The sequence below is a fragment of the Coturnix japonica genome, chromosome 2 (assembly GCF_054131305.1).
Source record: "Coturnix japonica strain WE chromosome 2, WE-NBRP24, whole genome shotgun sequence".
NCBI lineage: Eukaryota > Metazoa > Chordata > Aves > Galliformes > Phasianidae > Coturnix > Coturnix japonica.
In genome coordinates this window covers 7,093,731-7,382,088 of record NC_140664.1, presented here as the reverse complement: position 1 = coordinate 7,382,088, position 288,358 = coordinate 7,093,731, and the positions used below count along the sequence as shown (strand labels likewise).

General features: G+C 38.2%; 5 protein-coding genes across 32 annotated transcripts; 2 read left to right on the top strand and 3 right to left on the bottom strand.

Annotated features, from left to right (window-relative positions):
• Window positions 1-19,327: 19,327 nt before the first annotated feature.
• Window positions 19,328-47,255, bottom strand: DNAAF11 (dynein axonemal assembly factor 11). 2 transcript variants are annotated; one of them, XM_015856370.3, is made up of 12 exons: window positions 47,199-47,255; window positions 46,400-46,567; window positions 42,528-42,605; window positions 40,130-40,302; window positions 39,020-39,219; window positions 35,745-35,927; window positions 35,110-35,187; window positions 32,618-32,683; window positions 31,430-31,499; window positions 30,487-30,582; window positions 26,801-26,883; window positions 19,328-19,646 (listed from the first exon to the last, which is right to left on the bottom strand). In XM_015856370.3, exons 1-12 carry the CDS (start codon window positions 47,206-47,208, stop codon window positions 19,460-19,462), a joined length of 1,392 nt encoding a protein of 463 aa, XP_015711856.1. In that variant the 5' UTR covers window positions 47,209-47,255; the 3' UTR covers window positions 19,328-19,459. The 2 variants fall into 2 exon arrangements, with proteins under 2 accessions (XP_015711856.1, XP_085393089.1); XM_085536963.1 differs by having other exon boundaries at window positions 47,206-47,255.
• A 2,183-nt stretch (window positions 47,256-49,438) lies between these two features.
• Window positions 49,439-61,064, bottom strand: TMEM71 (transmembrane protein 71). 10 transcript variants are annotated; one of them, XR_014942405.1, is made up of 12 exons: window positions 60,925-61,064; window positions 59,577-59,667; window positions 58,087-58,145; window positions 57,164-57,339; window positions 56,624-56,802; window positions 55,926-56,105; window positions 55,295-55,370; window positions 54,909-54,968; window positions 54,766-54,815; window positions 54,513-54,584; window positions 53,287-53,312; window positions 49,439-52,580 (listed from the first exon to the last, which is right to left on the bottom strand). XR_014942405.1 is itself a non-coding variant. In XM_015856366.3 (11 exons), the coding sequence occupies exons 2-10, from the start codon at window positions 59,614-59,616 to the stop codon at window positions 53,290-53,292; spliced, it is 852 nt and encodes a 283-aa protein (XP_015711852.1). In that variant the 5' UTR covers window positions 59,617-59,667; window positions 60,925-61,064; the 3' UTR covers window positions 49,439-52,580; window positions 53,287-53,289. The 10 variants fall into 10 exon arrangements, 7 of the variants coding, with proteins under 7 accessions (XP_015711852.1, XP_085393083.1, XP_015711851.1 ...); XR_014942407.1 differs by having other exon boundaries at window positions 51,957-52,083; window positions 57,164-57,337; window positions 58,088-58,145; XM_015856366.3 differs by lacking the exon at window positions 54,909-54,968 and having other exon boundaries at window positions 57,164-57,337; window positions 58,088-58,145.
• Window positions 61,065-66,389: 5,325 nt separating this feature from the next.
• On the top strand, window positions 66,390-114,107 carry PHF20L1 (PHD finger protein 20 like 1). Of its 17 annotated transcripts, none has more exons than XM_015856301.3 (23): window positions 66,390-66,523; window positions 67,650-67,755; window positions 75,845-76,016; window positions 76,175-76,259; window positions 77,059-77,147; window positions 79,650-79,712; window positions 82,953-83,160; window positions 84,038-84,163; window positions 87,866-87,948; window positions 91,511-91,763; window positions 93,683-93,868; window positions 94,075-94,281; window positions 99,285-99,503; window positions 99,705-99,761; window positions 101,238-101,342; window positions 102,208-102,372; window positions 102,737-102,918; window positions 104,760-104,859; window positions 105,793-105,879; window positions 106,754-106,949; window positions 107,308-107,677; window positions 111,057-111,222; window positions 111,987-114,107. In XM_015856301.3, exons 2-23 carry the CDS (start codon window positions 67,673-67,675, stop codon window positions 112,127-112,129), a joined length of 3,345 nt encoding a protein of 1,114 aa, XP_015711787.2. In that variant the 5' UTR covers window positions 66,390-66,523; window positions 67,650-67,672; the 3' UTR covers window positions 112,130-114,107. The 17 variants fall into 17 exon arrangements, with proteins under 17 accessions (XP_015711787.2, XP_015711786.2, XP_085393073.1 ...); XM_015856300.3 differs by having other exon boundaries at window positions 84,035-84,163; XM_085536947.1 differs by lacking the exon at window positions 79,650-79,712.
• A 6,163-nt stretch (window positions 114,108-120,270) lies between these two features.
• Window positions 120,271-250,834, top strand: TG (thyroglobulin; the record flags this gene model as incomplete). Its single annotated transcript, XM_015856299.3, has 48 exons — window positions 120,271-120,295; window positions 122,647-122,755; window positions 123,637-123,734; window positions 124,178-124,381; window positions 124,666-124,825; window positions 127,657-127,763; window positions 127,957-128,100; window positions 129,509-129,694; window positions 132,380-133,444; window positions 134,418-135,005; window positions 135,818-136,060; window positions 136,752-136,889; window positions 137,138-137,215; window positions 137,577-137,689; window positions 138,372-138,483; window positions 139,798-139,998; window positions 143,960-144,157; window positions 146,253-146,407; window positions 146,806-146,962; window positions 149,886-150,110; window positions 153,372-153,521; window positions 154,704-154,874; window positions 158,265-158,387; window positions 159,715-159,830; window positions 160,582-160,690; window positions 161,919-162,116; window positions 162,900-163,067; window positions 163,458-163,523; window positions 163,967-164,047; window positions 166,562-166,699; window positions 167,779-167,955; window positions 169,007-169,118; window positions 169,594-169,673; window positions 171,334-171,474; window positions 174,515-174,580; window positions 181,519-181,653; window positions 182,044-182,208; window positions 183,191-183,413; window positions 184,002-184,095; window positions 187,766-187,925; window positions 190,729-190,928; window positions 223,002-223,166; window positions 223,770-223,937; window positions 230,660-230,841; window positions 234,417-234,524; window positions 244,807-244,947; window positions 245,685-245,875; window positions 250,498-250,834. Coding segments are annotated over 48 exons (8,250 nt in total), but the record flags the coding sequence as incomplete, so codon positions are not given.
• Window positions 194,295-214,879, bottom strand: SLA (Src like adaptor). Of its 2 annotated transcripts, XM_085536962.1 has the most exons (9): window positions 214,729-214,825; window positions 213,985-214,073; window positions 209,743-209,848; window positions 204,989-205,088; window positions 201,943-202,029; window positions 200,517-200,620; window positions 199,178-199,309; window positions 197,155-197,287; window positions 194,295-196,533 (listed from the first exon to the last, which is right to left on the bottom strand). In XM_085536962.1, the coding sequence occupies exons 3-9, from the start codon at window positions 209,813-209,815 to the stop codon at window positions 196,314-196,316; spliced, it is 849 nt and encodes a 282-aa protein (XP_085393088.1). In that variant the 5' UTR covers window positions 209,816-209,848; window positions 213,985-214,073; window positions 214,729-214,825; the 3' UTR covers window positions 194,295-196,313. The 2 variants fall into 2 exon arrangements, with proteins under 2 accessions (XP_085393088.1, XP_015711795.2); XM_015856309.3 differs by lacking the exon at window positions 213,985-214,073 and having other exon boundaries at window positions 214,729-214,879.
• Window positions 250,835-288,358: the final 37,524 nt, after the last annotated feature.

Below are 288,358 nucleotides of genomic sequence, written 5' to 3'. Positions count from 1 at the left end.
ACTTACAAGTAGAGTCATTTTTCAGAGTAGGTGTTCTGTGCTGCCTGCAGAAGAATAAGATAATGCTGCAGTAGTATTTGGATTTGGGAAGCTATGTTGGCAGATACATTGGTATTTGCTTATATAAAGATATACTTGGTTGCTGATACAGTGCAGAGTAATTGTCAAACATAAAGGCAGTATGAGCACCTGGACAAATCCTGTTTCTAGGTTTAATTTTTTATTTATCATTATTATTATTATCATTTACCACCCAGCCTTGGATTAAAATACTATGACACATTCTTCCTATCCCTTTAGAACAGAACACAGTGATTAGGCAATGCTTCTGGACTGTGGCCTCTTTTATCATTCTGGGGACAGCACACTTCAAGCTAAAGCCTTATAGCAAAGAATCATCTCCTAATGTAGAACCAAATGCTCTCATGTTTTCCTAAACCTATTTTTCTTCAAAAAGCTGCTTAGGTGCCTAATGAAATTTAAGTGAACCAGGTCCCTAAATGCTTCCAAGTGTCTGCTGTTAAATAAGTGGCCTGGGAGATCACTAGTAAACCCCAATTTAAGCACTGGCTAGATTCAATATTCTTTTAATTTTTTTTTCTTTTTCTTTTTTTTTTTTAAATATCATCAGCTTCAATCTCTTCCCACTGTGATTGCTTTCTCCTCCAAAACTCGCTTCTCTCTGCCAAAACTTCTCTAGCATTATGTTATTACTTTTTTCCAACTTGCCTAAAAGTTTTTAATCTTGCCTGGATACAGCTCAATTTGTGATGTAAAGTAATGCAAGTGCATAATCAGTGAGCGAGAGAAATCTATGTTATCCTCTGTGTGTTTCCTGCTGCATGGGTCAAACTAAATCAAGTTCAGTCCACCATTGCACATATTCTTGCTGTAAACCAATGTGAACTCCATTAGGGCTAGCACCAAAGACAATAAGTGCTCTGAACATAGTTTGAAAATGATTCGTGAACACCAAAGTCCTTCAGATTTCAGTTGAAGATTCTAAACATGAACTATATGGGGCTTATTGTAGAATCTTAGAATTGTTTGAGATGGAAGGAACCTTTAAATATCATCAGGTCCAACTGCCCTGCGATGAACAGGGACGCCTACAGCTCAAGCAGGGTGCTCAGAGCCCCATTCAGCCTGACCTTGAATGTCTCCAGGAACAGAGCATCCACCACTTGAGAATTAGGTTTTCATGTGAGTAGACTATTCAAAACAGCATTTGTACGTGAACAAATGGAATGAAAGTCCCTAAAGAAACCTGAAACTAAAGTGAAATCAATGCATCACTGGCTTTGAATGGAGGGAAGCAAACTAAAATTTGACAGTGTCAATAGGGTAATGAACCCAGAAATAGGTAAATGGCAGAAAGACCGCAGAGAGCAAAGTATGCAAACACTAAATGTCAGTAGCTGCTGTTAAGTGGCTACAGTCTGGTGTGGAACAAACCTGAGCATCCAGTGCAAAATTATACTGGCTTATTTTAAAAAGTGTAGTTTCTGTACAGCTTTGCAAGCTCCAATCTTGTTCACTGCTTGCAATTCCCCTACGGCTCTTTCATCATTAGTTCTTTCTCAATGTCATCATTACTTCTTTCTCAATGTCTTTCTCCTATCAAGTGTTTCAGCTGATTACTCTGAGCAGATATAGACACATTACACTTGAGTCTTATTTTGTTATTTTCTGCTCTTACATTTAAACTCTAAGAGGACTTTAACCAACAGTGGTTCAGTCTTCAGTGCCTACTGAACACCCATCAGCTGTCATTACCGAGATCAACAAGGGCCGAAATGCCTCCAGGCTCTCCAGCTTTCTCTGTAATCTGTAGTTAGCACTTGCAATTGTGATCAGTGCATTTCCTGAACTGGGTCTAATGAAAGCAGAGCATCCTAATTGAAACTTTCTCTCTTGTATTCCTTCCATATACTAGGAAATCATTTCCAAAGTAGGACAGCTCTTTTCAGTCTGGATTGGTATCCCTGGTGAAATTGGCTTTTAAAATATCATTGCCTTCACTTGCTGCCCTTTTCTCTGCACTGGTTGTCAAGTCATCAGGATGCCTGCAGAGTCCTCCTTACTCCTGTGGGTTTTTTCCCCACATAGTTACTGAATACTAGCAATAATAATAAATAACCTTACTCATTGGTATCATCTTCTTTAATAGAGCAAGCCCTTCTCATCTTCCTGATACCATTTCAAATGAAGACCTAATTCCAGACAGAATACAATCACAGGTGGGTGCACATTTGGCTGCTGGGTTGATCTTATCTCCCGCAAACATTTGCATAGCCCTTAGGAAGAATAATGTTTTGAATTCAACCATCATTTAATTCCAGTACTGGCTTTTGGAAAGAGAAAGAGTAGATAGACTGAGATGTCCAAAGAGAAGACTGTTTTGGACGCAAGATCAGCTGGGAAGCTGAATACAGGTGAGGCTGATGTGGAAGGATTTTGCTCTTGAGATGAGATGCCCTTGAGCTTTATTTAGATCATAAGTTTTAACTTACAAGTGACATGTACTCCTGGCCACCGGTGCTGTTACTTTTTCACACCAGATCTCTCCTGCGGTCCTCAGATTGAATAATGCTCTGGTCAAAGAACATGGATATCAGAGAATCACAATGTGTGTGATCAGACTTCCACTCACACTCTCAATTTTCCCTGTTTTAAAAAGAAGTGATTTCTTCCCCAGCTATGCTCCAGAAAAGGACTCCCAAAGCAGACTGCAGAAGAGTAGAGTGGTTTGTCTGTAGCATCACCAGCGAAGTTTGTGATGGACTTCTAGAGGAACCATCAGTAAGGTAAAGTAAACAGGATAGCAGAAGGCTGGAATTCAAATCATAGCGAATCTTAAGTCATCCCCCTGGGAGGAGTCAGTAGTAATATTGTCTTGAGACACAACACATGCCATAACTTAACAGAGTGCTGGCCTGTAATTTTTAGAGCAAAAGGCATTCAGACATTGTTTTAAAGGCACGAGAAGATGGAGAAATTTTCTAATTAATCATGAAGATAGGATGGTTAGGTATCCTGTTGGTTAAACATCAGCTCTATTTTTTCATTCCTAGTAGCGTAGTTTCAGTTTATAATCTTGAGGTTTCAAAATGTTTACACCCTCTGGATTAGAGGGCCAGAGGTTATTTGTCAGCTCCTCAAGGAAGTGTTTGCAAACTGCCAGCCAAGTGCTCCAGCAATGCCTGTGGGCCCCAGCATGGAGTTTGGGGCTCTCACTGGAGTGTGGTTTTCAGAAATCAAGCCACTGTGCTCGCTCTGATTGCAGCATTGCTGGCGGCCCCTCTCTACCCTGAATGGCAATATGCTGCTCTCATTAAAAATCAATTCATTCACTTAGTTGTAAATCCATCTCAAGCATTTCATTCTCCGACTTTGACTGGTGCTTTGCTATCTACTACTTGCAATACCACTAGTTATGAAATGTTTGCAGAGCTCGTCATTTTCACTCATTGTGTTAGAGCAAATATATACACTTTTATTAAGCTTTACCCTTTATTCCCTTTTATTACTGTTTATTTCTGAAATAATAAAAATGTTTAACAACAGCTGATTGCTTTCTAGTTCTATTAATAGAACAAAATGTTCCTGTTGTTAAGGAAGATTAGTGCAACCTTGTTTGCTAAATGAAAAGCAAAATAGAAAATGTTTGCAGAAATTAGACTGTTTGGGTTATTCGTTGCAAGTGTTCTTGGTAATACAAGGCAAAGTTGTAGAAATAGTATGTTCTGGATTAAAAATATAGTAAATTTTATTTGATTTTATTTTTTTTCTAGTCAATACAAAGGTCTGGTTTTATAATATGTTCTTCAGGATAGTGTTCCAAGATATTGTGCCATCCTCATTATTGCAGGAGGTGTTAAGCTAAATAGGATACACGCTTCCTTATTTTTGAGCATGGCAGGTATGACCGTCTCTCCATTTCAGGCTATACAAATCCAGTGCAATAGATCAAATAGAACCAAAACTAGTGAAGGTAAAAAGTATTAACAGAATCTCATCTAATCTCCAAGTACAACATCAGTACCAGTTTATTTAATGCATATTCTGATGAGATGCAGAATGAGTAACCTTCTTGTAGGTTATTTGTATGTTATAAACATTCATTATTTATCATCATTATTTATCAGGTTTCCCAGAGGGGTGGTTAGTACCACATCCCTAGAAATATTCTAGCTCAGGCAAGACAGGGCTCTGAGGAACCTGATCAAGCTGTAGGTGTCTCTGTTCATTTCAAGAGAGTTGAGCTTGATGTTCTTTAAGGGTCCCTTCCAACTCAAATGTTTCCATGACTCTATCATCTTGAAAATCATTTAAAGGTGCCAGAATATCTTTCCCAGATGACTCCTGGTGACATAGGTAGAAAATCTTGCTTGTGAACTGATTAAAACTCTCAAACATCCCTAGTTTTTTAATTTCAGTGGCACTAAGACTACAATTTCTTGGCTGATTCAGAAAATACCTTCCATAAAATTACTGTTTGGATGGTCAAAGTATTCTCTCTGTGCTTTAAATAGAGCATCTACTCAGATTCTAGAGAAATCACACTCTTGTAAGTTGATTTATGGCTAGAATGAATGAAGCTGACTTTCACCGTTGCCTTAGGTATATTAAAGTGTCTCTATTCAGCCTCAAGTGAACTTCACAAATACTTGCCTGAAGTCACAATATCTTCTGTATTGATCTTGGAATAAAAATACTTAAAAATACTTAAAAAAAACTGAAAGGTACAAAGTGTATGAAGCTTGAGAAGTGTTTAGGGACATGCTGTCACCGTGGAACAGCATAAGAGTATCTACTTAGCTTAAATTCTGATGGCTTCTATCTGAATATCTGAATACTAATCATACTGCTGTTGTGTAACAGCCAGAGACCACTGTGAGTGGTCAGACAACCATGCACTGACCGTACCATCAAGTGCTCATTTGCTCTAAGTCATGCAGACTGGTGCTGCATGACATTTCCAAATGTTGAACTTGTTTCCTTGACTTCCTACATGCATGGCTACACTCAGATGCAAAAAATGGCATTCATGCAAGAGGGTAGATTTAGACTAGATTTAGACTAGAAATTCTTTACTGTGAGAGTGGTGAGACACTGGAACAGGCTGTGGATTCACCCTCTCTGGAAGCATTCGGGGCCAGGTTAGATGGGGCTCTGAGCAACCTGGTCTAGAGGGAGGTGACTGCCTATAGCAGGGGGTTGGAAATAGGTGATCATAAAGGTCACTTCCAACCCAAACCATTCTATTGTTTTATGACTCTATGATTCTATATGGCTGAATGCAGCCGTCTGCAGAGCTGACCTGTAAACCACAGCAGGTCTCTAAGGTTAAATCTACATGCATGCTACCTGCTATGAAGCAGAACTTCCAACATCTCTGTGAACAAATTTCCCCTGTGAAATAAAACAGCTACATCCAGACTGCCCATAGAGGAAGTCCCCAGCTTGTAGTTTGGGCTACTTGGGAGTATATGTGGAATTAAAAAAATTTGAAAACCAAGAACAGCTTCCACATCCTCAGTGTGGAGACCCAACACTGTTAACTCAGCACAGATGTCGCCTAACAATTCCTTTTAGTTAGCCCAAAGAGTTAGGCTCCTTGTCACAAACACTGGAGATAGGTAACTTATATCTTTGAGATGTTTATTTCTCTCCATGACTAAAAAAGCTTGAAGAGTGACTGGGCAAGAAAAATCTACATGGTAGACCTCTAACAGTAAATGAGATGAAGAGGTCAGTGTCCCTGAAGTGTCTGACAGTTACATGTCCAATATAATGCCTGAAATCAAAGCAAATGGGACTTGATTAATAGTGTTTTAAGTAAATACTTCAAATGTCCTTCTTACCAAAGGATGATTTCTCAATTAAGGCCAATTTTTTTTTTTAATACTGTTCCACCGGAGATGATGACAAATTTCCCTTTTTGTCATTGGAACTTGGATTTCCTTGTTAGGATTCAAATGGCCAAATAAGAGATGCTGGTTTTAATTGTATTACTTGCCAGCCACTATGGTGATAGGCAGCAGAGACTAAAAAAATAATTATAATTCTGATATTCTGGACAGCTCTGCTATTCCAATTCTCCCCCAGCATCCAAAGAATTGGCAGTTCTTAGAAGAAAGTCCAGACTAAATTAAGAAACGTTCCTCTCTGCTCTATATTAACAGCTTGCAAGCAGCAGGAGACCAAGATTTGCTCTATGAATTATTTTTTAAATGGAGAGAATTAGTTTTTTATTGTCCTCTATTTTTATTGCAACGCTTTTGCCAGGACTCCATATGCCAAGATGTAATTAGTTTTCAGAGAGAACGTTTGGGGCTCTGGCACAGACCATGGATAGTTTTAACAGCTTCTTTTCTCTTTCTTCAAAATATTAAGCAAAAGTGTATAATTGTCTGCTACTCCTTTCAGAATCTCTGGAGTTTAAAGCTTTTTTTTTTTTTTTTTCTTTTAGAATTAAACAAATTAAAAATAAAAATAAGATTAACACAAGTTTTAGTTCAAAGAAGATATTTTAGGCATGAACAAGTCAGGAATTTCTACAATTGCGGCAGTTCACTTCAGTTGAAACTCACTCCTGCCTTTTAATTACACACATATTCATTCTGTCTCTCTATATAAAGATAAGAAAGACTCGGTAAAGATTGCCAGGTGACTGCAGTACAGGAGAGGCCATTTTGTGAAAAGAGACGTGTCTTCTTCCATTCCTTGACTCTAGTGTCAAGGACGCCTCTAGAGTCAAGGAATCACTTGATATTTCAGGCTTAATGTTGTAAGACCGGAGATGGGAAAGAAAAGTAATCAGCATTTTCCCACATTAGAACTTGGCTTGCTAAACATGGAAATGTCAAAAGTGGATATAGAAAATTGATAACATTCAGCTAATTTTGGAGTTATATAACAAGATCTTCGATTTATTTTTTAATCTTCCTTGGCTACAGGATGCATGATGGACATCTCTAGAGACTTTCAGAGAAACTTTATATGGTGAGAAATATGGTGTGAAGATATAAGGAAAAAAATAATCACACAATATTCAGGTATAAGTGGATAAGTGTAGATTCACTTTAGAGTGTTAGGAACATGTTCAGCCTACAGAGAAACTTTCTGGAGGTTCTTTCCACTGATACTGAATGACATTAGAATTATCACTTAAATTCAGATGAGGTAAGACACATTTGCTTGAAAAAGCTATTCTTTTGTTCTAAAGTCAGACATGGGGCAAGAATTAAAGCTGACCCTCTTGAGAAAGTGACATTCGGACCTTATTTTATTTTTGCATCTGATTTTCTTTGTCTTGTCTTTAAAAAAGTCTTCTTCACAGGAAATTTACTTCCCATATATATACAGTGAGTTCTGTACATACTCTGTGCTGACTATTGAGTAATGTGTCTCAGACACTGCCTGCTCTGAACTCCCTAAATTACATTTTGCTTGAGTAAACACAATGACATCAATTCACAGATTATGTGCAGATGTTTTTCACAAATAACCAAGTCTCCAAATTGCAGGATCTCCAGGGCAGGAGCCAGCATTTCCTGGACCATTACTTTTATGTGCTTTGGCACTCCACTGACACATTTGGTATTGGATTTTATCTTCTCTTTTATGTAGCACATACAACACCCTGTCTCAATCCCAGACTCTCCACTATCTATAGACAACATGAAATTCATTCCAGAAATATATATATATATATACAAAAAAGGTCTATCTGCCAGTGAAACATACCATCCAAAACCAGAGTAAGCTCATAATCACAAAAGACCTGCATTTATACTAGAAACATGGCACTGGAAAGTAAATGAACAATGAGCCATATTTTCCAAAGCAGCCTATTAAACTGCTGAGACAATTTTTTTTATCCATGTAAACCCTTCTGCTTTGTAGTAGTCCTGCGAATTTAGTTTCTGGACAAAATTTTATCTAAAAGCAACCTGGGGAAGCATTCCAGTGGAAACCATACATTTTGTCCCTGATCTCTTTCAAGCTGGTCTGCTCATCATGACCCTTTGTGTGGATGGGAGTCACATTGGTGAGCCTCCAGTCCTTTGGGACCCGTTCCATCTTCACCTGTCTACTTCTCTGTTACAGAAGCACTCTCTGTCTTGCATAGGGTTTGAGCAATAAGTTAATTCTGAAATGACAAAGAAAAGTCCTAATAAGGCACTTGGCACAACCCAACTTTGAGCAAAACCTATACAATTAGAGATCTACTTTGACCCGTGGACAAGGCCAGAGGCTGTGCTACAGGAGCAAAGAGTAGATTAAAGATATTGCAGAATTGGTCAGCTCTTTCATTGGTGTGTAGGCAAGGCAGGACAAGGAGAGAATGTCCTGCAGTAGGAAGAAAAGTCAAGAGTCCTCTCCTTTCTAGGCCATAATAAGGGTGGAATTAATTACTTGATGGGTAATGTGAGGAATAAGGTGATAAATCTGACACAGCAAATGGTGACGGAAGTATTTGTCATTAGGGTGTTGCCTATTTCAAGTATGATGGAGAAAAATGCATTTGTCACCAAGACATGGATAGGAAGGACTGCATGTGCAGACTGGAGCAGGGACACAAGCTGGCAGTGGCTTACGCAATTTCTGAGATATAACAGCAAACACAGGTCAAGTCAGCAGTGCCACATATATCTCACAGACAGATTGAATTAACTTCCACAGGCTGTATTCTGTGTCTCCAATCTGGCACAGAATAACTGCTGTCCTCAGTTAAACTCTAAGTAAATCTGTGAAGAGGAATGAAAGTCCTTTTCAGATAAGCGAGACTGCTTTGTTTTTTCCTCATCCACCGCTGCTATAGCTTCTCCTCCCATTGCAGCTGGGCCTCTTGTTTTCCTCAGACTGGCCTGGATGGGTGAGCTCTCAACCAGGATTTCATCTCAAGATCCCAGGGCTGGCTGCAGCAATTCAAATGGAATATCTGGCCTTGAAATATGGACAGGTGAATTTCCTACCTTAGTTGTGTGAAGGCAGAGAGGAGAGCGAGATTTTGTTTTCCCACTGCAACAAGTCCTAATCTTCTCGCTAATGTTTACATCATTCTTTACCACCAATTGAGAAATTATGCTTTGTGACATGGGACAAGATTAAAGACCAATGGCCTGTTTATGATGGGTTTGATTCACACACACATAACACTAGTTTGGCAGTGCACAAGTTTATTTACATGCATAGGTGTTGCAACGATTTATATCTTCTTTCCAAGGATGCAAAACGTCTGCATGGTGATGCAGATGAATTTTTGACTGCACAGCCTTTCTTATCCTGAGAGTAATGGAGGAGGAAAGAAATGAAAACTGCACAAATTCATAGTGGAAAAAGGACTAGCATATGTTTGTAAATCCTGCATTCAGACCACAACTCTTTCTCCTGAGTGATGTTCTCAGGTTCTTTGATGTATGTGCTACTGCCACTTGAAAGATTATTTAGAGATTCCAGAGATCCATTTATCTCCAAAATTATTTACAGTGAAATTCATGGTGAGTTTCTTGACTAAAGTTTAAAAAACTCTTGCATTTTTATGGTCTGCCATATTTCTATATCAGACTATCAGTGTATCCAAGGGTAAACGGTCAAATTCTGCACACTCAACAGAGTGCAGTGATAAATTTAGTGTAGCTACTATAATTGCTTCTCCCCAAAATGCCAATGAAAATGATGAATGTGATAAAGCTCCTCACTAACATCTTACCATTTCCAAGAAAACTACATCATCTGCAGGTAGTCATTTGTTAACTGTCATACAGTCAAGTATGTGCAAATGATGAACAATGTGGATCTACTAAAGAATATTGACATGTAAATGGTGTGTTCTATCAAGTCAAAAAGGATCAGGAGAACATTCGGTTATTTCCAGCTCAGTGCTGAATAACATTTTGTTGACTTTGGAAAAAAATAAATAAAATAAAATTTGCATTACCAGCTGTTGGAAAACTATTCTTCTGGAATGACTTTCCAGTTAAAAAGAATATTTTTGAGAAATACATTGCTGCTGGTTCTTGCTGGAAATGACTGGCAGTTGTCTGGCACCTATCAGAAAATATCCTAGGAATAAAGGAACCGTTAAGGTTGGAAAGACCACTAAGATCATCTCAACCATAAGCCCATCACCACCATACCACTAAACCTCGTCCCTCAGGGACACATCTCCATATTTCTTGAACATCTCCAGGGACGGTGACTCCACCACCTTCCTGGGCTACCTTTTCCAATGCTTCACCACTCTTCCTGAGAATAAATTCATCCAGTTTACTAGCATGAGGAAAAAGAAAAATAACCTCTTGCTTGATAGACTTTTCTAAACTGGCAGAAGTCAGATGCAAAGAAAAAGTGTCAATTTTTGAGGATGCCTTTTTAAAAATTCCTTACAGCTTTGTTTTGTGACCAACCAGCTTCAGTCCTGAGTATAAGAAGAAATGTCACTATATTCTACACAGTGTACGTATTCCCACATTGCCAAACAAAACTTTTAAGCAGGAAGAAATCATCCTACATGTTTCAGACTCCTCCAAGGGGATGATGAAAGGCAGAGCTTCAGCACTTATTCAAAAAAGGGAAAACATACTGCCCTCATAAGGCAGCTCTGATTAGCCACCAAAAATGGAACTAACTGACACCACTCACTTGAAAATCTTAGTGTTAATGTTTCAATTCAAAAAGAAATATTTTTAGTGAGCATGTGGAAAAGGATGTTCTAGTTGATATAACGCACTCAGCTTTTTCAAAAACCATCTGACAAGACTGAAAGATTACGAAGGGAACTAAGCTGTCATGGGATAAGAAGGAAGGTCACCTCAAGGTTTAGAAATTGCTCAGAGACAGAAAAGAGTGTAGGACAAATGGTCAGTTCTCACAATGGAAGAGGATTATCTGTAGATCCCCAGAGAGACCTTTGTTCAAAGTTGGGCGATTTAACATCTTCTCAAACAGTACAGAAAAAGATGAATACTGAGATGAGAGCATCTGCTGAGATTAATTTTGAAGCTATAAAATGAGAGCCACAGCTCAAACTCTCTGAAAAAAGTAAGAAATTCAGAAAATCACAACTGAGTGGGTGAATTAATGAAGCAGTAGTTTAGTGCCTCTAAATGAAAAGGGAAAATAATTTTGCTTTTCTAAGCTTGATCTTTTAATACACTGTGGTATGTCACTTTATATCATATCATAGAATCATAAAATGGCTTGGTTTGGAAGCGACCTTAAAGATCATTGAGCTCCAGCCTCCCTGGCCATGGACAGAGTCACCAGCCACCAGATCAGGCTGCTTAGGGCCACATCTAATCTGGCCTTGAACACCCCCAGGATTGAAGCATCCTGTAAGATGAGGATAAAGATCTTTTATCATCATCTTTTATTCTTGGTTTGCCAATAACTTCAATGCCAATTAAGCTCCTCAGGAATATTTTAGAGACTAAATAAAACAGTCAAGCTCAGATAATTCTGGGAATCTGTCAGGTATGAATTACAGGGACCTGGAGCAAAGGATCCATGGTTCTGAGCAATGTGGATTTTTTATTCCAAAGGCATTTTACCTTAAGTGACTCTGATCTTGAGTTTTAGCCATAATGCCTTGCCGAATTAGAAAGTTACTTTGCTCATCAAGATGTTTACTCAAATTCCTTTTGCAAAAGCAAATGGCAAGTTCCCATGAACATAAAACAAGAACTCTAAAATCAGCATGAACGATACAAAAATCACCATGTAGACAAGCAGTAGTGGAAATGGACTAGCAAAGTCTGCCTATATCAGAGTTTTAGCCCAAAAGACGGTACTTCAGAAGTGAATCTCCTGCTTGTCCCTATTTGCATTGCCAACAATCCTGGTGTGTGCAAACTAATTCCTTTTGGATAAAACCAATCTGGCAGATGCGGTGAAGGAGTGTGGAGAGGATCTAATGCCACTTACTGACAGGCATTATGCAAGGATTTGAACAAGTAACCAGGCTATAACATCATCTCATATTGGATACAGGCTGAAATGAGATGCAGGTAGTTAATGACTCTGCGTGAGAGAGAAAACAAATGATGAAAGAAAAGCAGCTGGGGGGACTGCAGGAGTAACTGAGCCTAGCTCAATCTTGAGGAATATGGTGAAAATAGCTACAGTCTGTCATCTCTAAAAGAGCAAGATAGATGAATACTGCCAGTTATTCTGGGTCATCTAGATATCGTACTTTTATTTTTAATGTGCTCAAAGCTTAAGCTGCATTTAGCTCAGCATGAACCACTTCCTTTCAAGTGCAGTTAGAGGCATCACTGGGAATTTCTATCTCTCTTTTACAGGAAAGTATAAGCAATTTTTTTTTTTTTTTTTTTTCTGCATTTGAAAGAAACAGACTCCTAGAACCACATGAAAAGACCACTCTCTTGTTCCCGTATGCAATAGGAAGAACAAGCAAGCAGGGAAAACGTTTATACTTGCATTGATACACAGGTACTCATGTACTGGACAGACTGAATGAATTTTTGAATCCTCTCTTCCAGCATGAAAGAGGCTCCATATCAAAAGATGCTACACAAAGTTTTAACAGACAGGGAAGCCTGGAATCTCAGGCTGACCAAAAGGATTCATTTATTTCTGATTCAAGGTTCATGTGACAAACCAAAGTTCTGATATCTCAGGAGTTAGCAGGTGCTGAAGCTAATTCAGTGCATTATATAAAAGCTAGACTTCTCCACCTATGATGGTACGCAGTGATTTGCTTTGATATTGCAATTCAGATATCACAGCTGGCTTATTCACAACAATGACGTCCCTCCCACTTCAATCCAAAGCTGATTTAAAAAGTCATTTTGCCAGTTGACTTTGAATATAGCCTATACATCGAATCCTGAATTGACACAATGGGAAAGAAGCACATTTTTGTCTAAAAAGAGAACACAAACTAGATCTAAGATTTCAGATCAGAGCTAAGTAGACCCAGGGAAAATCATTTGACTAAGTTCAACTTCCATGCCAAATATTTCTCTGCTACTTAGAAGAAAATATTAAACTAAGTAATCCCTTTGGAACAAGCTTTAAAAAGCTTTCATTAGTCATTAAACCCTTTCACTGCCTCATTAAGTCTAATAGTGTAGTCTGGTTTTGATTAGCCACATTGTTAAACATCCACTGTCAAACACTGATAAAGAGGGAGAAATTGCTTTATAGATCACAGACATGTAATTACGTGTCTCATCACAGCTGATAAAGTGTGAAAAATTACCTTCAGCCCCACAGAAATCACCCTAACGCAGTTGGCACAAAGTAATCTGACTAGACATTCATACCTAAAAGGTACAGATTAATACATCTCAGGGGCCTTTGATACTTTACTACCACTCTGAGAATGTTCAAATGAAATCTCAGGATTTGTGGGAAGGAAATTTGAAGCAATTTAATTGATTGTACTAAAATACTATAAACTTGTACTAATGGCAGATTTGGAAATGTTTTAATAATGCTTTGAAAGTGATACGGTTTCATAGGTGGGTTGCCAGATCAAGCTGAAATGTAAGCATACATTGAAACAGATACATATTTTTCTCTAGAATAATTTTAGAGATCAGTGCATCTTTTCCTATAGACATCTGAAGATGTAACTGGATGCTGATGGTAAGCACATAGGAAGTTCAGAGGATCCTGTAGGATATCCGCATCTTTAAATGCTCACAAGATTAATACAATATCTTGGGTTCATGGTTCAATAAATAAAATGATTGCAGAAATACATATATATACATATAATAGGAAAAAAGTGAAATAAAACCAAAAAGGAAAAGCAATCTTGTTTCTCTTAGAAGATTTCCACTCCAGAATGGAGTTCTGCGCAGGAGAACCAGTAAGTCTGGATTTCTTTCATAGATGATGGCATGTTTCACTTCATCTGTGCTTCACAAGGATTGAAAAAATCTCTGCGGATGTTTTCTCCTTGAATTTTTTTGTACTGGTGGTGCACTTTCATTTAAATCTGGAAGCATATTGTAATATTATTATAATCTTGGTGAAATCTTTAATTAAAAAAAATCAGATGGCTTGCTGCCTGGTTGCAACACCAAAGGAGCCAACACAAATTTATGTACACTGTAAAACAGGCGTAATTGTGCTGCCAGTAGAGATGCAGATGGTTAGCACTGAGAGCACAAAAGTAGGGGTCAAAGCACAGCCACAGCTCACATCTTTCTAACCAAATGTTCACCAGTCTTCTCTTTTATGCACATATTTTCTGTGAAGTTTCTGAGGGAAAAATGCTTACGGTTTAAAGCCATGGGGCCTTTTAATGTTTCTGCTTTATGACACATGCTATAACTTCAGAGTTTTCTTTCCCCAGGTGCTAAGGCTGTGCTATGCTGAAAACTTTATTCCTGGTAGCATCAGTAAAAATACCGGATTTTGTCATTATTGTATTCTTATCATAAGGATGCTAGAAGAAGCATCATGCTCACAGGATCTCATCCTGATAGAGGATTTCAGTCACCTGGATGTCTGCTGAGAAAGCAACACAGCAATCTGCAAGCAATCCAGGAGGCTCCTGGAGACTGTTGAGGATGTCCTAACTCCCCAGTCCAAGTACTGGACAGACTGACCAAAGCTGAAGCATTACTGGTCTCATTGGACATAGTGGAGTCTGAAGTACTCAACAAGTTATTTGCCCCAACCTTCACTGCCATTCAGGCTTCCCACACCTCTCACATCCTTGAACCTCTAAGTGGAGGCTGGGCCACCAAAATGCCTCCCACTGTAAGAGAAGAGCATGTTTGAGACCACCTGATAAGATTTATGAGGATAATAATAAAATAACAATGACTTTATGTTAAAAGATAGAAGGAACAGAAGTAACATGTCCAACAACTGCATCAGCAGGGGATATTATTTCCATTTTTCCTCTGCTTTTTCTAATGTTAATAAGTCTTAAAACCAGCTTAGCTGATTCATAAAAATCTGAAGTACAGTTTTGTGGCCTCATGTACTGTGTGCCTTGGCTGTAAGACGTTTGGTGCAAGAGCTGTTGGTACAGCCTACATCAGAGAGAGCCCAGTCAGACAGTTATAATCCCAAATACTGGCTGATTTCAGTGCATGATTGTGCAACTAATAGCAGCTAATAACCAATAGCCCTACCAGCGTTCATGCCAAAGCTCAATAGTCTCGAAAGGTAGTACATAGAAGTATGGATGGATCGATGTCAGCTGGTATGATTAGTTTTCAGTAAGAAATGTGATACTGCATCTTTGCGTGAAAAGCTGCTTTTCAACAAGCTCCATGCAGTACATGGATGTTATGTCTGAGTTAGCCCTGCAAATACTTCCAATCTCCATTGAAAAAGTGTTCCTATGGCCACTGCTTTCTGTTTCCTTCTGAAGGCTCCTAAAGGAAATAAGCTGATGTCCTGTGCATCAATAAAACTCTCTTCTGACCTAGCAAATCCAAAACTTGCATCCCATTTTGTAGTTTTGAAGTAGATTCTTGTATTTTCTTTGTTGAGCTTTCATTACCTTATTGATCAGTAGCTGACACTTTGTGATGTGTGTTTATAGTGTACTATGTGACAGACCTCATATTGCACTTGTACTCTTCCCTCTACTGTCATCTGCTGCCTGTGTTCCACACACAATGAAACTTTCACCAAGGCTGATTCTCAGAAAACAGCTAATTTTCAGACTGGATCCCGTATGTACCACCTATATGTAAGAACTCATTCTTGAACTGTTCTAGTTATGTTTGGCACCTGCTATTACCTTTCCTAGGAGATGTATCTGGAGTTGAATATAATTTCTTTTTTTCCCTGAAATGGTATTATTTATCCATTAGAAACCAGATGAAAGAGAATTGAGTCTGAATGGGAAAAAAAAAAATCTAATTCTTAAACAAACAAACAAACAAAAATCTAAATCTAAATCCTTCGGTTTGACAGCAAAAACGGTCAAATTTTCCTTAAGAAACATGAAATGATCTTATACAACCAGGCTGTATGGATGCTTGCTTTCCATGACTCCTAAAGCTCAGCAGGCTCATAATTGGCTGAAATTCTGCCATGAGGATTGTTCCTACAAGATTTTCAGAGATAAGCATCTCTCGGGAACATCATAAAATCCCCACAGCAATCGATAAAGTTTCAAGAAAGACATTTTTGGATCCGCTGCAAAAACCAACTATTTTCTGTCTACAAAGTGGTTGTGGAGCTTCTCTTCCTCACCCATCCCAAGGTCAGCAAAATTCATACCTTCACACGCAAAAAAGAGAGTAGACTTGAAAGAAATCAAAAGATAAATTGCTTACCAGACTGCTGAAAACTCTTTTATACTTATCTGTTCTCATACTGTGGGTACACACTTGCAGAAGACAGCATCAGCATTTAGGACTTCAGTTACTAGAGTATAGCTAATGAAGTTGATTTCAGGGCTGAGAGGCTTATATCACAAATGAATTTTCTCAGAAATTGGAAAAATCAAGTCAGTGTACAAGATGGGAGAAGAATAATTCAAGATGATACTGTAATAGATCAAGTATGTTCAAATCCAACTTTGGTGAATACCTTTGTGATATACACATTTTCTTTCCATCTCTCTGTATATGCAGCATTAGTATGAAATTCATTTTTTTTAACCTTCTCAGGTTGCAACTGAAGAAAATGCATCAATTCAACCCATCAGCCTGAGTTGCTGGATATATTCTATTTCTCTCCAGTACACTTTAAAAAAAAGATTAGTCATCTTTATCTTGCATTAAACATCTATGGAGAACCATAAAACACTTCAGCGAAGCTAAAAAAGGCAGAATTCAATAGCAATATTTTCTTTCTAACTACTGCAATTTTCTGCATTGTGTTTTTCGAAGTAAAAGAGAGACCACTTTCAAAGAATATCTCATGAAATTGACTATACATTGACTAATATTATGGGTGCTACATGAACTTGGATTGCTACTTAACAACATACTTTAAGTGGCATTTTAGTGGCTCAGTTACAAATACGACTTATTAATTTTCTATCCTAAAGACAAAAACAAAATCTGACCACAAAATACCCTTTGACATTTTCTGACTTTAATTTGCTTGCTGCATCCCATTTGGCTAGAAGAAAAAGCTGTTTTGAATCAGAAGCATTTTCTTTCTGCAGGGACAAAGAAATCTTCCTTTACAGAGAAACAGTTTCAAATTAATTAGTAGGGTAATTTGGTTTTTGGTTGGAGTTTCTCTTTGTGTATTTTTGTTTTGTTTTCTTTTTTGTTTGTTTGTTTGTTTCTTTGTTTTACTGCTCAGTTTTAAGCAAAGTTGGTATTAAAACTTACCAAAAAAAAAAAAAAAAAAAAAAGGAAGAAAGAAAAAGAAAGATGTTGATTCTTAATGCAGAATTAAATGGTAATTCCCCTACTAAAAGGTCAAAGAGGCATTCAGGCACATACATCCTGGAATCAATTGTTTTATAGACAACAGAGTTAATGAGACTTGGTTTCCTCTGATTTGATGTTGTATGTCCCCCATGTATTTCTGACATTTCACCAACAACCCAACCTTGAAATACTTGCTGTGACCCTCCTTCCGCAAAATTCCTTTCTCTTCTCAGTATCTCATCATCTCTTCCCATAGCAATTCAAGGTCCAAGCTTATTTTGTAAATAATAGGACATATAAATATGATGCATCAACTTGCCCAGGGCTCCATCGTCATGACTCCTACTTTCTCTAACTACTGGCCAAGCAAGAATGTTAACATGCCCAAAGAGCTACTGAGATAATGATTATCTGAGTGGCTACTAACAGAGTAAGTAATACCTAAGTTCTCTCTTCCAAGAGGCCATTTTCACTAACTTCAGAGGAGCTGAATATTTCTGGGATTCTTCGTTTCTGTCAAACAGTGTAAAATAACCAAAATTACTTTTGAAAGCAGAAATGATATATAAGAATGACATGAATCTTGTTTTCTTGGGAAAACAGAGACGGAAAAAGGAAATTCGGTCTTAACTGCAATATTTTTCAATAACAAAATGGTAATTCATTTGTTCTTTGATGTCACTTGTTTCACTACCAGGGCAATTCAGAAGCTGATGGAAAAATATGATAGCAGAGTCTGTGGTTGCCAAAAATGGGCTAAAAATTAGGGAAGTAGAAGCTCATCCTATTCCTGCTTCACAGTCTTATTTCATCTCAATGCCGACAACAGCTAAAAATTAGCCTTGATATTTTAAAGGGTGCCTGCCTGAAAAATCTGGAACAGCTCAGAGCAACTGCATTTAGAAGAACAAGAAATCTTACTGTTTTCTCTCATCTCCCCCGCTGCACCATGTGTTTGAGATACCTTGTTCAGAGTTATCTCTTCCAACATTTTCAAGGAGTGGCATTGGTAGACCAACTCCACAATGCAGGAGCTCTGTATTATGCTGGGAAATATCACTCACTCCCAGAATACATCACATTCTTTTAGTGCTGTCCTTCATGAAAATGAAAGCACTGGAAGAATACACAGATTTTTCTGATACATTTAGTTCAATCAGAATAAACATAATTCTTGTCTCTCTTTTTAGCTGAGTTAGGCCTGTACGTTAAGAGTTAGTGGGCGGGGGGTTTAGGTAGGTGTGTGTGTAGGTTCTCTCATGTGCATCGGGTTTTGTGTAGCAGGTGTATGCGTCTGCGCGGGATTTAGAATTGTATATAAGGTGTGTGACGCAGCAATAAATTGAGAGAAGACATGATGGCATCCATGTTTGTGTCTCTCTCCCCCGGACAGTTGAGGTCCCAGGATAAGTCGGGTTAATTGGTGAATACGTCAACAACCTAACCATAGTACCCTAACTCTAACAACACTCTGCTAAATCATGTCCCTGAGTACCGCATCCAAATGGTTTTTAAGCATATCCAAGGATGGTGACTCAACCACCTCCCTGGGGAGCTTATTCCAGTGCTTAACCTTTTTCCTTTGTGTAAAGAAGTGTTTTGTGATATCCAACTTAAACTTACCTTGGTGCAACTTGAGGCCATTTCCCCTCATCCTGTCATCTGTCACCAGTGAGAACAGACCAACCCCACTCTTGCTTTAGGCACCTTTCAGATATTGGAAGAGAGCAATAAGGTCTCCTCTCAGCCTCCTCTTCCCCACATTAAACAGCCCCAGTTCCTTCAGTCGATCCTTATAGGGCATGTTCTCCAAGACCTTCACAAGCCCTGTTGCCCTTTCAAGCAAAACAGTAATTATTTGGAAAAAAAAAAACTGACAATATCTGACTTTTTGAACCCCACTCTCATTTGGGCTGTACAGAGTAAACAACGTAGAAAAGGAAAAAAGTATATATATAAGCAATATGCTTACAGAAAATACACCAGAATACAGAGGCATAACAGTTTATGTTAAGAACTGTAATGACATTTCCAATTTCAGCTAGATAATACTTACTCTACATATAGGATCATGAAAACTCAGGTATACAGACTACAAACAAAGACTAATAAAGAACGTTTCAAATTAAGGGAGGCACTTCATCGTTATTTTCAAAATCAAAATTACTTTTCTTTGTCTCAGTAATCCTTTCCGGTTGTAGCTGAATAGGTCCTTGTCCAATTCGTTCCTTTTCTGGGATTATCTTTGTCACATCTGGGAATGAATATTTACTAGGATCCACTTCTAATTTCTCAACTTGTCTGTTTCTGAAACAAGAGGGAAATAATTGAGAAAAAAAAAAAGCAACAACTTTATTTCAGTGTCAAATATAACAGAACTGTTTTGAATATCTGCTATAAACTCATTGACTTCAGAGTGAGTGTCATTATTGAGCCCAACTAAATGAGGATTAGGAGTCCTTACTACTCAAAAAATGTTCACTGCAAAAGCTCAGTGTAAACAATGAGTACTACAAAAGTACAACTAAATCCTCACTAATTTTTACAACAGAATCTCTATAAACACTGACAGTTATTTTTATGGCATCTATAATTTGCCTAATATCAGGACATGAAGATTGCTGGTGTCATATTATAAGTGATTGGCTTCTGATGTAAGACAGGATTTTACAAGCATAATTGCTCCTTCATCCTTTTGTTCATTGTTAACATACAAGGTTATTATTAATTATAAGATGACAGATTTATCTTTGGAGATAAAGGAGAAATAGTCCTTTATTTAGACAGAAAATGTAATTAATATACGCACTTATATCAGCTAATTCATAGGTTTTCTTAATGTAAATACTAGCAATGTTTGTATTATGAAAAAGAGATAGCATAAGAAAGGCTAGAAGTATAAAAGAATCTCCGGATTCAACTACTATTACAGTTACAGCAACATCACATGGTGATCAAAGCTTTGAAATATACTTTGTCTTGCAGCATTTAAAGCAGTTCTTTTTTGTTGTTTGTGTATTTTCTGACAGAGGAGCTAAAATGTTTAAACAGAAGAATTATAGTCTGTTTTCAAGTTATTTGCAACTGTTTACAGCAAAAAAAAAAAAAAAAAAAAGAAAGAAATATAAAGGCAAAATGGGAATTTCATTGTACAATGATGCAATTTCTGAAAATTCCATCACGGTTTGTTTATCTTTGTACTGATTTTACTATTATACAAAGAACTACTTTGGGTCAAAGTAACAAGCTAAACATTACAAAAGATACTGCATTACTCTACAAGACATGAGAAAACACCTTGTTTACCCAGGAGATCAGAAAGGCTTATTAGGACTAGAACAAAAGAAAATGTAGCAAAGTTACTGGATGAAAGGGTGCATTGCTTTGATGACAAAATAGGCAATGAAAATATGTAAATAAAATACATAAAAAGATTTTTAATTCAAAATAAACCATCTTTAGTTTTTAAAAAGAGAAAGTTTTGTGAAGAAGCCTCCAAAGGCTGCCTATGCTTCTTCGTTAGTCTCCCAGCTCATAGTCTCTCTTCATTAGTCTCCCTGCCCAAGTTATGGAGGAACGAAGAGGCAGGTTTTTTCACCTAGGTTAGGGCAAAGGAAAACATGACTAACAGAAGAGGCAGTAGTCAGCTCTTTCAGCCTTATGCCACTAGAATTTATTGTTCTAAGCGAATTATTTGCTTCTTTTGCTGAGCAAGAAATAATCAGGATAACTATTTCCCACAAGTGATGAAAACAAAAGCCACTGAGAAAATGTATCATGAGGAAAAATTCAAGAAAACTGCTGTTTCCTTACTCTGAATGTTCTTCCATTTATAAGGCTAGATTTTTAATCGTACTAAACAGTTTAATGATGTAAAAGTGGATTCATTCTGTTGTAGCGTTCCAGAAAATGTTCGTTCCTTAGAGTTAAGAAACATTTCTGTTTCCTCTGTGATTTGTGAAAAGTGCTGTCACCTTGAGGGATTATATAAGTAGCCACTAGGGGATTCCAGGAAGAATACACCCTGTCTGGAATGTTAATATAATCACTAATGACAAGTCACTAATTTTAAGCTTCTCGGGAAAAAGTAAAAGAGCATAAGTGTTAAAAATATTCAGTCACATGGTAGAAAACATTTACCTTGATTTGATGTATTTTAGTTAATAGTGGTAATTTACATTTGTTCTAAAATTGTACAAATTGCAATTCATGAAAATACAATCGACACTATGGATTTTGAATCATTCATTGCTTTGTAAATGAATAAACTTCAGTACACCAAAAACTAATCACCTGTATCATAAGCAACAGTCCACACCAACAAGCTAGTCACCAGTCATTCTCAAAATTTAATTAGCAAATGTTATCTAAGATTATCTTTTAGCAAGGATACTAGGAAAGGCTGAAAATCATCACATATCTGATATCCTGTACTTATTTAGTACAGCTCATGGTGCTCCCTCAGCTATCATGAAATAAATGTCTAGACAAGAGCAAGACTTAATTAAGCTGAAGTCAATGCATCTATGACACATATACAAGTCACCCCAAAATTACTGTCTTCTATTTGTTTCCATGGAAACTAAAACAGATAGAAAGAGCACAATAACACTATTTGATAGAGCAAACTCTCAGCTATAAAATACTGTTTTTCCACATAGTCACCACCATTAGCTGTGCATTTTCATCAGCCATGAACAAGTGCCTCCATGCTGCACTGGTAAATATCTCCATAGACATCCAGAACACGGTTTGTTTCTTGTGTCACTGTTGCCACTGCTGAAATGCACCACCCACCGCCTCACCCTGCTCACATCCACTGTTTGGTCTCCATAAACATTCAGCAAATGTCAACGTTGGTGCTATTTTTTCTGCATGAAAGAATTCAGTTTCACATCTTTGTTTCATACGCCCTTCCATGTCAGTTGCTATTTTGTCAGCCTGCCCCTCTGCTGCCATCTGTCGCATGGTATCAAAATATAACAGAATATTGCTGGGATGATTCAGCCTCTAATACCATACCACCAACATCTGCCTCTGATGTCGTGGGCCAACATAATAAAATAGGAAGCATTAATTTCAGAACAGCCATTGTACGTCTCCTGGAAATACACTCTTCTCATTGTGCATCTATGCAAAAAGCAGTATGACTACTGATGATGTCATGCCTATCTGAGAAAGTTTGGAAGAAAGAGTCCAAAGATTTTCTACCGAGGAGAGTAAAAAATATTCTTGTTGCTAATACTTTTCCATAAGCATTAGTAAAATAGTGATGAAGACAATAACATTTCTTGGAGGACCAACTGCACTACATCTAGAATCCTCGGTGTTTGCAAATGATTTCAATTTTAGGCACTGCTGTTTGCTGTTGAGTGGTCTCTGCTCAGGCAAGAATGATGATCTACAGATTAGATCATCGTGCAAAATAAATAATATTGAATTAAGTGCTTTTATTTTATTTTATTCTGAAATTTCTTTCCACTAGAAAGGTTATTGCTATCTTTATTTAGTTGAAAGATGCTTTAAAAAAGAAAAAGATTTCACAATAAAGAAATGACAGTCAGTCCTTCAATTTTGCATAACTACAGCAGCCTGCTGATCAATCTGGTGTGTGACAGAGCTCAAGTCTGATAATTTGATGGGGTTTTTTATAATTTACACTTTTGTTCACACCATTCTTAATTCCAGTATTTGATATTTTAATGATTTGACAGTTACATTTTCTGGTTTCAACTTCTGAATTTCAATAGAAGTTTGTATTGCCAAAGATTTCTCTAACTCATGATCAAGAAAATACATTTGATTGAAAGTTTCCTTTCTTGCATTAGCATTTCCAATGATATTTACAAAGTATGACCAACAGTTCTGGAGAGTCAATACCAGCATCCAAGTTTCAGCTTCATTTTTTGGTCCCTTACCTTTGTTTTCATAGTCATTTCATGATATCAGATATCAAACACGCTCCAGTATGTTCAACATACAAATCCATCTTAAGTCATATTTTTACATCTTAATTATCCCAGAAAAATAAAAAGTACTGCTAAATTTGTTAGTCAAAGCTGAGTCCTGTTTAAATACCAGGGAAGCTTACACTGGAAACCCGTCTTTTCATTAACATGTTCATTCATGGTTTAAGAGCAGAAATGAAAGTGAATTTGAGTTTTGAAAAACTGCATAAATCTGCTTGCAGTTCCTTCAGATCAGATTGTCTGCAGCTTTATGAAACTTCTGGCCTCATCATACTTCACCTTTCCAGTTTGGAAATTAATCGTTTTGTTCTATGGTATTCCTCTCTGCAACATTAAATTCTGTCCTTTCCAACTTGTCACACCTCTTTCTGCAAACTGCAGAGGTGCGCTGGGAGAGACCCTCAGCCCTTAAATATGTGGAAAGGAGCAGTCCCACACTTAGCAAAGATTCTTTCAAGGATTCAAATTAGAAGGCACTTTTTGTTTTCATTTTCTGTTTCTATCTTAGCAAATAGATTTATCCTAACCCACGAATTCCATTTTCTTTCCAGTTCTCTCTCCCTCTTGGGAGTGACTGAGTGGCTGAGAGGTGCTGAGCTGCCTGCCAGGTCAAACAGCAGCAGTGTATATTAACATTTAGAGACATTTTCCATTTTTTTTTTTTTTTCTTTTCTTTTCCAGTATGATACAGGAGGAACAGTCTAAAGCTGAATGTATAGGAAAAGAGTCATTATGTTTATGAAACTGTTACTCCTAAATTTCTGGTATAACTTTAGAAAAGTCAGTTCCCACCTGTGTATAAATTTTACCTATGTAACAATGGCAATTTAAGCTTCTGTTTCTCATGAATGAATTCTGACGCCAGTAGCAGTGAAGCCCGACAGATGCAACTGCTTTATTAGTGAATGTTCTGTAAGTATAATAAATCAAGAAACCAAATTCCTGCTAAAGTATCTTATCACTTTGAAAGTTTGAAATACAGTTTTGTATACAGTCACAGAATGTGGCAGAAGTAAGGAGAATCATCATATAATGAAGCTAACGAGAAAAGAAATTTAAAGCACTTCATTACAGTTTAGCAGATTATGTCTGACAGAATTTAGCTAAGACATCTGTAGCTGTCAACTGTAATCACTGCAATAAATATTCTTCTGTAATCTAAGAGACAACAATTCAGCAAGTTTTTAACATCTGGCTAGTCAGCAATTTTTCAAATTAACAGGTCAAAACCTAGTATTTTTAGTAAGAGTGTAATTCAAAATGCCTCCTTCCTAATTCTCTTCTTGTGATTTGTATTCCTGCAATATTTTAACAATAAAAATCACATTATTTTTTTTCCTCCAAAATCTTCAGTAAATATTCTAACAATTAATACTGAATACTGGACTGAAATCTAACAACTCCTTGCCCTTTGCCATAGAGTACCTTCAGTTCACCACTTGGCTGGAAAGGGGGCCTGCTTCATTATTAGTCTTCAGCCACTTCCTTTGTAGGCAAAACTAAAGGTACACTAAGTTCTAAGAAAATATATATTACTAACCCACTAGTTTCCAGCTTTTCTGATGTTTGGAAGAGAGATCATGTACCTAAAGAAGGAAGATCTAATTTTCTCATAGAGAAGAGTTAATACATTTCTTTTAACTGATTACTTTTAATAAGTATATTAATACAGTACTATAAGTATATTAATAAATATATTAATACAGCTAAAGGCTGTAGCTTCTGCTTCTGATACAGCCATTGCTTTTGTGTACCAAATACCCATCATTTGGCCTGGATCTTTTAAGAAATAATTGAAATACTCAGTAATTAAGAAGATGAACTGTTGTAATCACTGCTGCTTAAGGAAAGGGCACAGTGGTTGTGTCTCATTTGGAATGTCAACAAATTCTTGCAGTCATTGTCTTTTCACTAGGCAGGCCAGTCAAGAAAAGAAGACACAAACAATTTGTGTTAAAATTAAGAAATAAAAAGCAGGAAGAATGACATGAGAGACACTTGCAGTGCCATTTGGCCAGCATCCTAAATACAGATGATGCTAATCTTTACTGACTGCTTAGCCTTTCTAGCAACATGTATTACGACAAAACCAAACAAGGAAATATAACAATTCTGATTCAAATAAGCTGCTTAACAAACTTTGCAGTTACCATATCTCACAATGGTATGAATACTGTTGCCTACATCAAGAGGAAAAGGAACATATATTAAAGTATATCAAAGTGTCTGTATTTGGTAAGGCCATGTGGCCATGAACCTCTGTGTCTATCTGCTCTAATGGCTTTTAACACATGGTAAGAGAAAAAATCATAGTGATTTTTGCTTGCTTCCAGCAGTCACTGCCTACTGTCTGAAGGAGTTTAAGAGCTGGAGTAATGGCACATGTAATAGAATGGACCTAAGTTGCATAACTACAGAATCACAGGGGCTGGAAGGGACCTCTGGAGATCATCCAGTCCAGGCACATCCAGCCCATGCCCAATGGGCCACACGAGGCTGGCACTGCAGCTGTACTGTACCAATCCACCTGGCCCAACCCTGGAAGCACACTCATTGCTCAGCAACAGCCAAATGTAGATGTGCTATTAACACCATCTGAACTGCAACCAGGGCACAGGGAGGGTACAGTGATTAACTTATGGCAAATAATTGTATACAGTTTCATTCATTGGCCAAACAGAATCCAGACATTCAACTCAAAAATCTGACCATGTCCCTTTACTTTTACAAGCCCAATTTTACCAGAGAAAAACATTTTATCACTTCACAGTCACGCCTTATTCATATCATCCCTTTTTGGAAGTACACACGTGTGAACAACTGTTTTCAAGGATGCAGTACAGGAGGAGGAAAATTTCATCAGAAGTCTCTGATGAACCCTTTGGGACCTTACTATGAATAGCAGCCACTGCTGCTGAAGCAGACTGATGTGTTAGTTGGACTCTCTCTAGGAAATCTCCGTCTTTCTTGAACTGAGGAGCTCAGAACTGGACACAGTACATGTCCAGATGTGGCTTTACCAGGACAGAGGAGAGGGGGAGGAGAATCTCTTTTGACCTGCTGGCAATGATCATTTTAATGCAACCCAGGAAAACAAAGTGCAGTAGCTTAACCTGTATATGCTGTCAGTGAGCAAATGCCTTCACGAGAAAGATTCAAAACCATTTTTTTAAGTGAATTTGAGAGGCTACTCAGCAAGAAGATCTGCAAAAACAACTCCCAGTAGGTGGTACAGTTTTAGTGTGCACAATTTCAATAACTTGAATGGGTTGATGGAACAAAATAAGTGCTTTTTGGCTCTGCTATTGGAGCAGACCATTTTATAAACAGCACCAGACAGGCCATTAGTCTTAGGTTTTTATACACAGTTGTAATCCATGCTAATCAATATTTTCATACTTTTAAGAATAAGATAATAAGAAACAAAACTTTGGCAATTAAATAACTAATGTGCAAGCATTAAAACTAATGGGAAAGAAGAAAAGGAATTACCTTGTACTTTTCTGCACTGTGTTGCTGTCAGAAGGTCTGACTGAAGTTGATAATTTTCGTTTAGCCAGGATTATTTCTTTAACCTAAAGTAAAGATAGATAGGAAAAATAAGTCCCACAAAAGTTGATATTTACACTCAAAGGCATTCAAATTATCTGTCAAATATTGAAATAGTAAGAAGATATGAATAAATTTTCTCTTGTGACATTTTGTCTTTCTGTTAGCTTTTAAAACTCTTCACTCAGGATGAATCATGTATAAGGCCACTTAACCAAATGATTTCAATGGAAACATATTCAAATACATATTTGAGTATACATGTTTCTAAATGTTTAAATATATTCATGTATATATTAAGTATATGTTGTCTTGTTTAGTACCATGGTAATAATGGACATTGATTTTCTGTGTAGCTAATGAGCTTTTTCTTGATGTCTCTTCTGCTTGTATTTGAGTCTTAATGTCTATGTTAGTTCAGACATTTTTATTAAAGCATCTGCTGCATTCTGGAAGTCTTTCAGCAACTTTACTAAAATGGAATTTCAAGATTAAAGCCTAAGTGAATTCCCTTTCTTAAAGAAAACATATCCATCACCATTTTTTGGAAGGAACCTATTTCATTTCTCATGGTGAAAACATATCTCTTTCCTTTCATAACAGCATCATAGGAGAGGGATTCCTTAGCAATTGAAAGTAAGGAGGAGAACAGGAACGTAACTATAAAAGAACTAAAATAAATAGATCATTTTTTGTAGTATTTTGTAGTAAAACAAACTTGAAAGTATTCTGTTCCAGATCTCTTAAAAAGTCTTTGCTCCAAATTGTGTAAGAAGTAAGACAGATTTATAATTCTGTAGCTTCTATAATTCATTTCTGAAACGCATTGCCAAGAGGCTGATCCCTTCTGATTCTGTATATACGCTGGTGAAGGAAAGCCTTTTTCTTTGAACTGTCCTTCACAGGGGAACCTAATGTGTATTCCTTTGATCACCCTGACACTGTAATGTTCCTTACTTCACCCACTGAACATATTGTCAAGGAAAGCTAGGAAAATCACTGGTCCTGCAATCAACAGGAAAGGCTTCCACGACAGGATAAAATTTGTTCAAGGGTTTGTCAGTTAAGAGTTAGAATTTGTGTACTAGATCATCGAATTTTTTACTCAAAAGCTCTTTTGCTCAAAAGATGTCCTCCTACCTCTCTTCAAGAAGAAAATTAGGTGATATTGTCTCATTTCTTTTTGTTTTGAAACCATATACAACTATGCTATGTGATTCACCAGGACAGCGATCACATGTTGATCTCTCAGAGAAGTCAAGAAATGAGCCTAACTAATATGGAAAACAGAGCTGACAGAGGTTAAACATTGGCTGAATATAAGACTTTGGGCTCAGGAGAAAGTTAAATGACTGGAAATTGAAATCTGTGATACACAAGAAGAAAGTCTAAGTGAATATAGTGAAGCTTACTGGAAGTAATGCTATGAAACTGTTAATATTTAGAATGTTTAGAAACCAGAAAAGAGAGGTCTTTTAAGAACATTAGCAGATAACTCTAAAAATGGATGTGCTAAACAGAATCTGGCATATATTTGAGAAAAGAGAAGGAATTTATGAAAACAATATTTTTAAGCTGAGTCATCTTTTCAGCCTACAATTTGCTTTTCCGACAGTGACTTTCTTCTCCTGCAATGTGAATTCCATTAAGTAATAGAGTTCATCTGAAACACATTTATTCTGAAGGAAGAAATGATTTGTAGGGTTCCACAGCTGTATGTCTCCAAATGCACTGGATGGCAAAGAAATATTACTACATTTTCTACACCGAGCTGAGAATGTTATGAAATTTCATCAGATAATTCTTACACTGACGTGCGTGATATATATCCTTCTGTTTTCATATTAAGGTAACTAATTTTCAACGACATTTAAGTTTCTGAATGCTTCTGAATGCCTACACTATCAAAAGCTGTCAGAATTCATTTGCTATTGCTTATACAATGAAGGGTTAAACAAAAAATCAAAGTTTTCCCTTTGATTTATTAACATAAGGAAAGCCAGGTTTTAAAACCTGAAACATGATATGGAATGTATCAAACCCCAAATAAAAAAAAATGTTTGCTAACAACACTGATTTTTGTTGTTGTTTCACTAACAGTAATTAACACAACATTGGTATAAGCCACTGATGGCTTTTTACAAAATTGGTGATTCAATGTGTCAATTTTTGTTGAAGTTAAACAAGAAACTCCCTCTTTTTATCTTTCCTGCATAATTTTCAATGATGTCACTGAGCATAGAGGTTCAAAGGTTAAACACCTTCACATCACAAATATTTTTCCCAGAAAACAAAGCATGTACAATGTACATTTATCAACTCCTTGCCCATACAAAATGTGTACAGACACTTAAGATCAGGATAAATATCACACTTGAATAGTGTCACTATAACAATTCATTGAATGTTGAATCCTTCGCCTTTGTCTCGACAACCATCCAAAAACTGGTTGTAGACAATGCCTTGGAAATTTCTGACACCCATTCTGCACTGGCTTGCTGTACAAGAAAATTAGTACATTTAAGAAAAGCATTTCCAGAAAATAAGGTGAAAATGATTTTCTTCCTTCTGCTTTATGTAAAATTTTCTGTCTATAACATCTATGGGATAGCAAATCCATCAGAGAGGCAAGTAGAGATAGTTTATTTTTCATTTTAAGGGCTGGGAAAATATGATGAATGACATGCAGTGAAATGTTTAGCAACCTACTCAGAAACTCACTAAAGCAAGAAAAAAACACTGATTTCAGTTAGCTTTTGTTAAAGATCTTTTCTGGACAGTGTTGAAAAAGTCCTTCTGTTTAAGTCTACTTTTATTTTAACAGTATTTTAAAAAATTCAGTTACCAATGGAATGCGCTCAGTCTTTTAGCTAGTAACAAAGAATTTTATTTTGAAAATAATAATTTATCAGGAACAGAAATGTTAAATGTAGCGCAATATTGTCATTAGGTTTGTTCTCATCACAAAGTGAAAAGGAGTTGCATGAACTGTCTTTCCGCTCATCCTGAAATAATGAATTAACATCAAGTTTACAATAAAAACTTAGTGCTATCAAATATTGTTGATAACTTCAAACATAAAGCTCTGAAAGAAAAATTGTTTTGGCCTTACAGTTACTCCCAAATATTATTCATTATATTACTTAGAATACATTATTTTCATATTCATATGATTTGTATGGATAGAAAGCACTTGAGAAAGATTTGTATCACAAAAAATGTAATTTCCATACATATGTGGGCCATACAAATTTTTAAAAATTCATTTGGTTTTATTATCTCACATAGGCTTCTTTTTTTCAGTTCTTTTAAAAATGCTTCTTCATCATGGCTTCATTTAGACATGACAGATTTTGGAAGATATTTTCATATATAAGAAGCTGTATATGTTGCAAATGCTGGAAAAAGTTCTATTAATACTTAATTTCTTTAAGAGTTCTTTAAGGGAATCCTAAATAATACTTTTTGGCCCTATGATTAAATTGTCATTCTGGAATGCTCCTTGCTTGCAAAATATATTCTGAATAATGTTAGCTAGCTAGTTATTACCTTTAACTCAGAAACATTCCCAATGTACTCACAATATTTAAATACCTTTCTGCGATTCCTCACCAGATTATTTTACATACCTTTGGCATGCTGACAACTAAATGACCAGTTGTTTGTGATCTTTTAGCAGAGCTGCTATCTGGCCTTACTTCCTCAGGGAGCACAAGTTGGAATACCTGTGAGAAGACACAGTTGAAGTTTATAATACTAAAATAACCTTTTTCTTTTTTTTTTTTTTTTTAACTTGGATAGGACACACACATATGAATAACTGTCACATTCTTTGATTTTTACAGCAGTGTATGTCTAAATCCTCTGACTTTAAATATAGTATTACTAATCTTAATACATGATTAACATGCTAAACAGCTTTTACTAACAAGAATAGCTATATTTATATTCCTGAATTGCTGTCATTTCTGAAATGTTATAAATAAAAAATGTTATAAAATGATGCTTGACTTGCATTAGCAATCAGATGAGAAAGCTTATCTAGACTATTTTAGATTTAAATTAATTCTGAAATTTTATTTATGCAGTTGGTAAAGTCATAAATATGGACTTTTTTTTTACAATATAAATGTTTCAAATTTTTCAAAAACTTATGATAAAAATACAACCACTGAGGAGGGAGAAAAGTAAAATGACATTTTAAACACTCTTTCAAAGGAATACACATCCATTTGTTTCTGTCAGCTATGAATTCCAGATTGTGAAAGTGCTAAATAATAGCCTAGGGCAACTAATAAGCTCTCGTAAGTGATTTATGGTACACTATAATGGAAATAAAAAGTGAGAAGGAGAGAAAGTGAGAATGGAATTTCATTTCAGCATTTGCACCTCTTCTGGTTAGGATTTCCACAGTTTATACATGGTTCAAAATAATGCAAGTATGAAAGAATGGTTTTTCTACATATGTGCACACAAACTGATAATTACTGTAAGTCAGCTACAAAGTACACTGAATGATTATCATAAATACTAAGCATTGATCTGGCATGAATTTAATAAGAAAAAACTAACCTTTCCTTTCACCACTACTCGTATGTGGGTTGGCTGGACATCAATATCAAGCAGAGAAGTGTCCAGATGTCTTCAAAATGAAATATATATAAATTAATAAATTTTACAATACTAATCAGTAAATAAGCATTTCAGATTATTTAACTCTTTAGTAATAACTTGACAGTTTGGAAACTACAAAATTCAATTTTAGATAAATAAAATATTACTTGGATTTAGTGGAATGGTTTTTGGAAGAAAAATATGAATTTTCCTATGTGTTCACAAAACATCAGATAAAACAGTGTCTAAATTCTGCCAAGTACACAATATCAGTCTTTTAGTACATATATTGTAGAACTCCAGTACTTCAAGGTCTTTGTGGAAAGTGAGAAGTTTGTGTGTTTGTGTGTTTTTCTACTGATTTACTGCTTTACATTAACATGAACATTTGCTTACTTGATAATTAAAATTGTGGAAGTATTTTTCTACTATTGCTGGCTGGCAAATTTTTAATTCACTTCACTTATAATGTTACTTCTAAGGTGAAATTTTCAAACTTTTTAGTTTTCATTTCTTACAGAAAAGGTCAGACTACTACACAATATCCACCATATTATTGCACTAAAATATTTAGTAGTATATACTACAATAGAGTTATAAGGTTTCCTTCCCATATTTTGGTCAGTTTCAGCCAAATTTCTTCCAGAGAATGTTCCGTCATAGTTTAGGAAATAGCATAAACCATGGACTATTTCCAATAAGCACTATGGACAAGGCTATCCTACCTTGTTCCAAGAAAAATTTAACTAGAAGGACGTGAACTGTACCGGAGACCTTCTAGGGCCAGAAAATGGTCAAAAAATCCTATTTCCTACAATTTTATTCTGCCAGTGAATGAATGGAAAGGATTTTACATAGTTATAAAGGGACAAGTGTGGAGGAAACTTGTCTGTAGACTGCAAAAGATGTAAATTAAAAAAAAAAAAAAAAGACAATTAAGACACAGTGCTCATTCAATCAATCTGAAGGGTCTTTGAGTTATACACTTCCAGTTCTTTGACAGAGGCTTCAAGATTGATTCTATGACTCCCTGTATTATTTGTTTTCCTATTGAAATTCCTATTACAAAAAAGAGTACATTGGGAATTCTGCGTATTAGAACTTGCAAATGTCAAAAATGGAGTGGAAAAATACATAATGTCTGACCTGTAAACAGCAAGATCCAAGATGAACTGATTGTTTTCTTCATCATCTTTCAAAGAGAAATGAAGCCTAATAGTAATGATAAGACACACCATCAGAATCAACTGGGTTGAATAAGCAAACATTATGAACCAACTTCAAATTCAACTACTAGCAATTTCAGGTAAATAAAAACACCCCAAAATAATCATGTGACATGATAGCGATAGTGATCATGTGACATAATAGTGATCATGTGACATGATTATTTTAGAAATGGTTTCAAATTTTCCTCACATGTAGTAAAATTATTGACATACTGACATTTGAGCTAAAGTCACTCTTACATTCACTTTCTGTTCTCCCAACCTGACCCCCAAGAAACAAAACTTGGGCTGAAGGTTAAAGATAAGATCAGTTCGTCAGTGCAGAAAGAGAGACATCTGCTGGCAAAATGTCTTTTTTATAGATATCTTCATAGAAAAACAGTTCATGAAAAGCATGAACAGCCTGAAACCCAGTAATTCTAGCTTCATGCTTTGTTAATAAAAATAATAATTGCATGGTTTGGTTTTTTTTCATGCAAGTTACCTGTAGCATAAATATCTGCATGTGCATTTGTAAAGAAAAAAAAATATATATTGCATAATATCCTTGATTCTACAAGCTTTGTCATATTTGTTAAAAAACAGACAGTAGATTGTACTGTGTGTTTTTGATCTGCTGGCTAACCTCTACAATTTATAAACAAATCTCACCAGTGATACATTTAAAACAACTCCTGCACTTTTACTATAAGGAGATCTAGTCTACAGCTACGAACTCTGATGAAACACTGAAAGTGACATCAGAATCCTCAGATACTTTGGGCTCATCTAATAAAAAAAATGCTAAACTGTTAACAGTCTGTAATCTCTTAACAATAAAAATGCAAATATGCTTTTAAACTCTTTCCTCTACTGTGACACAGACTAATTGGAAGAAAGCTTAAGGAACTTTTAGTTTATGCATACTTTTGAAAAGAAAACTGAAAACAGTATAAACAACTTTTTTTTTTTTTTTTTTTCTTTCCCCATTCACGTTTCCTTCTCTTACTACAACTAAAATCTTGAAAATGCACTAAAACACAAAAGGTAAAAAAAAACAGAACTGTAAAATTTTCGAGGTGAAAACTTAGGTAGAAATGAGGAAGAGAAATAGTCTTCTTTTCTGAGTAGCATACATCCATTCTTCTTGATAACCATTCAGCAACAGATAAGCCTGGATATTGTTCTGGACATAAGACTTATGCAATAAAACCAAAACTTTGGAGGACTGCTAACAGTTAACTCTAGATGACTGTTTTTCTTGAAATTAGATAGCTTGAGCTTTATTCTAAATGTTTTCTATTAACATAAGATTTAAATTATTTAAGGTTTGTCATCTTTGAACCAGGAAATCATGCTTTTTGTTTTCTGTCAATACATTTTTACAGAAAGGTACAGCAAAACAATGACAAGATTATTCCCATCAAGACTGAATAAATACAAGCTTTTCTGCTATTACTTATAATTTTACCTAGATCATTGAAAATTGTGCATTGACCCTGCAATGTAAGATTTCAAATCCCTTAAATTTGCATAGGTTTATAAATTTCCAAAATTAAAAAAGCATTCTTCATGCCAATGAAAAGTACTTTCTTTGGGGTTTTGTATGTTTGTTTGTTTGTTTTTGCAGTTAAACCAGTCTTAATTTGGAAAAACTTGTTCAGAGAACAGCAGATAGGTATGTTTCCCTTCAAAGGCCATTTACTGATCATAGGATCTTGTAAACGTAGTTTGGGAAGCTGTTTAAAAGGGAGCAATTCTCTGTCTTCTGTTTTCTGTTAACATAACAAGGCTTGGTTCCAGTTTCCAGTGAAATCAATGGTAACACATAGCCCATATTCCAGAAAATTCATTTCAAAACAGAACTTGAAATCCATTTGCCTTTGAAGACTCAAGTCTCCATTGCTAGAGACCTCATTTAGTATCAAAAGAGATGTGTTGTCATGTATAGAAGTGAATTACATATGCTGCACAATTCTGCCAGGTCTATATCTGTCATCTGAAGACGGAATGATTTTGTTAAAAATAGTACTTACACATAAATTTCCACATTTAAAGTGGATACTTATACACATCTGTCTTCAACAGTCAAATTTTAGTCACACTTTTTCCACTATTAGCAAGATGCTGTTGGAGAGAGATATTTACCATAGAAGGGAAGAAAAGGAGTTTTCTACACAAAAATAAATCTTTAGTTTTCAAATATCAAGATATAAATTAACAACCTTTAACACTTTACTGACTGAAAGCTATTTTTCCAGCATCAGAGTATAATTTTAAGAGTAATTTTCCCCACTTGAAATCAATACTACTTATCAGAATTTGTCATTTCTCTTATTTTTTGTACAGTCAAACATCTCAAAATAGTGGTTTAAATCAACTGTAAAAATAGCCTCTTTAAATTCTTCACAGCATTGCTTCCTTACATACTTAGGCATATTGACATTCAGAATTTTTCCTTCTGCAGTGACCAGCTTTGGAAGAGGCTTCTCTCTCGTTTTTGACCCTCTAGACAAAATAGAAAGAAAAACAGTTCATAATTTCACATTTTCATATTTTACATTGAATAGCAAAATGGAAAGGAGATGTTACCTGGTTCTGGATCTTAAGGATACAACTTATCTCAGAAACTAAACAATTTATATCAGGTGTCCAACTGAACATTAAAAGCATCATCTAAAACTGAGCAAATGCTTTGTAGTATTATTTATTTACATACACAATAACTTCTTAGGTGTGACACTCAGTGTTCATTGTCGAACATGATATCAAACATGAGTTAGATGGCAGAACAGTAGAAATTCTGAAATCCAAACACTGGAAAAGCTGGAAAGATAAATTATTATATTTAAAATCCCTGTTTGAGGGAAAACAAAATAAAGGGTAAGATAAAAAATAGAAAATGAAAAAAAATTAAGCAACCGGAATATTTTATTCACATTTTTAAAGCACAACTGGACAGGTAGAGACAGTATTCAATGTGAGGCAGATGCCAGCTTCATCTTTGTGCCTTCAAGAAGTTGTTCATCTTCTGTTCCCAAAATACATTAAAAAAAAAATTATACCTTATATTGTCTTTAGCTTTCCTTTTTTCTTCAATATATCTGTGAGCTTCTAATCTAGATTCTGGAGTGTATGGTGTTGGCTCCTCCCAAAATCTTCTGTCTTCTTCATCATCTTCGGCAGTTCTGCATGTCTGTTGTTCTCCTTCTGTCTGATGATTTTCTTTGTATTGTAGGGAGTCTGGGCTACACAAAACCACAGAGAATGTTGTTTGAAAAAAGAAAAGTAATAGCACTGGTTGATTACTCCAACATGAATATAAATTCCTACCAATAACAATATTTTAAGTATTTGGATAACTTATTCTGCTCTTCTCCTTGCAGCAATAAAAAATAAAAATATTTTGACACAATACTTTTCACTGACTCATCTAAGAAATGATACTATGATTTTGCCAAGCCATCTGAGAATTCTGAAAGATAGCTCAAAAGTTAATTTCATCAGCAGGCCTGTCAGATGCCCTTATAACCTTCAGGTGAAAGAAAATCTTCAGTCCCTGTTATGTTTAAATACTTCCTACCTCAGGCAGTAGATGATAAGAAATTTATAAGATACCAGCTTTTTACGTACACATTTCAAGTACCATTTTTGAACATAAGTCACTTTTCCCCTATCACTAAGCTATCTATATAGAGTGAAAACTAAATTTATGATACAGCTGTGATCTGTAAGAACAAAGTTGCATAACCAGTGGAAACAGGGATGTGTCACCTGGGAAGAATACAAAGATGCTGTCTTGACATGCAGAGATGGGATTAGAAAAGCCAAGGCACAGATGGAACTGAACTTGTCAAAGGATGTTATAGAAAAAAAGAGTTTCTATAGGTACATTGGTCAGAAGGGATAAGTGAAATAGATCATAAATCGTCTGATAAATGACAAAGGAGAACTGGCTACAACAGATTTGGAGAAGACTGACATACTCATTAAGTTCTTTGCCTGAGTCTTCACTGGCAGTCAGGATTTTCCTATTTCACACAACTCTGAACCTCATATTCCTGAAACTCTTGCTGGGAACTGCGGGAGAAAACTCCCACACACTGTAAGAACAGAGTAAGTCTGAGGTGGTCTCATGAGACTGAATTTGTACACATCTATGGGGCATGATGGACATGCATCCAGGGTTCTAAGGGAACTGGCTGAAGTGGATGCCAAAATGCTCTCCATCATACTTGAAAAGTTGTGGCTGTCAGGCAAAGTTCCCAGTAAGGGAAAAAAAGGAGAAACATCACTCCCATTTATAAGAAAGGGAGGAAGGAGGATCCAGGGAACTGCAGGTCAGTGAGGTTCACCTCAATAGCCTGGGAAGATCATGGGGCACATCCTCCTGGAAGACACATTAAGGCACATGAGGGATGAGCAGGTGATCTGAAACAGAAGGCACAGCTTCACCAAGGGAAGGTTCCACCTGACCAATCTAGTAGTCTTCCATGACAGAGTAACAGGTTTGGTGGACAAAGGGAAGGCAACTGATGCCATCTATCTGGACTTCTGCAAGGCCTCTGACGTGGTTTTGCAGCGTACCCTTATCTCTGAATTATGGATATATGGACTTGAAGGGTGGACTATTTGGTAGATAAAGAATTGGCTGGAAGGTCACAGCCAGATATTTGTGGTCAATGTTTTTAAGTCCAGGTGGAGGCTGGTGAGAAGCAGTGTACCCCAGGGGGCAGTCTTGGGAGCAGTACTCTTAAATATCTTCTATTAGTGATATAGATGATGAGGTTGAGTGCGCCCACAGCAAGTTTGCTGCAGAAGGAAAAGATGCCATCTAGATGCACCTTGATAAACTTGAAAGGTGGGCCCTTGTGAACCCAATGAGATTTAACAAAGCTAAGTGCGAGGGTGTGCTGGACTCCCTGTCACGGACGCAGGTAGATTTTCAGTTAACCTGTGACAGCTTGGGCTACAGTAATCCTGGATGTGTATACAGTCTGGGAGAAGAAATCCTTGAGAGTAGCCCTGTTGAGAAGTAGGTAGGGGTCCTGGTAGATGAAAAAATTAACATGAGACAGCAGCGTCCGCTTGCAGCCTGGAAGTCCAACGGTATTCTGCGCTGCATCAGAAGAGGGATGGCCAACAGCAGGAGAAAGATGATTGCCTCTCTACTCGACTCCCATGAGGCTCCATCTGGAGCACTGTTCCTGTGCCCAGGGCTCCAACATAAGAAAGACATTTAGGTTTTGCAGAGGATCCAGAGGAGAGCCATGGAAATGATAAGAGGGCTGGAGCACCTCTCCTATAACAATACACTGAAGAAACTGGTCTTGCTTAGCCTGGAAAAGAGAAGGCTTCAGGGACACCTCATTATGGCCTTCTGGTATCTAAAGGGAGATTATAAACAGGAATGAAATCAAATTTTTACATGGGTAGGTAGTGATACAACAAGGAAAAATGGTTTTAAACTAAAGGAGCGAAGATTTAGATTAGATGTCAGGGGAAGGTTTCCTCACAGAGAGTGGTGAGGTGCTGGAACATGTTGCCCTGAGAGGATGTGAATGCCCCATGGCCAGTTTTCAGTTCAAGGCCAGTTTAGGTGGGGCCCCAGGCAACCTGATCTAGTGTTTAACCTAGCAGCTGCCTGTGGCAGGTGGATTGGAACTTGATGATACGTGAGGTCCCTTCCAACCCAAGCCATTCTATGATTCCTTGATTCTATGAATCATGGAAATTAGACTCTATTGGCTAAAATTGGACTAAAGATGAATGTCAAATACAATGAAAGATAAACTGAGAGAAAAGTCCATCTGCTGTCTTAATCTTATTAATATAAGGTTGAAGAAGTGTAGGGGTAAACATTTCCATAACCTTTTAAACACCTCAAAAAAATCTTCAAATTTGGTTCATTCTTAGTATCTTAGTATTAGTATTCTTTAGTATTAATAAAGTCTGCAACAAAAGAAATTATAGATGAAGATGAACAGCTTTTTCTGAAACAATTGTATTACCTTAAATAACAATTTCCAGCCTCCTGAAAGAAGCTATCAACTATACCATTTTGGCACCCAGACAATTTAGCTTGGAGATACAAAAATTCTTCTGTGCTTTCTGCAGGTCACTAATTAATGACATTTATAATTAATTATATTTTTCCTGTAGGCATAAAATGCTTGAGGATAAATGCTAGAATCCCACTAGAATCAGTACTAAGACAAACATGAGACTTCAGGTAGAATTACACAACCAGTATTTCAGGAGGAAAAGCAAAATTGCTAATGAAGAAAGAGAAGAATGATGATTAGACGACTACTTAAAAACTGTTGCCACCTACTGTTACCTTCCAAGTCCAAGCTCAGCTTCCTTTTTTTTTTCTTTCCTTTCCTTCCTTTCATGCATCCTACTTTGAGCCTCTTCTTTCTCTTTGGCTCTTCTGAGAAGGTAAGCTTGTTCCTGTTCTCTGATTTTCTGTTTCACTTCTGGATAGTGTTGAAGTGCTTGAATCCTCTCTGAACGTTCTATTTCTTTACTATCCAAATACTTCCAAAAGGGAAGAAAAATCCATATAAACACATGAGAAATTTTAAACACATTGAATCAAATAAATCCATTAAACTGCAGGTTAATTTAAGATTCATTTAAAACCTCCAAAGCAGTATTTAAGAAACAGGACATTAAAAAGAATTAACAGTAATTTCTATTTAGATCTGAAAAAGTATTTGTGCCTGATAGTTGCCTTTTGTATCTTCTCACATTTTACTTTGTCTTATTGTGGAGTAGGAAGAGTCCCATCAGCCCCTTCTTTTATTTTTTTTCTGATTTTGATTCAGCTCATTGAACTATTACAAATATATTTCTTTAAATGTGTTCATTTACTGCTGACAAAGTGAGATGAATCTACTTACTTTAAGTTAAGTAAGTGTCTGTGCCTGTCCAAGGTAAAGTGTGAGTGTGTGGTTGGGGTCATTTTCATTGACAGAAAATCACTAGATTAGTCTCTGCACAGAACCTCAATCTCAACGTATCTATTTAAAGGAGATGCAATATAGTGTATTTTCATGTCAACTTCTACCCTTCTATTGCCTTACACTGTTGGTACGGTATATAACATCAGTAAACTATCAACAACTCAGTAACTCTCTGAAATCATGATATTATTTATAACAAATAAAAAATTGTCTGTATAAAAACAAATGAGTAAAAAGCCATAACTATACTGTGTATTTATCATTTGGAACTTTGTTGAAGCATCTCCAGTGAAAATGACAGATGACTTTAAGAAATAACTGTGGTTTAGTCAAAATTCTTGAGAACAGACTTTCCTGAAAGGCAGCAAGAAAAAGATTCCTATTTTTTCCTACCAAAGGCATTTATTTTGTTTTGGATTAGTATGCTGAGTCAACAGAGATGGTTATTGATTTGTTCATAGAATTAACAATAAAAATCGTACTTTTAACTGATGAAGTGTTGCCACCACAAATTGTCTGTAACCTTCAAATTCAGTGCATGGGTTACCCACTAGAAACAGTTCCTTCAAATGTATGTTATATTTTAGGGTTTCAACACTAGACAGTTCACCAACAAAATTTGCTGTCAGGTCAAGCTTCTTCAGCTCTTCACAGCCTGTTTGAATAAATAAAAATAAAAACAAAAAAACATTTAATTTGTTCATTACATAAATGAGCATAACACAGAAACACACAAAGATACAGACACGTATATGCACTTGGGTACTAAACTGCTGCCTGCATTTGCCTTCTGTATAATAACATCATCCTGTCAGGATACATATTTTACAAGCCACAAGTAGAAGACTGACTCACAGCTAAGCAAAGGAGATTAGAATATTTATAGAAAGAAAAAAAAAATCTTGATAAAATGGAAAATACAAAAAATACTCTTGGTTTCATGACTATAAGAACTTGGTGGTCTGAACTTGTATACTAGCTATTGAATGCTTCATTTTCAGACAAGATAAAATTCAGCTTTAAAAATCTGATCATCCTGGTACCACCCTCAGCTTAAGTCTTCTCCATGTGGCTAAAGAGTGTCCAGTTGCTTCAGAAAAGCAGGATAACTTATGGGTTTCACTTTTGTGTAATGTTAATCTTAACTAACATTATCAAAGTGTTGATAAAATGTTTTCTGAAAATCCACTCCGAGTTGAGATGAACATTTTCACTTTATGGACTCAGCTATTGTCATGAATATTTTATCACTGATTAAATTGCAAAAATTGGTGAGAAAGTGGTGTGTTAGCCAGAAACATTTATTATAATTATTAACACTTAATTTGCTAACAAATTGGTCTGGGAAATCTGGATCCAGAATTTATCGGCTACTCCTTATATCATAATCTGTTCATGAGTCATAACCTTGGCCTAACAGTAAAAAAGTTCAGCTAAGAACAAATTCAACTTCTATGCTCATCATTTTAATCACCTCTTTTCCTTTGCAGGTCTACTTGGCAAGTATTCTATGCATAATGGAACTGAAAGAGCATAAACAATGCAAAATGATTTATTAGGGGATTAAAACTACCTCACTTTTTGCAACGCTCGCTCCCAAACTTTCTGGCATCTAAGCAAATGACAAATCACAGTAATAAATAATGCAGGCTGCTAGAGGAACTTAAAATTTGCTGGCATGAAAACAGATGTAAATTTCTCAACAAATTGCCAAATAAGTAATGCAGTACATATTTCTGAAACTATTTGTTTATTTTTCGATTTTATTTAAACCGTTCTCTCAAATCAGCATGCATAAGATTCAAAAGAAAGCATAGCAAAGCAGAGGTATTTTTTGTCCCCTTGCCAAGGTGTGCATTTTATATACAGTGCAACTTGACCAAGCAGAATCAAGAAAGAAAAAGGAAATAAGTCAACAGCCAGAAGTGATTCAAATAATATTGAATGCTGTTTATGGATGGCTGTAAGTCTTAGGATTTGCTCATGGGAAATAGTAAATCCTTGGACAAGCAATTATAGTGACAGGCCAAATGATTAAACAGAGACAATATAGATAAAATTTTACGTAAAGACAGAAAAAAAGATAAATCTGAAAAACTCTACAAAAATACTCCAGACAATGGAACTTCTGTAAAATGCAGAACATTCTTCTGTAAGACTTTTGATTGCTGAATATGACTGCTGCACCATAATGAGAGATGCTTTTTACAGTCAGCACAGTATTAAAAAAATAAAAATTAAAAAAAAATAATAAAAAAATAAATTGCTTTGCTCTAGATAAGCTACATAACAAAGCACAGAATCACTGAATCATAAGCTAGCTCAGATTGGAAAAGACCTTAAAGATAAATGAGTCCTACACTAACTTAACCACACTAACCTAACTAAAAACCCTTTGCTAAATCATGTGCTTGAGCACCACATCCAAACGGTTTTTAAACACATCCAGGGTTGGTGACTCAACCACCTCCCTGAGGAGACTATTCCAGTGCTTAACGACTCCTTCCGTAAACTTTTTCCTGATATCCAATCTAAACTTACCCTGGCACAACTGGGGCAATAATAATCCTGTATAGATTTGTTATATTTTGATTCCTATTTTGTAAAGTATTAAAGAATGGAACTGTGATAGCTGACAACAGTTGATAAAGAGTGCATGGAGAGCAAGTTAAAATGCATTTAAGAAACAACAATGACAAAACTTCAACCGTAAAAACCACTGGATACAAAGAAATACCAAAACACTGCACACAAAGGAGCTCCTTCTGACTGTCAAGGTAGTATGTTTAGTGATGGGCGTAACTCCACTTTTCCTTACATTAAGCCTCTGCTCAAGTTTTTCAATAAGAAAAAGCAAATTAGTTCACTGAAATATCTTACCTTCCAGATTTTCGATTCTTTCAATATTGTTCAAAGCAAGATTTAAATATTCTAGCTTCTTTAACTTGCCCACATTTTCTGTAACAAAACACAGACCCATTACTTCAGTTTCCTTCATTGGAAAGGCATTATTATTTTACTTGTTTGCTTAACTTCATACAAACAATAAAAGCAGAAAAAATGGGAAGGACAAACATGAATTTACATGAGACTATCAGGCATTAATATTTTAACATTTAAAAAAGATGAAAACAGGATTTATATGAGAAGTATATATTAATATATATATATATATAAAGAGAGAAATAAGGAAGGCTATAAGCACATTTTTTATAAAAAAAATCTATACAACAAGTACATAATGCAAGAGGACTGGCCAAAATACATGGTGAAACATTCCATTCATCATGAAACTCAGGAATGATTGGACTGTATGAAGCTTTATGAAACTGGAGTTTTACACTCACTTATATAGAAAAGATTGGTTTCTTTAGTATATATTCATTTTTTAAAGGTCTTTTGTCTACATGGCTAATACAAGTAACTTAAGTAATGAATAAATCCATGCTATATAACAGTTGGCAGAATTTATTCTGTTTTGAAGTAAAGCCTGGAACTACTATTGTATATAATACAAAGTTACTCAGCCTGCAATTTATGTGTTGCCTATAAAGGAGTTTGAGTTAATTCAGGTAAAAATGTGGTCTAAGAAACTTCCTTTTCTGCTGGAATTTTTGTGGCTACTTAAGTTTTTAGGAAAACCTGTACTAAAGATATGCTTTAATTCCTGACATTAGAAAGCAGTGGAGGGATTAACAAATTAGGTCGTGTCATTTTCAACTAGAATCTTCCGATATGCATGATCAATTGAGGAAGCAGTAGTGGGCTGGCCTACAATGATGGGTTAGCCATTATGATGGCTTGGGATGGCTTATGATGGTTAAGCCATTTGCAGAGGAACTAAGCTCAGAGACGCAGAAGAGTTGAGATCCTAAATCCTTGCATGCTTCTTCAAAGAGGCTCAGCTCCCTCAACTAAGTGGAACTGGAAAACCAAGAAGAAATTAGGATTACAGCACCTTGTTGTACCTGGGACAATCACACATCATATCAAAAGTGTTCTGTTTTTGACACTGCACAAGATTTCAGTGATATATGGGAGATTTCCTTTTCTGCATTCAAAATAAATATTTACACAGCATTCTATAGGCTTTCTTTGCAGGAGAGCATTATGTGAACCGTAAATATCACCTGCATTATTTAATGTATCATTCTTCAGAGTGGAAAACATTGAAGAAGTGCAGTATAGCTTGATGTTTGTTCTAAGAGGAGAAAAGGATTAGAAAGTTGCTTTAATCACATAACGTGTGGTAGTATAAAGGTACAAGAGGAGGTACTACATCATTTTGTTTCAAGCCAAGAATAAATATAGTAGATGATATATCCAGGAATATTCCCTGATAGTTTGAGACAATTTGACAGAAATAAATGAGTGAAGCTTCTCTTTATTAAATATGATGATACAAACTTATCCATAGTGTCCCTGTGATATAACTGGAATAAATACAGTGACTTATTTAAAGCTGCAGGACTTCTCTTTCTACAGGCCAAACATAAGATACCAGGCAGCTCTCAGCCAACATAAGGTGCATTCTATATCTGAGATCTAAAGTGTGTAATTTTCACCACAAACTATTGAAATTAGCAGGACCACAATGTTTGATTTTTTATTTCTGTCAGATTGGCATTTCCTCCTTTGTGTAAGGGAAACAGGGGAATAGTAAAGTTTACCAATGCCAAAATAACTAGGAAATGCAAATGCCATTTGAAGTGTGACACACAGGCCTGAGACACAACTCTGATATGGGATACATGCTTTAACTTATGATGCAGTACACAGACTTCCTTAATCTCGGGTTTTTTGAAGATCTGACTGGAAAACCTATCCAGTGCAGTCAGAAAGTTAACCTCACACTCTAATTCACAAGCAGTGCTGACTAATTGCTGTACATAAAGGCCCTGCAGAGACAAACAAGGAAATTCAAGCAGAGGACAATTCATCTAACTGATACAGATCATGGCTACAGCTGAGCTACTTCTCTAGGCTCCCCTATAATCGATACAGAGAAATAGGTTATTCAGGGTACAATTTGTCTTGTCTTAAATTGGCTGTCTAAAACCAGTGAACTACATCAGGCTCGAAAATATGTCTTCTTTCTAAGAGAGGCTTCAGTAACTGGATAAGACATAAATGCCTAGAAGTTTGAAGGCACAAATTCTACTACTTGGCTAACTAAGATCTTGGAGAGGTGTTTTTTGTCAATTCATAGATGACGAAATTAATTTCCCAGCAAGGATTCATACCACGTATTTCACTGTATGTTTTCCCTATGGTATTTCTATGATTGCAATATCTGTATGCATGATATGAGCGAGGCAGTGTAGAACACAATGCTATCTTGTGTTTTCTTCCCATTTATAGAAAAGAGCCAGGACTCATTCATACAGCTTGGTGGTTTAACCTTCTATGTGTATGGATGCCTTGCAGCTTGCTAACTGAACAGTAGGCCAGTCTGATCTTTAGAGTAGTTTTAAGGATTTCCTTCAAAAGAAGAGACATATCCTGACAGAGGCAAAACATACAGCTATGATATTTTGATATATTGAAGTGTGCTTGAAAACAATGTCTACCTGTTGTGTGTTCTGCATGGATACAATGCTGTGTACTTTACAGTGGTTTACGTCTTGAATTCAGTACTGTTTCTATGAGATATGAACATTGACAAAAGAATCAGATACAGTCTTATGCCTTAAGCAAAAAATACCAGAGAGAAAACCAACTTTTTCTTAGACCAGTTTTGATGGGATAGAGTAGAATAAAGCAGTTTAAAAATATCTTTCTCTCTTTGGGAGATTAGTCCACTCTAAGAAAAGCAGATGTTATCAACACAGATATTCCTTAGGAATTTCTTGACAAGACCCTTCAGGGCAGCTTGGAGTTGAGAAGATTTAAAGCCTTTACCTCCAAATCATAAGCACAGAATTTCACCCTAAAACTCTAGATTGTTTTTTCTGCCTCTTAAGGAACTTCAAAGAAATATGTTAATACCATTCCTGAACACTTCTAACTTTCCATTCTTCATAATGCCCTTAATAATATGCTTTAACTTTTGATTAGCTCCAGAGAGGTCAGGCAGTTGTACTTTGAAGGTCTCTTCCAACTGAACCATTTAACCTATATGGTATCTGTAGATTCTATGCTTTTCTAGACCAAGGCCCCATGCCATATCATTTTATGCACCTAGCAAACTTAAAGGTGTATCACAACAGCACAGAACATAGATCATAAGGAAACTGCATCTTCCCGTGGTGAAGGAAGATCATTCAAACTTATCTGTAAGTTGTCTTTATGCACAAAAGCAATGATTGTATCTGAATGAAGATTATTTCCATCTTAACAAAAGCTACCATATGTATAAAAACTGAATTGAAAAATGAGCACGAGGACAGCTACTTTTCAGGTACTGCAGTTCATGGTATGCACTGAACTGTCTCTTTGTTACAAGAAGAGGATCTTTGAGTTACACCTTCATGTATGAGATTTTAACCAATCAAGGTGTTCTGCACTTACATTCTAGTGACTTGTATCTCAATACTAACTTTTTCATTTAAATTCCTTCTGCAAATTTCTAAGCTTCTTAGAAGTCTGCTAACGTGAAAGGGAAATAAAACCTTGCAGGACCAGAGTCAAAATGAACTTTTCTGTAGTTATTCACTCTACATTTCCATGAAGAATAACACAAAAGAAATACATATATTTCTAACTATGCACACAATTCCACTTAATAAAAAAGATACCAAGAAAATGCTTACCAATTTTTGGGATTAGGTTATTCTGAAGATAGAGAATTTTCAAATCGCGACACCATTTGTCAAGGTATTCTAATTTTTCTATTTCCTGCTGATGTAAAGAGATTTCTTCCAGTGAAAAAATTTCACAGTTGTTATGTTCTGCACGTCTTCTAACGAGATCTTCAGTGACTGAAAAAAATAGTTGAGGTCATTGGAAAATATCTCCACAACTTGAATTATGAACACTTTATATATATATATAAATGTCATATATATATATATATATATAATGTGATATATGTGTGTGTGTGTATATATATATATATATTATCATTAAAATCTTTTGTTCCATCATAATAAACAGATTCTTGGGACAAATATCAACAGAAAGAAATTCTGCTATAAAAGACAAGTGCCAAGAAACTTCAGCTCACCCTACTATACAGTGAAAATAATTTGTAAAACGCAATTAAGCCACCTCTAACTTTTAGAAAAATCCATATGAAAACTGCTGAATCTTCCATAACAGTGTAGCACAAACCTTGCTTGAAGCAAAGCTATAACTAATTCATGCTCATAAACGTTTGTGTTGGGATGATATGTAATCCTGCGTATTTTGTAGGCACTTGCAAGCAGAAGAGTTTCAGGGGCTGAAAGGTGCTAGAAACCTGGCTTCAGAATTTTCATGTAGCAATATTTAGTGCCAGACATAATCTCTCAAACAGTGAAAAGAATCTGTATGAGGAAGATATACCCTTTATAGCAAAAAAGAAGGAGGGACAGGGTGTGAGGGTGGGAGGGAAGGCAGTGTGACACTCACTCCGCACCATGGCTGCCCGCAGCTGCCAGCCGCCGCCATTACAGGACGCCCCGCTCTGCCATGGCAACGGGCCGGGCCTTGAGCCGCTCCCCTCAGCGTGGCCTCAGCTCCGCCCCTGTGTCTGCTGGAGCTGGAAGTGCTTCTGGCTGATATTCTCAAAATAATTCTTACCAGTCTATCTAAGGCATGAATCTGCTCAAATAGCTGCGTGAAATGTGCCACGCTGTGTAAATAGTTACTACAGCCCCTGCAATGTTCTGTGGGCTCTCACTTGTCATTACCATACTTAGACTTCACACTCAGTACCTACCTTGCAACCGACCTAATGAGTCAGAGTTGTGGCTGGACGTCTCAGTGACATAAATTCTCCTGTCTGGGGTTTCCTATTTTGCAGTTAACATAGAAGTGTAGTGTTGCTTCATGTGCTCGATTAAACTAATTCCCAGCAGGCAAAGTTATGGCAACCTAAACCTCTAAGGAAGTGGAGGGGATGATGTGCTTCAAAACATCACTTTGTGGAGTCCTTCACCTAATCCTGATGTGATGACCACCACTCCAGTTCAGCTGTGAAGTAATTACAAGTATCCTGTTCATTGCCGCATCCTTTAAAAGCCACAATTGGTGACTCCCAAACTCCCAAACTTTAGTGCCGCACTACCATTATTATGTTTTTCCTTATATCCAGTTTACTCTCCTTTCTTTTAGTCTGAAACCATTTCCCCTTGTCCTGTCACAACAAACACTGCTAAAGAGCCTGTTGCTTTCTTTCTTACAGCCCCTCTTTAGATACTGAAAGGCTGATGTCAGCTCTCCCTGGAGTCTTCTCCAGGCTGAACAGTCCCAGTTCTCTCAGCTTGTCATTGTAGGAGATGTGCTCCATCCCTTGGATTATTTTTGTGGCCCTCCCCATACGTGCTTTAACAAGTCCATGTCTCTCTGAGAGATTGAGGACTCCAAAAAGTTCAATTTATAGTAATAGAATTTTTCCTAGTTTGAGTCTTTCTTGCCTGTGACAGCAAGTGGTAAGTTATCCCCCCGTCCCATCCTTCGCCCCATGTGCTTTCTCATCCTATATTCTCTTGTTCTGTTGCAGAGGAGGAGTGAGAATGGCTGGGTGGGAGTCTGGCTGCCAACCAAGGCTAACATGGCACAGCAAGAAACAGAAATGGGCGACTGCTAAGAGATGTTAAGAGATCTCCCACAGGAGCTTTGTGGGAGGGCTGAAGCAGATTTCTTGGGGATATTTCAGATCCTAAAATAAATAAATTACCAGTAATCTATGCTCATGTGTCCAGAAAGGCTACTTTACGGAAGTTATGGTCGATGCTTTATCTATACAACATTGTTTTTCACTTTAGTTTTCTCTTATTATCTCATTAATGGAGTTATCTTGTTGAAATTTGCCTGGGAGCTGCCAAGTTTGGCAGCTTTACAGAAGCAATACTGCAGGGATTCCTCTAGTTCCAGCCAGCAGTGAGCCTGAGCATGTATTCCCAGCAGGCACAGAGCAAAACGTGGCCAGCTCCTGGGCCATCTGAGCTACTTGCTTTGTGGAGACTCCTGCTGATGCTGGAGCATCCTCACTCACTCCAGTTGTCCTGGTCCCACTCCTGTTGCTGCACTCAGACCCCCATACACACACATGCATACCAAACAGAGAGACTTTTACCTAGCAAGAGTTAAAAATGTAGTTTTAATAAGGAGATAGGACAGACTGCTCTGATCAGGCACAAGATGTATATGGAAGACAAGTGCATCAAACCACAACCACCCTTACAGGCCCCTTTATCTTAGTCTGTTTTCCTATGCCTGCTCCTTCCCAAATCATGTTAATCCTCCTTTTATCCCCTAAATATGCCAAAAAATGTATTGTGCAATCCCAAGATGCTAAGTGCCATCATGTACCTCATAACCTGGGCAGCGCTTCCTTGGTCAAAATATAATGTGGAGATGAAATGTTATGTAGGTTCTGAAGTGACTTTTGCAATCATTTATTTTCAAATACAAGTCTGAACTTTATGATGTTTATCCACATGAATATGACTATGCTCACTATTTTCATGCAGTTATTTGTACTAGTTGTGTACTAAGAGCTTCAAGTAACATGTTTCTGCATTCCCACCATGAGACAATGTCCAAGACAAAGCTAATGTCCACATTACAAACAGGAGAATGGAGTTGAGAAAGAAGAAAAAGTGTCCCATCTGGAGTTCATTCCCTGAATAAATTCAGTTTACTGCTTTAACACATTACCAGTTTATTTGTTACATGCATAAAGCAACGCAATATAAAATAATCATTCCACATCAGAACAAAATTAGCTTTATAGCATTATCATTACAGTGCATCAGAAGTATCCCGAATATGTACAGAATATACGCATGTAAAGTGCTGTATATCAAGCAAATTGATTTCCATGAACAACTATTAAAACTATTAAAATGCAGCAGATCAGAGGCTAAGATGGAAATCAGCTGATTGATACCCATTCAGAATCTGGAACTATGTCTTTTTCTTTCTTTCCTATTATTGTGGGATTTTTATTTATTAATCTATTTATTTTTGTTATTCTTACTGCAATTATCATTATATGCAATGCTGCAGCTAACACACACACACACACACACAAATACACCAAGGAACATATTCTGCAGAAATGGGCTGAATGACCATGCCTATTTTCTGCATCATTTAATACCACTTAAGATGTTAATCTTAGTCCATGTGGTTTGACTTCTGTATGCTTTACTTTCAGGACAAATACTAAGCAGACTTGGTCAGACACCAGCAACTTCACAAGCTATTATCGTTCCGCGTGCTGCTGTTCTCTTCAACACGAACATTCTCACTCTTAAGCACTATGTGATATATACTCAAGAATGCCCTTGGAATTCAGCTGAACACAGCAAGAAATAAAAGACAAGGCGTAGTGATATAAAATAATTCTAAGGAAAGGTATGACATAACATACAAGGGGTTATAAATCTCAATCTTGAGTTTCTTCTCTTATTTTATTTATTTATTTATTTATTTAAATAAGGTGCTACATTAAAGCAGAATAAGGATTTCTCTGTTTTTAGACCTTGAATTCCAATTGCAAAATGGTTCCAGAACATCCCCCTCTCCTGCTCAGAGCACTTGTAGTTTACAGCTTATATTTTTTTCACAGACAAATTATAGCAGTTCATGCTACACCAAATTTTGGCAAGCTACATCAGCTGTAAATTAGCTCTCCACTAATTTACAGTGAGCTTAAGCTTTCCTGCTTTTCGGCACATCGCTTCTGTAACTAGAAGGGTTGTTGCAGTCCTAGACTTTTCTACCAGTAAAGGATGTTATTTTTCCAGTTTATTCTTTCAGGAAATTATTTAAACACTAAAGATCTTTCAATCCTGTCTTTTCAAATGTACTTAGTAAAGGACTACCTACACAGTGCATAAGACTTGAGGGAAAAAAAAGTTCACCTTTTATTGCAACTATAAAACTGGATCTTGCTACATCAGACAGTCTCCATTCACAAAAGATCAATGTAATGCACGGTAAATGCAATGTAATGTAATGTAAATTACCGTCCAAAAATTCTAATTTGGGTGAAATTTCCTGCTACACTTCAAAATATAACCAGCCTATATTTATTTACCATTTGAAAGAGAAATGTATGTATTAAATTACTGGACATACACTTTTCTTCATTGCCACACTGGATTTTCCATGTTAGAAATACATATAGTGTGTTTGATCTTGGCTTAGGCAGAGTTGGACAGACAGTGGTGTTTGAGTTTTGTTTATTCCTCCACCAGCATCCTTATTATATGTTTTTCTGCTACAGTTTTGAAATCCCAGTCACTGTGCCTGCCAACCTGGTTGTACTCTATTGGCAATACTACTCCCACAGCCACTGTTTCACATCTGATGTACCAGCTGGGGCTGTGCTAACATTGCTTTTAGTGCAGCAGAGGACAAGCAGATGAGAAGCAACACTAGTTATAGAATGATCTGGTGGGCAACAGTATGCTCACATATCATCATTCTGTTGCATGGGAAGATGAAACTCATGCTGTCCTAGCTAGACTGGCATATAGGGAGATATTTGAAGCAGATGGTTAAATGCTTGGAGTCACAAGATAGCAGTTTTTGGTTGCCCACAGGATCTGTATATGATTTAGTCTCTGTGGTGACAAAGATCCAACTTGAAAAATAAGGCTCAGTGCTTCCTAAGCACAGTTAATAGCTGCAGGTCTTGTATTATTATTGTTTTCTTTCGAAATACTGAATGAATTTCATTATTACTTTTCCACATTCTGATTCCTCGTTTTCTGAAGAGTTCTTTCCTTCTAGTAATTAGGCACTAATTTGACACCCATTGATGTTTATGTTTTCTTATGTTTCCTTATTCCTTTTTTCCTCTTTTTATGGTGCTCAGGATAATGGTATGATGGCCAAAAGAAAATGCGCACATGATACAATAATGCTTCTGAAATATGTTACCACAGGTACTAAGTCTCTATCCAAAGCAATCATCTTTAACAGCATATCATTACAGTAAATTAATACATATGAAGCATTTGAAGACATCAGTTGCTTACCAAATGCAAAATTAATGAGCACTGCTAAATACTTTACAATCAATTCATTATCAAAGTGTTTACAGGACTCCATCGTTACATAGTACCTCATTGACATAAGAGACTAGAGGTCTCTGGTTTTGCATGACTGCTTGCAAATGTGACATCACAAAGAATAAAAAGAGAATAAAAATACAGCTAAAATAATTTGTATTTTAAAGAACACAAACACTTGTTATTTTTTTCCATAGGAACTTGTATAATGGTGTCCATAGGGAGGTTTCTAGTAGTCTGGTTCTAAAGAGCTGAGGGACACAAGTCTGAGGAGGCAGAAAAATGAAAATGGTCAGTAAGCTGATAATAGAATGCACAGAAGTAACTGTTCTGCCTTTAAGTTTCTGTACAAGGTAAGAGGAGAGATTGTTTTGAAATCCTGGAAGCAGCACCACTCCATCCTACAGTGCCTGCTTTGTGTAATATTGATTCTGGCCTTCAAAATAAAAATCAGCTTTGAAGCTGTGGTGTTGTAGCCCTTGTATAAACAGTCCCGCTGACCATGAGAAGTGCCGTATCTACTGTCCACTGCTTGGCTGTGGATGAGTAAGGTGTATTTTTCATCATAGGCTTTCATACTGTGCAGAGTGATCAAATGCCTGCATGAAGTTCTGAAAACCTTTGTTCTCAGGATGAGCCTCCTGTTTCTGAGGACTTTCTCAAGGGTTTTCCAGGTTGCATCTTATGCTGTGCAGATGCCTTGTGATCTCAGGAGCTGAATGGTCTCATCAAGGAACTGATGAACAAGGCTGTTTTATCCACACTGTGAGGAACACAAACATGGGTACAGTACTACTTAGTTCCTTCTTTTCATTTTTGTCTCTTCTTTCTCAAAGAGATCTAAGAAAAAAGTGAAGCAGGACTGGGATAGCCACATCCCAGAAGACAGAAGTCAGTGCTCTTATTCTAAGGGCTCTGAACTACACAGAGACTTAGAGATGATGGATAAACAGCAGATGGAGACCAATTATTAGACAGAATCATAGAATGGCTTGGGTTGGAAGAGACCTCAAAGATCATCTAGTTCCAACTCTTCTGCTGTGCGCAGGGTTGCCAACCATGCCATCAGGCACTAGACCTGGGATCTAAGGATAAGGATAACCTTATACTTATTTAAGGATAAGGTTTGAATGAAAAAATAAGCGATACATAGTTATGCTGGTTCACTCATTCAGTGGACTGGTACCAAACCAGAGCAGTACAGTACCTGGTCCTACTGTTCAGAATCGACTTGGAGAAGGATTACTTTGCCCATTACTGACAGTTCTTCTAGGCTAAAGGACAGTGGTTTTTAACAGGTTAAATAAAATCAAAGAGGAGTTTGAGACAGCACAGACAAATAAGTCGAAATGGGCAAGGACCCTACAGCTAAACCTGTTTTTAATGAAAAGCTGAGGAACTTCCATGTTTCATAACAGGGCTCTTCCCAAAATGCGTGAAATTCTTTCTAAACTTAAACATATACTCACCAACTATTCTTTCTTTTCAATTATTCCTGTGGAGGGAAAAAAAAACAACACATTTTTGTACATTTTCATCTACACAACAGTTTGTTATAATATATCATGTAGGTTCTAATTTGCCAAACATTGTCATGCTTTTGGATTGCTTGTTTGAGAGGATAACTTTTCTCACATTATGTAAAAGAGGTATTCTCTGTACCCCCGAGACTGAAAAGCTCTCAGACTGTATTTTTTCCTTCTCATGAAGAACAGCTTTGTTTATTACTCTGGGCTAAAATATTCAAAAAGAAAGCCATACATTGGAGCATGGGTGGCCCTGATTTCAATTTGAATAATGACATAGTGACAAAGGGTAATGTACTGTACTTTAGTATTTGAGATGTGTGATCAACCAAGGGCTGATCAAAGCCAACCAAAATGTTCTCCAGGTTTTGCCTTGTTGTTTCAAACTTCCCACATATTCATTTTAAATGCAAGAGATATGCCGGATTTGTCCTGTTGCTCCTTGACATACACTAAACTTCTGAACCCTGACATTGTACTAAAAACAATGCCCTTTTGAGCTTGACTTTCACTATGCATTCAGATGAGCCCAACGGTTTCAGTCTTAGCAGCATTTTTGACATATTCAGAAGAACTTTCCTCCACACAGAAAGTGGAATAATAGTAATTCATCAGTCCTGCACGTGCGTTCACTTTTGCAACAAGGAGATATATTCATGAGCTGTTCTGAAGATGCAGTTCAGACCTATGACTCTGCAAGTCTTTTTCTCCAGAAGGATCTAGAAGCTATAGCTCTGTCCAAAGCTCTGATATAAATATATAAAAGAGCAACGTCAGCACCTTTATTCATCAGACAGCATTTCTAAAACAGTTCTCAGTCTATGGTACAAGCCAAAGGCAAAACGCTGTATTGACCTTAATGGTGCACTGGATTAGTGAGGCACATCTTGTTATGTTCATATCTCTGCACGTTCATATTATGGCATACTAGGTTGATCTTCGTTTTCTGTGCACTATTACAACATTTGTTGCACATTATTAAACTCAGTTTTTCAAAGTAAATAGAAAGTTTCTATGAATACAAATCAGTAACACGAAAAGCCAAATCTGCATCAGTAATTTCGGATCATGCCTTCTATCTTTTGCCATGAAAACAACAGAAGGAGGCTCTCCTTTCTCTCAGTATAAAATTTCTAAATTACATTATTCATCATAATAGTGCTACTTACCAAACTTAGTTGTTTTGAAAGATGTGACAAGACTGAAGAAAGATGACAGAGCAGCATCTTGGGACAAAAGAACTGTGAAGTTTAAATGCAAAATCCTGTAATTGATTGAAGGCTACATTCTGTCCCCATATGCCCACATATTGATCTTATCGGGATCGATAAGAGCCATGGATTTTTATAGAAGGACAGATTTTTGTTCCCAGACATCATTCAGCAAAAGACTGTTTCGAACATAAAGAAGGTCTGTACTTACAGACTAAAATAATCAACAACAAAATGGCAGACAATCCTCCCAGAAAATACCTGTGAACATAACAATAAAGTTTAGAAAAAGGCAGGGGACGCATAAATAGATGACTGGGTGAAGGAGGAGGCTTGTGTAGATAACCAGCTGACCTCTCCTAGGTGAATGGCAATGTGAAGCCTTAAGTTACTTGAGCTATCGAGGAAAACCACCTAGAAATAAGGATATCAACATTGCCAGCCTGAGAGAAACACCCTTATTAGTCACTTGGGAAGATACAGATCTTTTCTGATTCTCCTCAGGCTTCCACAGCCCTTGTCAAAAACATGCTTGACAAAGTAGGCATCTGCACACATATTTCTTATTTTTGTGCATACTCATATAGCTGAGATATTTGCCTGCACTGACAAGTGTGAAAATATGATAACATAAGATATATCTCTTTGCAAAACTGACTCATTTCTGTAGTTCACCTGGTGAAAAAAAACAATGAGCATTCATATAAAAAGCAACAAATTACAAAGCTAAGAAGGATTACCTTGTACATACTGAAATGATTAAACACACCATCAGTGCAGCGATCTGAGACAGAAAATTTGGCACCGTATTGGATTCTGAAAGGAAAATATTGAGAACAATTCTCATGAATTTTCAAGACAGTAAATACATGACAGAAGGTGTTAGCTAAGAGTACCCTCAGCACATGAGGCTAGCAGTTTCTCTCTGTTTTTATGAGAATTCACCTAGACTGGTTCAAAGCAGAAACCTAATTTTCATGCTCTGGGTGTCTCCCAGGAGTCTTTTTCCCCCACAGCCATAGAGACTCTGTGTGCCCTTCAATGCTTGCAGAAAACAAGCACTTCTGAATAACTGCCTGTTTCGTGTTTTGTTCCCTTGCCCTTTCCTCCATTTTCTTCTTCACTCTACATTTTTATTTTTATGTTTATTGCTGAAAATAGGAGAGGAAAAGGAAGTAGGGAGAAATGAACAAATAAATACCAATCTTAAGATCTCATTATTTTTAAGCAGTCATTTAGTTTACTTTTTAATGTACATTTAAATTTTTATGACGTACATCAGCATTTTTATAGTGTACATCAGCATTTTTAATGTGAATATTTATCCCTTGCTCTAAAAATGAAGTTTATCAGGAGAAGAATTTAACGTACCCGCCTTGTTCAGTGTATCTTCATTTCCATTTATCATAAACAGAGAGCAGGATGGTGAGGCACAAAGTGATTTTCCAGGCTCAATAAACTTCTTATCTTTGGTTAGAGAGGCTCCAATAGATGCTGGAATTTGCCCTTGTGGCACTAAGATGTTATATTCACAAGAAAAGTCTGAATTGCCTATAAAATGTGTACATATAAATGAGACTTCACAAAGCTTTGAGAATTTGTGGCAATAGGTTTTATGAAACAAACAAACAAAAACAAAACAAACAACACCACACACAAACCCCTTAATTGTTAGAAGGTTTTCAAATTGTTAGGGGCAGGAACGGCAAGTTCAATGTAAGCAGGAGAAAATAAGCAAAGACAGAACTACATAGAGCATAACAATATGGTATGAAAATATCCAGGTGAAAGCAGCCTGAGCCAGATGTGAATGACTGCAGGGCAAATGTCAGCGGTGATGTCTTTGTGTTCAAACTCAGTCTATAAATGCCCTTTTTCCACAGAAGTCTTTCTGGAATCACAGTCTCGAATCCAGGAGCTCAGTTCACCACTGACAATTTGGTTGTTTATGTATCCTTTACCTGCACGGTTTGACAGACAACCCAAACAAAACCTCCAGGAGCTAGCAATTACCACTAAATAACAGATTATAATGTAGCTAGATTACTTTGTACATGGTCAGAGCTTACCCGTATCAGTCTGACTAGCCTCTGGTTTACTGCATTTGTCAGGCCAAGGATAATCTACATCATCTACATGGGAGGAATCCAGAGTGTTGATAATGGTGCTGCTGAGCCACTGGCTGGAGGCACTGAGACTAAACAAGCTGGCAAGAGAGCGTCGTATTTTCTTCCTTCGACGGAATATCCTAGAACGAAAAGGCTCATTGCTGAGGGATAGACTTAATTATTCTTAACAAGCAGGGGCAGAGCTCAAAAATTTGTAGAACTGAATTGGAAGAACCAGGTTCTCGGTACATTTCCCAGCTCTGCTGTGGACCCTGGCTATACCACCAGGGATCACTACTGCACACTGCAGTAATGTCAGGGGAAGTAATAACAGCATTGTAATGCATCAGACTGTGATGCTTCATATTGTGGTACCAAATGATACTTCAGTTTGCAAAGTCTAATATTTCTCTGAGGTTGGGGTCTTATGCTCCCCACAAGTTTCAGCCTACCATTTACCAATATTCAGCGTGGAGTAAAATCCGCATCTAGTTTACTTACCGAACTAAGTTCTCTTTATAGGTAACACTTGTCTGGGATGGTGACAGAGTTATGTTGCCGTCTTCATCAGACAGAAAGCTGTCTTCTGTCAGAACGTAATAACCATTGGAAAGCAACCGAGGGCTGCGGCGACATGTGAAGAGGGTGTCTCTCAAAGGGCTTGTGGAACAGCACCTGTAGGCGATAAAGGTGCAAGAATAACTGAGGAGGAGAAAAGGAAAAACCTCTGATTCAGAGGATGTCTAGACAGTACAAGATCATGATTTAATGATGATAAATGTACATATGCCATTGACTCAGTTAACGGGAGCTGGCAGTGACACGGATTTAAAATATGCAGGTGATGCCTAGGAGGTTTCAGCCAAACACAGTGTGTCTGCATCACGCTTTCCATAGCTTCAGACTACAGGAGGTTTTCACAACAGGTGCAGCATTTCATGAATGCACTAAGGCTTGAGAAGGGCATGGTGCATCTGTGTCAATGCATTTCACCAAGGAGATCTGCCAGACCTACCCCAGCATGGCGCCATCACAAGTATTCCAGTATTTTGCTCTGGAGCTACTATTACAATCAAGTAATCACTTATGAAGATTGACTTTCTTCTCAACAGCTTTGAGTTCCAAGCAGCCATTCAGTGATATTCATGAAAAACTGGGAAGACACTGGATTGATTCAGTGTTTGAAAATGGGTTTCAGTAGCGGGTTTCAGAATCCCATACAGCATGTCATGAAGGGGTACCATGATTTCAGTAGGGGAGAGAAAAGATGGAAGAGAGATGTTTCAAAACCTCATAATTGCAAAGCTGTTGCTTTTCACCCACCATTTAAGTACTTCATAAACAAGTTTCAGCACTTCATCTATAGAAACTCAAGGAAACCTCAGATGAAATAAAATAGTAAACAAGCATATTTTTCCATAATACCTTTGAAATATATGTTCTGAGAGGATGTGTCTGTGATCTCCATCAAACGCTGTTGAACCTGCAGAGGCCAAGAAAGAGTTATTATCATATTTACTGACAGCTTCCACAGTTGACAGGTCTTCATTGACAGATACCATGTGCAAATCAAAAGGCCATAAATAAGGTAAACAAAAAGAAGGGAAGAGAAAAAAAGAAGAGAGAATGAAGGAAAGATATAGTGACTCTGGAAGGATTGTTTAATAGCACCTCAATCAGGACAGCACAGAGTCAAAGCCAGCCATAGTAAAATATTTGTCCAGGTTATTACCTTGGGATATATAATTATTGGTACAAAAGCAATAGCTACAGTAATTTTAATGGTGTTTGCCCAGAAATCTGGTTCATGCTGGAAATAGTGCACATACTGGTTATAGCTACAGAGTGGAATGGAAGGGCCACTGTTATCATTAATGTATTTCATCATTTCTTCAGATAAAATTTGCTGACATGACACAATAGGCATAAGGAAAGAGACAGGGGCAAAAATTGACACTAACTTTGTGGCTGGAGACTAAGGAAGTAAATAGGATTTGTCTGGATTATCATGGCTCAAGTTTGCAAAATGCTGCCAGATGTTCAGCAGCTGTCAGAGTCAATCGTACAAAATATGAGCAATGGCTATCCAGAGGGATATATTTATAACAGATTTATATCTGTTACTACACAGAATTACAGATGATATAATCTTTCCTTATATTACCTTATCTCTCTGGTATCTTTAGAGCATCATGCTATTAGTAAATGCCTGTCATTCCCCTGTGAGAGAAGATAGGTGAATGACAGGATTTTTTGTTAAATGTTGAAGTACAAGCCGAGGCAAAGAAAATGCATAAAGGTCAGAGTTCCCACTTTGGTAGACTTGTTTACCCTCATTCAGAGCTCAGTTGCCAGGCACTGCCTGCAGACTGAGCCTTGGGGCCCAGCAGAGTTGCCGAAGGGGGAAGTAAAACTTGCTGAGGTATTTTTTGCAAAGTAGCCCTATTATGCTATTCCCATACATACTGTTTCTCCAACATTCCAAAAATAAGTATTTCACTTTCTAGTGGGAAAAAAAAACCAACACGTTCTATATTTTTCTGCAGGCAAAAACAATCTGGAGTGGAGGCACAAGATGTCAAACAGCATCAGCCAGAATGTCACATAACAAACTGCCCAAAGATAGGCACTGTGTGTTTCCCTGACTGACATGTTGTAGACCCACGTTTCATACACAATTAGCTCTTGAAGGATTTTTACTTACTGTAGGCAAAATCAGGCATACAATCACAACTTTCAATTATGCAAGCATATTACACTCTAAAAAAAAGAGGTTTATCTGAACACTAAATGAAAATACAGGAAAAACTCAGCAGGTGGTTGGTAGATCTAACACCAGTTTTGTCAGCTACCCACAATCCTTCCACACCAAATTGTTCTGATCAAAAGCCCAGACAAATGTGCACAAATTTACCTCCTCGTGGTGTTGATGTAACATGTGATATTCCATACATCCTGAAAAGGACTGGCTCATACACTCAGAGACAACAGGTAATGTGGATTGCCTGTAAAAGAGTTTAAAAAACAAGGGAGGTATGATTGATTTTGCAACATTTTAACTCAGGAAGTGTCAAGTATTAACATGAATATATAACACAGTGTTACAAATGACCACTGAATGTTATCACTTAGGCTATAGGGCAAATTTGTTTCAAAAAGAATAGGAAGGAATACCTCTGCATCAATCAAATCTATTACATTTCTCTAATAATCCGAGAGTTAAACTTCTTTCCAGCTATTGGAACTTGCATTGTCACTTCATTGCACTTTACTCCCCCTGTTTATGTTATTGCAAAGCAGCAACCACTAAGAAAGACCAGCTCTTCATAGTGGCTTACATATGGACAGTGCTGTCTTTAAAAAGAACTGACACAAACTGAATGAGGTGACAGAACAAACTACAGTCCTTCTGCTGCTGGTTTGAGTTGCCTCATAAATTCATGAGGTATGTGAGGTCTGTGTCCATAGGACTCTTGTTTATCTGATAGACTTCACAGAAGTAATACTTCAGGTAAAAACAGAGTATGTACATATGTTAAAAAAGGAAGTGAGATCTCTACATATATAAATATATTACTGGAGAGACGACGAATTTCTCTCCTTCTAAGAAGTATCTGAGCAGTTGTAATTTGCTTTTAAGCTATTTTAAGTAAGGCCAGGCTTCTATAAACAGGCATGTATCAGGCAGTCCAACGGATTGCTCCTCCACCCGTTCTAACGACAATTTCTGGCTTATTCGTTAATGAAGAGGGTTCTTGAAAGTCTTAATTAACTCAATGCTGGAGAAGACATGTAAACATCATGTTGCAGACAATGCTGCACAGTGTTCTTGTTGCATTTAATATTCAGTTCCATTTGCGAGCTATTAATAACGTGAGAAGCTATAGTAACAATATAAGCAAGCCAAAACACAGCCTCTGAACCACTACTGTACATGTAATCAAAAGTATAAGTAAACCAGAAAATGAGCATCAATAGAGAATTTTAACTATGGCATGAGGAAAGTCCAACCACTCTAAGAAATCTCAATAAAATTGAATTTAAGATGAACATGGCAATGTTTTATGACAAGAATTCAATTCAGAGTTTAAGGCAGCCTCTGCTTCACATCAGAACACAGTGTTCACTATCTTTTCTCCCTGCAGGTAATAGTAATAACAACACCCAGAAAAATGTAAAACTTCCTGAAGAGCACAATATCAATAATGCAAAGGTTAATCATTTTTCAGCTAAGAGATAAATACATGTAAAATCTTCCAAACCTGGAAAATCCATTTCACCACGAAAAAAGGTATGTCAAAAAGTTTCTCATCAACGCCAGAGCCTTTGAGACGTGTGTGTAGGGTGTCCTTTCTGCAGCTTCCTGGAGCAGAATGGCACTGAGTTTTTGGAAAGGCAGGGCTGTGAAGTCCCTTGTTTCCTTTTGAAAACGGCCCATGCAATCAGAAGCACAGAGGCAGAATGAGGTCATGCTTCCTGTCAAGAAGCCTCACATCAGAAGCATTCAGAGTAAACTGAAGATAAAGATTAGTCCAGGGAACAAACGTTCCTGCAGACAGTTGTGATACGCAAACACAGTGACTATAAATAACAAATAAACTTTTGTTTCAAACACAATACTGAGAAGAAAGACAAAACCTTTTCTCATAAGGAAAAGCAGCGCAGAATTTTGTTTCAGCTTCACTTTTCTATCTTACTCAGAAAACTTCAAACTGCTATAACTGAGTCAGCCCATGTATTCAGCGAAACAGCCAGCAAGCTGGTCTGGGAGCCTGACAGGATTTGATTGAGGAATACAAGACAGCTACCACAAGATGAATGGAAAAATCTCACCTCACAGAAGAGCAGACGGAATAGGAACTAGACAATAAGGATATTACAAAAAAACTTCTGAGTGACAGCCAATCTGAAATGTGTATTTTAAGGTATTTTTTGTTCAAAACTGTCATCATAGGGCATATTTCTTCTCTGTATGACTTCTTTTAATTCACTAGGATAATGCCAAGGAGAAGATGTAATACAACACTATTTCCATGCATGTTTTCTACTTGCCTTCCCTGTCGTTCCTCAAACTTCCTACCCCAACCCAGGCTCCACCTCAGCCTTCTGAGTTTAAATTATAAGAAGCAGTAGTTTTGGGTCAGTTGCATAAACTGCAAGTTCAACCGACGGAAGGAAATGAGAAATTACAGCACAGAGCACCATATGTATTTCTGCTCTTTTCCCAGGCTTTTTCTATCAGCTGGTCCAGCTTGATCTTCACCAGTTGTCACTTCATGTGACTCCGTGGTCCCACCCCAACGGCTGCTGCTTTGTTTTTCTCTCTTCTCTCTACGGTCTCTTCAGTTGCTGCTCCACAGATGCACAGGATCTTTGACTCAGGGTCTGACTCCAGTTGCTGTGCAACTGCATACCTTCTGCACCCACCACCTGTGAGGACAAACCTTGAGAACTGTATTCCAGCTTCCAGTATTTTCACTAATACTCTAATAGCATTCTTTAAAATGTCTGCCTTGCATGCTGTTTTACATGGCATCCTTATGAGCCATCTCTCTATTTGTATGTAAGTAACTACTGCAGACTGAGAGTGACTGAATCCCTTTCCATCCAAGCCAGTATTTAAGTAAAATCCAAAGTTGTGAGGTTTGTACAGAAAGTCTGCAGGCCTTCCTGGAACTGTCTGCAGTTTTTCCAGCTGTGCCTATTCATACTGGTCACATTTCCAGATGAATTGAAAGTGTTTCCCTGGACTAACTCAACTGCTAGGGAGAGGAAAAGGCACACACAGCCTTCACAGACCTTAGAGGATTGTGATATACTGGAGGCAGAGTGGGTTTAAAGAATGGAAGCTATCCAGCACTATGTAAAGATCAAGGATTTGAGTGTGACCTATCAGGGAACTGAGAACTTAGACCAAAACTTCTAGAAACGTGTCCATGGGATGTCAACACAAAGCTAATATCAATAAACAAGAAACGTATCCCATACACAAATGTTTTGCAAGATTTTACAGGCAGAGTTGGACACTCAGAGCTGGTCTGTGTTGACAACCATCCTTCATCCCCTACCAACACACCAGGACTACAAAGGAGATTGGAAAATGTAACACTGATGATACAAAATGATTGGCATTGCCTGCTGGCAGTTGCGACATCTGTTTTCATTCTCAGTGCTGGACTGCACCAGGTTGAACAGATGTGAGTTTTGGAGTTACACTTTCCTTGGCTCCAAGTTGCAGATTCTCTCAACACATTTGTACTAGTAACTTCACAGCAAAACTTTCCTTGCTAGACTGCATATTTTGTAGTGGTTTATCCACTAGACTCACCCTTTCTCTTACAGTGTTATCCCTCACTATCTCCATGTTTCAGATAAACATTCAGCTGCTGAGCACCCAAACAGGGACTCCAACACAGTTTTCATCTTGGCAGGACTTTCATTCTGTCCCTTTCCCTCATCCATCATGAGATCAGCCGTTAAAAATGGCAGACCATGGAAAACTTGCCAATGGGATACACTTGTAAGTCAAGTGCTCTGCTTGTCCACCACAAACTATAAGTTGAATTTCAGTCTCAAAGGGAAATAAACTAGGAAATAATGCACAATCAGAGCAGTGTGAGCAAATTTTCCATTCAGTACAGTTCGTAACAAGGCTCCTCAATAAATTCAGTAACATGTTTTTTGACATGTTCAGACCTCTCCAAAACCAAAACACATCCTAAAACATATGGCTGCAATATGTAAAGCAGAAGTAAGCAACACACTTCCAAGACACAAACACAATGAAATCACAAGAAGTCTAACATTCACTGGAAAACAATATTCATAGCACAGTGAATACTGAGTGTTCCCACAAGAAATATCAAATAGTTGCACTGTAAGTACTTTAGCTGGGATGCACAATGGCCCAGCAAAGCTACCTTTGTCCAGAGCTGCTGCATCAGGAGGTAACAGGCTGATAACCTAAAAGTTTACCTGCCTCCCAGGATCTTCTTTCTTTGGACTGGGACTCTTTCACTGATGTTAGCATTACCTGTATAAAAGCACACTTTGCTACTAAGCTGGCCTTAGCAGTTCTCACTCCTCAGCACTCCTCGTTTCCCCCATAGCTTCATGTCATTAAATGCTACATGTGATGTAGCTGCAATAACTGTACAGCAAATGGCCAGCTCACTGGGAGAAGTAATTTCTTGAGTTACATGCATTCTGCAAAGAACTGAAAAGAAACTGAGTAAAAAACATTAAAAAGTCCAGCTTAAGTGTCTTTGAAACGTGGAAAAGACCAGGGCTGGTGTAACTGATGTCAAACAGGGTATCAAAATGGACAAAGGAAGTGGCAGGAAAAGCATAAATGATGATGAAGCAGAACCAGGCAACAGCTAAGCTCAGTACACTAATAAATTGATTGGGCAGCAGTTCTGGTGCTTGTTTGTTGATGGAGGCCACTCAGTCACTATTTAAATACAAGCGTCAGTGGTCACTTTAAATGCCCTGCTACTATCATAAGGGTAAAAACAATGATGAAGGTTTATTCCACTGACTGTCACCTTGTGATTATATTATCTGACATTTACAGTAGTTTTTTTATAGACTATTCCAATTGCTCACAATTAAAATAAACGGCAAAGTAAGCAAACTGATGGCTGGCTGTCTCACTGCAACACCTTCTTTTTCCAGTTGTTTGCTCATTTTCCCACATATTTTCTGAACCCTTCCAGTGTTTGGATGGCTTTCCTGAGCAGTTGGTTATTTTAATAACAATGTACTGGTGACAAGTACAGAGATTATGTCACCCCCCAACTCCCACTCAGTATTTCTATGTGCATGTGCTCTGCAAAGACTGCAGTAGTCTTTTCAGCATCAACAACATATCATGAGCTCATGCTCAGCTGATTATGAAATCCTCTTTCCCCTCCAAGTCTGTGAGTCACTGACTGGCAAGATAAAATCTCTTATCTAGGTTGGTTTCCAGTTAATGGTCTGTATAACATTCACAATGCTAGCAATGTGCTTTGTAAAAAAATTCAGCACCAAATTCTGCAAGGAGCAGAAATAATGAGATCTGCTCTTGTGTATCTGCCTACCTGTGCTGGTGTCTGGAGGGGTGGAGGCACAGAGCTTCTCTGTCAACTCAGCTGCCTTTCTCTGCCCACCTGAGCACTTTAACAAAACAGGCTGGGCTAATACTGTGAGATCTCTATCCCTCTGCCAAGCCTGAAGTAAGACAGAAGTAAAAGGAGAACGGGAAAAGACAAAGCAGATAGGAATACAGCCATATATACTCCGTTTTCCTAAGAGATTAAATATCTGAGATGTTTTTCTGTTAAAATTTAGAAAAAATGCTCTTGGTTACTCTTCCTCATTCTAGCTCAACAAGATGGATGTCCATGAGTAAGTGTATAAGTACATATATGCAGGGTGGATCCTTCCAGCAGCTGGGCTCTACTCAGTAGAAATCACAGAATCACAGAATTGTAGGGGTTGGAAGGGACCTCTAGAGATCATCGAGTCCAACCCCCCTGCCAAAGCAGGCTCCCTACAACACATCACACAGGTAGGCGTCCAGGCAGGTCTTGAAATGGGGAGTCTAATGGGCTGATGGCTTATGGGAGGGCGTTGTTTGGGGTTTCCCTGCTGCTGTTGTCTCTCTGTGCTCCTCTGTGGGTGCGCAGATGAGCTTTTATCAGTTAACCAAACACCCCAGGCCTGGTGCCTCTGTAGCCTGCTACCAGCCTGACCTCTATCTCCTGAGTGAGGTGATGTGATGGTGCCACACATCCACACAACACACTGAGGATTCCATACCAAAGCCTAACCCAGTCTGTGGCATTCAACCCCTGGCTTGACTCAACCACCCACATGTGTTCAGCCACATCTCCTGTAACTCTTCTATCCCATACTCATCTCCTCAGGCAGAAGCATCTAAAAGCATTTATCCCTACAAAACCTGCTCTAGTATTAAACATGGAGGTTGGCAGCCCTGCCTGTTGCAGGGGGAAGGTTAGGGAAAGGGGGGGGAATTGGAGCTTCGTGATCCTTGAGGTCACTTCCAACCTGGGCCATTCTGTGATAACCCTGCATCCAGGATCGATTCCAGGCAGCAAAACGCTCAGCAGAGCATGCAGATGGAAAGTAGATTTGCAGACAAGGACGTTTATACTGCATCTGGAGCACCTCCCCTATGAGGACAGGCTGAGGGAGTTGGGTTTGTTCAGCCTAGAGAAGGTTGCGGGGTGACCTCATTGCAGCCTTTCAATACCTGAAGGGAACTTACTCCCAGGAGGGGAGTAAACTCTTCGAAAGGGCTGACAATAGCAGGACATGGGGAAATGGTTTTAAGTTAAAAGAGGGAAGATTTAGGTTGGATGTTAGGGGGAAGTTCTTCACTAGGAGAGTGGTTAGGCCCTGGAACAGGCTGCCCAGGGAGGTTGTGGTTGCCCCGTCCTTGGAGGTGTTCAAGACCAGGTTGGACGGGGCCCTGGGCAACCTGATCTAGTAAAGGTGTATGTTTGGTGGCCCTGCCAGGCAGGGGGGTTGGAACTACATGATCCTTGAGGTCCCTTCCAACCCGGGTCATTCTGTGACTCTGTGATTCTCCATCCCACTCCATCTCCGCCCGCATCACGCGGTGCTGGCCCTGCAGTCACGTGCCGGGGGTGATGGCGTCATGGCGGCGCCCTATGGCGCTTCTCGGAGCCGTCGCAGAGCGGTGACGCGGTGTCGGGGCGCGGGGAGGATGGGGCTGTGAGGGCGGCCACCGCGCCGGACACCCCGCGCCGCACCGAGCGGGAGCAGCGGGTGCCGCGCCGGGACTGCGGGCCGACACAGGCACCACCGCGGTCTTGAGAGTCCCAGGAGGCGGTAAGGAGCGCGGGGAACGCGCGGGCAGCAGGGAGAGTGGCCCCGAGCTCCGGCCCCCTCCGGGAGGGCCCGGCCTGGCTCGGGGCTCCCGCTGCCCCTCATGGTCTCCGGGCCTGGTCGGGTCGTTCTCGGAGCCTTTCCCGCATAGGGCGGCGTTGGGATCCGGCGGGCTTTGCCTACACGAGTTCTCCAGCGGGGCCTTGGCCGGTGGGGGCCCAGCCGTGCTCGGCGCCCCTTTGTGCCTGCCGTCCTTGGGAAACAGCTGCCATCCCCTCGGGCCCACTCTCTCTGTCTGAGGCAGCTGCCTGAGGTCGCGCTGCTGGTTCAGACATTTAAGCCCGGTTGGAAAACTGGGGTTCTGGTGTTTCATCGCTGGTGGTCCGGGCGAGGGAGGCACTGGACCTGCAGCCTGGCACCCTTCAGTGGGCGTGCAGCAGGAGCCTGCGGCCTCAGCAGCTGCTGTGTGCTCCGCGGTGCTGGAGGCTCATAGTCACGGTCATAAATGACATTAGGGCAGAAAAATCATTTTCTGGTGGTGACTGAATTACCACAAAAAAAAAAATCAACGCAGTCATGAACGGAGCATATTTAGTGGTAAGGATGAGACTCAGCATCGCACAGAAAGGCTGAAAATGCCCCCCCACCACCACCACCCTTTTTTTTTTTTTCCCTCCTTTGTTTTTAGTAGTTTGACCTAACTTGCTTTTTAGGCTGTGCCACTTGTCTTTTCATTTATGTTATTTGTAACGTCTGTTTTCCTGTCTTGTTTTTTATGACGTATTCGTTGTTTACTTTATGTCTCTCTGGTAAGATGAGATGTCAAGGATCTACAGTACAACATTTCAGACATGAGCCCAGGTTTTGTCTTTTTGAATTGGACTTCAGGTCGATGACTGTTAGTCGTTTTTGTTTTATTTTTTGAAGGGGTGGCACGGAGAAATCAAAAACAGGTTTTTTGAATGCCTTGTTTGGCTCTTGAGTGCGCTTCCAAAGGCAAAGCAATTAATAGAAAATTAGGAAAGAAACTTCATCATTGTTTCCAACTTCTGGTATGCATTTGCTGTCAGTGGCACTTTTTAAGACACTATTATGTGCTTTAATATGATTTCTCTTTTTTCTTCCAAAGGTAGCGGAAAAGAAAATATCAAGATGAGTAAAAAGCCTCCAAATCGTCCTGGAATCACATTTGAGATTGGTGCTCGTTTGGAGGCACTGGACTATTTACAGAAATGGTATGGAAGAGCTTTAATAGTATTCGCCAGCAAAAAGAAGTTATTTTGTGTATATCTCATGCTTTGATACCCAACTAAAAGTGTAGTACATCTACTCATTGTCTGGTTCACGTAAAAACTTTATGGATGCTTTCTTAAAAGAAAACTTTTAAGATTTAGGTAAATAATTTCTGTTCAGAAGTCAGACAATACTTTTCACTGGGATCTGTGGTTTTAGTTGCTTGTGAAACCATAGTAATTAAAGAACATTTCTAGAGTGCATCAGTGTCGTGCACAAGACAATCAGATATGTTAATATGGCAGATTTATGTGACTAAAGGCTGCTTTTCTTTTGAGTTTGAAAGTATGCGAGTGGATTTTTCTGCTCCATTGTTGTACCTCATAGGATTGCAAAACTGGTTTGAGAAAGGAAAGCATCCTTAATCGGAGTTCATGGTGCAGGTAAGGTGCATCAAGCAGCTGGAGGAGCAAAGTGTTTAGAACTGTTACTATCACCCAGGCGTTTTGTTACAGCCATGAGCATAAAACAGGAACCTATGGGCACAAGGATGCTGCTACATTGTGCATATATTGGGAAAGGAGTTCTTTGAAAGATAAATTCTTAGTCAAAATTTGAATGTGTGAGTAGTTTCATGTCATTTGCTGACTGTGCTGTTTCAGTTTGAAAAAGGTTTGGTTTGTAGTTGATGCAGCTGTCCAAAAGCTTTTTCTTAGCTACCATGCGGGACTGGTTAGCACTAGGGAAGTGTAAAGGCCTGTACCTACTGTTCTGATGGGCTTTATGAGAATCACAGAATCACAGAATTATCAAGGTTGGAAAAGACCTAGAAGATCATCTAGTCCAACCATTACCAATACTTCCCGGCTAAATCATATTCCTCAACACCACATCCAGACGTTTCTTGAACACTCCCATGGTTGGTGACTCCACCACCTCCCTGGGCAGTGGGATTTTCATTCCAATGCCTGACTACCCTTTCCGAGAAGTAATACTTCCTAATGTCCAACCTACTAAACAGTCTCTGAAGGAAAACGGGCTTTAAGAAACAGTTCTTATTCTTATTTGTTGCTGTAGAAAGATTTCCAAATTACTGATGTATTTTTTAACCAAATGCCCAGCAGCAACTGTAGCTGAGTGCTTGGTATTTTCAGGCAGAGTAGGGTTTATTCTAAATTTCCTAGGAACTGATTTACCATCTGGACCAAAAAGATTTTCAGCGAAGATCTACTGCTATGTTGTTCTTAGTGTAACATAACAGGCTCCTAGCTCTGCAACTGTCATGTGAGGGAGTGGTGGATGTTTTTTTAAGTCCTTTCTATATATGTACACTATAGGCATTCCCCTCATCTACATGCAGAAATAGAACATACCTCATAGAAAATAAAGTTGCTTAGCATCTATGAAATCTTTGGGTTTTCAATAATGCAAAAAATGAAGAACTGTGTTATTATTTACTACAAGAACCAAAGTGAGAAAAGGCTTTGCTGAAAAACAATGTGTAAATGGAGGTTTGTTCTTTATTTTAAAGAAAGTCTCCTGTTATATGGAGATCCAATCATAAATTTTAAGTGTTAACCAGGGAACGATTATAGAGGAACATAATTATTAGAGTTCTGCATGAGTTTTACTTTCAGAGTTGTATCTACAGCATGTACATTTTCAGCAGTTGAAATTTACCTGATGAACAGTGATAACACTATTTGAATTTCTTAAATTTTTGAGATATTGTGGTTCTTCACTGTTTATTGCTTTAAAAAAAAAGTTTTTGCAGGCAGTGTTTTGGGTCATGATGATGTTTAGTGTAAACGAGCAGAGGAAAGCGTGGACAAACTCCTCAGCAAAGGCAGGCTGTCAGTGAGAGTGTTCATTTTTCATGCTGTTTTGCTTTATTTTGGAGGTGATTCCAGTTGCTTCATTATGAGCTGAAAGACACTGTGTTACAGGGGAGATGACCTGAGACAATGAAAGTGTTTCACTTGTTAAATTTTAACTCACAGAGGTGAATTCATTATGGAATGCAGCTCTAAACGTACTCCATGTGATCATCCGTCAGAAAGTGGTAAAGGAGATGGGATTGATTAATAATAGAAAATTACTAGTTAATCAGGGACCTGGAGCATAAGACCCTAGAGGCTAAGGTGTGTAAACTGGGTTTGTTCAGTTTGTAGGATAGAAGACTTCAGAAGACCAACCAGTAGGTGTCCAATACCTATACAGATGATCAAGAAAACTTAGCCAAGCTCTACAGTGGTGTTTGGTGGGAGGATAGAGATGACAGTAGAACCTGAGATGAGGGTTTCAGGCTGGATAGGTACAAGGAAAATGGTTTGAAACTGCCTTGAGTGACTGGACGCTTTCTGAGGTTTCTTACAATTTCATAAACACTGATACTTGTTGGCAGTTACTAACAAGACAAATTAAACAGTGATAGAATCGTGTATATGTAACTATGTACCCACTTGCAAGAATGGCACTTAAGCTGATAGCTCCTATCTAATAATACACACTCTGTGTAAACTTGATGCATTTAATGGTAGATTTTTTTTCTTCTATTTTCTTGTGACTTCTGTGGATTCTGCTATTGATTGTCCCATAAGTTGCAGGTATTTGCCTTCAGGACAGTTATTTTTCTGAGACCATAATGTTTGTTAATTGTATGTGAAAAATCTAAGCTGTTAGTTACGTACCGTTGGAAATACAGCTATGTGGCTCTTAAAGTTCTGGAATGGAAAAACTCACTAAAATAAGTTGGTTGTCAGAATAATAGTGCTTTAAATTGGCATGTTTTGTTTTACTTATTTTTTCCGGTACCATAAGATCATTTGGGTTGGAAGGTACCTTTAAAAGTCATCTGGTCCAACTCCTCTCAGTGAACAAGGACATGTACAGCTGGATCATGTTGCTTAAAGCCCAGTCCAGTCTGACCTTGAATGTCTCCAAGGATGGTGTATCCACTACCCCTTTGGACAACCTGTTGTAGTTCCTCACTTCCCTTATTGTTAAAAACTTTTCCCTATGTCCAATCAAAATCTCACCTTTTTTGGTTTGAAACCACTTTTCTATCACAGGCAGCCAAGGATACAGTTTCTGGGCTGTGAAGGTGCATTGCTCACCCAATGCCCTCCCCTGAGTCCTTTTCAGTAGGCCTGTAAGCTCAACTGTGCTGCTGATGTTGTTGATGAAGATATTAAGTAACACCAGTCTGACTCCTGAGGAGCACCACTTGTCACTGTTCTTCATCTGGACATGGAGCTATTGACCTCTGGGTACTGATCTTGTAACCAGTTCCTTGTCCTTTGAACAGTCCACCCATCAAATCCTTATCTTTCCAATTTGAAGAGAAGGATGTTAGGAGTGAAGGGACTGTGTAAAAAGGCCTTTCTGAAGTCCAGATAGATGATATCAATGGCTCTTCCTTGTCCATTGATGCAGTTAATTTGACAAGGTTGATCAGGTGGGCTCTGTCCTTGTTGAAGCCATACTGGCTATCCTATATTATCTTCCTTCCGTATGTGTTACTGTAACTTCCAGGAGGATCTACTCCATGATTTTAGCACTGAGGTGAGGCTGACTGGCTGGCAATTCTCTCAGGTGTCCTTCCTACCCTTAAAAATGGGTGTGACATCACTTTTTTTTCAGTCACCAGGCACTTCTTCTGATTGCGGTGACTTTTTAAATATCACAGAGAGTGGCTTGACAACTACATGAGTCAGATCCCTCAGGACTCTGGGGTGCATCTCATCAGGACCAGTAGACTTACAGGTGTTCAGATGCTTCAGGCTGTCGCTAACCTGATCCTTGCTTACAGCAGGAGGCGCAGTGCTCCCCCAGTTCCCCTTAATGGGGAAGGATGTGTGAAGGAAGAAAGTGAGAAGTGAAGGTTCTTCCTTGTAATGCTTTGGGAAATGTTAGTTTTTAGACCTTGCTTTAGATTTCAGTTTATTGCATTGCTTGATGGTTATTTGAAAGAGCAGAAAACTTTATTGCTGAAACACAGTGTAGAAGGTGGGGAGGTATGAATAGGTTTTGCAGACTATTTAAATACAGGAAGGCTATTTGCAAGTAAGTCAGAGTGGAGCACACTTACTGTTTTATCCTCTATGAGGCAGAGGGAAATGGATTTTTACATCATTCTTGTGAAAACAGGAAGTATGTGTCTATTTCATGTCTTTCTTAGCTGCAAACTTTGACAAATTGCATAGCATTTTTGCCTGAGTATTTACAGTTTGAGATCTCTGTTTTCCCACCTAACATGGTAATTTACTGGTTGTTTGTGACTTCTGAATGGTCAAATGTAAGGCAATATAAAAATGAAAAACGTTGCAATTGTGGCTGTTTATTGGTTGACTGGAAGAAAATATATTTTCTGGAAATGAGAATGGGAATGTTCACTTTATTTTTTACTATTTGAGTGTTGGAGCAATAATTTGACCTGTATTTCATGATGTAGGTTTTGTGAGCCGTATACATTTTGCAGAACTCCCAGAAGTTGGTGGTATCTCTGGAACCTGAGAACAGAGAACATGGAATAGATGTCATCAATAATCAGTAGTTTCCCTCTTCTCTCTATAAAATCAACAACTGGATGAGACTTCTTTTCACATAATTTGATACTGTTTCATGCATACTTGCGTAGTAGTAAAAGTAAAAACAGCCAGCCAACAAATGTTGCAGGTTATTATTCCTTACCACAGGGAAAACATTTTCTTTACTGAACTGGTGTGGCTTTTTTCTGCAAAAGTTTCTCAGTATTTTAGAGGGTAATTTACTTCTCATTTGTGCAGGCTTCTATGCAACATTTCCCATAGTAAATTCTGCTCTCTGTATGCTCTTGTCTTTCCCATTGTGGGATCTGTGTTGTGAAATGTTACTGCTCATGCACAATTGTTTGTATGATTGTGGCACATTATGTGGCTAGATTTAGTGGATATGGAGGCCAACATCTTGTTGCTAAATCCTTATAATGTTATCCTGGGTTTGCCTAGTGATCAGTGGCGTGTAGTTTGAGTGCTGTAGAAATATGCAATAACGTTCATCTCTGAGGTCTGGACTGAAGCACAGATTTTGGCTTTATTCAGCTTTTCACCTTTGTCTTAACATACACTGAAGAAGCAGAGATTATTGGAATAAAGGCACTGTGTGATGTTTGTTATTGAAACCACTATCATGGGCTTCGTTAGCAGTGCCTGTATCCCTCAAAGGGAGATAACTTTGTGTTGGATTTGCCCTAGTGAGATTTTATATTTTGCATCCTTTATTTTGTTAACTACTTTAGCTTTCCGCTCTTTTTATTCTCCAAATATATTTATCTTCACTCTTGGGAAGCTAAATTTTCCTTAAAGCTCTCTTCACTTTTATATATTTCTCTCTAAGCTATATTTTGTATTTCGTTACTTACTCAGTTTTCTTTTATTCTAGGACTGTACAATCTTCTCCTCATTTTTCTTTTCTGTTTACTTCGAAGTACAGTTCTTGGAGTGGTGATTGTGCTGCTGCTGACCAGTTAAACCTACTGGAGCAAGAGAAATGCTTTAGGGCATTGCCATAATGACTAAAGTATTACTGTGGAGATGCCTAGGAAAAAAAATCTAATTTTCTAGTTGAATTTCATAAAATAACCATAGTTTTGCATCACCTTCTTTCTTGCATTTGATAAAAAAGATTTTCGATGCCATAAGATAATACCTTTGCTTTTGATTTCCATTTCACTACTGCAACTTTTGTGCTTCAGCTCTGATTTTTTATTGCTTCAAGGTCCTTCTTGAGGGTTTTTCCTTCTTTAAGTATGTTAAACACTTCCTTATATAACCTACTCCAAAAGCAGCCTGGATGTGGTTCTTGGCACCCTGCTCTGGGTGTTCCTGCTTGAGTAGGGGATGTACCACATAGACCCAGATGTCCCTGCTGCTTTTTCCTTTGCTACTCTTCCTGCTTGTTCTGACACATCCAGACTAGTTACTTGTCGAAGGACTTTGGAAGACAAAGGAAAGTAGTAAGATGATGCCTAATAAATCTCCTTAGGGTGGAAGCCTGTAGACTTGAGAAGTGATGGTCAGAGACGAAGGAAACCATTTCTGGTCTGCTTTTATTTTCCTGAATCTGTGTTCGGAGTTAAACCAGAATGCTAGTTTACCATAGTGAGGTCCATTAAAGCAAAATGACATTACTTTAATGACCTATGAATATGGCTTTCTGTCTTGGTACAACATATTAGTTTCACTCTTTTATTGTTACCAACCTACTTCAGAAGTGAAAGGACGCTGATCGTATTGCTCCTCAGAAAAGGTTCAATGGAATTCTTATCACTGAAAACATATCTAGTAGGGTGGAAAAAGCGGCTGGAGCTTGGGGCTGAAATGTTGGCTTATTGAAGTTGAATGGAACTAAGTTAGGAACTTGTGGAATTGGCTATGAAATTGCTTCACGTTTCTGAAATATATGGATGATTGAAATGAGACAGTTGACTTTTCATGTGTTCTGGTCCAAGAATGAGATGTGGCTGAAGTTGATGCAGTAATAACCTGGAAAATCAAAGAGAATTTTTCTGTCCCTAGTTCTGGTAATTTTAGTCTTTTGGAATCTGTATGTAGGGAAGCAACCGAGGAAGTAAGATTAGAGAAATTATCAAGGTGAAGGAGTAAATTGGGTTTGATGCTTTTTATTTTAATGCCCTTTGCCTTATGGTTGCCCGAAAATTTAATGTATTCAATTGGAACTTAGTGTGAAAGATTCTTTTTTCATCATCCTCAGTATTTTAAGTGAGAAAATGTACAATAACTCTCTCAGTGTTTTCCATTAAGAGTGTTGAATGGGTTTCTGTGCATTAGGACTGGAAATTGATTGCTCAGACTCTGCACTTCTAAGTGGTGACATTTTGTCTGAAGAACAGGTTATCTCTTAACAGAAGTGAAGACAGCTGTCGTTTTGCTGTGACCTTTCTTTTAATGCGTATTTTATTACCTTTAGGCCAATCCTTATATTCCTCTCTTCTATTGTGTTAGTTGTTTGGATGTGAGAAATTATTTCTAGTTCAGTTGTGTTACTCAGATCATCAACTCTGGAGAAAATATGATACGGTAATTCAGAGATTCATTGCACTTCTGAATTATTTTCAGTATTCTTGTTACATGTAGGAGAAACTGATTTCTGTTTCATTCCAGTTTTCTCTGCATTTCATATAATGGAAAGAGGTCTAATGAGTTTGATTAGGAAAGTAGAAGCGTATGTGACTTGCTGCCCTGTTCCAATTTTGTGCAATATGTCACTTTGTTAAAACAGAGCGATTCAGTAGTTCTTGCTAAAGTTAAAGAAAACTGCTATTTTTTTTCTTTAAAATTTTACCAAATTTTGTGGTTCCTGAAGTCCAGATTTGTCAGAATCTGTTATATCTGCCACAGCCAAGTTGAGATGCCTAAGACATAGTATGGTTGTCCTGATTAGTTCTGCAGAGTGCATGCTACTATGTTTGCTGAGAGGAAAATCCATGGAGTAGGTGACGTACATATTTTAATGCATGTGTGCTTAAAAAATAATAAATGCAAAAAAAAAAAAGTCTCTGTGATTCAAATTTAATGGCAGTGAAATCATTGAAGCTGATCCACAAATTAAAAAGTGACTTATATTAAGTAAAAGTGTTCTGCTGACCTCTGGGTTTGATTAGCTGCTCAGATTTTTGAAATCCATGAACTGATTTAATGAAACATTTTCTTTAGTGAAAGTAATGGATGTCCTTATAAAACAATTGTATATACTACCTTTCCTCAAAAGCTGTTACGGGCTTTGGCTTCAAATGAACACAGGTTTTAAAACTGTTAGAACACAAACTTATAATGCCCATTTCAGGCAGCTGTAGTCTGTCAGTTTCAGACTTTCATCCTGTGATAAAGCTCATGGCATCACTGATGTGTATAGATAGCCCTTAAACTAATGGTAGAATAACATGTATAGTATCTTGATTTTTATTTTATTTTTTTTCAGACTTTGAGATTTCTCAGTACAAGATGTTAGTATAACTTTTTAGTAGTCATGTAAGTGCTGTTACATGCAAAGCAAACAAGCCCAAAGCACCACGTTATGTTATTGTTCAAGGTACCCATCTCGTATTGAGAAGATAGATTATGAAGAGGGGAAGATGCTGGTTCATTTTGAACGTTGGAGTCATCGCTATGATGAGTGGATATACTGGGACAGCAACAGGTTGCGACCCTTGGAGCGACCAGCATTAAGGAAAGAAGGGCTGAAAGATGATGAAGAATTTGTTGTAAGTGCTGTGTCCGTTTTGGTTATCACTTCTTTTGGAAAACTGTGTTATGTGGTTTCCTGCATTAAATCTCTCCAGTATGTAATGTTTAAATCTTTGTAGAAAAACATTTAAGTGCTTAAAATATTAATAATCATATATATATTTTTTTTAAATAGGATTTTAAGCCTGGAGAAGAAGTTCTAGCTCGTTGGACAGATTGTCGATATTACCCTGCAAAGATTGAAGCAATTAATAAAGAGGGTATGTATTCGTGTATGGGTCATCAGTAAGGACTTTTTGCTTACACTAAACTATTGCTGTAGTCAGCTTAAAACAACAAAAGAAAACCCCAACATCCACACAATAAAAACCCAAAGAAACACATACGTATAAAATTTTCCTTATTGCCTCTATGTACTGTTGAAAATGTTGCTGTCTTCTATCTGAAATCTCTGAAATTTTATCCTCAAAGGTAAAACGCTGAATGTTTGCCCAGCAGTGGAAGGATATGACTGTAAAAGTCATATTACTTAGTCATTTTACTTAGTGCTGATTGGGCTACCATCGCTGGATTTAAATTCTCTTAGTTGTTTCAGGAAGTGATCTTTTGAAAAATACAAATGATTGGAGAAAAAATAATGTGTGAAAGTAACAGAACAACGTAATTTTGGTGCAGTACTTCTTAGTGGGGCAGTATTTTTACTGAACTCAAGTAGAAGTAAAACCTTTCCTGTAGTTTAAAGCAAATAAGAATTTGATTGTGTACTGTTTCTTTATTGTGTTAGTCTAAATACTGTATAATTGTTGCAGTAAATTATGAACAAGTGTCATGGTAGTGTAAATGTGTTTGAAACCATAAAAGTAGATGAAGTTTGACAAATATAAAACCAAGATCTCATTAGGGTTGTGTTTTTATATTCTTAAAAGTTCTTGATTCTCATTGGAGGTAACATCTTTTTTCTTTGTTCATATTGCCTACTAAATATTTTGATAAAACATTTATTATAATGAGTTGTTTGTTACTTAACTACTCAAAGTAATTATATAAATCTTATTCTAGGAACATTCACAGTACAGTTCTATGATGGTGTCATTCGATGTCTTAAGAGGATGCATATCAAATCTATGCCTGAGGATGCAAAAGGGCAGGTAATAATATTAGATATCTTTTTTATATATATATTTCATATTGTTTTTTTTTTTGTCTTGAGTTAGTAGAAATGATATCTAGGACAAATTGTTCCACATTGCAGTCTTTATTATAGGATTTTTGCTGCCTTGCTACACCTGTTTTGTGGACAATGCTCTAGATTGTGTTGCTCAAGTAGTCCTGCCTTTATTTGAAGTGTCTTAGCTGCTGCATATGCCATTGCTGGCTGATCTGTTCCAGAGTTTTGCCTTGCAGAGTTCATAAAAGCAGAAACATCCAGAGACCTTTTTCCTTTGCCTTGTGGCCTTTCAGGAAAAAGCTCTAGCTTGTTAGTAGTTTGTGCTGGTGATTTTTTATGTATTTATTTTTAACCTCTTGTGTACTACAGCGGTAGAATTTTGCTGAAGTATGTTCTTATTAACATGATTGTTCAGTGGGGTTTTCTCCCCTCTGTCAGAACTTAAGGAGTTTAAGACAAGTCAGTATTTATCTCTGAACAGTGCTCTGTCACTGATAAAATAGAGGTGCTGAGTAGAAGTGGAGGAAGGCTGTGGAGGATATGTTTTAGTTACTAGGCATATCTTTACTTGCAAAAGAAAAGCAACATTTAATACTGTTGCATGCTTACAGTGGAAATGCTGTTGTTTCTGTCTTGCATGGTAACTGTAGTTAGCGAGGAAATCACTGAAACTATTTGAGAATAGGAGACAAAAGAGTTTAAAAATATTCTTATTTGTTCCCAATGTCTTCAGAATATTAATTTTAACTTGATAAACAAAACTCATTATTTTATAATTTGTTGTCCCTGTCTGTAATTTGTTCACTTGATAAGGCAGATGGACTGGCCTGAGAACATTTCTATGTTTCAGGTCTCTGTGTTGCAGTTGGCTGTATACTTGCATTGATCATATGCAGAAAGAACATCAAATTACTGTGGAGGCAACACCCATAGTATTTAAACTACCTTTCCATTAAGATTAAACTAAAAACATAATTGCACCTGTAGTGTTTTCTTGCTATGTTACAGTAACTTTGTTGACCCCCTGAGTAATACTCAAAACAATATTTTCAGTTTAATGTTAACTTGGGAAGCTGGAATATTTCATTTTCCTTCATAAAAAGGCAAGCTTGGGTACTGTTGTTGTAACTGAACTAAAACAGTCCTTCTGAGACAATGTCATCAGGTCCCTTACTCTGTCCTATGCTTTATCCTGGGAGCTTTAAAGTGCCTAGGCTGGAGTTAACTACTCTGAGCCAGGCGATATAGTGTCAGTCTCATCTCAGTGGCTGAATATAGGTAGGTTTGATTAAGAGTTAAGAAAAATAAAGGGGCCAAATTTACACTTGAGATGAATTTCAAATTTTTAAGGCTGTCTTGCAGAAAGAACAACACAAACAAGCTTTCTACAATGCTAATTGACCCTAGTCTCATGTTTTGTTCTTCAAAACTATAGGGAAGTATGAAGCTGTAGCTTTCAAAGACAAAGCCAGTGTTTTCACATTCACTACATCTTTATGCTATGGCAAAAATTTTCCTTTTAAAATACTTTTGTAGTTTTTAAGAAGGTAAATGTAATTTTATGATTTTCTTTCAGGGTCAGATATCTGAAATGGAATTTTAACTAGGCCTAGAACTCACACGAATGTTTCTGCTTTTTACCTTACTTCAAGATGCCATTTACTGGAAATAACTAAATTTTAAAGAATTAAGATATTAAAGAAATTCACAGTAAAACGATGTGATTTGGCTGATTCAGCACTTATGCTATAGCTTTTTAAAATATATATATATATTTAAATAAAAATTTCACTTCAACAGATGAGTGTATGTTTAAAATACTGCTTTAAGATCTAGTATGTGAGCAAACTGAAAACATGTAAGATTTTCTTTCTGACTGGATGTATTAACCATGCAGAATTTAAATTGCACAAAGAGAAAGAGGGGTTAGTTAATTCCTTGCAGAGGAATAAAAATGTGCTTAGTTAGCTATTGCTCATAAGTATTTTGATTCATAGCTTATCTAAAAGAAGTGTGTGACAGAATATATCTGACCAGAGCAGGAGCAGTGACTATCCTGTCCAGAGGCAAATGCTTATTTGAATACATGTGTTTTTTTCAGTAATTTTAAGGCTGTTAATAACAGCAGTATGTTACTTTCAGAAGCAAGTAAAATAGCTTTATTTGAGTTTAGTATGTCTGTAAGAAGTTTCAAACAGTAATGCTCAACTTCCACTTCTGAGTTACAGTAGCAATGTGTTTGTATAAGACTTAGTTGTGAGGGTGGAAATACGTTTTTAAGAAGAGTGGATAATACTTGTGTAGCTCAATGCAATGGGATCATGAATGAGGTTCCTCATTGCGGGTGAAGTAGTAAAGAGAGAAAATAAAGATGGGGATATTTAGACTACCCTTGTGAGAGCACTTATGAAGTATTCAGATAACTTACTTTTTCTGTTTCATGTTTTGTTTTTTTTTTTTGTTTTATCTTCGATGTAATTAGGCGCGCGAGAGGGAGCAGATAGCGCCGGAGCTGAGATTAGTGACGGAAGTCGAGCCAAAAGAAGTGAGTTTTGAGGAGGGTTTTGAAGGAGAGGGAGGGGACTTGGCACGCAGGAAGAGGAAGCTGAGGAAAAAGCATGGATTTACACTTGGGACACAGGAAAAAAGAAGATGGCAGGAGACAATGTGAGCGGAGATGTAGGTGGGACAGACTGTTTAGTATTTGGAAGGTGAGGGTAAGGAATCCAGTCTTGCCTTGGAATGAGCCAGCCAATAGGTTGATGATGTTTTATGTATGTGTATGTATGAATGTGTGGGAATTTGGAATTGTGATGTGGTAGGAGAGGAAAAACAGTTGAATTGTAGGACTGTAGAGAAACATAGAGATTCTGGTTGTAGGTAGGTGTAGAAAGAGTGATCTGTGTGAATTGTTTATTGGCCCAAGGGTCAGGTTTTAGGAATAATCCTTTTCTTGTATTCCCTCTTCTGTGGGCTTAAGATTATGCAAGGGAATACTTTCAGATGTAAGTATTTTGACTAATTGGTGTGAAAGGCTGTTGGGTAATTTCTACTTACATACTTATTGATCGTACAGTTCCCTGTGCTTTGATTTAGTGAATCTAATTGGCGGAACAGCGGTTTTTTCTCAGTAGTGATTAAATGTTGTTTTGTCTTCTAACGATAATGTCCCAAAACAACTTTCCTGCCAATTTATCTCAGCTTATATGAAAGATCAATCTTAAAATAAAACGCAAGGCAATGTAGCTTCCTAAAACAGTAAATGATTGAGAAATTCTATCTTGAATGGTACCCTATGAGGAAAGGAAAATTGACTGCATGTGAAATTGGTGCAGTTATAAAACCTTAACCAGTAAAGTGATGAAGTCAGAACACTAAAGATAAGAAAAGGAAACTTAAGAGGAGTGTTTTCGTTCTTTATTTTTAGTGTATTTATATCTGGATCTTCGGTTTGTGCATACTGAATGCACCTGTAACGAGTCCTGCTGTTAAGATAAGATGTAATACCTAGTTTATCTGATATCTGTGATATGTAATGTTCTACTTATGTGATTGGTAGATACTTTTCTGCAGCCCAAAGGCAGATTTCAAAATTCATCCTGGTATAGACTCCCACCACAATTAATCTCTCTGTTTTGGCTTCTGAAAGTTTAACTTTTGTTTGCTTTGTAGTTATGTGTCCTGCCATTCTTTGTAAGCTCTGCGCTTTAAAGAAAATAACCGAAAAACAGAACAGCTACTATTAAAACAAGTTACATAGTACAGTGTGATCCTCAAAGCTTGGAGTCTTCTTTGAGAAATTTGAATTCGGGGGGGTGCTTCAGCTTGAATGGAAATGAACAGCTGTTTAGAAGCTGTTTTAGGCTGTGCTTTCTTTGCTTCCCACTTGCTTTATAAGATCACAGCTCTAGCCATTTTACTGATACTCTTCATTCATTGGCCAGAATATAGGATTTCTCTCAGGTCTTTTAACCCCTCACCAGGACAAGTAGCTCATTTGTTTTTGGATATATATATATATATATATATATATATATATATATATATATATACATATATATGTATATGTATATATGTATATGTGTATGTATGTATGTATACACATATATATTTTTGTCCTGTTGGATAGACAAGGCTCTGAGTGGACTTGAGCTAATGTGTGTGCTCTTTTTGACTGGCCAAGCAAAGAGGTTTGTGTGTTTTTGTTGCTCTGGCTGCCATGGCTGCAGTAGCTGCAGTAGCTGCTGCTTGTGCAAGCATTGCCAAAGCACTTCCAAACTTTTCTGCTACAAGCCAGAATGAGTACACGTATTTTACATTGATAGCTGGGATGTAAAACACTTATTTTAGTGGAATCAAACTGCTGATGTGCATTGCTTGACACAGCGTGCATGACATGCAAAGCAGTGATTTAAACATACTTAGCTATGGAGAAGGCTATGAAGAATATTACATGAAATTAATACTTTTTGTGTTATGTTCTCATACATCAAAGAAGACAAAAATCTCAGTAAACAGAAATTTTGGGGCTTCATTTGTGATGGGTGGGAGAAAAGATGCATTTGGAACAACTTACGGTTTATAAAAGTAAAGGTATTTTAGGTACTTCATTTTAACCAGGAAACAACCCAGGCTAAAATACAATTTATTTACAGTTAGGGGAAAAAAAATTAAGAGTTTTGTTATTTGTAAAGCACTTCATAATATTATTATAATATTAGCACTTAAAGTGCTAATGACATAATATTATAATATTTATTATATTAGCTAGTGCAAATCTGAAAATGCTTTTGTAGCCACATTGCTACGCAGTGCATTATTTATGTTCAAAATGCATTCAGGTGTATGATTCTTAAGGGTGGAGGGGGAACTTTGCTACTGACTTTTGTATCCCCTGCAGTTTATCTACAAAAAAAAATCTTTACCTTGATAGTAGTATTTGAAAACAAACAAAAAAACTTTAAGGAGGATAGACAAAAAAATTTTGCAGATTTGATTCCCTGACACTCAGGGGACGTAAGACAGAAGTGTAATTATTTCAAACTAATGGGAAGAGCTTTACTCAGCCTTACAGTTCTCTCCATGGGCTGCAGGGTGATTATACTTCATCTCTATGCTGAGGAATGTATGAATTTGAACTGTAGATTCCGTTGTTCATTGGATATTTTAGTGAGGTCAAATATAACGTGATCCAAAATAGTATGTTCTATTACCTTTAAACATGGATTCTAATGTTCAGCTGTAGTATAGAGTGCTTCACTGAAATTATTGAATGAAACTTATGAGCTATAACAGTGCTCTGTATTACTTTAGAAACTCAGGTACAATTAGAAAATATTTGTCTTTATCAGTTTAACTCGGGAAGAACTCTGTCCAGCTGGCTGGACTGTGGTTTGACTTGATGTTGGTTTTGAATAACAGATACATTTGAGCTACTGTGGAATTGGTGTATTTTGTACCCAGAGGGTTAAGAGGAAGGTCAGTTTTGTACGTTTCTGAAGCTCTAATACACAAAATAGGTAGCAGAGAATGCCTACAGCCAGTATGCTCTATGAAATGTTTTTCTGAAGGTGTTTTGCTTTTCATCTTTGTGGTGTACTGATAATACTTAAGATTTGTTTAGGCAAGTTGGGAAACTCTTTACCACTCCTTGAGTATTAGCCATAAAAATACATTCATATGTTGGTGAATCCTTCAAAATGAAGTTTCATTGGGTTTATATGTACTTTCTATTTAAGTATCAGTTGCTTTTTAATGCTTACTTACCATGTTTTCCTTTTTGGAGGATTGGATAGCTTTGGTCAAAGCTGCTGCTGCTGCAGCAGCCAAGAACAAAGCAGGAACTAAACCTAGAACCAGCGCAAACAGCAATAAAGATAAGGAGGAGAGAAAATGGCTAAAAGTTCCTTCAAAAAAGGAAGAAACATCAACCTCTACAATCATGCAGGAAGTGCAAAAAAAGGAAGAGGAGCCTACATCTAGTGACACATTTGGTAAAAACAAATTATTTAAAAGATAAAGTAGATTTATTTTTGTGCTGTTGAGTTAGAATTCACATTGTTAATTTTGCAATTAATTACTGTTGTTTATAGTGGAATATGTCTCATTTGCTAATGTTTATCAGTTAGGAAACATCTTCTATCAGTTAAGACTTAGTTGTATAAGAACTTCTTACTTACGCAGAAGTTCTAGGCAGCAACTGTAGCGAGAACATAGGGTGAGTTCTTCAATGGCTTTGCTGTACACTCTGGTTCTTGTTTCTGAATCTTCTGTTGCTTGTGAGATAATCCACAGTACTGTATGAAGGAAAAAAGTATTTCCAGTTTGAGTGCTATATTCTTATTTTGGAGTAGTTGAAACACTTTTTGGGTTGGTGCGAATATGCTCTAATATTTTTTGATAACTGCATTTCTCACATCTACCCTGGAAGAGGGTAGATTCGGGCTAAATATCATTAAGAAATTCTTTACTGTGAAGTGGTGAGACACTGGGGCAGGTTTCCTGGTGAGATTATGGATGCCCCCAACCTCAAATTGTTTAAGTCCAGGTTGCATGGGGCTGTGAGCAACCTGGTCTAGAGGGAAGCGTTCTTGCCTATATCATGGAGTTGCAACTAGATGACTTTAAGGGTCCCTTTCATCCCAAACCATTCTATGACAGAATGAGTAGAAATTACAAATTTTGAGGTCATAGTCATCTAATTATTCCATATATAATACTAAATGTTTAGAATGTCTCAGTTTCATTTTTTATATCTGTAAAGATTTTTAACTCTGATATTAAAATACTTCAAAACTGCTATTAGCATATTTTGTTTTTTTATGTGTTTATGAAATGTGTGTTTGAGATTTTTCTTTCTGTTTAAAGTAGGTTTTCCTATAGTGGATGTTCCAAAGATGGCCTTTGTGCAGGCAGAGAGCACGTTATCACACAAGAGGAAAAGTAATCTAGGCAACTCATTTCAGGCAAAGAGAGCTCGTCTTAACAAGATCACTGGTAAAATTTCTTTGTTGTTGATGTTGGTTGTTCTGTTGTTCTTATGCTTATGTACTTTGTTCTGAAGTAGATGCACAAAACCACTTCCATCTGGCAGGTGTTCACTTCAGTCTCATACCTGTTTGGAATTTTAAAGGAATTTATATTAAAAGTATATATGACTACCTTGATGATCGTGGATACTTCTTGGGAGGCCTCCTATTTACTGCTGAATTTAGTTGAGGCTGATCAATCAAGCATCCATTGTTTCTACACTCCTGACCATACTGTGTATACACTCAGCATAGTCCCAGTTTAATTTCTGCCCTGTGCAGTAAAAGGCTGTGCTTATCAGAACTTTGTAGATAGATATCCTTAGAATGAATTGCTTCTTGATAGCCTTTGAAATGTTATTGGCAGATGATAGCAAAGCACACTGAAAAACTGGTATCTCTAGAAATGATACTTTTCAGTGCCAGTGGATTTTCCTTTCTGAAGGAACGTAATGAGAAAAATGATGGTGGAAAGGATTCATGCAGACTGAACTAAATAACTGGAATGCATGATCTTGCTGACAATGACTTTATTGTTCTAAAAACCAGTTTCTGTTTGTCTCCATGAAATTATACTCTTTTAGTTGAGAATGTTGCCATTCAGTGAAAGTGAATTAATTCTTTAATTACAACATGAAATTCATCATGCTTTGTAGTTACTCTTTGTAACTGTTCTCTAATTAGCACTCTTCTGCAGCTCACACAATTGTTTTTTATGTTGCTGCATAGCAGGGCATTTTGAAAATGTAACTAGTGATCGAATGTTCTTTTCCCTGCATGCTTATTTCTTTTGCCTGTATATTTGTGTATTGTCATTTGTCTGTCTTCATTTTCTGATTTGAAGGAAGGCTGAGGGTTATACTTCTGTGGATCCGTAAAAATGGCTACAGTAGAATCATAATGTAATGTGGCTGATAGGAAAACTTGTATTTATGCTTCTGACTGCGTTGTTGAAATAGAGGAAGAGATTTAATTGGTAGACAGCTGTTTGAAGGGTACTCTTCTGAACTGAAGTTCCATAGTCAGTATTTGTTGCTGGAAGTTCTCTTTTCTGCTGCTAGGGCTGCATCTAGTGTTCTTTGTTCACCATTTAACAAAACAAAGATGTTCTCTATGCTTTCTCTTCCACTTCTGGGGGAAATTATATTTCCTAGAAATGAAGAATGTCTTCTGCTAAGCGAGTACTAGTGCCTTTTTCTTATATGATTTTGCTTCTGTTGAAATGCTTGCTTCTACATATCCAGCTACTGAATCGATACATAAAAGAACACGAGCAGTAAATTTGTGGAACAAAACTCTTCTGTAGTTTTCTTGCTCTAGAAGTTGGTGGAGTTGTCTTTGTACAGGTGTGGTGGACCAGGTCAGCCCAGAGATCAGGCCTAGTCACTGTGGGTTTACGAATGGTAGAACCTGTCTGACAAACGTGATTTCATTCTATGACAAGGTGACCCGCTTGGTGGATGAGGGTAAGGCTGTTGAAGTGATCTACCTGGACTTTAGTAAAGCTTTTGACACTGTCCCCCGTAACATTCTCGTGGAGAAGCTGTGGTCTGGATGGGCATACGCTCTGCTGGGTGAAGCACTGGCTGGATGGTCGGGCACGGAGAGCTGTGGTCAATGGAGTTGAATCCAGTTGACAGCCAGTCACGAGCAGTGTTCCCCAGGGCTCTGTGCTTGGGCCGCTTCTGTTTAACATCTTCATTGATGATCTGGATGAGGGGATTGAGTGCACCTTCAGAAATGACACCAAGTTGGGAGGGAATGTTGATCTGCCAGAGGGAAGAAGGGCACTACAGAGAGACTTGGACAGACTGGATTGATGGGCCAAGGTTAATGGCATGAGTTTCAATAGGGCCAAGTGTTGGGTCCTGCATTTTGGTCATTACAACTCCAGTCAACCCTACAGGCTTAGAGAGGAGTGGCTGGAAAGCTGCCTGATGGAAAGGGACCTTGGTGTGCTGATGGACAGTCAGCTGAATATGAGCCAGCAGTGTGCCCAGGTGGCCAAGAAGGCCAATGGCATCCTGGCTTGTATCAGGAATGGTGTGGTGAGCAGGATTACGGAAGTCATCCTGCCCCTGTACTCGGCATTGGTGAGGCCTCACCTCCAGTAATGTGTTCAGTTTTGGGTACCTCAGTAAAAAAAGAATGGAGGTGCTGGAGCAGGTCCAGAGAAGGACAACGAGGCTTGTGAAGGGCTTGGAAAATCAACCCTATGAGGAGAGGCTGAGAGAGCTGGAGCTGTTTAGTCTGGGGAAGAGGAGGCTGAGGGGGAGACCTTATTGCTCTCTTCCTGTACCTGAAAGGTGCTTACAGTGAGAGTGGGGCAAGTCTCTTCTCACTGGTGGCAAGTGATAGGATGAGGGAAAATGGCCTCAAGTTGCACCAAGGTAAGTTTAGGTTGGATGTTAGGAAACACATCTTTACAGAAAGGGTATTTAAACACTGTAATAGGCTCCCCAGGGAGGTGGTCATGTCATTGTCCTTGGATGTGTTTAAGAGCTGTTTGGATGTGGTGCTCAGAGATATGATTTAGCAAAGGGTTATTAGAGTTAGGGTACTATAGTTAGGCTGTGGTTGTACTTGATGATCTTTGAGGTCTTATACAACCTGAGTGATTCTATGATTCTATGAATGCCAAATAAATGCCAAAAGTGCCTAATATGCTTGTGGAACATAGGGAAAAAAAACTCGCATGACCAGGATTACTGAGCATTTCATGTTTCAGTGCCCAACATGTTTCCTTAGAGCCCTGTCTTCATTAATACAGAATTTCTTGGCTATCATGTATCAGTTATTCTTGAGCATATCTGTTTTTTCATGTAGTGCAATAGCAGTTTTCTTTGGATCCTTCAGATCAAGGAGGACTTAAATCCTGGAGATTATAACAGTAAATTCTATTTATTTGTGGGCTGTTCTTTTAGGTGTTATCTTTTCTACTTTATCTTATGATGTGCCCAGGTTCTCCTCATATTTAGATAATTGAAGTTACCTTCTAAAGTAGAACTGCAGCTGCTGATATATTCTAAATCAACAATTGGATATGTTTCTGAGATTTTTTTTTTTCTCACATTTGTTACCCTTTCTTTTATAGTTTGTTGAGAATGGAATATCATATTCTCAATTATTTGTTTCCATTATTGTAATTTTTTATCTCTGCTGCTGGAAATTCATTTGGAAACTGAATCTCTTGTTCTATTTTATCTAAAAAAAGATCCTTATCCATTTATTATAGTCAAGAAGATGTAATAAATTTTTGATTAAATTCTTGAGTATTGATAAGGAGAGAGAGATAGGAGAATTATACATTATTTTTAGAATTTATTGTTTATGTCAGTGATAATTTTTGCTTTAAGTAATATGGGTTTGGTTTTGAAGTCTGAGCACGTGGGCTTTAAATGGTTGGTGAGGCATTATTTTACATTTGATTGCTTGCAGCTTGTTAATAGAAGTGTCAGAGAAGTACCTCTTGTGAAAGGTCAACACTGTGGGAGTGTCCCATTGCTGCTTTCTTCTAATTGAAAGTGTTTAGCTTTGTGTTGAGCTGTTTCCGAAAGAATTATGTTGTTGATGCAAGCCGAATATATTTCTTGGCTCATGTTTGTGCTCTGTTTTCCACAAACTGTTATTGCAATGTTCTAACTAAAATCTCTTCTGTCTTTCTCCTAAGGTCTGTTGGCATCCAAAGCTGTTGTTGCAGATGGTGCTGAAAAAAAGGAAGGCAACAAAGAAACAGCTCCAGTCCTGGAGCAGGTATGAAATGGTAGAGTTTGATTCTTTTGCAAGGTTCCCACTGAAGTGTGCCATGGAGATGTGGTACCTACAACATAAAATTTACCCCTTCAGATATAATAGGGAACTGAAATCTTATGTTTACATGTCTGGCAGAGCCAGAGGTATGGAATTCAATTGTCTCAAAATGCAGCATTACCTTGAATTCTAGTAATGAGATTTTTGTTGCAGAAAAAAGAAAGAAATGAAGTCTCCATGCACTAAATGCTAGGAGACTGGTGTCCCCAAGGTTCAGTTTTCAACTGGAACCATGACTATGACTGGCTTAGGAGAAGGCCCTTACACAAATCTTAATTTGTGTTTGAAGCAGGGTTTTTGACATCAAGCAGAACTTCTTATATAAGAAGTTGATTTTATACTGTAAGAATTTGATGTTGTAGGCTTGTATGTGTTTTATGAACTGCTCAATGAGCCATACACTTTGCAAGGGTGTGTATTTTAATAAATACAAAAAAGAAACTTTTAAATAATATTAAGGGTCTGATTTTTTTAAGCCTGTGTATTTGCAGGTCCTGAAAGCTGCCTTTTTATCTTTGGCTTATTCCATTCTTTTCTGGCATTGCTTGACTCTGAGTTGTGTGTTATCTTGCATATTAGAAGGCCTGAATGCCTAAACATGGTAAAACAAGCTAAGGATGAATGGTAGTGTTGATTCAGGAGATCTTTGCTTTTCCAATCATTTAAATCAGAGCCTTAATGTAGTTTTAATACAACTTTTTTGTATTCATTTTCATTCTTTAGAAGGAACGTTTGAGTAAAATAGCTTTGCTGCCCGCACTTCCTCATAGAGCACTTCTGTTCTTATGCTCTGGCACATTCTGAACAGTCCCTGCCCAAACCTTTACTTGGTATTTTGGTTGTACTGTTTTTTTTAGTGCTGATACATAATTGCATTGCTTTGTGGGTTTTTTTTCCCATTGATGCTGCATTGGATGCAAGTTTTGTCAATGGCACATGATTTTCTGTTTTTAATGCCATTGCTGTAATGGCTGTATAAGCCACTACAGTGTCAATGCATTGATTGATATTTTGCATAAAGGTTTACAGTGTATTGACCTATCATTCCATTTCTCAAATTTTTCCATATTAAAGTTGCTATGATTTTATTTTTATTTTTTATTTTTTTTTGCTACTGTGTGTGATATTTTCAATGTGCAAAAAACTGTGAAATGGCTTACAGCATGTGGTTTTTGGAAGAAGCGTTGCAATGTAAATCTTACCATGCAGAACTCCCATAAGATGAGTGGGACTTTGTGGTTTACATAGACTGTGTATGCAACAGTATAAACTACAATACGTATTTACAAAAAAAAAAAAATCTTTCTTCTTTGACATGGTAACGTGACTGTTTTTGTTTTATTGATCAGATAAAAGGGGAAAAAGATGTCTCTGTCATTGTTTACATGCTAATGGTCTGAAAAAATTCTTTTTGGGGAAATACTGTTTAAGCTCTTTCAAAGAGGCATCGGAAATCCCAAATTGTCGTTATTCTTTCCCTTCTTACTAAAAAGAGAAATCTGACAAACTTCTAAGTGACTGAAGGGAGGGAAATTGGAGCTTAAAGCTTTTTTTGCTAAAATCCTGCACAAATTCAAATTAAAATGGCCAACTTATCAACCTCCCCAAAAGGTTTTTGGATGGCAAAACTGACACTCCTTAATTAGAGGTGTTTTGTCTGCTACTGCTATGAAATTGGATGGATCAAATATCTTGTAGGCTTTTTTTTTAATACTGTAACACGGAACATGGTAGAAGTATTCAGGCTGATAGTTGGAATCTTACTTTGTTGAAGTATATTTTATTTATATTTATATATATATTTTTAGTTTACAATTGTCTTAAGCCCAAAACCTCAGACAATTGGTTGCAGGTACAGTACTTTATTTAACTGTATTAGGGTGTCATGTTATATTTCCTTTTGACCAAGACATGCTTAGATGAATAACATTAATTCATTAAGGTTTTTAATGTTAATTTGTCCTGTTAAGAGGTTAAGCACCTTATCAAAATATTAATTTAATTTTTTTAATCTTGTTTAAATAACTTTGTAATTTGAAAATAATGGATGCTGTAGTAATGTCTTTCACATCTGTGAAGATGAACAATAAAATTGTTTATTTACAAGTTATGACTCTAATTAATTTCTGGTAATGCCTCTCATAACCAGCATAGGTATTCTCTTCAGCTCATGCAATTTTTTATTCAAATGAATAAACTGCACTTAATACATGTGTATTATGGTATTATTCAAGATAGAACTGTTATCTTCTGTATGGGATGCTTTGCATTGGATCTTTACATGATAATTCCAGCAAGTTATTCACGTAGCATTCAAGGGCGCATTTTTACGTGCATAGGGTGTGCACATATGCTTATTTCTACTGGAATTCTCCATGTTCCAGTGGGAAAAAAAAGTTATTTATTAAAAAAAAAAATCAACCTTAAAGCCCTAAAATAGGTCAGAAGTGTGACATTTCTTTTTAGCTTGTATAAAGTCATGCAAAAGTTCTAGAAGTGTCTTTCTACTTCAATAATTACACTTTTATTAGATGATGCCTTGCTGACGGTTGTAACTGGAACAAGATGGGAATGATTTAAGAAATTGTGTTCAAATATTGTAATTTGTCAATACTGGGCCAGTTGTAACACATGCACAGTTTATTTGGTAATGCAGAAAGAACTTTCTTCCTGCTAAAAATCTAAGATACTGAATCTGTTAACGCATGTGAATGTCTAAAATAATACCTGTGTGTGTGTGTTAAGGTTGAAAATTGATGTTATTAGAAAGCTGCATCATATATTGGTTTTTTATCTTCAAAAACTATTTTAACTCTATCTGTGCATTTCTTTCCTCCCACAGTAAGCAATCTATTTAACCCTGTGGTGCTAGAAGTTGTGATTTCTTCATGCTTTTGCACAAGCATATAACATGGTGAAATCCAGACTCCCAGCACTGAAGGGGTTGTGTGAGAGTGTTCAGTACTTGGAGAACTTTTTATTGTTTTCAGACACTTTGCAAAGGAGCATTATCGACTTTTTCAGGTTCTTTTTTTTAGAAATGAAACTTAGATTAAACAAAGCTTTCCCAAGAAAATGTTGTAAATTTACTGCTACCATCACAGATGTGTGCCTGTATGTGCATTGTACCAAGCATTCCTCGAGTTACATTTTGATGCAGCATTTGATGATCCTGTGTCATGAAGTTGGAAAAGACAAGCTAAAATGACTTTGGATTTTTAATTGGAAATGAAGTGAAATAGTTTTGTTTTCAGGCATTTTGCAGCTATTTTAAATAGAAATGAAAGTGTTCTGAATACTGAAAATAATTGATAGTGCTCCTTTAAAAAAAAAAAAAAAGAATTTAATGTGATGCATTTTAAAATATTTTTTTCATTTGTACTGAAAGTAATGTTGCTTAAAATGTGTTTGAATACTAACCTTGCTTTAAAAAGTTCAAAATAGAATACACAAACTACAATGAAGAAACTGAAATAAAAGTATCAATTTTTTATTATTTATTCAGGAGATTTCACCCAAACCACAAATTCAGAAAAAAAATGAAGCTGATATTAGCAGTTCTGCCAACATTCAGAAACCTGCACTGTTATCCTCAACTTTGTCTTCAGGAAAGGCTCGCAGCAAGAAATGCAAACAAGAATCTGGAGATTCTTCTGGGTGTATAAAGCCCCCTAAATCACCACTTTGCCCAGAATTAATACAAGTCGAGGATTTGACGCTGGTCACTCAGCTTCCTTCTTCAGTGATAAATAAAACTAGTGAGCACAGACATTTTAAAAAACATATCTTAATTACTTATGAGAGATATACAGAAAATAGTCTATATTTGGTTGTAAATGGATATTGCATTTAAGGATGAATCTGCTTTTAAAACAATAACAACAAAAAATAAAGATCAAGTGGGAGAATTAGGGATAGCTTAGTACTTTTAAAAAGTTAAGTCTCATAATAAGGCATATGAATTACTCTACCATAAATAATATGTTTGTTTGAGTCATGGTTGACTTTCTCTCTAGCTTAAATCTCTACATTAGTATCAAGAGTGATACATGATAAGTCAAACCTCTCTTCTGAAGGGGCCTGATTCATTAAAAATAAAAAGAACATACACTTGGGTTGTGGATCTTTCCTCCTCTGGGAAATGCTGTCTTCAGCAGACTGATGGTACACCTCTTGGCTGTGACGTGTTTCACCTTAATGTCGTATTCCCATAAATATCACGTGAAAGAGAAGTTACGTTCAAGATCTGTAGTGGGGAAGTACATAAATCAATCTTTGCTGTCCCATAAAGTATATCATAGGTGTTTAGTCTCTTAATGTGTGAAACTGATTTGGAAAGTACCAAAATACTGGTCATCAGAAGAGCAGGGAAAAATTTACCCTGCCTCCTTGAATATGCTGTTTATTTTTTGTAGTTATTGGAATGATAAGGCCAAGGGTTTAAACAAGTTAGTTACAGTAAGTCAAAAAGCTAAGTTTGTTTCATTTTTAGCATAGTTATTTAAGGGTTGAAGAATATACCTGTATCATATGTTCTCCTTAACCTTCACTTAGTATTTTCCCTTTCAAGATAAGTTTCTACTAATCTTTTCTCAATGATATTTTTAAAGGAATGGGGGAGGAAGGTATGTAGGTTCAGCCATCTTTATTTATTCAGGAAATGTTGATTTAGTTTGTTTCTCTAGCTGCCCCCTAAAAATATTTGTAGTATGTCTTCCCTCCCTGCCCCGAGATGGTAAGTAGTTCTCTTTGAGGAACTTTTCGTTATTCAGTAAGTTAGGCTTTCTGTAACAGTATGCTTGAAAAGCAGCTAATTTACAAGTTTGTTACTTAACAGCTTGGATCTTGCTAACATTGTATTCTACTCCTTGGGTTTCAAATATTTACCACATCTGGTGGAAATTTTTACTCTGCCTATTATATCTCTACTTTTAAACTTGCAAATCTTTTTACTCTAAAAGTTCACAAAGAACAGTGATTTGCAGTGTAATGACTTAAATAATTTTTCCAAGGCAAATGTGTGTGGAGCTGTACAAAAACAGAAAAGGTTTAGGGGAGTGTTTGCTTTGTTTTTAATGAATCAGGCCTATATTATCCTGTATCAATCGCCCCACTTTTGATTTTTTTAAGTGAGATGTTCTTGAATCTTTTTGCTATGCCATTCATTGGTAGTAGGCATCTTAAGTATAGTTGGGGTATTGATATCAGGTCAGGAGATGAGATATAAAATAAACCACTGCTTTTTCTTATTTATTTAATATATATGTTATTACTGCCAGTGACTTTTTAGATCTTTAACTATGGTCATTTGTTCTGTTAACTATACAACACTGTTGCTGAGTTCCATTATAAATGACCTACTCTTATATTTTCTGTGGGGTGGGGGGAGGGTTGCTTATGATAAATACACTGTTTGCTCTAAAAACAGTAGTCATTTATCAGTGGAGAATTAGATACCCTATCAATGTAAAATAAGCAAAAAGCAGAATCGTTTCTTGAACGTAACTTTTCCTTTCTGGTAGTCACAGTTTCTAATTACTTTACCAGTCCTGCTGTGATTACCAGCTCTGCAAATAAGAGCTATTTAAAGCACTTCCCATCTTTAGATCTCTAAAATACTGCGGTAAGATTATCATATTTCTCTCTGCTTCATGAACATTGAAAGATCTCTTTTTAGGTCCATCACAGCCACTGAATTCCCCTAGATCCTACAAACATAGCCAACGGAGAAGAAGATCACAGCGTTTAGCCACTTGCTCGTTGCCTGATGATTCTGTAGAAAAAGTTTCTTCTCCCTCTTCAGTTACTGATGGAAAAGTGTTCTCCATCAGTGCTCAAAATCAACAGTCATCAAAATTGGAGGGTAATGTATCTTAATCTAATAAAGAACTGCCCAAGAAAAATTGAGTCATAAAAATGAGACCTTTTGTGGTTTTCATCTAATGGGACGTTTTGATTTACTGTAGCTAAAGCTGAATGCTGTTCCCTTGTTATGTAACACTGCAACCCAAACTGTTATTTGTTGGGCCTTTGTATATTTTTTAATGTGACATTCTTTCTTTTATGTAGTACCCGATGTTGCTCATATGTCACTTGAGAAGCGTGGACCCTGTCTCCCTCTTGATTTAAGCCGTAGTTCGGAAGTCACAGCACCACTATCCACAGAATCCACTTTCCGTAATGAATATCCCAGTAAAGACAAGGAAGATATTCAGATGATTACATATCTTTCTTCCAAAGCAGTAACTGATGGAAGAGTAGCTACAACAGCGTCAGGTAAAGAGATCCTGTGTACAACCAGTTAGGCTTACAGTTGTAGGATTAAAACATGCATGTACTCAGTCACATGAAAAGAGGAGATGAGCTTTTTGCTTTCTGCAAGCTTGCAAACCTACCTCTCTTCAATTGGTCCATCCATCTGGATATTCTTTGCCTTCCGCTAGCTTCAAGCTCTATTAGCACTTTTTCTAACCTGCCCTAAGAAAGAACTGGTTTAATCCTATAGAGAGCATGGAATGTAAGATGCAGTATTTCTTTCAAAAATATTTTCTATTAAAAAACTTGTGTTTTAAAAAATAAAAGAAAATCATATATCTGTTTACTAACGTACTAATATGTACTAAGTCTAAACATACTCACTTATCTTGTAGCATTAGATTTAGTAACGTTTTCAAAGTCAGTCGGTGTTCTTCCACCTTCTGTTTGCAGGACGAATTTTGTCATTTTCCTGCTTGGAAATGTTACTTGAAAATATTACTGAAATCCTCTGAAGTTTATATGGATTTGGTTCACTCTCACAGAGCAAGTGTAGAGCCCAGCATGGGAATTTGGGGCTGTATCTATCACACTTCTTAATAGTTTACGGGGTTCTGTCATTTGAGTGAATCACTTGGATAGAAGCAATTAGATTTGGAGAAGAGGTCGCCTTATGATTTGCAGACCCTTTAAAAAAACCCTTTTTTTTAATCTACTTTATGTTGGATGCCTATACGTTTTTTTATATTTCTTATATTACTTTAGTAGGAAAGTGAAGTCAAATTATTGATTATACACTTACTGGAGAGTTATTTGATAAATGTTTGATAACAAGGGACAGATAATGTTAACGTATGTAATTATGCCATTCTTAAAATTGAACTTAGACCTATTTAGAAGAAGAAGTATGATTGGGTTTGCACTGAGTAGTTGCCGTAGTTGCAGTATTCTAGGTCAGTGAAATGTTTTATTCGGTGTGTGTGCGGCCTTCTTGGGCCACACATGCTCCCACTGACTCTGTGTAAGAGGTAATTGATTGCTTTACTGAATTCCAGCATAGCTACTACAGTGTGATGCATAAAAGACCAAGTAGGATTCTTGGATCAATATAGTGTAGGTTAAATTAGATGACTTAAAACATCCCTTATTTCCTTCTCTCTTTCTTTCTCTCTCCCCCAAAAGACTTACTTATTAATGTCTTAAGCTTATTTGTCAAAATGAAGGCTATGAGATTTATAAAGAACTATTATTTAAGGTTTTAAAAATACTACTTAATTTCTCAAGTCAAACCTGGTGGCAATCTCAGCTTACTTTTGATTTGTTGTATAGCAATAGAATAATAGATTACTGGAAAAGTTAGTTTTGCAAATGTCTTTCTATTTCGTGTCTTTGGCCAGTAGAATTAATTTGGGGAGGGGTATAATTGGCCACATAATCGAAATCAACAGCTTCTAGTTGCTGTCATTTATTTTCATTTAATAGAACTTATTTCTTTTACAAGGAATTCAACTTTTTTTTCCTAGCAAGTTTGGTGGATCATTTAAAATGTAACTGGTAATACTGATAGGCATTTACTTCGTTGCCTGCTTCTATAATGGGACTGGCTTGACATCTGAGTAAACTCTTTCTTCTGCATCCTTAACTATCCTTGTGCCTCTGGATTCATCCAGCTGGGTCTTAGTCCTGGCCACAGCTGTGTTTAGGCAGAGAAAGAACATTTTATTTATGATTCAGAAACTTCTGAAATTTCCAGACTATTCTGTCTGGATTTATTTTTTTTTTCTTTTTAAAATCTGAAGTACATTAAATCCATGTCCTTTTATTGGTGTTTCTACTGTTAGATTTTATTGAAGTATTCGGGAGTGACTTGGTGATCTAGACTTTGGTGATAGTGTGGAATTAACTAAATATGTTTAAGTTGAACGTGCTTTCTTTTGTAATCAGTGAAGCAATTAACAATAGTTTCAGAGATTACGGAGGTAAGTTTTTAGGCTGAAATACCTTATTATGATCACTCTCCCTTCTGAGGTACTTCTGAGGTCAAGAGGTACTTTATATTAGACCTAGAGATGTAAGTTATGATTTTGGAAGTTTGGAATTCTGATGGGGGTTACCTGTTGAGCAAATTGAAAAGCAAATTTACCTCATCAAAAACACTGCATTTTAATCACTTCTCTATTGAAAAAATACTGGACTGGTATCCTTCAAAGAGAAGGAATGAAGTGTGCTGAAGTATTGAAGCATAAATGGAAACCGATAATATTATCACAAATTCACTCACTAAATCATTGCACAAAATAGACCTCTTGTTTTATGAAAGCAGTACAAAAACACTGATCAGTTCCTTCACTCTGTAGTCTGCTTGGAAGTTCTGTGTACTTTAATAGATGCTGATACGCTTCTGTTTAATTGTTGAACTGAGTACTGTGCTGTCTATAATGTTACTCCCTGAGTAAACAACATTTGAGCAAGCACTCTGGATTTTAAATTTCAAAGGAAAGTATTGCTTGCAAGTTAACCAATACTACTAGTAGTTGAAGTAAAACCCTGAACTATACTGACTATGTTACACTTCAGTGTTTATATTTTTGTTGTTAGGAAAGTTCAAATATCAAAAGCTCTTGAAAAGAGAATATTGTGCAACAAACTAAATAATTTTAAGTCACTAATGTGCTAAAGTGACAAAAGCAGTGCCACTAAACGATACTGTGTTTGTAGCACAGCATTCTGTTGTCTGCCTGCTCTCATGCTAGTGAGGTTTGTGCCACCTGAACCATGCCAGCTCTGGAAAGGTAGTACTAGAGATGCTGGAAGGGAAGCTATAAATAGCCGTGATTTGAATTTGTTTTTAATGTGAACTCAGTCTATTTTGTGCTAGAAAAACAAAATGTATTTTGCGGTAATGGAACAATAACATCATTAGTTTGGCAAGTCCAATCTTGAAATATCTTTCTCTGCTTTTAATTGCGGTCTTCCCACAGTTCACTGTGTGGGAGATGGCTGAGTAGATACCTGAGTAGGAATAAAGTGGGATTTTGGAAAAACAACATTAATTAATATTCTAATGTCTCCATAACAGGTATATTTTTTTTATATGCATATTTGCATTTTTGCTTTTGTTGCTTGCCCTTCAGACTTTGATAGTCAGCTTTGTTTCATTTTGTAGTTATTTGTAAGGTATAATAATTACACAGTTGAAAAGTGGTTTCTAAACCTTATATTTTCATTTAAGATTTGAGAATCATGGATTTTTTTATCTGTAATCTGTAGTGTTTCAATTCTGTAATATTGCAATAAGCATAGACTAAGTTATGTCAGTATAAGTGAAAAACAAGAGTAGTAGTGTGTATGAATAGTGACAAGAATACGATGGTGTATGCAGGCAAAACAGTCATTTCTCTTTTTGGGTAACTATACAAAGGCAGTTTAGAGAGCTCTGTCATTGAGATGGGTGTTTGTGTGCCCATAGCAGTTTTCTGCCCGCAGTAAAAGTTCCCTCAAACAGTTATCTAATTACTAGTTACCAACTTTTATCAGACATACTTGTCCTGAAATTTGAGATACTAAAATTTGTGTTGTGTCTAGTAAGCTCAGGATGCGTCTGACTGTGTGAGATCAGGATTTCTTTTGAATAATGAAAGCAGAATACTGAATTCTTCTAAATGTACAGACTGGAACTGAATTATTCTAGTCATTGTTCAAAGAGAGAACATGAAATTTTCATCAAAATAGCAAACCGCATTAGGTGCATTTGGGTGATCCTTTTATGTTCAATACATTAATAGCATCAAGATGTGGAGAAGAACCACTATTTTACTGCGGTGCTAAAATATGTTCACTGTGTGGCAGGTGGCAAAACCATTTGTTCTATAACAGAGACACATGTTAACGAGGAAATCAAAGAAAGTAATACTTGATACAGTGTTGATAACTATCTCTGTGAGCTAACTGCCCTTGAAATAGAGAAAGGCAAATCTTAGATGGTTCACCAAAGTCAGTACGATTATGTTCTTACATGTGATGTTTGATTCAAGCTACTGGAGAGGCTCAAGAAGGCACAGCTCATGAATTAGAAGGCCTCATGAAGTTGAGCAGTTGCATATGACTGCTTGCTTGATTGCGTAGTATCCTGAAGTCTTGCATTGTACAGCTGGAAACATCTGGCTTTTGAGAATGCTGTGTGGTGTGATAAATGATGCTGCAGCTTTCTCACACTAGCTTTTTGACTGCTTCCCAGAGAAGGCTGCATAGGGACTGGAGTAAGTTTCATGTAAAGTGTATTGCATCTTAACAGAATTGGGTATATCTGTCCAAGCCTGGAAAGTAGCCCTATAGAGCCACCAACAAGCTGTGCCTTTTGTCCAGAGTTATGACTGGTGAATTAATAATTTTAACATTGCCTGTTCCAAATCAGCTTTAGGGATTAATTATGCAAGTTGTTTCCTCATTTATGTCAGTTACAGGTAGGAGAACTTCCTTCAAAGTATAGCAGTCTTACTGAATAGTGCAGAATAATTGTTGGTAAATGTTTGAGTTCTGACAAATTATCACAGGAGCTTGCATGTAATTCAAATATAGATAAAATACATAGAATCAATAAAAATGCAGTAAGCTGAAATATAAATACACAGCACTGAAAATTTAGGTATGAGAGCTGTTCTCTGCTCACATAATAGAATGAGGTAACTTGAATGATGCTAACAAAATCAGGACTTTTGCTGTTAGTATTGATTTCTATTACAGTGGAATGAAAAGGAAACAAAAAGGTGTAAAATAGGAGCAAAAATATGTTTTAAGCAGAAACATCATTTAGAAATGAACGCGAAATCCAAACTAGACTAGAAACTTCTATGGCATGTATTGTTTTGTATGTGAAACTAAGATCTAGGCATTCATATGCAGTAATTATATGTGAAGCATGATTATGTAATTACCAGTATTTGATGTTTCAGTGATCTTACTCAGCCAGTGATCTGGCTGTAATCCTTACTGAATGCCTAGTAAATCTGTCTTCTTGTTTTCAGCACCCTCGTCTCATGTACATGCCTTACATCTGGAATTGCCTTTAACCAATAGTCTAAAGTTACCCAAAGGGAGTAGTAAAAAAAAGAGGTCTTCCACATCAGTGAGCTCTGAAGGGACAGAGATACAGTACTCTGTGCCCATAAAGGAGAAATGTTTTGAGAGTCTGAAGGAGAAAATATTAAAGAACGTGATTGAGAAGGACAAGCATTCAGAAGTTGGTAAACTACAATGCTTTTTGTTTCCAGTGCTTTAGACAATAAAATTAAATGTAAATTGGCATTAAAGTCATCGTTGTATTGCTTATCGTGTATGTATTATGTTATATACCAGTAGACATTTTTACAGTCTAATGGTTTTTACAAGAAAGAGGTGTTATTAGTCAGACGTTGCACTTAAATATCACATTCCTAAATTTTCAGGTGCAGTGAGAGTGGAAAGAAAAGGAAAATTGGAAGAGAAGAGTTCCACAACGTATGGTATGTATGGAACAATGATATTTTTAGGAAAAAAGTAAAAGTCTCTAATGTTTACTTGATGCCCCTAAAGTACAAATGTAGGAGTGTAAAATATTTCCAGGGTCCAGCTGTATTCCCTTAGTTCAGGATCTTTAAAACTGTTTTAATGTGTATGGCAAGTTGATAGTAAAGCAATAATTATGTAAGAAAAATAATGCTCCCTTAAGAAGGATTTGTGTAGTGCTTGTGGAAGGACAAAGCCAAAGGTGGATGATTCTGGTTGTTGAGTTGCTGTGGTGGTTGTTTTGTTTTGTTTTCTCCACTTTAACTCATGATTACATAAATGTAGGGAATGGAAGGGACCTAGAAATAATCAAGTCCATCTCCCTTGCAAAGCAGGCTCCCTAGATCAGGTTGCATGGGTAGGCATCCAAGTGGGTCTTGGATATCTCCAGAGAATCTACAGCCTCCATGGGAAGCCGGTTCTGGTGTTCTGTCACCCTCACAGTGAAGACGTTCTTATGCACATTTGTATGGAATTTGCTATGCTTCAGTTTGTGACTGTTTCCCTTGTCCTGTCTCCATACACTGCTGAAAAGAGTCTGGCCTCATGCCTTTGCCTCCTGCAGTGTGTCAGATCCCCTCTCAGTCTTCTTTTCTCGAGGCTAAACAGACCCAGTTCACTCAGCCTTTCCTCATAAGAGATTATCTCCAGGTCTTTTATCGTCTTCGTGGCCCTCCACTAAGCTCCTTCCAGGATACTACAGTAATACTGCATTTATTTTGATGTTGTAGCCAATAAGAACAAGGGGAAAAAAAGGAAAATTTTGAGTGTTAATAACAAACCATTTGGCAGTTCTTCAATTAAGAGGTCTTTGGTTTTCCTCAGTGCAAATATAGTTCAATTATAGATGGAGTGAAATTCAGACATGAATTGGCCTGCCTTTTCTGTAAGTAAAGAGTTATGCTTCTAAACTGCACAAGTAGATACTAAATACTCATATATATATATAGATATGTGTGTGTGTATATATATATATACACACACACACACATATATACAAGAAAGAATCCTTCAACATTGACATTAATGATTTCCTTTCTGTAACAGTTCCGTTTCCTTAGCGAGCTGCTGATTAATTAGAAAATGACCTTAGAATGACAGTGCTGTGAGATTTTCTGTGTGGGAGAGTTAATAAGTTAAATGGAATTTCTCTAAGTTGGAGTACTTTTCCTTATGCATATATCAATAGTGCCACTTATAAGTGAAGTGCAAAGCAAAAGATGCACCGTAAAATTTAGTCAACATTTATTTTCTAAGAAGATCTTGCTTGAAAGTGCTGACAGCATGAGCAGTTTTGTGATAAAGTTACTTAGCTGTCATAAACAGTTTAATTAACATTACTTATGCCACCACAATAGTTTGAGATTAAAACGATGAGCTAAAAAAATAAGCAGTTTGGAGTGATGTTTTAAAATGATAAGATTTTCTTTCAGGTAAGAAGAAAGAAAAGGAAAAGGAGAAAAAAGAAAAGAAGGAAAAAGACCATAAATCAAAACAGAAAAAGAAGAAGAAAAAGAAGAAGAAATCTAAGCAGCATGGTAAGATAAATGTGCAGTTTCTGAAGGTGTGCCGAACTATTTAGTGCTTTTCTGACATAGTTATTAAAATTTCTCAGCAATGTAAATATAAAAATTTAAAAATATCAGAGAACATATTGTGGCCTTAGTGATATAAGCGAACTTGGGCCTGTGACTTCATTTCTACTTACAAGCTTGTCTCTACGTGATAGACAGACATTTCATAGGCATTTTGTCTTCTGTCAGAATATGTATATCCAGGTAATAATGGTTTTCCTTTTTGCCTCTTTAGACTCTTCCTTTGAAATACATCTACCCCTTATCTTGTTTGGACATTGCAATAGTTCTAGTGTCCAACCTGTTGCTAAATTTCAGAGGTTTGTTGTATGAGATGGGGCCTTTCGGTGTCCTGGGAGGGACCTGAGCTAGGTGTGTTCTGCTCCCATTGAGTTCTTAGAGATGAACCACTGAGGGGCAGATTACCTGTGAGGGCCCAGCAGAGCCCTGCAGTAGTCTTTGTGTTCTTTATAGGTGGGCTTCTATCATTTAACCTGACAGAATAGTCTGCGATTACTTTTAGGAAGTGTTGTTTACAATGCTGCAACTAGATCTAAGGAAAAGAGATCTACCAGTAGGATCTCTAGGGATAACAGATGGTAAAGGATGAACTTTAGGAGAAAAAAAATGATACCATGCAAATGTTTTTCTTACTCATACAATGATAAAATGTTGAATGAAAAAGTGTTCCTCTATACATTCTGAGACTGGTGGGTATCAGGGGAGTGTTGAATGTGTTGTTCTTTTTTAATGCTTATGTTAGCTACTAGGCTTCACTTGTCACAAACTTTACTATTTGTAACATTAACTAATCTTGTTAACTTTTCAGATTATTCAGATTATGAAGATAGTTCCGTTGAGTTCTTGGACAGGTGCTCTTCTCCATTGACGCGGTCCTCAGGAAGCTCTCTGACTTTGCGCAGCATGTTCTCAGAGAAGAATACATCATACCAGTATCCAAGAGCTATCTTGTCTGTTGACCTTAGTGGAGAAAGTAGGTTGGCTGGGCCAAAACTGTCCATTTGTAGGTTTAATTCCTTAGGAAATGTAGTTTTAAAGAAAATGTTTCATATAAACTTTTAATGTAGGTATAAATTGCAACTGCCTTTGATTCAAGTAGTTGAAGTACAAGAGTTCAGACTCCTCAAGCTGTTCTGCATTGTACTTTGTGTATCACATTACATTAAAAATATTCTGGGGAATCATCAAGAAATCTTAACATAGCAGCAGTGCATTTGAGTGTATTTATTTATTTATTTTTGACATGCTCAAGACTTCTAAATGACAGAAAAATTGGTTTTTTTTTTGAAGCATTGAGTTTCTTTACACACATTCTCACTTATGTGACTTTTTACTAGACCTTTCAGATATGGAGTTCTTGGATGATTCCTCTACAGAGAGTTTGTTACTTAGTGGTGATGAATACAATCAGGATTTTGATTCAACTAACTTTGAAGAGTCTCAGGATGAAGATGATGCTCTCAATGAAATTGTTAGATGCATTTGTGAACTGGATGAAGAAAACGGCTTTATGATTCAGGTAAAGGAATTAGGGGGTTGAATTTTCCACGTAAATTTTGTGCTTTTGAAGATTCCCTTTTAAGATTTTATAGACTGAATTTACATTGAGAAATGTAAATAGAAGTGGTCAACAATAATAAAATATTTTGTACTTAGATTCTCCGGCATATGCAGAGCATTTTCTCTTGGATGGGTTTCTTCTAACCATTTAATATGCAGAACAGGTTTGTAAGGAAGGGTAAACTTTTTCCTTATAGATGGAAAAAATGCTTTTTCGCACACTAATCATTCTCTCTGTCTACAGACCTATGTAGTTATACCAGCACTTCTTGTCTAGTCCTTATCCTAGACAGTACCTGCTATAGACACCACGACTGCTCACTTAATACACCTCAGCTGTATACAAGATGAATCTCTGTATATGATCTCTGCCATACAGATGTTAATATTATCAGCATCTTTGTGCTGCATTTATACTTCATCTTTAAAACAGCAATTCTCAAACAAGAAACTACTTGCTCGTTTTAGAAACTACTAAGATTGTAAGTCTTAATATAAAAATAGAACAGATAACATTTGAAGAGTGTGTGGTGTCTGCATGGCATCCAGCTGATGACAGGTTGCAACTGCTGCTTCATGTGTGTTTGTACTGCAGTGAGGGGTTGCCTCATTTAAAGTCCTTGTCTCAAAGAATTTATAAGAGTGATTAGATCAGATGCAATGAAAAGAGAAGAACAACTCTGTTGTCCATAAATTTGAAAAGTTCATGAACTTTTTGTGTTTTTTGCACTTAAAGGGAAAGGTATGTATTCCGCTATCAACATGGTAGTGTTTCTGTTGAAAAATACTAAGCCTTTAATTGATATCTGAAGGAAGCAAGAATGATTGTCCTGTTAATGGACTTCAAGTGAGTCTTTGGAAATGAAAGGAAGTTATGAAAAAGAAGTCCCTGGAAATGCATTACTAAAATGCAGTGGTATGATGGAGGAATTGAGCAGCGTTTCAGCAACGGTGATAATAACACAAGTAAAAATGGACCAATGTAGAAATTCTTAGAGAGAGGAGAGGAATTTGTAACTATAGTGGTATGACCAGGAAAGGTGGCTTCAGTGTTTTGAATATGCTGATGCTCGACATTTGTATCAGCAGAGGAGTGAATTTCAGTGGTAAACAGCAGATATTTAGAAAACAGATGAAACACTGACCTAAGAAAGGGAAATATACCTAAAAATGATAGTTTCCTGCCTATTTCTTATATCCAGTGACAGCCTGATGTTGACTGCTTGTCTCCTTTCCATACTTTGTGTCACTGGGAGCAACCAGTTTCCTGTTTCTAAGCCTTCATGTCTTACCACTTCTATTTTGCTCTCCTATTCTCTTATTTCTCCTCTTTCATTTTCTCTTCATTTTCTTTTTCTTTTAGATTTTCCATTGGTGCGATATTAAAAGCACATCTTTCTAGCGCACTGGAGAGATGCTTTGTAAATATAAATTATTAAACTGAAGAGTTTTCTACTTTTCACTGTTATGCTGTAATGTATTACATTATCTTTCTATTTTACTGTACTATATTTTTGTCTCTGTTACACTGCTAAATATCTAGGTGCTAAATGTTGAGTGTTGTAATAAAATACTGTTAAATATTGCGTCTTCATTTTTTTTTTTCCAGTTTGGAATTTGTGGGTGAGGAAACTAAAGCTACCTTTAGCCTTGTCTTTGCCGACCCAAACATAATTATTTTACTCAATCCAGCTGTTTAAGTTAAACTGTCATTCATTGAATTTTGTTGATTACAAGTAATAGTTTCTGATTTTTGAATCTGCTTAGTTTTAGTTTTTGCTTTTGTTTTTTTGACGTCAGTGTGAAGAATGCTTGTGTTGGCAGCACAGTGTATGCATGGGATTATTAGAGGACAGCATTCCAGAGCAGTACATCTGTTATATCTGCAGAGATCCACCAGGTATGAGTAAACCACCTTTATCTGCAGCTGTCTGGTTGGGATTTTTAAGCAGAAGTCTTATACATTGCTTAAATTGTTAAAGCTTTGTGCATTTTATGTATGTTTCACTTCTTTGAGGTTAACTCTTCTAAGTCTTACTGTAAGCAGAGACTTACTTTTCTTTTAGTACTGTCTCGTTAAACTTGCTAAGTCTTCATTGTGACTTGAATTACAGTAGCTTTGTTTTTTGAACTGAGTATCTTCAAACCTTTAGGTCTTATTAATTTCACTGTACTCTGAAAAGTCTGCAAATGAAGCATTCTTGTTCAAATATCTGCTTTGCATATGGTTGGAATCGGATCTGTTTGTTTAAATACCGTTTTTAGAGAAAAGGACTCATTGCCACCATACACTTATATATGCTATGGCTGTTGCTTCATATTAGTTGGGATTTCTTAACGTGTCTTTTTGCCTGGAATTGTGTAAATAAGTTGAATATGTAATACATATGCAGAAATCTGGCACTCCTGTTTAACTTTAAGATGCGCTTTGTGTGCTAAAGTTTTTAATATTTCTCCTAACAATTGATACAGATGTCCTCTAGTGATTTATCCAACAGGGTTATCTGAAGCCTATTTGCAGAGTTATTAAATAATACAGTTTTCATTAGTTCTTCCTGAGAAGAAAATTTAGTAATTAGAGCTGGACGGAAGTGACTTTTTCCATTTGCCCCAAACTGAGTGTTGGTTGATAGTATAAAGTCATGTCTCATAGTTCCTTATGTGGTGTATTCTGAGCAATCAAGCCTTTTCTTATTTATAACAACTAATTTGTCTTGTGTTCTTTCCCTGCACTGTACTAGGTACTTCGTTATCCCCTGCTATACGGAGACTGTGTCCCTAAATTTTATCTTCTCTCCCTTCCTAACTATTACTTCTTTTCTTTCTATGTCAGGAGAAAAAGGTCATTCACAATGTCAGTATTTTAAAGTGTATTGGGATAATGGGCAGAAAGGAGATAGACAGGGTATTCTCCTGAAAGGTATGAAGGGCTTCCATCAACCCATTCTTTGTTATGTATATGATGATAGTCTGATATGAAATTTAGTGTAAGATATTGAAATCTTAGTCAGTTTGTTTATCTGGGCTCATCACTGTAAACGAAAATAATTAGCGTTATATATTGCTTTTGCTTTTTTAATTTTTTAAAAAAATTATTTTACCTTAGAAGCATTAGCTAAGTACTCATTAATGCCTGTTGGATTAAAATTGTAGATGATATCATAGCATGGGATACGTAGAGGCTGCTTATGTTTTTATCCTGTCTAGCAGTGTTTGGTTAAAGACCTCTCAAAGAAGAGCGTAAGAATTCTGCTGTCACATATTTTTGAGTTTTCTCTTTTCATGAAGCCACCTTCTGGCTTCTTATAAGTAGTTATTGAATACATCGTTGTAGCAAAATATTTGTTAGCTTTTCCCAAGTAACCTAGATGTTAAAATCCTCTTCAACACTTCCATCAGTATTTTAATTACTTTTTAACTTCTGCAGCTTTTGTAAAACAAAAAAATGAAGTTCCAGTTATTTTAAAAGATTTATTTTTTTTTTGCAGTTTGATTGGCGTACACTTTCTTTATAATTTGTACTTTAATCACAACGTTAATTAGATTGTTCATTTCCAAGTGCCATTTAGAGAGATTGAGTTTTCAGCTTTGCTTTTTAAGTGAAGTAACAAGTGTTCCCTTTAAATCCTAGAAAATTAAGTTTTAGATAATAAAATAATAAGGTCTTGAATCATTCTGTCATGGATGTTAGGAGACATTTAGGAGATACAACAAATAATTATAGCGCTTTAGTTTTAAATGCAATTCTGCTGTGGCTTTAGATGTTTCTGAATTTTTGAATTGTTTACCTCCAGGTCAGAGGTGGAGTGCCAAATATCTTTATGATAAGGACTGGCTAAACAATGGACACATGTGTGGTTTGTCATTTTTGAAAGAGAACTACTCTCATCTTAATGCCAAAAAGATTGTGTCAACGCATCACCTGCTGGCAGATGTATATGGTGTAACAGAAATATTGCATGGATTGCAGTTGAAGATTGGGATATTAAAGTAAGTATCAGTCCAGGGTTTATTCCAGCTTAAATAGTTCCAGTGCGACATGTACCTTCATCTTCTGCAGGGGTTAGATGTTCAGCAGAGTTGGTATATAATTTGTGGGTTTTTTTATTTTTTGTTTTTTTGCTGTTTGGTTTTTATTGCTGTTTTTTTGTGGTTTTTTTTTTAAGTAGCTGACTTGATGCTAATGGGGCAGTGTGAATTTATTCTGAATTGATAAAGTGACCCAGCAGTGCTCTCTTATCTTTGATAATGTCACTTGTCTTAGCTCTGGTCTAGCAGAAGTGGATTTATAATAGTACAGCACTGTAAGAGGATCTTCTGTATGACGTTTTTCTCATCTTTGTTGTAGAAATAAACATCACCCAGACCTTCATCTCTGGGCTTATTCGGGAAAGCGAAAAGAGCAAGAACAAATAACTCTCGGAGTAGAGAAAAAGATAGTGACTTTTCCACATGCTGTTAATCCAACTGAAAGGACGTATCATGGTCAAAACCATAAAGAACTACCTAGTTTACCCCAGAAAATGGAAGAAACATATATCACGAGTGAGCACAGTTACCAAAAGCCACAGAGTTTTGGTCAAGATTGCAAGGCAGTCGCTGACCCTATGAGCTCAGATGATGAAGATACAAGTAGTTTTGAGGAAGACCAGGAATTTTGTTCAGAGAACAAAAACTGTTTACAATACTCTTTTAAAGATGATGGCATGAATGAGCAGGTAAGTACCATCATTCATCTGGGAAGTTTCTTGATTAGGCAAATATGTTTAATCTGATAAAGGTCAAGTATGTGAGTAATTCAGAAGTGTTTGTTAGAACTCAGCATACTCTATCAAATAAGTCAGTGCCAATTAGTAAAAATCAGAGCAAAGTAGACATATTTGGTTTGTTGAACTGCAAAATAAGTTTCAAGTATTGTCTGTGCTAAAGCTGTTTATATTTGTTCTTCTCCAATATTACAAAAGAAAAAAAACAGAATTTCACTGTTTTCTGAGAGCTGAGGAAAACAGAGCAAGTTTTCTTTTTTCTCTCAATTCTATTTTCTATTTGTATTTTTGTTTAACTGAGATTTCATTAGTGTTAGTTATCGTGCTCTACTCTCCTTTCAATAGTGATATTGCCAACAAGTCCACTAGTATTAATTAAGCCAATTTAAAAGTTGTGTGCAATTTCTTTTGAGTTTTTAATACTGCATATTTCTTCTACTTAAAGCTTTCACAGACTTTTAGTCAGGATTATATTTGGTAATTTAATACGCCTTTCTCAGTTTTGCGTTACATGTTTGAATGCATTACACTGTGGATAGGAGTTGATACTTTTTAGTCTGGTCTTACTCAAGAATTCTCTTTAAGAAAAAAATAATCCACAAGACAAGAATGAAAAGCAACCAAAAATAAATAAATAAACCTTTCCGTTTTCTACAATACCGACTGTGAGAATAAATCGCCCAATTCATCTCCTTTTCGAAGTACAGTTTCTGATGTGGAGGAAATGAGTAAGATGCATCTTTTTTCTTCTAATTCTAGTTTTAAAATTGGCATGTGAGCTGTGTAATCTGAATGGAAAATTTTGGCTCATTCCAGTTAGAACTGACTATGCTAAATTGCATGTTTATACTCAGTTTCTGTAGTAAATAAACTTGCAGCAGTGTCAAATAGGCTTTCTCTCCAACAGTTGGTTATGTAGTATTTGCAATGATTATTTTTGTAGAATTAAGTAGAAAACATATAACTGAAAAAATAATGTTTCTGGTAGAGACTAAATCATGTACCTGAAGAGCTGGATACTCTCTCTTCCAAACTTGGAGGAGATCTGTTGGGACAGTGTCAGAATACTACTTCTTTTGGGATGCCTTAGTTCATCTTCCTGCCAGTAGTTAGCCTTGCTACTAAAATATGGCTTACTGTCTGGACATAGATGTGTTGAAGAGCACTCTAGTTTCTCCATGAGCTACTTTTTACTCAGGAGTGTGCTGACACTGGCACTGAAGTGCCATTTTGACATGAAGTGGCTTCTGGCTAAGGAGCTTTCTTCACTTCTCCTTCTCAAACTTCTGTTTTGGATTTTGCATAGAATTGCTCTGGTTGGAAGAGACCTTAAAGATCATTGAGTCCAACTACAACCTAATCATATGCATTCTCCTTTCTACCTTCCTGTCTTTTCTTAAACATGGGTTCTTAATATCCTAGAATGGCTTAAATTAGAATCTATGGATCTGTTGCAGATCTTCTTTTCTTTTAGAAGCTATGACCAGATTATTTTATTCTGATCCCTTTTTGGACCATACGTCTACTTTTTCCTTCTGGAAATGTTACCTTGCCCCACCTCACTCTCCCACTTATTTCTTCTTCTATAACTGTTGTGTGTTCTACTTCTTACCACTGCTTTCAGCACCTCCTGATAGTCTTCATTGATCTGATTCCCTGGTCTCTTAGCTTAGAGGAGAACCTGTTTGGTTTTAAGTTATGTTTTATGAACTGACCAGTTCAGTAAAACAAAGGTCATAAAAAGGAAATATATGGTAGGAATAAAGAAAAAAAACAACAACTATGTTGCTTAATCTGTAGTTGTCTCTCAGCTTCAAGATTTTTTTTCTCATTGCCACAGGCATCTGAAAAATTCACGTAACAGATGATACTGATATATGATATAGAATTGAAGCCTCATTCAGCAGGGCAAAAATGGCATTCTTCTCTCTTAGGTGTACAGATGCATCTGAAAATTGTCGGAAATGGGGCGTTTGGTCTTTGTATAGAATATTTCCAATGTAATTGTGAAGAATGTGAATAGTGAAATTAAGGAGGCAGAACTGATATTTGAAAGATGGAAGATTTTATCTAGTTTGAGAGTTTAGAGGCATTTATGACATTCAAAAATGATCTTCGGTAAATAATTTTGTGAATATTGTGAATATTAAGTGCTTGTCCTCTAGGACGTGCTTTCAAAGCTGTCAGCAGGATGGTCTAAGTTGGACTTAATTTTTTAAGGCTTAAATGAAATTGTTGATTTCTGCTTAGGAAGTGGTTAAAGATCTGTCAGTTCCCCACTTCTTGGTTTTTATACTCTTACTGTCGATGACTGGAAGAAGACACATGTAAAGTATGTACTGATGTGACGTGGAAAGCGTTTTAGAACTTCATCGATGAAGTGTATTAAAATAATTAAATTCATTACTTGCCCTTACATCAAAGTCATTTCTTGCTGTGAACTGATTCTGTGTGAGAACATACCTTGAATTTTCCTTGAATTAAGTCTCTAAAACAGAATCGTTAATAATGAAATAACTTCCATCAGATAAGAAGTCATAATGAGTATAACATTAAAACTTCAAATCCTTCAAAGTAACAGAGATTCTTTGAAGAAACACATTAATTAATCTGGTATACTTTCTTTGGTCGCAGCCAGTGGCTAAAACATCAGACAGATAAGATGAGAAATTTGTTTGCTGTCGTCTTTGAAATAATTAGTTTGTTCAAAACAAGTTAATCTTCTACATATACCACATTTGCATAGCATGGCATCAGTGTTAAGGTTCCTTTACCCAGCCCTGAACACATTTAATTCTGGCTAAAACTTGTAGTGGCAAGTTACAGGGAATCACAGTGTAGGGAGCAAAGACTTCTGTTTGTAACAACAGATGAATGGCACACTTTGCAAAACAACAACTTCTGACATCTTCGGCATCAGTGTATTTTGTGCAGCTTTCATTCATTCTTTGCCTATACTTGGAGCAGTCCTTTGGGTTTTGTATATTTTTTTGTTGTTACACTGATGCAGTTCAGCACTTCATGAATTGAGTCATGATTTTTGTAAACAGAGCACAGAAATACAACCTGTCTTACTGCATTAAAGAAACTTTACCTGCCCTCACTTCTGTTTTGCTCCCCCAGTAAAAAACTTGCTCATTTGTATGGAATTTGCATTTTGTTTGTTTTAATTTACTGATGTGTTCTGATACCTGGCTGCTGAATATGCTTTTGTCAAGGAGGCAGAAGTACAGTTCTAAAACAGTGTAGTGTATCAAGGGTCAAAATGAACACTAGAAATTAAATAGATACTCTTAAATGGCAATTTTTTCTTTCTGTTGCCCCTATGAAGAAGAATTCTGCTGAAGGAAACACTGTGTTTGTTTGTAATGAAAGAAAAGGCTCAGAGGAACAAGTGGATGCACATCTTCAATGGCAGCTAAATCTCCTTACCCATATAGAGAATGTACAGAATGAAGTCACCAGCAGAATGGACCTGATTGAAAAGGAAGTTGATGGTAACTGCATTTACAGATGCTTGTGTATATACCTAAAATAGCTTGATTGTCCTATTACTTGACAGTATTTAGGAAAAGTTGGTTCATTCTGCCTAACTGGATTCAGGAAAGCAAACCAGGCTTCCTGGGAAAGCATGCGTGAGACTGTACTGTAGAAGTAAACATTGCAGCACATGAATTTACTCTCTAGTTGGAGAAAGGTAGGAATGAGAGGGACTTGAGTGCAGTATTTTCATGAGAATCCTTCATAATTTTTGTCAAATGGTCATTTGACTCTTATTTGCAGTTTTATTACCTCCTCACATGAGGCAGTGTTTCTTGAAATACAAGGTTTCTTTTGCCTTTTTTGTTTCTACAAGCATAGAATTTAATTTAAAAACATTTGAGACTGGGAACCTTTTATGTAGCCTGAACCTTATAACTAGGAGCATGATTAAGTGACAGAAGTGAACCTAGAACTGTAGTGATTTTAACATTCCTAGTCTGCTTTTTCTGTTGGAGATCTATCATGGATAGAAGGCACAGGACTGAAGTTTCTTTATTGTGTGTAGACAGTAAATCATTAGCCTAGGCTGTACTTTGCTCTTGGGTATCTACAGTAACAATCAAATTAGAAGATATGTTTGATTTGTTGGAAAAATCACAGCCTCGGTATTTTTTCCCTTCTCATTAAAGATAAAATATTCGAGAAAGGTTTAACTGTTCTTAAAATTGTTTCTCGGAGACTTATTCTGATCAATTTCTTCTTCATTTTCTTTTTGTAGTTTTAGAAAGCTGGCTTGATTTCACTGGAGAACTGGAGCCACCAGATCCTTTAGCAAGATTGCCTCAGCTGAAGCGACGTATTAAACAGCTCTTACTTGACATGGGGAAAGTACAGCAAATAGCAACGCTTTGTTCTGTATGACAAAAGGAAGAATAAAGAAATAAAAATAGGTTCTCTACGGTGAATTTTCTTACTAGCCACAAAGACTAATAGGAAGACAGCAAAAAGCCGAGCGTTTATATTGTTCTTTGATGATTGCATAAATAGCCTAAAGTTTTAGGGAGTGGAGAGGAATCCTAGAGTAAGCAATCTGTTATACTGAAAATCTAAATATTCATGTCCAAACCTTAAAATATGATGTGTTACGCACTGAGAAATGTTTGTATCTCAGTATGACAAACAAAGAATCTTCTGCATACAGGAAAGCTGAGCAAAATCTCTTCAAAGAACAATTCTGCTGTTTTGAAACATCTGGTGGAAAATTCTAAATTCATGGAATTCAGCTGCCTAAAAAATTTTGAACTGCGTTTTTACAAAATTCTTCTCATCAATAAAAGACACAGAGAGATCTGCATCCTCTCTACAAGAGAAGTTTATAGATGATTTTCTTTTCTCATGAATGTTCAGGAAAGTGAGCATATTAGCTTTGATTTTGAAAGAAGCTACTTGTCACAGTCTCCTTTTCAAAGTATTTTTTTAAATAAAAAAACTTTATTACAGCACCCTTAGGCTCCTTTAAAATGTGAGTGGCAAACCGTGGTCAGATGTGCCAAATAATGTTACAACCACTGGAATGAGATTTTCATTATGGCTTACATGAAGGTTATTTCCATATTCCTACTTGGTGCCAGCAATCCATCCAAAATTATATCTAGTTTATATTTTTTATGTTCTCTGGGGAGTATTCAGGATTTAAAGTACAATTTTTTTCTTGTCCTGGGTAGCTCTGTTCCGGTGTTACTTCACCATCCTCAGCTGGGATGAGGAATGACAAGAGCAGTGAAATGGTCTGTGGCTGTCGGTATGCTGAACCACTAGGATAATTATTGCAATATACATTATACAACAAAACTTCCAGCTTCAGTAAATGCAACATCATGAAACCAAAGGCAACCTAGTTGTTCTGTTTGCTTCTGCTGATTTTTGAGCCCATGGCTTTTCCCGTGCTTATAAGTTGCCGCTGTACCCCAGTGCTACGTGCATACTTGTATGTGCGTGTATATGTGTACACATACACATATACATTTATACATACTATATACATTTATATCTACACATCTATTTTTTTTTCTCAATAGACTATAAGAACTGGTGGTTAACATAAAACGTTACCTTTTAACAAACAGTTTCTAAAATTGAAAATAATGTATGTACAGGTTTTGAAATTTGTAAGATATGACTGTTAAAAGGAGGCTATTTAACTGAAGACAAAGATACTTGAACATTTTATGCCTCGCATCTGTTTATCAGTTCTAGTTATCTGTATAAATGCATTTTAGAACCGATAGACAGGTAAACTTGAATTTAACTTTTGATAAGAGTACAAGCCACTGTACATTCAAAAATTATTTAAATTTGCAAACACACTGTTCTATATGTAAGGTACTGTATGTAAAACTGTTTATTAAAACTATTCTGCGTACTCTACATTTTCAACTTTTCTTCCTGATCTACATACAAATGTGTATTATAATCATGTACAGACATCAGAAGTTCTTGGAATGCCTTTTTGAGGATTCATAACATTGAAAAATGTGCCAAAGATGGTTTAACTGGGAAAGACACTGCAACCTGTGCACTGAACTTTTGTGATATAAGCATCATTGAGACAGTAGCGTGGCTGCTATAAAAGAAAAACACCCTTTCCTGACATTTCTTGTCCGTCTGTCATGTCTGAAGTTATCGCTTTTGATGTCCAAAATGAAGTGTAAGCCCAAGTCACAGAGTGGTTGCTATTCCAAACACATCGCCACATCAAGCTTATAAGGAGGTATTGTAGAACCATGTGATAACATTGAAGATAACTGTAGAATCACGATTGGCAGCTTTGAAATACAACAGGAGGAGTTGTTGACTTTTTTATAACAGCTGTTAATAAAGAAAATATTCTGATGTGTTATATAGTTGGATACTTAATGGCTTAAAACAATGTGAATAGCCGAGTGACCTATTTGCTTTTAGGTATGTGAGACTCTTATATGTTATTCACTTGCTGCATATCCTTGAATGTGTTGCTGCGTGAACTGTATAAGAGAAGTGGAATCCAGCTGGCTTACTTTGAAGGAAAGTGGAGTGTATTTACAAGCTTATGCAGCATACACTGCAGTGATACTATGCAGTGTGTGTGATACAATAAACTAGAAATATTATGGAAGGTGGAGGTGAACTAAGAAATTCCAGGTGAGAGGAATGAGATTATTTTGTTAGTGCAGAGGTGGGGAAAAGGTATTTGAAAAGGAAGTCATAAGTTCAGAGCTAAAATTGCCTGTGCAGCTTTCACTTCTGTCTGTGTATGCAGTAGCCTAAATGTACCTGAGTACTCAACTTTATCTCTGAGGATCCTGCCTGATTCAGGATGGACTCTACTTACCAAAACAACATCTTATTAACGTTTGTTTATCTTCACTTCCTGTGTAGTCAGTCATTATTAGATATGTACCTTGCAAACATTCACAACTTGTAAGAAAATGTACTTACGGGCAGTGCTGTGATGCACTGTCTACTGCTTGAGTGCTTCACAAACTTGTCTGACTTCTCTTTCAAATTGCAGTGTTAGTCTCTGACACCTGAAGATCAGTTTTGGCCCTGGTTTCTCAATTACTCATGTCAATAGGATGCTTTTGGAACATCCTATGTTTTAAAGACAAGTCAGGTGCCATAAAATGACTGAATGTTATGTACAGAATATAACCTACAATTGATTGCTTAACTCATTTGCCAGTCAAACCTGATGTGATCTGGTTCATATAAACATGTCTTCTTAATGGGCCTTATCGAGAGAATCATTTTTCTTTATGCATTATTTTCAGTCTGTTTTCCTGCTTCCTCACTAATCCAAGTATCTACACACAATCTATTTACAGCATCGCTTACCTGGACAGCGATTTCAGTTTCTTGTGATGGTTGATGAAGGAGGCAGAGGAGAAAATAGTAGTTGGTGGTGTTGTGCCACCTGTTTGTGATACATCTGTGCAGAGAAGTAAGATTCAGTTGTTAAATTTTTAGCCTCCCCTTATAATTTGTTAGAAAAAAAGAAGAAAATTAAAGGGAAATATCCCATTACCTCTTATGAGGTACAATACTAAATGGCAAACTTGTGAAGCCTTGAAATGCTGAACTCTGTCAGAAATCTGCCCGCCTGTTTTCTGTCCTGGAGGTATCAGGAGTGATTCATTTTAAACCTTTCTTCCTGTGACAATATTGAAGGCTTTCTATCAGGATTTCTAAGCTGGAATGATGGACATCAGTATTACAGTCATAAATGAAGCACAAGCTTGGTGATGTATGTAGCCTCTAGTACATGTTTTCTCATGACACTGCAGTTATAAAATGGAGGAAATGCATTGGAAGATAATTCCTATAATACTTTCCTTGGATAACTGTAGGGAAGCTAATTCCCCTATTTTAGATATTCTGGACTTCAGTGTGTATGTATTTGTTCAGATGTGGAGTGTTAAACAGCTGCAGAACTATTATTTTTCTTAGGAGATGAACTGCAGTTTCCTAGTAGATTTCTTTGCTGACTTGCAAAGAACTGAAGCTGTTTTTTTTCCATTGGTGCAGAACTCTTACAGAGCAGCCATCGCCCTGCTGATTAATGTCTGAGTTTCTCCTTGCTCTTGAGCTCCTTGTTTTTTTCCTAGTAATACAGAGATACTGATGTGTGAAGGGGGTGGGTGCAACTGTGCCATCTGTTTGCAAATGATACCTGCCTTTGCCGTGTCGGTTTAGAAGACTGGAACCATGTGTTTTCTCCCTGTTGCTTAATAACATTGCAATCTGTCAGCTTTAATTTCAGAGTGCTTATTAAGATCAGAGCTTAATCACTCTCTAAATGTCCTTTGCTATCTTTGTGTTCGATTGGCTGCTACTATTTTCTCTTATACTGAGCCTGTATTGCTATGAGCGATCACTTTATGAAGTTTTTATTATGTTGCTATGTCCTCAGTATAGGGGCCTGCCTTCAGCAATAAGGATTATACACTGTGTGTATACCTGTTAAATATGGAAGCATGTAACGACTGTGAAAATACGCAGCACAAAGAGCATTTTGAGCATTTGGCAGCCATTTTGCACCAACTGAACAACTCAAATGAAAAAGTAGAGACCACGTGGAGGAAATGAACTAGCATGAAAGGTCCTTCAGGAGTGAATCTCACTTTTTATACATGCTGATAGATGAGCCACAGACTGAATAACTCCAGTTAGGTTAACTGCTCTTTACTTCAACCAGCAGCTTCCTTTGCTGCACAGCTGGCGAGAGCTGCCTTGTTCAGCTTGCAGCCATGAGCATCAGAGCATTGCTGCCAAAAGCTCTGAGGCAGCAGTGTGCTATTACAAAATCTTATAAGAGATATGTGAAGTACTTTTTTCTGTGATTTATTTTTTATAATAGCAATAATGTTGGCTGCATTCTAATACAATAAAGGTCGTTGAGATTGTTATGTGCCTGGGTTCCCATTCAGTGGACTTCACTTTTAGTGAGTTAATGAATGTATGCACTTAAAATCACTAGGGAATCTTTGGTGGTGTGTTTAGCTTGTAGTAAATAAACTGCATACTGCCACAGATATTTTTATTTGTACGGATCTGAAAGCTTTAGGGAATCTTCAGTTGTATCTTAGCCCATAGCCAAGTTATGTAATCAGTGAATTATTTGCGATACTGAGTGCTTTTTGAAAGGGTAGATAACTGCAGGACAAGGGGAAGTGGTTTTAAGTTGAAGGAGGGAAGATTTAGGTTGTGTGTCGGGGGGAAGATCTTTACTATGACAGTGGTGAGGTGCTGGAACAGGCTGCCCAGAGAGGCTTTGGGTGCCCCATCCCTGGAGGTGTTCAAGGCCAGGTTGGATGGGGCCCTGGGCAGCCTGGTCTGGTATTAAATGTGGAGGTTGGTGGCCCTGCCTGTGGCAGAGGGGTTGGAGCATCATGATCCCTGAGGTCCCTTATAACCCAGGGCATTCTGTGATTCTATGATGATGATTCTCTTACTGAGCGTCAAAGTAATTGCAAGGTTTTTATGTTCCTGAGTTACTTCAGTGTTTTAACAGTTTCAAGGTTTAAGTTTTGCAGTGAATTGTCTTGGAATACATTGTCTTTTAACAATTTAAGAGATACAGTGACACTCTTGTTTCTCTGAACATCATTACAAAAGAACATCAGTGCATTGTACTGATTTCTTTTATATTTATATTGCCTATAAATGATTGTTCAGGACTTTACTGTTGTAGAAGACAAATTCACAAACAGTGCTGAGGAAGTTACTGTCATAGTTGTGTTGTGGACTGGGGCAAAATGGTAAGCATTGAAAATGAAAAAAAATCAGGCAGAATCTGAGTGAGATGCTAATACACAGAAACTGTTGAGTTGTTCACATAACAGAAAGAATGTTATAATCTTGAACGTGTAAAAAGTGAACCACTAGATGTAACGTTAGCAAAGGCACCATCTCAAAGCTGTCTCTCAAAGAACACAAAGACAAATTCAGATCTTGGAGTAATATGTGATCTGCTGTTTTCTTGTCCTGAGTCAGATCAAGGATCCAGCTGCCTCAGTATCTTGTTTTAGACAGAAGGTCAGTGCAAGCATCTGTAGAAATATATCTGACTATACAGGCTCTATGCAAATTGATCTTTGCCTTGTGATATGGTTCATCTCTGGATAACAAAAGTTCCCTAAATCAAAGTCTTTATAAAGATTTATCAGTTTTGTCAGACATTGATACAGATCTGTTCTCCATGAGTTCGTTTAATCCACTGTTCTCCATTTGTCTTTTTTCACCTCCGTAACAAACAGAAGACAGAAAAAATTAAACAGCTTTTTGTATGCAGGACTTGGATTTCTCCTTAGATTTGCTTTCCGTCTTCACTGACTGTATGCTGTTGTATCCAGAGCAGGTTAAGTATTGTATTATCAGGGAGAAAAAAAAAGATTTTGTCCTACCAGAAATTCAGCGCCTTTTAGTACGAATGGGGAAGTTTTCTGTTTTCTCGTGGTTTTTAGTTTTCATCTGCCGAATATTGGATCTTAGCATACAGTTCTATCCATTGCTTGGTGGTAGGTGGATGGTTGTACACAATGATCTTGGAGATCTTTTCAAACCTTGGTGATTCTGTGATTCTAGCAGGCAAATGGGAATAGAACAGAACAGGAAGAAAAATGAGAAGTCCTCTTCCTGCTTTTCTTTTAGTGTTCTGGTATATCCCTGTTGTACTTTTAACTTAAAGAATGTGAGAAGTGTCTCAAACGTCCAGTATCTGCTGAAGCAGCGCATTCTTTTTCTTCTGATCTTCTGATTTTTTATCACTTTCTGCATTTTTGCCACTTTGTGAGGATTTAATTAACGATAATTGCCAAAATCATGTGAAGATGTTTGAAATAAGATCCTTCTGCTTGGGAAGAAATGTACTTGTGCTCACAAATACAGGAGAAGTAAGTTGTTAAAGAATGGCATGATTTCTATGCTGTGTTCTTGAAACATAGGAGAAGATGGGCCAATATTTTATCCCAGTTCAGCACAGACCATGAATTGAAAATAAATGAAATATGTGATATGGGCATCATCTGACAAAGCTTTCAGTTCTTAAAATCGCTACTTCCAACTCACTGCCTCATTCAGATGTCTTATTTAAGCCCCATTCTGAATATAAGATTTGTTTCTCAGGCTTCAGTTTTCAGCGAAAGTAACTTTCATGTATGTACAGATGTTTGTATATTCATTTATTGGAAGCATTTACCGTTTGGCTTTTTCATATATAAATACATCACTTGCAAAAGCCTATACAATCTTTCTATTAAGAAAGTGCGCGCAAAACTGGAACACTGGATAAATGATTTGTTTCTTTATAAGATTCTGTGATTGCAATAAAAAGTTTCATCACATTGAAGTTTTTTCTTTCCCCTAACAATTATAGTCTAGATTAAGTTTGTTTTTTGTTGGTTTTTTGTTTTTTGTTGGTTTTTTTTTTTTTTTTTTTTTTTGCTAACGTCTACAACACATGAAACCCTCATTTCCAGCACTAAAGCAATGATTTTAAAGACAAACTAATGTTAAGGCCATATTAGCTGCAGGGACCTTTTCCATTTGCTCCTTTTTCACACTTCAGTGCTGAGCTAATTTGAGATGTTCTTCCATCTTGTCTCAGGCACTAAAAATAGAGCTTAATACAGTTGTCCCTGCACTGAAGGGAATGTTATGCACTGAGGATTTTCTTAATTAGAATTTGACCAACCATAGACCACAAGTGCTTTATTTTTCCTCTGAAGACTGGATTGCATAGAGTGTTGTGTAAACTACCTGTTTTATTTATATTTTTTGAATCCATGGCCCATTGAATCCCACTGAACTTGCATGTGATGCACGTCTAAAAGTGGTTCTAAGGACACCAGTCGCCAGAACGCTATCTCCCACTTGATCTTTGAAGAGATTTTTAAGCCTTGGCTGTTCTTCCCCCCAGCATAGTTAGTTTTCTGTTTTTTTTAAAGAAATAAGAGCAGTCATGAGAATCAGTGCTGTGTAGGTATTGTCAGTTTCTAGATGTGTAGATATTTGCACATTGCTTCTTTCTATTAATAGTTCTTAGAGGACTCCTTCGTTTGCTGTCTGTCTTAGCTTGTTACCAACTAATGACCTTTGGTGGTCAGCAAAGAAAGAGGAAGAAAGTGAATTACATGGGGAATCAATCATAGAATGGTTTGCATTGGAAGGGACCTTTAAAGTCATCTAGTTCCAACTCCCTGCTGTATGCAGGGACACCTCCCCATAGGAAGGAGCAGTACGGGGCTCTTTCAAGTTATGGCAAATAATTGTATGCATTTTGATTCATTGGCTAAACGCCGTCCTGTGAACAGCAATAAATGTGCTGCTGTGTTTTCTGTTTTGATTGTCTAGTCCCATCACCAACCTGTCACCATCGTGCCCACTAAAGCCTGTCCCTGTGAGTGCCACATCTGCACGTTTCCTGAACACCAGGAGTCTCCATGAGGGACAGTGACTATCTGGGGTTCTTCACACAATGTGGCCCAAGAAAGCCAAAGATTGGATACCCATGCAGTAGGACTTAAAGAGGTCTACAGCACAATCTCAAAGGTACTTGAGTCACCATCACCAATGGGTGCTGTCTTGGTTGGCTAGAGGGTATTGGACTTGTTGCTGGACTCTCCCATACTCACGAATCACAAATAAAAGTGCTGTTGTCACTTTTTTCTTTGCTGATATCAACTTAATTCCAACCTCAGAGGTGCGCTTCTGTTACAGTTAAGCTAATTCTTCTGGGCCTGGTTGCCCAGATAGCTTTGCAGAAGTGAAAGCAAGTTCTTGTAATTCCTAGTGCAGGTAAATGCTGTCAGTCATTAGTGGTGGATCAGTAAGAAATGATGCTCTGCAGTCAAGTAAATAATGTTTCTGAAGTGTTTTGGGTTCAGCGTCTTGGTTGCAATAAATAACCCCAAAACTGACTTCTGAGAACAAGCTTTAATTGTTACACATGTGTATTTCCTTGGAAGATAAGGCCTCAGAAGCTAAGCTACTTCCAGCAAATGCTTGCACCTCAGCACAGGTGACAACTGGCATGGGGCCATGTCAACATACATAACACGTGTTGATGTAACTTCAGCCCAAAGCCAGCCTCTGTGACTGCTGTTTGTTCTCCTTTCCAATGACTGGCCCCTGTAGTGCTCCCTGGAGAGGGGTGACAACTTGCTGACGGAAACCATGAGGGTAGTTCCAGGTGAATGCACCTCTTGTAGTTTTCTCAGGAACATCGTATGCGTCACTCACCCAATTCTATGCCCAATGTACCAGCACACAAGTGAACCTGTCTGAGCTATGGTTGCTATAAAAAGGCAGTTAGAGGCTGCATGCAGTGTGCAGGACACTTCAGTGGCACAGAGGGATGGAGCTGTCCCATCACATGATGGGCTTCATCCCAGCTTGCACCCTTCTGTGCTTTATTAGTATAGCAGCAGCCAATATATTTGGTAAGTATGTTCTTTTACTTTGCTCACATATAGTACTGACTGCTCCTGCAATCTTTGTGCTGTTCTGTGCATTACTCCAACTAAGGAAACAGTGAGCTTGAGTCTTTTATGTTGCGAACTTAAATGGTGGTTGTGTGATGTGCAGGCTGAGTTTGGGCTCTAGGTTAAACCCTAAACTGTGAGAGTGCCTACATGATCAAGACTGTCTGAATTTGTAACGTCTGGATTTTGTGTGGAAAAACAAAGTTTTCTGGAATACGTGATTGTCTAGAGTAGTAGCAAGAATAGAAAAGGGTGGGATGAAAGTCTTCTATTTGTGTGTCCTGTCACTGAATTTAGGCTTTATTCTCAATTGAAGATATTAGATAGCCTGAATGTTGTGCTCAGTTCTCTTTGGTCTGTTTAAAGATCTTGAGTTTGATAGTCCTGAAGGTGCAGCAGTGTAAGTCATCCTAATGTTTTAATTCAAGTGCTTTAGTGAGCTACACAAAGCTCTGTGTACAAAGGGATCTCCACAAACCTCGGAGCAACTGGCTCACTCACAGCTGAGATGGAAAGGATGTGAGGGTTCTCCATGTGTGGATAGGTGAGGTAACCTAAAATCCATTACAGTCTTGTGGCAATTTCAAGTGGGCTTAAAGGAACACCATAGAACTCACAGAAAAAGTGATCAACAGTTGTTGGGTGCACAGAAAACACCTCTGGCTCAAGTCCATGAGCTGAAAATCATGGCAAACAGTAAAGAATTCAGAATGTTTACGATGTATTTGCACTACTACAAATTCAGACCAACTTAATCTGTTCTGTAAAAGAGAGCTTAAAAAAAAAGATCACTGTTAAAGCAGCAGACAAATTTGGTTTGAATGCATTAAGAACTGACTGGAACAAGTGGTGGCTTCAGCAGCTCAAGTAGAGATTGAGAAGCGCTCCTAATACAAGCCAGGCCGATGCTAACTGCTAGATACTGCTTCTTTTTATGTCTTCCTTTTGTTAAGAAGAAATGCTTTCCTTTTTATTGAATAGCATCTGTTATTTAAGTTTATTTATAACTTCGTTGGGTTTCAATGAACAACAAACATTCAGAAACATAAATAGTGATGTCCCTCCCACTGAGGCAAAGTACTGTTCTGTGGAGGTAACCACAACAAATGATATAAACTACTCAGGTACCAGAAAGCAGTACCACATTAATATAGAACTGAGATGAATCTAATCAATTGCAGGCATGGGAAAGGGCCTTGTGAGCATCCCCATCACATGCTTATCCTGCACCTGGCAGCATTACTAGCTTGTTCTGTGCCTTTCCATGCTGTCCCATACAGAAAGGCAAAGTGAAGAAATAACCAGGGGAGGACTCGTGAACTTGGGGTTCCACTGTAATTCAATGGCACTAGCAGGGTTTTGATAAGAACAGGCTAATCATGACATCACACTTAACATTTACCTTCTTGATGCTTTCAGAGTATCAGACAGACTCTCAGCCATTGCGTCCATGCGAACTTCAGAGGGAAAAGGCTTTTACAGGAGGAGAAACCTACATTCCTCAGTGCTCAGAAGATGGCCAGTTCAGGTAACTCGTCCTTGCTGTAGTTCTGCTGTTTAATAAAGTTTCATTGCTATTTAAATTTATTGACTCAGTTTTGAAGAGCCACCCTATCAATGGGCTGGGGGGTGAAGTACTCAGAGACTGAAGAGACTTCATAGAGCCGTGTTGCAGATCCAGCCTCTCCTGAATGAATTCCCAGTTGCTGGAATTAATCTCTAAGCTAATGGGTGAATCCAAGAGTAACAGACTAATGTCTTCCCACACATACCAGTGAACACGAAAGCTGTGACCAACGTGCCTGCTGGCATAAGTGTGCTTAGCTGACTTGAGGAATTACCCACACTTCTTAAAGTTGTGCAGTTGGGTTTCTTCCAAAGACAGCAAAAGAACTAATGGTAGAATCACAGAATCTTTAGGGTTGGAACAGACTCCAGTATCACCCAGTCCAGCCATCCACAAGAGCTGCCACTCAACTGTGTGCATATATACACATTTCTTGAACACCTCCAGGGGCGGTGACTCCACCACTTCCCTGGGCAACCTGTGCCAATGCCTCACTGCTCTTTCGGAGAAGAAATGCTTCCCAGCATCCAACCTGAAACTTCCCTTGGTGCAACTTAAGGCTATTCCCTCTTGTACTATCCATGTGACTTGGGAGATGTTGAGCCCCACCTCACCACAACCTCCTGTCAGGGAGTTGTAGAGAGCGATAAGATCTATCCCAAGTCTCCACTTCTCTAGATCGAACTATCAGGTAGATCCAGAGGACTTAGCAATACAATCCTTTCTGATTCTGTTATTTGAAGTAGCCAGTACTTGAGCCTGTTTGCCATGTTTTGTGCCCCATACTGACTAAGGACTTCAGAGTTAGAAGAATAAAATCTATTCCTTGTGTTCTTCTGCAGGGTAGTTCAGTGCAGCAGAAATGGTCTTTCCTGTTGGTGCGTAGATGAGAATGGCTTCGAGGTACCTGGCAGCAAACAGAATGGATATCCCATATCTTGTAAGTCAAAGGTTTTTATCTTGTTCAAAAAATATACATATATATATTTAATTTAAATGTTTTAAGAATACATTTGAGCTGTTGAAGCAAAGTGCATCCAGACTTAGGTGGACTCTATTTTGTTGTTCCTTGCTGAATCTTTCTAGTGGAAACTCTAGTCTTTCTTTTGGGGTGATCATGGAAACTAGATATATCTGTATCATGTGGTCTGTACTCATTAACATTAACTGATCATATTCACTTATTAGTTGGAGAGCTTCAACCCTACGTATGGTGGGTTTCTGGATGCCAGTTTTCATGACCTCTACTCCATCAATATCTTGATGCCTCCTAGGTGACAAAAGCAGAAGTTTTCCCTCTCATAAAGTTCAGTTGTTTAAAAATAGATGATTCCGTGTCCAAAAACTAACTTCATCTAACAGTGTCCCTCTCTGGTGCTGCAGGCTTATCCTTCTGCCAACTGCAAAAGCAAAGAATCCTGGTGAGTGGCTACATCAACAGCAGTAGCATCTCCTACATCCCTCAGTGCCTGGACTCAGGGGCATTTGATGTGGTGCAGTGTGACGTGGAGCTGGGTCAGTGCTGGTGTGTAGACCAAGAGGGAATGGAGATTTATGGCACCAGACAGAGAGGAAAGCCAACACAATGTAAGTACTATTCAACAAAACAATGAGTTTTGTAGGGGTGGAAGGTTTGGTGTGAATGAAAGATGGTAAATAAGCAGTTTGGGCACTGTAGCCTACACTTATGGTATGGAAGCATAGGTGCTTAGTGGAGAAATTTGAATTAAGTCCCTTTTTCCTTTGGCTATAGAGAGACTACAAGACATGTATGTTTGCGTGTTCAGTGTAATGAATCTAGGTCTCCTCCAAAGCATGGGATTATTTGTAGGATGTTCAGCACTAATAAACATGACTGTTTTTCCTGTCAGGTCCAGGGACCTGTGAGATCCGAGACCGTCGCATTCTGCATGGGGTTGGGGAGAAGAGCCCACCACAGTGCTCAGAAGATGGAGAGTTTCTGCCTGTCCAATGCAAGTTTGTCAACACAACAGACATGATGGTTTTTGATCTCATTCATAATTATAACAGGTAAGAGAATAGCCTTCCAAAACAGGGAAACAAAATTCTGGTAGGCAAGATATTACTGCATTTTTTCCCCATGAAATCCTTTTGCTATAATTATGTCTCACATTATTTCCCCTTAATGAATAGTCCAAGTAAGAAGCATTTTCCTCCAAATTAAATTTGTTCTTCTGCAAAAGTTTTGTATCCCATCCCTGTCTTGTATTCAGTGTGACTTTGCACACTAGTGATTACCACTTTGGGATCTGCATTTGGGAAAGGAGCCAGGGAGACCTTTCAGATGAGCAGAAAACAGTAGATGAGATAGATGCAACAGAAAGAATGAAATTCAGATGTATAGATGAGCCAAGAGAGATAATTCCATGTGGAAGGACAGAGAGAAAAGTGGCAACACATAAAGAACAAGTTACTCATGACATTGGGAAGACTTCTGTCCATTTACACAGTGCTGGAGTTCCTCATACAGGTGAGCATGCAAGAGATAAACAGGGACGTGACATACAGACCAGCTTTAGTGATTGAAGCAAGCTGGGGGGAGACTTCAAAATGTTTGAGCGAATGCTCGTCAATGGGAGCTGGAAGCCTTTGTCCTTTGGGAGAATAAGGAATTAATGTTCGTAAAGAGAAATAAAAGCTGGGAAAGGGGAACTGCAGATAGAAGAGGTCTTGAGAAGTGGCAGTGCCTGGGCATCGCAATCAGCACATTTCTCCAGAGGAGGGCAGTGGAGTAAATGTAATGTCTTGTTCTGTCTTAGTTTGCACAGAATGAAGTAATACTTTAATATATTTTTAATATATATATATATATTTTTAACATTTTTTCTTTATGGGAGGTTTGTGTGGAAAAGATCTGCAAGACTGGGCACTTCTTGTGTCTGTGTGATGTAAATCATAACAGCAGGACCACTTCACTTCCAGCTGTCTATTTTTCTAATTGTGGCACAGAATAAATCCATAACTGTCTGATCGGAGTACCTTAGGTAGTTAATATATCTATTTTTCACCACATTCCTGTGTGTAATATTATTATCCTGCTCTATAAGCAGGTAGCAAGAATACAGAGGTGAAGTAACAAGTTCCAAAGCAAAGATAGCCTGGAATAGCCTGCCCAGGGAGGTGGTGGAGTCGCCATCCATTGTGAAGCACCTGGATAGGGAGCTAGGAGATATGGTTTAGTGGTTTTCTGTAGGTATGGTAAAGAGAGGACAGCTGGACTAGATGATCTTATAGGTCCTTTCCAACCTTGTGATTCTATGATTTTAAGAAAGAACTGTGGCAAATATAGAAATTAAACTACTATTTTAACAGTTTGGCTTCATGTTCTGATAGCTGGAGAATCTTTCTTTGTCTCCAAGAACTCATTTTTGCAATCTATGTGTCTCTTAACTCCCTCTGTAAATGGCTTCTCCACACTTTTCCAACTATTCCAGAATGGATGAGTGTGTTTTATAAAATAATGGAGAAATTTGAAATGAGTAAGGCTAAGATTTTCCTAAGGGGGAGACTTCTGGAAACAAAGATGAGCCCAGATTTTCTGCTTTACACCAGTAGTTGCCTGCTGTTGCTTCTGTTATACAGACTGTGCTCGAGTCCAACTATGCTAGGCATCTACACAGAGCAACCTTTCAATCAGGTTAAAGACCTCGGTCACTGCCTTACCCCAGTTCACTGGAGGTTCTGCCCTGTTATAGTCTTAGAATAGAATCACGGTTTATCCTGAGTTGTGAGGGATCCAAAAGGATCACTGAGTGCAACTCCTGGCTCTGCATAGGACCCCCCAAAACTCAAACCCTGCATCTGAGAGTATTGTCCAAGTATTTCTTGGGCTCTGGCAACTTGATGCTGTGGACGCTGCCACAGTGTTTCACATGGGCTTACTGTAAAATTCTTGTGCTTGTCAACTTCTTCTTGATCAGGGTGCTGAAGTGCCTTTCCTTGCTAAAAGCTTCTCTGACTCCCATCATTTTGTGAATGCCTTGAGCAGAATATCCCATTTTCTTTTTACTTGATTCTTCCAAATAAGCCACATGTGGCTGGGACATGAAGCCTTTATCGTATTTCAGTGATATGTCTCTGTAAAATAATACAGTTGTTTTGGAATGTGGTGAAAATGTCCCACTGGCCATATTGCCCCAGTCCAGCAAACAAAGTCTTCTAGAAGGTTGCATAAACCACAGATTGTCTGTCAGTTAAGATCACATTTATTATGTTATAACTCTGACCTTATTAAGTTTCCATCCTAAGCCAGTACTTTACTGGAATCTGGCTGTTGTCACTTCTGGAGTATTCTACTGGGAACTACCATTTCTTTGATGTCCAAAAGTAAGAGTCAATCTCACTTGTAATATGTTAGAAACCTTTTCTCTTGAATCCATTGAGCCATTCTCTCTGCATGAAAAAGATTAGTGATGTTTTTATCAGCTTTTATGCTTAGTTCAGCACAGAAAGCCTACACAGCATGGAGGGAAAGGGAGCAACCTGTTTGTTTAGGCACTCAGCCACATTTGTGGAAGGAGCTAATGAGCGGCTGTTGTAATAACATTAGGCCAACACGTGCCTATTCAGCTCTCTTTGGCAGGCTTTTGATGGTGAGAATAGAACTGAAAATGAATACTAGAGGTCGGGTATGTGCATAGGAAGGATAAGGAATTGTTCTGAAGGGAGATCTTATTATACTGTGCTTGGTTAAAAAGCGCAGAAGACTTGTTAGCCTACTGGAACGTGGATTTGGATCATGTTGGAGTCTGGGTGATGTTTTGTGCCAGTCAGGAGATGCTTTGTAGTTGTTGTCATTGGGCCTCCCTGGGCCCTTCACAAGATGCTGCTTTTCTTTCCAGGCTCCCAGCAGCTTTCCAAACCTTCAGCTCCTTCCGTGAGACATTCCCAGAGGTCTCTGGGTACTGCTACTGTGTGGACAGCCTGGGGAGAGAGCTTGCAGACACGGGTGAGTGCCGCCCAGCACCTCAGCTTCAGCACGTTCAGTTCCCAAGGGGAAGGACAAATAACAAGTATCAGTCTTCAGTTTAGCTTGAGATCTGAGTGCATTCTTGCAAACATGCAGACCAATTGATGTGTCCAGTGTATGGGAAAGGCAGGAGCTCTCTGATGATGTTCTCTCACTCAACTCTATTTCCTAGGCCTGGAGCTGCTGCTTGATGAAGTTTATGACACTATTTTTTCTGCACTGGAGCCTGCCCGCACGTTCACAGAGACCAGCGTGTATCGGATCCTGCAGCGACGCTTCCTGGGGGTCCAGCTGGCCACCTCTGGCCGCTTCAGATGTAAGTAGAACCCAGCTGACTCCCTGAAAACAGTATGGGAATTCTGGATTTTATATATGACAGCTGCCACTATGGAGAGTTGTTTTAATAGCCTCTTGCATTTAAGCATATAGTAAGAATTAAGCGCCTTCCACTGAAGCTGACTTTTAATCTCCACACTGTATATTCTTAGCATCATATTGTACTTAACTTACAAAGAAAGCTTTCCTGTGTGTTTGAGGTTTGCATTAATTGAAAGACAGTGAACTCAGTAAGTAAGATGCTTCCTTCCTTGCACCAGAGCCTTGCAGAACTGCCTTGCCTGGGGAGAGTTTGTATACCCTGGTGTGGTTCTTCATCCTTCTGTCCAAACTCCTCTGGTGTTGGCATCTGACCCTTATTAAGGAGTTATTGGTCAGATACCAATGGAGGTCTTCCAGCCACATGGGTCATACGGTTCTTCTATTTCTGGGACAAGCTATCATTCTGGGAGGTCTGGAAAGCATCTTCCCCATCCCAGTATTCAGTGCTGTGAAGCAGACTGTGCCTGTAGATGGAGATGGTTCACTAGGAATGAAGCTGTAACAGCCACCAGATGGAGTTGTGACCACATTCATTAGCTGCTGACTGTGATGCTTTGGTGAATTACCCAGGATTTACTCCACTACATGAAGCCAGGAATGTTAAGTGCTGCCAGGAAAGCTTCCAGACTCCATGGATGAAGGGTTTGTTCTGTTGTGATGCTCTCACTATCTCAGCCTGACAGCTGAGAAAAGTGGAAATGCTCTGGAAAGTGAGAAATGTTTAGGCTGTGGGATTGTATCCTTATTGAAAAGAGCAAAGCTTCTGCTGGAAGGGCTAAGGCTGGTATTAGAAGACCATAAGTCATATCAGAAAGTGTGCTTCTCTGCCATTCTGCCCAGTCTGACAGGAATTGAGGCTTCTGTTCCCTGCACAGGGGTGTGAAAGAAATTGATGGTCTCAGCACAAATCCCTGCAATTAGATATAGAGCTTGTTGCAGGAGCAGTACCTCATTCTCACTGGAAGCACTGGACATGTATGTATCTCTGCCTCCTGTGCTGCACATCTGTTCCTGCTGACTGCCTTTTCTTTTGCATTAAGGGCCAGAGCTTTCTGAGTGAGTGATTCCACTCTTCCCTCCTCCTTTGATAATGGCTGAAAAAATGAGTTGAGGTTTGTGTAGTTTTCAGAAATGAATATCTACAGAAGAAAACTACAGAGCTGATTCACTTGTGTGAAAGAGGATGGAGAAATTCTGTCTTGGGCCAATACTTGAAGTTTCAGGAAATTAAAGCTTTTTTTTTTGCTTTTTTTTTTTTTTCTCCAGGCTTGGTAAAAATAAGCAAATGATTGAATCAAGCATAGATGGCTCTGAAACCTTCAGCTTTTCCTCCTCTTTTATTCCAGGCCCCTCAAAATGTGAGGTTGAACGTTACGCCGCTCAGCGCTACCAGCATGCCTACATCCCATCATGTGATGCTGATGGGGGATACACAGCAGTGCAGTGCCAGCAGGGAGGACAGTGCTGGTGTGTGGACACCAAAGGGCAGGAGGTCCAGGGCACGAAGAGACGAGGACAGCCCCCAGCCTGTGGTATGTGCGAGGTTTGCTAAAGGGGAAAATGCAACCAGGCAGCACTGCCTTGTTCATCCATGTATGCTCTCAGTCCCAACTGGTCCCTTTTGCCTTCCCCTCTAAACTCTTAATCTACTGTGGGAATTTTGTGTATGATTAAAAAAGATGAAAGACAAATTCCCTTCTTAGCTCTCACAGATTGTGGTAATCATAAACTGGTATCCAAATATGTCAGTGCTGTTAAGAACCACATTTGAATGAGTTATTAAATACCATATTAATCTTTTTTTCCTTTATGATCTGCCTTCAACCATTTAGTTTTTCACACATAGAGAAAATCTGTCCCTTGACTCTAAGAGACTGTAGGTCCCAGTATCATAGAATCAAAGAATCATTGAGATTGGAAAGATCAGTAAGATCATCTAGTCCAACTATCAGTATCTGTCATAGTATAAGGAAACTGGTGGTGATGTTTTGGGTTTACCCTGTTGTTTGGGTGACATGCTACTGAACATCTGTCTCTCTCTCTCATCCTGCATGTGTTTTTTTTTTTCCTATATTTCTTTCATACTTGGCTATGGAAATTGTCAAATATGGTAGAAAACTATTTAGAGAAGGTGTCTGAGTTTGTGCTTTGAGAGGGATTTCATTAAGAATCCATCATCAAATCAGTGCTCCAAATGGAAATGACAGCAGAAATGCTGAATGGCCAGAGGGGAGGAGGAGAGTTTAAAAACCTTCACTATGAAGCGTACTACCTCAGTGCTCAGGATTGCGCCAGAGGGCTGGGGCGCAAGGTCTTAGTTCTGGCTGCCTTTGGGGAAGCTCATTTCTCTGCCTACAAGATGCAGTTGTACCACGCAGATAGGAGAAATCTACCCTGGGTGTTATGATTCCAAGTCACTCAGCATGCTCCAGGCACAGACAGGCTTACAATAAAATGAAAATGTTCGCATGCCTCCAAGGCTGATCACCAAGGATATTGCAAGGAAGCCTCCAAGAGGCCTCACCATATGTTGGCGCTGGTTGTTTTGTCTTTGCATGTGCTTTGCTGAGCCTTCCTGATAATTTTTTGGGGGGCATGACTTGAGGCTGCTTGCAGCTTTTATTGGCAGACTCAGGAAATTTAAGCAGGGAATATTTCTGTGGAGGTTTTTCAGGCTAACCCTGAGAAGGTATTTCATGAGAATATATCCAGCCACATGCCATGCACGTATCTCCTCTGCTTTATTTCATTGTGATTTTTTTGCTGTTACTCCCAGCAGTGCTCACACTGAAGGAAGCAGAGATGTAGGTATGGGGAGCACCTCAGGTCACACAAGTACCAAAAGTTCAGATAGGAACATAATCCTTTTCAGACCCTACAGTAAATTCGCCCCAGTGGTGCTGTTCTGTTTATTCCTCATCATTTTACTTTGATTCAACACTGAGTAGGAAGGCAGAGCATTTAACGACTGTTTTCCTACGTTTGTTTTCAATTAGCATAATTGGGGATTGTGGCTTACACTAACTTATTGCTCCCTAGAGGAATGTTCTTCATCCCTGTTACCAAGAGCTAGCACTGAACACAGGAGGGGCCCATCCTACAGAAAATGCCTTTACAAAGGAAGCACTGTGAGGAACCCTGAGCCCATGCCAAGAGCTGCGGCACACAGCAAAGGTTCTTGGAGGAGAGAGAAAGATGCTGATCACAGATCCTCAGATGACTTGCTAGCCTATTTGAGCAGCTGTTAGGATTTCCAGCTTTTGTCCTCACTGTTAGTTTTATAATACTGCCTGAAAATGAAATGGATGAGGAATGGGGATGGGGATGTGGATTAGGAATGGAAGTGGAAGTGGAGATGGAGATGGAGGTGGAAGTGAGGAAATCCTAAGGAATGTAGGATCATGAAAAATCTGTTTGTTCACCATCTTGTATCCAACAGTGTCTGCAGTAGTTTTTAGGGACAAAGAGTGAGAAATACAGGGAATAAAACATGACTAGTCGGTGTATTGTCACTGCAGGCTAGACACTTCCCAAACAGGAGGTTGAGCCCAGATCATTATGTTCAGCGTTCCCTAAGGAGTCACCTTCCAAGTATTTGTCTAGTTGCCCTTTAAACTTTTATCCTTCCTAGAATCCTCTAGTAATAAGTTTCATAATCATTTAACAATTCATTTTCAAAACTCATGTACTGAATTCTCACTATGAAACTGTAAAGATCTAGGTAGGAAACCTCTATCAATTTCTCATTAGTGAGCATTCATTAAAATGAGTCTTTCTTTTTTGTAATCTATTTCCTTTGCTCTTGTCCATGTATTGCATCTGAATCAAGTGTAATTTTTTATTGGAAGTAGACATCCTATCAGAGTATGAATGTATTTGGAAAAAACTTTATTTACAGTTTCAGCCATAAAAGAAGGAATGAGGATTTGCACTGGAAAACAACAGAACCAAAAAAAAAAAAAAAGACCAAGAACAGTAAATTCAGATACGGTGAAGGAAATTTGTGTCTCGAATGGAGAAGTTTATTTCTACATTACACTTAGCAACATTTTAAATTTCTTTGTCAGTCTGACTGATGCTTAGTTGGGGAACTACAGACAAGTTAAAATATGCTCAGAAGCATTTACTGAGACTACTTAAAAGGCATCTATAGAGTAGTGAGTTTTGGAGTATCATGAATCTGTACTTTTTACCATTTTGGTTTTTTTTTTTTTTAGGCAAAGAACAAATGTGCATCTCTGAGAGACAGCGGGCCTTGTCAAGGATCTTTTATGGCCCTGCTGGATACTTCAGCCAGTCCAATTTATTTTCCACACCAGATGTACAGTCGGAGAAAAGAGCTGGCTTCCCAAGACCCTGCCCTCCCTCCTTCAAGGAGCTGTTTCTGGACTCTGGATTGTCATCTCCGATCATGCAAAGTCCATATGCCAACCAGATTCCTGGGCTAGAATCCATCCTTAGTGAAGCCATTTCAGGAATGTTCCCATCAAGGGAACTGGCTCAAGTGGCATTGCAATTTACTGCCAATCCAAAACGCTTCCAAGAAAATCTCTTTGGAGGAAAGTTCTTGAAGAATATGATTCAGTTTAACTTCACTGGGGCACTTGGCACTAGTGCCAAATACAACATTGGGCAGTTTTTCACACAGGAAGATGCAACTGGGAGGAATAGTAGCCAAGGCCTTCTGCAGTCAGCTACAGCCTTTTCATTGGAAGTATCAAGGGGGAGCTCCATTTTGAGTCAAACTCTTGTAGGCAGCTTTGGTCGCACAGTAACTCTTCAAGACAATCAGAATATGATGAAATTCCTTTCCTCTGTCTTGGAACTTCCAGAGTTCTTTACTTTCCTTCAACAAGTGATTTCTGTCCCCAGAAGCATTGCTGAAGATTTAGGTGAAGTGGTGAAACTAGCGCTGGGATCTAAAGACTGTGGTGAGGAGCCAAGGGACCTGTTTGTTCCAACTTGCACTAAAGAGGGGAGGTATGAGCAAGTTCAGTGCTATGCAGGAGAGTGCTGGTGCTTGGACACTTCAGGTAAAGAAGTCCCAGGCTCAAGAATTCGAGGTGAACGTCCAAGGTGTCCATCTGATTGTGAGAAGCAAAGGAGAAACTTGCAAAACTTGAAAAAAAGCCTGTCTGCAGGATCAGATCTTTTTATTCCCACTTGTACCAAGAATGGAGACTTTCTGCCATTGCAGTGTTATGGGACAAACTGCTTCTGTGTTGATTTGAATGGAAAGACTATTCCAGGAATAAATGGAAATATTGGAAAACCTATACAATGTAAGTTCTGGGAACTGGGAATTTTAAATCTATTTATAATGTCTTTTTAAAGATACTTCTTTACTTTGTTGGAATTTCATTATTTATTTCTTCATATTTGGTTGTTTCTGGAAATGTATAAATGGTTGTCCACTAATAGAAAAGAATATTATCCCTACAGTTAAAGGGGATCCTGCTTCTTGCATTGGAAGGAATAATAGAATAACCAGCATCTGATACGGTACCTAAACCAAAAGAGCTCTTTTGAGTAGCAGTTCGTTGAAGTACTGGTCAATTCTTCACAGTGTTCTAGATTCGTAGGGGATTTATTTGTAGCAGTCCATCTGGAGTGCAGCCAAAATTAAACAGGCTTATAACACTGTGGTGTGCAATAGGTGAGCTTCCATGTTCTGCTATGTTTGTTTGAAATTCGGCTCTGGAGGTGGCAGAAAAAAGTTCCGAAAGAAAATTCATTCACACCTGCATTCAGAAGGATGGTATTTTTATATTCATCTATGATATTCATCGCAGAGTAGAAATAAATGACAACATGGTTGAAAATGCTGGTAAAATTCAAGAGGAAATAAAATCTAGTATTATCCTAATATTCACATCTTGCAATGATCGGCTGAAGAAAGATCACCTACTAGAATTTCAAGCATCTGAAAACGCTTACTTGATGTGATCAGATTCAGGAAGGTGTTTAGTGGCATCAAACTCTTGTGTCCCCATTAAGAACTGCAAGCATCTAATGTGATTTTGCTTAAATTTCCAAATACACCTAAAGACTCATAGACCTTAAAGAATCTTACTCTGGCCCAACCCAGCAGAAATTGTTGCCCTTAATAATGGACCAAAAATGTTGTTTTGGGGACAAATGATGAAGTATCAGTAACAGTGATCATGGAATAACAGTGAGGATGTTCAGGTTGAAGGTATTGTTTATCTTCTGTGTGTTCATAACATATGCTATGGATGTTTTTCGTTTTCTCAGGCCCCAGTGCTTGTCAAATCACAGCTGGACAGGAGTTTCTAAAGACTCTGAAGCTCCTGTTGTCAGACCCAAGTTCTCTGACTCAACTCTCCAGCATTTACTTACCCCAGTGTGATGCCGATGGTGCCTGGAGGCAGGTGCAGTGCAGTGGTCCCCCTGAGCAAGCTTTTGAGTGGTACGAACGGTGGATTACAGAGAACAATGAAGGCAAAACTCTGCCCATTGCCAATCTATTGAACATCCTAATTGGATATAAAAATGCCTCTTCGAAAGGTTACTCAGGTTTTATTGAATCTTTGTATGAGGCTGGACACCAGAATGTCTTCCCAGCTTTCACTACATACTCATCCTTTGCTGATCTTCCACCTGAAGTACTGGAGGGAAATGTGACCTCTGCATCTGAGAACATTTTGTTGGATCCATACACATTCTGGCAGCTTCTGAATGAGCAGTTTACCTACTACCCAGGGGCCTACACTGATTTCAGTGCTCCTTTAAGCCACTTTGAGCTTCGTGATTGTTGGTGCGTTAATAGCAATGGAGAAGAGCTGCAAGGAACAAGATCAGAAGTGAGCCAGGTACCAACATGTAAGTAACAGTATTGCTGGCACATTAATAACAGTTTTTCTGGTCTTTGATTTTATACCACAAGAGAAAAACTCATTTCATGCACAGTGAAGTAGGAGATAATGGCCTAAGGAAAGATTATTGATAGTGCTGTTATCACTGACCACCTGAGGAGGGAAAGCTCTTTCTTGGAAAATTAATGATCTCTCTGCTTTGGCAATGTGGTTAAGTGAAGTTCTGTGTCAGGGACTGTAGTTAAATAATGCAAGGTGCTGATCCAGATACCTAAGGATACTTCAATGCTAGAAGCATTTTATGAAGATTTGTAGGGAAAATTCCCTGTTAAACTAACTTGCAAAGCACTTCCAAGAAAGCAGACAAGTTTTAAGTGCCTTAAAACTATACAGGAGGAATTTTCTTTACAGTTTCCTGTTATTCAGTCAAGAGTAACAGGTATGCCCTAGAAGTCCAACAGAACAAGAGTGAGACCAGCATTAATGTTTTGTAAGCTCTCTGACTAGAGCGTTTCCACCAGAGCTGTTGATCCCTCTTTGGCGTTACTTCAACAGACAAACTAAATTGTAAATGCAGTTGCTAAAACCATAAACCTTCCATATCTTATAGTGATTTTCCAGCTGTAAGGAAGAGTGGGCAAAGAGTGGTGAAAAAGTCATTTCTGTGGGCAAAAGAGAAATATAATAAAAGAGATTAGCAGAGTTAATTCAGAAGAAAAGCTTCCACTGACCTGTTCATTGTTTCACTTTGCTTAACTGCTGTATCCAAGTGTGTCCATCTCTAGAACCAATATGTCAGCTTCCCATTGCTTTCTACAGGTCCTGGTATGTGTCAAAGTGTTAAGCAGGAAGCCATGAAATTTATAGAGGAGACTGAGCAACTCATCCGAGACTCGAACACTTCCCACTTCCCTTTTGGAGAGAGCTTCTTGATGGCAAAGGGAATGCAGCTCACGGACAGTGACCTCCTACGTTCTACTCGGCCCTATGAATCAGAGATGATGGTCTCTGAGAAGCTGTTATCAGGCAGTGACTATGCTCTCCAGCTGGCTGCACAATCAGGTGGGGGAGAGAGAGATGAGGGCTTTGAATTAAAAGGATTAAGCCTAGGATCTGTTCAAGGATGCTCCATGGTAACTTCAATTTTGCTGAAAGACAAGGGCAACTCATCAAATATTTTTTAGTGGTCAGTTAACCTAATCCAGAAGGTGATTTCAGTTGTCTTATATGAAGAAAAGCTGAGGGAGTTGGGCTTGCTTTGCTTGGAGAAGAGAAGGCTCCAAGGAGACCTCACTGAAGCCTTCCAGTACTTGAAGGGAATTTACAGGCAGAAGGGAGACCAACTTCTTAATTTTTGATAGTGATAAGAGAGATTGGCTTTAAGCTAAAAGCGAAGGATTTAGGTTAAATGGTAGGAATGCGTTTTTTACTCAGTGGGTAATGTGGCATTGGAACAGGGTGCCTGGAAAAGCTGTGTATGCCCCATCCCTGGAGGTGTTCAGAGCCAGGTTGGATGTAGCCAAAGGCAACTGGATCTAGTGGCTGGCAACCAGCCCATGGCAGGGGGATGGAAATAAATGATTTTTAAGGTCCCATCCAACCTAAGCCATTTTATGATTCTGTGATATGTATGACACCTTGCATAGGTAAGATATGGGTATTCTGTCTACCTTCAGTGTTTGCAAATGTGTACTTTTAAAATATCTCTTCTTGTATTGGCCACCAACGTCTTTCTCTTACTCATATTTTACAGTCTTGCATTTCTACTGGCGGAACCACTTTACATTGAAAGGTTTTGCTGGAGAAGCTACACAGCTGGGATTTCACCCCTACATCCCACAGTGTGATGGCCTGGGAAACTGGGAGCCAACTCAGTGCTATGAGAGCACAGGTGAGCTATCTGTCCCAAAATACTCTAAAACATCGAAAACCTGTATTCTTACAGCTAAACCAGAGGGTCTCACCGCTGCTCAGAATTATGGTCTATTTTTCTTTGGAAAGCAGAATTAACTGTGTCTTCAGCTTACTGACCACTTTCTGTAGTGATGCAGTGAGTCAAAATACTCCAGAATTGCAACAGATTTAAACAGGAATACTGCAATGCAACATCTACAGTAAATCTTTTTCTTCCCTGTGCAGGTCATTGCTGGTGTGTGGATGAAAGAGGACGTTATGTTACGGATTCCTTGGTTTCACGCTCAGCAGAACGTCCCAAATGTTAGTTGACTTTTCTTCTTAAGTGTCTGTGTTTACCTATTCTTAATTTTTTAATCTTTATTGAAAATTCTAGTGTGCCATGCATGAAGAGAGGCTTGTTTTTAACCACTGAATGAGAAAAGAGACCTTCTTGTTTGATTTGCTCATGTATTTTATTTCTTTATGGATTAATTCAGCTCACATAATTTGGGAATTGACCCCATAGTGTTGTTACTTGACATGATCAGATGTTCCCTGCCTGACTTTGCAACAAAGCCTCATGTAGATAAGCAAAGGAGACAGAGATGTACCCCTTTCTCTAGGTTACATCTGATAACTTCATTTTATTTTAACATGCATACATATGTTTTCCCTCTTGTAGGTCAGACGTCATGTCAGAGATCTCGAGCCAATGCCTTAATCTCCAGCTGGAGACAGAGTGGCTCAAAGCTGGATGCCTCTGCAACAGATCTGTTTGTGCCCTACTGCCTTGAGGTAACTGAGTATGGCTGAGGAAAGGTTAATCTGAGTCTTACTGGTTTTGCTACTACCGTGCTAGGGGTCCATAGAGTTTCAGTCTAATCTCGGAAAGTATCCCTCATTGCACTCTTATTAAACTGAATGAAAAGGGTTCACAAAAACAAACAAACAAACAAACAACAAAACAGAAGGGAGGTTTTGCCCTCCATAAATCAGAATTTAAATAGTTTTGAAATGATGAGGACAAGGAAAACACCTATGTACACTTCCCTCATATTGGGTGGCTCTGCTTAATCCTTGCACAGGTCTTTATTTAGAAGACACAGTTTGACTAACTGGCATTTTTTTCTGAGCTATGTGAGAATGTGAGGATAAGAGGGGGATGGATTCAGGTATACTGAAATAGAGACCAGGATTCTCTTGAAACTTTCCAGTGAGTTATGTAGATAGGTAAGGAACAGACATTTCAAGCCAAGGTTATTACAGAATTTAATCCCAGTGAGCTTCCAGTCTATGTGCTGCTCTTCTCAGGACCTGTTATGACTATTTTAGTATTTTGGTTTTTTTTTTCTTACATGCATTAAAGGACAAAAGCAAATATAACCAAATATTTTAACCAGGCTTTTGGGATATGGATTCCAGTGTGTCTATGTTAATATATGTTGCTCTGCAATGACATGTAATTGATATTTCTTAGAGAGGAGAATTTGCCGTGCTACAGAGATCTTCTTCAAACACCTGGTGTGTAGATCCTGAGTCAGGAGAAGTGTTTCAACCTGGCAACAAAGATTCAGATGGTGATCCTGAGTGTGAGTAATGCTTTACCCACAGGCTGTGACGGCAGTGGTAATGTCTCATGCTTTGCTGCACTTTTCTTTTTGGAATGATTCCCGTGGAAATATGGAGGTCTTATGGTTTGTCTCCTCAATGATAAGTTCATGCAGGTACATATCTTTGAGAGGATAGCTAAAAATAGTTACCATTTACTTTCATAACAATAAACAAACCAGAGTTCAAAAACTGATTGATAACCTGTGTTCTCTTTGTACTCATGCCACTGCAGAAAAGTCTTCAGGCTCATGAGTTTTCAGGATGAGTTCTGAACTGGAGGAGCTGAGTGACATGCAGTAGGGGAGTACCATAATCGCAGCATTGAGTTCATTTAACAGTCCTTGACTACTCTGTGCAGTGTGATTATATCTATATTATCTTTATGTTGCCTTCAAATAAAAATAGGGGTTGTTCTTCAAATAAAGGTAGAGCTGCTGAGCTCTCATCAGAGATGAGAGATCTTCTACTAGGATTCTGTGATTCTGTTACATCATTCCTTCAAAAGGCTGGACAAGCCCTGCTTAAAGAAACTGAGATGCGCAACTGGAGTTAATCCCCTGGCTTTACTCTGTGTTTCTTTCTTCAGTTCCTCAGCTAGAGATTTTCTGATTTCCATCTCCCATAGAAAATTTGGGAGAATAATCTTCAGGCTTCAGGCAGAGTTTCTACCAGAGCATCCATATAAAAAGCAGATAATTGCTGAGGATGGGACAAGAAGTTAGATGGTACCTTGGTCTGATCCAGCAAGTCTGCTCGCCTCTTCTTATGGATGACCTACTGATAGGAGTCTGGTTGTAGATGTGCAGCATAGCTGATGGGAGATAAGTAACTGTGTGTTCCCCAGAGAAATAGCAGTTGAATATTTGTTACCTGAATCGCTACCTGAATTTCCAAGTATATTCCAGCACTTGTGGATAAACAAAATTAGTGAATACCAGTTTTATTGCAAGTAGGGGTGAAAATTTTGGATCTTCTTGGGTTTGGATGATTTCTCCATGCCACTGTTTTGTTTATTTGTGAGAAAAAATAATTATTGCTGTTTATAAGAGCATACAAGTGAGATTATGTTGTAAAGGTATTAAATATCCTTATCATATCTTTTATGTTTTTTCCACCATCTTCATGGTACAAATTCATACAATGTGCACTACAGGCTTTAGGAAAAAAGTGTGCGTTGTCTAGCACAACTAAAACTATGCACATTTCTGAATACGCTATTGCTGTATTCTATTTTTCAGATGATCCATTTGTCTTCTGTTCTGCATCTTGCAATGATCTTTCTCTCTTTAAAGGTCCTAGTTTCTGTAACATGTTGGAGCTGAAAACTAGTTTACGAGAAGTTGGGAAGGGTTACATTCCAAAATGTGAAGAGGCCAATGGGATATTCTCACCTGTGCAGTGCACCCAGGATGAAAAAACTTGCTGGTGTGTATTTGACAATGGGGAAGAGGTACCTGGGACACGAGTAAGTGGAGAAAGACCTGCATGTGAAAGTAAGTTGCCACTTGAGGCATTTTGCTTCTCTGCAAATTTGGCTCTGGAACCTGAGCCAAATCTAAATTTTTCTAGTATTTTGTTATGTTTAAGCTTCCTTGTTCAGACTGTTAGAGAGATTTTTGCTCAGGTGGTAGGATTATCTTTGTGTTATATTAGACTTCTGACTACCTGGGCGTAGTGTCCCTTTTTTTTTCCAAGTGCTTTGTCAGGGAGAAAGGAGAAGAGAATGAATCTTTGACTCCTCCTTATTCATAAAATTGGTTAAAGCAAAGAGCTGTCAAGCTAAGCTAAGAAGTCAATCTGAATAGGTTGCTGCAAACTTGAACCAGTTCCAGTCTGATCTGGCTCTGGCATTAAAAGCCATTCAACTGAATAAAATAAAATTCAAAAAATGCATGCTTCTGCCATTCCTACTGCTGGATAGAGAGCAGAACTGTGGGAAGGATGTGCCAAAACACTAGATATTTGCAGAATATTTCCGGCATTGTTAGAGCTGTGAAGTACTGGATTTCACTCACGGTTTCCAGTGAGATGTCCAAATGGGAGACGTTTGGATAAATTCTATTTCCAGTTGTCTTCAGACGTCTTCCCAACACTGAACTCAGTTAAACAAATTAGATTTTCTGTAAGGCCATGCTCCAAAGTGCAGTGTTTAATTGAAACTAGAGATGTAAAAAGAAAACCTTCAGCTTCAGAGGCAGTACTTGCAGGACACCACAGTTTCCATAGTTGATTTGTTGTTGCTTTTCTGTTTTGATTTTTTTTTAATTTTTTTATTTTTATTTTTATTTTTTAATGAGAGCTTTTGGTACTTTTAAAAAAATGAGTCCCCATGATTTTTTTTTAATTTATTTATTTTTTTTGCTTAAGTATCCTTTAGTGATTCTGCTAAAGTAATGAGAAAAAAATGTGTCCACCATGCTGTCAGCCCAAATAGCTGTAAAGCATTTTCATATCTGACACCATAATCCATCCAGTAACTTCTCTGCCAATTTGGAAACCAGCTACATCATTTTGTTTGGAATCTCTTATACCAGTAGACAGCTTCGAGGATAGGATCATTTGAGAAGGCACAAGGAAATCACAGGGCTTTCTCTGCCCCAAGCAGTATGGTGCTATGTAGAGATGCCTAACCAAGCTCTTAAGAAATGAATTCCAGAGCTTGTGTGGCATAGTTATGTGTGGCTTCATAGCTACTAAGAGAAGCAGAGCTTATTAGTGTAATAAATATAGTACGCCCATCCTGCTTTCAGGTTATGGGCTAGGATTTCTGACACTGGACTGTGTAGTATTTGCTGTTTTGTTTGGCTCAGCTGGAGGAACTCTACCTGCACAGCACTCAAGTAGTACAGGCTGACTTTCTGATAGTCTCTGAAGGTGAACATAAAAAGTGGAAGAGCTTGCAGTAGGCTAGAGAAGTCAGAATTAGTTGTAAATTCAAAGTCCTTTTTATCTCCTTATCTTCACATAAGATCATTTTCTGAATTTCCCTCTAAATTCCAAAGGATCTTTATGAAATATGGTAAAGAATGTTTAAATGTACCCTGGGATATGGCTCTGATTTTTCTGGATTTTGCTTGCACATTTGATGTTTCTTGGAATCCTGAAATACTGTAGTTTTCATAGAGGAAACAGTGACTGAAATATTAATGATCTTCCATTTTTGAAAGAGTGAGCTGAGGAATAACTGCTTAAAAATGTAGTGGAAACCTGGGGAACTCTTTGTTATTTTCTACATGAAAAAGTAAAGTTCAATAATTTTCCTGGATTTTGAAAAAGTAATAGAACATTTTCATGCTAAACAACTTAGTAATGGTATTAAAATTAAGAAGCATAAATTATATTTCCCCTCAACCTACTCAGCCTGGTCCTGTAATCTGCTAATAATTATTCTGTAAAATGGAAAGAGTATTCTTTCATCATCTTGGAGACCTTTGCAATCAGTGAAAGAAGCTGTTGTGGTAGGAGAATACAATCAATGTCTCCTCCAGCATCAGAGCAGACAGCTGTAAACACCAAGTAATAACTTTTGAGAGCCCAGTTTTTACAATGTGGTTTTCATTAAATTGATCATTTCCATCAGCAACAGAATTCAGCTTCTTCTATTTGACATGCAACAGAGAGCTGATGCCAAGTATCTTGGCAGTCCCCATATGCACCTCCCATCCCCATGCCTGCTTTCCACAGCTCTGGGTGGAGATATAGAAGACAGACCCTTTTTTTTGGAGAAGATACTTTCCTTCTGGAAATGTTTAGAAACACCTGTGGAACAAGCATCAGTATTCAATCTGATTCTGGTTTATTCCTCCTGGACCCAGAAATTGGGGAAGAAATAGAAGAATGACAAAATGGAGAAGGCTTGATAATGATAATACAGAGAGCTGTTTCTATCAAGAGAGATAAATGAGCAAATTGCTGATTATCTTGGCTGGCTGATGGGGTTGGATGGAAACTGTGAACTAAATCAGGAAACCATTCATCCCCTTTATTTTTTTGCGTGCTGTCTGTTTTTCTAGTTTACACACAAGCTCCCATTGGGACAGACATTACAAGACTATAGGAGCACGTGGCTGAGGCTGGATTTGACTTGATGGGTAAAAAAAAAAAAAGTGTTAGAAAAATAAAGGGAATGCAGAACTGGCTTTTAATATTTATTAACTTTAAAGAAGACTATTAATACTTTAAAAGACTATTAATAGAATTTGCATGTAAGAGTGGTTGTAGTTTACACTGATTGTAATAAATACTGCTATCTACTGCAGAATGATATCTTACAGTCCTGCTATCTATGGTGGTTTCATAAAATAAGGATACCAGATTTCAATCTTTACTAAAAACAGAGATACTAAAAAGAGTTCATTGTCTCCATTTACGGAATTTAAAAAGGATTTAAATTTAAAAGGATAAATTTTTTAAATCAGAAATTCCAATTTGAAACTCTTCTGTTTCATAATTACAATGTCCATGGCTGGAAAACCAATAGGTACAGTAGCACATTGGATCCCAGATTCATCCTGCAAAAATTAAATTAAATTAAATTAATTTCCAGAACTCCATCAGAAGGGGAGGCAGAGACTGCTGAGATGTGAGCCATCAGCAGAGCCTGTTTTTCTTCCTCCAGCAGCTAGGGAGACTGGGACTGATCTGGGCATTGCTGTTTGGAGAATGACATCCAGCAAACAGATGAATTGTAGGATATGAGAACTATTCTTAATATTTTCTAACTTAGGTAGCTGTTATGTTTTTCTTTCTCTTTTGTAGGTCTGGAACTCACAATTTTCTGTGTCTAAACTTTAGCAAAATACATAATATATATATAAGATACAGTTGGGAAGTAGGTTGGGATTTGGCCAGTACTGAACAAAGCAGTTCATTTGTACTAGAAGTTAAAAATCATAGTAGTTTGCTTGTTATATTACTGGAGGAGCTGTTATATTACTCTCTTGCAGTAGTAGGCAAGCAGGTCTGAAACTACTGCATTGATAGACTGAGTTGAAAGGTAGACCTTGCATTCTAATTCAAAAGCTGTGTCTCACAGCAAGGGACCTACTGTGTCACCAAGGAACATTTCACTGCTGTGAAATTTTTGAACTCCATTCTAAAGCAAACTGAGTTTTTTTCTTTTGGCTCTATTTCCACTGGATATCTTCCATGAAGGTCGATGGTAAGAAACCTTCTCATTTCCTACTTAAATTTATTCACGACTGTTTTAAACTTATCTGTTCTCGTACACCATGCATGTATCTTTCTGTACCCAGTGCATTACCCTTCAAAGTCAGTAGGAATCTTTTCATCAGGGTTAGTAACCTGAACCAGGCTGACATCCTACCAGTTCTAAGTTGGTATGAGGGGGAAATGCACAGGATGCTGTCCATGTTATGTGAGCACCACGAGGACATTTTAATAGAAGTGTACCACTCTGTGTACTAATATATCCCCTTCCTCTCCCTTCTAAAGGTCCCCAGTGTGCCGTGCCATTTGGTACCTCTTCTATCCTCAATGGAGCTGTGTTCTGTGACAAAACGTTGGGTGTTCAGCAATGTCGGCTGGTGTGCCGCCAAGGCTATAACAGCGCTACTTCCAACACATTGTTCCAGTGCGATGTACAGAAACATCAATGGATCTCAGCTGCCCCACTCTACCACGCCTGCCAGAGTATGTCTAATTACTGTGGATTGGGAAGGTCACAGAGCAATATGTTCACATATGTTTAAAAATCCTTTTCTATCCATCATGAAGGTACAGCGTAAGTTGAAATGATAGGACGCAGTTATGTGGGAGTTTCCGAACTGAAGTGTAATAGATTAATCATGTCTTCTGCCATCTTCATCTCTGTACCTGGGTGCCTATGCCAGAAATTGTCCAGCTTTTCCATAATAACTTACTATAAATAGATATTCAATCTATATGCAGATTTTCCTTTGCAAGTTAAAAGATGCTGGCACCATGAAATGATTCTGATGGAACCACTTAGTTATGGAAGAACAGATGAGCACCAGATGTTTGAGTTTGGCAGAACCTGAATATTTATTTGCACAATCAAATCACTGTTACTTCTGCATCTTTTGTAGCAGCCTGTTTTTTAGGATTATGGCTTTCATTGGCTGACACAATATTTTTCAGATAATTTTTCTTTCAAGAAAAAAGAAACACACCCTTTAAACCTTGGAAGAATAACTTATCTCTTCAGAGCTCATGTAATTGAGTATTAATGTTGGCCTTTTCATTTATTTCAAATAAATGAAATAAGTAAATGCTAAACTTTTTCAAATGCAGATCCTGATGCCAAGTTTGCAGCTATTTCTCATCTCCAGAATGGAGATGGGATGGATGAATGCATGAGGCTCAGTCTTCAAACTCCTGTGTTAGCATATCTCTATTCCAAATGTAAACAATTTTAAGCTTTGAATTTTGGATTGAGATTTCTGTTTGCCCTTAATCATTTTTTTGACATTTTTATACCATATAATGAGGTAATGGCTGTTGAATAGCTGTTTATAGGGAGTGCGCAATAATCTAATACAAGTTTCTATTTAATGCAGGTTAAGGGATTTTGCTCAGCATTTTGTGTTTGAAACAGAGCGGTTTTAGGGAGAGAGGAAAAAATTCCAACACATCTGATGGTCCCTGAACAAACTTCACAATAATGGTCAATTCACCCCAGCATTTTATGCATTTGTTCCAATGGATAATTACCCACACTCTTAAAAATTTTATTTCCTGTTCCTTATGTGTACACTTAGAGCTTGTCGTTAAGTCAACTCTTATCTACTTGGCCAATAAACTGAACAGACAGAGGGCTTTGTGCCTTTCAGGAAGAATCAGGTTTTTCTGTCTTTTGGTCCTTCCCACTACTCTTCTTGAATTCTTTCGAGGTTTTTATTACATTTGTTTTGAGAGCAATCAACTGGGAATTGTGCTCCATAAAGTGACACTTGTACACAGTGCTGTGAGGATCTACAGGGGAGCAGAATGAGAGAGAGCTCTGCCACTACTACATGCTGGTGGGACAAGAGCCAGCTTCATTTGGAGTCTATGTGAACATATCACCCCTGTACTGAACCTGAGAGAACAAAGTCCCCAAGAACCCTGTGATCAGCGTAACCCCAGTGGAGACAAGAAATTTTCACCTTTTTGATTTTTCCTGGCTAAGAACTTTCCAAATAGATTTTCATTTTGAGATTGTTGAGTACATCCTTTTCTCAATGGTTTGTGTGATTTGGCTTGCTATTAAACAATCAGAAGGCACTTGAAATGTCCATGTTCATGTACTATTATGCAATCAAATTTATTCTCTCTCAAAGCTTGATCTCAAGGTAATTTGATAAGCTAGGCTTCTGAAAAGCCATTTGAATTAGTATTAATTGTTATAATGGTTTTATCTAAGATAAGTGAAGCCTTTATAGGTCAGTAATTCCTTTTTTTATGTTTCTTTTTTGGTTGTTGGCATAACGTTAGCTGTTCTCTGGAAATTTGTATCTGCCAAGTATTATAATTTCCCGTATCATTCTGTGGGTTAGCAATCTCTTTATTGTTTACCTATAACACCTGGCTTTCTCTGTAGTGCACAACATACATATTTATCGAGTACTCTCTACTGACAGCTCTACTGTATCCACCATGTTTTCACAGGGAGGTGCTATTGATGAAGATCAAAATGAAATTCAATGTCATATTTTTGAAGTAACTTTGAAAGTGAGTTTCTGCATTGAATAGTGAAGCTAATAAATGCCCTTGTGTTTATTTTTAGAGCTCCAGTTATTTCAGACAGTCCAAGCTCAAACACACTTTCAGCTGCTGCTACCTCCTCAGAAGACTTGTAGTTCTGACTACTCTGGCTTACTCCAGGCATTCCAGATATTTATTTTAGATGAGTTGAAGGCTCGTGGTTTCTGTCACCTCCAGGTAATTTCAGCTCCTTATTTGTTGCTTGAAAAAGAAAAGAAAAAAATGAAAAGGGTATTAAAGAGAGTAGAATTTTGCATCTGTAAAATAGAGGGAAGAGCAGAAAATACCATGAAGTCTGCCAGGGCTGACAGCATATGAAGGACTAGGAAACTGGGATATTTAAACTTGCTGTCCCCGTTTGGGCAGATCAGTTTAACCATAGCAGTAGAAGTCATTAGTCCAATATTTATTAAAGTGTGTTCTGATGGAAGCGAACCTTTTTACTCCTGTGTTTTCACAAGCCCTTTTGAAAATATTGCCTTGAGCATATCACAGTGCAAATGAGCAGAGAAAGACCAGGAACCAGGAGATTCTAATTCTGACTAACCTTAATTTCATTTAATTTTGAATTCAAGGTAAATGCTTTTGGAATTGCTGGCTCGGTTTCTGTCTGTGACGATTCCTCTGTCTATGTCGAATGCTTGAGTGTGGACCGTCTGGGGGTGAATGTCACGTGGAGAGCTCTGCTGGAAAACATACCAGCAGCTTCTCTCCCTGACTTACATGATATTGGTAAGTTTTTCCTCTGATGTTTCTGTAAATCAAGCCTTCTTTGCTTCCTAATGGTTTTGTTTCCCTCTGTCTGCTCTTAGGAGGCAATAAAAAGGCAGTGTACACAAATGCTTGCTGAAAGAGTCCTTGTAAAACTGGAGTTTTTTTCTGAGCCTTTGGTGTTATATTTCTCTTTTCAGCCTGTGACTACAGAATGAAAAGAGGATGTAATTGAGTATTGCTTTCAGATAGTGCTGCCTCTCCCAGCTCCTTTAAGATGAAAATTAGTTTAACTGTTATGAGTTGAACTGATCTAGAGGTAAATTTCCATTGGGAAGTTCCTCCGTAGTGGAAAATATTGTGTTCCTTATTGAATTGGGCTCGGAGAAACACAATTCACACTTTGCCCATAAAGATAACCAATTCATTCAGAGGATGTGTGTGGGTTGTTTCCCTCCTCCCCCCACATCCCCTCTCCTTTTTTTACTTACCTTTGACAGCAAAGAATGATCCTTACCTCAGAAGTCCTAAATCAAGTATTCAAACCATTGACCTGTGGATTTTCACTGTGGTTTTAAAAGGGAGCTTGAAATGATGTAGGGAGCTTCTTTCAAAGCAGTCAGCATTTCCTCTTAAAATAAAAGAAGAAAAAGACACATCCCAAGTTCAAATGCCCTCTGTGCCAACATTTCTCTTGTTTCCTGGCTTTGCAATGATGTTCTCAGAACTAAATTTAAAAACCTGCCTGCACATGTTCTTCTCTCTAATTCTGAGCCACAGAGACGTGACATACAGCCTGATCAGAACCAAGCTGAAAAGCCTTCAGGCCTTGAGTAGAGGATGCAGCGCTCGTGTGTGGTTCCTGGCTATACAGTCTGTTTATGTTTGCATCCATTAATTTGTATCAGTTTATAAAGGAAACATAAATATTAAGTTGTTTGTGGAAGGTGGATCAAAGTATGGTTTAGTTTGGGTTTATACAGAAGTTTACATCTGAAAGCATTCTGCTTTGAAGACACTGCATTTTTTACCTTCTCAATACTATAATTTCCCCATAGAATTAAAACTGCTCTTCTGAGAACTACTGTACAGTTACAGAAGAGGCAGCAGTCTAGTCTAGAAAGATCAGACAACCTGCTGTCCATATACTCTTGGTACAATCAATTTCCAACACCAAGACATTCTAAGGCTTACCTGTCTATGTGCCATTTATGAGCATGTATATCATAGTAAAATGCCTGTTTATATATACTGCCCATTAAATATACCACATAGACATAGACCCATGCACCCTTACAGGAACTTCATACTTATTGTTATGAATGATTCAACACAGAAGGATTTTTTAAGTAAAGGAAATTCAGCAGGCCTACGTGGGTTTTTACTGGTTTGACTCTTTGCTTCTTTTCTATGTGTGAGTTTCCTCCAGCTGTCATTTCTGGGTTATTTTTAAATCTTCTACTGTAGTTACTAGAAAATTCGGAAATATATTTGCTTGAATAAAAGACAAATCTGCCTGTTTCTGCTTTCAGTTATGAGATGATTTCTGGCAAAACCTTTACAAAGTGTTATTGGCTGTGTGGCAATCTCCAGTTAGTTTCTCACCAGCCAAGTACCAATTTGGCTTGAGCTTGAACACAGTTGTATGCTATATTTTTTTGTTGTATTATGTGTTCACACAGCATAAGAAGAATTATTAGCACAAAGCTGCAGGAAACAGAAAACTGAGAGTATGAGCAGCATAGCTGGAGGCTTGTACCTACCTGTGAAATTTTCTCTTCACTTTTAGGAGTGAGACCTGCCCATGGGCTACAGTGCAAAGTAGGGAAATTCACCACGTGAGAGGGCAGCAGTACCCTCATCTATTTCGCTTAAACACGTCAGTCACAACGTAATGATATTTGTGCAGTGTGTGAGGTGTAACATTCCTCACTCTCTCTTTACGCATATAACATCCTCCCTGTGAAAATTCAGTGTCCAAGGTCATTGGTGTGCTTACAAACCTGAAGTACATAGTGTGCAGGACTTCCTGTTTGCTGGTTTACAGGGCTGTACACCACCCATAGCTGTGGGAGGTCTTCATAATTTGAACCATCATTTAGTCAGGGCCATAAGGCCGTCTGAGATTAACAGAATATGGAAGCACAAGAAGTTCTTCAGGAGCACTGTTCCTTGCAGTACTTCTGGTGCAGCCAACTGGGGAACTCGCTCTTTCTCTTATGCTGAAAACTGTCTTGGAGCAAGTAATCAGAAAGAGATGTTGTCTGGAAAACTAAGAATATGGGAAGCATGGGAAGATGCTCACTCTTTTCCAACTTTAAGCATTAGCTTCAGCAGCTGTGAGGGGAGTGCTTATTGGATCAGTAGTGTGTCAGAAGCTGGTTATTATCTAGTTACAAATGTCTTCAAAACCAAATAAATAAAATGCCATAGAAGAACCAAATATAGCCATTGAAACAACAGAAACTGGTACTTTTATTTTTTGTTCATGCTATTTTTCCTTTTGCCCTGCCATGGCCCACAGGTGGACTGGATAATCTTTTAAATTACCTTCCAACCCAAACCATTCTATAAGTCTGTAAGCCTGACAGAGTTCAAGAGGTGTTTGGACAGTGCTCTCAGAAATACTGTTTAATTTTTGAGTAATCTTGTGTGAAGGCAGAAACTGGACTTGATGATGCTTGTGGCTGCATTCTAAACAAGGATGTTCTGTGAATCGATGATTGTCACAACAGCACCTCTACATATACTAAATTTAGGACTTCAGTGTTGTAAGCACTATACACATTCATTCTTTTCTGCTGTTTGCTAGCATGCTACTATTTTGTATTTCAATCTGCTGATGCTGTTAATTAATATAATGTTTATCACTCTTTATTTTGTTGTCCATTTCCTCATGAGGAATCTCCTTCATGTATTCTTCTTCTTTTATTATTTCCTTTAGAAAATGCACTTGTTGGAGAAAAACTCATTGGAGCGTTTATTAAAGAGATTGAGGATGGTCGTTTTCAGCTATATTTAGACTCCAAGCAATTTATAGCAGATTCATTCATTGATTTTCCCCAAGATGAAGAGTTTGATTTGTCTCCACGAGTGCAGCTGGGATGTAGAAGCGGGTTTCGAAGAATTTCATCTCCTGGGAAAATCGTCCCAAATGCACAAGGATGTGGTATGCCTGAGTTTAGCCTTCCCTTCTTTGATTATGTTAGGGATTGATATAAAGGTACAGTTCATAAGTTATCGGCAAGACTGTGTTTATGGTTAAATGTCAATTTCAGTGACAAATCTGAGGATGGACAGGAATTATTACTTTGGTTACTGTTTAGTCCTTGCATTGTAGATGGATTTGAACCAGTGATTTAGAATTAGACTTCCTGGCACTGACATTGTATAGAAAGTTTCACTAACATTTACTGGGGTGTTTTTGGACCTGTTTGGTATTAGGAGGTCTTTCTGTATTGTGCACAATCCTTTCTAAGAAGCAAAGATAATGTAGTCAGTGCTTTGTATGATTATACACTACTCAGAATAGAAACCTAGCTGCAGAAATGGCAGAAATCTTGAGTCTGAGAATTCTTGGGCCAACTCCCAGCTAGCTCACATGGAAGCTTTCTCTGTGTTGGCCTACACCCAGACCTGATTGCAATTCTGCTCTTTTTTCATCTCTTTCCTTCTGTTTAGTCTACTTCCCTGGAATGGGCTGTCTATCTGTCAACATCCTGCCCAGGGCTGCCAAGCCTACCTCTTCAGAGGATCCCTGTGTATCGGGTCATGCTGCCAAAAACCCTCTGCCTTAACAGTACCACTCTTATTTCTATTGACATCAACCACCCTACAGTGCAACCCTAGTTGTTCTTGTTGTCCTGGTTAGCCTCTGTGATTCTGTGACTTTCTGATGTTAGTTTGGGATACATTAATTTTATCAAGCTCTTTTGGAAACTGAGTAAGAATAGGTATAAGAGCAACAGCGGAAAGTATGGGATAAATTTTCCCAAATATGGACTTTTTTCAAATGGGTGAACTTCTACACTATGTAGTTTAAGTTAGAGATCCTAAGGACAATTCAAGGCGCTTGGAAAGAACAGCTCTATGCTTCGTATGGTGGTTCTCTACAAATTAGGAGTGGTTTCTAATGTTCAGTTGCTTACAAGAGCAAGAAGAAATGTCTTTCAATTGCTGCTCTCAAGGGATTAGAATTATAATGAAAAAGGGAAATACCTGTGCTCTTGTGTCTGTGAACTTAAAACCAGATGGATTAAAATGCTGGCAGCAAGCTAGGGAGCTCAGCTTGAGTTTATCCATGTTTGCGAATGTTGCAGCTGCATTCAGGTGCATATTGTTGCAGCTAATAGGAAGAGAACATAAAAACTGCTCATATGTTTTGAAACCAAAGTGCAGTTACCGTGGCTGAAACACTGATGTACCTGAAGTTAAGTGATCGCTTTTTGCATAAGCCTTCTATGCTGCCATGTTCCCATTTGGTTTGAAGGCTCCTGTATTGGAGCAAAGAGATTGCAGGGGAGAACTGTCCTGTAGGGATCTTCTAAGCTCAATGGCATTTCACTTTATCTGCCAATTCTGTTACCTTTTAGGAATGATCTCGGAGCAAATAGAATAAAACGCATGGCAATATTTTTTTTTTTTTTTTCCCCCACAGAAAATAACACTGAAAATTTCTGCAATTAGTTTCACCATCATATTGTTCTTTTTCATATAATTAAAAGTGGAAACATAGCTCATTATGTCTGTAACTTGATGGCTTGAATGAGAATAAGTTGGATGTATATATTTTCATTTCTTAAATTCCCACAAAATTCATCACTCTTGATTTTTGTATATTAAAAAAGAGAAAAAAAGCTGCATAATAAGCAACAGTCTCTGCACCAATGTTTTACTCTTTTTTTTTTTTTTTTTTTTGCCATTCTTCATGTCCTTTTGTTAATCTAATGTGAGATAAAAAGCTGTTCTGCTTCCTTACAATGTGATGAGACACAGATGCTACATCTGCATCACGACCATAACTACAGATAGAGGAAGATGCTTTGAAAAGCTTGATTTCTTCTTTCATAAAATTCAATTGCTTAATTATTCTCTCCTATCCTTTGTGTCTTGCCTTGGATTTAGACATGAATTACTCGTTTCATTTTATTTTCTTCTACTGCTGTTCATTTGAAATGCTTATGATCCTTTTTGCATGTGCTGGAAAATGTCTTTAAAATGTATCAGACACACTTGTATAATAAGCAGTATGCATTAGAAAGGGGAATGCTGTGTCATCCAGGACTTTTTTTTTGTTATTTATTGGGTTTAGATATGTACTATATCTACTTGAAAGGAAAATTTCAGCCTCTCTGTTGTCTCATCCTGGAATTTCCCATCAGAACATTTAGAGCAAGTGAGGGAAGATATGATCATTTTGACGCTAGCTGTCTTTTTAGTCTGTTATAATTTAGGTGCTTCAATAAGTTGAATTAGTTTACATTCCCATGTGCTGGCTAGAGCAGAAATTCATCATATGAGTTGTAGTGGAGATGGCCAATTTTCCATCCCGGTTTCTCCCTAATACAGTCTTAAAGCACTGTCAAAAGGCAGGGCAAGAACAGAAATGAAATTTTGCACCTTGTCAAAGTCCCAAAATATACATTTGATAGTGTTTTGAAGGAAAAGTGCATCTGGAAAGCAGCTGTGAAATAACAAGTAAAGGTACTGTCCCGCAAATATATCTGAGACTCTTCTGCTTTAATGATCATCTGAATGATCTGGAGGGAAAGACGGTATTTCATGACCTCCCAGAAGACAAAGAGTTTTCTTTGGAATACGCAACAGTTCAGCTGGAAATATTACTTCTGAAAATATAATTTTCAGAACAATCCTATTTTCAGCCTAAAGATATCTGTTTGTTTTGTATTGGGGTTGTCATGTGCACGACTAGTGACTTTTAATCCAGCCATGTCTCTTTAGCTTGGAAGTGCTTACAAAAGCTTCTTTACTAGGAATTCTGAATGAAATTGTTACCAGATGGTGAATTTCTGCACAAAGTTTTCACAATTTTTACTCATTGGAGTCTTCCTCTTTCTGCTTGTAGTCTTTGTGGAAGTGACTCTGTCAATTCCTCTTTTCTTTCACAAAGTGCATTATCTTATTATAAATGGGTTTGACAGTATTCAGCTGGAAATCAGGCCTGCACTTGGTGTTTCCAAAGAGTTTGCAGTGTGTTATTTCAGCAGCGTTATATATTCCAGGTAACAGTCTGTTTAATGAACATTTATGTTTTTGTTTTATATTTTTTCTGCATTATTCCACTTATAAATACATATACTGAAGGCTCGTAGAAAGTCTACCAGCATGATAAACATGCAGTCATTCATGGGTGTGCAAATGCCTAAAATGGTTGGATTCCATAAGAGTAATGATGTTGTTCTGTTTGCAGTTGTTTGTCCTCCAGGCACTAATTTCCAGGATGGTGAATGCATTCCCTGCCCTCCTGGCTACTATCAGTATCAGACAGGACATTTATCTTGCATCAAGTGTCCTGTTGGCAAAACTACGAACTCTTATGGGGCATTCAGTGCTGACAACTGTAAGTTGAGCCAAGTTTTCCCTTTATATTTTGACTTCAAATAACTGACGAATATATATATATATTTTTCATCTGTCAGGTTGAAAATAAATCCTTTCTGAGTTTTTTAACAGTTTTTTTTATTAATGAATATAATCCTTTCTGCATACATTTGAAAATGCTTTCCAAGGACAGAATGAACTGTCTGGTGTTTATATCAAATATGTGTGAGAAATGAGTGGTCAGCCTCATTCAGGATGTTGTGGTTCTTTGAGACATGTTCATTGTCCTGTGGAATGACATCTGGGTATTCAGACAGCAGTGAAGTTAATGTGTGCATTTTAAATGACTTATTTTTGGAAGCAGTTCTATGAAGAATACCACTTGTTAAGCTCATCGATAAAGCTAAAAGTAAGTAGTCACACTGATAACTTGGTATTATGGATGAGTACAGGAGCTGCTTTGTTTTGTTCCAGTCTATGTATTCTCTTGGGTGAGATAAAACATAAGGTTTGTAATGACCCTAATGTCAGTTTATTTTTGCCTAAACAAGACATCAGACTGATTTGTCATCTGCATTTCTACATCTGTGTTTCTCAGTGTAGGTATTGGTCTCATGTGCTTTCTCGTTTACACCTTAGGGATTGAAAAGTAGGTAGGAAGATGCTGCTAATTTAAATCAAACTCTCTATTCTTTAAGAAAAGAGAGTTAAAGTCATATTTCCCACCAACAGTGGATTTATTTTTATTTTTATTTTTATTTTTATTTTTATTTTTATTTTTATTTTTATTTTTATTTTTATTTTTATTTTTATTTTTATTTTTATTTTTATTTTTATTTTTATTTTTATTTTTTTAAAGTAACAAATAGATGGTTGTGATGGTGTTTTTTATAACAATTTCAGGGCTCCATTGCAATAGGCACTAAAAAAGCCTGTGTGAAAATACAGTTCCTTCTCTTTACTTCCCTGCTTTACAGAGCTTATAACAAAGGAAATTATATGCCTACAGAAAATCCCAGAAATGTTCTGAATGTGAATTATAGTGAAAACAAAGAAGTGAAATAAGCATGTCTTAAACAATGAAACATCATATAAATTGGAGATTAATTTTCAATAGAGTTTAATTTTTTTTTGCCTGGCTGATGTTCCAAAACTAAGGGACAACACTGTCAAACCTCTCCTTTTTTCACCCTGTTTACAGGTATTACTTACTGTCAAGGTAATGAGCAGGGTTTGCAGTGCGATGAGGATGGCCAGTATAGGCCTTCCCAACAAGACTCCGACACTAAAAAATCCTTCTGTGCTGATGACTTTGGAGCAGCTCTGGACTGGACTGAAACAGATGATCTCCTTACTGACTCTGAGTGCTTAGGTAAGTGCCAGAGTAATACTTGGGTATGTTTTTATCCAATGTAAGTGTAACTGCCTTATGAAATGACCCAGTGCTCCACAGCTGGTTTGCCAGCGTACTCATTTTCCCATACTTGTGGCCTCTGCCTTCAGCCACATTGCTCCTTACTTTTGTTTTTTCTTGACTGGATTGACGAAGTCATTTCCTGTAAGCAGAGAGAGAACATTTCTTTCACTCTCCAGTGGCTGACAGTGTTTAATGTATGCTGATCTCCTGAGCAGGAGAATAACGACTTGGCTAAGGGGAACAAAGCAAAGTGGTGACCTTTGCTGTAAAATTATCGCTCGTCCATGTGCTCCTGTAAAACAGACTGTGTTTTACAATGACTTCATAGCTGTGGCATAACATCACTGTCTGGGCTCCTGCTGTGTGGTATCTGACTTGGTAAACATGTCTTTGCAAACTGGAGGCCCTTCCTTCTGCTTGAACACAGTTGTGAAATTGCAATTCTTAAACAATTTTGGAAAACAAAGTTAAACAAACAATAAAACAAAACAAAATGGGGAAAAAACAAACAAACAAACAAACCCACTATCAACCTGTCAAATAAATAATTAATTAAATAAATAAATAAATTAAGAAGCCCAAGCTGAATTAAAACCAGCCATGATATTCCTTGAAATTGTTTGAAAACATTTACCTAATACTCTACTTCTTCTGGAGGAGCCTTTGGAACAGTTGAAGTGGAATTCAGAAAAAAAAAATGAAATAGAAGAGATGACAGAAAGACAAAGTAGAAAGTAATTGGTTGGAATCCAAGGGGATGATGCAAAATGAGGGCTTCATCAAGCTGGGTGTTGTACATGTAAGCATATGCTAGAGATCTATCTCTGAAGTCATCCATCAAACAGTCCTCAGAGTGCTTGCAATAAGGTTTAATTATGACCCTCAAACCCAAAGCTTTTCCCTTTCCCAAAAATAAGTCTTCCAGCATATTTTCTATTCATTGTATAGTTGGCATCAAATTAAAGGGGGCATTCACTTTAGAAACTGATGTTATGTTGAGCTCTGAATTAGACCCTTTCTATCTTTTCTCTACTTTTCTCCCATATTACTGAAGTAGAGAAAATGGAGGAATGGAATATCAGAATAAAAAACTAACAACAGAAGCAAACCAAGCAAACCAAAGAGAAGAATAATAGAGAAGCATTCAAAGTGCTTCCCATCTTGAATCAGAAACGAGGGCGGCAAACAACAGCTTAAAAATACAGATTCTTTTCATTTTTATGAAAGTATGTAAATTCTGTTTTCAACTGAGCATTGCTGAAAGTTGCAGATGTAAAAAGAATTCAGTTTATTGTAGAATTAGGCTAATGCTTATGCTGTATTGTCTTGTATTCCTCAGAAGGAAAAAACCTTCCAGCTCCGTTTATGCCTCTCTCCAGTTGTACAAGAACTTTTTCCTTTCCTTTCCTTTCCTTTCCTTTCCTTTCCTTTCCTTTCCTTTCCTTTCCTTTCCTTTCCTTTCCTTTCCTTTCCTTTCCTTTCCTTTCCTTTCCTTTCCTTTCCTTTCCTTTCCTTTCCTTTCCTTTCCTTTCCTTTCCTTTCCTTTTCTTGTTTTTGGCTAGCCCTTGTGTTCTTTCTGAGCAGAAATGATGGTTTTATCAGAAGCACCTGCTCACACAGCCCTGACAACAGTGGACATTTGCTTCTGATTTAGCCTGACTGTTTTGCTGTGGGAGTACAAATGATTGTTTTAAGAACTTATTCCTGAATTTTATTTGGTGGTTTATGCAGCCATTGGAGGGAGAAAGGTCTGGGATCTTCCAGCTGAATCTCTGTGCCTGAGTGTGCAGGGAAGTGAAGGGCTGCACCTCCATCTCATCTACCAGCAGATATCTCACACTGGCTGAGATTGGACTAGGATGCTGCTGCTTTCCAGCTCTTTAAGGTCTAATTCAGGTGTACATTGCAATGAGCCAAAGGTCTGCAATGGTTTAATGAGACTGGAGAAGAGGACCTTGTTACTCTACATCTACAATAAAGGAGGTTGCAGCAAGGAGGATGTTGGTCTCTTTCCTCAGATGACAAATGTCAGGACGTGAGGAAATGGTCTCATGATGCACTAGAGGAAGTTTAGGCTGGATATCAGGAAGAGCTTCTTCACAGAGAGGATGGTCAAGCATTGGAATAGGCTTTCCAGGGAAGTGGTGGATTCCACATGCCTGGAAGTATTAAAGAGACATGTGGATATGGCAGTAAAGGGCATGGCTTGGTAATGGGACTGAGTAGATCAGATTGGTGGTTAGACTTGAAGATCTCTGAGGTCTTTGTCAACCTGGATGATTCTATGGTTAGAATGAATGGAATTTTGAGCAGAAACCTGGACAAGACAGCAGGGAAGCTAAGTCACCACATTCTTCCCTTCTCCTTAGTAAGTCGTGCTCACTGAAATGTATTAAATATATATCAGCTGATGGACACACTGCATCAAAAAATCTGCATATTGCAAGTAATAGAAACCTGAGCAGAGTGGTTGTAATGTCTCTCTGCGTCCCTTCACTGACTACGGAATTCTTCAGGGCATGGCTAGGGCCAAACCTGAGCTTAAATGGATACTTGGCCACACTTGGCGACCTTTGGATTTTGCATCATAGAATCATAGAATTGCTAAGTCCAACTGCAACCTGTCCATAATACCCTAACTCTAACAACCCACTGCTAGACCCCATCACTGGACTCCATGAGCTTTTCATAATTTGCGAACAGTGTTGCTTTATGGTCTTCCTTACACACATGTGTAAGTGTGCAGTGTGCAGCTCAGAGAGTGTAGGTTTAAATCAAGTGACAGTCTGTAGTTTAATGTACAGTGAGGGTGTCAAAAAGGAGCATCCTAACTACACTCCCTACAACAAATCCCCAAGCTTAAAGTTAGTGGACAACAATGGTTGTATGCTCCTAAACATGAATATTAAGCTCCTAGATTTCCTTTTTAGCCATGTTCTGTTGGAGTAGACTTTTATTTCAATGACTGTTTTTCACAAAGTTAGTTCTCCTGTTGGCTCAGTGGTTTGTTCTGTACCATGAGCAAGTAATGGGAAACGATCAGTCTGCTGCTGGTAGGGAAGTCCCACTTGAATATAAACTGCCAGACCACCTCTGCCTGTCTGCTTCTGAAAGATATTGTGATGCTTTTTTTGCAGAATAGAAATACATGCCCTTATAAAAGTCATTCCTCAGCTTTCCTGTAGGCCTCCTTCATTCCTGTTGTCTCCTGTGATACCTGTAGAGTTAGAGTACATCATTTAATGAGTTATTTCCCTGTAAAAGTCCTTATATTTTACTTCCAGCTGAAGTCTCCTTTTCTCTGCATCATGGGAACTGATATTTGTGTCTCTGTTTGGTTTTTAGTGCTCAGAAAATTTGAGAGAGTTCCTGCCTCTACATTCATTTATGGGTCAGACAAAGCTCAGATTCTCAAATCTCAGTCATTTGGGAGAGACCTGCAAAGTTCAACTTTTCAATGCATTTCAGGTAAGGTGAACTCTCAGAAAATCTGCACAGTAAACAGGAACCATCTTGGGGAGCTTTGAAACCTTTTGTAAGATAAACTTTTGGATAAGTTCCTAGATGAACTATGTCTCTTGCAGTTCAGTTCTAGCTTACTGCTAGCACTTTTCATAACTTTGGCTTAGAGAAGAGATTGTAAATAAATAGTGGCTCTATTAACAAGGGTAGCCTATGGCAAGGGCTAATGTAAAGCACTGGTCAAGCTTTGGAGCCAGCTGCCCAGGGAAGCAATGGAGTCATCATCGCTGGAGGTGTTCATGTATTGTATAGATGTGGCAATCAGGGATATGGTTTAGTGATGAAAATTATTCTGGGAGTACACACAGGGCTTCACAGATTCAGTCAGTATACACAAAGTTGCACCTAGCTTTGAAACTGGACAGACTTAAAAGCAAGGCATTTCAGGCATGAACCTAGGGAGGAACAGATGCCCTTTTGGTGAGCTATCTGATTTGGTGCATGTAGTTTGTATTTTCATTATAAGCTACATTAAGCTAAGAGAAAGTTGCATTTTTTTTATTTTTATTTTTTTTTAATTAAAAGATTGGACCAACAAAGTGAAGAAGTCACATATGAGCTTATATTCATTGCCAAAAGGCAATGCCAATCTAAAATATTGCGCTATAGGATAGGAATAGCCTCTGCTCTCTGCTCCTATGCAGTCATGTAGTTTAGTTTGTGTTCTGATGGTGTTCTGGTCTAAAATGCTTGTTTTTATCCAATAAATTTTTGGCAAGAATTTTGCCTCCTGTTTTAGGAGCAGAGCTGTGGGAGCCTATTGGTGGTGGCAGCATATAAGCAAAAGTATCTTCAGCCACTCATAATTTTGGATGAGGATGGCTGCTCACTGCTTTATACTCATCAGCAGGCATAATTTCAGAATTTAATTATTCGTTATCTTCCATCATGCTGATTTGGACCATAACCTGTTTGCTATGGAGTTACTATCTCGTGCAGATGTGCTAATTGGTTTGCGTGAGTCTTCCCTACCTTCCATAGGCGCAATTATCCAGCAGACTTTAAATATTTAGTTCAGTGGTTAGACTTAATTCAGCTGTTGATGAAGAATGCCCAAATCCATTTTTACATCATTTAATCTGAAAACTTAATGCTATACTAAAATGGTTGAAAGCCAAAGTTCATCTGGCAAGTGAAACTCATGTGCTTGCAGTCTCATAGAGGCATGAAAATTTAGGTAAATGGCAGAAGACAGAGGAATTTGTATCAAAAATTGTATGTATGAAATACTATGAAATACTATGAAACTGAAGGTTTCCTCTTTGTTTTTCAGTCTGTGATAAGGAAGAAGCTTGCAGTTTTGCTGCTGTAACACCTGCTGGTGCTGAAATATTGTGTGATTTATACAGTGCTGCTGAAGTCAACTTCAACTGCACCACCTCTGAATTGGTAATAACTGTGATATGTAAAAATCTATCTACCCTAATACTGTATGTGAAATGTAAGTAGAAGGTATCACAGAAGAAGAGCAGGCAATTATCTGATTCCTTGGACACTGTAATAAATTCCTTCAAGCTGGCAGAGAAACTACACCCAGTCATTCCCAAAAGTGGCACTGAATGACTCAGTGTTTCCATGAAAGACCACACAGCACTTCTCTTCTTAGAACATAATGAACTCCCACAGTCTGGATATCAGGTTAACTTAAAAGTGCTTTCATCTGAATAGTCAGAACTAGAAGCATCTGGGTCATTAAACATGTCACCCGAATGGTCATCATTTCTCAGTCCGTTCCTCTTGTCCAAGCTTTGAGTCAAAGGCTTTTAGAGGGTGGTGAGAGCCTGGAACAGGTTGCTCAAAGAGATTGCTGATGCCTCATCCCTGGAGGCATTCAAGACCAGGCTGGATGTGGCTCTGGCAACCCTGCATATAACAGGGGAGTTGAAACTAGGTGGTCATTGTGGTCCTTTTCAACCCAGGCTATTCTGTGATTCTGTGTTTCCTACTCACAGCTTTCTAAACATAGCACAGTGGCACTAAAGATCAGCTAAGATTTCTGTTTGACAAGATAAAAAGCATCTGCAGTGGGTAGTTATAAACTGAGTATGATAATTCTTCATTGTTTATGGCTAAGGAAGAGATGCTCTAACAGAGGAAGTTGCTTAGGTTGCATTTATTGCATGCCTGTATTCTGTCTCAGGTGCAAGGTGCTCTGGGGAATCCTGCTGCCACTAGCATTGGTCGTCTCAGCTGCTTGCTTTATATCAGGAATCCAGAGGGAGATGCTGTGATGGTCTATTTGAAGAAAGGTACCAGATGCAACTCACAGATCTGTTAGACTGCTGTGCCTGAAATTGTGGATACTACTGAATAGGATGTTGATGGTGTGGGGGAACATATTTGTTCAAAAAGACATAATTCTCTTCAGAGCTTAATGCAGAGTGGTATCCCAAAAACCTCCATAAATCTTTCTTTCACAGCTTGTTCCCCACAGATAATAAATATGGCTGTTGATGTTTGCTATGATGACTTTTTCCATCAGTTAATATATATATATATATATATATATATATATATATATATATATAAACCCTGAATATACAGTGTTATACTTTTATATATTGTTGTAGTGTTATTTAGCTCTACAATATTTTGTTATTTGACTCCATAAGATGTTATTACTGACAAGCTCGTACATCACTTAACAGTTCACATTCATTTTAGTTGTAAATTGCCCTCATCAGACAAGAACACCGTGCTCTCCAGTAAATATAAAATTGATTTACCTGAACTAACAAAAGAGACAGTATATATTTTTTCACATTTGTAACCATACACAGTTTTTACCTTTGAGTTCCCCGTCTCATTTGTGTTCAGCTTTGAACCTTAAGACAAACATGAAACAAATCCAAATGCAGAATTCTGTAGTGTTGAAATCAAAGCTCAATGGTTTCCTCTTCTATCCAAACATCTGAGACATCATTTATTAATAATAAGACAGGGAAAGAGCTAAGTCTCACCTGAAAAAAAATGCAAGTTTGTTGTGATAAACATTATATCTTCATATCAGATTTATTCTGCACTTCTATTAATACTCATAGTTAGATCCAAGGTAAGAGGAACGGTGTCCTCTTACATCTGTGACTTTTCAGCAGAAGTCCTAATTGCAGATGCAGCATTACTGGTAAAATAATACTTTCCTGGTTTTTAGCCAGATAAATTTGTTTCATTTATATCTGGGATTTATTCATATAGTGCTTGAAAATAGAATTTGACCAGTCTTCTTTTATGCATTGATAACCTTTTCTACAACAGTTCCTAAATGGCAATATATTTGGCTTTTCTACTCATCTCTGATTGAATCAAACCATTTTGTGATCTTATCTTGCTTTTGAAACTCAGAGTTTAGGAAATGGTTTTTAAATCTTAGCTTTTACCATAAAACTTTCAACCAACTCTAGCCTGCAAGCATCCTGAAATTGTCACTTCTCCACCTGAGCTCTTTTGAACATTTCTTTTTCTGTTCTGTCTGCCCAGCACAAGAATTTAACTCATCTGGACTCAAGACCTTTGAAAGGACCAGTTTTCAGAATGTGCTTTCCGGTGTGTATCAGTCCATGGCTCTCTCAGCAACTGGCACATCTCTGACAGATGCTCAACTCTTCTGCAGGCAGACTTGCAGCAGGGAATCTTGCTGTGATGGCTTCATCTTGAGCCAGATTGCACTTGATGGAGGTATTGTCTACACTCCGAAATTAAAAATTTCTTCAGTAAACATACATAGCAATTAGGTTAAAAAAAAACAAAACAAAAAAACAAAACAAACAACAAACAACAACAACAACAACAACAAAAGAAAAACAAACAAACAAACAAAAAACCAAGCCAGCACTTAGTACAGCTCATTTTTGGATACTCTATGCTTATCTCTGCACCTCTGACATTTTCTGGCATACACAGATTTTGATTAAGACCTGAGATTTGACCTGAAGCAGTAAAGACCTGAAATAGAAAGTTTCTCCTGTAGGGAAATGGACATGTGGTAGGAATGCCACGTTGCATCACTGGAGGCCCTGGGTTCGAATCCCCCTTGTGGCGCAAGTGGTAGAAGTGCCGCTCTGCTACACAGAGGCTCGAATCCTGGGAGTTGGACTTGATGATCTCTAAGGTCCCTTCCAACCCACACGAGACTATTACTTTTACTATTACTATTACATTTTGCATGGAACACTGTTGGGTATTATCAGACGATAGTAATATTTTATTAGATGATTACATTATGAGCTCAAACTGAGGCTACAAATGTTTGGTTTAGGTGTGAATGTCTAACATGAATACTGCAAATTGAAAGCATGCTCTGATTTTCATGGTTTTAGGTGGTGATACAAATGAGTAGCTATCTCACTGACACAAGTTCAATTGGCATTTAGAAAAAGTATTAAAATGCTTGTATGTAAATCTCTATGTACATGAATGGCATTATGACAGTAATGCAATTCTCACTTCCTGTGAACCTAGGTACCATCTTGTGTAGCTTGATGACATCTCCAGATGTGCTGATCTGCAATGCAAATAGTTGGAGCCCAACACAAACATCAGTCATAAATGATATATGCAGAGGTCTTAGCTATGACGAAGAGGGGAAGATCTTCTCCTTCACTCTGGGAGGACAAGTGTTCAGTGGAAGTATGTAAATGAATTAACTTAATTTACATTACTTTTATTTGTCTACAGAGTCTGTCTTTTCTTCCAGCCTGCTCTTGTACCTTCAGTGTTGCATTTTATTTTTTTTCTCAAGTAAATCCATACCTGTACAAGTGTAAGAGAATTAAACCTCCAAAAGCAGATGTATTGTTAGATGGACTTACTTTTCTTTGGGAACACTGGGGAAAGTCAAGAATGCGTTTCTTCTACTATGTTTTCATTTAATACTTCTAGCATTTAATTTAGGCAGAATCAAGTCACTTATCTTAAATAAATGTAAACTGTGTTTTTAATTTAATTTCCATATATTTCAGTGCTATCTATTCGCTTAATTTTAACAGTTGTTCTAACACACATTTTCTTCTTTATAAGTGTCTAAGCTGTCAGAAGAGGCAGAAAGGAATTTTACCACCTTTCAGCAAGTGTTTCTGTGGAGAGGTGAGTTAGCTCACATGGCCTGTTATAAAATGTTATGATGAACTACAGGCAGTGGCAGCTGTGTTATATGAGTACCACTTGTTTAAACTGGAAGCATCTTTCTCACTTTATTTGGTAATGTCCAATATGAGACATATACCTGTGACAAATTATATAGTGGAAACACTTGCCTTTGACCTATCAGTGTTCAAGGTACCACAGATAATTTGGACTTTTGTAAGTAACTTTAAGTAAGTAGATGAGTTACTGAATTTTGGGTTCAGTTTTTCCATGACTCATTTTTGATTCACCAGCTGAAGAAACTACATAAAGAGTTGTCCTAACTGGTACAGATTGCTCCAAAACATTTGCTTAAGTTAGGGAACCAAGGATGAGCATACATTGTGGAAGAAAGATAAACTGATAGACTGAATTATTGTTCTTTAATTCCTCTTGCATTCTAGGCTCTGATATGATCACCCGACCTGAAACCTCTGAGTGTGATTCTACTGCTTTGAAGACAAAGGACAATATCATGTTATCAGGTATCACAGTAAGGGCAGACAGAGGAGACAGTGGAGGGAGGTGCAGAATTTAACCATTATCGTAGCACATATTTTTATATACGTACTGTGATAATGTGGGTATTGTCAAGTACAAAAGGTTTCTCTGAAGCAGGAAGTATGAAGCAGATTTTGAGAATGACGTTCAAAATGTCGTCCTCCTGGAAGGCACCACTGTCTTTATGATTTTTTACCTGAGAAAATATAGAAAACTTCTGAGAAAGCTTGTTCTTTTGTACTTACTGAACTGTAAAGACGCATTCAGCTGAGAAAACATATGATATAAATCCAATCCAATTCTTAGTGTGGCACATGGGCATGTTTACTGCTACCAACAACATGGACTAAGGATGAAACAGTAAACACAAGTGTTTCTTCCAAGTTAGAGAACTTTGTAGTTCTCCTCTTTTATTCCAGTGTCTGCTAAGTTATACTAATTTGTATATTCAGAATCATTTGTATTATGTGTTCCTTCAGGCCTTCAAGCACCCCAATTGCCCTGAGCAATCTGATCTAATGGTTTGCAACCTTGCCCACAGCACAGGGCTTGAAACTTGAGGATCTTTAATTTCCTTTCCAACCTACACCATTCCATCATTCTATCATTCTATGAATTCTAAAAATAGGAGAGAAGTAAAGCCTGATGAAACCACTTTGCTACCTCACTGATGAGTTTATATCTTTTCTGAGTAACCTTACTAGATGTCTGAGCATGTGTTTTATTACATATGGAATCTTAACACAAAGTACATTGCTGATTTTCTTTTTGTAATTTGAATGGAAGATGAGCAAAAATGTCTGTTTACATAGTGGCACTTTTATACAATTAGTGGTATTTTAAAGTCTAGATTTCAAAATAAGGAAGAGCTGCACTTAATATGGTGGGTGAAATTCTCTTGTGTTTGCCTGCCAGGACATGAGAGCAGCCCTCAGGGCGCTCCTTTTTCCTTGCTGTGGCCAATAATGTCATTAAAGCCTGTAGTTATGCGAAGAATGCAGCTTCTTCCTTCATGCTTTAATCTTAGCTATGACAAAAATGGTTTCAAGAGAAGCAGTGGTTGAAACTATGTGTTGAGAGTTAATGAGACTTTTAAGAAACATTATGGATAAGCTATGGAAAGTGTTCACAGAGTTTTTATTACTTGATGATCATGTTTAGAGCACATTTTAGCATATCTTTTCTGTTTTCTGATGGAAATCTGATGATAGAAAATGCTTGTGAGCACTTGTGATTGTGGATTTAGTGGGATTGAAGATTATGGATCAGTAGTTGGACTTGGATGATTTTGGAGATCTTTTCCAACATTAATGATTTTGTGATTCTATGCATGTCTAAGTATCAAGGACAGAAGACAGAAGGAATTACTTAAATAGTTCTGTGGGAGCCTAAACTAGAAGAAATACATTAAATAACTAAGAGAGATATTAACCCTGATAAGAAAACATTTAACATATAGGTGTAAATGCTTCCCAACAGAATATAAGGAAACAGCTATATTTTGGATCAATAAAACTAGATTGGTATCCCCTAGAGCAGCATTATTTGCTGTTAAACAGATGTTTTGCATGACAGAGTAGAGACATCTTATTTCTAGGAGCTGTAATTCTTTCTTCTGTTTTTTGTTTGTTTTTATTTATATACTTGGTTGTTTGGTTTTGGTGGTCTAAATACTCTTGCAGTGCAGTTCAGCAAGGAGGCATTGCCTACACAAACATCACTAACTAGTTGAATTGTTCAGTTACGGAAAGCAACATTTAGTGATGCTAACTTTACAATGTGGTTGCAGCCATTTGATGCGAAAAGAGGAATTTTACGTGTAAATTTGAGTGCTTCTCTGAAAGGAATGCCTCCTATTTTATTATGTCAGTCCATGACGTCAGAGGTGGATGTTGGTGGTATGGCAGTAGAGGTTGAACTTTCCCACCAATATTGCATTCCATTTTGTTTCTGTGTGATAGATGGCAGCTGAGGGGCAGTCTGACAGGCTGGCATCTGGTATGGAAGTGGATATGAAGCAAAGATGTGTCACTTCACTGAATTTCTCCATGTGGAAAAAAATGGCACCCACCACTGACATTTGCTGATACTTGTTGAACATTTACATAGACCATACAGTGGATGTGAGCACAGTGAGGTGGTGGGTCATGCATTGCAGCACTGGCAACCACCTCTACTGATGCAGATTTTTATGAACATGGCATGCTGGCTCTTGTTCACTGCTGTTGAAAATGCGTGGCTAATGATGGTGACTATATTGAAAAATAATATTTTGTAGCTGAGAATTTGTTCTATCAAATTCTGATGTTGTTCTTCTAATATCTGTTGTAGTTTCTATGAAAAAAAAAAAAAAAGAAAGAAAGAAAGAAAAAAGAAAGAAAGAAAAAGAAATAGGAGCCAATGCTATCAACACTACCTAAATGAAATTAATTTATTCCAGAACCTAATCAAGTTATTCTTGCGGGCTTGAGCTGTTTGTATGTTCATTTGAATCTTAGATTCCACAAAGGATCTTTTCTACTTAATGGATGACAGCCAGATAAGAAACGACCCAAACTCCTCTATCCCTTACCAGCAGTACTGGATCTTCAGGCAGAAGTACTCATCGGAAGAAGCCATGCTTTGGTGTCTCACACGTAAGATATCTCATAGACAGTTATTCTGTAAGATAGTAAAAAGAGACAAATTAACTGAAATCTTTCTGCAGAAATGCTGGACTTAGAGATTCTTCAGGGCAAAATTTTCATGGAATTCAGCTACACTGAATTTGCTAATGGGAGAGGACATCTATTTCTTCCTTATGAACTTTGTCTACCATGACAGAAAGGATACCCATCATTCATAAGCAGAGTATCCCTATTATGGGTACAGTTAGGGCTACAAGAATAGCTTGTGTTTACTGTCTACAGTGGTAAAGTGAGAAGGTAAAATCAGGAATTTCAAGAGTAAAGCATATTTTGGATATGATAAACTGAGAAGAATCTCTAGCTCCTACTACCAGGAATACTGAAGTGAGAGCATTATACATACAGTACATAAACATTAGTGCAAAAAGTCCTTGGAGATATGCATGTTTAAGCATTGACACTTGTCTTCAGAGAAGTCATTGCCGCTGTAATTACAGATTAGACTTACATAAGATTTGACTACTCTGTTTTTTTTCCGAAAGTGACTTATTACTCTGGAGCAAAATTCAGAACAAATTTCTGCAAGCCAATGACTTGAACAGTTAATTCTAGAAAAGCTATGTCTATTTTTCTGTTCTATAATAATAATTCAGAAACTGATTGCAAAAGCTTTCTAAAATATTATAGAAAATACTTAACTTCCTTGCCCATTATTTATTACAAGAGGTGGTTAAATGACAGGTTTTTTTTGTTGCAAGTTTTGTGTATCAAACTTAATGAAAAGTGAAAAGCAGATATATTCAAGTCACAGTCTTTGTGACACAAATAACCTGGGTTTGTGCTCGTCACATCTGCAGAACATATCCATCCAAACAGCTGTGGTGTAGCTCCTTTTCTGTGCTGTGCAAGTAAACCTGCTCTTCAGTGTAACTAGATACAGAGTCTGTCCCTATTTAACTTGCACTGAGATAGAATAACACTGAAATTCTCTTTTTTATTTGCTTGCTGATTAATACCATTAAGTGAGTGCTCTGAAGAGAGGGGAAGAAACCCTAGTGTGGCTGACTTCTAGTTGCTTTGCCTCCTAGGTTGTGCACAGGAAGATGAGTTTTGTCAAATGGCAGATCTCCGAAATACCTCAGACACGTACTTTGTGTGTACCCTGTATCCAGAGGCACAGATTTGTGATGGTAACATTGAACAAATACTGGAAAGCTGTCATACTGTGCTACCCTGGCAGACACAGGCACTGCACCGTAAAATAGGTAAGTTGTGGACCTTGAATTTGTAATGCATATATTATTATTGAATTGGCAATTCAAGCCAAAATAATTTAAATTCAACGTCTTGACTCTGAGATGTATGAATGAGTACTAGGATATGACGATATAAGGGAAGACTGTGTTGAGGAAATGGACCTGGGGGTGTTGGTCAGTGACTGACTGAATAAGATCTAGCAGTACACCCAAGCAGCCAAGAAGGCCCATGGCATCCTGGCTTGTATCAGATATAGCACTGCCAGCAGGAGCAAGGAGGTGGTTGTCCCTTGTCCCCCTGTACTCAAATCTGGGGTAGTTCAAATAATCTGTGTACCAATTTTGGGCATTTTTATAATATGGATTAATTCAGACAATCATAGGAATGTCAATAATTTCATTTCCTACTGTTAAAATTTCCATTATAGATAAGCAATGAAAAATTGAAAGTACATGAATGCATTCTTGTTGAGTACATATATAAATAAAACAAATCTAGAGTTATGGACTTACAGATTTTAACCTCTGCTTTTTGAATGCTTGAGGAGTTTGAATTTTTGTTTTCTCCTAGTGCTCACATGAGGAAAGTGAGACAGACAAGCCTGTTATCACTCCATGAGAATCTATAGTTTTTCTGCAAAAAAATAAAATAAAATAGATATCCATTGAACTAAATGATTAAATTATGTCTTCCTGGGGAGCCCAAAATACAGAACAGGATTTTACATGAGCGTACACACAGGGTTCCTCAAACATAGAACTGTTATCCAGTTTTCGGACCAAGATGGTGGAGTCGTGTCAGTATAGATCAAAACCTGAAGACCTTAGAAGTTCTTCCTTGGCAATGTGCTTTCTTCAGCTTTTAAAGCCTTGTTGGATTTTGGTTTATCTTTAGACTTAACTACCAATTGTCTACTAACAGTGTAAAAATGCTTTTTAATTGACAAAGGCATAGAAGCATAAGCTTTACACTTGCAATGTTATTACTTGACAAATATGTGTAAATTAGAAATAAAAGGTGATGTTTTTTTCCCAATTTTGCTTTCCTTTTCTATATCAGTCACTCTGAGAAGTACTGTGAAGAGCTTCTACACACGCGTACCATTCCAGAAAGCAACAGGGATCTCAGTGAGGAATGTGACTGACATGAGCAGAAAAGCAGTTTCAAATGGGTAGGACATGATTGATTCTTTGTTTTTACTGACTTTTTAACTATGCCTTGAGTACCAAGGACATGTTCTGTAGCTGAAGATGATCAAGTGATACAAGAACAGCATTCTTTATTTGATATAATATTTAACAAAGAAAAATTGCATACAGTTTAAAGGAAATTGATAGTTGAGATATAAATAACAAAGTATCTAACTAATTATGAATCTTGGCAATAATACATGAAAACAATTCAAGATAGCAATTGACACAGATATTTTTCTGAATACTTTGCTATCTACCCTAAAACAGAATTGAAATATCAAAATATTCTAGGAAATAGAAAATGTACAGAAGTGTATATACAGCAGAAAGAACCATGAGGCATTACTACAGATTCTTGGTGTCATTCCCCTATGCAATATCCCGTATTCTCTTCTCTAGGACAGAGGCAGACAGCTAGTGATATTAAAAGTAATGATGTTTTTCCATTTTCAGCTTTTTTGAGTGTGAGCGTTGGTGTGATGCTGACCCCTGTTGCACAGGATTTGGCTTTATAAATGTCACCCAGCTGTCAGGTATTTTTTCAATATTAAAGAGAAAAATGGTTTTAGTCTTCATATTCCAAACTTTACTATACTTTTCCTACAAAAGGTAACCTTAAAAGCCTTTGCTGATCTTAACTCTTTTTAACACCTCTTTGAGTGATCACAACCTTTTCTGAGAGTTCACCCCAATGAATATGCTCAATTTATCAGAAATTATTAGGGAAATTTTAGGAATAGGATTCCTGGAGAGGCTGCAGTTCCAACAGTGTGACATTCAAGCATATAAAAATTTAGGGAACTGATATTTCTTATTTATTGGCCTCTCTTCCAATATGGTTGTCTTCTTTTTCAAAACCTAAGACAGCCTAATCAGAAACCTAAGTATTTCTGAAATTAAATGCAGGTTAAGAACACAGTGTCTGTGGTTACTCTGGGGTAGCTTGGATTTTTTTTTGTTCTCTTGCATGTCTGAAATTTCCTGCTCCCAGATTTAGATCATTTACTTGAGGAAGTGTAGCTGGAGATAGATGGAGGTTGCTTACTCTCTCACACTTAGAATTTTAGCTAGTATGTGTGATCTGAAAGCACATAAAAGTCAAACAAATGTATTTTACTTACCTGAGATGGCTCAGTTATGAGTATGGTCACACTGTACTCTCTATATAATCAACAGAGCTTCATGGGCACAAGTTGCAGCACCCTTAGGAGCTTTGGTTGACTGAGTCCTATTCTGGAGATACTTTTCTTTCTCTCCAGGGACTGTAAAGTAAATGCTTTGTTTAAAAGAAAGTCTTTAATAGGTATTTAAAATTGGATACTATCCAGGTTTTATGATTCATTGGAGAATTTCAAACAATTTTAAAAAAATAATACAAATTCTCTTTATTTTCCTTTTTTCATTTTGCCAAGCAGGTGAAGCTTTCACACATTCAAGAGAAGAATAGACTGAAAAATTAATCCAACGTTTTTCAGATTTAAATGTGGAAACCAAAAGCAGTTGACAAGTTTCATGTTTCCATAAGACTGTATGAAATTCAAAGTGTTAATTGTATATGAATTTAAGTTTCTTTAAATAAGTGTAACAAATTACAGGATTTAAAGCAACAAATATAGGAAATTATATTTATTGTCTATAGTATTTCAGACATCCAGTACTGGCACTACTGTAGTCAAGATTAATTTCAGAAGTGATTTTAACATGAACCAAAATAAATCTTGACTGACACTGTTAACTGTTTCAAATCCTACAGTACTTATTCGCTACTGAAGTATTCACCCTAGCTCTTTGAAAGGCAGAATTTTTATTTTGGTTAAAGTAGAAGCTGTGTTTCAATATACATACAGGTTTTTTATTTCCAGGGTTGAATTAATTTGAAAGGGCTCCTTGCTCAAATACCCTAACTCTGCAACAGAATTTCCAAGTTTTTGCTTAGAAGTACCCCTAGTGACCTTAAATGTGTAATAACTTCGGTGTCTACCTCCCTCGCACTGATGTCAGTGTCATTTATTTTAACATTATTTTCACCATTCGTAAAACTTTGCACGTTTTAGGTACTTTCATCTGATTACTAATCCAGTGAGATTTGTTTTAAGATGCAATGGAACCACAATGTATTCAATTTCCTTAAGATACTATCTTGAAGAGGAAATTCTTCCCCATCATTGCTATAACCACGTATTTCCTTGGCAGGAGGAAAAATCATGTGCCTGACTCTGAACAGCCTAGGAATTCAGACATGTGCTGAGGAATCGAGTGCTTGGCAAATTTCAAACTGTAGCTTGCCAGACACTGAAGTCAGAATACATCCATTTGGCTGGTATCAGAAACCTGGTGAGTTCTGCAGGGCACGTGTACTTTCCAACTGGTATCTGCACACTGAGTCTTGTTAATAATCACTGAATGTTTCTATGTGTAAAAGGGTATAACTTTTAGATAGAAAACCCATTTACAAGGATTGCAATAGACAAGGCAGACATTTGTGTCTGAAGTAAGGAAAAGTGTATTATAATCTCAATTTTTAAAAAATAGAAATATCTTAAAGAGGCTTAATTGAATTTCTTAAAGTGAATGTGGTACTTGTTACCTGTGACGGTACCCAGAGGTATTAAATTCCACTGCACAGCCATGTTCAAGACATCATTCTTTGTTTCTCGCTGCTTGCCTTAATAGTATGTGTAGATGAGTAACTTCAAAGATTTCGGTTTGTTACAGAATTTAAAATTCACTTTTGGCTGCTTTGGTAAAGGAAGTGTCAAAACCAAATTCCAAGGTAGCATGGTATTATTCAGGCAATAAACTAAACAGAAGTTGTGATAGGTTTGGGTATTTCCTTAAGAGAAATAAAAATTCACTTTAGTCAACGTGCATGTTCTTTTCCATAGTGAAATAAAAGTCTCCATTACTTTTTGAAAAGTTATCATTAAAAAAAAAGAAAAATATAGAAAACTTCCCCCTAAATTACTGCTGGTTCTGAAAACCAAGAAGAAATGAAAAAACAAACAATTTTGATTTATTGACTTTTTTCTTCTTTTTTTTTCTTTTATTGTTTGTTTAAGGACTTGAAACATGCTGATTAAATATGAGTAATCTTGGGAAAAATTTGGTAACCCAAGAATTTGTTTTGTCAAAGGAAATGAAAACAACACATTTTAGTTCCTAATAGAAAAGGTCAAAAACGTAAGCTAATGTAAAACCTCATGTTAAGATATCCAGAGAATTTGTTGTTTAATCATCATTCTGTCTATTAGAATGCTATTATTTCAGTTGTGTTAAGAGAGCACACAAAAAAGTGTACAATTCCATGATAGAAGTGAGTGTGTATACATGCAACCTGAAGGCCTCCTGTAGTTGTAATCATGGTGTTACAGAATGGAAGTTGGATAAAGTGCGGATTTTATGTTCTTATCCCCACAAGCTGACACTTCCATGAACAGCCAACACTGAAATAAGCTTTGAGTTACATCTCAATTACCCCTGGGGAGTACAGATACAAAACCGCTGACAATTCTACATGGATAGAACCTTGTTGAACTCCACTTTAAGTAGGAAGGTCCCACAAAAGCAAGCCTGGAAACAATGGAAGAATTAGGGAAACAATCTGAGCCAAATAGCAGGAATCAGGAGCACTTTTTACTACCTTTAAATTCCTTGATCTGTTGTAGGAAGGACTGATATTTGAGTAGAGAGGGAAGCCATGATGTCAGTACACAGTTCTCAGTGCCCATGAAATAAAAATAATCCATTTAAGTTGTGTAGAGCTAAATCAGATCCTCGCAATGCACTGCATTTTATAGTGTTGGTAAAATGCATTCACACTAGATATCTCTGAAATAAGAGCTTGTTATGCAACTTTTCAAGCCCTTTGGTAGTACCCTGCTCACTAGAACATCTATTTCCTCTGATTAATGGTGCTGCCTTTGTTTCAGGAGACACAGCACAGATTTGAGGGTTCCATCACTGAAATTGCAGAGTTTGCTAAATTCACAATGCATGGGCTTGAGGAGGGGAGGTCTGAATGTGGGCAGGGGTGATAACATCAGGGACCTGTGGACAGAGGGAGCAGAGATGCAACTAGAGGAGAAGTAGACAAAGAGCGGTAGAAAGACAAAGAGGAGGAGACAGTAGAGGTATAGATGCACTTCTTGGAATAATTTTTCCTCTCTCTGATAAAGAAACAACTTAAAATAAAGTATATTGATTGATTCATGGACAGAGTAATGAAGGAGTGTATGTAAAAGGGGGAGTGTTAGGAGAAAATGTGGTGTTTCTTTCTGCAATGATGAAGCTTCAGATGTTTTTCCACCATAACACACAGCAAGGCACAGATGTGTATGCAAATAAAGCTATTTGCAGACAAAAATTTGTATCACTTTTGCTGGTGTGTTGGGGGTTTGGGAACCAGGAAGAGGAACAAGAAGACTTTGATGCTGAAGGGTAAAGTGAGTGAAATCTGAGTGGGGAATTTGCTATAGATAGCAGGAGGATAACATGAGGTGGGTCTTTGGTTTTAGTCCACAGCCTGCTGTTGTAAGAAGATGCTTGTGTCTCTGTGTTTCACCGTATTTTAAGTCATCATGCTGAGCTGACATGTGCCGCTCAGCACACTTGCAATTTGGCTGGGTATATATATATAGTCATGCTTGCAGTTCAGTCATTGTTGAACATACAGTAGTATTTCAAAGAGATGGGGTATTGGATATAGCCCTAATTCTTCACAGATTTCATTGAATGTGTTAAACTCATGACTTTTCAGAACTATTTACGGGCTGCATACATGTGCAGTAGAAAGAGAAAGAAGCAAATAAAAAATCTGATCCATCTTTGGCAGCTGTTGGATAGTGACAGGGGGCTTATAACTCATTTGATTAGTTGAAGTATTTCTGAATGCTTTAGGGAAAATATTGTTTGCTATTTACGTTTAGGGAAAATGCTAGCAACTGAGAAGCTTCACATACGGAAAATATGAATTACTATTTGGATTCTATTTTGAAGCCTTTCCTTCTGGAAACTGTCTTGTTCCTAATTCTTCTTTTGAGAAAATCCAGTTTCCAAATCAGGAAACAGAAAATCTGATGTATTCTGATGCATGAAACTGAGTACTGAGCGGGTCATGGAAAAAAAATATCAACAAAGAATTACTGAAATGAGTTATTCATAAAGCTGTGTTTTGCAAACTGCTAATAGGAATGCTTCTAAATACATAAATTGAGGAATGTCTGCTTCATGAATAAGCCAAGAAGGGTTAGGTAGCAAAGCAAGCTCAGATCCTTGTTCTTGGTGTTAGTGATGAGAAGATGCAGTGTTCACATCCCACAACTGATGTGGGAGGTATTCTATAGTATTGATTTTATTTTGTGTTTTCTGCTTTCAGCTGATCTGATGAACACTGTGCCTAACTTGTGTCCTCCCGTTAGTTTGCCTTTCAGTCCAGAAAGTGGTAAGTGCATTCATATGTTAAGACCAAAAGTAAAAAAAATAAAAGGAAATGTCCTTTATTTTGTATGGTTTCCTGAAGGCCACAATATAAATGAAGTAGTGTGCCTCGTGAGTTCATTTATTCAGATACGTGTATGCTTTTTACTAGTCACGTATCATTTAAATGGAAGAAGCTTGGTCAGCCAGAGTGGTGATCTCTCACAGTTACTGAGCCAAAATATCTAACAAATAGCAATATATCATTTGTAAGTGCAGGCGTCCCATGAATTTCAACATATGTGTGTTCACATTTTAGTGCATTGATCAACAGAGAGAATCTCTGTCAAGGGAAGCCACCAAGAAAGCTGCTTATTACCTTAGGTCCGCTGTCTTGGGGGTTTCTAGCTCTTTTCCAAAGCAGTTGAGAGTGACAGCGAGTTTCCAGATGATTGCAAATAAATGCAAGAAAAATGCAGAGTCAAAACTAATAAACCTTTTTTGTCCCTTTGAAGATTGTGCCTAAAAATTGGGAGAATGAGAGGGTAAATACCTCTAGAAATTAAAGCAGATTTGTATAACTTTAGAACTGATGTAGAAAAACAATAAACTGCACTGCCTGTAGTCCTTGTTTACAGCTTTCCTCAAGTTTGGGAATATTTTCTCAAAGTTTATTCTGAATTGAATCACAGTAAACTGTCTTTTTTTTTATCAGGAAGTAAATTTATTTCATTCCCGCAGTAAAACAATATTATGGCTCTTGCATGAGTGGTTCCTTTTAATAAATGAAATTTAATCTTTCAGGGCAGTGTGTTTATTACACCCTAAAAACATGAAAATTTTAAGGAGTGGCAGGCTTTCCTGATTCATTCCTTCAGAAAAATACATAGAATGTCTGCTAAGTGCTGTGTGTAACAGAAAGAAAACAGGTTGACTAGTCATTATGTAACTCAATTTAGCCTTTGGTTAGACTGAAATTGAAGAGTCTCATCCATCTCTGCCCTTGACTATCTGTTTGATCATAAGCAAATCTTTTAATATTTGCTTCTGTTTGCTTTTTGACTTAAACCAGCTGCAACTGGGCTTGGAGGAGATTGTTAATCATGCCATTTTCAATACTGAGTTCAGGATTTACTATTAACTGTTTTATCTTTTTATCATCTTTGATTTCCAGTTATGCTCATGTTCAGACAATGTGTATTTCCTGGTAGAAATTATGCTTTTCTAGTGTTGTAATATAGTGAAAGGAAAATTCCTATTTTATGAGTAAGCAGAAATGATTTTGATGAGAAGTGCTGGAAAAAGCTAGGCAGTTAATTTATAAGGTGGACAATTCCTTCACAAACTATAGGATACTGCTTTACAGAGTGACAGGGCAAGATGAAATGGCTTTAAATTTGAAGACAGTAGATTTAGACTGTATATGAAAAAGAAATTCTTTCCTAAGTGTGGTGAGACACTGGAACAGGTTGTTCAGTGAGGTTGTGGCTGCCCCCTCCCTGGCAGCATTCAAGGCCAGGCTGGATAGCAGACTGGTCTAGAGGGAGGTGTCCCTGCCAATAGCAGGGGGATGGAACTGCATGATCCTAATGGTCCCTTCCAGCCCAAACCATTCTATAATTGTATTATTCTATGATTCATTGAAGCCTTCTTCTTGCCAGCGTGATTGGTACATATTCTGTGACTTTCCTTTTACATTTTTCTTGCGTTCTTAAGTAGGAAGATAGTGACCTAAACAACACATAGGATAATAAAACCTTTTCTATCTGGTTTTTGCTGTAAGGCTGCACAGAACTTATCCACAGCGAGATATTAATTTTACCCTTAACATCTTCTATCATACCCATCTCCAGTTCATCTTTCCAATGCAAAGTATCATTTTTAGTGAAAAAGATTGAAACAAAACTGTTAGAATTCTCTATTCCCCCCCCCCCCAAAAAAAAAAAAAAAAAGCTAGACAAGAGAACACTCTTCAAAAGAAATGTTAATGATCCAAAAGCTCTTTCATGTTTTGATCTAGAGCAGTGCCAGTTCTCCCAGTGCTAGATGGACTTTTTCTCACTTTCTATGCTATTTAAACTCAGACTCTCACTCATTAATTTGTTTTGTTTAGGAATAAAATACATTAGGAAGTATTACTTCTCGGAAAGGGTAGTCAGGCATTGGAATGCACTGCCCAGGGAGGTGGTGGAGTCACCGACCATGGGAGTGTTCAAGAAACGTTTGGATGTTGTGTTGAGGAATATGATTTAGCCTGGAAGTATTGGTAATGGTTGGACTAGATGATCTTCTAGGTCTTTTCCAACCTTGATAATTCTGTGATTCTATGATTCTGTGATTATTGAGTCTTTTATTGGCCGAAGTTAACAAGGGACAGCTAGAACAATTTAATATATCCTAATATCTGGCTGAAGATAGAGCTCCTTGGAGACAAGGGATTGCAAGGCACCTTCCATCCATCCCCATAAGTCCTGCTGTACACAGAGGGGAATTCTACTGCAGTCACTATAGGATTATGAGATCATAGAATCAATAGTTTGCGCTAACAAAAGTCAAGACCAAATTTCTGTCTCATCCAAATAATTTCTTAGAGTTTTTCACTGAAACTTTTCCTAAATAAACTGAGCAAATCCATATATTTGTTTTCCTTCTGTTTCTCTATCTGGGCTTTTTTGTTGATTAACAGAAATTTTCATAGAATCTCTAGACCTCTGTAGTTGTAAGAGTAAAAATAACATCCAATTGCAGTTTCTTTCCCTATCTTGTCATAGAAAAGCATACAAAAAACCCTTCCCCATGTGAGATTAGCCTCTGGATAGGGACAGCAAGAGGAAGGCATGCAGTACTTGCTGTACCAGAATTACTCACCCAGAAACCTGTTATAGCCCTGTGACTCCTCTCTCCATACAGAGCTCATATTCCTATTCCCCATGTTGCACACCCAAAGCAGCACTGCTGGGCATTTCTAACTTTCATTCAGAGCCCCATTAGTCTACAATAATATAATGCCTGCTGTCTGCCTCAAGGTGGGTGAGGTGGACACTGCTGTTTGGTTTGTGCCTTTTGCGTGAATTTTGCTGTTGTGGCATTGTTTTATCAGCCTTTGTCTGTTTGTCCTTCTGTTATACCCTTTCTGACATCAGAATGAACTCTCCAAGTCATCTTCATCATTAATCTGTGGAAGTTTTAATGGAATGTGCGGTTTCCATCTTTAACTAAAATAATACTTCTATTTGTTTTCTCTGCTGCTGTGTTGTGAGTATGACCCAGTTTCTGTTAGCTGAGAAATAATAGTCAAAAGTAGTTAAGTTGAACAGATTGGGAAAGTCCTACTTGTTGCATTTGGAGCATTTTTTTCCCCTGAAGAAGTTCATGTGCTGTGACAAGACTGAGTATGGAACCATCTGCGGCTGGCTTCAGATATGATGTGTGACCTTTAACCATGGGAGGACACCTGTTATTTTAAGATTGCCCATTCTGAAAATGCTAATATAGTCATTCTGCAGTTTTGGTTTACTGATGATAGTATTTAAAAAAGAAATCTGCTGATTTCTGTGAATATGGAGGGATGTTACTTTGAAAGACAAAATAGTCCAGTCTCATAATTAGGTGAAACTTTCAGGAATGTCCTGAAGCCAGCTGAAGATACAGGATGATAAAAAATAAAAATAAATTTTAAAAAATCATTATATATATATATATAATTATATTATATATATATTATATATATAATTATATTATATTATATTATATTATATTATATTATATTATATTATATTATATTATATTATATTATATTATATTATATTATATTATATTATATTATATTATATTATATTATATTATATTATATTATATAGTGTTGTTATTCAGTGTATCTTGCCTAGAGGTGTTTGGGAGAAAGCGGTGATCTCTGCATGTGACTACGGATTACACACAGAAATGTAGGGAGGGATCATATGGGCTCAGTTCTCATTCCACTCAAATTAAATAATTCCTTGGGAAACTGCCAGGGCATGTGGATGTGATGATCAGTTAGACTCTTTGTGTTCCTATCTTCTGTACTCCTTCATGTTTATCATCCTTCCTATGATGCAGCACCAAGTAGACACAGGATTTTCTCCCATGGCGATAAGTTTCCCATCAGGATACCTCAGCACATGAGAAATTGCCAGTCTCAACAGAGATGCTCATGTTAGTAGAGGTGCTGCAGCATGCACTCAGCTGAGGGACCCTTCCATGTCGTCAGTCTAGTGAGGTGACAGAGGACAATGGAAGGCTTGGAGGGGGTTAGGACAACTAATGCCTTTTATCTTGCTTTCCCCTTGGCTATCTTGAGACTGTAAGCATACTTGTTGCTTACTTAGTGAAGCAGAGTACTAGAGCAGAGTCTGAAGGCTTCACAAACTGAGTATTGTTCTTTGGAGTAACATCTGAAAATGACTAGATATTTGCGTGGACTACCTTGCCCACAAACTCATTTCTTGCCTACAAGACTCTGGGAAATCTCTTTTTCTAGTATGTGTTGCTGATTGTTGGTGATGTTGGGAGTTTTGGTGTTAGAATGGAGACAGCCTTTTTCAGCCATTCCTAGGGAGTGTCCTACTTTGCAGCACACTGGACCTGCTTGCTATAATTACTCTGTAACCAAGAGGATTTTAGCCCACTTAGAAACAGCATATTTTAAACTAAATAAATGCCATGTACTGTTACATTATTATATTGCAGTTCTATGCCATTTACTATAATTGGAAGTACTGAAGGAGGTGGAAAGTTTGCGTTTCACATCAGCATAGTACTATTTCTTGCTGCTGAAGCCCCAAAGTAACACATTTGATAGTTTGGGACATGTTTATCTGAAGTTCGATTACAGTTATTATGCAGTAGTGTTAAGAAAAATTCTCATTTTGAGTTATTTAAATCTCAGAAGTCTGACAAAAATGGGAGGCAACTCTATTTTAGAATCTCATTTTCTGCAGGACCACTGTGAGTCGACAATGCACTGTTTCCAGAGATTATTGCTATACAGATAGTCTAGCAGCCTTCACTGAAGAGAGAAACAAAACAAAACATACAAACAAAAAACACTAAACACATACACACAGAACAAAAACCTCTGAAATCTAAGAATATAAAACACTGAGTTCTGTCTGTACAAGCTTTTTTGACTTGAATCTGGACTATTAGATATTGTTCATAATATTCATAATCAAGATCCAAATTTATCTTTCAAATGTAAATTAAGCACAGTAGACCCAAAGATTTGATTACCTCCTTAATCTCATGTTCACCTCATCTATGTAATTCCTCAAGATCATGAATTTTCTTCTACAGTTAACTTGTTATATTGTTGTACTTCTGTATTTTTAGTCCCTTGTACTTAATGTCAGATTTTCCAGCAAACTCCGAACTGGCCCTTCTTTGCCTTCACTGAAGTCAATTATGAAGATTTTTGCTGACCTTATGAAGAGGATTTTACAGGGTAATCAAGTGTGACAGTGGGAGGCTGGACTGCATACCCTCAGGAAATGTATTTCAGCCTTGTGATCCTTTGACTTGAGTAGGAAGACCAGTGTGGACCCTTTTGCAAATCCATTCTTAAAACTTTGCCTATCCAAACAAGAACATCTGGAAGAAAGAAACTCTCTTGATTGGACCTCTATAATTTTACAGTAAAAGTTAAAGGGCTAGCTGGGTTCAGTGTATTGTAATTACCCAGTCAAAGCAATTGGCAAAATGTGGTTTAGAAGGGCAGAGCCTAACCTATATATAAGCCAGGAATGTGTTTCCACCCATCAGGTGTACTGTGCATTTTCAGTAAGGCAGTATCAGGCTGATGCTGTGTGCTCTGTGAGAGCAGCTTCTAGATGGGACAAGTTTAGGTCAGCTATAGAAAGTTCTGTTTTGCCCACATAATGACATGGATGTGCATGGCCTCTGGGCACTGAAGTATCTGCAGCTGAGTGGGAGGAAGGGAAGAAGGAAACAACCAATGGGTAAAATCTCTTCTTCCAAAAAATATCTGCCCACAGTGGTGCCATGGATTGCTCCAGGTATAAGGGCCATGCTCTGTCATCAAAAAAAGCCTTAGTGCTTCTGCATTTATCTGCATTTGGGGTCAGCTGGGCAGAATAATGGAAAGAGAAAGCATGAAAGCACTAGAAGTCATCAGTATAAATCTGGTATGAAAATGTGAATGCTCCCTCCAGAAGTGAAAATTCAAAGGAACAGAAAACTCACCTGGATAGTGAAAGGTTGAAAGGGCCTCTCCTGGGATTTAGGATGAAGAATAAGCAAAGGAAATGATATTTTAGGTATGAATTATAAACTGTTGTTTCTTGCACTGTTCTGTGCTTTAGCATGAGCTGGAAAGCGAACATTGTGCCTTTTTGTGTTATTCACTTTGCTCTATCCCACATAAAAGGATAAAGTAAAAAGTCTTTTAACATAGGGGTCTTTAATCTTTAATGAAATGAACCAAATGAATCATAACTTTTGCATCTGTGTGGTAAATGAACTGAAGCAACAGGACAAGAACTGCTTGCCAAGAATAGCAAGACAGCAGCTGACTAAGCTCTGTCCCCATCCTACAATTACACAGAAAGGGTAACACCAGTTTTGTGTTTAGGACTCAGCTGTACACATTAGGGCCATTTTGTTTCTAAAATATATTGATCCTGTAGGAAGGAACTAAAATAATTCTTTTCTGAGCTTTCTTTCATGTTTTATCTGCATGTGCAAAGTTGATAGCCAATCTAAGCCTCTGAATGCTATAATTAATTTATTCTGAGCTGAGATGAAGGAAGGTGAAAACCTCTCATTGGATAACTGTTTAGTGCTTTTCCTTCTATATGATATTGCTCTGGTGGTTTTGTTGTTGTTTGTTTATGTTTATGTCTTTGTTGTTGTTTTGTGCATGTTGTTTGTTCTACTGTTTACTATTTTAAATGGTTCATTTTACAGAGTATTTGGATACGTGGCAACCCATAAATGTGTCCTCTGTTCTTGTGGATTCAACCATCTCAAACTTTGAAGCTATTCATGTTAGCAGGGAAATATCCAACGACTTTACCACTGCCAAAGACTATTGCCTGTCTGGTGAGAAATGTTTCTCCATAACTTTTCAGAGTATGTTGGCTTGTGAAGATGAAACATCAGGAACAGTTCCTTCCCTATCACCGCATCCAATATAGATACGCTTATCTGCATATTATTAAGAATCTCCTCTTCAGACTTTTCGAGAATATAGTAGCAAATAATGGAAGACATGATGCCATTATTAAATGCTGCATTTTAAGGCTGATATAACCTTTGTCTAGTTTGGAGAACATTTGGGAACTAAAGGGACATTATATTCCAATTACATTGCCTTAGTAAACTTGTTGTTTGACCTGCTGTGGAGCATTTCTTTTAAACATCTCATAACAATTTAATACAAAACACTTTAAGTACACAATTTGTTCTTTTTCTTCATGTTTCACCTCACAGTATGTTCAAGGAATCAGACGTGTGCAGTAGTTACACTGGAAATCCGGGCTTCAGCAATAAGATGCCTTTTTTACCCCGATACACAGTTATGTTCACATGGCCTGGAAGGTCACAGCTGTCAGGTTCTACTCAAAGAGCCAGCTACGTACATCTACAGGAGACAAGGTGAGAGCTTTGAGGTTATGAATGGAGGAACTCAGCTGTGATGGCGTGGGTGCAGTTCTCATTTATGAAGGGGTGAGGAAATAGTTGACACAAGCATTATGGAAGTTTTCTAGATAGGTGTCCATTACTATTTTAGTGGAAGTAAGAGTGAGTAATATGGGAAAATGTCCCCTAAATATTTTTATATGTATTAAAAAAAAAAACAAAACAAACAAACAAAAAAAAACCACCAACCAAACAAAAAAAACACACACACACACAAAAATAATAATAAATGGGTTTATCATTATAAAATTAAACAAAATCACTGACACTGATGCAAAAGGTCATTTTGGGTGTGTTTATGGACTGCTTTGGTTTTAGTCATATGCCTTAGAATTTGGTTCCCACCTATGGTATAGGTTGTTTTAAGAGTGGAATAGTACTTGATACCTCTTAGTTCTGTCTGAATAAAAAAAGATTACTTACTGAAATAAATTTCTTTTGTAGCAGTGAACAATAATTCAGGTAATCCTTATATTAAAACAAGAGAAAACAAAACTGTAATGTACTGAGGCACATTTCAGAATTTTCTGTAATTAAAAAATAGATTGGCATTTAAGTCTTTCCTGGTGGCAGCCTAATCCAATAAGATGTGTTGTTATTGTTCTTATTTCTGACCTGCTATAAATATTTAAAAGTTTAATATCTTACTTTTTAAAGTTGGTAGAGGAGGATAATGTGGAAATCTTTTTGTAAAAATTCTCAAATATACATGTTAATGCAATGTCTAAATGGAAAGAAATGTTTGAGAAAGGGTTTTGAGAGCACATTAGGTAAATGTCTGTAGCTATTGTCGCATTTATGGAACTAGATTACACAGTTAATCCCATTTGCCTGAATTTCAAATGGATTTCAATTTCAATGGATAATTTTCATTTCTGAAATGGTGCTAACTTAAAAGAACAAATTATTTTATTTCATTTCTCTCCACTCCCATTAGATTTAGTACTGCCTATTTCTGAATCAGATTTAGCCCCGTCTGTCTACATTCCATCCCATGGTGATTTGATTGGCAAACCCAAGGCTGTACGGATTGGCTCAGAGTGGAAAAATATCAGCCAGTTCCTTGGGATTCCCTACGCTGCACCTCCTCTTGCAGAGAGGCGATTTAATCCTCCAGAACCATTTGCTTGGGAGAAAACCTGGAATGCTACTGTAGCTCGGTAAGGAATACACCTTATGTTGGTGTATGCAAAAATACCATGGTGTCTGCTAGGACTTGAGCAAGGCTCAGCTACCTGCATGGTCTCCCACTGAAGACAATGTCTAGTGTTGCAATGGCAAGAAGTTTAGGGATCAAGGTTAATCTGCTCTTATCTGTTGAATTCTCCATGCCAGTGAAACATTTTGCATCTATTAACAGTATCCAACTGTTAGAGGGGCTGTGGACTTGCCTCAGCAGGTGGCAGCCTTTCCTCAGATTCAGTCCTGGCATAAGGAGATACTGGGAGGAGATGGAGGTGCTGGTGGCACTCTTCATGAGATGCCACAAAAAAGCATACAACGAAATACAGCCATCTTCTTTTTAAAATAATTCCAGTTTTCTCAGGGAAGAATTAGTTATGAAAATACATTTAATGGGTGCATACAACCCATTTCTTACTGAGGTGTAGAAGGGCGTCATGTTAAATGTGATTGAGATCCACAGATTTCAAGATTTTATAAACTCAAACAGGTCATCAAAATATGAACAAATAGCAGTGGTGGAAAAAGAGCACAGGTTTTCATTGCGATCTTCTTGATTTCCATAGGTCAACTTGTTGGCAGCCAGGAGACAGAGAGACCCCATCATACTCTGTCAGTGAAGACTGCTTATATCTGAATGTCTTTGTTCCTGTCACCACAGTAAGTAGGAGATGAGCAGAATTTTTTGTAGCTAAGCATTGTCTCTTTTCAAAGCACTTCTAATTGGCGCAAATTACTGTTTTCCATGTAGTGTTCACAAAGGCCTGCGAGGTTAAATTAAGCACTCTTGTTTTTCCTGGTGCAAACTTACTCCCTGCTGGCTTTGCTGGGTAACTTGGAGGGTAGAAAATTAAAAGGCTGGATATGAAAGAGACAAAAAGAGAAACAGAACACAAGAGGAAGGTGGCAGCAAAGGAGGAGAGGCTGGGGACAGAAATGGTAACATCTCTGAAGTGATGTGTCCAGAAGACCAAAAGTGCTTGGCAGCAGTTGTGTGGCAGTGCACAGTGACTGCTCTCCTGTTGACCTCCATGGAGGCAAAGTTGAGGAATGAAGGTAGCAAACAATGCTAAATTTGTGCCCTGCCAACAGTGCATTAAAATAGGGCTCTAAAAATGACAGAGCTAGCGTTGCAACCTGAGAAACTGTCATGTGAAAACTCCTGAATTTCTTACTGTAATCAGATATAAAACCATGCTGAGATGGTTGGCCAAACCCCTGGGGGCTGGAGAGGAAGACACTGAATAACATAACAGACTCACTGATGAGTGGACACAGAATAAAGGATCAGGGCTTTTATTTCCATTGTAATTTTCAGAAGGTGACACCAAATGATGACTCTGTCACACTGCATGCCTGGAAAGAGCTGGCCTGGCTACCTCAGAGCTACCTCTGGCAGCAGAGCACACAGCCCCATGCAGGGCCTTTTTAATCACTAAGAAGACTAACATTTTTCTCCCTGCAGTCCCAGACTGTCATTATGCATTGAGTACAGGTGTTGCTTGTTGAAAACATCAGGTTGCTCTCCCTGGCAGTTTGCCATCTCCGCTTAAGTGCTGCTTTCAAGATAGCTCATTTGAAAGCACTGCATTTTCTACCATCTGATAGAATAAAAAGGTTTTTCTTTTCCCCTTAGTAGTGCCATACATAATCCCTCTTGTCTTTTGGTACAAGTATGAGTTAGAAGTATGCCTGGTCAAGTCACTGTGTCATATGTGCCAACCTAAGAGAAACAAAACTTCTTTTTTTGCGGAAGTATCTAGGAGCAGAAGGCATAGCATTTTCCTGTTTATTCTTGTGGCGAGTTCTATTTTTCTCTTGCATACCGAGAGCTATACTTCTACATTTTTTTCCCCATAAAAAGTTAAACTAGCTAAGTACATTTCAAACATAGAATCCCTTGGAGAGCAGCAAATGCAGAGGCTGTTCAGTAGCATTTTAAGCCTGAACTAGAGCATCATCTGGGCACTGCTCCTTACCACCAAAAGACTCATAGTGTCAAGCACTGAAAAAGACAAATGGCATCACCTCATTTTGCTCCCATAGCTCCACCCTCCAAATAAAACTGTTAGCTCAGGCTGCCCAGGGCCCCATCCAACCTGGCCTTGAACACCTCCTCTGAACACCACCTAGCTCCCCAGCATCCACAGCCTCTGTGGGCAGCCTGTTCCAACACCTCACCCCTCTCTCTGTAAAGAACTTCCTCCTGATATCCTCTCTTGTGTGCTTAATTCCTCACAAAGCGATCCTGTAGTGTTGAAATCACTCTAGGTTGCCTGTTTCAAATCTACCCCTGCCTTAATTATCACTAATTAAGTGCTGTATAGAGGGTTGAAGAACCACAGAACTGTAAAATCACTAAGATTGGAAAAGACTTCTAGGATCATCAGGTCCAAAAGCCAACCCACCACCACTATCCCCACCAAACCATGTCAGTCATAGTGCGATACCTGCACATTTCTTGAACATCTTCAAAGACAGTGACTTCACCACCTCCCTGGACAGCCTGTTCCAATGCCTCACCAGTCCTTCCAATATTAAATTTTTCCCAGTATCCAACCTGAACATCCCCTGGTCCAACTTAAGGACTTTACCTCTCATCCTATCACTAGTCATGTGAGAGAAGAGGCCTACTCCAAAGATGGTTCTGAATATCAGACCTCCAGCTGACTCGTCTGAGGCCTGGGACCCTGCATGCATGAGACCTCAAAAGAGCTGCTGATTTTCCCAGAAGAAATCCCTTTCTAGCTAAGCTGTCTGGAGACATCTGGCTATGTCTCAGCTGGAAGTCTTATTTTAGAACTCAAAGTTAATCTGTCTGTATTCAAGGCCAGATTGGATGGAGCTCCCTGATCAGGGGAGTGACAAGCAGCCCACAGCAGGGGGTTGGCTTTAAGATCCCTCCAACTGAAACCTGTCTATGATTCTGTGATGGAGGGTGTAGAAGCTGCAGCTGATATGAGAAAGCTTTAGTCAAGGGCTTGTATTTCTTCTACTTTGACAGCTCTTGAACCTCATGGATTTTTCTGCAGTGGTTGCTTGAATTGGCCTGAGAACATGGAGTAAATCTCCTTTTTCAAATAAATTATCCAGCAGCTGATGTACAGTGAAACAAATTAATTGGCTAGTAAATACATACACAGAGAGATAATATTAAATTTTCATTTTGTGAGCCATAGTTCAATTACAGCATGCAAATATAATTGCGTTGTTCTCTTAAAATGGCTAACAGGAAATAGGAAGGCAGTTATGGTAAACAGACTTCATCTAAAATGCCCAAATCCATGAACTCTGTGACTGCAATCTCTTGGGATTAAAACTCAAGTTATATTTCATGAAAACATACCTTTATGTAGAAGAGGTATGTGTCATTGCTCAATGCAGACTAAAAGGGAGAATTCTACATCCAGGCACTGGGTACAGACCTAGTGCTACATCTTCTCAGTTTAGACCACTCCATATGTGTTGCAGCACACTTGGTTTTGCCCTTTTTGTCTTCTGTCTTCAGCTTCTTATCTTTTCGTCCAAACAGCATTGAGTAATGTACTGTAATATGTGCCTTAGAGGGCAGATGAAGGTCAGAGTGTTATGACCCACTGTGAACATGTGGGAAATGGCTATTTCCAACCTTAGCTGCCATGGTTCAACACAATTCAACACAATTTACAATGAATTTTCATGGGAAAACTAGTTCTTTCCTCTTTAAGTCCCCTAATCTTTCTGTCCATTCTTCATGCAGTGCAGAAATGGAACCAGTGACAAGGGACTCTGAGTTATTTTTCCTCAGAATCAGAAGTTCCTTAAAGCTGCATGTTTCAGTTCATGCACTTTCTGGGTTATCCTTCATAACCTTATGGTGGTCACAGGTAGCCTCTGAAATAATTGAGAAAGGGAGAAACAGGAGATAGTGGTGCCCAATCAGTGCAAATATTTGTGATCAGAATCTAGGGTTTGCTTGTGTGTGTGTTTGTATATGTGCAACACACTACTGAGCAGAAGAGCTTCTTTCTGCGTGGTCCTGAGGAAAGTGATAGAGATTGAGCATGCTAAATGTAAAATTGAGGTTGCACTCTAAAATAAACTTTTCTAGCATGGGAACAGGCTCTTTGCAGGGGGATAAAAATCAACAAAACACACACTAAACACCATGTTTCTTTGGATGCTCTTAAGTTATGTGAAGTTCCTTACGGGCAGTCTAGGCCTAGTCTTGTAAACATTATGCTCACTGTTTAAGAGCTATGAACAGTTTAGATAATTTTAATTGGGAAGACTATATTCTCATCAATGAGTTGGCTACAAGAATACTAACTGAGTTGTTTTGTCACTGCAGGTCAAAAGCATGTCAGTGTTGCTGTTCTTCCACAATGGAGGGAGTGGCAATGCTGAGGCAGGAAAGACGATCATAGATGGCTCATACCTTGCTGCAATCAGCAACGCAATTGTTGTAACAGCAAACTACAGGGTTGGTGTTTTTGGCTTCCTTAGTGTTGGTAAGTTGTGGATTTCTAGAATAAATGTAACTAAGGTCTTAATTGCAATTTGTAACAGTTATGCTTAAAGACAAACAAAAATGTTAGTTAGGACTTCTTAGAAGTCTGTATCTTTGCCTGTATTATGGAGAAGGAGTGGAAATGGTCAAGAAATTACTGCAAGTGAAGTTCTGGCTCAGTCTCCCCAGTGGACAATCCTTGTTCTTTCCAGTGGACACATTAGTAGCTGTATATCCTTTAGGAGTTCATTTTTTTCCGTGCTTGCAAATGCTGGACCAATATGATTTGCTACATAACTCTTTTGAATATTTATTCTTGGCAACACTGTGAATTTTGCCAAATTTGGGGTTACTGCTGCAGATATTTGCCATTGTTTTCCTTTTGTCTGCTTTTATTTAAAGCTCGCTCTCAGCAAAGCCTGTTCTTTAACAAGAGTTCACACCATGGACTCCTGACTTATTTTTAGATATGAAGCTGGTGATAGGTGTATCTGGGGAAAGAATCACTGTTTTCATCACTGCAGGCCGGTTGTTTATGAAAGTGATTCTGTGGTTGCATTCTGGCTAGAGTCAAACGAAGTGTGAATACATGTTGAGCAAGCTTCCATCATGCAGTACTGTTCATACATTATCCACTAACCTTCAGCCCTATGAATCTCACCTAGGTTTCTTGCTAAGTGGAAACTGCTGTCTATCTGGACAGAATATTACATAGAAGTGTTTATATTAAAGCCCATAGTTGAGGGATAGAAATGAATTTCCTATCCTCTTTTTCATGTGGATAGTTCCTCTAGCTGAAAGTCTTGGATGAATCCTGATCCACTGGAAGTTGTCCATCATTTTCGAATAGGAAAGATCCTGTCTGGATAATCCTCTTAGGATTTTAGGGGCATTAGGAGCAAGGTTGTTAGAAGGAAACTCAGAAAAGTTCACTTTTTAAGCAATATCGTTTTCATTGGCCAACTAAGCAAAGTGCAGTATCCTTTCCTGTTGATTTGCCATGAATTGCAAACTTAGAAATGAAGGAGTCAAACAGAGATATTTGGGGAGAAAGAACAGAGAGAAAAACAACAGATTTCCTTTCTGTTGTTTTTGTTGTTAGTTCTGCTGTTGATTTGATATCCTACTGAAAGAGATTTTGTATGGAGTTACATCTTACTCGTACTTCTGAATACACGGAGAGTTTAATTTGATTTCCTGACCACCGCTATAAATCTGACACATTCTTACTGGCGACCTCATCTCTGGTTTTGCACCCAGAAATTTTAAGTTGAATTGCCAGTGATTTAGATGGCAAGGGAATAGAGAAAATGGCCATGCCTTTTAGGCCTCACTCTTCTAAAAGATCACATGAATTTATACGAAACAGGATCTTCGTGTTTAAATTTAGCACCATTGTTTTTCTCCACTTCAGTAATAACAGAAATGCGTATGTTTGACATTGTCTGCTTTCTCCTGAACAACAATTACACCAGTTTCTTTTCATTCTCCTGTGGTCCCAAGAGTGTAATTTTATATAGATATATATGAGATTTATACAATAGGCTATGACTTAAGGAGTGAAAAAAATTCACTCTAGAAGTCAAAGGTCACATTTCTCTTAGTCTCAGTGCTGTGGATGCCAGTGCATGCCCCAGTTCCTCAGCAGGGTATGTTTCACAACCTGGTTGTGGTTTTTGCCAGAGCAGAAGGAACTGATTGTATTTCCCTCCTTGGTTTTCCTCTTTAGCATACTCGTAGCAAGGCACATTGTGTGTCTATAACATTTAAATGGATTTCACTTCCTACAGGGAGCTCTCAGGATGCATGCAGCAATCTCCTAAAATTAGAGTTCCTACAACAGTTCAGAGAGGATTTATTGCTGTAGCTTCACTCTATAGTGGCTTGACCTGATCAACTGAAGCTAAGGCTATAGGCAGAAGTTTGTAATTTCCAGAGCCATATATTTAGTTAAATACTGTACTTCTGAAAGGAGAATTACAGTGATGGCTGTTGTGATGTCGGTATCTTTATGATCAACAAGGCTATCAGTAATCTGGACTCCACTACATTCTGTTCTGCTACTTAAATCAGCTGTGGTATCTCAGTAATTCATTACGGAAGGCATGCAGATATCCATTACACAATGTATGCATTCAACTGCTCTTTGCCTGAGACAGGTCCAGAAAATGACAGCTCTTTATTCCACCGCCTGTTCATTTCCTACCCTAGTTTCCGAGTTTACTCTTTAAAAGTGATAAAGAAAATAAAAATTTGATCTTGGCAATGGAACAAACAGATAGTTTCAGCTATGTTTCTATTCTTGGCTTTTCTTCCTTCTGTTGGATTTTTTTCCTAGTTTTAAATGTGAAGAATTTTAAATCATTAAAAATAAATGGCTCATTGTGAATTAAAATGAAGTACATAGTGAATGAGTAATCTTTTATTTTTACTTTTATTTTTCTCTTTTTTGGAGACAGTGAAGGAATTACTTAGTTTTGCTTTTGTTGATATAAACCCAAACTGGTCCTTGATGTTTTCTGTGCTGTTTTCTTATGAAATGAAAGACTGGGTTTCCATTGGCTGGCATAGAAGATTAAAGTCTTTCCAGTGCTGATACATAAACATTGGGAATACATGATTATTTTTTCATTTATTGTCATGGAAACAAAATCATTAAAACATATAATTCATATATCTATCAGTTGTATGTCAGTCAATCTCAATGTATTTATATGAAAATATTATAAATTAGGAAATGTTACCCTTGAGTGTGGTTGAAGATTTTTTTGTTTTCCATTTGATTTATTCATTTCTCACAACAGGATCTTCTGAGGCAAGTGGTAATGCAGGTCTTTTGGATCAGCTGGCAGCTTTGAAATGGGTGCAGCAGAACATCGGTAGCTTTGGTGGAGATCCAAGCATGGTGTCTGTAGGAGCTGACCGTGGTGGTGCAGACATTGCTAGCATTCATCTGCTCACGGAAACAATCAACATGGGTCTCTTCAGGAGGATGTTACTGATGGTAAGTCACATTCCTGCTGCTTCAGATTCATTTTGAAACAGTTTTGTGACATGCGTGGGTGCTGGTTTTATTTCATCCATATCTTTTGCAGTACGAATATAACTGTTATTGATGTAGTTATTTTTCTTCTCACCTGTGATTGCTATCTTCAGGAGTTAGGTGTTTCACAAGGATGTACAAGAGATGCAGTTTGGTGATTGATTTAGTCATACTAAGAATCTTTTTCTCATCACTGTGTTTTTTTGTGTTATATAAATAGACTTGTTTCGTAACTTATAAGGACAACAAGTTAGTTTCCATTCCGTAAATACAGTTATTGATCAGCAGTTTTTACACTCTAGAAATGATGAGCCAAACATCCGCATGTTTGAAGAATCTTTATCTGATCTCATGACAGATGAACAATTTCATTAAATGAAGATAAAGTTTCAGAAATCTGAAATCTGTTTGCTTGTCAGCTTGGGTTTTTTTGCCATCACCTGAGGTGTTCTCTATTCCTACTGCCCTTCCTATGCTGATTTTAAGGACTTTAAGCCAGCTTTGTCAGCCGTAATACTACCACTGATCTTCACAGCATAAGAGTACTGCGCTGTGAAATGAGGTTTAATCTTAGTGGACTTTTATATACTTGGAAATGTGTGCAGAGAAATTTAGTCCAGGAAACCTAGGGCCCAATTTATCAAAAACTTGCCTTGAAAATGCTGAAGTCTCTGTTCGTTGCTTGATTTTTTCTCATTTTTGTCAAGAAATATAACTTGCCTTTTGCATCTCCATGTCTCAGTAAGACTATTTTAATTTTATAACTCTAGCAGAGAAGACAGGGGAAATTGTTGAAAATTACTGTTCACTAGCTGAATTTCTTTTAGGATATTCTCAGATAATTCCTAATACAATTCACAGATTTTTATTCATCTTCTGACATAGCAGGTAATTTGCCAGTAGAGTCCTTTTCTCTCACGGTACAGTCCCATCCTACTCTGAAGTCAAACACCCTTTTCTGAAACAGGATAGGATGTGGCCCTGTTGAGAACTGTAACAGGATACAGTGCAATTTACCAGTTGAGCAACTGATGAAAGGGAAGTGAAAGTGTGTCTTTGCTTATCACTATTGCCAGAGTCCTTTTGGTCTTTTAAAACATGAGTGTTGAACTGCTTCTTTCTCTAAAGTAGGATATTGAAAAGTGGAAAAAAAAGAGGCAAATGCAGTGAGCAGCAGATGTGTCAATTCTTCCCACCAATGTAATGCCTGTAACAGCATTTTTCTTCCCAAGAATGCAAAGACCTCACTTTTGCCTCCACAAAAGTAGGATTATTCATTTATTTAAAATTAATATTATGAAATAATCCATACAGTGCCATGGTGGACTTAATTTTAACTTTGTTAAAGCAAAAAAAAAAAAATAAATAAAATAAATAAATAAAAAAAATCAACATTAATAGCAGTGGCTTAAAAATCTATTGCATCTTTTCTTTTTTCTTTTTTTTGGTGAATTAGTGATGCAATGTAAAACTTCTGATTTCTTCAGGTTTCTCAGCTACACCTCCTATAAAGGAACATGTCTTTTTTTTTTTTTTTCCAAGATGACAAGATTTTCTAATTGAATTGTAAAAAAGGAGTTGCACACAGACAACGAACCATGAAACTGATTATAACAGGAACAAATTTCCAGAGGGAAATTAAGTCACTAAGCAATTTAGGGAAATTAGGTCTATTAAGCAATATTATTTTTCTACAGGTGTTAACATTTTGTTCCTTTAAATGTCTTTGTTTTGTATAAAAAAGAATCAGATACAGGATACTGCATCTTACTATGCAGAGAGATCTGGCTTAGGAAGCTTTGCCTGAGAGGAGAGATGCACTTCAAATGGCAGAGTTTCCTCTATCTGTCCTGTAATAGGTTTTGTTTTGAAGCAATTTGAAAGCAGACTGTACAACATCAATGCAAAACTGTGAGGGTGGCACTTTTTTATAACTTATTAATCTTTCACTAGTATGATATTAAAAATATATATTAAATCTTAATAATTAGTGTCTCATTTTAAATCAAATGAAGTACATTAATACTTTTCGACTTCATCTTTTCATTAATTGACTTATATACCAGTGCAATTTTATGTAAGAAGAGGCATGTTGACTTACTGTAGGACTTTTGCATTTGGAATCATGTGTCTTGTCTGAAAATAGGGTGAAGCTGCCTGAATCCCCAGATCCAGCTACTACCAGGCTCCAGTTAACAGTTTACAGTCTTTTCCACTCACGTGCTCTCCATTCATAGCTTCTGTCATCCTCTCACTTGATGTGTTATTTAAAGCCAGCAGTTTCCCATGCCATGTGCCATATTTAATCATGTTATTAATAGATATGTTAATGTGTGGCTAGGGCAGAAGCCCAGTAATCTGCCTGTAACCCCAGTATCATGATTGGTGGTGGCTTTTAGAAACAAACTGAAAGTATGTCAGGATTATGCTAGGTGACATTAGTTCTTCCTAGAGTAAGGGAGTAGAGAAACTTCAAGGTGCCTTCCATTTCTTTTTAATTATTTCTTAGTACACAGATGACTTACCTGCTAGGAAAATCTATCTAAGTTCCATCCTTTCTAAAACTTTATTCATGCATACCTCAAATCATTGTCTGGAGAGGGAGGTAACCAAAGCGTACTGTCCTAGCAGCCTGGAGATCCCTTTTTCCCCAACACTATCTGTCGTGTACAATGTGATTGTATAAATGGTCATCATGGAGAAATTGCAAATGTACAACTAGACATATATATATGTTGTGTGTATAATACCAAGGATTACACAATTAATCTACTTACTTCTAGCCAGAAAATCTAGCTAATATCGATGGAGTGCTGTGTCTAGTTTGGGGCTCACAGTCACAGAGAACTAGAGAGAGTTCATTGAAGGGCCACAAAAAATGATTAAGGGACTGGAGCATCTCTGCCAAGACAAGGGTCAGTGGTCACAAATGGGATCACAGGAGGATCCTTTTGAACACAAGGAAGCACTTCTATGCAGCTGAGCCCCGGCACAGATTGCCCAGAGGCTGTGGGGTCTCCTCCTTGGAGATCTCCAAAAGCTGCCTGGATGTGGCCCTGGGTCCTCTGTTCTGGGTGTCCCTGTTTGAGCAGGATTAGGCCAGATGGACCCAGAGGTCCCTGCCAACCTCAGCCATGCTGCGAGTTTGTGTGCCTGTTCTCATCAGAGCATGTCTTATCCCCTCTCTACAGAGTGGAGACTGAAGTGTTTTCCAAGTGCCCAGTACTTTTAGAGTTTTTGTTGTGTTGTGTCAAAGATAATGTATCACCGTAAGACTGGGTGCTTGTAATAGTTTGCCAGCTTTTCAATCTTTTAAAGCAATACAAATTATCTCCTGGGTGTTATTTTGATAAATGCAAATCATGACTTAGAAATCTGTAATGCTCCCCATATACATTTCACTGGTTACAATACAGTTGCCACAGTAACAAATTAATGATTAGTAACAGTAATAATTAGATTATACAAACATCTAGAGTACCCGAGTTGATTTTGCTTTTCGTTCAAAGCTTTTATTCAAGGTTTATCATCCAAACTACATTCACTTTTAAAATTCTGAAGTATGTTTAAACTATTTCATTCTCTGACTTTCTCTTGCCCTCTTTCTAGTGCAAATGATCTACTGTAAGATCTATGGAATGCACAGATATGTGCCATGAGATATTTGCAGAGGGAATTCATATAAACGAAATTCCCTCTGTCTCAAAACTCAAATCTGCACCCAACTTTCCACACACACCCCTGCCCCCAAAAGAAAAAAAAAAAAAAAAAAAGAAAGAAAACAAAAGAAGAAGAAGAGGAAAGGGAAGGGAAAGGAGTACAGCAGCACATTGGATTGAAAAGATGCCCACTCAAGTACATAAATTGCAGCATCTTATGTCCCCAGATGTGACTACATAATTTACACAGTAAACACGAGTCAAGTTCCAAGGACCACGCAATCTGATTGGATCACAGAGTGGCTTAGGTTGGAAGGGAGCTCAAAGATCACCCAGTTCCAACTCCCTGCTGTTAGCAGGGTTGCCATCCACCAGCTCAGGCTGCCCAGGGCCCCATCCAACCTGGCCTTGAGCACCTCCAGGGATGGGGCATCCACAGCTTCTCTGGGCAGCATGTGCCAGCACCTCATCACCCTTGGAATAAAGATTTTTTCCTAATATCTAAACTAAATCTACTATCTTTTATTTTAAAGTCGTTCCCCCTTGATCTGTCATTATCAGACTTCTTTCAGTTTGGCAAGGGTACATGTACATTGAAAACTTCTCTAGTCTGTGATATTTAAAACAACCCAGTTGCTTTAAGAAATTTTTAAGCAATAATACTTCAGACAAGATGTTCAGTAAACTCTTCAACATCCACTGTTTCTGATTTGTTCTATTAGTTTAATTATTAAAAAGCTCATATTAATATAAATATTATACATAAATATGGCGTGCCTTCAGGAGATGGGGTTCAGTTCCTCTACTCAAAGGTCACTCCTTTGCAAGCCTACCTTTGCAGTTAGACTTTATAGTACAATATTTTACTTTTCATTTTAAAAAACAACCAACAAAACAAACAAAACCCCCCACTTTGTTCTCTGATGAATATCCACTGGATTAAGAGCAGTTAGGTTCTGCTTTTGGATATGCTTGTTCTTCCATCTCAGGCTTTAGAAAGAACATCTCAGTGAGTTAAGCCTTGTCTTCATTTTGTGATCTTTCCGTGACTCTACAGGACATTACACCCAGCTGAATTAAAAGCCACTTGGAAAGTCGAAGATGTTATTTTTTCTTTTCCCCCGAAGGTAGAAATGACAGATGTGTACAGTCAGTAGAATGAGGTGTTTCTTGGATGCCAATTACTTGACATTTTCTTGGAGACTTTCCAGCTCACTGATAATGATGAGTGAGTATGTATGGAGAAGGAAAAAGGTTCTTTCTCTCAGCGTAGGTAGATTCTGTAGACATGACTTTAAGCCTTGTAGAGAGTAGTAGACTAAGACTTTAATTCACAGTCTCAAGCTGCAGTTAGTCTTTTTGTGTCCAGTCACCTTTGTACAATGGTGGGCATCATCCTTACTGAAGAATCCTTTGCCTTACTAGATTCTTGGCTTAGAGTGTCTCAGTTTATCTTGCTAGTGAGCAGTTTCTAATTTCAGGTGCACACATCACAATTGCATTATATAGCATGAGATAGGACCCTTTCAAAGGTCTCTGGTCAACCTTCAGAAGGTAAAATGTAGAACCACAGTCAGAGTTTTATCGCCAGCTGGTATACATTATCCCTCAGCTGCTGAAGTACTGCAGGACCACAGGATGCTCTGTTAAGGGCACAGCTTCCATTTTCTACCTTGTTGTCTCCAGGTCAGTTGTCAAAATACGTAGGTGGCAAGTGAAGGGTACTCTTATGCTTACTCCCTGTGTATATAAGAGACTGTGCTTTCTTCTTTCTGGCACTCACAAAAGAAGAGTTGTCATCCCCTGTCAAGGAGAGGTAGGAAGCAATGCTTTCCCTCAGGCCATAGCTGAGACAGGAATCATCTATTGCTGCCAGTGTGCTTTCTGTATCTCCAGTCATCTCCAACCTTTAAAAGTATGAAATGTCATTAGAATTCCAGATACATAAACTTAGTCAAGTATTAACACTTACTGAGCCAAACAATGTTAATTTTATTTCACAAAAAATTCCCATCTTATAAATCATTAAACATTTCTGTCTCGTAGTGATTTTCTAAAACAGTACAATACTGATGTCTGTTCTTGAGCATATTAGAAGGCCTCTCTATACATTCTTTCCTTCTTATCTGTAGGAAAAAAGTGGACTTCAATAAAGCACAAAATTATCTTGTATTTGGAGGCAAATGAAAGTACTGGTGGGCCTGAGCATGGATTATGGTCTGTCTCTTACTTCTTCCCCCATGGCAAAGAGGGCTCATGAGTCCCAGTGGACAGATGCAACCATGATCCTGGCTGGGTAGAAGTGATTTAATGCTGTAACTATACTTTTGCAGGTTAAAGTACTAAGATTAGCAGTTAGAGAGCTGAACATCTAGTTCTCATGGGTTCACATGCTGTCAACAGCTTGGAAGATTTAAAACTGGCCTCTGTAGAAGGAAATGGCTGCTTCTCCTGTGTTGTAAGTGAAAGTACATGTAAGACTGGAAAAATGATTTGTTATTTATGGCAGCTTGTGTTGTTTGTGGTACCTGTGAATGCTTCTCCAGTTGAAGTTTTTATTCCTCATCACCACAGGAGGAACTTGATTCATTATGCTGTGGTTACTAGTGCACTGGGTAAGGCAGGGTGTTGTAAGGACGCAGCAGAGACCATCAGCAACTTCTGAACAGGGAAATGAAGACATATGAAGTTAATCCTTCACTGTGTTCTCAGCAAGAAAGCTATGACACAGGCTCAACTTCTTTTCCTAGTATCTTTGCTTTTTAATTTATCAAGGGGTATGTTTCCCACAGTATGAGTGAGCAACTGAGAAACAGAGTAATAGATTTGCCAAAAATCTAGAAGGAATTTTACAACAGATCAGAGACTTAAACCCAAGCTTCCTGAGTCTCTAGTGAGTTCTGCTTTTGCTTTCCATCCTCTCACCCGTGCAAAAAAATAGATACAAGATACAAGATACAACCACTCAGAGTGGATTCTGTTTGGACCTATTCTGTTTGGAATGACTCTAGGTTTACTGTTGCCAGTTTACATGTTCATGTTGCATTCAGATAGCTTTCATCTCTTTTTCTCCATTGTCTCCTCCTTGCTCCCCTACAAACATTGCATATATTCTTCTGTCATTGATAATGTTGATGTTTTAGACCTCCAAGCTTTATTTCAGCAAAGCCTATCTGTACTTATCTTGAATTCTTGGATTGATTTCAGATGCACTGTTAGGGATAACCTATTTTTTTCCAGTCTGATATTCTGCAATATCACATGCAGGGGCAAGGAGAGGAGTTAAATTTCATTATGTTCTCTCTTACATCTATAACTCAAGTCGTTATAATTATTTTTCAGAATGTTTGTATTTGATTTTTTTTTTTTCCTTTCTAAACAGAGAAAGATGTCAGATAACTAAAATGCAATGAAAAATATTACTCTCTTTAAATTCTCACTCAACTATATCACTGGACTCAAATGTTTTGAAAGTGAGGTGTTTTCAGCTGTTTTTTTCTTTTTTTTCCAGTTTATCAGAATACCCTTTTTCATTTACCCATGTAATATGCAAATATTGTGGCTTTATACTTTGTACCCATTACTAATTAAAGCCCAGAACCTGTCATAACTTTTATGCAACCTTTTTTTTTTTTTTTCAATTCTGCTTTCTCTTTCATTTTAGAGCATTCTTATTTTAATGTACCATAACTGCAGTCTCTTAATTGTGTTGCTTGTTGTGTCATCTCTCTGATGCCTGTTAAATTGTCATAAATCTGGAAAATAGCTGTTGAAGCAGGTGCAATCCACTAGGTTGATATTGGTATATATGACAGCTGAATCTAGATTTAAACTAACAGATGAACCGCTTAGATGATCTGTACTCATTAACTCAACCATAGTTTTCTTATGCAATTAACTAGGGAAAAAAATGTCAAAATTTCTGAGCATTTTCTGCTGTAGACAAGGATATCAAAGAGAACTTGACTTCAAAATCTGGTCTTGCATGTCTGATACTATCTGTCTGTATGGTAAATGAATAAACAGCAGAAATACTGAAGTATATGAAGCCATAGCTGACCTATGGCCCTGGGCACAAAAATGAGACTTTCACCTATAAAGCTTAATTTTTTTTTGTACCCCTAAACTTTGACATTGGCTGTTCCTTGATAAGGAAGCAGCGGGATGACTGTGGCCTGTGACATTTCCAAACTGTAAGTAAAACTTGTCTAAGGAGGTGCTAGACAGTAACGTTTTGACCAAAACTGTGTTACAGACAGCTCTAATGGCACAGTCATATGGGCATACAATAACTTAAGCCAATACAGGCAGAACATATCTGTATCTTTTTGAGTTCTCGGGTTCATTCCCATTCCCACTGTCAGCAGTGTCTAACTTATCTTCAGGATCAAAAGTAAGGTGGAAGATATAAACCAATCATTTTTTTTCTAGTTGTTCTATGGTAGCAGTTGCAAGTCTTGGACATAGGGAAAACCTCTTGCTCTGGAGCTTTGATACAGAGTTTTACAGTTGCTAGTGGAAAATAGGTTTATTTGGCTGTTGCTGTTGTACCTGAGTAGTGATTTACGAGGTCTTCAAGGCACTGAAAGGTTTGCCGTGGAGAGATGTAATACCAGTTATTTGGAAGGCGGAAGATCCTGTAATGTTTCACCTCCCTGTGCCGCACTGACAAGGAATATAATCCTGGAGAAAAAGGAGGACTGATTATAACAATGTCAAGTCCCAATTCTGCAGGGATAGTTGAAATCCAAACGGTACAATGTTTCAAAAGGTCCCAGAAAGTTCTTACAGAATTCAATGTCTGTCTTAATTTTCTACATTTTAAGTATAATGAATAAAGTGCCCAGAATTTGGGACTTGGATTTTGATTGATTCTAAATTTCTGATGTATTTTTCTTGTACATTTACTGATGTAGTATTTTCTGAGATGATGTAAGGGAAATGGGCCTCCACAGAAGTTGTTCTGGTGCTCAGAGATATGATTTAGCAGAGGGCTGTTAGAGTTAGGGTACTATGGTTTGGCTGCAGTTGGACTTGATGATCTTTGAGGTCTTTTCCAACCTGAGTAATTCTATGATTCTATGATTCTATGTTTGCCTTTCCCTGAACACAAGGACTGGACTCATGTGCCAGGTTCCTGATTTTAATCACCTGTCTTAATTAACTTTCAGTAACGTAGTAGCTAGTATCTGTTAATGTGGTAATCAGAAGATATTACAGTGGACAATGGGAGATGTATTCCCCTTGAAAAAAATAGTGAAGTGTGAACACTAAAATTCCTATTTTGCATCATAATTAAAATTCTTTTGGCTTATGCTGAAAACTTATATATTAGCAAAGAAAAAGGGTGATGAGAGGTGGGAAATCAATTTAATAAATTTCTTAGGAAGATGGAATAGTTTAGAGTCAGTAGTTCTAATAATCAGTACTTTAGAAAAACAGATGGAATAATGGTAAAGAAAATGAAGACGTAATTTTGGGGAAATATACGAAAGAACTGCCTGCTTACATGGGAAACCTAATTATCCATCATCCTCTCTATTTTATATGTATTTTATGACTTTTTCAGCCAATTGTTTGCAGATCAGGACAAAGCTACAATATTTCTTTTGCTCGAAAATTCTCACTGCCTAATAAGTTTTAGATGTGACCAAAGTGAATAATAATGTTTAAACAACTGTGTCTTGTTTATGCTGGTGCCTGTGGAACTTTCCAAGGCCGTGGTTAACCTTCTTTTCAGCACTGTTCATAGCATAGGTGACCGGTGAAGACTGGAATGTTGCACAGGGTGCCTTTTTTTGAGGTTATCCATATGGAGAGGGATGGGGAGAGAATTAAGGCTCGTAAAACTGTTTGTGCCTGAGATCAAAGTGGAAAAAGTGTTCCTCACCTTTCCTAGTTTCACTCTCTCTGATCATGAAGGAGCCGACCTTGGTGTTGGGGAGCTGTAGAAGTTCTTCTGCTTTCTCTCTTCCCAGCCCTTCAAATAGCCAGCTGTGAAGCAGGAAAAAACAAATTCTGAAATTTGGACTCCAGTGAAACAGAGCAGCATGTGGTCGTGAAAGTACAGCATTTGCCAGGAAAAGTGACTGCAAAAACAACTGTAGTTATTCTCTAAACTATGTCCAGGCATATTTTTCAGTTTATGGAGAAAATCTTGCTCTCCATTTTCACATGCTGAGCTTAAATAGCTTTTGTGAGACTAAGAGAAGAACAAAGAAGTCTTGGACTTACTACGGCAAACAAAACTTTTCAAGCTACCTTTATCTGCATTGGTAGGGTTATGTCCATGTAACATATCGATGGCACATCTGTGGCATTAGAGATGCTTTAGTTTCTTCTTCTTTGTTTAAGCAACTTTTGGTAACACAGATTGTATTTTATTGTACAGGGAATGCACCCCAAATAAAATTATTCATCTTATGCTAGGGAACAGTCCAGTTGTTTAAATTAATTGTTTTTTATTGAATAAGGCAAAAGGCATTACCAATTTTCCTGATAAGTTGACACACTATTTTTCTACAGTTAGTCAGTACTGATACAGCTGAACTTGCTGTAGTAGTGTAGGAGTCACTGGTGCTTTAAAGTAATGTTATTCTTATGTGTTTGATCCTGTCTTGGGGAAACTTCAGAAATGGTAATGGAAAGCTCCTGCCTGTGCCTCGCATTTTGAAAAGCATCTCTGTTTCAAGAGGGTATAGAACATATTAAAATTTAAGCACTTGCATAAATCCCAATGAAGTTCACACTTCGTATGCTTAAGATTAAACAGGTGTTAAACTCCTTTTCTAGAAAAACATAAATGTATGCTTCAGTGTTTTCTTCCTGACTGTTGTCTAGGGCAACAAGAGAGCTTTGAATATTCCTTAGCTCTTTCATTGAGAAAGGTTACATTCATAAATGACTTATTTGTCTTTCTCTTTGTTTGTGGGTTGATTGTTTTTGTTTTATCATGTGCAAATAGGACCTACATTTTACTTTTTGTAAAAAGCTTTTTCTCAGCCAGATCACTTTCTTGAGATCTTAGAAGTAAAAATCAGTCCACACAATAGAAGTATTTTTGAGTATCTCCTATGAAATCAAGTTTTTTGACCCTTCCAGTTATATAAAAAACTATGTTTTTTATTTTCATATATTCTAAAATTGATATCAGATTTCAAGGGAGCTGAGACATGAGGAATTACATCAGGCTATCAATAAATAAAATTTCTTTTCAGTTATTCTTGGTGTTGTTTTATAACAATGAATAACTTTAATCAGTGTAGTAAACAGACAGAAATTAGTATTGAGTTGTTATGGGAAATGCATTTACTTACCCATGATAAACCTTTGCTACATATTTCCCTGGAATGTAATTTTCTCGTCCTGTTGTAAGGGAATGGACTCTCCACCAACCTCCTTCACTGTGAAAGCAAGACAAGGGATATTTTCAGATGCATTTTCAGAGCTTGTCCTCATTTTAGAAGTGAGTTAAGACATACAGGCTGGGCTGTAACCTTCTATCTGTGTTCTTGAATTCTCACACTCAGAAATGGACCCAAGTTTGTTTCATTTAGAGTAGTTTCTTTAAGATTAAATTTGGACACAGAAATAAGCTGCATTTTTTCCATCTCAGTTGCTAAGAAATAAAATATTTTTTCTGTAGTTAAAAGAAGAAGGGTAAATATGCAGTGGTTAAACCCTGCTGTGCTCTGTCTTCCCACAGCTAGACTTCTCTTGGTATCCAAGACACTCAGCTTGTGGCTGAGCATGCTGTGTCTAGACAGCCTTGTAGTTCCTCTTGCAGAATAAGGGAAGAGAAGACAGATGTATGTGACCAGGCATATGTTTCTTCATTGATCTACTATAGGTTATTGATGAACTGAATACCAGCTTTAGCTTTCAAGTCCCTTTGGAAAGCAGTAATAAAAATTTTCACAGGGATGTTGCAGTGCTTTACAAACTAACCAAAGGAATTATGTCAGTGCTGAGTTAGGATGATTTATGCTTTTTTTCTCCACCTTTTCCTTTAAGAATTTGCATCCAAATAATAGTGTTTGAATACTCTTTTTATGGCAGTTCCAAAATGATGCTTCCAAATAATTCCCAGACAGCAGATTCAATACTCAGTTAGTCTAGGTCAAGACAACTGAGTTGCAAACCCTAAGTTAAACCTCCTGGCTTGCAATGACTGGCATCACGGTCCAGAAAGTATGAACTGAAGGAAAAAGAGAAGTTTGCTATTTAGAGTTGGAAGTTTCAGGAAGTTTTGTTTGTGGTTGTGTTGTGAAATAGTTTAAAAGTTTAGGAACTGTTTTTTGTTAGTTTGTTTTACCACAGGACTCCCAGATAGAACCCATAAGAAAACTGGAGACGCTCAGCATATACCTCCCTACAAACTGTAGTATTATTAATGCTGTAAAATCCCAGTGATGGTTAAAAGTCCAAGAGCAGCATGTCCCTTTTGGGGCAGGAGCCACAGAAGTCATATACACTGGGGTATTTCTCTGGAGGACAGCTGGTCCTACTGGCACAAACTAAATTCATTGGTATATCAGGCTCCTGGTTGAGTGTGGAGAGTAAAGAATTCTGTCAGTGATCTTGATCCGATTCTGACAACCTTCAGCAATCATCAGCATCTGTGAAGAATTGTAGTTTCTTGGTATGATTCACAGAGTTGATTTCTAATACACTTAATTGCTTTGGTTGAAGGATGAAAAACAGTTAATATAAGAGCAGTATGTGCTGTCTTCTAATGCTTCTCCATGCTAACTCCTTCTCACTTGTGTTTTGATCATGCCTGCCGTGCTGCTTTTCTCTTCCACTCTGGCTTCTTTGAATGACTTGAGAGAATGAATAAACCTAAAGGTTATGTACAGATAGCAAAAACCTGTATGCAAATAGTTCCTGTTAACATCTTCCCGGTTGGGAAGAACAGAGTCCTCCATTAGGACAATGTGCTTTGCACAGAGCATTGCTTTTTGTCTTTGCATAAGCTGATCCAAATCAGGAAGAGTAAAGATCTTATCAAGGCTTAACTTTGGCTCCTGTTAGTTAGCAGATGATCTTGATGATTACATAACAGATTAACATGATAAAAACTGCTACTGTAGTAGCCTAGTCCTTATGGATGTTTTATGTCTAACAGATCATATTATACAACACATACATGCAAATGATACATACAGTTCCCATTGTTATAGGTATATGTAGTTTTGTGATGATTAAAGTTGGGAGCAAGGCTTTAAGGTGGGATTTCCAGGCAAAGGTGATCATAGATTCATAGAGAGTTACACTGATTCTCTGTATCAGAAAAAAAAAAATCTTGTGGTACTGACTGAGACTTTTGATCTCCAGGTTCAGGGAAAGCACTATGTCAGCAGAACATGGTCACAGCCATTCTGGGTCAGATCAGAAGTCTGTATACAGATATGAGAGAAGTATCTGAGAATTCATGAAGCACCTGTGATACTTCTCTTGAATACTTCTGTTCTCCAAACATTTCATGTTCTGGCTTCTCCAATTAAAGAAGTCTGCCATGAATTTGAGATCCTTAAAGGGTTTCTCTGATAGGAATGTCTTTTATCTCCTCTTAAATCTGTCTGCTCCTGCAGCTGCAAAAATGACATCTCTCATTTCTATTTAAGCTGTGAAAACAGGGGCTGAGTAACTCCTAGGAGGTCATCACATGCAGATACAAGTTGTGCAAAAAGGAATAACTGATCTACTGCCATCCATTGTTCTAGAAGTGTGCTTATTCTGGCGTGTGACAATATTTGCACTATATTTAAGATCAGTCTAAACTAGTATAATTATTTTTCGTGAGCCTGGTTCCTTATGAGGTTTGTAAATTTTTGCGTAGAAATGGCAATTTATTTTTTTTTTCTTCCCATTTAAAAAAATTCAGACTGAATTTTAAAAATACAGAACAAGTATTTTATTTCTGTTATAGTTGCCTTAAATGCAGGATGAAATTCAAAGTTCTAACCATGAAGGAGTTGTTGTATTGTTAGAGTGAAAGAGATACTTCAAATTCAGAATCATTTTCCTTTTCTACCTGATTCAAACTACTTTTGCTCACTCTGTTTTCCACAAGTATGAGAGTGCTTTCCGAAAAACATTTTTAAAGCAGAATTCTCTTTTGAGTCGTATTTAAAATTATAGCCTGAATCCATCATCAGAAGACATTTCAAAGGATCTAAGAAAAAAATGAAATCTCTAATCTTTAAAATCTAGGGAAATTTACACTATGGCTGAGAATCTTTCCTTGTTGGTTCATTTTGCTGAACTGCATCCACTTGGAGTCATCTACATAAAACATAACTTTGCATCAATTGTTACAAAAGCCAATTTAAATATATATATATATATAAATCTACTTACTCTGATAGCACACGTAGTTTTTCTCCTACGTGAAATATAGGTTGGCTTATGTCTGCTGAAGGATAGTCATAGAGGACAGCAAGGAAATCACTTTCCTGACCTGTTAAAAAAGAGACAGAAAATGCCGCTTAACAATATGATAGAGTTCTGAAGGAGAAACGGGAAAAAAATGCATATGTTCTGTTTTATAGAAAGTCATAAAGAGCCTATAACTTTGGAGAAAAATGTGAAGATATTAGAAATGAAGGAAAAAAAAAAAAAAAAGGCCAGCTTGTTAATTATAACTAGCTAATTTTATGCCACTTCTAGTAAATATCATATTTAAAGGACATAATCAGTTTGAAAATATCAAGATTTATAATATTATGAGGCAACTTAGATTTGATGAATGTCTGTGTCTCTAAGTGCCTCCAGCTGCAACTCTGACCATACATTCCTTTAAGGAGATGAAGGTGTGTGTTGCATTGTTCCAGTGTTTAGCACCCCTGGTACTTTTTGAAATCATGAAATTAGTTCAGGTAAAGGGCAATGTAAGTGTAGCTATAATTGCCTATTTCCCACCACCTTTCTAAATCAATTCAATGAACAGCCAGAGGCCCTTGTTCTCTTTCTTGTGTTGAATGTGTCCTAGAGGTGGCACATGATGCTCCTTATTTTCCATTAACAAAGGGAGGCAAAATGGATGTTTTTAATTAAATCATTATGTAGGTGCAAGTCTCAGAACTGAGTTCAGAAAAGAGATAAGAAGACTTTTACATCACTCAGGATGAGACTGTGTCTTGCAGCACTCTAAGGACATGTGTTGAGTCCTTGGATTCCTGATGGATGAAGTCTTGCACTTCGGACAAAACTGACCACCAAGCATTGAAAAGCTCCTCATCCTGCAGGAGCACCCAGCATATCCTGACAGCCGGGAGATTTGGAAGTGAACAACAGTGGGTTTTATGAGCATGGTGGTGGTGAGTTGATAGTTGGACTAGATGATCTTAGTGGTCTGTTCAAGAGGAGAGTTTTAACACTTCTAGTTGTCCTTACAGCAGTGATAGTAAAAATATGTGATAAGAAAAATATTCCATATCCATCATTTAAAAGAAATAGAAAGCAACATTTTCTCAGTTAATTTTGAGTAGCTCTATGATACAGAGGCTAGCATTACACAATGCAGGAAGTCCTTTCATGTTTATATTCCAAATGGTTGTAAGTCTGTTTATTTTTCTAAGCTCTTGCCACATGTATCCTATGATACAATTAGTAAGAATCCTTATAGATATATGGGTGTCTGGAGTCTGGAGAAGACACAAATTAATTTTGTCAGCACATGCTGTGTTACTATTACATGGTTTTCTTAGTTGGTGTCACTGAATTGAAAAAAACTAGTCCAGCAACTTCGTATCACCCATGCCATGATTAGTCAACTGTATCCTATATTATTCATTGAGCTATACTGCAGATATTCTGTGCTAAACAAGCTTTTCATCATTTTCCTGTAATGCTCTAAAAATTAAGAAAAATCTCCTTTGTCTGTGAAACAGAATTTAGCGATGGTTTTTTAAAAATTTATATCCTTTCTAAGCATTCTCTTTCTGTGCTGAAAGAGTGGAAACCAAGTCCTTTTCTGCCCTCTTTCCTATTGTACGTGGTGGTTTGCATTTTGTTATGTGCTGCAGAGAACATCATCTTTTCTCAGCTATACAAAGATCTGCAGTACTTTGATTACGTTTTCATCTTTATATCTGTTTTAGTTTCATTTTTGCTTGTGAATTTGGAGGTCTGAAAAGGAAGGAATTAATCATAGGGCTGGCTGCTGCATCCATGCAACCACTTAAAATGTGTGTACTTACTTATATTATGCAAAACCTTTCAAGTTTCCCACTCCACTAACAAGCCTTCATTTTAATTGGTATTTAAATCAAACCTCACTGGTTTTTTTGGTCATGTGAAATACCCCACCACACTCTACAGTGTTTCACAAAACCCATACAAGCTCTTTTCAAAGACAAAGCCTTGAAACCTAAAGGCTAAAAAGATTACCCTGTTTCTCCACACTCAAATTTCAGTTATACTGACTGAGCTTCCTTCTAACAAAACCTCTCCTCCACAGTTTAAGTGTGTAGGTGACAGGTGAAATGGAACAGCTCAAAAGCTAGAGTGGAAAGATCGAAGCGCTGAATCATTTCCATTCAGTAAGGTGTTGTGGTTTTTTTTATTATAATTATTTGTTGTCGTTGCTGTTGTGTGTTGGGTTGTTTTTCTTAAGGAGAGAAAGATGAGTATGAAATACAAGCTAGTTTTAGATGTCTGCATGGCTGGATGTCTTTCTTTAAAGGTGTGAAACCTAATCCTGCATGCCCCAAAGTACTCAGTCAGAGGCCAGCTGTGAACAGACTACCAAACAGTTCAAGAGAGGAGGGAGAACACAGGCGGTGCATCCAAATCCTAATTCCTGCATGGTTCCAGCTTTAATGTCTGACACAAATACTGTGATTTATGGCATATCAAATCCCAGAGGGGCTAAAGGAGAGCAGTGGTGTGCCTGGGTGGCTCACTGTGCGTCTGCCATGAGGTGTGGCTGCAGAACAACACTGACATGTACCCAAATTAGATCTAAGCCAGCCAGCTCGAGAAGTGAGAGTTATGCAGGTGCAGCAGTGCACGGCTCAAAAAGGATTAACTCAATTCAAGGTCCCCAGGGTGGATAAAAGAGGCGTTGGGCTCACGACCTCTGATAATGTCTTAGTGCTACTAAGTCTTGTCAGGGACACCCACACAATATGCTTTTAGATGGAGTGCTGTCATATTTGAAGATATGCATTTTTCCTTATTTCAGAACTAAGGGTCATGTGCTGGAGGTGAGAAAGGTACTGAGCTATGCCCTGATTGCAGCTCTCAAGCTGCACAAGAGACTTACAGGTGTCTGACAAGGGCATTTGCATTATGGATCAATTTTGCAACTGCAATTCATAGAAACATATAATTGTTTGAGTTGGAAGAGTCATCTAGTCCAACTTCCCTGCAATGAACAGGGACATACATAGCTAGAACAGGTTGCCTAGAGCCCCATCCAGCATGACCTTGAGTGTCTCCCAAGAATATCTTCCTTGATTGTCTCACTCTTTCTGTTTATCTTCTTTTCTTTCCTTTCCCTTCTATTCCAGTCCTTCATTTCATTCCGCCCCATAGAAATGAGCCACTCTTCCCAATAAGTAGTTGGACTCTTATAAGTCTGTGGATCAGATCCTCCACCTTTCCTAAAGTAAAGGTGTCTCTTCTTAGCATGAGGGAAAACTTCAGTTTGATAACATCTTTTAGAGTTTGATCTGCTCAGGAAACTAAATACATACATACTCATTGGATTCTCTCAATATCTGTTTTTAGTACTGTGTTCCATTAAAAAAATATATTGTTTCCATTGGGTTTGAATGGTAGTGCTGATGCCTGTGTGCCTGACTTTAACTAGTGCACCTTTTAAGCTGTTATGAAAGTTACTGGCCTGATCGAGATTAAGAGAGATCAAAAGAACTATGCAGGCATTTTAAGCTGCCTTTGGGAGCTTAAACAAGCTCTGCATGTGCTAGATGTGTAGGAGTGCGCAAGGGGATTGAGTTCTTAGTTCCTATATGGGTAATTTCCCATAGAGATCACTATGCCATCTACATCTGTTTAGGGATATGTTCTATTTGTCATTGGAAGGAATGACAGCTTGGTATTTATGATCGCAGTTGTTGAGAAGATCAGAATAAGCACTCTTCACAAGTAAATAAATGGGTGGTTCATATTATGTGTCCCTGATTTGCCACTGTTTGGTCTTTGCTTTATCAGGACCTAGGGCTATACTGCTGCTTGGTAATGCTAAAAGCAGGCTGTATTTCCTTCCAGTATTCATGAAAACAGCTTAATTCTCCATCCTTACAAAGCCAAGTGGCACAAGTGGGTGATCCTTATATTCCCAGTATTTTGATTAGCATCCTCCTCCCACCCCCTAAAGACAATGACACTTTTTTCCCCCTCTGCACCTCTGGGGAGCAATTTACTGCAGCACTTGTCTGGCACACTGCAACATGATGAGACATATGGGCTGTGCATAGTCTCTACCCACTCACTTGCAGTTTGGGAGTGGGAGGTCAGTGGAGATTTCTCGGTTTCCGTCTCAGACACACAATCTTTATCAACCTATGGAGGGTTTTGCAATTTAATTTTCTCATTTGTGCATGCTTGGAGCAGGTGCATTAGATTTGCCCTTTGCAAGCTTGAGCTGTGAAATGTCTGTTTTTGTATACCCTTAGTTGATAAACCTAGTGACATGGAAAGATGGCCACGTACTACCTTTAATACAACTGCGCAAGAGTAAATTTCAGGTTCAGTTTTAATGTAATGTCATTATGATTTTTAGCATTTAAGAAGATGAAAATTACAACTCAAGAGAAAACAATGAGTAAAACATCACATGGAAGTTTATCAAAGTTTGTTATTTGCCATTTCCAGTGTGCCAGTTCTTTCTGAATTGGAAGGAACGTCTTTAGGAGGCCCCAGCATGTAGAAGTATTAATGTACTATATCTGTTTAATTAAAGTAATTATTGGAACTTTGGGCTAGGACATATCTAAAAATAAACAGTCTACAGGTGCCCTCCTCCTCCCACAGGGAAACCTCCCACTTGCCTGGTTTTTCTGTCAGACCAAGGAAGATGCATGACTGAATGTATCATGTATTTTGAACACCTTTTTGCTCTCGAAAGAAATTAAATGAGTCCTTACCCGTCTGCCTTGCCACATTTGTTTCTTCTCCTCCTTCTGTGGAGGCTCTTGGTGTTCTCATAGTGTTTCCCATTGCGCTCTCAAACTCCGTCAAAGCTCTTCAGAACTAAATCAAAGGAAACATTGCATTTAAACTGCAGAATAACACCTGCTGTGCCAACACATGAAAAATAACCCAGTTTTGGTGTCTCCAATGTGTTACGGCTTTACTTTTGAGAATGTGTCTCAAATTCATGTGAGAGTTTTACATATTTGCTAAACTCTCACCCCTCTGGTGCTTTTATCAGGGGAATAGCAGAAAACCACAGCTAGGGAAGTTGCTCAGAAGAACGTAATGTAGTAAAAGTTTCCATTACCAGTACCTCAGCACAATAGGAAGTCACAGCAAAGCCATGCCCGTACAGTCATTTATGTATAAAAATGTTCGTTGCTGCACTTGGAGTTCTTAATCTACAAAGAAGTTGATTAGGTTGACGTATCTGTTTTCAGCTCCGTGTGCCGTGTTGCTCTATTGCCGAGCACTAAGAATGTTGTTCAGTGCGTTTCTTCTGATGCAGTTGTGATCTCAGCAAATGTGGGCAATGCTTTTTTCCTCTTTTTTTTCTTTCCTTTTTTATTTTTTTGTTTTATTTTCCCCCCTTTTTTTTCTTCTCTGTTTTCCTTAAAAAGGAACACATTGCCCCCAAACCTTTGATCTTAGAGCACTCCTCCTGCAGTTGTGCACATTTTATCCACTGGGTAAACGTATGAGAAACTCTTTGTCAGACAGTAGTGGAACTAAAATAACGACAGGGAGAATCTATTCTCATGTACCCATTCTGATTCTCTGTAACAGTGAACAGACAGACTTACCCTTTGGATTGGAAGTTTTCACCCTGTGCATTTATATTAAGTGAAGTGCAATCTGTATTTTTCAGTCTTCTCTATTATAGATATTTTGAAACTGATTACCACCTTTGGCATGCTTTTCTTATGACAGACAAGCACCTGACAGTGATAGCTGGAGCAGTGTCTGCTTGAGAAGCTGTACTGCTGAAGTCATTGATATGTTATTATTAACTGTCTTGGAATTTGATGATACTGCTTAATACAGTGCATATTTGACATCTCAGAGAAAGTTAGATACCCTTGACAATAAAGTAAAGTACTATTCAAAGGAAAATACTTTGCCTCTAATCAAGGGGAAGCAGATCAATGCTAAAGCAGAAAGGTAGTGCACAGTCCGACTCCATCTGATTTTCAGACTTCTTTGCTCTTTTCCCAAAGGCTTTTGGTAGATGACTCTATTTCACCGACCAATTGGCACATTGTCCTTCTTGCTGTCTACATTTAGGATCAAGCTTGTGACACATCTGCAGGATGCAGCTGCACCAGTGCCTTTCTAACAAGTGACTCAAATCTGCTTCACAAGAACTTCTTCCACTGCCTGATATAAGGAGTCTACAGGCTGAATATTAGTGATAAAAAAAGTAACCTTAGTTTTAAACATACTATATTGGTACTTATATTTGAACAAAAAGTCACTTTTGATAGAATACTCTAGATTATTCTCCATTAAAATACACCTGAGTTTCTATAACTAAACCCAGAATTCATACCCAGACAGAATCTTCACTGTTCTGCAGTAATCATATTTTTCTAGTAATTAAAAAGGCAGTTCATCTCTATCTAAGCTGATGCCAAGCTGCACTTACCAGAAGCTTGTGCAATTCTGGATAGGTGCTAAACATGGTAACATGGTGATGCCCATTTAGGATTTTAACATATGTGATTATTAGTTAGATGAGAATAGTATTCAAATTTTGTGTCACAAAGAAACACAAAAATAATACAGTCCTACCTCTGCGTGCCCCTTTACTCTGGATCTCCTGGTATTTGAGGGCCAGAAAAGCAAGTCTAATGAGCAGACTTGTGGCATGCTGCTTTCAGGACCTTTCTTCATGCTCTTAAGATACATTGATAAAGTGGACACCATTGTCGGGGGTGCCTGAGTCACTTGGAAAAGTAATGTGGAGCATGTGTGTATGATGGAAAAACTTCTGAAAGTTTTACCCTGCCTGACAAACTTTCTAAAAACACGGCTCTTTTAGAATCATAGAATCACCAAGGTTGGAAAGGACCTCCAAAATGATCCAGTCCAACTGCCCACCTACTACTAATATTTCCCTTAGTATAACATCTAAATGTTTCTTGAACACCTCCAGGGACAATGACTCAACCACCTACCTAGGTAGCCCATTCCAGCATCTGACTGCTCTTACGGAGATCAGATCTTTCCTAATATCCAGCGTGAGCCTTACCTGGTGCAGCTGAAGCCCATTCCCTCTTGCCCTCTCTTGTGCTGTGATCTGAATTGCTTGCTGTCTAGTTCAGAAGGACTGAGTATGGGTAACACCATGTGCCTATTTTGTACCTCTGTAGACCACATGGAAAACTAGCTTGGCTCACTTCTACCATACAAGTTTTTGCTTTATATGACCTTGTTTCTGTCAACAAGATGGAGCATACAGCTTAGTACCGTTCATTTAGAAGAATCTGACTTACGGAAAATAGAAGTGTTACGTAGTACTTTCAGTAACAGTGAAGCGTAATGGCATTTTGGACTTTGATGTCACTAGCACGACAGTTTGCTCTGCCTCATTACATTTTCCAGGCTAAGTTTCACTGTCGCTAATTTCTACTGGTAGCAGAGTAAAATCTTGAAGGTGGCAGAGACATCAAGATGTTCTCTAAATTCAAAGCAGAAAAGTTCAATTAAAAAAAATAAAATAAAAAATGAATGGTTGGGCTTCTGCCACTGATGTGCTAATCTAAAGTGATTAAATGGAAAATGACATTTCAAGCCTGGGTTTCCCACCATGGGCACTTGTCATTGTGTGTTTGGGCAGAGCAAAGGTGTCTTCTGTTCCATTAAAGGTGGTGGAGTGAATGTCCCAAGCTATGGCTCAACTGTCAGATATTATACAGTGCTATAGAAATGGAAGAAATTGGAAGCTGAGCAGGGAGAAGGTTGTTTCTACTTGCATGCTGGCAGTGACACATCACTGTTTTTAGGGTAGCAGCATATTAATTTGTGTCCTTCTTATTTCTTAAGCAACACTGCACAGAAGTCTTAAGTACATAGTAGATATTAATGATTTAAGTAGTGTGTGCTTGTATTAACAGCTTAACCTAAATTAATTGTATCACTTTATGATAAATCATATGATGGTTTTCTAAAATTCTGAGATGCTCTGCAAAAATAGACTTAACAGGGAACTGTAGAGCATCTTGTTGCTGAACTCATTCTTTATCATTCAGGTAAATAGTGGAGCAATGATAGTTTTATAGATTACATTCTTTTGAAATATAGACAATCTGTTCCAGGGCTTGCTGAGGTTGGTATACAAGTAGAGGCTGCATCCCTCAGTTGTACAAGCAGATAATTGTGCCAGACCCAAACAAAATTGCTCACTGACAGCTGTTTGGGAAGAACTGAGGTGAGGTGATTGGTTCCAAACTTACCTTGTTGTAGCAACCCCAAATCAGCACTGAGGGGTACAGCTGTTGGGATGCAAATCAAGCCCAGATCTACCTGCAGGTAGAAGGTTGGCTCTGACAGCTCTCTGGCCACCTCCTCTGGCTGGAAAACCTTATTTTAACCATTAAGACTACATTTTTAGTCTCCCAAGCTTTGGCCCTTTGAATTTGTGCACCTTAGTGAAAGTGGGTTGCTGCAGCCACAGCAGTTTGCAAACCCACTAGTACTGCAATCTAGTGGGCTTTACTGCTTTATTTCTGTAACCAAACGGAATCCAAAGAAACATCAGCAGTCCCAGTTCTGTTTTGTGTCTTCTTTGTTAAGGGCAGAGCTCTTGGCAAATATGAAACCATTCGAAATCTTACTGACCTAAATCATGCCTCCCAAAAACCGGCTGTACAGTTTGCACCTTCCGTTCCTGCAAGCATCACATGTAGTAATAATTTCCTCTCACATAATCTGTTCTCTGAGAAAATGTGGCTTTGTAGCTCTTAAATGGCAGAGCATGGAGGAAATTCCATTGCTTGGTAAGGATTTTTTTCAAAGTTATATTTAAAATGATCAAAGGTTAGTAAACATAAAGAAACAGAAATTATAAGAGAAGTAAATAAAACCAAAATATAAACACCCAAGAAAAGCAGTTCCACAGGTAATACTGCAGACTAATAAAAGGAGGAAATATATCATTCTTGATAAGTTATACCTTGTTTTATTTTTGTTACCTGATTTGACATCTGTACCTTCATGGTCTTAGAATACAGTTCTCAATAATGCCCACATGTAAAATCTGAATTTCACTCATGTTGGGTTTCTGTTTGTTTGTTTTCAGAGGAAAAGAAAATAAAAAGCTCTGATTTAACAAATTGAATTTTCTACATGGATTTCCTTTAATTAATCATTAATTAAAATTAGCATCCTTTCAAGTTTTAGACACTTGTATTTTTGTCATAGGAAAGAGAAGGGTAATATCACTATCAAGGCAATTCATGTGCAAAATTGTAAATACTCTGAAATGACACAGTAGTACGACATCATGCAAACTTTAAACCCTATGAGGAAGAAGCCCACTAATCTGTCCATGATATTTCTCATATTTTGTGTGTTAGTGAGCTGCATTTTGCTGCACCATGAGGTCCTATGCATCTCTCCTAATCCCAGCTTTCAGTAGAAACTGAACTGTAGAAATGTAAAATCATTAAGGTTGGAAAAGACATCTAAGATCTTCTAGTTCACCTACTTCTAGTCCCTTCCATGTTTAATACCAGTCCTTATGAAAAGGATTAAGGCAAGCTTTTCTACTTCTACCTTAGGTGGTACTCAAAATCCATGGTCTGAATGCTGTAATTACTAAAGAAATAAAGTACCCCTATACATAGAAAAGGAAAGAAAAATAAAAGAAAAAAAGGAAAAAAAAAAGGAGGACTTGATCTGGTCTGCAGATAATCTGAAATTAAATTAATTTTTACCTTCAAATGCTAGGCATGATACTCCAGGTTGTGGTATTTCTCAAACAAGCTGTAGTCACAACACTGCTCTCATGCTGCCAGTAAGGGTTAGCTGATCAAGCTAAGGAGCAGCCAGGCGAATGAGTGTGTTGTGAAGTTCACACTGTCATGTAGAGCAGCATTTGCCAAACAGGCCACATACTTCCTCTCTGAGAAACAAGGAAGGCACAAAGTGTTTGCAACAGATGAGGTTTCTGATGCAAGTCACTACTCAAGAAACTTCTATCTATGGGTTGAGAGAAATATTGCTTCAGAGCTGGTTGAAAACATGTTAAACAAAATAGCGAAATAACCTTTTTTAAATTAATTGCACAGAAATATTTTTTTTCTTTCTTTTTCTTTTCTAAAACGTATTTGTTCAGTAAAGTTCAGTTCAGTTGTTTATTTGATCTTATTTGATTTTCCTAGCTTGTTATTTTCTTTTTTTCTTTTTCTTTTCTTTTCTTTTTTTTCTTTTTTTTTTCCTTTTTGTTTTTTGTTTTTTGTTTTTTTTTGAAAGACAGGTGAAGGTAGTAAAAAGGTACTAAAGTTCTAAAGTTTGTCTTTCACTCTTATTGAGCCTGAACAGGAATCCAAGGTTTGCTTTATTCTTTACTCTGTGCCATGAAACATTTCTGTCTGCAAATACTTGAAGCCCAGCATCAGACACAGACTAAAAGCCTGTGTGAGAAGCATATTTTCACATTAGTGTTGTGTAAAGCCAAGCAGGAACCACAGGACCTCTTTCATCTCAGTGTCTTAGATGGGGAAACCAGGACACTCTCTTGTTCATCAACCTATCTAAAGCCACTCAGGCACATAGTACTGCAGAGTGAATGAAAAAGTCAGAGTGACATATTAAGGTTTGCTTTTATGGTCTAGGTATGCCTTCTGAAACTCATAGAAGTTACTTTGTGTGGTAAATTAAAACAAACACAAACCCAAGAAACCCAGCATACATGCCCAAGAAGAGGTCTTGCTTCACACAAGAAACTCTGAGTAGAGATGTGCAATGTAATACTCATCTAATGATGAAAACTGAAAGTGGACACATGAGGGAACTGTTTTGTAAAGCATTATTGGAACAAGGAGACAGTGATTAAATTCTGAGGTTTGTACCAAAATTTAGAGGTAACTACAGGAGAATGTCTGTTCTTTATGATTGACTGTGCTAGCAGTCCTCTCCTTGGACAGAAAAGTGTTAGGGAAATTCATAAGTAAATCAATCACAGAATTAAAAAATCTTAAAGATTGGAAAAGACCACTGAGATCATAGAAACATGGCATGCACTTTCCCTAATAGCACTCCCCAAATGGACACATAATATCTCTGGAAATACTAATAGAGCAGAGTTTGGGCAATGTCTGTGCTGAAGATGGGAAAAGGCTGGGCAGAACTCGGCCTTTTCTTAATGCTTCTCACCCATGCATGCCTTAGGCTGGCTCTGATTGTCTTTGTGATTTTATAAGAGATGAAGTTAGGAAACTGTTTGCTTGTGCTCCATTGGAAACACTGGAAATCACATCCATGGTTTGTTTCACACAAGAACAGATAAGTTTGTAGTGAAGGAAGGTAGAAAGAATTCTCCATTTCCAAATTACTTTCTGTTTCTGGAAGCTTTTTACGCTTGTGGGATAGTGGGAGCCACTTTATCCTTTTAATGAGTTCAGCTACTTGGTTTTAAATTGTAATGATAAAGTAATATTTGCTTTTAAACGGAACTTAGGGGGGGCCTTACATATTATCTTAGAAGTATTTATATCCTCTTATTCAAGTCTCTAGCTTGAAGCAGGCGCTCAGTGAGTCACGTGAGAGAAGAAAGCATTGCCTTCGCAGGGCTGCACCTATCACAGGGGTGAGGGATTTGGCAAGAATCATGTCTAAACAAGGAAACCTTTAAAAGGATATTTTTAATGGAAGACAGAGACTCTCTCCTTGTTCCCCTTCCTCCCTTTTAATCTGAAAATCACAGTTGTAATAGATGGCTAGGGCAGAAAAAAATACCGATCTCCCCTTTCATTGCTAAGCGAAACTGCTGATCTCCTATCACAGTATGTGGACTAGCACTTCCCACCAGTCTGCCAGAACTTCTTCCTAAATAATTCTTCAGCTTTGATAGAGGTCCTCTGAGGTGGTCCCAATGTTTTATGCTCCTCTAGGTTCTTTAGGACAGACTTTGAAAGCCTGGAAAAATGGCATTAATGTCTTCACACGCAACCTTGCAATCTGCCTACGTGATGAGCCTCATGCAGAATTAGATGTATAACAAAAACCAAAGATCCAGAAATACAGCCCTGCATAAAAACAACAAAAAAAGTTTTTTGGTTTTTTTTTTTTAGATGACCCTAAATTGAAGACCCCTTCTGAGAATATCTTAAGTCTTTTGAAGAAAAATTATTAAATTAATCTTGGAAAGAGGAGTTAGTGGTCAGTTTGTTGTAGCTTGCTTTAGTTTTGCAGCAAGAAAGACAGGATACAGAAAGCCTTTTTAATCTGGCATTGAAAGCAACAGAAGCTATTAACTGAAACTGAAGACATCCTCCAACAGAAGGAAGGTGCCGTTTTCTGTCAGTGAGGTGATTATTTCCAGGCTCAAGCTGCACAGGAGAAGATTGTGGTGTCCATTTCTTGGTGTCTCTGAAGCCAGCTTAGATGCTCTATGGAAGATCAGATTTTAGCTAAATATGAGCCTCATTTTAAGTGATAGGAAGCACTGGAGCTCAGCAGTCAGGAAATGGAAGAGCCCAGCCATTCCGGAGGTCAAAACAGATGGTGTGACTGATACGACTGGCTGTGAAGTGCATGCGTGGAGAGCCCCTAGCTCTATGGGGCTTTAACAAAAAAAGATGGGAAAAGTAGGGAGCATCAGGACAATTCATTCATTGGACTATTACTATTAGATATTTTTCAGCCTCACTTTCTGAGTGATGTTTACCAGTACTGCATTGTCCATAGCCTCTAGACATATAGAAAGCCTGCTCCAAAGCCTGCAGCCTTACAACCATGCATAAATATGAAGGGAGTATGCGTACCAAAGAGATCAACCTCAGTCAAGCAGGGTTTGCAGTTTCGAGTCAGGCTGGAAAAAATAAGAAATGAGAATGTGTAGAGAGGAGAGAGGTCCGGGGGAGTTTACAGTGCTGATGGTATCTAATTGCTGCAAAGTTTCTAATAGTCAGATCCACTGTGAATCAGTTTTGAAAAACTTTGCATGAGTTTTGAGAATAAATAAGGAATTAAAATGCTGCCTTGCAACGTGTATGGCAAATTGTTCTTTCCATTTATATTCTTATTTATTACCTCATTGGAGATAAATAATAGCAAGGGATGCTATTTGTCTGAGAGCTCTAAACTGTGCGATAGCTGAAGCAGATACAAATGGTTAGAAGTGCTCAACAATTGGTGGGACAGTTGGGGCAGACAGGATAACATCTGTGCAGATCTGTGAAATATGATGATCCGAAGAGCAGTCTGTGAGATAGACCAGCCTCAGTTCAGATGATCACAGCCTGACGTCAAAACAAGAGCTCATCTTCAAGCAATACTGATTTGATTCATCAGCATTGTGAGCTGCAACATTTCCTAGCATCTGAATGTTTACTATCCAGTGTAACCACTAAATATGGAAAAAATAAAAAAAAAATTAAAAAAAAGAAAAAAAAAGAAAAAAAAGAAAAAAAAAAAGCTTGCAAATCTGATGGTTGCTGAACTAAATAGCACTGAAAGCTTTGCCTTCAGTTTGCAACACTGTCACTTGTAACACAAAGCGCTACGGCCCAACACTTCACAATGCTCGCTCTAATCCTGTGAATGTAGAGGAATTGTGGTAATATTACTGTTTGGGATTGCACAATTTAGCTGCAGCTACTTTGCAGAAGTTCAGTACTGAATGCTTTTGTCTGGTTGTTCTCAAAAATGTCATTAGAATTTCCTATGATCATAGTGGGTCAGTCCATATGGATAAATGAGAAAAGAAGTGATGCTCACATAGGAAATACCCCATGGCATCATGGTGACACATTTTCATGATCTAACAGTATATCGTATTGTTTAGAGGTTTGCTTACAAAAACTGTACTGTAGGTACAGTAGGTACGGCTGTTACATTTAAATGTAAGTTTTTAGTTCTTGTGTTTATGGATAGATGAGAATTCCTAAAGAGTTAAAAATCAGAGGATTAACAACAAGAACAGAGTGTTTGTTATTTTTGAGCTGATCTCATGAGTCCTGTTTTCCTGATTCATGATTCTGCCATGTTGGTGGAAATAGGAGTGAAAGCACACAACTCCTTTATCACTGGTCACTAGGAACAATCACCCAAAGAAATTATAGTTTTATGGAAAAAGAAAACTGAGAAACTGAGTACAACCATCATCTTATGTGTCTTGAGCCTGCCTCTAATGTGGTTACAGCATTTATTTCTGCTTAGTGTGAAAAATGCTGACTGAAAATGAGGAAATTTAATTCTGGGCAGTCTCCAGCTTCTTCTATCACTTATTTGTTTCTGATTTATTTATCTATTCATTTTTTTAAATGAGGATACAATGAGCCTAACTTGTGATATGAATTTGAAAACCGGAGAACTTGGATGTTTTTGGTTGCTTAAATTCCAAGGTAAGAGGAACCTTGTTTTCAGAGCCTGAAATTCATTTCACATGCACCGAATGGAGGCAGATGTAATGCTATTGCTTCCAAATACTGCTTGAATAATGTCCCATACTCCTCCATGTCCATTCCCAATGAAAATTAAATATGAATAACAGTAGTTGGACACCATATCTATTTCAAATACCAAATTCAATACATGCTTCCTGAATAAAAAAACAGACTAAGAAAGTGGATATTGCCATGTGAAATAGAAGAAAAACATAAGTAGAACTTGTAAGCCTGCTCTAACCAATGAGGCAAAGAAGGGAAAACATCCACAGCTCAAATAAGCCTCTAAACAAGTCTTCTTCCCTTTGAACTCCCCTCACCCTGCAAACATATTCACAGATATTTGGGCATTTTCTCTTAAGTGTAGAACTTGGACCATGTGTTGTGCTAGCCTATATGCATCCTGTCCTATGAGATGAAGATAGGCCTGCTCCAGCTTTTAGTTCTTCCTCCACAGAGAGAACAAGTTGGATAGAGCTTTTGGAAAAGCTTCTGGTCTAGGGGTGGCTACCTATCTCTAATAAGGGTGTAGGAACAAGATGATTTTTAGGGTCCCTTCTTACCCAAGTCGTTCTGTGATTCTGTGTTTCTATTACCTCTGGGAAACTTCTGTCAATCACCGTTTGGCTCAGTACTTGGCCCAACAGCACCTTTTGATTTGTAGAGATCAGAGAGGAGGGGAATTTTGCATAGCTTTCAAAGCCCTTGAGATGTATTTAGAACTAAGCACTTGCTAGGAATCTTTGCTTAGTCACTGAGTGTTTGGACTCTGTGTGGTACCTTTACTCAGTGCTCAATTTAGCCATCAAATTTAGCCTTTCAATAAGTAATTTCTTCCACCTTCAAAATGTGGGAAAGCTAAGCCCTCTCATTGTTTAATTTTAGTTCTAGATTTTTTTCCTGAATGCTACAGATGTCTTGAGACTTATGTTTGAAAAATTCATGCATGTGTTTTGTGCAAACCAAGTTCTAATTTCATTGCTCTGCCAAGGAGGAATGCAATTCCTTGCTGCTCATGAAAATCAATCAAACTACTGTTCTGGGAGAAGACAACATGAGAAGAATATTGTCCCTTTTCTAGTCTCACCCATCCCAGTTCTGGTGAATGTGCTCTTCTGAAGGCCAAGCATAAATTCTGCATCCTGGGGACATACCCACATACACAGATGCTCTCATCAACGATAAATTTATTTCTCTTTCATCATCAACTGAGTCAGTGCACCTAGTCAGCAGACGGCTAATATTGTGCCTTGTAAATACAAAATAGGCCACAAGTCCCCTGTGAGCTTGAAGTCCATTGCTGACTCATGTTCTTATTCAAAATTGTGGTCAGAAGTGAGGAATAAGACCAAGTAGTATCTTTTCATTTTCAGCTCTGCTGTAATTGGGCATAGACATGACACTTTCAGTGCCCTAAGACCCACTTAAAATCTTAGCTTTTCCTTTGCTTGTCTGCAACCACCTGTAACTCAGATATTAAGCTAATAAATAACTATGCTTGCTTCTGTGATTGCTTAAAAAGAAAGAGAGAAAGGGGAACCTTTCAGAAAAGCAGTAACACTAGAAATATTACATACTCCAAAATAAAACCACTGTCTCTGCACCCAAACAATAACCTCTTTTTTTTAATTCTTATTTTGGAAACCAATTACTCCAGTTGTGAGCAACGATGTCCGATTAGTACCAGTGGATCTGCTTGTTTGAAGTGTAAAATGTTCTGGTTGCTCTCTGGACTGAAAGATTTGAGACAGTTTCTAACTGAGGATTTGTTTTTGCTTTCTGTTTCTTTTTAACGTGTCCTCCTTTTTATGCTTTTTCCGTCATAAAGTTATGCTTTGAGCATATTCAGTAAAAAGTTAATCTGTTCAATAGATCAAGGTCTTTCACATCATGTGGCTATGGGCTTTTTTTTAGAAGACAGAAGCCCTTCTTAGCAGTTGATACAGTAAATCTCTGGAAATTAGTCATTTGAACCATTTCAAAGCTATTCCAGCCTTTCCATTCTAGGTCAAATCTTATTGGATTAATGCTAATTTATTTCCGTTTTAAATCGTTTTTGTTACTCAATAGTGTTCTGCCATTAAATTATTTCCCTTACTGGCATAACAATAGGGAAGATCAGAAAAGACTCTGGGTTAAAGACTGGACTGTAGCCATGCGCTCTGATTTTGATGTGTTCTGGATCTGGTTAATCTTCTGCAGCTTAAATTTAAGGATTATTTTTAGATTAACAGCTAATGTTTTGCCACTGTTAATCATTAGTCCTGGAAGATAAGCCTAAGACATAAAGATCAAGCTCGGATCTTTCTGTTTTATTGTTGTGTTGTTTTTTTGTGCTTTTTTTTTTTTTTTTTTTTTTTTTTTCCCTGGAGAAATGGGCCCATGAGAACCTAATGATGTTCAATAAGGCCAAGTGCAGGGTACTGCACTTGGGTTGGAGCAATCCAGGCAATTATACAAACTGGAGGAAGATCTCCTTGAGAGCAGCCCTGCAGAGAAGGACTTGGAGGTCCTGGTTGATGAGTAGCTGGATGTGAACCAGAAGTGTGCTCTTGCAGCCCAGAAGGCCAGCTGTGTTCTGGGCTGCATTAAAAGAGGAGTGACCAGCAAGGAGAGGGAGGTGATTTTCCCCCTCTACTCAGCTCTTGTGAGACCCCATCTGCAGTACTGCATCCTGGCCTTGTGCCCCCAGTACAGGAAGGACATGGAGCTCTTAGAGTGGATCCAGAGGAGGGCTACTAAGATGATCAGAGGGCTGGAGCACCTCTCCTATGAGGAAAGGTTGAGGGAACTGGGATTGTTTAGCTTGGAGAAGAGAAGGCACCGGGGAGACCTCATTGTGGCCTTCCAGTACTTGAAGGGAGCACATAAACATGAGGGGGAACATCTGCTTGTAGGTGGATAGTGATAGGACAAGGTGGAATGGTTTTAAACTGAGACAGGGTTAGATACTAGGAGGAAGTTTTTCACACAGCAGGTGGTGATGCACTGGAACAGGTTGCCCAAGGAGATTGTGGATGCCCCATCCCTGGAGGCATTCAAAGCCAGTCTGGATGTGGCTCTAGGCAGCCTGATCTGGTGGTTGGCAAACCTGCACATAGGCTTTTGTTCCTGTTACCTCGGTTTACAGCTCTTCTCACTTCTTCTTGTACTAGCGATCATAGAGTTTCTAGCCAAAATTTATTTACAGTCAATATGAGTATTCAATGACCACATGGTCTTGTATTAGCATGCCCCATCTCAGTTCTTGTTTTTAAAATTTAAGCAAGCCAAATTCTTTAGTGCATTCTCGAAAGATGAGCTTTCCACTTCCTGATGTGCCTCACAGCAAATTCTTTGTATTTGCTCCTGTTTGAATGTGTCTCCGAGCAAAATTTTTAGGGAAGTTATTGCATAGATGGGACTCAGATGTATACATGATGTAGAGACTTTTCAGAGGGCTTCTTGAATGACTGTGACAGAGCTAAGAAACAGCCAGAGCTCTCCTTCTCCTTGCTTTGATCATTAGAACCTGCACCTTATTTTTTAATACTAGTGTTCTGCATTTCACAAGGTGTTTTTGGTAGGATGTCTTGACTAATGCCGTCTTTCTTTTCCAGGGAGGTTCAGCTTTTTCTCCAGCGTCCATCATCACTAAGAAGAGAGCTCAAGCCCAAGCAGCAGTCCTGGCTGATGATGTGGGATGCCCCTCATCCACCAGTGAGGAAATTGTGGCCTGCCTCCGCCAGTTGCCTGCTCGTGTCCTCAATGATGCACAGACTAAGGTACACTATAGTAATGTGTATGCCATTATGAGAGGAATCAGCAAGAGTTTTCCATTGAAATAAAGCTATTAGGAAGCATTAAAAAACAAACAAACAAACAAACAAAAACAACTAAAAAAAATTGGGGCTCAACCCATGTGAGGAAATGGACTGCGCTTGATTGTTTCTCTAGAGGAGAAACTTGTCTCTGTAGTTTCAAGAATTGAATTTATTCAGAAAAAGGAAATGGGGGTGGATGTCCACACTTTCTTAAATGGGAAGCTTGTGAAAGCTGCAATACAGTTCTAGAGATGGATCCTTTACCTACAGCTAAAAACATTCACTGGCAATACATTACCCAATCAGGACTGTCAGAGATCCAATCTCTGATGAAAAATAGCATTTTTATGACTATAAGACCATGAATTTTCTTGGCCAGTTCAGCTCACTTCTCATATTAAGAATGTCAACAAAGGCACTGCTTCTTGCGATGGTGAGATTGTACTTATATCAGCAGATCACTTGTTCACTACAGCTCAGTTCTCTAAAGCAGAAGTAAAACAGAAAAGGTAAACTATTTCATTGCACTATTCTTGTTTTTTTCTTCTTCTTTTTTTTTTGTAGCTCCTCGCGATAAGCGGCCCATTCCAGTACTGGGGTCCAGTGGTAGATGAAGTTTACCTTCGGGAGCCTTTAGCTAAAGCCCTGCAGCGCCCTCAACTTCAGAAAATAGATCTGCTCATTGGAAGTGCTCAGCAAGATGGATTGATCAGCAGAGCTAAGGCAATTAAGGTAGGAAGGATAAAGCAGACTTTTTTTTATTAACATGGCTAATTCAGTCTTTTTCATGCCAACCTTTTTCTGTGACCTTTTCTCTCCATTGCCCATAGGAAATAAATGCTCCTGAACAGGTATTTCTAAATAAGAACTTGGTATGGATAACATTAACAACTGCCTGATTTACAGGCTCAGATTTTGAGCTATAAATTGGTGAAATCAAAAATAATTGGGTCAATGAAATACTTTGAACATAAGTCCTCAAAGCCATGAAGATCCTCCTGGAGGACTGTACTTCTTCTTTGGCACTTCTGCTCTTGGGGCAGCATATTAACCTCATCTAGTTCAGATACACATCTCTACAGTGGGAACTGCAGCACTTCCCATTTAGCACTGCTAAATTTAAACATTGCAGAATGCTCAGATACATGTTAAGAAATCAACAGGATTATATCAAACACCTAAGAGAACTAAGTTGCAATCTTTCTGTGACACTATGGATTTAATGGAAGGTAAATACTAGCTTCCCTTTTCAGGTAGTCCACAGCACACAGACCTGCTTGCTTCAGAATTAATGATAAAATAATCCCTTTGGATTATCAAGACTTTGATCGACTTGAAGAAAGCTGATATTGCTTCTTTAGTCTTTGTCAGAAGTTATCTGCTGTTATTTCATGTGCCCTTCTCTTTTGAAATCAATTAAAAGTGGAAGTCAGGCACAGTAAGTGGGTTGTGATCCTGGAGGCTGCAGATACTGATCTGGACCCTGTCAGAAGGGAATAACCCTCAGTGACCAAAGTACAATCATGTGATAAAAGTAGGAAGTAAAATTCTTTCCTTTACCACTACTTCCATGTATGACAGTTGCTTGCAAAACAGAAATGAATTTCCATGCTGAATTGAAAATGATGCACCAAATCAATCATGATTTCAGAAAGTGAAAAAAAAAAAAAAAAAAAAAGAAAAAAAGAAAAGGTTTTAACTCATAGCTTGATAATAAAATCTTTTGTCTTTAAAAAAGAAAATCTGGGATATCTTTGGTATTTTTTTAAATAAAGACTTACAGAAAATAAGACTGGAAGTAACTCAGTAAGCTGTTACAACTATAATCAGTGGTTGTGCTCACCTTAACCTGAGAGACCTGTTTTAAAATCCCCTTCTGCTGAAATTAGGAAGGAACAAAAGGGTTTAACTGTCTTTACTTAGGAGGATAATTAACTTCTTTATTAGTTATTATAATAGTATCTATCTCACTTGGTGCTACTGCTGTAAGTTAGATTTCATCTCAGCTTCAGAAAACTCTCAGTATTCACTGTAAGTGGTTATGTTTTGATTTCTCCATTTGACTTTCTTGAGCTGTTTCCTTGTATTTACTGAGAAGTGATTTTTATTTTAATTCACATTTTCCTATTTCTACCTTCCTATGTCATCAGGTTTTGAGGGGCTGAGTGAGTATGACTGTTCTGAGCAGTCTGTTTTCATATCTATCTTCAAATTGCGCTCTTAAAGACACACTACCTCATTTTTCCCTTATCCACACAATTAATTCATTAATTTCAAGCCAATGCTAGCATTGCCTCCATCGGTGAGCTATTTAAGGACCTTGAGAGTTGCAACCAAAGTCAGATGATAAAATCCCAAATTGGCCACAGACGCATTTAGCCACAGTGGAAGAAACTAATGCAGGTGGTGGTTGTTACTGTTGGTGCTTTGTTTCCTCTGTCATAATGACATGGTCATCCTTGATATGCACTAACTCTTCTCTACCCACAGCAAAAGGAGAAGAATTTGAGACACAACACACTGTATTCCACTCTCCTACTTCTGTAATTTGAGTGCTTCCCTTGAGGTATTTTTTACTTAGATCTCTCTGGCAACACTCAAAGCTATTCTTACTGATATATGCTAAGGAAGGTGGATGGGCTTGGCTGGTGGATGGAGCACTTAACTCAGAGAAACAAGGCATGGTTCCTCATTTGTCTCTTACTACAACAAATATTAGCTGTTCTACAAAGAGGGGACAGAACCTCCTAGGTTAAAGTAACCCTCTCTTAATCAAGATTGTAACGATGAGTAAGTTCACCTGCAATTTGATATGCTCCAATTCTGTAATGAAAAGAACCATGTAGTAATCTGGGTAGATAAACAGCACAGCTAGAGGGTTCTGTAGCAATATACAAAGTGGGCAAAGTCCTTCCTTTGCTCCTCTTTTAGAATGACTGATGTCTTTAATATTGTAGCTGGTGAGGAGACTCTTTTAGCCATTTTAGATGCAAGGAAGCTTGAGACAAGCTTATCACATCAGGCTGTAGATTCATATAAAAGTTTTAGAAACTCTTAGAAGTCAATGAGACCAAAGCCTCTAGACTGCAATTAGAGTTGAAGATGGTAAATGCAGTTTGTACTACATTGTTCTGCAGGGCCTTACTGAAATTTGGCTGTATTGATTGCCTCTGTACTTCTGCTGTAAGACTATACTTATGACTGTTCAGACCATTACCGTTAAAAATGAAAGAGAATGACAGAAAGCACACAAGAAAGCAGTTCTATGCTAGCAAAACATTTCTGTTTGTTTACCATTAAAAGCTGAAGTCTCTTGATGATGTCTATATCAGACATTCATGCTCAATGTCTTGCCCATGCTAGTGACCGTTTTATGGCATTCACCCGAATGCTTATTCATGTGAACTCAGACAGATTTACCACTTCCTGGAGCACTACATACTCATCCCCAGTGCAGCCATCTTATGGTTGAGTCTAAGTGAGAAACAAAGCAGGGTTTGTTTAGGGAACAGCAAGTGGAACCATAATGCATTATGATGTGGCATATGGAGCAGTTAACTCTGAATCCGTTATCACAGTTCCCATGACAGACCTTCAGGGATATTAGCTGCAAACAGTCACAGATTAGAGCAGCTGAGCAGAAACCTCTAAAAATGTTTATTTCAATTCCCATATGGGCAAAATTGTGTCCCTGTGCTATATGAGATGTTCAGATGACAGGATCCAACAGTTCCTGTTGGCATTAAATGTACAGATTCACTCATGCTGATGTGTATCTGTGGTTAGCCTGTACATGTGTGTAAGTCAGTACAGCCCTGTTGATGTCCTCCATATGTTCTATGCCTACTGCTTAATCTCCTTGTTGCAAGGACTGTCAACTTTCTTTTTATTGGGAAGATTGAGAATGCACTTTGTATGTTTTCTTCCCTTTCCTTCCCATTTATTTGGCTACAGAACTCAGAACCAGGACATAGGAGAAGAAATAAATAGAAATATACTCTATTTACCCCAAGTAAGCAACTGAATCTAAGCAGAGCAGATCTTCCATCCTACACTATAATACAGTCAGTTAATTTCTTCATGGGTAAAGACATTTAGCTACATGCAACAGATGGCAGATAAGCATATATTAGCTGCAATGACCTGGTGAGCAGCATTCTGATAAATGCCATCAGTGAGGAGAATGGGCTGGTATAAACTCTTTACTTCATCTTGCAGCTAGTTGGAGTAATTGAAACACTGCTGAATAGCTGGCAAGGTCTTTCAGCATCTTTTGTGATTAAGTTTATCAGAAGACATTTAAACCTGACGTCTCTGTACAGTCTGTTAGCATTATCACTACTCCAGTTTCTCAAAAAATTACATTTTTGCCCTGTGGAAGATGTAAATATTTGTTTACCAACTGCTGCTCTTTCTTTTTAAATGAAATACTGGACCAGGCTCATTCAAATGCTCCAAAAGCCGTACTGCAGAAAGAACAGTTAGAATTTTTTAGTTCATTCTTTAGGCAATGTTTATGACTGCTTTGCATCACCAGAGCAGTGGAAAGCAATGTGTCTGCTGTCTTTATGTTATTACCTATTTATTTTAAAAGTATTGAAAACCCCACTACAACTCAGCCTCTTTAGCGGCTGGCAGTGTAAATTGTTTTACATAATGTGCAGCTGTTTCTTCTAATCAAGTAGCAGCTGTTTGAAAATTGTTCCTTGACCATATAATTTCTAATGGGGAATATTTTTTGACCATGGAAAGCTGGTCAAATTGAATAAAATTCTGAACAATTAAGATATGTTGTCTTTTTAATGTTTCATGTGTTTTGACTGTATTGTTTTGATTAGTGCTATCATGTTAAGTCAGATGTTTAAAATACATTTTATCGTAGCCAAATCAACGCGTGAAACATCGTATTTCAAAATGTGCCATGTTAGTGCTGGTTGAAACTCTCAAGATGTTTTACAAATGCTAGTCCTGTTTTTATCTGGTTCTGCCTCTGTCAGTTGACTCATCACATCGCACGGACCCCACTCAATTAGCACTGATGGCTGAGAAAGGTCACCAAAAATTTCTAGGGCATTTTGAAGATCACAGAAACTAGTACATAAGCACAGTAAAAACCTAGAAGCAACCACACTGAGTCAGATCAAAGTCCCAGTTAGCACAGAACACTGTTTTCATCAGTGTCTAAGACTTGGATGTTTGTAAGAAAATATAAGCAAATATGATACTTATGCTAAATGTTCTGAACCCATAGTACTTCACAGTCAAGAGACATTCTAACCAGAACTGGTCTCTGTATTTTCTGACTATCAACTTATGTTTTACTTTTCTATTAGCTTCTTCATGAGATTTCATCTTCAACAGTTCTGATATCCACAACACTTCATGGCAAGTTGTTCCTCATGCATTGTGTGATAATTCACCTCATTCGTTGCGTTTTTGAACCATGGCATTTGAGGCTTAATAGTTGATTAGGCAGTGAATAATCAGTTCCCAGAGCAAACGGTTTCAAACTAAAAGAGGGAAGATTTAGGTTGTATACAAGGAAAATGTCTGTAGGATGAGGGTTGTGAGGCACTGGAACAGGTTGCTAAGAGGATGGATGCCCCATCCCTGGAGATGTTCAAGGTCAGTCTGGACAGGGCTTTGAGCAACTTGATCAAGCTGTAGATGTCCCTCTTCATTGCAGGGGAGCTGGACTGCATGACCTCTAAGGGTCCTTTCAACTGTAATGGTTCTATAATTCTATATTTCTATGAAATAAAATAGAAGCAGGAAAGTTGATTAAATTTACTTTACACTTAAGAGCTTCGACTCTGCATTGACACAGAAGAATGCGTGTTTTTTAACCTCAATTGTTAGCCAAATACTGCAGTCTCAGTCACCAAATGAGAGATCCCTATTTAGACAGCAGTGTTTCCACCGGATATTAGAGACCTGACTTGAATTCTACCAAAGCCAATGAAAAGCTTGATTCTGAATTCTGTGGATTTGCAGCCAGCTCTTTGGTGATAATTTCCATTTCTTGCAGAAAAAAAATGTATCCATGCTGTATGCAAAGTGAATGATTTTGCAGACAAGCACACTGTGCAGTTTCATATGCAGCATTTGTGCAGATGAAATGACGTGTCATCTGTCAGTTGCTGATCTTTTTCGGATTACAGCCATGTTACTAAAACTGGCACCACATGACTCTTTTCAGTTTGCATGGGCCAAAGTCTAGCAAAAGAAGGATTTATTACAAATACAAGGAAAATTGCCAAGATCTTTTTGGACCCTGAGATATTTGGTAGTGTTTTGAAATCCCTTGTAAAGTAATTTAATCAAACTGCACAAAACATTAAAGCACGTCGGTAAAGACAGGCCCAGGCCTCAGCAGAGGGAGACTAATTTTCCATCTTTCATTTTTGTGAATCTGTTGAAAAGTAATTATTCCTTCTGTACTTTCTGTGTAGGGTTGTGGAAAGACCTTCTAGCTGCATGATGAAAACCAGCTGCAGGCCTTTGAAATAATGCATTCAATAAAGCATTATGGTAACTGGACTGGGCAGACACCATTATATTTTGCTTCAGACTGGCTGCCCAAAATAATACAGGTGGTTTATTAGATCTTTCTCTCTGGCACTCTACTACTAAATTTCAGCCAGCATGCACCTGCAAGGTGTTCTTGTTAGAAAGGAGCAGTGTGGATTTTTTTTCAGGAAGTTGCTCTGTTTAAGCTGAAATAAGTTCTACCAAAAAGGAAAAAACTAAAAATAATTTTAAAAAGAGGTGAAAAGTGAAAAGTCTAAATTAATACGACAAAAACTTCCTCAAAGAAAGATGTGTTGAAAACTTCCAGCAGTCTTTAGCTTTCTTAAAAATAGGGTCAGGTGAACAGTTTTGGCATAGGATACAATCCCCTGCTATCAGTAATTCTGCAGAGACACGTCCTCGCTGCTCTGGGGAAAATGACATTATGTCAGGCAAGGTTTCAGTCTCTCAAACTCATATATAGGGAATTTCACTCTCTGAAAGGAACAGGAGTTATGAATTCTGAAGATCATAGCTGCTACTTCCATTGTGTCATGGAGCAGAGTGATTTCTCTTCCAAGGCTAAAGCAGGTATTGAAATAAAGGATTTACAGTAAACATATTTCTCTGTAGGCACCAAAACTCACCAAAACTATTTCTACAACTTGGATCTACCAGCTCAGTGATTCAGTCCTATGTTATTTACTAAGGAAGTCAATTTTGCTGTTTGGTCTTGGGAAAGTAAAGATAGGACTGTCCCCTATTTCATCCCCTAAATCAGAGGTCATGGTAAAGAGAACTCATTCCATTAGAGTGAGATCTAAGCCTGTATTGTTCAATTAAAATAAATAAATAAATAAATAAATAATGAGTAAACAAACAATAAACAACAACAACAAAAATATTTTGATTTTGTTTGCAAATTCCATTTGTTTTGTTCTCAGAAATTCGAAGAAAGTCAAGGAAGAACCAACAGCAAAACAGCCTTTTATCAAGCTCTGCAAAATTCTCTTGGAGGAGAAGACTTCAACTTGTTCATTGAAGATGCAGCTACATGGTATTACTCCCTTGAACATTCAACTGATGATTATTCATCGTTTTCCAGGGCTTTGGAAAATGCCACCCGGTAAGAAGCACAAACCCATCCTATGATAATAGTATAACTGGGGTTAAGGAAGGTTTGTTTTGCTCATCTCCAGTGTGCATTTATATTCTGAATAACATGATAAATTCTTACCCCAGTGAATAGAAAACAGGCTATATTTTGTTTTCCACAAAGCTTCCAGTAACAATAAAAAAAAGGAATGTAAGGGGCTTTTATCCCTTGTGAAAAGGCTGAGAAGGTTTTCCAGAACTGTACACTGGATTCAAATTACTAATGCTTCTTATTTACATTTTCATATCAAAGATGTCTTAGTTATCTGCAAATTCTTCATCAATTATTCCTTGAGTCTTCTCATCCCTGTGACAGGGAATACAAAGAAATTGTACATACTTGCCTAATTATACAGCTATACGCTATTTTCACTCTTCAGAAGTTTGGAGACATTAAAGCATTGTAGATTGCAGAAATATATAAATGCTGAAAATCAGTGTGGTTTTCTAATTATTATTATTTTAAGTGGTTGTTTAGGTGAGTGGTATCTTTTTAGGGGGTCAAATATGTATACTTTGATTTTAGCAATTACATGAAGTTTTCTATTATGAAACCAGTAAAATACATGTCTTCACCATGACAGGCTTTCTACACATAAAATGGTTTGTGAATGTTCATGAAAGTGGCTCTGAACATAGTTCTGTTAATAGCTAATATTCATTTTATCCATGGCAGAGGGATTCCCTTTGGCTTATTCATGTGTTTCTTTGACTCTTGTGCAGTCACTTGTGCCAGTGTACAGTGGATGCATAATGTCTAAAACCAGCATTTATACTCCCTTTACACATGATTTCCCATGGTGAGAGAATTAGGCAATTCAGGACTTACGTATGGACACATGGTCTCTTTGAAGAGGTGAAAGGAGGAAGCATGATTTCAGGCTCTTATCCTATTTGATCTGTCACAATACACCATAGACTCAAAGTGCCTACCAGCCTCTTTGATGGAAATTGTTGTAATGTGATGGAATATCAGCAGAAATGTTGCAGGCAGGGACTGTCTGGATGGCTCCAGGGTCCAGCAGCACTGGAAAACAATTGGTTTGAACAACTTATTGCTCAGCTGTGATAAGACTCTAAGGCAGTCATAGCACTAAAGCTTTCTGCCACTCCATGGGTATCTCTACGAGACTATAGAGGCAAGGCTTTGCTTTCAGTAGGTCTTTGTCCTCCATTAGGATGGCAGGCTGTTGCTCCAGGGAAGCCTCAGGGAGCAGAGAGTGAACGGGAGCCAAGATTCACTTGGAAACATCTGATCCAAGATAGCAGAGACTACATCTGTTTGGGGAAGGCTTCTGGGTGGTCCAGGTGCGCTGGTGCATTGAGGTCACAGCATAAGCAAGCCAGAGTGCTGTGGGTTGAGCTGTATGCCATTTCTCAAGTCTTACACTGTGCAAAGTTTACCCAAGAGGAGGACAGCATTTATTGCATTGTGACCTTCCTGTCCAGATATAACCTCCATATGGAGCTGTTCTAATGGAGGGCTATCACATTTGGTCATCCATGTTCAGCCCACTGCTCAGCATGGTGCAGACATTGACCTTTGCAAAGCTGTAGCAGCTTGCACACTTGTTTGCAGCAGGGATCTGCTAAACAAAGAGCAATTCTGGCTCTCAGCCTCTTCAACACAGGAATTACCTTCCAATTTACAACATGAAGCAAATGGCTTTGTTAGGAAAAGAAGTGATTGTCTCTTCAAGCAAGCATGAGAATCAGAAGTGAAACCAGGACATCTGATGATAAATGCTTCTCTTTTTTACAGAATTATAGTCAACTACATCAGTATTGCATATAGAAGAGGGAAAACCTTTTGGATTTTGTTTTTAACATAAAGCTTACCACCAGCATACATATTATTCTCAGAAAAAATTCTGTATCAGCAAGTTATTACTTCAAGATTTAACAAGTTTCTGAAGTGTGAAAAAGTAACCAAAATGTTTTTTGTGAATTATATGTCGTGCATATCTGATGGTTTTAAAACGTTTCCACTTTTAAAATTGTTTTAGCTACAATTCTCTGCTTTTTTTCTCTTCTATAAAATGAGTTTCACTTTCTTTTTCTTTTCTTTCTTTTATTTTTTTTTCCCATGCCTGTAAGAAATAGACATCTCCTTCTGTGGTAGTTTGTTTTTTAATTTGCCCAGAATAGCTGGTTTATCCTTTCTTCCGTAGCACCAAATTAGAAACATTTTAAAATGTAATTTGCTTCATGTTGTAATTAAGCAGGTCATTCCGATGTATATCAAAGCATTTCTTGAGAGCTAATGCTCTCCACAATTTTCAGATGCTGTTTTCTCATGTACAAACTTGTGCTGGTAGGTATGTGAAGAATGGTAGCTTTTATTTCATATGGGTGTTGTCAACCGTAACTGTCAAAGAACATTGTGGTCAGCCAGCCCATAGCTTGTGGTCTCAGAGTTGAGCTTAAAATAAACTACTGAACTAAAATAGCTACCCAACCCGTGGCTTGCAGAATTGTATTAGTTAAATATAGCAATGTGTTTTTATGCTTCTCTGGCACTGTTACTTCTTGCCACCAGTCATTCTTTTTTTACTCATCAACTCTGAAGGAACAACTAGTGCTTCAGAGTCACTAGGCTGTGAATGGAAACCTCCCACTTCTGCAGCAGATACATTTGTGTGTGTACTCATGCAGTTATGGATATATACATACCCAAAGAGTAACCTTGAGTCTCTTTGTGCATTTTAAATGAGAAATGGTGATACACTTCATTATGTATGATGTTGCCTTGAGGAATCACACTTAAGTATCATGCAGTAAGGTGTCTGTCTCAGTTTGCCTGCCTCTTTTAAAACTCTTGAGCTCTTTCCAGTTACCATTCACTCCATCTCATAGAATTCCAGCCTCTCTTCTGTGGGCAATGGCAGCTAGGAAGGTTTACATATATTTGCACTCACTCATACTTTGTACTGCATACCCAGATGGATCATTTCACTGTCTCACTGCACTCTTCTTGTTTAACCTTTCCCTTCCAAATATGCATCTGCGCCAGCTATTGCTGAGCCATGCAGTACATCTTCAATAGGGATCTCTTACCTATGCCAGCTCTAAAAATTCTACACAAGAAAATCAGACAGATTCAAATGCTGAAGTGATATCAGTGATCCTTAACCCGGGTAATGTCTATTTACTAGACAAGATTGCAACCTAATTATGCTACATGGTGACTTATAGTACTGCCAGCCTGAGCCCCCATAAACTAGACTAAAAAAGGAAAGTTTTTGTCTCATTTCGCGTTTGATTCTGTGTATTTAGTATCATCAGTTTTGTTCAACACCCCATTAAAGTGCAACTGTAGATAGACTAAATCCTAGTTTGTATGGGGCTCACAGAGTAAATGTGGTTTGTTTCAATACAGCTGATGGCAGAGATATGAGCTATTTTGGAAGATTTAAAGGAGGATATCAATATAGGTATATATATATACACACACACTTATACCATATATGTATACAAGGGCGTTTTTTTGTTTGTTTGGTTTTGTTGCGTGATTATGTCTGTTTCCCACTCCTCCTTTTTAAACAGTGACCAGTTTATCACATGTCCTATCATAAGCATGGCCAGTCACTGGGCTGCTAACTCCAGAGGAAATGTCTTCATGTACCACGTGCCTGCAAGCTCCTCAGAAAGCAGGTAAGGAGATATGAGTTTTGATTGTTTGTTTGTTTTTCTCATATTTAGACTTTGCCAAAGCGTGTCTGTCTGTTTGAGCACCCTGTAGAGTAAACGAAAAGGTGTGTAGATACCTCAAGTGAACAATCTGGATTAACAAAGGAGGATTGGGATTGGGATCTTATAGGTTATTCCTGTTGACTCTTTAGGACTGATGTTTCAGAACTCAGGCAATTCATGTTAGATGTTTAAATTAGGTTTTGCTTTTCCAGCTTACCTACCCGAAGGCATGGTGTACTAACCCTACAAGGAAAGGCTGAGAGAGCTAGAGTTGGACAGCCTGAAGATGAAAAGGCTCTGGGGACACCCAAGTGTGGCCTTTCCATATCAAAAGGGGCCTACGGGGAAGATTTTTTAGCAAATACTGTTGTGATGGGACAAGAGGAGATGGTTTCAAACTAAAAGAGGGGAGATTTAGATTGGATATAAGAAAAACGCTTTTAGGATAAGGTTGGTGAGGTACTGGAACAGGTTGCCCAGAGAGGAGGTGGATGTCCCATCCCTGAGGACAATCAAAGTCATGCTGGAAGGGGCTCTGAGCAACCTGTGTTATAGGTTATAGATATAGATAGATAGATAGATAGATAGATAGATAGATAGATAGATAGATAGATAGATAGATAGATAGATAGCTGTATCTAGCTGTAAATGTCCCTGTTCATTGCAGGGATTTGGACTGGATGACCTTCAAGGGTCTCTTCCGACTCAAATGATTCTATGATTCTACTATTCTAGTGTTGCCAGTTCCAGATAACATTTCAGATTTCTTCTTTGCACCTGATTAATCCTCCACAAAAAACCAGAATATGTTCTAAGTCACCTGGAGTTCAGGTTCAGTTCATTTATCTCAAGATAAATGGGGTAAAAATTTTTAAGAACTGAACACCAATTTAACACTGCCCCCTTTTGAAGTCAGCACAGCTGCACTACAACTATGCCGGATAGCCTTCATTGTGGTCAGGCTCTGGCATTTATTCCTTCCTGCTCTAGCACTTTGACTTCTAATCAGCCAGCATACTGTCTCATGGGAGAGAAAATATTTTTGATGACAAGCATTTGCAGACGGAAGCTCAATGTCAGCCTTCATGTTAGCAGCTTGCTTGAAAATGTTTCGGAAGTTGCATCATTTTTGAGATGAAAGATCTAAGTGGTAGCTTTATTCAAATCCCGACCCTCCTAGAAGTCAGGATGAGACTCTGATGTCTGCGGCCAGTGGTTGGCACTTTGGGTGCTGTGTACCTCCTAGTACCCCGCTTTCATAGCCCTCCACATCTGAGCAGCAAAACTCACAGGGCTGCCTAACAAATGAGATCTGCTGTGTCCTTAGGAGGGAGCAGTATTCACCCCCTGCACTCCATACTGTCCTGTTTATTTGTCTAAAGAAGGTTTTTGAGACCCTTTCTGTTTTCTGAGGCTTTCTCTGAAGAGATGAGGAGACACAATTGTTTAGAAGGGCCCAGGGAGGGGACAGTGCGTTCCTACTGGCACCATTTGATACTGAGAAGTTGCCTGTAAACTATGCATTTCTTTCCTTTCCTGATAGCATAGTGAAAAAGCACTTGAAAGAAGCCAGCCAAGATCCAGGTTACAGATGAAGGCCATTATGCTGCGGTAACACAGACTCGCTTTCTTTTTAGCAGAAAAGAACTTAATCCTTGGGGAGCCATTATTTTTCTGGCAGCTCCAGTGGGAATGTTCACAGTACTCTGTTTGGCTACTGAGAGGCTCAGATAAGTGACTTTTACAAGGCTGCAAATAGAGCTGAGCTATGGAATGCCAAAAATCCAGCCACACAGAAAGAAAAGATGTGCTTGCAAATAAGCTAGCAAGTTTCCTCTTGGTTTGGAGAATGATAGTGATGCAGCCATCAGACATAACCTCTTATTAGAACAGAAATGAAAGTCATTTTGCAACTGAAAGTCACTGGTTTTGAGGCAGTGCTTTTGAATGGATAAGGATTTCCTCTTCTATCTTGTCCTATAAAAAATGTCTCTTGGGCTCCTGTTACTCACCTCTCCAGGAAAATAATAGTTTATGTAGGACTTAGCTACGCATTTCAGTAATATGTACATTGTCAGTGGTCTTTTAAGCTAATTATTTTAAATTTTAGTACTAAATTTGTTAGTTTACTTTTTCGTAACTCTCTTAAAAATATTTATTATTTAGTAATTACTTAAAATATTATTTAATATCTAATATTTATTATTAATACTTAGTTTTATTAAAATAAAGATCATCTTAGTTTTAAATCCAAGCATTTAAAAAATAAATCATAGAATTTATGTTGTTTATGTACCAACAGGCCTCTTTTGATAGTCGAGCCTGACTGCTTATGAATTGATACCCTTGTTTTCCATAGGGCTTCTGTTTCACAAATGACAGTTTTCCCAAAAACAACTCACTAGGTCTGCTGCTGAATATACTCCAAGTTTTCTGTTTAAACATTATTGACCTTCATTCCTAAATTACTCCTTCATTATTCTCTATTCCATTTTCATCATGTGACTGACCTCTTTCCTTCTCCCCATGGTCTCCTTCCTTCTATATAGGAAACGTGCATAGCATGCTTTCCAGCAGTCTCAGTACATGCCAATGTAGCAGTGCTGTGGAGGTTAGTTGCTTCTCATGAGAGAGTAGCTAAAAACTGTGAGAAACCCTCAGTAATCTGCGACTGACAAAATGCAGTGTATGGGAACATAATGAGTGATGTTCCCTAGCCCTATGGGATTACAATGATGATGTACATGAAACAATCTTCAAGTAGAATTTACTAGACAGGGATACATCATCCATGTTACTGATTCCCAAGAGATGTCCATAACCATCAGGATAGCAAGTCCTGCCAGTTCTCAGGTTCTTCCTTGAAAATCATGACTCTCCATAAGAGGAGGAACAGAGGCAGAGTAACATCAGCTTAAGCTAGAAGGTAGGTTGTGTGGTTTGAACCTCCTCAGGAGAAGTGAGAATTGAATCTTAGTCTCTGCCAACATTCAGACTATGACATTTATCAAGAGGAGAACAGTAATGCAGCCATTTCTTTGTGTTAATAAATGCAAAAACCAACAGTATGTTTTGCATGTAGTAGGTATAAATTCACTCCTCAGTGAATGTAGATGGAGGAATACTTTATTAGATCTTCTGATCACTCAGTGGTATTTGTTTGATATTGGATCACATCTAGGTTTGCTCTGACTTCTGTTTATAAAAATGTAAACTTCTATAGCATTACATTCACAGGACAGCATAACAGATGAAATGTTTTTTTAGTCTTTGATGTCTAAATTCTACCTGTGATCTCAGTTTACACAGGATATGGACGTTTCTCTCACTGCCTATATTACAAAGATGATAATGATAATAATACAAATTATCTATGACTTCTAACTACATCACAGGGGTATTGGAATGAGTTCAGATAATTGCAGCAATGGAAAACTATTTACCCTGAGATAAAATACTCAGGGAAAACTGAGACTTTGGAAATGACCATTCACTTACTGGGCTCCTGCAAAGTATAGAGCATGTATATTTCACACTCTTCAGTTTAGGCTCTGTCACCTCTCTACTCCTTTATGTGTGTCCCCCAGATATGTAACAGAAGAAAGAGTTAAAATGGAGAGATGAAAAATACTGGTATTTCCCCTCATTTCACATAGAGCAGTCTCTTAATAATTCACAGCAAGATAAACAAAAAGGACAAGAAGTCATCCAGTGAAGACAAACCCAACTGAAATGATGTGAAGTAGACCAAAAGTTATTAAACAGTTTTAAACTGTTTTAGCAGTAGATATCCATTAGCAAAAGTTCATGTGACAAATGGATGTTTCTAGAATGTACAGACACACACTCAGACACACATGGTCAGGACTAATCACACTCCACACTGATGTCTATGACATATGTGGAAAATCACGTAAGGCCATAAACTGACATTTGTCATAAAGACAAACTGATCTTTCAGAGAGCAAAATACCTCCTTCCACATTGTCACACTCTCCCAAGCTTGGCACGACACTGTTTCTGCTTTAGTCTTCAGTTCCTCTTTGAATAAAGCTGGATGTGTAGCCAGCTCCTGCATTAATGATCTGTGGCGAAAATATATGTAACCCAGATGCTGTTTTCTCGCACTCTTCTTGCAAACATTTAGGCCTTGGAGTAAACAGTTATTCTAAACTGCAGGAGGAATGTGGCTGCTCAGCATTGCCCAAGATTAGTGGGGAAAACTGAAGTTTTGGTTACTGTAAAGAAATATGTGATAGGAGAAGTATGTTTTGACAGAGATAATATTATTAACTATACAGAGACTTGCCTTTTTAACCCTTGAAGAGACTTCTGTCTGATTGTTGCATTTTACTGGGATATGAAGCGTCACTGCTTTCCAGAACTGCATAGTTTCCAAGTCACACTGTAGTGCCAAATGTGCAGTCTTAAAGAAGGTGGACAAATCTTAGTGCTCTGCTCACTAAGGAGGCAAGATCATCAGCAAAACATCATCATTATCATTGGGAGGATCTAAACTGAGACTTCAAGAGGCTCTCTTGATTTTTTTTTTCATTGTTAATAGTAATAATAGTTGTCACACAAGCTTTTGTTAACTTGTACACCTGACAGAATCCTCCAAGATTTATAAGCTGCTGCCCATTTTGAGTCATTTTAGTTGGGGCTGTCTCCACCTCCTGACTATACAGTTGTATATGTTGATGTGAACTGTTATAAGACTGCTCCATGCCAAGTGGAACATAACTGGCTGGATTTCTGTGACACTTAATATGTTTCCCATAGTTCTGAAGATGAGAATTCCTTACTGATTAATATATACATACATACAAACAGACATATACATATATATGTATTTCACTCAGTTAATATTTAGCGTAGTTTATGTTTCCCATACTTAATACTTCACATAGTTGACGGGCTTGAACCTATTAACTATGTGAAATATTTTCATTTTCTTCTTAGTGAGTATGCTGTACTAATTCTTGCTGGCCTTAATATAACTTTAAATAAAGGACATTTTCTACTCTTCTGCTTTTGTTATAGCTGTTTCCCTGGCAGTATACTCTGTGATGCCTTAGTCTGGCCTCTATGCGTTGTCCTCTTGAGGCTCTACCCATGAATATAGCTATTAGTCCATGAGTAGCAACATTCTGTAGTACAGGGGGCCACAGCTGAACAGAAAGCTATGAATGCAAGCAGAAATGTGCATCTCTGGACTTCAGAGTACTTCATCTAAACACAGAGGTGGTAAAAAGAATAGATTCAATGCCTGCTGCTTCCATAGCTGGGCAGGTGCCACTGTGACTTTAGGTAGTACACTTGCTGCCACAAAAGCCTGCTACCATTCTCTATAAAGTTGTACTCCCTTTTATCTCCTGAAAGTTATTGTTTTGCTGTCCTTGATGGAATTGCTTCTTTTCCCTGTTGCCTTATTTGTTGCATTAAGCTTGCAACAGCTATGAAAATACACTTTTGCTGATTCAGCCACATCATTCTCAAGTCTTTAGACAGTGTCTGTGTTGCTGAAGGGTTGAGGTCTAGACAACTTGTTTTTTTCTTCCCACAGAGTGGTTTAGGGACCTTTATCATTCAGTAGATTTTTCAGAACTTGGATCTGATGTTGGAGTTTAGCCATAGATATACAAAGGCAAAGTACCAAGCTCTGAAGCATCAAAAATCACTTTCAAGTTAAGAAAAATTCAGCTAAGAGACTCGGAAAAGTACAAAGCTATTTTGGAACTTGCATGTGCTGCAATAGCACGTGCTGTTCCCAGAAAACTTAGTCTAGCAGATTAACCTGAAATCCATGTATCAGGTGAGGCCTTTCTTGATGTTCTGGGCATTGGATGAACACATACACTTTTTAAGGTACCATAACACATACACTTTTTTTTTTTTTTTTACCATTTAGCATTCTGAAAATATTCCCAAAATACACAGAAGTGTCAACATGCTTATTGTTGGCTTTTTAATACAGACGTTTTCAGGCTAATTCTGTAATCTGTTATTCAAGACATCTGAGATGGTAACAGTGCTTCCTTCCTTTACTAAGATTAATTACTTTTTAGTTTTTTTGTTGTTGTGTGAGATTTCAGATTATTGAATTTATTGTCTGCTATTTCAGTTTTATATTCTCCCATTGGCACAGCCTTACAGTGTGAAGTAGAACACTGTGTGTATTTGGAGTAAAGCAAATGGAAAAGACATGGCAAACTCCAGGATACTTTCACAAATTGCATGTATCCATAGGGCCTTTTTGGTACAAAGGGGGATAAACTTGGCAGTTAAATCCTGCTAGGAATTAAGCTTTTTCCATATGTCCTGATTTTCCTGAAAAGAAGAAAGAAATAGAAGTATTAATCTGTTTTTCACATTCTCTTAGTTTGGCAGGACTTTGTAATGTGAGGAGACACAAAGAACCAAATGCATCTCCACAACTTCAGAGGTCACATCAGTTCTTACATTGGCTCATTAGATTTCTGTTAATATATATATCTATCCTTTGTTATGCATATATATCTATTTGCCCTGCAGAGGTGTGCTATTAACGGTCAGGATTGTTGAAGGTGTGGCTTAAGAAATGTGTCTGTCATTTCATATTTGCCTAAAGCCTACCAATTTTTTTTGTTGTTGTTGTTAAACAAACAAAACAACATCAAAACAGCAGCCTTAGTAGGAAAAGCGTTGCTTGTTTCATGACAGGCAGCATATTGAATACATAAATTGTATATAAAGAAGTATGATGAAAATTGGCCCACAGTGTAGGTATAAATGAAGATAGATAGAATCAGTCATGGAATCCTAGGATATCCGGAGCTGAAAGGGACCTATACTAATCATTGAGTCCAACTCCTGACTCTGCATAGGACCACCCAAATACCAACCCCTGTGTCTGAGACTACTATCCAGAAATCTGGAGTGTAAACATTAGCTAAATTCCTATCACATAGAAGCACAGTGTAATGTTCTCCAGTGCAGTTCTGTATCCATTTCTGTGGTTCTGTTGTGTAGATATCAGGCAGAAATAAATAAAATAAACAAACAGAGCAAAAAGCCACATTGAAAAACATGGCAACATGTGCGGTTTTTTTTTTTCTTAACCATATATATTAGAAAATTATTCTGGTGATAGTTATCTATACTTTATGAAAGCTAAAATATCTATTTTATTGGTCAGTATAGCTAAAAAGACTGAAAAATAAATATCTGGTAAGAGCACTAATGTCAGACTTATCAATCTTTGACTTGTTTTCTTTTAGCCTAATTTACTGACAATTCTAGTCAAACTCTAGCTAGAGTTATGTTTATATTAAGTGTATATACAGTTTTTCTTCCTTAAAAAAACTTTTAAACCCCCTCCCCCCCCCTTTTTTTTTTCTATGGTCTATGCAGTTCTTCCTTTCAGCTACCTGTCCTTTACCAGTTGTTGGACTCTGCTTTTTTCCAATTACAGTTGATGTTGATAGGTCAACTCTGTGGAACCCTGGGGTGTAAGGAATGCAGTTGGGAACAACCTCTATGCAGAGCTAGCAGCAAAACTATACATGCTTATTCATCACTCCCCTCTTTGTCCCACTCTAGTAAAAATTTTGTCACTACATGTTGCTACACTGAGATCTCTATCAGCTCAGAAATACTACATTACATCCTACTTCAAAATCCTTACTACAAAATCCTTACCCTCTTACTACTGATATTCACAGGCCAGGATGCGGTACCACCAGCCAGAAAATGGCCCTTGAAATTGTAGAATTTTGTAACCAGTTTGTGCTCTGTATAAAGCCTCCTATACATTTATTGTACTTGTATTATAGAATCATAGAATCATCTGAGCTGGAAGAGACCTTTAATGATCATCTGGTCCAACTCCTCTGCAATGATCAGGGACACCTCATGCTAGAGCAGGTTTCTCAGAGTCCTGTCCAGCCTGACGTTGAATGTCTTCAGAGATGGGGCATCAAACTCCTCTCTAGGCAACATGTTCCAGTGCCTCACCAGTCTTACTGTAAAAAACACTCTTATTGTAAAAAAAAATATTGCCTATATCCAATCAAAATCTCTCCTTTTTTAGTTTGAAGCCATTTCCCCTTGTCCCATCACAACAGACCCTGCTAAAGGGTCTGTTCTTTCTTATAACCACTTTTAGATACGGAGAGGCTGCAATCAGGTCTCTGGAACTTTTTTTTCTCCAGGCTGAACAGCCCAGTTCTCTCAGCTTGTCCTCGTAATGGAGGTATTTCATCCCATCATGGACCATTTTTGTGGCCCTAATGAATGCGTAAATATAAATAATAAATAAATTAATTAAATTTAATTAACAATTAATTATTATTTAATTTTAATAATTAGTTATAATAATAATTAAATAATAATAATTAAATGAATAGTAAATAATTTCTATCCTAATAAAATAACTATTTAGGAGTTTTCTGTTATTTAATCTGGGTGATGATTTTAAAAGATGGTACCTTAAAAACAAAGGCTGATAGCACAATTGTTTTTTGTGTGAACTTTCACTACTAACTCAGTCGTTTTAGATTCAGAGCTAAATTTGCTCCAGCTACAATTTCCCTAGAAGTGTAAGCTTGTCTCTTTATTCCATCTAAACGAATTCTATGCCATCTGTTATATTCAAAAGCGACTTTTTAATCAAAAAGATAATAGCTCCTTCATGTATATAATACCTTTGCTGCAATACTGACACTAAATATTGCTGTAATGTATTGAGCCAAGCAGATTATTTTTAAAGTAAAATTATTAAACTATGATCTTGCTTAATCCTTCTGTAAACATTTGGGGAAGAAAAATATGCTTTAATCTTGTTTCAGTTCTGCATTTTTTTGGTGAATAATCTGTGAATAATTCGCTTTCCAGATGCAAAGTATTACTGAGGTATTATGATAAGACTAAGAAAAATACAACCAAAGATGTATTTCATTTAGAAGGTTGTGTGTTTGTTTTTCAAAATAGAGAGAGTGTAGTGCCACCACTCATAAAATGTGAACAAGTCATCTTGCTTGCAGTCCACCTGCCCATGATGGTTTGAAATACAAGCCTTGTTCTATGAGAGACATTATCTGGGTCAGATCAGTGCTGCTGCATTTCACGTCCAATGATAAAATAGTTTCAGTTGTGCCACCTTTCAACAACAACCTCTGCAGCCATTGCAGATGAAATTTTTTTGAGTGGATCTGGGATTTGTTTGTCTCTGCTCACAGACATCTGTTCCTTCTCTCAGGTCCCCTGATGCTGTCTGCTTTCATGCAGCATTTAACCAAGTCAATAGGATCTTTGTTTAACTGCATGATACAAAAAATGCAAATGGACTCCAGACCAGAAATATCCTGTTCAGATTTGTGATGTACATCTATAGGTTGAGAATAAAGTAGTTTTAATGTTATTAATGAAAGTTGTCTGCTGTTTCCACAGGGTATGATAATATTGAGTTGTGTAAAATTTGCTACTAAGTCCTGCCAGGGTTGTTGTCTTTTGTGGGCAGTCTTGTCTCTGATTTGTTAAAAAATTACCTACTGTATGTGTTAATTATTACATGGAAGTAAACAACGATTCTTGCTTAAATTTGATCTAGGTGATTATTTCAAGCTGTTTTGATTTGAGTGCCATATAAAACTTGGAGGGAACAGATGATTGTGTGAACCAAAACCACCCAGCCAGCCCAGAAATTAGATTAAAACTATATATAAGAGAAATCTTTATAAACATCTCCTATTACATCTTTCTTTATCCAAAGACTTGGACCAGAATTGTGGCCCCAATGAAGTCAATGGAAAATCTCCAATTGCCAGCTAGAAGGCCAAGATTTTATTTCAAGTTTGTGAAATAAAATATAATTAACCTTCCAAACTGGCTGCCAGATTCCATGTCACCATTTGCTTCTGCTTTCTGAATTTAATGTTAGTGAAAATCTGTACAATAACTAATAGGCATTTAAGCAATATCCAAATGACTTTCTGTTACATGCCTAGTTAACTTGGCAAATGTGCCCTGCTGTTCACAATTTCCTCTAGTAATGAGTTAAAGACCTTTAATTGCAAATTCTTCTTGTTAACACTTACTCTTTCTTTACATTCTGTACTGAAGAAATCCCACAGCTCAGAAAATTATTATTAATAGTCATTGATTATTTTAAAAAATGCTTTATTTCTTGAATTAAATTAGATCCTTTTCTCTTCCAAATAAATAAATTATGGTGCTAATGATCTTCATGTAATCTTTGTTTTAGTTCAGGTCTGGAGCTCTTGCTGGATGTTCAATATGCATTTGGACTGCCATTCTACCCCAAGTATGAAGAACAATTTACTCTGGAAGAAAAGAGCCTTTCCTTACAAATTATGCAGTATATCTCCAATTTTGTGAACTCTGGGTAAATACATGACATTTAAGAGATTCTGTGAGTGGGGAGAGTGCAAAGAGTAGAGTGAATCTAATTCAACTCCTGCCGTCATTCAGGTAGCCTACTAGGTCAAGAGTGTTGGAAAGACATAGCCACACTGTCAAGTAGATACTGAAGATTTGTAGTATGATTTGTAGTTAGAAGTAATAGGAAATTTATTTCCATGGAGCATCTGCAAAATCTACTTAAATATTTGGGGCTAGAAGGCCTTAATGTTGTTTCAGAGCCTAGTTCTAGGATTTCAGAGCTGAAGCATCTGGGTTTAGATTTCCCTTATTCCCACCAGAAGGGGGAAAACACATGAAGACAGTCTGAACACGATTGCCAGCCACCATGAGAATGACCCTCAGCTTTACTGTGTTGTGGCCACACTTGAGAATGAGGAGTATCTCTAGAAAGCTAGTGTGGGAACAACAGCTTCACAAGCTATTTAGATTATGTTGGATTGCATTGGGACTGAGAGCTCTTTTGGATGCTGATGAGTCTGTGTCTATACAAGCCCTGCATACCTGTCCCTTAGGAAGTGAACCAGACTAATGAGTGTCTGTCAGATGAGTTACCATGAACTATTCAACAGCCTGGGCTGGATTTGAATCCTGCCAGTCAGAAAGAATGGATATGCATTTCCTTGACCCAGCTGATCTACTGTTCTGATTCTACTGCTCATGTCATTATTTTCTAAAAGTCATTGCTCTCATTCCCTTTAGAAATCCAAACTATCCTCATAGTTTCTCAAGAAAAATGTCACGGCTGCTGCCACCCTGGCCAATGTTTCTGCCAAATGATGATGGAGATAACTACAAAGAATTCACCATTTCAATGCCTACTCTTAAAGGATTGAAAAAAGCAGACTGTTCCTTTTGGTCTGATTATATTAGAAGACTGAAAGCATCCACAGGTGAGCCAAGTGTTTCTTGTCACTGAATAAGACTAAGTTATTTGTTTAGCATTTTCGCTTGTCTATAGTACTGTTAGCATGTGTGGAAAAATACTTTCCACAGATTAAACATCTTGCACTGTCCAGGGTACGTTTTGGACTATCCTAAAACTGAAAGATGACACATAGAACATACCTCTTCCAGAGCAATTAGTTTGTAATAAGGTTTAATTGTCCTGTTCATTGAGCTAGAGAAGTCCTCCTGCAGTAATCAGAAAGATGATGAACCTATATATTCTAATGATTTGCTTCTTATTTTAAGTTGCAATATAGATTTTTCCTTAACTGGAAGACTGGCCTCTTTTGTCTATCAGAAGCAGGTAAAATGAAAGGATTGAGATACCTATAATGAGAGGGGCACGATAACTTCTATCCACTGTTACTGAGGTTGTAGCTACATCTTATTATGGATTCTTCATATTTTGACTTCACATTAGATAAGTTCATTTCACTTTTTTTTTTTTCTTTTTTTTTTTTTAATAGCTGTGCTCATTACACCCCTTGTGGTTTTCCCGCTTAGCCATCAATTTCCATGCAGATCTGGGATTCTTTCAATTATCTTCTTTTTTGAGCACACTTCAACCAATTTCAGTCTGCTGCTCTGTACTGAATGCTCAATTTATTTGGGTAAATAAATACCGCTTTTTGTGTGTGCTGTTAGTAAATTTGGATAGCGTCAAGAAAAGCAAACAAAAAAACATCCCTTTTTGGCAGGCTGAGATTTTTGAATTGTTCTTGGAGGTCTGCAAGATATTTTTATGTCCCAAGTGTTTTTTTATGTCCCAAGGGCTCATCTTCACAACCCTTTCTGCTTCGGGATCCAGTTGCATTTCTGTGAACAAAATGTACTGTCCAAAATACCAAGCTACCCAGGACATCTCTGATGTTTGACAGACTACCTCAAATGAATTAAGCCATCAAACTGGTGGTTCCAATACAAACACAAAGAAATAATGTTCCTTTTGAAGAAACAAGCTACATCATTACTTCAAAAGTGGATTAAACATTTTTCCTGCAGGCCTTTTCATCTGTTCCTTGGAATTTTTGGTTTCCTGATGGTCAAAACACTCCTACTTTGAAAACCTTGATTCAGATATTTAAACTGTCCTGGGTACAACTTTTAAAACTTCTGAGACTTAATTTTACAGCATTCTGGCTATGTAATGCTAGACTGAGCTGAAGTTACATCTCAAGCTGTTGACTGAGCACCACGGACAGAGGTTACTCCCAGCCTTTATAGGAAATTCCCTAAAAAAAATGGGAAAACATACAACAGGGCAGATTGTTTTTGAGATGTAGGGGGTTTAAAAGTGCCCAAACTGAAAAAATAACACAACATTCATGTATGGGTCAATCTAAGGGTCTGTCTAGCTCCATATCCTGTTGTTGTCAATGGCTAAAGCCAAATGTTGAAAATTGAGAGATGGAGAGAAAAAATAACACTGTAAGAGCTCACCAGATTGAATCAGATTTTGGAAAACAAGTCATACAGTGTGAGATTTATAGAGTAAGGTTTAAAGGAAGGTTTAAAAAATACATGTCAACATGTTACCCAGCAAGCAGAAGTGAGTACACCCTGCCTTCTCTTCAAGCCAGTGTTTGCTTAGCCTCAGCACCATGGTAATGCAACCACATAGTTCACTTCTATTAAATTCACTCTCATAGCAGTGCTGGCTTGTCTCTTTGCTTCTATGGTCATCTTCAGTCTTTTCTCACCCTGGAATACTCAGACTTCTCATACAGTTTCTATTTAAATAGGCATCACATCAAACCCATTTGGGCTCCAGAAATCAGCACAGGATGGTAACTTTAAGACAATTCTGCCATGGCTCTCTTGAAAATAGCTGAGCCCAATGTCCTATGAAAAAAAAAAAAAAAAAAAAAGATTCTTAATGCTCATCAGCTCAGCCAGCAGAATTGTATGAACTTCAGATGCTGACTGCTGAACACCCTCAACTTCTTTTTCAGGGGAGGTTGTGCTGAAATTCATGCCAAAACTCTGTTAGCCCATCAGTACAATTCTGTCACTTGCACTGATCCCATAGATCACTTTCAGTGAGACTGTAAAATGTGTCCAAGTCAGTTCAGTCAAGAGAACTATGGTCTTCAGATATACACTGCCACTATTTTAAATCAACATTCATCATTTCCCGGCACCAGGGATAGCTTGCTGTACTTCCCTTCTTGAGCTGAAGCCCTGCTGCTCTATTGTTACCTCCTACTACTCCAAACTTTCCGTTCCTGGAGTGCTTCCAGGCCATCATATGTGATCTTTGCTTTATGTTGGATGGTAGACTTGAGACAGCAATGCTGCAAATCATTTTTGGCTGATGCACCTGGCACTCTGTCTGAAGAGGGGACTATTCGGCAGTCAGCTACTGTGAGATCCATTCCAACACATACTTAGTGGAAAAAAAGAGCAGTTTCCTGCTCTTGAGTAATTATAAATCTCTGTGATAGTGCTTCAGACTGCACAATACATGGCCCAGTCTAATTGTTGAGTTTTGGTTGTCATGGGTTGCAATTTGTGCCTCATGCCAAGTTGATGGATTTCACAAGCATGGCAGCAAAAGGCGTGGCTTCTAAAACAGTCCAGTTTTCACATGCAAGTACAAAGCTGTAAAAGGTCTCTTCTGATGTATTCTCAACCAACTTTGTTGAATCTTGAACTGTACTTGATCCTCTATTTACTACCATATGAAATGCCTTGACTTAAAATTGTCAAATTAAAGGCTCAAAGCTCCATACAGTCCAACAGTCAATGAAGAGACCCCTAAACTCCTAAATTCCAGTATCTAGAATAAAGCCTATAATATTTAGAATGTCTTTTACAGATGAAGTTACATATCTTTTAGGTTATTCACTTCTCGAAATAGAATCTGTTGTGTACATATGTCCAACTGGACTGTTACCTGTAGTTTTCTTTCCATTATGTAAATATATTGTTCAAAGTTAAATAGGTGTTTCATTATAGGATCAGACTGTATTATTTAATGATGGGATGTGTCATTTGTTCCTGGCTTATAACTGAAATGAATTTCTGTGTAACTGAAGATAGTTTACCAAAAGTAATTTTATAAATGCATGATTGTTCATTGTATGTATTGGCAGTGACTTTTTTAGTAATGGATAATTCTTTCATAGATGTTCTAAAAATCTGTAGAAATTGTCTGAAACCAGTTTGCAAAGTTGGTATTTTGGAGGGCAGTGCATCGGGGGAAATTTGAAAGTGATGGCGCTTGAAAAGGTTTGGATGTTGTAAATATAATTCCATTGGTTCCATTTCAGTGTGAATCCAAAGTGGTTTATATACCAAATCATGATGGTTTCCATGGGGATAATCAAAACCAGAAACAAGAAGACTGATCATTAAAGAAAAGAAAAAAAAAAAAAGAAAAAAAAAAAGCTGTGGATGGCTTTCTCCAAGGAATGTGTTAACAACCTGAAATTCAACTAAAAACAGGAACTCCAGAGTGTTTATGGATACTCAGACAGTATGTCTAAATGCAAAAATTCCCCTTGCATAGTGTGGTGACTGCACTGCATAACAGTGAGTCACTTTATAAGGGGCCTTTAACTGCATCCCAAACAGGTTAACTGGGATTCAGTCCACATCCCTTACTCATCTAACTGGCATCTAGCAAAATGAGTCCTCCTCAAATAAGAAGTGCCTGTGTAAGCAATGGGCAGAATGAGATGCCTTTAGTGCCTCCTGAGTAAAATCTTGTCTGTCTAATACATCTGCTTAAATGTGGATATTAAGACATGCTTTTCACATCTAAATTAGCCAAACTTGACCCCATCTGTAAGCTGTAGGCTGTAGAAAAGTGAAATGCTAGCAAAGCTGAAGGCTGCTCCATTAGCTTTGAGACACAATGTGTAAACAAGCAAAAAGTCCAAACACAGCAACATTATTCATAGTTCAGACTTCAAACGAGGCAGAATCAGGAATGTTGTGGTTAGCATTCATCTTTTACTCATTTTATTCACACCTTCTTTTTGGAAATCTCCTTGAGAAAACAGATTCCTTCAGCATGAGGGACATCTGCGCAGCACTGAGAGCACTCTGGCTAGGGTACATTAAATAAACACCATTAGTACACATTCTTGGCATAGTTTGGTCATGTAGAGACAACTGCATTTCTGAAATAGGGCAGAAGACTAAAATCACAAAAGGTAAACAAATGGAAGAAGAGCACTAATAGAGGTGAGTTTTGGTGGTTTTCTGTATTCCAGACAGACAAAACCGTAATGCTCCTGCTTTATGGCACTTCCTGCGTGGTATATGAGTATTAGAAGATCAAACAAAAAGGAGAACTGGTCTTGCACAGGTGTAGTGCAAACATTATGCTTTTCAGTGGCAGTTATTTAAAGAATGCTGGAAGCATGATAATTAATTACCATTAGGTGATCTGTCATTACCCTAGAGCATTTGGCAAATGGATAGCAACTGAGAAAAATAACTTCCTGAACACTTACAGCTGCATAAAAGGCTCTTGTTAAAGCGTCATTAACAAAGGATATACATTCTAGCTTGCTGCATCAAAGATATTACATATATTTTAATTATATTGTCTTTGCAGGAAGTGAAAGTAACGGAGAGCAATCTGCAGAATTCAACTCTACTGAAGCCCCTAGCAAAGGACTTGCCTCCAGTGAGAGCCAGCCAGTGGGAGACAAGGTGGCCTACAGCAAATAGAATGTGCTGTTGGATGGGTTTGCCACATAACTGTAGACCCATGCAACTGAGTCACACCAGATAAAACATCTGCTTCCCTTAACTAACCTTCTAAATAACTAAAGTAGATGGTTCAAGAAACCTTTTGAATATAGCACAAAATAAGTCCAACAGCTATTATTCAGAAGAAACTGTAATTTGAAAAATGAAATGTCAATAAAAACTGCAAAAATGAAACAAAAGTACTTGGACTTATTTCTTGCAACCCAAATGCCTATGCATACGCATTATAGTACTTCCAGCCAAAAATGCCTAAGCTTTAAAACTGAGAAATCCCTCATCATTAAAATATATGTAAGACTGTTTGTGTCTTATAATATAACATAAAGGAGACAATGCAAAACATAATTAAACCTTAGAATAACCTGCCCTTGGAACATTTATCTTTTGCAAGGAGATATGTGACACAGAATAGTTTTGGAAGCATATGGGAAAGTACATTGTAGGTTAGCTCTAAAAGGCTCTGCAGGTAGTTAATCCACTGCTGGGATCATTTGGCAACAGATAATTGGCTGTATATCACACACTTGTTCTTGATAATTGAGAAGAAGTGAAATCAAGACTGCCCTGAACCTAGTAGCAAAGTTCTCATAAATTTCAGTAGAACCCATATTTCTTTTGCAGTGTTGAAAGGATTCAATAAAACAACCCGTAAGGCTTTGTTTTCTGCTTGGGACTTCTGCCAGTACATAAACAGTTACTGCTGTCTGTCACTCAGCCAGGTTTCCAAGGATTATACCTAGCTAGAAGGAAAACTGTATAACTTATACTTACATCCTGTTTGATAGACAATAAAAGCAACAGACCCAAGGAGCCTGTTAACTTGTTAAAAATGAAAAAGATAGAGAAATTAAACTATGTTTTCTGTTATATTTCTATATCATAGTTAACTGTTAATTTAAAAAAAAAAAAAAAAAAAAAGATTTTAAAAAGCCCAGATCTTAATCGTATAGCTCAACAGGGAATGCTTTCTTTGCAGTAACTGCAGAGGCAGTAGTTGTGATTCCATGGCCAAGGCAGGGTCCACTCTTTCCTCTTTTGAGACTGTTCTTGGAAATCAATGCCTGACAGATTCTATTTAAAACTTACTGTACCCTGCCAAAAACTCTTATATTAATAACAGGTATGATTTTACATGTGTTCACTTATGCAGACATGCACATACCTCCAGCCTTGGGAAGACTATGGCTGAATTACAGCTTTTCATATTCATTTAATAGTAACATGGGTTAAAGAACTATAGGCCTCTCCAGCACTATTAACTAATTTGCACAATGTCAGCACACTGTTCCCCCTTAGCTTAACCTTAACAGTCCTGTGAATATCTATTGAATTTGATGAATCAACCGAATCTGCCATAACTCCTGCTGAAGAGACATTAAAAGGCTATTGTATAAACACTGGAGTACTAAATATAGTGTAATACTGCCATAATATAAATTACAGTAAATAGTAACTATATATAAGTTCAAGTAAATTGTAACTGCATATATGTGTGTGTGTATATATATGTGAATATTTACAAATATAAATTCTTTCTTTTTCCCCTTATGTGTATATAAATACAAATGTTGGTCAAGTAATTCCAAACAAGAGAGTTTCCAAAAAAAGTAATTGGTTTTGGTTGGCTTCTAAACCATCAAATTCTAAGACAGAAAACAATTAAACAACAAAAAAGACAAATAAAACAGTCTCCAAAATTTCAGTAACTCCAACAGGAAATACTCAACTGGACACAGGGATTTTTTTTTCTCATAATACTGTGATCTCACTGTCTTCTGCACCACAGTACCTTAAACCATTATATATACAAAACTGAATGCCATTGAAAACTGTTTTACTCAGCAGCCTTGTTATTATCTGCTGCCAAGGAGTTGGTATGCTGAGGACATATTTAAAAGGCTTCAGTATTGACTCACGTTTGTGAAAAACAAATACTCTTTCCATCCTCACTATCCAGTTTGTTTTTGAGCACAATTACACCTCTGCAATTGGAGAAAAGCTTTTAATTTTGAGCTAGCAGCTCAACAGTTTCCCTTACAGCCTCCTAATCATGGTCTTACCCACCTGGTATACTTGGTAGGTAGGTACATATGAGCATTTTTTAGCTTATTCCTCCTGAGGTTTTCAGCTTGATTGTCAGCTAGTAAAAGAACCTTTATAAGTACAGGATTTTTCTAAGGCATCTTTATTTCATTAGTGACTGATTGCTCCAAACCCACCCCATTGCACCGAATCCAGTTCTTCAGGCCATTCTGTCTCTCTCTCATTTTCCTAGATGCAGCCACATTCCTTTCTATGGTCCACAATTTGTTTCCTCCTTATAAACGATCTATTATTTTCTGATTCTCTGCAACCTCTCCTTCCCTCATGACAGTCCTGTATATTCTCCATACTTCTTTTAGCTCCCCTCTGCTACAGGATGTTTTGATGCAGAAAATTGAAGTATTATGATTACATATGTTAACCTAATTCTGTATTTCACCCATCTTCCATCCTTAAGTTCAAACATCTTTGAAATCTGAAGTGACTTTTGCAGCTGCACAAGTTATCCAGTCTTGTGTTGTAAATCTGGTTGCTTTTCTGACTTTATTAGTGTTTCTCATGGGGAGCCACACCTATGGAAGAAGCCCAGTCAAGACCATTAGGAAGATTTAGTAAGTATAAGAAAGGGCTGACTGACAGAGAGGTCAGGAGACTTTAGTCTTAATGATACACAGAGGCCAAGTCTGCACCCACATATCATTCTTCTTGAGAAAAATACATTCTCAGACTATTTAGGTCATTGTGCTTAAAGCTGAAGTGCCAAAGTCTTCGGTGATTTGGTAGCAAAACAATGCATGGAAGCACACTGCCTACAGCCATGCTTTGCTCCCTCCTGCTGGAAATAGCTTTAGTCATTTAGGCTCAGCTATTTTTCAAAGACACACCACCAGAACCTTTCAGTGCATGGAGCTGAGTTACACTGTATTTTAGGTCTTGCCCATCTAACCTACTGCATTTTGTGTGACTTTTTACAAGAGAGATATCAGGCATCAGTATTGGAAATATCTTACCAGTTGGAGTTGGAAAGGAAAAAGCTAATTAAATGGCAATGCTGGAGCATTATTTTCATAAGATTTGACACTTGCAGCTGGGACATTGTGGTTGTTTTCCTGATGCTGCAGGCAGACATATCATTTACTTTCCTTGGCTAAATTTAACAGTTCAGACTTTCACCACAACATCATCACAGCCAATGCTCTGTATTATATGAAAGGCTCCTCTTTGCTCTAACTTGCTTCAGTTACACCAGTGGCTTATACAGATGTAATTACAGATTTATGGACCATTGCTCCTCCCTATATGAAGCTAAAAAAATAAACAAGATCACAAAACCAAAGATCTTCCTCCACATGGTTCTCATTTGGACTTTGAAACATAGATATCTGCCTAGCCTACAAGTTTCAGGTGGTGAGAAAAATTGTTTAATAGGAAGCGTGAAGGTCAATGTTTTCAGCCTTTTCTATTTCCATGATGTTAATCTGAGTCAAAGCTGAGAGTTCCTAAGTTCCTTCCTTTGCAGAGGCCATGTGGCCTTTGGTCACAACAATGTGAGCTCCTTCTTTCAGTTTTCCAGCTGCCCAAAGGACTCTTTGATTCCAGCAGCAAATAAAGCTCAGCAAACTTCATGTGAGAGCTGATGTGTCATCAGTGAGAATTAAGACAGTTTTGTATTAGAATTCCTACCCAATTTACTCAGACTTTAGGAGGCTGGCTGTATTGATGTTGTGGAAAGCGCCACGTATCACAGCACAGACTCTGAGTCATTACAAAAGCCGTTATATTGTTGCTTTAAGAGATCTGTTTTTCCTTCCAATTATTATTCCTCATATGTTGTGCTATCATGCTATCAAAGATGATGTCCCAATATCTTATCTCTGCTGCTTCCTTTATGATTACTCTATAGAGAAGCCCTTGAGGAGAAGTCAGTGAAGCTGATGGTATCTTGTAGGCCACTGTATTAGCCTGGACTGGATATGTTTTAATGTTGCAGCTTTGTTTTCCAAGCTGACTAAGGAATGCTGTAAGTCAGATCCCACTAACCTGTAGGGAATTTGAATGCCTGGTGCACATTATGGCTTTGGAAACCCCACCCTACATCTGTGCAATGGTCAGTGCTTACTTAGGAGTCTTGGCCTTTCCATAATGAGTGGATGTCCACGTGAAAAAGCACCACTGCATTTGGAAGCTGTTAGAATTTCTGCTGGTTTGCACAGGAAGAATTTAGCTTTTTCTTTAGATTCTGGGATGAATACTGAGCAAGATAGACCTAAAGAAATTATGAATTTTAAAAGAAAGGTTTGAATTAATGGCTGGAGTGACAAGTGGCTGGATGGATGCTGACTATGCTGCTCTTCAACTAACAAAACTAGCATGGTTCAGGCATCAGTCTGATATAGGCCATGCCTCTAGTAGGCTTTTAGCTTGCATCTAGCCTAGAGTTTTACTATCCTGGCTCTATGTTAGAAGTTGTGGAGATTTTCTAGCAATTAAAACAGCAGGGAAGGATGAACCTGATGTTGTCTCTGTTTTTCCAGAAAAGATCTCTGTGAGGGATGTCACTTATCAAAATGAACTGAAGGGAGACATGTACAAGCTTCCTTTCTCATAGAATCATTAAAGTTTGGAAAAGATCATTAAGATCATCTAGTCCAGCTGTTAACCCATCACCAGCCATATCCTTAAGTAGCACATCTCCACATTTCTTGGATGCTGACTCCACCACTTTTCTGGGCATCCTGTTCCAATGCATTACCACTCTTTCTTCTAACATCCAACCTGACCCTTCCCTGGAACAACTACATCTTGTAGTAGAACATCTTGTTCTACTGCCATTACCTGGGAGAAGAGGCCCACCTCCATCTCACCACAACCTCTTCTCAGGGATTTGTAGAGAATGATAACATCTCACCTGAGCCTCCTCCAGACCAAACAACCCCAGTTCCTTCAGCTGCTCCTCATAAAACTCTAGACTCCTCACCAGCTTTGTTGCCCATCTTTGGTTGCATCATCTTTTTAGGGAAGGTAACTGCTCTTTACTCCCTGAACTTATGTTCTTGTAGAACATTTCTCTACTTTTCATAGACAATCTCTTTTAATCTCTTTTTATTACCATTTATAACATATCACATTTACTTCTTTTTCCTGCTTGCATTTTACAGCTGGACAAACAAAATCAAGTCCTGGCATAACTAGCTCAAGTTATGGAAGATGAGAACCTCTTCCATCTTTCCAGGGGCTCCTGAGTATCAAATTGTCAGCAATGTCATGCTTATATCTCTACAGTTAAATGCAGGTCTGGCTGAGGTAGCTGCAAGTCATCATGAGTGTCTGCCTGGATTTCTTCCATCAGTTGCTTGCCCATTTTTTTCTGCTCCCACCATCTAAGGAGGACTGGAGAAGCAGAGTGGAGAGGAAAGCCAGTCTGATTTTAATGTATAACAACACAATAAATTACTATAAAACAAAGATTAATTAGAGGAAGCCCCAACCTCACCCTATTCTTGGTGCTGCCTTGAGTCAGGTCCATGTTAGAAAAGATTTTCCAGCTTACCTGAACTGGGATTGATTGTTCATCTAGATTTTTCTACAGAGATCGGCTTGTACTAGTAGTGACTGCATGTGAAACTCCAGAAATGGTTCTTTCCATCTGCAATGGCAGTGCTTTTGCCTGTACCTAAATGTTTCAACAATTCCACATTCCTCAACTGATAGTGGTTTAGTCACAGCCCCTGAGTCAACAGGAAATGCTCTCCTGGAAGAGTCCTGCTTTGTGTCTCCTTGGTCTGCTGAGGTTCAGCTTTCCAACACACAGTTTCTCTCCTGCCCTCGCTTCTTCCTGTCCTCTGCAGCTGCTCTTTCTCTTTTCTTTAACTCCTGATTACTCATCTTCATTCTGTCTTGTTTCTTCTCAATACATATATTCACATCATGCAGCCCTGCTACTTAATTAATACAATCTTCAAGTTAAAAGGTGCATGGAGATTCAGTTTAGAGTTAATTAAAAGAACAGGGTTCTACAGAAAGGGGCTAAGTTGCAGTCACGGGGAGTGGATAAAACCCAATGGTAATTGCATGGCAAAAAACAACTACAAAAAACAAAACAAAACAAAAAAAACCAAAAACAAAAACACAAAAAAACCCGTATCACAGCTGACATCAAAAGAAATGCTCTTTTTTGCCTCACACATTTGAGACATTGTTTGAGAACAATTCATTCAAGTGAAATTCTGACCCACTTGTATCACTGCCAGATCAGTAAAGCTTCTTGCAATTGACCAGGAAAGTAACTGACCCTGGAAACAGCCTGAATTTCTGTTCTGAGTCCTTTGAAAGAAGATAGAGGGTCAAACAGATCTGAGGCCTGTTCTCACTAAAATCAATATGAAGCTCTTTCCTTGTGAGAGCAGCAGACAGGGAAGAAAACAAATGTGCTGGCACTGCAAGGCAATGAGACCCATCTAGAAAGAGCCAGATGAGGTGGGGCTCAGCCCTACCAACCCAAACCATTCTGTGATTCTATGATTTTATGATACCATGATTTTATTATTCTATTATTCTATGACTCATCAGACATCCGTACTGGGGAGGAGCAGTGCTAGGGTTACATGGAGATGCATGATAGAAGAAAGTACCTTTTATATATGTACATGTACAATATCTTGTGACACTGTTATGATGCATAAATTAGTCCCCATGACAGGTGCAACAGTATGAAAAGTACAAGATGTGTGAGGAGTAGCTGAGCTCCCTGTGTGTGCTCAGCCCAGAGCAGAGGAGCTGATGGAGGCCTGATGGCGGCTGCAGCTTCTCATAGGGAGCGGAGGGCAGTGCTGAGCTCTGCTCTGTGTGACAGCAACAGGGCCCAAGGGAATGGCATGGAGCTATGCCAGGGGAGGGGAGGGTGGGGGTCAGGGACAGGGTCTGCACCAGAGGGTGGTGAGCATGGAAGGGGCTGCCTAAGGCAGTGGGCACAGCCCCGAGCTGCTGGATATGGAACTCAGATATAGACTATGCAGCCTGCCCAGTTTTCACCACCATCTTGCAGGTTCTCTTGTGACTGCAACAATGCTCTCCACAGAAAAGGCATTAAGTAACTTAATAATCATCTACAGAGTCCTGAATAAATCCTATGATAAATGAGACTGTTGGTAGTCTCAGAAAAGTGTGTATCACCTCAGTTATTAATAGCCAAAACCTTCAAGAGAGCTTAAAACTTTCCAGATTGTCGTCCAGTAGCTGGTGAGTCAGCCAGATGAGAGCTGAAACTTCCATTTTTCTTCACTATATAAGAAATCCAAACATTTAAAGATCAGAAAAGCTACCATTCAGAGGTCCTTTTGGGATTAAAATTTACCTCTCCTGAAGAAAAATAAAGTGTTGACAGAACCAACTGCTGCATCAAAAACAGAGAAAGGGAAAGAAAGAAAAGAGGAAGGATATGGCAAGGTACTTCTTGCATTAATCCTTGGCTGTTTGAGGACAGTTTGTTGTGTGTGCTCTAGACACGCCTGCACCATTAAGTCTGAGGCAGAGGTTTTCGGTCTGCAAAGTTTTACTTTGAAATAAAGGAAGATTTTCTCCAGTTTCTTCCAAAGAACAGCAAGCAATATTTGAAAATGCAAGTTTTAACTTTTTTCCTTGTTTGAATGCTTTTCAAGCTGCTCACGCGTCTTCATTTTTCAACCTGCAGAAGATGAGAGATAATCTGGGGCCGGGTTTCACTACACTACTACTCCAAATAGCTGCAGGACTTCAATCCTTTCTAATATTCATCTACAGAGTGTCTTGAAGTGTTTTAGCATCACAAAAACATTTCTGTTCCCTCTTCTTGTGTTCCCTTATGTTGTTTACAGTCCCTCATAACAGATCATTCTGAAAGCAAAGTTGATGTGAAGAGATGGTGATAATAAATAATAAAATAAATAATAAATAATGCCAAAAACCACAGAAACAATTGTATGTTTAGCCCCAAACAACCCTCAAAACAGTCTGATGTTCTACGATGGTGTGTCATGATAGATGTGTACCAAATTAGTGTGTGCAATAACGAGTGTATATATTGACTGGTGCTGTAGGCATGATTTAGACACATTCTTCTTGGTTTATACTAGTTTGAGTTAAAACGTAATGCTAGACCTAATGCTAGATCAGAATGGTCCATGATTCTGATGGTCCATAGATCAGTCACAGAGTGGCCCATGCCCATACTTCAAAACCTGTTCACTTTTCAGTATTTAGGAACTTGACGCTTTTCTTTATCAATGCAAGAAAACAATAGACTACATCTACCTTAGGATTTTTATTATTTTTAATATGGAGAGAAAAAAACATTAATTTTTCTTTGAGCAGTGTTCACTGTGTCTATTCATGAGATGGAAGAAAAGCTGCACCAAAGAAAGGGTCAGTGAAAGCTGTATTTCCAACCTGATCTTTCTCTTGAAGGTCAATTTTCATTTCACTGTCAGCTTTCAATTTCAGGTCAGATTTTTTCTTCAAAATCCTTTCTTAGCATTCCTGATTTGTCTGACTAGTCTATATCTCATTAACATCACTCAGTTATGTATCTGTGAAATGTCAAGGATGTTGCTTTGTTTTTTTTTTGTTTAATGAAACATCAGTTTCTGACCAATTCTCCTTCGTCCCTCCCTTTGGCAATGACCCAGATCCAATTTGCACATACACTGCACAGTAGCCCATCTCACCCTCTGAGCAGCCTTCTGACCTCAGAGCTTAAGAGGTTCCTTGCTATAAGCATCCCAAACACTCTCCTCCTCTAATGTGCATACACAAGTATTCCTGGCTTGAAGCATTTGGCTCAATCACAGCTGCTAAGCTTTCTTGGAAATTCAGCCACAGTTTCATAATTCCAAGGCATGTGATCTTTCACGCTGAAATGAGAAAACATGAATTTCTGGTCTGCTGTAATGGAAATTCTATCACGTCTGTGGTAGTACGTTCCTTTTGTTCCCTAACTCAGAAGATGCAAGTACTGGAGACTGCTGTGCTTTGTGTGCTTCTCATTTGAGAAACACAGATTTATTCTGAATTAGGTTCCGTACTTTCATCAATGACAAATTTTTCCTTTTTACCTTAATGCAGATTGTGTTTTTCTTTTCAAGTGTTATTCATTCCAGTATGACTAACATAACCTGGAAACCTGGAAGCCGAACATCCCCTTTACTCCAGTTTTCACACAGCCAATTTCAGAAAGCCTTTTCTTAAAAAACTAAGATCCAGTTCTGAACATTTTCCCGTGTCATCACATTGCTAATGTTGATTAGTCTACCCTGTTACCTGTAGTAACACATAACAACAGTGATCTCCCCCTGGTTGCAGTATTTCTCACTGTCTTGTGCCAAACTGATTTAATGCAGTACACTCATAGAAAGTACTCAGACTTTGTAGATGCCTTCAGTTTTGGAACTGAATATTATTCACTCTTTCAAGTTTGCTGACAAATGATCAGATCCTCTACTGAAAACTGAAGACTTCTAGGGCAGTCTCTCATTTCAGCTTCTTTATAAAAATCCTTCAGTTCAGGCATCATGATTTGATAACTGACTCAGGCTGGCCCTAGATCCTGGATTTTTGAGCCATGGAGATGTTTCCTAAAAAATATATTGTCTTGTATATGAGCAATAAAGCTCGGAAGGTCTTCAGTTGACTTGTTCTCCTAACCTAGTCTCACCTCACAAAATGTCCATGAAGTTTAAATTGCCTGGGGTGATCTTCCAAGCAGGGAGAGACATATAGTACTTTAGGTTGTTAGCTTTAAAAGCAAAAGAAAAGACTGACATAAATGACGATCGCTTTTCATATGTATTGCTAGTTAGAATATATAAACTTGATGCATTCGTTCGTTCTCACTAGTATATTATCTTTACATTCAAAAGTATTGTAATGTATTTCCTATTTATCTATCCTTCAAATTTTGAGTCTCCATAAATGCTTATGGCTCTAAAACGTTGACTGAACTCCCCTTATAGAATTCCTGTTAATTGCCAAGGATCCCATCAGGCTTTGCTCACTTTCTCTAGGAAATCCAACTTTCAACACCTTTAAATGGTTTCTCTGCAGAAAAATTTTCACTGGAAAACAGAACGTTAAGGCAGTCTTTACTTACAAGTTATGAATGCAAAATATACACATAGTTTTTTCTGCATATTCTATGTGTAGTTCATGGGCAGTTTCTTATAAGTAGGTGACCTACTCATAGAGAGATTGCAAGATGGAGGAGAAAAGGATGAAGAGGATTCTGCAGAAAACAAGACGTAGCAGGAGAAAATATATATTCTCCATCTTGCAGAGTAAAGAAGATCTGGGGCCTAGGTCATTACTGTAGCATCTAACCTGTGATTTAAAAATATAAAACAGGTGTCTAGAAGAGACACCATCTGCACTTGGATTCACTTCAATTTATTATCTTCATTATAAAGCAATCTTTATATTTCAGACTGTGCTGGACAAATATGCTTTCACAAGTTCCATCTGCCATCTTCCTGTGTATTTCTAATGTTTGCATTGGAGATTTTATTTGTAATCTCTTTGTTCAACAAACATTTCTTTTCCATCTCTTTCAATGTACACAAGGAAGAACTGCTTTTATGATGATTCATGAGTGCTGGGACCCGCCTGTCTGGAGGCTGTTACTGAACGAGGGCCAAAAGCAGTCTTCAAGCTATGTCTGCACACTTGGGTCAAAGTTCATGTTCGATTTGGGGAACTATAATTAGCACAGCAGCTTTAGACAAGAAGCTACTCCCTTTGGACCCAATTTCAAGGCAATTAGGGTTGTACTCTTTCACCATGGTGATTCTATGATAGACCCTGTCTGTCCCACAGTAATAACAACGGAAGTACCCATTACTACACATTGTTGTGGCTTGGCTTCTGTTACAAAAGAAAGCGTATCTTCAAATTATACTTCAGCATACGACTAGGGAGAACTTGTGGTAAAGATGAAGCTGAAATGCTGTGCAGAGTTTTGCTACTTTTCTGTTTTCCAGATTTCTATATATGTGTGTATTGCAAATGAGAATTATCTGCATGTAGTAGAAAATTGATGCACTAGCTTAGACGCTAAGTCCATGAGTAATTCTCCAGTCCTGCTCCATTTTGGCTTTTTCAAGATGACCATATATGCTACAGGAATTAACAGCTGAAATATGTTAGCTCTACTATCAGATCACGCAGGGCTGCAGTATCTGAAGTTCAGGAACAGGACAGACAATGCAACAGCACAATTTGTCCTGACATAAATGAATTGTATTGCTTACAGCTACTTTGAGGTTAATCTTGAGACACTGTTTTATGTATGGCTTCTGCTCTGTCATTTTGCAAAGGTTGGGCATTTCCCAGAATACTTTCATACTGGAGGGCAATCCATGACTTCTGTGATTTTGTTGGAAGCACATAGGGTACAATTAAGGTCATCTGAAATAATGAGATTATAAATCTGTTTGCATGTATTACAAATACTGAGCTGGTCTCTCTGCTTAGTCTATCTCAAAAGGAAATGTTTCTCATGCTGAGGTAGATATTTAAAATAAATTGGCTAAATCCCCTCTCCCTATCTTTTTTTTTTCTGTTGACTCTGGAATGTGGCTATCATTAGCTTTGCCCAGACATCTCAGCATTTTTATGGTCAAACTGATTAACTGTGTCTCTTGCTCTCTCTCATGACAGTGTTTTGCAAAAAGCATAAGATGAGATGAACTGGCAGTTGTTAAGAATTAATGTGAAAGGAGCATGATTTCATTAAAAAGCTCATGACTTGTTTTTCTTCAAAACCCAAACCTTTTGCAAAGATTTGCCTCTCTCTTTAAATAAAACTATGCTTCTGACTCTCATGGTTTGGTTGAAGAGGCAAAATCCCTTTGTGTAAAAACATGGAAGAAAAATGGAAACAGTTAGAAATTCTGAGTGCTGTGCAGTTTGAACATCAGTCTTGTCCTGTGTATTTTTTAATGATTAGTGGGACTGAGATTATTGGTGAAGAGCTGTCAGAGAAAGACACTGTTTACTGTAGCATGCTTCTTATCCATGCTATGTTACTAAAGAGCAGCGCTTAGAGCATAGACAGCAATGCACACCTTGAAGTTATATCTTTTTTTTTTTTTTTTTCTCTGAGCATATATGATACTTAGCTATCAGTAATTCCATCTCTGGTTCCTGAGAAAATTACTGTGATTAATACTCTGACATAAGAGCAATGAAATTCCAGCCAGGATTTTGTGGGGAAAATTGATATTCAGCACACAGGAAAGAAAAAAAAAATAGAGAAAAGATCTTCTAGAACAGCCTGTCCATGGCATTATAATAAATATAATTATGTACAGATGAATAACTTGCCTAAATAAATTGAAAAAGCTTCTACGTCTTATTCTCCGTGAGCATTGACACAGAACCAATAATTAAAAGCGATCATAAAAGATTTGTCCTTATCATTAGAAAAAAATGCTGAAATACAAGGATGATTATATTGTTTCATGGTTTCAGTCTACTTAACTATGTGGACTTCCCATGCCATCACTACGCTCATACTTTTGCTCATATTCAGCATCCTTTATTTTGGAAGATGTCATCTGCTCTAGTCCCTATAAATCTCAGAAATGAGCACTAGCAATAGGAGTTCTTGTTTCTAGCTTTGCGTCTACATCTCATCTCAGGCTGAAAGTATATCATCTTCCCCATATCTGGAGTGCTGTTAAGTGTATTCTTGCTGAATGAATCATGCTCGATAGATTAATTTTTCTACTGTATCCTGCTTTAAGAGAAGAGATGCTCTAAATCCCAGAATGCAAAATATTTCAGGACCACGTTCTGTAATACAGCTGTTAAATATTTAAAGATGACAAGTTACATAAAAGTTACACTTCATACATCAACATTTAGCCAACACAGTTCTTAGTTTCTGCATAACAGATACTCCATCATCCCACCAACCATCTCTACCATGAGTCTTTTTTTTTTCTAAGAAGAGAAGGATATATTTTGCAATCATGGAAGAATGTTTAGCTCTGAAGGACAAACATAAATTCTCTGCATAGCAATCACAGCTTTTGGCCTTGTGAAACATCCATGATACATATATGGAGTGTAATGAACACATCCATTCTTTGCAAGATAGCTTCTTTTTGTCTTATTCTTTGTAAAAATATGTGCTTTTGCTACTGCGAAATTATGCTTCCTGATGAAAAGTTATGGGTTCTTAATAAAGACTCTCTGTCTCTCTTAGAGTCTGTTGGAAGTTGGAAAAGAAACTGCCATGTCTAGAATAATGGATAGTTTGCCATCTTTACACTCACTTGATACAGAATCCCTTTATTCTTACTGTCTTTTTATGTGTGGGTGGAGGAAAGAAGTAAAACTATATTCCCAAACTTTTTAAACACAATTTAGGATGGGAGAGGGACAGGAGGACATCACTGAAACAGGATGTAATTAACAGACCCAAGCCCTCTTCCCTCTTACTACCTGTAGGTTGTTCTCTGTCAGGAAGGGGGGTTGAGTAGTTCAAAAAGTTCAAAAAATAAGGTAAAAATCTTTTCAGTTCATCCAGGCTCCTCAGTTGTAGACGAAACCCTCAGTCCCTGAGAGATCACATTGTAAATACAACATGAGACATATGCTGTAATAGTTAAGCAATGTGGAGTGAATTAAACTGGAAACCTTAATTGAGCATTCTCATTACTTATCATGGGTTGCAGCCAGGCCAGTAATGCTATTTAAATATAAGGTTTGCCGATTTGATTCCATGATCTGCTTCTGGGAGAAGTAATGAGGTTTAAACACTCGAGAATGCTTCTTGCAGTTTGTAAAGTGTATGATGTATCTCAAGTAGCATTTCCATTACATACTGTGATAATAACAGCCATTATTATTCTTTTTTCTTTTTTTTTTTTTTTTGAGTTGCTGTGGTTTCCAGGGTTCTTTGGCCATTTATGGATATTGGCATATTCTATAGCACTAAGGAGATGCTTAGTGAAGAGTCAGGTGAGTTATTTATGTGTGTTGGAGATGGATAGAGCCAGATTGTTAAAGATATTTCAACTTGGAAATGTTTACTGTGAATCTTTTAAAGGGAGCAGATGCTGGAAATTTTTTTAAGCCTAAAGGACTGAACACAAAGAAGTCAAGCATGAAAAGCGTAGGTTGCACAGCCAAGGCAAAGACACTTCAGGCAACGTTTGTGTTGTTAAACGTATCTATTACAGCCATTCAATTAGCAAACATGGGCCTACAGCCAAATGGTACAGGGAGTGTGTATTCATATCATTCAGACTGCTGCTTTCTGGGTGCCACATTGCATCGTACTTGGCACTGGTCTCCTCCAGGCATCGGCTGCCCAGTGCCTCAAAGATATGATTACCCTTTTATGTTTGTTATTTTTGTTTAATTGGTCCAAAACAATTTGTGGACCACTCTATAACAGTCCTGGGGGTGTTTTGATGTCAGAGGATATAAACGGCATGCTTTGGAGGACAGCCTGTGCTGGAGGAGAAGAGAGTGGGGGAAGATACATACTCTTACCCATCTTGGGTAGAATTGTTGGGAAGGATTCCTGACCTGAACTATCCTTTAATACACATTTTGTGTTGGATGGATGGTTAGTTCAGTCCAAATGACAAGTGAGAATTACTATTCAGAGAATGTGAATAATAGGGGAGTAGACTTGAAAGTAAATTTTGGATGGTTGTGTATGACATTATGAACATATAACCTCAGATTTGCTAAGAAAGCGAGTAAACAGAGATTGGGGTCAGTCAATAGATCATGCTGATCTATGCTAGTGTTGTTCGTATTTTGTATCTTGCCAGCTGAAATCATCAACATAAGATAATAAATCTGGAATCAGTAAGTGGTCTTAGCAAAAAAGTCACGGAAAGAGAACTTTGTATTGACGACACGTTGTTTGCAAATTTTAAAAGAATTTCCAATAAAAACTTATTTTAAAACATTTTCAGGACAAGTCACTTTTATAAAAATGTTGAAGATAGTAAGGAAATACAGCCATGAGTTTGAGTTTCCTGTACAAATGTTCAATGTGCAGTTAGTTTGAACAACAACAGAAATCCCATCTTCGAGTTTCCAGTACAGCTGATGTCACTCAGCCCTCAAAGGATCAGCTGGTGGAGAAGGATGTGCTCTGCCAGGAGCAATCTCATCATCTCTAAAGGAATCCTCCACAGATTTCAGTGGCTTCCCAAGGGGTCAGTTATTTTTCTCTCCTCTAGTCTCTGTGTCTCTTTGATCTTTCACTGCACGGAAGTCTAACACCCTGAGATTTGCTTTTTTTCCTTTCATTTTACAGAATCTGGCCATATTCATAGGAGTTGTATTTGTTCTGGTATTGTAGAATCATTAAAGTTGGAAAAAACCTTCTAAGATCATCTAGTTCAAGCACCAATATTGACCACTAAACCTGTTTAGTGCCATATCTACATGTTCCTTGAACACCTCCAGGGACATTGCCACCACCACCTCCCTGGGTAGCCCATTCCAATGCTTGACCACTCTTTTGGAGAAGTTTGTCCTAATATCCAAACTGATATTCTTAAAAAAAAAAGTCTGTGTTTTTCCTTTATGATTGTTTCTCAAGAATATTCTGTGAGCCTGCTACACCTTTGGGGTATAAATCAGTGTCTGTATGTGTACAGAGCCAGGGCCCCAAGAGTAAGTAAAACACACTGGCAGTAGTTCAGAGGCATAAAAAAGGGAAAGACAAGATCTCTCTGTAAGCTCACCTGTGCCCACCACATCAGCCTCAGCTCAGAGTGCTTCTGAACACCTGGCTGCCTGTGGCTGACAGACGCTTCCTGCCAGTGGTTAATATTAGCTCCAGCTAGGCTCTCTGCTGCAGCACTGAAGATGTTGAAGCTGTGGTAGTACATAACACAGAGACTGATGCAATATGTTCTGGGATTCCTTGCTTCCCACAAAAAAAAAAGGAGGAATTTAAGGGAGTAGCTGATTTAAAAAGCAAGCAAACAAACAACATGTAGAAAAAGAAAGTAAATTTATTCCCTCAGTGAAAAAACCCACACAGGGAAATATCTTATTTTAAAAAATAACAACATAAACCCAAGAGGCAATAAGGAAGTAAATTATTTTGTTAGAAATCAAGTCTTTAGGCAGCTAATAGCATCAGATTTATGGTTGCAACTGGAAACTCCACTGAAGTCTTCTTAGGCATGGAACAGTCTACCAAAGACCAAAGACAGGAAGAAAGTGGGATTTTTTAGGTGTGTCAGGAACAAATTAAGTGCTAGTGGCAGTTGAGGTGGCATGCTCCTAATCTGTGTTTGGGAGCAAGCAGGATGATATATATGTAGGTGATAAACTGCTTTCTGAGCATTTTGTGGTTCAGAAGAACATGAAAAAAAACTCTTTTTGAAGCCAGCAGGCTCAGATAACTTTGACTCAGATACCTCCACGTGAAGCTGATGCACTCTGGTTCCCTGATGTTTTCTTTTAATCTTACAATTGTGGGGAAATTACAGAGGACTGGAAAAAATGTTAATTCTGTGCCAATATTTGCTGAGGAAAAACAAGACAATGCAAAGATAGATAGGCTAAAAGCCAGTCAGCCATTTGTATGAAACAGACTTATCCATAAATCAGCAAGGAGGTTAAATACTAGGACTACAATTAAAGATCATTAATGACTTTTTTATATGGAAACAGCTCTTATCTAATGAAACTGGCATATTCATATGCCAGTAAACTGACTGATTAAAGATACTATAAGTTTGGACATTCTCTGAATATTTTTCAAGGGCTTTTAGTACCACCAAATATTCTGAATAAAATACAACAAAATGTGATCTGTTCAACATCAAAGAACGTTTTTGAATGGGTTTAAATAATCATTTACCTGATGTTTCTTTGTTTCTTTCTTTGTTTGTTCATTTATTAAAAGTAGACTTTATCAAGAGATAGGTCTTCCACAGAGATTTATGTTGCATTGAAAGAGGGGTGGCCAGCAGGAAGAGGGAGTTGATTGTCCCCCTCTACTCTGCCCTACTAAGGCTCCATCTGTAGTACTGCATACAGGCCTATGGCCTCCAGTATAAAAAGAATGCACAGCTGTTGAAGCAGGTCCATAAGAAGGCCAAGAAGGTGATCAGAGGGCTAGAGCACCTCTTCTATGAAGACAGGCTGAGTGAGCTGGTGTCACGGTTTGAACTAAAATCCACCTGCGTCCGTGACAGGGGCCACAGGCCCCGGAGGGGCCCTAGGCCGAAAGGAAAAAGTTAATTAGGAAAAGAAAACAGCGGCAACGATCTAAGGAGGCACACTTATTTACTAAATACTATATCGAAATACAGGATAACACAATATAATAAAATATAATTGAAAATTGAGCTAACGAATCAAGCAAAATAGGAGAGAGAATGAGTCCCGTAACCGAGAGGCCTACTGTGAATCTAGGCGAACGGCTGAAGGCTCCCACACACTCCCCTGAACGCCAGAACTCGAAAGACGTCAGTCTGTTCTGCGACAGAGTTAATATAGAGTCCAGGTCCCGTGACCTATCGTGTTGTTCCCTGGGAGATGTAGTCTTCTTCTGTAAGTTGCAGATTCAGTAAAATTATTCATGCTTAATATGATGTTATGATGTGGAATACTGATAGCAAAAATTACAAAATTATTAAACCATGACATTCCACCCCTTATTCTACATCATTACATTATATTTATACATACATACACACTCATATGTATAATTGTGAATAATCAGCAACCTTATTTTTCTCAACAATTTATATTTATTCCATACAAATCCCTAAGTTGAGAACAAAACTCTATAACCTAACCTACTATTTATTAATTTTGAGAAAATGGCAAAACTGCCAGAAAAAGGAAAACATGTCAGCGGTAGAGGGGAAAGGCAGCGCTAGTAGGGCGTCCCCCACATCAAGGTGCACTCATCCTTTCCCAGCCACCACAGCAGATTTCCTTTTGACTTATACTTCTTTCCATGTGTGCTCTACACATGCATGGCCAGTGCAGGATATAGAGTCCAGATGGAAAACTTGCTTACAGAATGCCTAATTAAGGTATATAGAGAAGAAACTGTTTCCTTAACATTAATCCACTCTATCTTAAGTCCTATACCTAATTGAACTATTCTGTACCTAATTGAAATATTTTCTGAGACTCTACCTATATATTTACAGGAAAAATCATTGGCTGCACTCCCCCAACATCAAATTCCCTTGTGGTACACATTGAACATTCCCATTTTTGTCCATCACCCACCATGTGCACCCAGGTCCCTGGGCAAAGACAGTACCCCGGAGAGGTTTGCCCTTTCCAGACGCTGGAAGGACCCAAACCGTCTTTCCCAACACGCTCTTTATGTGTACTACAGGAACCTTATCTCCCTCCACGGTACGTAGGGAGCTGGATTGGTTAGGACCATTGCGATTACTAGATCCTCGAGTGTTGACCAACCAGGTGGCTTCTGCTAAATGGTTCTCCCAGTTTTTATACGTTCCACCACCCATTGCTTTCAACATAGTTTTCAACAACCCATTGAATCGTTCAATCTTACCAGAAGCTGGTGCATGATAGGGAATATGGTAAATCCACTCAATGCCATGATTTTTGGCCCAAGTGGTTACAAGGGAATTTTTAAAATGGGTCCCATTATCTGATTCAATTCTTTCCGGAGTGCCATGCCGCCACAGGATTTGCTTTTCCAACCCTAATATGGTGTTTCGGGCGGTAGCATGGGGTACTGCGTATGTTTCGAGCCACCCAGTGGTTGCCTCCACCATGGTGAGTACATAACGCTTACCATTGCGAGATCGTGGCAAGGTGATATAATCAACCTGCCATGCCTCTCCATATTTATACTTTTGCCATCGCCCTTCCCCCCAAATAGGTTTCATCCTCTTGGCTTGTTTAATTATGGCGCATGTTTCACAATCATGAATAACTTGAGCAATAGCGTCCATAGTTAAGTCCACCCCTCGGTCTCTGGCCCACTTATATGTTGCATCCCTTCCTTGATGACCTGAAGTCTCATGGGCCCACCGAGCTAGGAATAATTCACCCTTGTTCTGCCAGTCCAAGTCTATTTGAGCCACCTCAATTTTGGCAGCTCGATCAACCTGATGGTTATTTTTATGTTCTTCAGTAGCCTTACTTTTAGGCACATGAGCATCTACATGGCGCACCTTTACAACAATGTTCCTTATTCGGGCAGCAATGTCTTTCCACAGTTCAGCAGCCCAAACAGGTTTACCCTTTCGTTGCCAATTATCATTTTCCCACTGTTGCAACCACCCCCATAAGGCATTTGCCACCATCCATGAATCAGTATAAAGATGAAGCATTGGCCACCTCTCCCGTTCAGCCACATCTAAAGCCAGCTGAACAGCCTTTACCTCTGCGAATTGACTTGATTCTCCTTTACCTTCGGTGGCCTCTGCAACTTGTCGTGTGGGGCTCCATACAGCAGCTTTCCATCTGCGATGCTTCCCTACAATACGACATGATCCGTCTGTGAATAGGGCAAATTTCTTTTCGTTTTCTGGTAGCTCATTGTATGGTGGTGCCTCTTTAGCACGTGATACCTCTTCTGTAGGTGGTGTTTCAATTTTTTTACTCTCAGGCCAGTCCATGATCACTTCTAGAATTCCAGGACGGCTGAGTTTTCCCATTCGAGCTCGTTGAGTAATTAATGAAATCCACTTACTCCAAGTGGCATCAGTAGCATGATGGGTGGAGGGAACCTGTCCTTTAAACATCCAGTTTATTACTGGCAAGCGAGGTGCTAGAAGAAGCTGAACCTCTGTCCCAACTACTTCAGAAGCAGCCCGAACCCCCTCATACACGGCTAAGATCTCCTTCTCAGTTGGAGTGTAGCGCTCCTCAGACCCTTTATATGCTCGACTCCAAAATCCTAGGGGTCGGCCTCGGGTCTCTCCTGAGGCTCTTTGCCACAAACTCCAGGTGGGACCTTTCTCTCCAGCAGCAGTGTAGAGGATGTTCTTCACATCCTGTCCCGTCCGTACTGGCCCCAAGGCCACGGCACGGGCTATTTCTTGTTTTATCTGCTCAAAAGCCTGCTGCTGCTCAGGACCCCATGAGAAATTATTCTTCTTCCGTGTTACCTGATAGAGAGGGCTCACTATGTGGCTGTAGTTTGGGACATGCATTCTCCAAAAGCCCACTACTCCCAGAAAAGATTGGGTCTCTGTTTTATTTGTGGGCGGAGACATAGCAGTGATTTTGTCAATCACATCTGCTGGGATGTGACGACGTCCATCTTGCCATTTTATGCCTAAGAACTGGATTTCCTGGGCAGGCCCCTTCACCTTGCTGCGCTTAATGGCAAAACCAGCTTTCAAAAGAATTTGGATTATCTGTTTCCCTTTCTTGGAAACCTCTGCTGCTGTATGGCCCCACACCACAATGTCATCAATATACTGCAAGTGCTCAGGAGCATTACCCTGTTCCAAAACAGCTTGGATCAATCCATGGCAAATTGTTGGGCTGTGCTTCCACCCCTGGGGTAAACGGTTCCAGGTATACTGAATACCTCTCCAGGTAAAAGCAAACTGTGGCCTACATTTTGCAGCCAATGGGATGGAAAAGAAGGCATTAGCAATATCAATAGTGGCATACCACCTAGCTTCTTTTGACTCCAATTCATACTGGAGTTCTAGCATGTCTGGTACAGCAGCGCTTAATGGAGGTGTAACTTCATTCAGGCCACGGTAATCTACCGTCAGCCTCCATTCCCCACTGGTTTTACGCACTGGCCATATGGGGCTGTTAAAAGGCGAGTGCGTTTTGCTAATCACTCCCTGATTTTCTAATTGGCGAATTAGCTTGTGAATGGGGAGCAATGAGTCCCTATTGGTGCGGTACTGCCGTCTGTGAACCACTTTGGTGGCAATTGGTACCTCTTGGTCTTTTACCTGGAGCAACCCCACAGCAGAAGGATCATCTGACAGTCCAGGTAAAGTTGACAGCTGCTTAACACCATTTGTGTTTACAGCAGCTATCCCAAAGGCCCATCGATACCCCTTGGGATCCTTGAAATATCCCATCCTAAGGTAATCGATTCCCAGTATACATGGAGCCTCTGGACCAGTCACAATAGGGTGCATTCGCCAGTTTTTACCAGTGAGGCTTATTTCGGCCTCCAACATAGTCAATTCTTGGGAACCCCCAGTCACTCCATGGATATAAATTGGTTGTGTCCCTTGGTGACTTGAGGGCATTAGGGTGCATTGTGCACCAGTGTCCACCAAGGCTTTATATTTCTGTGGTTGAGATGTGCCAGGCCACTTAATCCACACAGTCCAGTATACTCTGTTGTCCCTTTCCCCCCCCTGGCTGGGGGCAGGGCCCCTCTATTGTTTACCTCGGCGGCTTGCAGCAACTGGAACTTTCCCCCGTTTGGAAGAGTTCACCTTGGTGGTTGTTTTGGATTGTAATTCTTTCACTCGTGCCTGAAGTGCAGAAGTGGATGAGTTATACCACTTCTTTATATCCTCCCCATGATTACTCAAGAAATACAACAAAGCAAAACGTATGGTCTTATCATTGTCGTTTGCTTGAATACGAGGTGTCTTATCGTTGTCATTTGCTTGAATACGAGGACGTCTCTTTTTTATGGTTGAGATTTTCGATGATACAGGTCGAGAGGAACTCATGTTGTTTAGCTCTCTCAATAGGCGATCGTGGAAATCCTGGTTTCCATCATCTGGTACCACCGTGGATTCATCTACATCAGGCACATTAGCCAATTTGTCAATAATATCACTTTGTGTTTCCTCCACTTTGTCTAACCTTTCCACTATTTTTTTTCCCATTTGGACAATGGCTGAAGTATAAAGCTTAACTTCTGTAGCGCTTATAAATAATTCAAGCTCCTGAAGTCTGCTAATTAGCTCATTTACAAGGGGCTTTCTTTCCCCTTTGCCATATACCAATGCAAGTGCACTGGCATGCTTTTCTGGAGCTGCCTTTGTAAAGTCACGCCACATTTGTCGTGGAACGTGGACTGCTTCAGGATCATGTAATTGGTTTGGATTGTTACGATTGAACTGGGGGCTGTAGAGCATTTCCACCAGAGCCCTTTCTCTCAAAAATTGGATACCTTTCTCCATATCAGTCCATTTCTTTTTCTCAGGCTCCAAGTCCCGTTTAAAGGGGAATCTATCTCTTACCGCTATCAACATCCGCTTCCAGAGGGTGTAGGACTGATTTTGGCATGTGCCTATACCTCTGTCCACACGTGAGTCCCTGGAAATGCTACCCAGTTGGCGAGCTTCACTGCCATCGAGCCACGCACTGTTGGCACCATTGTCCCAGCAGCGAAGTAACCAAGTGACCATATTTTCTTTTGGCTGACGTGTGAAATCCTTTCTCAGATCTCGAATTTCACTCAGTTTAAAAGATCGATCAATAATGGTCGTAATACTTTGCTCACCTTTTGCTCTATCAGGAGTCCCAGGTGTTAATGTTGGCAGCTGTGTTGATGAGGCTGCCCCATCTATAAGTTTGGACTCGAGAAATTCTCGTAAAGAAAATTTAGCTTTTGGCTCCTCGTCTGACTCTGACCCTGACTCTGACGCTTGTGTTATTTCCTCCAGGCGACCTTCCTCCTTCTTCCTCTCTCCTAACTTTCTCTCTCCTAACTTCCTCTGCTCCTCTGACTTCTTCTCCTCCTCTAACATCTTCTTATACTGCTCTAACAACCTCTGCTCCGCCGACTTCCTCTGGTCTTCTGACTCCTCCTGCTCTCCTGAGTCCCCCTGACCTCCTGAGTCCCCCTGCTCTCCTGAGTCCCCCTGCTCTCCTGAGTCCTGCTCTCCTAACTCCCTCCGCTCTTCTAACTCCTTCTGCATTTTCTCTATCTGAGTTGAAACTCGTTTTGTTTTTCGCCCTCTTACAGGGGCAACCAACATTGTATCTGGTGCCCCCGGTGGTTGGTTAAGTTGGAGTACATACGGTTCAGACTTGAGGGTGTCGCATTCCGCCCTGAGGACGTTATAACTAGACTGGAGGGCGTCGTGCTCAGACTGGAGAGCGTCGTAGTCAGACAGGAGCTCGTCGTACACAGACCGGAGGGTGCTGCGACTGGCTTTGAGGGCGTTGTAGTCGGCCTTGAGGTCAGTGTACAACGAGTCAATAGAGTCATGTTTGACCTGGAGATCGACGCACTTACACAGGAGGGCGCTGTGCTCGGACTGGAGAGTGTCGTGCTCGGACCGGAGGGCATCGCGCTCAGTCTGGAGAGTGTCATGCTCGGACCGGAGGGCATCGCGCTCAGTCTGGAGAGTGTTGAGCTTGGTCTGGAGGGCATTGTGCTCGGTCTGAAGAGTGTTATGCTCGGACTGAAGAGTGTTGTGCTCGGTCCGAAGGGCATTGTGCTCAGTCTGAAGAGCGTTATGCTCGGACCGGAGGGCATTATGCTCGGACTGAAGAGTGTTGTGCTCGGTCTGGAGGGCATTGTGCTCAGTCTGAAGAGCGTTATGCTCGGACTGGAGGGCATTATGCACAGACTGAAGAGTGTTGTGCTCGGACTGGAGGGTGTCGCAGTTGGATTGGAAGGCATCATGCTCAGTCTGGAGAGTGTCATGCTCGGACCGGAGGGCATCGCGCTCAGTCTGGAGAGTGTCATGCTCGGACCGGAGGGCGCCGTGCTCGGACTGGAGAGCGTCGTGCTCGGACCGGAGGGCGCCGTGCTCGGACTGGAGAGCGTCGTGCTCGGACCGGAGGACGCTGTACTCGGACTGGAGAGTGTTGAGTTGGGATTGCAGGGAGCTTTTCTCATCCCAAAGTTTTTCTGCGTCAGCTCTAAGATTCTCTTTCTCGTACCAGATTGAGTCTCGTTGGTACAGGAGATCTTTTCTCTCAGCTTCAAAAACTTTTTCTCTCTCTACCTTCTCATCCCAAAGTTTTGCTGCGTCAGCTCTAAGACTCTCTCTCTCGTACCAGATTGAGTCTCGTTGGTACAGGAGATCTTTTCTCTCAGCTTCAAAAGCTTTTTCTCTCTCTACCTTCTCAGTCCAAAGTTTTTCTGCCTCAGCTCTAAGACTCTCCTTCTCGGCCCTGAGACTCTCTCTCTCAGCTTCTAAAACTTCCCTCTCAGGAATGGTATTGACTAAGGCCCGATAAGCATTAGCTAGGCCCAAAATCATTTGTGCCTCCTGAGATCTGCCTGAGCCACAACATTCCTGCCTCAAATATGCAATCAAACTCTCAGGATTCTTCAAGTGTTCAGGAGTGAAGCTCCATAACACTGAAGATGTCTGTCCTTTGAGAATCTCTTCAAAACCTCTCCACACTCCCTGCCACTCAGTATTCTCTGGTTCTAGGGAAGACTTCCTCCGGATGTTATAAATCCAGATACTGAGTGAGATTATTACAATAATCAACAGTAAGATCAGGGAGATTAAGAGTGTGACCCACTGATCATTCAAAAACTGCATAAAGGATTCATAGAAAGAAAGAGGAGCACGCTTAAAAATCACCATTTCTGTATAATTAGTTGCATTAGTTGCTCCCTCTGGAGCTGTATACAGATACGAAGTGAGCATTGCTAACCATGCTTTCAATCCATTATACAATTGTATAGCTCCATAAGAAAAAGTGGCTAGCTTAAACATGGCCCAATATGTTCGGAGCGTCTCAAAAAAAGAACCAATGGCACACAGTCCCTGGTAAAACAAATTTAGTAGAGAAAACATCTTTTTTCCTCCAATAGAGAGAAAAAGTAAAAGAAAACAAAGCTCAGCAGTGTTTATAAAATATACCGGAGTATTGGCAGTCCGCCTGGACTTTCAAGGTCAAGCTCGCAGGTGCAGAATCGCAAACACGAGATAGCTCCTTAACAGGGAAAAAAAACTCGTAGCTCTGTTAAAAGCTAAAAGAGCAACAGAAGAAAACACAGAAAAAAAAACAGCAACTCAATTTGCCCGCATTCTCCACCAAAATCTGTCACGGTTTGAACTAAAATCCACCTGCGTCCGTGACAGGGGCCACAGGCCCCGGAGGGGCCCTAGGCCGAAAGGAAAAAGTTAATTAGGAAAAGAAAACAGCGGCAACGATCTAAGGAGGCACACTTATTTACTAAATACTATATCGAAATACAGGATAACACAATATAATAAAATATAATTGAAAATTGAGCTAACGAATCAAGCAAAATAGGAGAGAGAATGAGTCCCGTAACCGAGAGGCCTACTGTGAATCTAGGCGAACGGCTGAAGGCTCCCACACACTCCCCTGAACGCCAGAACTCGAAAGACGTCAGTCTGTTCTGCGACAGAGTTAATATAGAGTCCAGGTCCCGTGACCTATCGTGTTGTTCCCTGGGAGATGTAGTCTTCTTCTGTAAGTTGCAGATTCAGTAAAATTATTCATGCTTAATATGATGTTATGATGTGGAATACTGATAGCAAAAATTACAAAATTATTAAACCATGACAGCTGGGCTTGTTTAACCTGTACAATTCCAGTACTTGAAAGGAGCTTATAAGAAGGAAGGTGACTGACTTTTTACACAATCTAATAGTGATAGATAAAGGGAAAATGGTTTTAAACTAAAAGAAGAGAAACTGAAGTTAGATGTTTAAAAGACTTATTTACTCAGAGGGTGGTGATGCACTGGCTGAGGCTGCCCAGAGAAGCAGGCCAGGTTGGATGGGGCCCTCAGCAGCTTGATCTGGTGGGTGGCAGTCCTGCCCATGGCAAAGGTGTTGAAACTACATGCTTTGTGGTCTCTTCCAATCTAAACCATTCTGTGATTCTATTGCAGCCATCACTGGGTGCTTTACAAGATGATCCCTCAGCATGAGCTGTTTGCAGGCAACTGGATGAATATTACAATATCACAAATACTGTGACTTGCAATTCACAGGAAACAAGAAATATAATCTTCAGTTCTACTGAAATAGCTCTTTTGCTTTGTTTTATTTTGTTTTTGTTTTTGTTTTGTTTTGTTTTCTTGCTGCTGGTGTTGCACTTCCATGGCAGGGCTACTACTGCATATCCCTGCAGAAGTCTGTGGGTGGGTTTGTCATCATGCAGTGCACATCTATGTAAGGAGTCTACATGTGACTAAACAAACCCAAGCTCCTTTTGTGGTCACTGGAGAGCCTGCAGGTAGTGTAGGAGTGTAGGGGGTGGTTCATCTCCTGAAGTACACATCTGTATGTGAGTGGATAAACTGAACCATTAGCTGCACTGACTCAACTGGATATAATGGAAGCCCAGACAGCCAGCTCAAGTCTAACTCCCACAATAGCATTTGTGATTAATTCTACCTTTCACGGCCTTACAGATTTCCTCTTAATGCTATTGTTGTGGGCTCTGCTCTAAGCATCATACAGAGCCAAACTGAATACAGGACTGTGAGCTGTGTTGCTATGACTTACTTCATATGGTAAGGAAAACTCATTTATTTATTTATTTATTTATTTATTTATTTTAGGACAAAGCCAAACAAATAACTTCAACAGATGCAAAGGACTTCATTGCATTACTAGCTTTGCCCATATTGGAGGAACAAGTGTTAGTCTTTCCATCATGATGAAAAATTATTAATAAAATTAAACCTACCTTCAATACAGCTCTACCTCTCATTTGTTTCTTTCGCCCATTCTCCATTTGTCTGACCGTGGAGTTGAGAAACAGTGCTCAGAGTTCCTGCCAACTGCACATGGAAATGTGGTGATGTAATATAATTTCCTCTCCATGTTCCATATGCACTAAGGCAGAGACTATGCAGATAAGCCATATTTATAGGATAATCACAATATTTCCTAAAACAAAGCAATGTTTTATAGCTTATATCCAGTTCCAAGTCATTACTACATCTTTCAAGCAGCATTTCCATAACCTCATGATTGGTAGGGTGAATGTGAAGGAGTTGAAGCAAGAAATTACTCACAGTCAGAGTCACTTATACCATCACATTTCACTGGTGTTTACCAAGAGAGAATATAGAAGTCACATAATCTGTGGCTGATCTTAGATATTCAGCACTGCTGCATTTGCTCAGGCATTGCTCTTTCCCAGTGATGCAACTGGAAGTAGGCTTTACCTGGTCCTGAAGCGTGGGGTCACAAGCCTACATGTGGGGAAAGCCCAAAGTTTTCTGAGTTCTGGTTCAAGTCCGAAGGACTACTTGGAAAAGGATGCTTTGCTGCTGTATCCAGTGTTGGTTCCTGCCAGCCACTGTACAGTAGGTAGGAAAATTGTGCAGCAAACAAAGAATAGACTGAGGATTTGGTATGCAAGTGTCTTCTGAGACCTTAGCTTTCCTGCATGTGTAGGCGTAGATCAGACTCCAGAGATGCACCAAATAATCACTTCCAGTTTTAAAAAAGGCAGAAGCAAACACTAGCAATTGTAACCTTGAGCCCACGTCAGTGTGAGCAGCTGCGCTAGGTGATCTCATAAAATCTCTTTGAGTATTCTGCCTGTGATTTCATGGGTTATGCCTTTCACACGACGGAAACTACTCTGTAAATGCCACATTCTCCTGGGCACTCCAACTCTTTTATGTTGCCCGGGGGAAACAGAGCAATTATGATTTGCTTTTGCATGCTTTATGGTTGCTTTGTATCTCTGGGGTATTGCAAAGCGTTTGATACATTTTCTCTTGCAGTGCCTAGGGCACGCTAATGGTAGGTGTAAGAATAAATATTCTCACCTGGGAGAAGGCAACAGGGGCAATCGTGACCAGAAAGCTTCTAGAGACCCCCCAGTGCACACTGAAGGGCAGTGGGCGTGCTATTAGCTAGTGAAGTGGAAGAACGTTTTATGGAATTTTCCAAATTATTTGCCAAATATCTCACTTAGGCTAAGAATGGGTACATAAATGCTACTGCTGCTGGATGTGTGAGGACTCACTCATGTGGTTTAAGGGATAAAAGATGTTGAAAAATCTTTCACTGGAGATAGATTTGGAATTATATGCCCGCTGTAACTCCATGTTCCATGCTGTAGTAGGATTTCAAGTTATCTAGCTAGCCTGCAGCCCAAGATCATGAAAAGGTCATTCATATGGAACATCTGTTTTATCACTCATGACAATAAGTCAAACAGCAGATAATTTACTCCTGCATTTTCTTCACCATGTTTTTCCACGGGAAAGTACAGTGGAAACAGCTATCCTTCAATATGCACATGCAGCTCCCAGGAATGCTTACAGAGGGGGCTAAAGAAACATAGGCTTTAAGCTTGTTGTTCATGTGTGCTGCCATTTTCACTTCTTCTGGAGAAGAATTTTAGAGAAAAGTTGTGAGAGGATTCATGTACATGTCTGTGACCATTTAATACAGTGTGTAATTAAGGGACACTGAACATGGAATGGAAAGGTGTTGTATTAGATTGCTCTGAAAGTAATGTCTCCCATTTATTTCCATGGAAACTACAACAAATACAAAGAGCACAATAACACTACTTCATACAGTAATTTCTCAGCCACAGAACACTGTTTTTAAAAATCATCACCACTGTTAGCTATGCATTTTCACCAGTGAAAAATAAGAGCCTGCATGATCCTCTAAAATCTGTACTAGCAGAGGTGGTAACTTTTACTGGCTGTCAAGAACATTGCTTTAATTTCATGTTGTTGTAACCACTGCTGAAATGCAGCATTCACCATTTCACTGTGCTGACCTTTAGTGTTTGGTATCCATAAATGTTCAACAAACATCGGTGAATGCCAATGAGTGCCATTTTTTCCACTTGGAGGACTTCAGTGACACACCATGCTTGATATGTGCTTCCATGTGAGTTACAGTTTTGTCAGCCTGCCCCTCTGCTGCCATCTGTCAAGTAACAACAAAACTTAATGGAACATTGGTGGTTCAGTCTCTGCTGTCATACCACCAACACCCACCTTGAATTTTGTAGATCAAAATAATAAAATGAAAGGTATTGCTTTTGGACCAGCCCTCGTAGCTTAACCCAGCATGGAAGCAAAGAGTCATAAAGGCATTCATTCATTCCCCCTCAAGTAGGATGGGATAAGATAAAACTCTCAGGTTGTTCTGTATCTCCCACCATCACTCTTCTGACAGGCAGTGAGCTGAAGATTACTTGATTTAGTTTAAGCACTGATGTGCAATGACAATCAACTTTTTTTTCTCCTAAATCCAAAACATCACATCATACCAGCCACTATGAAGAAAATTAACTCTATCCTACATTAAACCAGGACAAGGGGATCAAAGGTTTAGCTGTTTGATGGCAGGACTCTTTCTTAGGCATCTGCTTCTTCAATCCTATGCAACTCTGAGGCTGTTCTTCAGTTTACTCACAGAAATGATGCTTGTACAACAGTTTCTTCTTCATAACTTTGCCCTGTTAAAATCTTGTTGATAGATGATCCTGGTTCACCATTCCTCAGACCAGAGGTGAAATGCAGCCTGTGGTGGTAACGGCTTGTAATTGCATACGTTAGACAGATGGTCCATGAGGATATGCAAGAAATGGAAACTAGGTCAATTTACTAAAGTTGCAGATTAAAGATTTGCTGGTGCATGTGGGGCCAAAATCATAAAGCTTAAAGCACAGAATGGAACACAACTAGCAAGGGACTTTGGAGGTAACAAAGAGTGATCCATTAATATTTCAGAAGAGAGGAAGACCAAGGCAGAAGCCAGTCCTCCATTTAGTGAGAAAGGAAATCTAATAATGCCTAGGGGCTGAAGATATTAATGCCTTTTACATGTCAGTCTTCACTAAAACTGCCATGAGACAATGACTGATACATTAACACCCATGAGTGGACAGGATTCAGCCTACACTAAGCAAAAGGCAAGCTAAGGGAATTCTTTGGAAAGACCATTTTTGTTCAAATCAGAGAGTTGGCTTGAGCCAGCTACCCACTGTCTTGAAGAAAATGTGGGTATTAAGGGACAAAAGGGTGGGCATAAGTCTGTTGATACAGAGGAAAAGGAAGAACCAATCAATTGGTCAGTGTTCAACACCTAAAAGCATATTGATACAAACAGCAGAACAAACCAATTCTGAACACTTTGAAGAGCAGAAGTTTTGCAACACCAAGCATGTGTAGGCTAAAAATAAATCATGGTTAAAAGAACACTAGGTCTGTGATAAATCTTGAGAACATGAGAGACAGAATCATAGAAGATGATGAAGTTGCTGTGATGTGACTTGACTGTGGTAAGACTTTTGTCAGTAAGACTTTTGTCACTGTCTCATATGAAGTTTTCTCATTTGACGTGGTAATTTAGCCCAGATTAAATCCTGTAGTGTGGATGGCTATTTTATGGGAGAGTTATCTTCAGTGGGATTTGTGAGAGAAGTCCTTTGATTCAACACAGTAAGGTCTCAGAGTCTTCAGTATGCAGTATCTGAAGTCAAGCAGAATTGTTCTGGACTTCAAGACAAAAGTCTTTCTCCTTGTCAAGTAAGAACTAGGTATTAAGACAGTGTTAGGACAGAAAATTACTTTGTGGAACATAGGGAAGTTTTCTTTTTTGGCATCTCACAGTGCTATTAATGTCAAATTGAATTCCGGCTTTGTATGATGTGTGCAACCATCACAGTACAACTGGATGTTTTTCAGGGTTGATGGATGTACAATCCATAATTTCAACTTTCCTTTTTTTTAAAAAAAAAAATAAACAAAACAAAATAAACATTCTGGCTACAATTTTTGCCAATTGTGGGAGACATAAGGTTTACATTCTCTATGTTTTTTAGTGCTTAAGAACAGAAATATATAATGCAGCTTCACTGTGGATCCCATGTGGTGATCTAGTCCCCATTCCTTCCTCATTTCCCTTCTGTGACCATCTCATCAGCATCCTGAAGCAAGTCTCATCATGCAGATTCCCTTCAGGAAGCTTGTCTTGGCTGAGTGTATGCAGCCCAGCAGTTGCTTTTGAACTCAGTAATTTTAAGCTTGATTACAGGACTGAAGCCATGTTAAAAGAAGTTCTGCCAGACCCTGTGAACCCATTTTGCTACTTGATGTAAGAAGAAAAGCATTTGCTGTTTCCTTAGTTTTGATTAGGTGTTCCCAGGCCTGAGAGGAAGCTGTTTGCAGCCATGGGGGAACTGCCTGCTTCCTGCTCTTGGATCAAGGTAGCCTCAGTCTCTTGGGCCTAAACCAGTCCTGAGTGCGTGGGCTTACAGTCTCCTTCCAGGGCAAATTGTTCTTCTCCTTTCCCTCAGGTCAAATGCAAGTCTTTATCATCACATCTGCTCCAAAATGCTGACAGGAGGAACAAATTAGCCCAGAAGGAAATCACGATTCCTCCATGTGGTCCCCTCCAGTCCAGGAGAGGGTGACATGTTTTGTCACACGAGGCAAAGTCTCAGTAAGGTGAACATTAACCTCAAGCAGCAGATCTGAGGGAAGCGTTCTGCTCAGATACATTACTTCTCTTTGCCCGGTTCCCTTTCATCACTTCAGGACTATGTGTATTGGGTTGGTAAACTATGGTACTCCAAAGGAAATCAGAAAACAAAGCCACAGTTTTGGAATGCCTAGTTTTGTAAAAGAGATATTGGTCAACACTCTTCAGGAGATAAAATGTACTTTATTACCTTCACTGTGACCTTACTGAAATGTTTCAGATACAATTATCAGTAGTAATAAAAACACATATCTCCTGAGTGCTCTTCATAGGCCTTCTGCTGAGGTCTTCTCTGAAATTACCAGTACCAAACATTTATCTTCATTCTCTTTCCTGAAACGGAACCACTATAGATACACTTTCCACTTGAAAGGACATTCAAGCTTGACCCTATGAAAGAGTTAAGAATTTGTGAGGGATTTACTATTTTAGTTCCTAAAGTGATAGCATGAAAGTAGATACTTTTGTTTTCACCTGTTTTGCTTTTATAACCAAGAATGATTTCAGGAAAAATATTGATGTAAGCTGGGAGGAGACGAGCCTTAAAGTACAGCTTGCAAGAAAAGAAAATAAAAAGATGAGAACTTGAGAACATGTGGACCGCCTGTTCCCAAAGTAGCATTATTTTTGTGAGCACTATGTGAATAAAGCTGTTTTCCCTGCAGATTTGTGTCTAGTAGCTGGCTGCTAACTTCATCTGAAGTTGTTTTCCTTCAGTTATTTCTCTGAGACGTCTCAGCTGTGTGGTTTCTCTGGCTTCTAATAGTGTATGAGTAAAGACTCTACTTTTCCCAAACATCCTTCTCCATGCTTCTTTTCACAGAATGCATGGGAATGCGGACATCTTCGAGATATCTGTCAAATTTGTCTTGATTTTGCTCAAAAGGCTCACAAAACTACTGTGAAGGGACACAGACAGACATGAACACGTAAATGATTGCATAAGCCTGGTTTCCCCAGGAAACAGGGATTGAAAGCTGCTCTGTAGAAAGAGAAATGTTTACTAACCAAATACCGAAGGAAACTTTGAATAAAGTTTTGCCAGAATTAGAATGAAGAATTTGGAACTTGGTGCTTGAATATTTCCTGTTGAAATTGGGCATGATCTCTTGGGGATCTAATCGTAATTTGTAAATGCCCCATTAGGTTACTTTCCTATTTTCGTTACAGTGAAGAAAATAATAATAATAGTTAATAAATGCAGACAAATTTTAAGAAACAACACATGGGCTAGAATGGTAGAGCTACTTTCCAAAAGAAAAAGTAACCCCATCTGAGATAGGAGACAATCTACTCCAAACATGCAGTTGCAGTATTGGGAAGCCTCATTGTGCGTGAATGAAAAGGCCAAATCTAATTCCAGTCATATCCAGACTTGATGAGGAGCAAAGATGATGGTGACAGTGGATTTCCATCAGACTTTAAGACCTTTCATTCCTCATGTGGCCAACTCCATCCTAGAGTCTGGAGAATGTTGCTGTAGTAGCAGAAGGAATAATCCCAGATGAATGAATAGTTGCGTAATTTCGTGGTCGCCAATCTAGAGAATAGAAATACCAGAATGTGCACATTATCCACAATGAGTGAAGTCATTTTTTGGAGCAAGCTATAGAATTACTTTTCAAGGAGACCATGATATGAAGCAGACCAAATTACAGAGGGAACAGACTGTGCCACTTCAGGAATGTGTGCTGTATCTGCTGGAATTCTTCATCCTTTCATTCTTTCATAGCTCAATACAATTTTCTTTCTTTTCTTGAGCATCAAGACAACATCTGCAGGTGGCAAACCCAAAGGTTAATTCCATCCCCGCACTTCCCACATTTGTTCAAATAGCTGAACTAATATTTATAAATAATTTATTGCATCAATGAATGCCATAAATCAACTCTAAGGATTTCATCTTTACACCAGTTGAGGCTCAGACTCAGTATGTGCTATTAACCCAGCTTCGTTTATTGGTTAGTTAATAGTATGTAAACTTTTACATTCAAAACTTTTCTACAGCAAAGATTTCTCAGAGCTTTTTCATATTTCTGACAGGTTATTGGTTCTCTGTGGCTTGTTCATTTCAGTTATTAGTTATTCTTGGATATCGACCTCTTAATTGTGTGATGTCTCTTCATGTTTCATTTTTTTATTATTTTATTTTGAAAGCTTTAATTAAGGAACTGGTATATTTTTATTTTTTTCAGAGTGGATACTGAGACAGGCAACCACTCATGAAAGACACTGAGTTCCCTTGGGTGCTGTTGCCATTGTTACAAATGCTTGGTGCTGGTTCAGAAATACGAAATAATAGCAGTTTTTGCCCACATATTGACCACATAAATGTCCAACAAGAAATTATTAGAATTTAAGAATATATGAACACAAGGCCATTAATCTTGAGGGCAAAATCTTAGAGAAAAGTATTTGTAGAAGAGAACAGAGCACCTGAAGTTGCTGGCATAAATTGATGAAGAACTAATACGACATATATTTGCAAATGAATATAATGCTCTACGTTTTCTTTAAATATGAACTTACAGAACCTAGCATTTTAATGGCTTGTTTTTTTTCATGACTGCCATTCAAACCCTACATGTTTTCACTCACAGTGGAACAGCTTAGCTGCTGTCAGACAGATTAATACTGATGAAATCAACAGTCACACAGATTGACACCAGCTGAAGAGCTGTCCTAATAAATCTGAGTCTATTTTTGGGGCTGAAACCACAGTCATGTCTCCCCAAGGGCAGTATTTTCACTTGAATACAAATGGTTTTGGCGGCATGAATGAATTAAATATTGAGGGTTCCATTTTTCAGACTTAGCTATAGCTTCACCCACATCAGTGGACCCGATTCATACCAGCTCTTTGGAGGAATAATCCTTCTGTCCTGGAGTGCTGACCTCCAGACTGGTTTACACGAACCAGATGATTTTTTAGCTGTTGGGTGTGTTATCAGCCTTAGATCTATGTCAGCACAAGGGTGCAAGGAACAGAACTGATAATGCTTACTCAAAAGTGGAAAGTTGGGTTGAATGACACCTCTCTTCACCTGGCACTTCTTAAGAGACTAATGGAATCCAGTGGTGGATTTACCATGTTATTTCATCTCCAGACACAAGGTACCAGCTGGTACCTTCTGCACAATGGTTCCAGGAATACAAGGCTGAATGGAACAAAAGAGCTCTTGGCTGTCTGTCCATATAGTGAACCCTGTCCATCTTCTCTGGACAAATGTTTGAAAAGCAAAAAAGTGAGCACTACTGCTGTTTATAGCTTCTTGCACTCTGTGGTGTCTAGTTGCATCTGCAAAGGTTGTGGAAATGAGATACTCACCTGTGTTGAAGTGGGGCTGGCTGCTTGCTCAGATGCTATCAGGAGTCAGCTAAATCAGATGTTTCTCAGGCTCTTTTGATATTTCAAAGGGGCAGGCTTTGTCTCTAATAGGATGCAACTGTCCTTACTATGGCCTAAGTATCCACAATAATAGAGGATGCAGTTTGACTCCCATACCTTGCTCTCCATTCCATATTGTCATCTTCAAGTGGGTGATGTTGCAAGCCTCCTGGGTCAGCAAAGTCCATCCAACAGGTAAATCTGGACCTGTGTAGGAGAGGTACCCAAGGGTACCCTCATAGATGACTAACACAGCTACCTATTTGACTTGTTCAAAAGCCAGATTCATGACTCAGCCTTCACCTTTTATGAGTTAGGAAATTCCAAGGTGCTCTTTTTTTCCCTTGGACTTGCAGGCAGACTCTGATCTCAGTTATTACAGGGCGAATCCACTGCAAGCAAGGAGTTATTTGTGCCACACATTTAGAATAAACTGTTTTCCTTGCTGGATTTTCCTTTTGCTCTTTGCAGATCCCATGTAGTCTGACTACCTGCAGCCCTCAGTAAAAGTGTCATGCACATCAAACAGTATAAAATAAATCAATCATTTTCCCAGTTTATTTAGCCTTAAAAAACTAAAATGTAGTAAAACTAAGAAACACATTTATGTGGCCAAGAAGGACATATTAAAGGAGTGACAATTCAGTGCTGGGCTTACAGCATCAGAGATGTTTTGCATTGGGTCATGCTACCTGTTTCCAGTTCACTGCGGATGGCGTGACTGCAGAGTGATGGATAGGTGCATCTGCAGACACAATATCCACTGAATGTGAAAGGTAAAGAGATAAAAGGCATTAAACTTATAATAGTGCTTCAAGATCCAGAAATCCATTAGACACTGCAACTGAAAAGCAATGAGGCTTCCTTGTTTTATTGAAGAGTAAGTGGTGATTTATTGAACACTTGAAAATTCATTCTCTGGAAGAAGGTACTGAATTCTCATTAGCCAACAAGACATTGGCAGAAAGATGAAACTAACAAATTCAGACTGAAAATATAGGACAGACTTTTAATGGTAAGTGTAGCTGATGTTCTCAAGACATGGAGTGGATTTTATGTCATTTGAAAATCTTAAACTCAGCTTTCATTTCTGAACTTGACAGATAAGTGTCTCCTGAACCATTTACTGGAGTTGGTGCAAAACTCTTCAAGATTAAAGAAGAGAGAGAAACAACTGCATAAATCTCTTTTATCATTGTAAAACTTGGAAAGAGATGAATCCTGAGAAACAGAAGTGAAGGTTACTGCCATCTTTAAGCTAAACAAAAGCCAAAGTGTTCCGTCATTTTAGACTATTAAATGACTGTGCATACAGTCACACCTGTTAAGTGCACTGATTACCCATCTGCATTCAAAAATCAGTATTTGAGAGGCTGCTGACCTAGCTGGGTGTGTCAGCACCCCGCTCTGGAGCAACAGAATCACTCTTTAATCCCTGTCTCACCCAAGTTAAAACAGAGTGCTGACTTATGGTCAGCAAATGACAGACTCTCACGACCAACATGAGATGAGCTGTGAACCTGCAAGCAGACAGATGTCCCCAAGTCAAAGACTCCATCCTTGTTGACATACTTGACCACAGCATTAGCTAAGGAACTCACTGAGGGGAATGAAATAGGCAAGGGAAATGCTCAAACACAAAAACATTCACAAGAAGTGTCACTTATAGCCTATCCACTTTACATCTGAGTCTGTCACACTAGCTAATCTACTTACTTTCATCTGCTTTTGAAAGAAAACATCTTATCTAGGCCAGAGGAATTGCTTTTCAAATAGTCCTTGTGCTACAAGAAAGTCAAGGGGGGCTGGGGGTTGGATCACAAAGTCAGGTACCACGTGGAAGCCACGTACAGATGAAACTGACCCGTAAGGTGGGATGAAGATGGCAGAATTCCTTCTAGATTCCTCAGCAGAGTAGAGTGCACATAGCTGAGCATTGCCAGCATATAAAGTAGGATTCATTTAGGTGGCAGTTAAATTGTGGGTGAGAGATAAATATAAGGAGTGCTCCGAAAGTAATGCCTCCTGATTTATTATTATTTATTATGTTGGCCCATGGCAGTAGAGGAGGATGTTGATGTACAGCAGTAGAGGATTAACTTTACACCAATAATACATTACATGTTTTTGCTGTGTGGCAGATGGCAGCAGGGGGCCAGTCTGACTAAATGGTGTCTGACATGGAAGTGTATATGAAACAAAGCTGTGTCACTGAATTTCTCCATGTGGGTAAAACAGCACCCACAGATATTCATTGATGCTTGATTGAGGTTTATGGAGACTAAACAGTGGATGTGAGCACAGTGAGGCATTGGGTGGAGCATTTCCGTAGTGCAACAGTGACATGAAAGACAAGGCACATTCTAGATGGCCATGCACAGCTGTCACCTCCGCTGGCGTGAAGGCTTTTGTTCATTACTAGTCAATATACATAGCTAATGGTGGTGACTATTTTAAAAAACAGTGCTTTGTAACTGAGAATTTGCTCTATGAAATAGTGCTATTGTGCTTTTTGGGTGACAACAGCTCACCCTGGAATACCCCAATGGCATGGGGGGAACAGAAGTCATGTTCTAATTTGTCATTAGAACATTCACTCATCCATCTCTGCCCATCCTGCCACACCAAGCAGAAGGGTTTGCTTATTTCTAAATTTACCTTGATACCTCTTTTACTCTGTATCCTCACTCCCTTTTGGGTTTAAGGTATGTAAATGTGTTTAATGTGACTTTGTTCCTTACAGTGTTCTGCTTCAGTTAAAGAAAGTAAGGCTTCAGATTCTTTCAAATGCACACTGAGAAGGCTAAAGGGAAACAAACACCATGCCTGTGCCTAGGTATGAAGAAAAAAAATCAGAGATGAAAATCCTTTTAGCCAGATCAGGCTGTGCATTAAAAGTG

Bases quoted from the DNA above. Each gene is read 5' to 3' on its own strand.
- DNAAF11 (XM_015856370.3), bottom strand. The intron at 42,606-46,399 runs GTAAGCATTTTC...GTTTTGTTACAG, and splicing joins TAACCTAATCCCAAAAATTG to AAAATGTGGGCAAGTTAAAG. The intron at 31,500-32,617 runs GTCAGACATTAT...TTCATTTTGAAG, and splicing joins TTGGATCTTGCTGTTTACAG to ACATCTGGACACTTCTCTGC.
- TMEM71 (XM_015856365.3), bottom strand. From the start codon at position 59,616: ATGTATGGAATATCACATGTTACATCAACACCACGAGGAG. The intron at 56,803-57,163 runs GTAAGTAAACTA...TTTTCGTTCTAG, and splicing joins TATAAAGAGAACTTAGTTCG to GATATTCCGTCGAAGGAAGA. The intron at 55,371-55,925 runs GTACGTTAAATT...TTTTCCTTTCAG, and splicing joins AGATACACTGAACAAGGCGG to AATCCAATACGGTGCCAAAT.
- PHF20L1 (XM_015856300.3), top strand. From the start codon at position 67,673: ATGAGTAAAAAGCCTCCAAATCGTCCTGGAATCACATTTGAGATTGGT. The intron at 76,017-76,174 runs GTAAGTGCTGTG...TTTTTTAAATAG, and splicing joins AAGATGATGAAGAATTTGTT to GATTTTAAGCCTGGAGAAGA. The intron at 91,764-93,682 runs GTGAGCACAGAC...ATCTCTTTTTAG, and splicing joins TTCAGTGATAAATAAAACTA to GTCCATCACAGCCACTGAAT.
- SLA (XM_015856309.3), bottom strand. From the start codon at position 209,815: ATGGGAAACACTATGAGAACACCAAGAGCCTCCACAGAAGGAGGAGAA. The intron at 197,288-199,177 runs GTACAACAGCAA...TTCCCTGTTCAG, and splicing joins CCTCGTAAATCACTACTCAG to AAGTTGCTGATGGTCTCTGC. The intron at 196,534-197,154 runs GTACCACAAACA...ATACTTTTAAAG, and splicing joins AACTGGAGAAGCATTCACAG to GTTGGAGATGACTGGAGATA.